Consider the following 288,358-nt stretch of genomic DNA (forward strand, 5'->3'; position numbering starts at 1 on the left):
TTTTATTTTGTTGGTCACCTCTACTTATTTGTTTTCCTACTTTTGTTGAGTGTTTTCTTTCTGATTTTCTTGGGTTTACTTTATTGTTCTTTTCCTAGCTTCTTGATTTGAACTTTCAAATAACTTATTTTTAATCATTTTAAAATAAAAATTTTAACAAAAATTTCTCCCTTTAAGTATAAGTTTGCTCTATCCAGTGCATATTTTGATATTGTAGTGCTTTCATTGTCATCCAGTTCTAAAAATACCCTTTCCAATAGTATTTCTCTCTAGTTCTCAGTGATTTAAATGTGACCAAGCTTTCTGTACTTTGTCACAAAAAATGGGTTTTCCAGGTGACTATTTTGGTGAGTGTCAAAATAAGAATTTATGGTGTATCAATTCATTTTTAATTAAGATATATATATTGCAGCAAAAAATATACCCTTTTCACATTAATTTTATTAGAATCAACTCTTTTCATATAGATGAGAAATTCTTTTCATTTTTCTAAGATTTTAATCTAATTTAATGATGGGTTATTATTACAGAACTTGAATGGAAGTTAGCAGAAGTTGGAGCAATACAGACTGATTTGGAAGAAAACCCCAAAAAAGGCATTATAGATGTGATGGTATCTTCAATACGAAACACTTCTATTTATGATGACAATGATAGTTCAAACAGTGATGATGACAATACCAAATAGAGGGAAATAGTTAATAAATAGATTTAAAGTGTTTATGTACTGAATGTTTTATTTGTCACTGCCTTTATAATCAGAGATCAGAAAATTTATAGATTTATTGTCAGTTTCATGTTAGAATTATAGCTTAGACATCATTTAAAAAACTTTCAGGTATTTCAGAAATTGCCTTTAACAAAACCAGAATGTATACTGAATCCTTAAGTTATTTTTCTCTGGTTTATCCTTTTTCTGAACCATTTTGGACAAAAATGATGATATTACAAGTCCTATGAATGAAAATGATGAAAGAGAACCATGAAATTTCATTTAATTTATATTAATAAATTTTAAAGTCTATTATTTAGGGGCCTTGAGTGTAAATACTTAAAATGTGACCATATGCTTTTTCTTTGAAATTTCTCACTTATTAAAAAAATTAACCACTCAATATAAAAATGCAATTTAGCCCTAGCCGGTTTGGCTCAGTGAATAGAGCGTCAGCCTGCGGACTGAAGGGTCCCAGGTTTGATTCCGGTCAAGGGCACATGCCTGGGTTGCGGGTTCGATCCCCAGTAGGGGGCGTGCAGGAGGCAGCTGATCAATGATTCTCTCTTATCATTGATGTTTCTATCTCTCCCTCTCCCTCTCTGAAATCAATAAAAATATATTTAAAAATGCAATGTAAACAATTCTAAAAAGTACATAAGAAACATCCACTTATTATTACTGTTTTAATAGTTCTATTATTAAATTAGAAAATGAATAAATACTGTCATTAATAGACTATAGAATCATTAGAACTATAAGTTTCTAAATCAGGAGAAGTGATAAAAACATATTGTGAAGTTTACCTGTGTTTTAATAGTAATACCAGAATAAATCATCAACAGAAAACATACAATATTAGGATACTGCAGAAGGTCTGCAGGATGTTTTATTTTGTTTTAATAATAAACACCATTTTTATTTATTTTTACTTTTTATTTTTGTTAATCCTCACCTGAGGATATTTTTCCCATTGATTTTTTAGAGATAGTGGAAAGGAGGAAGGGAGAAGAGAGAGAGAGAGAAAGAGAAAGAGAGAGAGAGAGAGAGAGAGAGAGAGAGAGAGAGAGAGAGAGAGAGAGAGAGAGAGAGGAGAGAGAGAGAGAAACATTGATGTGAGAGAGACACATCAATTGGTTGCCTTCTGCGCAGGACCCAAACAGAGCCAGGGATTGAACCTGCAACCCAGGTACATGCCCTTAACTGGGAATTGAACATGTGACCCTTCAGTGTGTGGACCAATGCTCTAATCACTAAGGAACACTGGCCAGGGCATGAACACCATTTTTAGAGAAAAGTGTGGTAAATCCAGCATGTAGTAGTTCAATAACAGATTTTATTTTTTTACTTTGTTTATTTTGATGACCCATCATTCTGATTACAGTTGTGAGAGAATCTAGACTAAGTTGAAATGATTAGATTACAAAAATAGATTTGTGAGAAGTGAGACAGTTTAACAAGGAGTCGAGAAAAGGCTCACTGCTGCTCTTGGGGGTGTGTAGGGATCACAGAGGCTGCACAGAATGATGAACTGGAAGAAAAGTTAAATACAGATTTGAGTAAGGAAATTATAATTCATTTCAGCAGGTAGGGTAACACCAAATAGTCTAACTTTGGAAAGAATTAGGAAGACCCCTTCTAAGATAGCAAAGAAGGGCTCTTGAAAATATACAGCTTGGGATGAAGGGAAGGAAAGTTGTGAAGGAAAGTTGTGAGTTGCATGTGATGGTCTTTATTTCAGCATTCTGCACACTTATATAAGAGAAATAATTACCTATACTGATCCAACTCTTGAAGTTCTCTTTAACAAATAAATGGATACATTTCTATTCAATATAAAACCATTGTGGAAATGAAAGGAAAAGCCATATAATCATACACTTAAAATGAAACTTTAATGCCATCTAATGCATATAAATATGAATATTATTTTCCCCTTCAATTGAAATCAAATGGAGAAAGTCCCCCTAAATTTAATCCTTTTCTAGTAAGTATATATCTATTTTCTTTTTAAAATAAAAATGAACAGAGCAAATATTAATAAATTGTATTTAAGATATCTGAATTAAAAAGATGCATAGTATTTCCCTCTTAACTCTTAACTCAAATCCAGCAGGTGGCAGTAAGTTTTTATCCACAATCACAGTTCATGAAAACTTTAACATTTGTAAAAATCCTAAAAATATAGCCTGTTAAAGGTGGCTGGCTGTAATTCCAGCCCTAGCCATTTTTAAAAGTGCACACACACACACACAAACACACACACACACACACACACACACACACACACACACACACACACACTTCTGGCAAGTACTCCTGCCTGCGTACACAGGTCAGTACTACTTCCTTATGCTTCCTCATTTATACTTATTTAAGTAGGGCATACATATTTGTTAGAATGCAGAGGCATTACTTAATTCCAATATTGTGTTTCCCATTTTATGAATTTTTTATTTGATGGGATACAAACAAAAGATTTTAAAAAATGCTTGTATTGATTTCAGAGAGGAAAGGAGAGGGAGAGGTAGAAACATCAATGATGAGAGAGAATCATTGATCTCTGCCTCTTGCACACCCCCTATTGGGGATTGAGCCTGAAACCCAGGGCATGTGCCCTGACCAGGAATCAAACTGTGACCTCCTGGTTCATATGTCGACGCTCCACCACTGAACCACCCCACCTGGACAAGATTTTTTTTTTAGTTGCCAATATTCAACTGTTTTCGACCTACAAAAATGGATATTTCATATGTTCCAACCTAATATTTTTTTCTCTATTCCTTGCTGCCAACTGTGCTCTTTTGAAACTCCCTTCCTTACTTTATAGTGCCTTGTCTGTCAGAGTGTGGTCCTGGAACCAGAAGCATCCCCAGGGAGCTTGCTAGAGATGCAGATTCTCTGGCCCCATCCCACACTCACTGAACCGGAAATTTTGTTTTAATGAGATCCTTAGGTGATTAAGCAGCATTGAGTAGCAAATTCCTTAAAGACATCTTGAACATATTCTTTAATCTTTTCCTCCACACTCTTGGTTATTAAAAGTGTGTCTGGTTTGCTTTAGTTGGTGTGCCTCAGTGGTTAGAGCGTTGGCCTGCAGGCTGAAGGGCCCCTGGTTCGATTCCAGTCAAGGGCACATACCTGGGTTGCAGGCTTGATCCCTGTTCCTGGTCAGGATGCATGTGGGAGGCAATCAATAAATGTGTCTCTCTCACATCGATGTTTCTCTCTCTCTGTCTCCCTCTCTCCCTTCCACTGTCTCTAAAAATCAATGGAAAAATATCCTCGGGTGAGGATTAACAAAAAATAAAAGCATGTTTGGTTTAAAATCCAATCTCAGTTCCAAGGCAAGTGTTCTCTGACTGAACTGTGACTCGGGAACTCTGAAGACAGAAGGTACGGTTTGTTTTTAATCAATTATTTCCCTCTCTTTTCACGGCCCTTTCTCTCTGGTGTGGGGTGGGGACTGGAAGGTAAATTGGGAAGAAAGGGATTTTTCTCTGCGGGTTAAGTACTATCCGTGTTGCATCTTAATGGTCACTCATTAATGGGCACAAGAGTTCTAGAAACTCTGAGGCAGGCTCTCCACTGCACAGTTCTTTGACATGGGAGATCAGCCGGCAGCTTTCTCTCTTTCAGTCTCTCTCAGTTCCCACTTTCAGAAGTATATCCAGCCTCTCGCTGCTAGAATTTCTTCCCCCCTTAGGTGTCAAACCTGAACGGCACTTTCTACACAGCATCAGTGGACTCAGGAGAAACATACACATTCTTGCCATGCCAAATTATAGGAGTGTCCATTGCTTTACTCAACCTATACCTTAACCAGATGTTTCTCTCCAGTCTCTATCCTCCTGTTTATGTAGGTGCAGGTTATATCAGCAAATCTGTCAGTGGATGAGATACCAGTTTCTCCTTACAGTTCCCTCCAGTTTCTCTAGCTGATTCTATTGGAGCCTTATTTATTTAACTTGGAGTGGGGAAGGGGATAAATGAAAAGGAAAAGCCACTGTACTGCCCAGGAACCTGACTAGCACCAATAATTCTCTCATGCTCCTCTTTCTACGTCTTCTGCTTATATGACTGGAGAGGCAGGGTTTAAGTCTAGACTTTTTACTGCCAAGCTCATAATACTAACTCATATTATTGTACTTCCCTCTGTTTTAAAGGATCTAGAAAGAATATGAGTAATTGAGCAAACCATGAAGGTTTTTCTAAAAAGAAACCTTATATTCCCTAATATGCATATCTTAAACTTCCTATGTTCCATTTTCCTTAATATGTAGTGGTAAAATTGTGAATGTCAGTGAAAGGATGGATGAGAGAAGTACTATGAATGTACAGAAAGAACTTTGTGACAGATAGGACATAGGGAACTAGGAAAGTTTGAGCAAAAGAGATGTAAGAATTATACAAAAAGGAACATCATTAATAATAGCCAACACTAACTTGGGATTTCTTATGTACTGGGTATAATTACACACACACACATATATACACACCCCTGTATGTGTCATCTATCTACTATATCTCCTCTCAATTATCCTATCAGATGGGACCATTATTATCTTCATTTTACAGATGAGAGAGAGCTGAAGAACAGAAATAACTTGTTCAAAGTCATGTAGATATTACTAGTAAGTGGTGGGGCTGGGATTTATTTTATTTATTATTTCCATCACCATTTATCCTCCCTATACCCTCTTCCACCTCCACCCACCCCTTTCCCTCATCCCCCATAATCTCCACACTGTTGTCCATGTCTATGAATTCTTTTCTTTCTTTTTTGCTCAGTCCCCTTCACCCCCACCCCTTATTGTCTGCTGCTCTCTATCTTTTCATATGTCTATTGGCAATCTGTATGTCCTCTTTGGAGAAGTATCTATTCAGGTCCTTTGCCCATTTTTTAATTAGATTGTTTATTTGGTATTGAGTTTTATAAGTTCTTCATAAATTTTGGATATTAACCACTCGTCAGATGTATCAGTGACTATGTTCTCCCATTCAGTACGTTGTCTTTTCATTTTGTTGATGGGTTTTTTTGCTATGCCAAAAATTTTTAGTTTGATATAGTCCCATTTATTTATTTTTTCTTTTGTTTCTCTTGTCTGAGGAGATATATCAGAAAAAATATTACTTCAAGAAGTGTCCGAGATTTTACTGCCTATGTTTTCTTCTAGGATTTTTATGGTTTCGAGTCTAACCTTTAATTCATTTTGAGTTTATTCTGTGCAGTGTAAGAAGGTGGTCTAGCTTCATTTATTTGCATGTGTCTGTCTAATTTTCCCAACACCTTTGTATTTATTGAATAGACTATCTTTATCCCATTTTATGTTTTGCCTCCTTTCTCAAATATTAATTGACTATTAAGGTGTGGGTTTATTTCTGGGCCCTCTATTCTGTTCCATTGATCTATATGTCTGTTTTTAAGCCAGTGCCATGCTGTTTTGATTACTATGGCCTTGCAATATAGTTTGATATCAGGTAGTGTGATTCCTCCAACTTTGTTCTTTTTTCAAGATCGCTGTTGCTATTTGAGATCTTTTGAATTTTGGAATATTTGTTCTAGTTCTGTGACATATGCCATTGGTTTCTTGATAGAACTTGCATTGAATCTGTAAATTGCTTTGGGTAGTATGGACATTTTAATGATGTTAATTCTTCCTATCCATGAGTACAGTATATGCTTCCACTTATTTGTATCTTCTTCAATTTCCTTATTCAGTGTCATATAATTTTCCAAGTACAGGTCTTTTATGTGTTTGGTTAAATTTTTTCCTAGTTATTTTATTCTTTTTTTAAGCAATTGTTAATGGAATTGGTTGTTGTTTTAGTTAACTTTTCTGATAGTTTATTATTGTTGTATAAAAATGCAACTAATTTCTGAATATTTGTTTTGTATCCAGCTACTTTACTGAATTCATTGATCAGTTCTAGTAGTTTTTTTGGTAGAATCTTTAGGGTTCTCATACACAGTATCATGTCATTTGCAATTAATGACAATTTTACTTCTTCCTTTTTAACTTTTTGTTTCTTCTTCTTGTCTGATTGCGGTGGCTAGGACTTCCAGTGCTATGTTGAATAAGAGTGATGAAAGCAGACATCTCTGTCTTGTTCCCCATCTTAAGTGGAATGCTTGTAGTTTTGCCCATTGAGTATGATGTTGGCTGTGGGTTTGTCACAAATGGCCTTTATTTTGTTGAGATATGTTCCCTCTATTCCCACTTTGCTTAGAGCAAGCATGTCAAACTTTGGCCCGTGGCCTGCATGCGGCCCACAATGGTATTTTTGGGGCCCAGCCAATATAACGGTATGTAAGAAACGTTTTAATAAAAATTTCTTAACTTAATTTTTACAATATCCTGTTATACATAATTATTAATAAAAACTACAATGTTAGCTAATGACTGATTACTATAATCATGTTGCATTCATTTCCCTTACATGCGTTACGTGCAGGCGCACCATTTCTCTCCACTAATACTAGCAGCGAGTATTTTAGCAGCCGATTGCCACGTCATTAGTCTTGGACTGACTTGTTTGGTGTGTGCAACGGGAAATATTTCACTTTTGGAGAACAAGAAAAATAGGTTTATTGGTGTTACACTTATTAATTTGTGCAGTTATTCAGTGTCTGGTAAGTTAATGTTCAAGAAAACATTAATTTTTATTAAAATGTTCTATTATTTTATGTTAATGATTACTCATTTATTTCAGCCCTTTGTATTGAGCATGTCTCTATAGAAATAAACCTATGTTTCTATGAAAATTGAAGCTTTTGTTTTTTTGCGGCCCACATAAACTTAAACCTTGTTTATTTGGCCCGTGTTAGCCTTTGAGTTTGACATGCTTGGCTTAGAGTTTTTATCATAAATGTATGTTGGATTTTATCAAATGCTTTTTCTGCATTTATTGATATGATCATATGGTTTTTATTCTTCATTTTGTTTATGTAATGTATCAAGTTTATTGTTTTGTGGATATTGTACCCACCTTCCATCCCTGGAATAAATCCCACTTGATCATGGTGTATTATCTTTTTAATATATTGCTGGTTTGCTAATATTTTGTTGAGGATTTTAGCATCTATATTTATTAGGGATACTGGCTTATAATTTTCTTTCTTTGTTGTGTCTTTATCTGGTTTTGGAATTAGGATAATGTTGGCCTAGTAAAATGAGCTTGGGAGTCTTCCCTCCTCTTGAAATTTTTGGAACAGTTTGAAAATGTTTGGTAAAAATAACCTGTAAAGCCATCTGGTCCAGGGCTTTTGTTTGTTGGGAGTTTTTTGATTACTACTTCAATTTCACTAGTTGTAATCTGTCTGTTCAGATTCTCTGATTCTGCCTGATGTAGTTTTGGAAGATTGTATGTTTCTAGGAATTTATCCATTTTGTCCACATTGTCCAATTTGTTAGCATAGTTATTTTTTTTTTAAAATATATTTTATTGATTTTTTACAGAGAGGAAGAGAGAGGGATAGAGAGTTAGAAGCATCGATGAGAGAGAAACATCGATCAGCTGCCTCTTGCACACCCCCTACTGGGGATGTGCCCGCAACCCAGGTACATGCCCTTGACCGGAATCGAACCTGGGACCCTTGAGTCCGCAGGCCGACGCTCTATCCACTGAGCCAAACCGGTTTCGGCTAGCATAGTTATTTGTAACATTTTTTTTTACAATACTTTGTATTTCTTTCTTCTCTCATTTCTGATTTTACTTATTTGGGTTCTTTTTCATTTTTCTTGATGAGTCTGTTTAAAGGTTTGTCAGTCTTACCTTTTCAAAGAACCAGCTCTTGGTGTCATGATCTTTTGTATTGCTTTTTAGGCTCTATTTTGTTTATTTCTGCTCTGATCTTTATTATTTCCTTCCTTCGACTCACTCTGGTCTTTGTTAGCTATTCTTTTTCTAGTTCCTTTAAGTCTAAAATTAAATTTTTTATTTGAGCTTTTTCTTGTTTCTTGAGATAGGCCTGTAATGCTATGAATTTCACTCTTAGGACTGCTTTCCCCTGTCCCACAGATTTTGGGTTGTTGTGTTCTCATTATCATTGGGTTCAGGGTATTTTTGATGTCTTCCTTGATGTCATTTTTTTTTTTTCCAAGACAAATAAATCTATTATCAGATTGTAGATACAAAATAATTAGCCATTTACATACAATAAGCATTAATATTTCAAGAAAAAAGATTTAAATGTAATATTACATGCAACAAACATTAATATTTCAAGAAAAAAGATTTTAAATATAATATTATCAAAACTGTACTAAAATAGTATCACAAATGTTGTAGGAAATATTAAAAATCTGCAAATAACAGGATTACTTCTATTATATTCTAAAATATTTTTTTCTCTGACTCTATTTTTGTTCATCAGTTTATGTTGCTCATTATAGTCCACAAATGAGTGAGATCATGTGATATTTATCTTTCTCCGACTGGCTTATTTCACTTAGCATAATGCTCTCCAGGTCCATCCATGCTTTTCCAAATGGTAAGAGTTCCTTCTTTTTTACAGCAGCATAGTATTCCATTGTGTAGATGTACCACAGTTTTCTAATCCACTCATCTGCTGATGGGTGTTAGGCTGTTTCCAAATTTTAGCTATTGTAAATTGTGCTGCTATGAACATAGGGGTGCGTATATCCTTTCTGGTTGATGTTCCTGATTTCTTGGGATATATTCCTAGAAGTGGGATTATTAGGGAGTTGCATTTTTAATTTTTAATTTAATGTTTTCCACAGTGGCTGCACCAGTCTGCATTCCCACCAGCAGTGCACGAGGGATCCTTTTTCTCTGCATCCTCTCCAGCACTGTTTGTTGATTTGTTGATGATAGCCATTCTGACAGTTGTGAGATGGTACCTCATTGTCATTTTGATTTGCATCTCTTGGATGATTATTGACTTTGAGCATATGTCTCTTGGCCTTCTTCTGTATGTCCTCTTTCGAAAAGTGTCCATTTACGTCCTTTTCCCATTTTTTATTGGATTATCTTCCTTTTGTTAAGTTGTATGAGTTCCCTGTAAATTTTGGAGATTAAACCCTTATCGAAGATAACATTGGCAAATATGTTCTTCCATGCAGTGGGCTTTCTTGTTGTTTGGTTGATGGTTTCCCAATGTGTTCTTTATTTGTGTTATGTCATTTTTTTTATTTCAGACTGTTCTTTTTTTCAGTTACTATATCTTTTTTCATGCTGTTGAACATCTTTACCATCATTACTCTGAACTCTGTTTCAGATAAATTTCTTATCTCTGCTTCATTTATCTCTTCTTCTGGAGAATTCTCTAGTTCTTTCATTTGGGGGTTGTTTCTTTGTCTCCTCATTTTGGCTATCTCGTTGATGTCATTGTTAATCCATCATTGCTTAGTATCTTGTTATTTGACCCTTTTTCCGTTTTCTTCTTGTGATTAGTATAAAGTTTCATAGCATTGTGGTTAGAGAAGATGCTTGTTATGTTATCAGTCTTCTTAAATGCATTGAGAACTTGTTTTGTGTCCTAACATGTAATCTATCCTAGAAAACATTCCATGGCACTTGAAAAGAAAGTATATTCTGCTGCTTTGGGTGAAATGCTCTGAACATATCAATTAAATCCATTTGATCTAGTGTGTCATTTAAAGCCACTATCTCCTTGTTGATTTTCTGTCTAAAATATCTATCCATTGATGTCAATGGAGTGTTAAAATCCCCTACTATAACTGTATTACTGTCAATCTCTCCTTTTATGTCAAGATTTGCTTTACATATTTAGGTGCTCCTATGTTGAATGCATAAATGTTTGCAGGGGTATACCCTCCTGTTGAATTGCTCCCTTTATCATTATGTAGTTTCCTTCCACCTAATCTGTCACCATTTTGCATCCAATAAATCCTGATCAGCTGTCCCACTTGCCTCTCATCACACAATATGCTATATTGCTTCTATCAAGACATCATCTGGGGTAATCAGTTGGGAAGGGAGTTTTAAGTGCTCAGTTTAAATAATAACAAGGCATACAAGAAGGAATGAACCGAATATTTTAATTACATGAATTGTGTTTAAGGAAAGCATTTATGGGGGGCGGGGGGACAAATTTAGGATCTATGGGACTATGAGGCAGGGTTTTGGTTTTAGGGAAAAGTGGAATCTGGAAGTTGGAAAAGTTATTACAAACATGACAGTTTTATTCTTGGAGAGAATATGGGGAGAAAGGATATGGTTGAGAACTGAATCATGGGAAATGCTCAATTAGTAGCAGAGGACTGGCAGAAAAAAAAAGAGGATTATCAACAGGTCTTGGTAAATGATTAAATACAGAAAGTGAGAGAGGAAGGAGTAAAAGATGAACATGATTTGATCCTGGTGACTAAGAGGACAATGAAGCCATTAAAAAGGGCAAAGGTATTTTTGAAGATATGTGCTCAAGATGATGCAGAATATGAGGAGGGATCACTTTCTCTAGGATAAAATCCAGACTCCACATCCTAGGAAATGCATTTAAACACTCGTAGGGTGCTTCCTTTTTTGCTACCAGTATCAGTTAGGATTCATGATCACCAGTGACAGATCTCCATACTTGAGTTATGGCTAAGACAGAATTCAGAGCCAAGACTCAAATACAAGCAAAAGTTTATTTAGAAAGGCACAGAGGTAGAAGTGAGCCAGCTGGGCCACCTGGGATTAGGAAACAAGTTACAGAAGCAAAAGAAGGGTGAGGGTTAGGGTTAAAGGCCAGGTGAAAAACTCCAAATGCACGCGGGTTGACCTTCTTTTGCCTCCCTCCAGCCAAGGGCTTCGGTCCCCTCTCCCCAGGCCTACCCGCTAAGAAGAAGCGGCCCAAGACTTGCTGCCCCAGGAGAGGGGTAAAGGCTGTGTCTTTAGAAGTCCATTCAAGCTTCTCCACCCCCCTCTCCCAGCTCCAGGAGGGAGGCCGCTGGAGGGGGAAATAAACCTTCCCTGGCACTTGCCAAGTAATTTCCTTTTCAAGGGAGAGAGGGTCCCCTTTTTGGCCTCCGGATCCTCCATCAGGCAGGAAGCCCTTTCTCCTCCTTCGCGCTCCCGGCATCCAGGGTGGAAGCCCGAGTCGCCGCGACCTAACGTGACGCTCCCCAACCGGCCGCACCCTCCACCGACCAGGCCCCGCCTCCCCCCGGCTTTCCAGTAACTGGTGCGCAGGGAAGAGGGCGCCAGGAAGGTCCCGGCTTTCCTCCGTCCCCGGCGGCGGTCGCGGACCGCGCACCCAAGCGTCCCTAAGGGACCGGGAGTCTCCTCCGCAGCCCGGGATCCCCCCCTCCGCGTCTCCGCGATGCCGAACGGCGCAAGTCGCCAGCGCACCGAGTCGCGCCGGGGAAAGCGAGAGTGAGGAGGGGAGGAGCGGACGCCCAGCGCTGGCCCTCGGAGCCCGCGGGGGTCACCGACCACGCATGCGCCGGGAGGGAGCGCAATCACAGACACAGCCGGCGGCTACCGGCTCGGGGAAGGAAACCCCCGCGAGCGAGAGCGCGGAGGAAATCTGGCCGCCGAGGCGTGCGCGCTCCCGGTGAGTGGCGCCCCAGCGGGTGGGCCCGGGGCCTGACGTCCGCGGGCTGGCTGGCCTGGGCGGCGCATGCGCGCTCCCGGTGCCGGTGGAGGAGGGGAAGGCAGGGAGGGGGAGGAGGAGCGGGCGGCCGTAGCGGTGACTATATTGGGGGTGGGTTGGGGACGCCACTCACAGCCCCAGGTGCGGCCCGCGCCGGGAGCCGCGGAGGGTGCCGAAGGCTGCTGGGTCGGCGGCTCCGTGTCCGCGCGGCCGGACTCCCAGGTGGGGGAGGGCAGAAGCCGGAGCCGCGGCCAGCCACACGGTGAGGGCGCGGGGCAGGGGCGGGAGCGGGGCGCGGTGTGTGTGTGGGGTTGGGGGGCGGCGGCCCCGGGAGAGGAAGGCGGGAGCTGCAGCCCAAGTTTTGACTGTCGCGGCAGAGTGTGTGTGTGTTTTTTTTCCCCCGGGAGTTGGGGCGGAGGCCCGCCCTGTCTGCGGGGCCCTCCGGGGCAGCTGGGGTTACCTGCGGGGCAGGGGCGGGATTGGGGTGCCCGGCGGGGCCGGGTGGCGGGTGCGCACAGCGGGGCCGGGACCGGTTCCAGCGGCCGAGCGGCCGGGGAAGCCGGAGACGCGGTGCCGCCGGGGCTGTTGCCGGGGACCCGCTAGGCCTTGTGACCCACTTTATTCCTGTCACAACTTGGGCACGTTTGGAGCGGCGCCCAATGGGGCGCCGGGGCGGCCAGCTCCTCCGCAGGAACCCCCGCCCTCCCGGCGCCCGACCCGCGCGCCGCGGTCCGAGCGGCCGGTGTCGCCGCCCTTGGGCCGGTCCCGTTAGTGGTCGTGGTTCCGGACTCGGACCCTGGGGAGCGGCTGGTCGCCGGGCGGCCGGCCGGAGCGACTGCACGGGTTCGAGGGCTCCCGAGGCGGCGCGGGGTCTTCCTTCCCCGACCCCGCGCCTCCCCGCTCGTCCGGCCCGCGAAGCCGGCGGGCGTCCCTGCGGCGGGTCGGGCGCCCCGGCCCCGGCCCCGGTGAAACCTCCGACCCGCGGCGCCGCGGAGCTGTTACTCCGGGTGTTTTCGCTGTCGGGAGTCAGTCCCCGAAGGGAAGAGGCTAGGCCTCTGACCGGGCAGGTGAAGGATCGAATCAGGTGGTGGTGGTTTCTTGTTAGGAGTATGCCACGTTTTGCGACTATCAAGCTTTTTAAACCATCAAATTCTTCTTTTACAGTAAAAGAAAAGCACAAGAAATAAAGGAACTTTTACTGTCACTGTTGACTATTACGCCGAGACCCCAAGTCCCCCTCCCCCCCCCCCCGAAAAAAAAAGGTAATTTCACTTGAAGATTGCATTTCTAATTTGTAGTTTTAAGCGTTCAGAGGAGAAAATCGTGGAATGTTTTCCCTCTGTCTGGTTGAAAAACAAACATTCTAAAAAGGATATCGTTTAGATAATGAGTTGCTTTCTTTGAAAGTTATCCTTTGGGACACCTCAAATCTGGTTCGTTTTAAAATCTTGTTGGGGGGCGAGGGGGGAAAAAACTAACTCAGGTGTTCCGTTGTTGACTGAATGGAACCCCATTGAAGGTGAGCCTGAAGAAAGGTGGTGAAAGTTGTGGTGGAACTGGTCATGATTAGCTGTGAAAGGAAGGATAAGGAAGCTTTCTGTGTACCGACGTGGAAAGATTTCCAAAGTACGTTGTCAAGTGTGTGTGTGTGTGTGTGTGTGTGTGTGTGTGTGAAACACAACAAGGTGTGGGACAGTGTGAATGATACGCTGCTTGGTGTGTTAAGGGAGGGCTGGAATATGAATATGCACTGTGCTCGCTTTTCTAAGCATAAAGGAACTCTGGGGAAGGGACTTAAAACTAATAACGATGGGGGAGAGGCAGAAGCAGTAGCCTGATGAGGGGAGGATGAGAAATGAGATGTACACGGTTTTAAAAATATCTGTGACTGTATTATGGGTTCATAAACTAGATGAAACGAATGGTATAAAAGTAAATTGTTTCTTCCTATCATATTTCCTTTTGTCAAAGCACATATTTAATGTACCTTCTCCCTTACATTTTAACTTCCAGTGCTGTGTCAAATAAAATATTTATTTTATTTTAAATATTTTAAACTATGAGGGCAAACAACATGGTAAAAAGTCAATCATCGTTCCACATTATAGCAAACCTATCCGTTATTGTTTGTGTCTATTTCCTTCCAGTCCTCAGATGCCTAAAGTAAAATCTTTTAAGTGTAGTTTTTTGTAGCCACTGCACCAGTGAACATTGCTTTTTCTCCTTTTCTGAGTATAAAATTCTAGATGGAGCTGTATGAATTATTTATAGAATACTTTTAAGTGTCAGAGCAATTAAATCTTACTAACTAACTATAATTATTATAATGGCATTAGTATTTATAGTTGCTTTACAACCATTTGTTAGTCATTTTTATAGCTCTGTTAGGTGAAACTTCTGTAAATCAGATGGATAAGATATTCCTGTTTTGCTCTATGTTTTCGATTATTCAAATGTTAAATTAATGTAAATGCATCCTCATAAGTATAGTTTCAATTCTGAGTTATTATTTGTTTCAGGTGTGTATTTCACTAAGATGTGGTTCTGCTTATTTTAAGTGTTAGAAATCTACAGAAACTACTTGTAAAAAATAAAAATTTTTTTTAATCCTCACCCGAGATATGTTTTTTATTTTAGAGGGAGAGAAAGGACAGAGAGTGCAAAATCTGTTAGAGAGAAACATGAATCAGTTGCCTCCCATATGTGCCCTGACTGGAAATCAAACCTGCAACCTAGGTATGTGCCCTGACCGGGAATCGAACCCGCAATCTTTTGGTGTACAGGAAGATACTCCAACCAACTGAGCTACCAGCCAGGGCTGTTAAAAATAAATTTTTATGAATTTCTTTTGACTTACAGGATATTGTTTAGAATGTCATTTACCTTTTATTTTTAAGAAATATTTTTATTTTTATTTTTACATCAATAAACTCAAATAGTATGACAAAAATTCCCATCTTTTTCAAAGAGGCACTTAATCAGGTACTTAAATTTAATCAGGTACTTACAATTTTAATTCTTACCCCAAATAGAAGATAAAAATATAGGTTGACTAATGATTAAAAAAGATACAAACAACCAGAAATGGGTGTTGTATTAATGAGGGTTAAACCATATGCCTAGACTAAGAATTTATCATTTTTATTAAAATATGGCTTTGCCCTGGTCCCATGTGGCTCGGTTGGGCATCATTCTGTTCACGGAAAGGTTGCCAGTTCCATTCCCCATCAGAGCACATGCCTGGCTTGCAGGCTTGATCCCCAAAAGGGGGTGTGCAGGAGGCAATGAATGGGTGTTTTGCCCTCACATCGATGTTTCTCTTTGCCCCTCTCCTCTTCTCTCCCACTCCCTCTCCCTTCTCTCTCTCAAAATCAATAGAAATACCTTTTAAAAAATATGCCTTTAATGTGAATACTTGCCTTTCTTTCTTAACTCCCTCCCCCTTATAAAAATAGTGCAACCCTAATGTAGAAACCTGGGAAACACACACAAAAAGCATGAATTAAAATTTTAAAATAACAGTGGAAATCCCACCACAAAGAGATGCTATTGTTAACCTTCTAGAATATTTTCTTCCTGCATTTTATTTAACCATTATATAAGTATATGTACACTTATCTATATATATATAAAAGCTTAAGCGACAGAACGACTGGTCCACTGGTCGCTATGATGCGCAGTGACCATCAGGGGACAGACGCTCAACGCACAGGATCGGGCTCCCTCCTGTCTAGTCGGGCTTGTGGGGATCGGGCTCCCTCCTGTCTAGATTGGGCCTGCAGGGATTGTGAGAGGGCGCAGGCCAGGCTGAGGGAACCCACTGGTGCACGAATCTGTGCACCAGGCCACTAGTAGACACATAATGTTACAAAATGGGCTCATAATACATCTTGTTGTAGTGCAAAGTACTCTATTCACTTAACAGTGAATCTTGAACATTTTTATGTTAATATTTTTCTACAACATGATTAATTTTAATAGCTATGTAGTCTCTGTGTAATTTACTGGTCTTTTTCTGTTGAACACTTAATTTTTTTTTAACTTTTAACCCTTTGCACTCGCTTGCTTTTTTCTCGATTCCTTTATTCTGCTCGGGATTTAATTTTTTAAATACCCCAGATTTTACAAAGCGCGGCAATAGAATAAAAAACTGGAGTTTCTTTTCATACAAACTTATTTATTTGGGTTTTTTTATATTTCAAATTATTGATACATTCAAAGAGTATAAAAAGAGCTGCTACCAGTGCTAACCGTGTCCAGTCACACTCGACATCCGAGTGCAAAAGGTTAAAATAATGATGTCACTTTTAGAAGTGACAGCATTAGTCATCATGTAGAGTTGATACTTGATAAAAATTTCAACATGATAATATTCAGAAGAATTAGAATTCAAGTAGAATGATACTATATTTATATTAGTCTCAGATTAAACAAATTTTGTGCTTTTTTTAAAAAAATGCCACAATTATATAATAAATTATTAAATAATGATTCATAATAATGAATCTCAGATTTTTTTATAAGGGTGTATTTTCTTTCTGAAGTATGTTTTACTTTGAATTATATTAAATTAACCTTGCATTTCAGAAGCATAAATCATTTAGATAGCAGTGCTCTTGGACAAGCCTTCTAATCTAAGTAATGTAGGAGTCTATAAAGCAGTCTGCATTAAAAATTTGAGCTATCCCATTTTTTACAGTAGTTTAAGTTCAGTAGAGAGGTTTTTGATTGCTTCAAAACACTTCCTTAAAAGGAAAATCTAAATACCAAGAAAGAATCCTGGGTCATCCAAAGAATTGACATCAGCTTTATAACAGGATTTCGGTGATATTTTATTCAGTTTCTAGGTATCTGTATCCTTCAGTTTAAATGGGGGAGAAAAACTATGTTAACTCTTTCCAAGATACCATACAGTCTTAAAGTTTAGTGCAATAGTTTTAATGTCTTGTCTATTTTTGGAAGTTACACATTTTCTCAGGTTTTTATGATTACTTTTGATAGTGACTGCCTTTTGCTTTATCTTTCGTCATGAAACTAGGGAATTTTTAGATATTTATTATTCCTTGTATTCTCAAAGACCTGACCAGATTGTTAAAATATCTGGTTTGAGGGGTTGCCACAATTTAAATGTATTTAAGTAAGTTGACTTAGAGTTTTGTATTTATAGAGAGAGTTTGGGAGTACTTGACCTTTTTATGTGACTTACTATAATAAAGTTCCTAGAACATGTTTCCATGATGCATGGTATTGTATGTTTTTTTGAAAACCCTTTGCCAAGTAAAGTTTTGGTTCACAAAACTGATGACTGTTGAAACTGAAATTTTAATTGAAATGATATTCGAAGTTATTTAGGACCCCCCTCCCCCAAATTAAAATGAAAACTGTTAGGATTTAACTTTTATTTTTACAATTTTAACTTTTATTGTTTAACAGAAATTCCACAAATATTTATTAGAAGCAAGAGGCGATATGAAAGGAACATTAGTTAATGGAAAAAGCTATTTCCAACTCTTATATTTTTTGTCTCCATCAGAAATGGTGACAATATAATGTAGTTGTAATTATAAAGGTCTTAGTTTCACCAGTAGTGTTTATTGTGTGAAATATGTTTGTATTGTTTGTCTTCTTTTTAAACTTGATCATATTCTATTTTTCTGTAAGTCTGTTACTTTGTGCAAGCTGATCATTATTAAAATTTTTAATCTGATTTTTTTCTTTTGAAAAATAGTTTCGTGGTTTTTATGAAAATGAGTCTTGCTCCTTGGAAAAGAGTTACAGTACCAAAACTCACAAAAATAATCTATGAAAAACATAACTTAAAATCTTAGGAATAAATTCTATTAATATATTCTTTAGCATATTCTAAGGCATTTGTATGTGTATGCACATGTTATAGCTTTACAGCAAGTGGAATATATGCAGTTTTGTAAACTAGTTTTCTCTCATGTTTTCTGGATGTTTTTGCTTACGACTAAATAGAGTTATTCATTGTTTTTATCTAGTTTTAGTCTTTTACTTTTGAGTATTTAGTTCATTTACATTTTTGCTTATAATAGTTGAGTTTGTAACTACCATTCATTTTGATTTCTCTTTGAGTCATCTGTTTTGCATTCCCTTTTATGCTTCCTGGTTTTTTTTATTTGTGTTAATAAAATTATTTTTATTCCGTTTTTTCCACTGTTAGCTTGTTAGTTATATATCCCTATATCTTTAGTGGTGATTCCAGATTACAAAGCATTAATAGTATAATGTAAATTACTACTTGTACCATTCCCCAATAATGCCAATTTCTTACACTTTAACTCCTACTCCAGTCTTTTTGCATTATCATTATGCATTTTATTTATACACTAGAGGCCTGGTGCACAAAATTCGAGCATGGGTAGGATCCCTAGGCTTGGCTGGTGATCAGGGCCGATTAGGGCCTTCCTTCCCCGGCGCAGGCTGGGACCTTCCTTCGTTCTGTGCTGCCCCCTGTGGTCAGTGCACATCATAGCAAGTGATGGAATTCCCAGTCTCCTGGTCGAACTCCTGAGGGGACACTTGGCATATTAGCCTTTAATATATATAGATATTTTAAACTCTAGAAAAAATTATTAGTTTGGTTTTGAATAGGTAGTTTTTGTTCATATTTACCCTTTCTAGGGCTCTTCCTTCTTGAATTTCTGTGTTTCTATCTGGGATAATTTTCCTTTTTTCTGGATAGCTTCCTTTAGTATGTATTTTAATACTGGCCTACCTACTGACAATAAATATTTTCATTTTTTGTTTGTCTGAAAATAGCTTAATTTCACCTTTTTTGAATAATATTTTCACTGGGTATAGAATTCTAAGTTGGTAGTTACTATCTTTCTTCATTTTAAAAACGTTTCATTGTCTTCTGGCTTTCTGTTGAAGTTAGTTACCAGTTTTACTGAAAGTAATATATCAACTTGTAGTCTTGCTGAGAATAATGTCTTTTGTATTTCTTTGGCAACTTTTAAGACTTTCTCTTTTGTCTTTTTTTTTTTTTTTTTGGTAGTTTGAGTATGATGTGTTGAGGTGTGGTTTGTAAATATTTTGCTTTATATTCATAGAGGTTTTTGAATCTATAGCTTGATGCTTTTTAGTTTTGTAAAGTTCTCAATCATTACTTCTTCAATTATTGCTTCTACTTTTTCTCCTTTATGTGTTCTAATTTAAAAAAATTGTTACATCCAATGATCATGTTCCACATGTCTCTTAAGAATTTTTTTTTCCGCCTATACTTTAGTTTGGGTATCTTCTAATGACCTATTTTCCAGTACACCAAAATTGTCTTTTTTGTCCAAGCCTATCTATTGTGTTCTTAATATTACATTGTAACTTTGAGTTCTAGAATATCCATTTAATCCTATTTTAGAGGTTTTTAAATAGACTCAATTTCTCTTGAACATATTGATTATAGTTATTTAAATGCTTCTCTATTAATTTCAATATCTGTATTATCCATTGGTTTACTTACATAGTTTTTCTATTGGTTATTGGTCATGTGGTTGTATGGTTTGTTTTTTGTTTTTTGTTTTTTTAAATTTTATTTTATTGTTTAAAGTATTACATATAATAGTATATATATCTCCTTTTTTTCCCCATTGACCTTCCCCCAGCCTCCCCTACCCCCTGTCGCATGCCCTCATCCCCCCTCCACCCCCAGTGTCTTGTGTCCATTGCTTGTGCTTATATGCATGCATACAAGTCCTTCGGTTGATCTCTTTCCCCTCCTTCCCAACACTCCCCAGCCTTCCCGCTGTAATTTGACAATCTGTTCGATGCTTTACTGCCTCTTTATCTATCTTTTTGTTCATCAGGTTATAATGTTCTTTATTTTCCATAAATGAGTGAGATCATGTGGTATTTTTTTTCATTGCCTGGCTTATTTCACTTAGCATAAAGTTCTCCAGTTCCATCCATGCTGCTGCAAATGGTAGGAATTTCTTTTTTATAGCAGCGTAGTATTTCATTGTGTAGATGTACCATAGTTTTCTAATCCACTCATCTGCTGATGGGCACCTAGGCTGTTTCCAAATCTTAGCTATGGTGAATTGTGCTGCTATGGGCATAGGGGTGCATATATCCTTTCTGATTGGTGTTTCTGGTTTCTTGGGATATATTCCTAGAAGTGGGATCACTGGGTCAAATGGGAGTTCCATTTTTAGTTTTTTGAGGAAACTCCATACTGTTCTCCACAGTGGCTGCACCAGTCTGCATTCCCACCAGCAGTGCACGAGGGTTCCTTTTTCTCTGCATCCTCGCCAACACTTGTCATTTGTTGATGATAGCCATTCTGACAGGTGTGAGATGGTACTGCACTGTCGTTTTGATTTGCATCTCTCGGATAATTAGTGACTTTGAGCATGTTTTCATATGTCTCTTGGCCTTCTGTCTTCTTTCGAAAAGTTTCTATTTAGGTCCGTTGCCCATTTTTTTATTGGATCATTTATCTTCCTTTTATTAAGGTGTATGAGTTCCCTGTAAATGTTGGAGATTAAACCTTTATCAGTGGTAACATTTGCAAATATGTTCTCCCATACAGTGGGCTTTCTTATTTTGTTGATGGTTTCTTTTCTGGTTGTATAGTTTTATCTCTTCACATGTTTGCTAAGTTTTTCAAGAAATGTGCCCATTTTATCTAAGTAATTGACTTTATTGATAACATTGTTTATAATATTCTTTTATTATCCTTTAAATAGCTTTAGGATCTGTAATGAGCCTATTATTTGTATAATCTAAAGAGAGTCAATATCACTCCTAATATTGCTAATTTATGTCTTCTTTTCCCCTGATCAGTCTAACTAAAGATTTATCAACTTTATTAAGGTTCTCAAAGAATTGGTTTAACAGATAATAAATCTGTTTTTTATTTATTTTTTTATTTTATTTACTTATTTTTGCCCTGATCATTTTTTCCTTCTTGCCTTTTCCAGCTCCTAGTGGCCACATGCTTTCCTTGGCTTGAGGCCCCTTCTTCCATCTTTTAAAATTATTTATTATTTATTTATTTATTTTTGACACTATTACAGATGTGTCCCTCATTTCCCCCTCCTTTGCCTACATCTACCCAGCCCTCTATCCCCGTCTTCACCATACTGTTTTATGTGTCCATGGGCTATGCATATATGTTCTATGGTTGATCTCTTCACCTTCTTTTATTGGGTCCCCCCAAACTTCCTCCCCTCTGTCATTTGTTGGTCTGTTCCATATGTTCATGCCTCTGGTTCTATTTATTTTGTCAGTTTATTTTGTTCATTAGATTCCACATATAAGTGAGATCATATGGTATTTATCTTCTCTGACTGGTTTATTTGGTTTAGCATTATAATCTCGAGGTCTATCCATACTGTCACCAAGTGTAAGATTTCCTTCTTTTTTACAACCACTTAATATTCCATTGTGTAAATGTACAACAGCTTTGATTATCCATTCATCTACTGATGGGCACTTGGGCTGTTTCCAGATCTTGGTTATTGTAAACTAGAGGCCCGGTGCATGAAATTCATGCACGGGGGTCCCTCAGCCCGACCTGTACCCTCTCCAATCCGAGAGCCCTCAGGGCATGTCCTGCTGACGGCTTAGGCCCGCTCCCTGTGGTTCTCTGCTTTCTGCGGGGCTTTCCTGCTCCACACCATAGCGATGGGCAAGCAAGCCCTGCTGGGTGCTGCCTGCAGCTGCGCTTGTCTGCTCCCGGGTCACCGCGGCAACAGCCAAGCAGGCCCTGCTGTCTGCTGTCAAGCTGCGCTGCTGGACCCACCCCCAGGCCCACCCTTAGGTTGCCTGTCCAGCCCTGCCTGGCTCCCTGGGCCCCACAGCAGCTGCGGCTGCTGGGGTCTGGCCCTGCCTCCCTCTTTGGCCCTTGAAGCAGCCTCAGCGGCTGCTGACCAGGCCCTCCCCCAATGCAGTTGCAGGGAGGCGCCAGCGCCGCCGCCGCCACCGCCCCAACCCGCGAATGCTGAGGGGTCTCCCCTCAGCGGCGGCCGATCTGGCCGTTGAGAGGCCACCCCGAGTCCCGCCCCCAGCCTCCCACTGGCCCAATCGTGGGCGTAGCGGAGTGATGGTTATTTGCATATTACTCTATTATTAGATAGGATAATGCTGCTATGAACATAGGGGTGCATATATTATTTCTGATTGGTGTTTCAGGATTCTTAGGATATATTCCCAGAAGAGGGATAGCTGCGTCAAAAGACAGTTCTATTATTAATTTTTTTAGGAATCTCCATACTGTTTCTTCTGATTTTTATTTCCATTTTTTTTCCACCTTACTTTGGGGTTTTGTTTGTTTTCTTTTTCTATTAAATTAGAAACTGAGGTAATTGATTCTCCTGTCCCTTGCCCCATATATGTGTGCTATGAGCTTTCTTCTAAGTACTACTTGCAAGTTTTAATCTATAATTTTATCCAGTTCAAAATGCTTCCTTATATCCTTTTTGATGTCCTCTTTGGTCTATAAATTATTTAGAAGTGTGTTATTTAGTTTCAAAATTTTTGAGGACTTCCCAGAGATCTTTTTGTTATTTTAAGTTCATTCAGTTGTGATGAAAGAAGAACATACTTGATATAACTTGGAACCTTTTAGATTTTTTGAGATTTGTTTTATGGCCCAGACTATGGCCTATCTTAGTAAATGTTCTATATGTACTTGAAAAGAATGTGTATTCTGTTGTTTTGGGGTGGAGTGTTCTATAAATGTCAGGTATGTCAAGTTGTTTTGTTTATGCTTTGTAGTTTTTGATTGACTGTAAGACATTGTGGATTAAAAAAACAAAGTAATGCAAGCATTGCCAAATATGTTCTGCCAGGGGGGTTTCACCTTTTCTTCTAAGGCAGTGGTTCTCAACCTTTCTAATGCCGCAACCCTTTAATACAGTTCCTCATGTTGTGGTGACCCCCAACCATAAAATTATTTTTGTTGCTACTTCATAACTATAATTTTGCTGCTGTTATGAATCGTAATGTAAATATCTGTGTTTTCCGATGGTCTTAGGCGACCCTGCTAGCGGTTCTTGACACACAGGTTGAGAACCGCTGCTGTAGAGCCTGAGACCATCGGAAAACACAGATATTTAGATTACGATTCATTAACAGCAGCAAAATTATAGTTATGAAGTAGCAACGAAAATAATTTTATGGTTGGCGGTCACCACAACATGAGGAACTGTATTAAAGGGTCGCGGCATTAGAAAGGTTGAGAACCACTGTTCTAAGGAAATAGAATAGGGAGCCAGTCACCTTCATTTATGTGGAGCCTGGGTTGCTATTTTAGTGGTTTGGTGGTACTCTTCCTCTACTTTGCCTTATTTGTAGGTTGTGGTTTTCCAGGACTTTCAGTTCAAAGCTTTATGGTCTTTATCTCACTAGCAGTGCCAAAGGCGGGAACATTTACTTGGTTTTACAAAATTTTTCAATTAATTACTTAGCTTCTTATCCTACACAGGTTTAAAATTAAGCCAATGTTCTTTGAGTGATGCTAGCCTTGAGCTTGAAGCCCCTTCAATCTCCTAACTTTGTTTCTCCTGTCCTGTGTGAACAAAAGATCTCCTGGCTTCTTCCTTCCTAGCAGCAATGTTCTGTACAAGCCAAGTCTCAATTCTCAGCCTCCAGCCTGTGCTCAAGATGTGGAAATAATCCCTGGGGAAAGACAATCGCAGATCATCTAAACACCTTTAAAAGATTTCCCCTTCCCTGGAGTTTAGACCTTCTTGTTCCCCATGCTTCCACATCTCTCTGCTATCTTTAAAAATATGATATTTATAATTTATTTAGGTTTTTTTTTAGTTCTCAGTGAGATTATTAGCCTTCTGCTAACTATTCTATCCTACTTGGATGTGGACAGTTCCCTGTTATTTTTTGAAAGCTGCTCAGAATACTCAATTTTCATGAGCTATTTTGTATTGGTATTTTTCTCTTAGGTTTTAAATAGTTGGATTTTAGTTTTTGACCTAGTATACTTTTTAAAAATCGTATTTATTGAGGATAATTTACATATGCTAAAAGTCACCCCCTATAAATATACAGACTGAGTTTTGACAAACATACATTCTTATAAACACTACCACAGTCAAGATACAGAAACTTTCTATTACCCTGGAAGTTCTTTCACTAATCTGTGTTCTGTTAAATTGGTCATTTAAATACTTTCTTTTGTGAAGTGTCTGCTCAAATCCTTTGCCCAATAAAGAAATTGTGTGGTTTTTAAAAAAATATTATTGAGATACGAGGTTTTTGTTCTTTAATACATTCTGGTATGAGGCCTTTATCAGCTATTTGAATTGTGAAAATTACCTTCCAAACTATGGCATCCCTGTTTTATTTTTTAATGGTGTCTTTGAAAAGTTTTTAATTTTCATGTAACCTAGTTTATTAGTTCTTTTATGCTTATTTTTTGTGTCCTAGGAAATATTTGCCTACCGCAAATATTTTTTCTTAGGCTTTATTATAGAAGTTTTATAGTTTTAACTTCTTTAAGTCTATATGACTCATTTCAAATTAATTTTTATATGTGGTATTAAGAAAGGATTGCGATTCTTTAAAAAATACTTTTCTCCCACATAGATATATAGTTGTCTCAGCGCCATTTGTTGAAAAAAGACTATACTTTCTCCACTAAATTACCTTATCACTTTTATAAAAAATCAACCATACATGTGTAGGTCTTCTTTTGAACTCTCTATTTTCTATTTTATGTAATGAACTGGATGTCCGTCCTTACATCAATACCTTAATGTCATGGTCACTTTAGCTTTAAATCTGGTAGTGGAAGTTACCCAACTTTGTGCTTCTTTTAAAAATTGTTTTGGCTTTTTAGGTTTCCTTTATTTAATATGAATTTTAAGATTAATTTGTCACTTTATATAAAAGCTAGAGGCCCGATGTAAGAGTAGGCCTTCCTTCCTTCAGCTGCCGTCACCAGCTTCTCTCTGGCACCCAGGACCCGGGCTTTCTTGCGGCCCTAGCTTCATATTACGCTTTTTTTTAAAATATTATAGATAGATGGTTCCTGGGATTGTGATTGATTGTATTGAACCTATCGATCATTTGAGGGAGAATTGACATCTTAATGCTCAGTGTTTTGATCCACAAACATAGTGTCTGCATTCATTTAAGCCTTTAATTTCTCTTAGCAATGCTTTTCTAACCTTGGAATATACTTTTAGTAGTGGACTTTATTCTGTTCATGAAGCAAGTACTTATGACAGGTCAGACACGCCCTGGAGCCCTCCTGTGGTCCCTCCCTGGCTGACCAACCTCCCATGTCCCTGCCCGGCCCCAATTGTGCACCGGTGGGGTCCCTCAGCCTGGCCTGCATCCTCTTGCAATCTGGGACCCTTCAGGGGATGTCTTAGAGCCAGTTTTGCCCTGACGGTGGAACAACCGGTAGCTATAACATGCACTGACCATCAGGGGGCAGATGCTCAATGCAGGAGCTGCCCCCGGTGGTCAGTGCGCTCCCACAGGGGGAGCGTTGCTCAGCCAGAAGCTGGACTCACAGCTGGCGAGTGCAGCAGTGGTGGCGGGAGCCTCTCCCGCCTCTGCAACAGCACTACAAGGAGCGGGCTTAAGTCGTCAGTTGGACATCCCCCAAGGGCTCCTGGACTGCAAGAGGGCGCAGGCCGGGCTGAGGGACCCCTCCCCCAAGTGCACGAATTTCATGCACTGGGCCTCTATTATAAAATGATAGAGCATTAATATTCAAAAGGCATAAAAGATACTGGAGACTTACTCAGAAAAACCTTACTGATAGAAGAATTTAATGGCCCTCTCTTAGATCATAGTTTAGCAAATGAACAAAATAATTAAGGCTATGGAACAGATAAATATCCCAATTAATAAGCAGAGTTTGATGCATAAATTGAATCCTACCTTAAAAATACTAGTAGAGACAACACCTTCTTTCCAAGAACATACACAGTTGATTGTAATACTAGATCATAAAGAAATCTTCAGTATGTTTTTAAAGGTAGGAGTAATTTAGAGTTGCCTATATAATAACCACTAGCCACATCTAACAATTTATTTTAAAGTTGAATAAAATTCAAAATTCAGTTTCTTAGTCTTGCTAGCCACATATCAAGTGCTAAATTAGACTGATTGCCACTGGAATGAAAAGAGAAGAGAGCAGATTGAAGACAGTGTAAGTAAACTAAAATATTCTCTTTCCTACCTAGGAGTCAGTAGACATAATTAGAAATTAATCAAGAGGGAGAGAGACAGAGACAGAGACATGTTGTCTCTAATTATGGAGATAAATATAAAAAAATACACTAACAAATAGGTGTAAGTAATTGCTTCTTGGTAGCAGGACTACAGGTAGGGACAGTTGGACAGGCTGGCTTTCCATTATAAGCCTTTAGCACTATTTCTTTTAAAACCTTGTGTATTTATTATGTAAACTAAAGGCCCCGGTGCACGAAATTTGTGCACTCGGGAAAGGGGTCCTTCAGCCAAGCCTGCACCCTCTCGCAGTCTGAGAGCCCTTGCGGGATGTCCGACTGACGGCTTAGGCATGTGGGGAGTGGGCCTAAGCTGTCAGTGGGATATCCTTAGCGCTGCCAGAGGTGGGAGAGGCTCCTGTCATCACCGCTGAACTAACCAGTTGTGAGCCCGGCTTCTGGCTGAGCGGCACTCCCCCTGTGGGAGCACACTAACCACCAGGGGGCAGCTCCTGCATTGAACATCTGCCCCCTGATGGTCAGTGTGTGTCATAGCGATTGGTCATAACACCTTTCGGTCGATTTGCATATTAGCCTTTTATTATATAGGATAATATGTAACTTTTAAGAAGTTGATGAGATATAAAGAAAGGAAAAGCATCCTAGAAATTGTTTTTGCACAACAGTTTCTAATCTAATAAGTGTAATTTTTATTCCATTGCATAAAGTAAAAAAATTTACTAGTTTACTTTAGATTTGATTACAGTTTATTTATACTGAAAGTATTAAAACAAATTTTTTCAGGCAGTAGTAGCCAAGTCTTCACTTCTACTTATAAATGAGGGCAGCAAGCAGTTAATTCTCTGTGATGTTGGGCATATACTAATCTTTGATAAAAATATTTAATTTAAGTATTGAATAAAAGGTTCATATAAAATGTTGGGAGCAACTTAAGATTTTAATCTAAATAAACATATTTCAAACAACAAAAGGGCCCTTAAGCAGGTCAGGAAATAAACATCAAAACATATACTTACACCCTCTGGTAATTTCTAGGGAATATTTTAAATAAAGTAAAGAGTAATTTTTAACAAGGACATATAACAGTTATGAAATTTTGCTGCTTATATAATGAAGGTACTAGTTATTTAAGATGCCACTTTATATTGCATTACTTACTCATAACCTGTTGCTATAGTTATTATCTACTTTAAGAAATATTATTGCATCGTATTGCAGAGTCACTATGAGAGAGGAAGTCTAGATAAGGGTTAGGGCAAAAGAGAAAGAGGTTTTGCCCTGTTGTCTGAGAATATTACTTGAAAGCATATGGGCAGACTAGTACACAATGTCATTTATTGAATGAGTACAATACTTGTTTTCCAGTTTCCCAAATAGACTGGCCACACCACTTTTTACAGCTTAACACTCTGAAATTCTCAGTATATTGTTGGCTGATGATTCAAGTAAACTTTATACATGACTAAGAAAATTAAGCATATAGGGATTAAATCAAAACACTTTGTTTAGAGGAATAGCATTATATAGCAATTATCAAAAAGGCCAAAAATAAACCCCCAATTAAGATTCAGGGAATATGGTGTTCCTAATTTGTACTTACAATGATCTGAAAGTCTTGGTTTCAATACTTTTTTTAAAATTTAAAAATTTTAGAAATATATTAGTATATTTTTCTGCCTTGGAATGTAATTTAAATCATTTTAATGACTAAAGGTCTTTATGATTATTCTTAAGTCAATTACAAAATGCTTGCCGAAGGTTAGCAGATTGGATACTTGTTTTTGACTTCAAGATAATTATAAAACTGCTTTTCCATAAATCCTTGATATTTTTTGTTTGTTTGTGTCCTCAAACATTAATGCATGTTTTAAAAAATTCAATAGTGATGAAATGACCTTTAAATTTGTTTGCCACTTAACCTATGATTACCAGCACTAAAAGAATTACTTGGATAATTATGGTTTACAATGTGCAGCAATAGTCTGATGAAGCACAATTGGAACCATACCCAACCTGAAACAAGTGCTTATTCTATTCTCTCGACTGTAATCAAGCCATATGCCTGTATGTGATTAGAAGAGGGCATCTCTTTGTCCTTAGGACTCCCTCTACCCTTTGCTACCTTTTGTTGAAAGCCCTGAGGTTTTGGGATTCCCTAAATATGTTACTTGTGAATACTTTCTGTAGATACTATAAGGATAAAAATGAAAATGTTATGTTTCTACCCTAACCAGTTTGGCTCAGTGGATAGAGCATCGGTCTGCGGACTCAAGGGTCCCATGTTCGATTCCGGTCAAGGGCATGTACCTTGGTTGCGGGCACATACCCAGTAGGGAGTGTGCAGGAGGCAGCTGATCGATGTTTCTCTCTCATCAATTTTTCTAACTCTCTATCCCTCTCCCTTCCTCTGTGTAAAAAATCAATAAAATATATATTTAAAAAAGAAAAAGAAAATACTATGTTTCTACTATAGTGATAAGTTTCAAATGGTAGGAATTTTTTGTTCAGTGATACAATCCTAGTACTCGAAATAGTACCTGGACGTAGTATATAGTCAGTAATTAGTTTTTGAACATAACTAAATGCAGAAACAATTGATGCATCCATGTATGCATATATTTTATACTCTATTCATATATCATATATTTAGCAAGTATTTTAACATTACTGCATATAATAATAGGCTGAAAATTTATCTTCCTGTCTGTCTAAAAGAACATTTAGTTGTATATAATCCAGTTAGGCCCTTAACTTCTTAAGGTGTTTTGAGATTAACTTGCATACCACTGGAATACTAAATCATAAATTATAACCTAGTTGCCCAAATATAAATACTCTAATTTGTGCCAATTGAGAATTCTCACTTATACTAGCTTACTAACCAACCACTTAAGAAAATTAAAGCTATAAACAATTTTATTTGATTAAACCATTTTATTTAAGCAATAAATTTTAAACCATGTGTTCAAAACTTAGTTTTTAAATCTCTAAAATTCTTAATTATTAAAGATTAGAGGTTGACACAATATTATCATTGGAATATATAAGATTTCATCATTGGAGCAAAATGGGAGCATAGGAATTTCTAACTCTTATCTCTACCAAAATGTCAGGTTAGGTCCTGTGAGCCCAGGCTCCATCTCACCCCAGTATCTGCCAGCTACAGTGGCCCCAGGCAACTTCTGGGGTTCTGAGCAGCTTCCTAGAGGGTCCCTGTGAACTCAGACCCTGATCCTTCTTAGTGCTAGCTGGCTCCTGTGCCCCAGGCTCTTGACAGGCTCTGTGAACCCAGGCTCCCAGAAGGTGCCTGAAAACCTAAGCTCCTGGCTCACCTCACCGCCTACTGGCTCTCATGGCATCAGACTAATGGTGGGTTTCTGTGAACCCAGGTTCCTGGCATATACCAGCGCCAACTGGTTCTCATGATCCTAGATGGCTCCTGTTGTCCCTAGTTCCCAATCTGTCTGTGAACCCAGGCTCCTGGCTGGGCCCAGTGCCAGGATGACTACTATTGCCCTAGGTTCTTGACCAACCCCCATCTTCAAGCTGGCCTCCAGACTTGCTCCTATGGACCTAGGCTCCTGGCCTAACCTCAGCCCCAAGCCAGCCCCTAATGTGCCAGCCTTGAGACCAGCTCTGATGGACCCAGGCTTATGGCCTTACTGGGTGCCAAACCCAGCCCTTAGGGCCCCAGGTTAGCCTACTCCCACAGCCAGAGGTACTAGGCTTATGCTAGCACTAGGCCAACTCCCATGAAACCAGTCTCCTGGTTCATCCCAGTACTGGATCAGCCTCCATGGACCCAGATGCTGGGATACCATTAAAAGAAACAGTCTACTCATTATTGGAATTCTAGAAGGGGAAGATAAGGAGAAAGGAGCAGAATGCAAATTTAAAGATAAGATGGTTGAAAACTTCCCAAATATAGGGAGAAAGTTGAACATCCAAATTCATGAAGCTCAAAATTTGGTCACCTCAAAATGTCAGCTGAAAATTATCTTCTTCAAGACATATTGTAATAAAACTGTCTAAAATTAAAAAATAAAAAACATTTAAAAAGCAGCAAGAGAAAAAAATTCCTTACATGTAAAGGAACCCCCATAAGATTATCAGCAGATTTCTCAGACACTGTATAGGCCAGGACAGTGGTCGCCAATCTTTCGGACCTCATGGGCCACCAGTGGTCTGCGGACCACTGGTTGACGACTGCTGGGCCAGGAGAAAGGATGCTGAAAAAAAAAAACTTCCAGCCAAGTGCTTTACACAGCAAAATTGTTTTGAATGGAGAGAGAAAGACTTTCCCAAACAAAAGCTAAGTGAGTTTATCACACTAGACCTGCCTTATAAAAAGTGCTGAAAGGAGTTCCTCAAGTTGAAATGAAAGGATGCTAATTAGTAACACAAAGACATGAAAATATAAACATACTTTTAAAGGTAAGTGTATAATCAAATTCAAAATCTAATATAATATGGTAGTATGTTAATCACATAATTCTAGTATGAAGGCTTAAAGGACAAAAGTATTAAGTAGCTATAGCTACAATAATTTGTTAATGGATACACAATATTAAAAGAGGTATGACATCACAAACAAAATATAGGAAGTAAAAGTAGAATTTTTGTATGTGATCTAAGTTGTTAGCTCAAAATAGACTTATATCTATAAGATTTTTAAAATATTTTTTCAGAGAGGAAGGGAGAGGGAGAGAGAGATAGAAACATCAATGATAGAGAATCATTGATCAGCTGCCTCATGCATGCCCCCTTGACTGGAATCAAACCCGGGACCCTTCAGTCTGCAGGCCTATAATCTATCCACTATGCCAAACCGGCTATGGCTGTAAGATTTTAAATGTAAGCCTCATGGTAACCACAAAGCAAAACCTGCAGTACATACATAGAAGATAAAAGAAGATTAGACATCAAAGTATACCACTGCAGAAAATCATCATTCACAAAGACAGTAAAAGAGAAAGAAAGGAACATGGGGACTACAAAACAGTAAAATGTTAGTAGGTTTTTACCTACCAATAATTATTTAAATGTAAATGAATTAAGAATTCCAATAAAAAGTAATAGAGCAGCTGAAATGACTAAAAATAAAAAGACCCAACTATACGGAGACCACAAGACTCACTTCACTTTTAGGACACATGTAGTCTGAAAGTGAAGGGATGGGAAAAGATATTCTACACAAATGCAAACCAGAGAGATCGGGTAGCTATTAAATAGACGCTAAGTAAAAAACTATAACAACAAATAAAGATCATCTATAATAATAAAAGGGTAATATGCTAATTAGACCAGATGTCTTCCGGATGTCATTCCGGATGTCTTTCCTGACAAAGCTGGGGCCGGAGGGAAGCCGGCCAGGGTCCCGGGTGCCTGCAGGTGGCCGGAAGAGGGAAGCAGCCCGGGTCCCAGGTGCCTGTGGGCAGCCAGAGGAGGGAAGCAGCCCAGGTTCTGGGTGCCTGCCGGCAGCTGGAGGAGGGAAACCCGGGTCTCAGGTGCCAGAGGGAAGCCGGTGCCCGCAGGCCTACTCTTTCATGAATTTTCGTGCATCGGGCCTCTAGTTATATAACAAAAAGGGGTCAATTCATCAAGAGGATATACAATTGTAAATACATATGCACCTAACTTTGGAGCATCTAAATATATTAAGCAAAAAGTAATAGAACAAATATAGAATAGTTGGGAACTAAAATACCCCCACTTTTCAGCAATGGATAGATCATCTAGATCAGTGGTTCCCACTTTGGGGCACATGCCCCACACGCGGGGCAATTTGACTTTTAAGGGGGGCAATTCGAGAATGAGTTATTAACAATGAATTTTTTGCATTTCTTATGGTTCTAGGGGCCTCATATACAGTATATAAATATATATTGTGACATATTTGTGCATTTCAGTTCTCTATTACATGTTTTAAAATTTATTTGCTATTTTTTCATATCACTTCATATTTTTAACAATTTCTTAGTGATTTCTTCCTTTCGTTCTTTTATTTTTCTCTTTCATGGATATGTTTTTTGGAAGCTTGTTTAGACTAAGTTAATGGCCTTTTAGGCTTCCTCCATGTGAATAGGAGTTCACTTTTTGAATAATAATTATATGTCACGGGGGGCATCAGGATTTTAGAGATGCTTAGGTGGGGCCGAAAAAAGGTTGGGAACCACTGATCTAGACAGAAACTCAGGAAATACTGGACATGAAATATACTTTGGATGAAATTGACCTAGCAGATAAATACAAAACATTCCACCCAACATCAGCAGAGTGTACACATTCTTCTCAAGCGTACCCACAACTCTCTCCAGGATAGGTTATGTGTTAGGTCATAAAACAAGCCTTAGCAAATTTAAGAATGATAGCATACCAAATATCTTTTTGAGCTACAATATGATACGACCAATCAATAACAGGAGGAAAACTGGAAAATTCACAAATATGTGGAAGTTAAATTATGCACTCCTCAACTAAACTATCATTTGGTTAAAGAAATCAAAAGAGAAAAAAATACCTTGAAACAAAAATGGAAACAGCAGAAATATCAATGTATCGATTGGTTGCCTCCTGTGCCCTTGACCAAGAATCGAACCTGCAACCCTTCCGTGCTCAGGCTGGTGCTCTAACCATTGAGCACCGGCCAGGGTGCAAAAGCAGTTTTAAGAAGGAAGTTTAAAGCAGTAAATGCCTAGAATAAAAAAAGAAAGATGACAAATAACCTACGTAACTGCACTTCAAGGAACTAGAAAAAACATCCTAAGCCCAAAGTTAGCAGAAGGAAGGAAATAAAGATCAGAGCAGAAATAAATGAAATAGCAGGAAAACAATGTAAAATATCAGTGGAACTACCAGCTGGTTTTTTGAAAAGATAAAATTGACTGACCATTAAAAGCTAGACTAAGAAAAAAAAGTCTCATAAATAAATCAGAAATGAAAGAAGAGACATTACCATGGACACAACAGAAATACAAGGCATCGTAAGAGACTACCGTGAACAATTTATATGCCAAGAAATTGCTTAAACTAGAACTATAAATTTCTAGAAATGTACAATCTACTAAGACAATTCTGAAGAAATAGAAAATTTAAATAGACCAATAATCAGGAGATGGGAACTAATCAAAAGCCTCTCAAAAAAAGAAAAGCCCAGGACCAGATAGATGGTTTCACTGATGAAGTCTACCAAATGTTTTTGTTTTTTTAAATATTTTATTGATTTTTTACAGAGAGGAGGGGAGAGGGATAGAGTGTTAGAAACATCGATGAGAGAGAAACATAGATCAGCTGCCTCCCGCTCACTCCCTACTGGGTATGTGCCTGCAACCAAGGTACATGCCCTTGACAGGCCGATGCTCTATCCACTGAGCCAAACCGGTTAGGGCTTTACCAAACATTTAGAGTAGTTAACACCAGTCCTCCTCAAACCCATCCAGAAAATTGAAGGAGCACTTGGAAACATATGAGACCAGCATTACCCTGCTACCAAAGCCAGATTAATATAAGAAAACTATAGGCTAATTGATGTATATAGGTGCAAGAATTAACAACAAAAATTACTAGCAAACTGAATTCAACAGCTCACTAAAAGGATCATACAGTGCGTGTGATCAAGTAGGATTTATCCCTGAGATGCATGAGTCAAATTAATACACTACATTAATAGAATGAAAGATAAAAATTACATGGTCAATTATTGAATAAATGCAAACAAAGCATTTGACAGTTAAACATCCTTTCATGATAACAGCTCTCTATAAATTGGTTATAGCAGCTCATACCTCAACTGTGGGAAAGTATTTGTGTTTTAAGCCACGCAGTTTGTGTTTCTTTGTTTTGACAGCACTAGGAAACTAATATAAGTTTCCACTTAAAAAATGATGTACAATTGACATAATTAAAAACCAAAACTTTGCACAGCCCTAAGTAACTTCTGCCAAAGGAAATGGACAGAAATGTAACATGCAAAAGACAAATGTTTCAGAATAAAGCATATTTTAGGAAATGAAAGGAAACCAGAAAAAATATACTTTGCATTTAATAAACACAAACGGTGTATTAGCAAAGAAATACCAAGTGGAATGAAAAATAGAAAACAGAAGTAGAGAACAAACACAATAATTTACAAGGTAGGCAAGCTTTTTGTTTTCCTCTTTTTGTAATTTTCCTAGTTCTGTTGCACTAGGATTTCTCTATACCATTATTGTCTAATAGAACTTACTGTGATGATGGAAGTGCTCCATAACTATCTGAGCAATAGTAGTCATTAGCAGGAAGCAAACTTATAATCATTTTGCATTTTTTATATTGAACCACTTAATTATAAATATATTTCTGCTTTTATTTTTAAAAATTGTTAGAAAAACAACATTAAATACCATCTCAATCATTTTTAAGTATACTGTTCAGTAGTGTTTAAGTAGTGTTAAGTGTATTCACATCGTTATACAACAGATCTTTAGAACTTTTTCCATCTTGCAAAAGTAGAACTTTATACTCATTAAACACAAATTCTCTCTCCCTCCTGTCCCTAGCCTTTTGCATTTACCTTTCTGCTTTCTATGATTTTGTTTTAATGATAATGACCACTTTAGATACCTTATGTAAATAGAATCATGTATCATTTTTCCTTAAGCTTATTTTGCTTAGCATAATGTTCTTGAGGTTCATCCATTTTATAGTATGTGACAGGATTTCCTTTTTTTAAGGTGGTATAATATTCGATTATTTATGTAGCCTATATTTTCTTTATCCATTCATCTGTCAGTGGACATTTTGGTAGTTTTCATCTTGGCTCTTCTGAATAATGCTGCAACACACATGAGTGTGCAAATATCTCTTCGAGATTTTGCTTTAAATTAATTTGAATACACTTGACTGGCCAGATTATTATGATCTCTGAATGCATAATAATCTGGCCACTCAGTGTATAAACATTATATAGTCTGACTTTACATTTGTAAAACATTTGCAACAGTTCTTAGTGCTGTGAAGTCTATATTATTGTTCGTTAAATAAATATACATCCCCTTTTTTTCTTTTTTTTAATCGAATGCAGTTTCGTCAGGAGTTCCTAAGGATATTTTGTTTTGGTTTTGTCTTTTTTCTGTACCCTGAATAACATATATGATTCTTCTAGGGTTAGTTGATCTCCTTAATGCTCTTTTTCTGGCTACTTTTTTTTCCTTAAATATTTGAGGATCATTATTTTCGGTTCATATTTATTTTATTACTATTCTTTTGTTAATCCTCACCTAAGATATTTTTTTCCATTGATTTTTAAAGAGAGTGGAAGGGACGGGGAGAGACAGAGAGAGAAAAACATCGATGTGAGAGAGAATCAAGCCCACAACTGAGGCATGTGCCCCTAAAGGGAATTGAACCCTCAACCCTTGAGATCATGGGCTGATGCCCCAACCACTAGGCCAAATGGGCTAGGGCTGATTCATGTTTATTGCTAAAGGATTATCTTGATTATTTTAGATAGCTGCTTTGTGTTCCCTTTCTTGTTGTATAGATGGATTTGTTTTCTAATTGCCATCTCTTATTGGGAAGACTGGTAATTCTTTGGGCATAGATGAAGCATCTTGTCTGCTGGCAAGTTTAGGTTTAGAGCATAAGAGCACAGAACCTGTTGTTAATCTCAGGAGCTTTCTGATTGTCGTGCTATATGGATACTAACAGCCATGCCAGAAGACCCAGTTTCTTTTTTAGCAGTGTGTTAGATTTCTATAGAAAAGTGTTGCAGTTTGGGGCCTACGGATAAAGGTGGGCCCTTAGCTAGGGAAGGGGTGCAGAGAAGGGAAGGGTGAAGCTTTTTTCTAGATCACCTGTTTTCAGCCTCTTTATCTCCTAACTCTGAGGCGAGAGTCTCAGGACCATTGAGTCAGATCTTCACTGTATCCTTTTATGTGTGAATTTTGGGTTGTGCTTTCCTTAGTTCTTTTGAGCCTGTTAATACACTTGGATCTGTTTTCTGTTCTTCATAATGTACTGACATTTCACCTCTTCATAATCATTTTTTTTAGTAGATTTATTCCTTTTATGTACTTCTATTCTTCTCTCAGATAAATTCTCTCCCGTCCTCTTCTCCCTTGCAATCATCCCCCAGATAGGCCATGTTTTTTCATGGCTTTGTGGACATTGATAGCATACTACCTTGTGTTTGCTTTATCACTTTTTATGCCTACTTCGCTTTCACTTCTTCACGTCTTGGAATTGAACCCTCCCTTCCCAAAGTGTTAGCTGTCCCTTTGTCCCAGGCTTGCTTTATGAGCTGAAACAATGGCTTCCAAACTTCACTGACCACAACCTCTAGTCAAAAATATATTTTATGGGGAGAAACCAAGATGGTGGCATAGGTGAACACCTAAACTGTTGCCTCGCACAACAATTTCAAAACTACAGCTAAAAGAACGGACATCATTCAGAACCACAGGAAAGCTGGCTGAGTGGAAATTCTACAACCAGAAGGAAAGAGAGGGGCACATGGAGACTCAGAGGAGCTGCAAAAGGCTGAGGTACGGAGACACGCGCATGTGGAGAGAACGGGAGGCTGAGTACCTGGCTGGCTTTCTCTAGCGGGAGGGAGACAGAAGCTCCCGACTGCACTGAACCCCAGTTCTGACTGCACTGAACCCCAGTTCGGGCGAGACCCTGGGGACCCAGACTCATACGGGGGGAGTCTGGACTGTCGGGAAAAGAGAGGAGTGCACGGAAACTCGGGAGCCACGAAAGGCAGAGGTCTGGAGGCATGTGCGTGAGTGCGTGCAGAGAGGACTGACTGCTGAGTGTGCCGCTGGCTTTCTCTAGCGGGAGGGAGAAGGAAGCTCCTGACTGCGCTGAACTCCAGTCCCGTGCGAGAATCTGGGAATCCAGATTCATTGGGGGAGAAACTGGACTGTCTGGCAGCGGGCGAAACTTGAGGGCGGCTTTCTCTCAGAGGTGCTTGCAGCGATTACTGAGGGACACTGAGACCCAGGGGCCTCATAGGGCAGGGCTGACGGGAAGCCACGACTGTCTGTTCAGCCCTGAGACTCCGCCCCACCCAGGCTGAGCACAGAGGCTTTTGCAATTTTGCAAGTCTTGTCTCATAAGGCTGTCTCCAGCACAGAAGTTCTCCCGGCATAGACACAGCTGATCCTCACAGCCAATTGGCCTGGAGGTCAATTCCTCCCAGTGATACCAACAACAATCAAGACTTAACTACAACAAGGCTGTACACACAGTCCACAAAGGGGTGCACCAAGAGTGTCCACCTCAGGTAACTGGGGAGGCTGAGCCACTGGGCCATATAGGACACCTAGCACACAAAGCTACTCTACCAACTTAGGGAAGCAGTGAAAATTCGGAGACAAAGAAACAGATCACAAACGAAAGAAATGGAGGAAAGCAAACGACTGGATATAGAGTTCAAAACCATGGTTATAAGATTTTTCAAGAATTTCTTAGAAAAGGCCGATAAATTTAGCGAGACCCTCGAGGATATGAAAAAGGACCAACTAGAAATTAAACATACACTGACTGAAATAAAATATATTATACAGAGACCTAACAGCAGACTAGAGGAACGCAAGAATCAAGTCAACCAGAAACAAGGAGGCATGGATCAGACTGTCGGGCCTCAGAGGGAGGGTAGGGAAGTGTGGGGATAAAGGGGAGAGATCAATCAAAGGACTTGTATGCATGCATATGAGCCTAACCAGTGGTTAAGGACAACAGGGGGGTGGGGGCATGCGTGGGGTGGGGTGTGGGATGGGAATGGGGGGGGGTGAGGACAAATATGTGATAGCTTAATCAATAAAGAAATTTAAACAAACAAAAAAAGAATCAAGTCAAAGATTTGAAATACAAAGAAGCAAAAAACACTCAACCAGAAAAGCAAAAAGAAAAATAATCCAAAAATTTGAAGATAGTGTAAGAAGTCTCTGGGACAACCTCAAGCATACCAACGTCCGAATTATGGGGGTGCCAGAAGAAGAGGAGAGCAAGATACTGAAAAGCTATTTGAAGAAATAATGACCGAAAACTTCCCCCACATGGTGAAAGAAATAGACCTACAAGTACAGGAAGCACACAATTCCAAACAAAAGGAATCCAAAGAGGACCATACCAAGATACATCATAATTAAAATGCCAAGAGCAAAAGACAAAGAGAGAATCTTAAAAGCAGCAAGAGAAAAACAGCTAATTATCTACAAGGGAGCACCCATATGATTGTCAGCTGATTTCTCAACAGAAACTATGCAGGCCAGGTGGGAGTGGCAAGAAATATTCAAAGTGATGAATAGCAAGACCCTACAACCAAGATTACTCTACCCAGCAAAGCTATCATTCAGAATTGAAGGTCAGATAAAGAGCTTCACAGATAAGAAAAAGCTAAAGGAGTTCATCACTGCCAAACCAGTATTATATGAAATGCTGAAAGGTACTCTTTAAGAAGAGGAAGAAGAAGAAAAAGGTAAAGATAAAAATTATGAACAACAAATACATATCTGTCAACAAGTGAATCTAAAAATCAAGTGAATTAAAATCTGATCAACAGAATAAACTGGTGAATATAATAGAATCAGGGGCATAGAAAGGGAGTGGACTGACAATTCTCAGGGGGAAAGGGGTGTGGGGGGTGCGGGAAGAGACTGGACAAAAATCATACACCTATGGATGAGGACAGTGCGGGGGAGGTAAGGGCAGAGGGTGGGGTAGGAACCAGGTGAAGGGGAGCTATGGGGGGAAAAAAGAGCAATTGTAATAATCTGAACAATAAAGATTTATTAAATTTAAAAAATATATATATATATGTATATATATTTTATGTTGTGACCCAGTACATATATATACACATTCATCAACACAAACCTGAAACAGTAGTTTTAGGAAATACCCTTACCATTACTAGGTGCCCTGTACTCTGAGATTTTTTTCTATCCTGTTCATTTTTAGAATGTTGATTATAACTCATATTGCTGGACCAAAGGGTAAGAACATTTATAATTTTGTTGGGATGTTGATGTATTGCTCTTCATAAAATTATACCAATTTCTACTCCCACCAGCAATGTATGAGAGTAATGTCAAAGCTAATAGTGTAAGTACTTTGAAAATTCTACCCCTAGAGTATGTGACTCATCAGTGTGTTCAAACTTGAGCAACACCTGTCCTTCCTGGGAGTATAGTGGCTTGTACTTTAAATCCTTTTTCAGTAGTAGTAGGAGAGGTAAAGAGAAGCCTGTGGGTTAGTTGACCATTTTTTAGAAATCTCTCTCAATTTATTTACAACTAGAGGCCCGGTGCATGAAATTTGTGCACTGGAGGGGGTTGTGTCCTTCAGCCCAGCCTGTGCCCTCTCGCAGTCTGGGATCCCTCTCGCAGTCTGGGACCCCTCACTCATTACTGCCCACTTGCTTTGCTGCTCCTTAGCATTGCCATGGAAGCGGGAGAGGATCCCACCACCGCTGCTGTGCTCGCCAGCCATGAGCCCAGCTTCTGGATGAGCAGTGCTCCCTCTGTTGGAGCGCACTGACCACCAGGGGGCAGCTCCTGCGTTGAGTGTCTGCCTCCTGGTGGTCAGTGCGCATCATAGTGACTGGTCGTTCTGCTGTTTGGTTGATTTGCATATTAGGGTTTTATTATATAGGATGTTTTGACTCCTCTATTTCTTTGAATAGCTGTTTTATGTTTACTCTAGGGATTATGTATATACTAGAAGCCTGGCGCAGGAAAATCATGTGCGGGTATGGTCCCTAGGCCTGGCCTGTCATCAGTGCCATCTTCCCTGGCTGCCCACAGCCGGCCCCACCCCCCACCGCCACCCATCTCTGGTTCCCCGTTCGCCATTAGGCAATTGGAGCCTGCCTGCTGGGGGGAAGGACCAAGTAGTTGGCCGTTACCGCCCACTCGCAGGCCCTGCCCCCGCTGCGGTCACCCTCTGTGTGTGGGACGACTGGTGGGGTGGGGGCCTTGGCCTGGCATTGCCTGCATTCCCTACCACCCACTCCCAGTTCCCTGTTTGCCATTGGGCAATGGGAGCCTGCTGGCCAGGGAAAGGGATGGAGAGATGGCCAATGTGCCTCATAGTGACTGGTCAAGTGGTCATTCTGGTTGTTCCTCTGTTAGGGTCAATTTGCATATTACCCTTTTATTATATAGGATAGCTTATCACAGTCTACTGGTCAAGTCCACTTTGCCCCTCCTCCCATTTCTAGTATGATTGCTTTTTATATTTTCTTTTCATACAATGAGAACCATATTACAGTGTTATATTTTTTTGCTTTAACCATCAAAGATAACATAGAAGACTTAAGAAGAGAAGGAAGGCCTATTGTATTTATCCATGTTCTTATTCTTCCCATTCTTCCTTTCTGATTTTCCAATATTCCTTCTTTTATCATTTCCTTTATGTTTGAAGAACTTTTATTAGTCATTCTTTGAGGGTAGGTCTACTGGTGGCATGTTCTTAGTTTTCCTTCATCTGTGAATGTTTTCATTTCCCTCTGTCCTGAAGGATATTTTATCTGGATATAGGATTCTGGGTTGGTACTTCTTTTCTTTCAGCACTTGAAAAAATGCTTCTGGATATAAAAAATATGAATATAAATAGAAATTTAAAGTGTTTATTAACTGTGAACATAATGGTCTAAATGTTAAAACATTTTCTTCTAAATTATAATTACTATGAGTACATCACAAATATGTTATTGATTTGTTTTATTATAAACAGTTACTAAACATATGGTAAATATATCTCTTCAGAGGAGACCGCTTTTTCATAGAATTTATGTGTTCATGGATGAGTATTACACATATTAGAATGAGACTGGTTCCAATGGAAATTAAAAATAAAAAGAGATGTTTGGCCATTAGTAAGTGTGAGGTTTATAAAAGATTTATTGATAATTTTGTTAAGTATATCATTTACAGTAGAAGTTACAGTATATTCCTTCCAAATTATATCTAACTAGAGGCCCGGTGCACAAAATTTGTGCATGGGTAGGGTCCCTAGGCTTGGCCGGCAATCAGGGCTGATTGGGACCTTCCGGCTGCCGGCCGGGGCCTTCCTTCTGGCTTCCTGCTGGGGCCTCCCTTCCCCAGCTGCCGGCTGCCAGCTGGGGCCTTCCTTCATGCCACGCTGCCACCTGGTGGTCAGTGCACATCATAGCGAGCGATCGGTCTCTCGGTCGAACTCCTACAGGGACAATTTGCATATTAGGCTTTTAGATAGATAGATAGGTAGGTAGGTAGATAGATAGATAGATAGATAGATAGATAGATAAAGTCCATGTAGGAATGAAAAGCTGAGCAGAGTAATAATTGTCCAGGCAAAAAAAAAACAACCATGGATTTACTGTGTCCAGTATTCTTTTGGCGAAAGTTAATAAAAATGTTTCTCAATAAATGTTTAAGAAAATGTAAAATAATTAACTTTGGTGTATATTACTTTTGCTTGAAGATAGGCCTCTTTTCAACTCCTTGAAATCATGCAAAGGTGATTGGTATAATATACTAACTTCTTTCTCATTTCTCTGATAATGGGTAAAGTGCAGATCTTGAGTTCTAATTCAGTATGCTTCCCAGATCTTGAATTCTAAATAACTCTAGATAACTTATGTAAGGTGTCTGGCCAGAAACTTTTTAATTGGGTGAACTAAGTTGTAGCTGTCTTCAATATTTATCATCACTGTTTTTATTGGTATTCTCTCAGGTCAGTTTCTTAATGAAAAACTTATATTGGGGCCAAAATATCTCATTTTTAATATCAGGGATTGCCCTTAACAAAAATGTATGGGACAAGGAAAGACAGGACCACCTTGGCGATTCCATTAAAGGTTATCCTTCTTCCACAAATCAATATTTCAAATTATTTCTTTGGTGTTCTGGATGTTTCTGCATCTCAGGGAAGTGCATTATAGTGAGATTTTTAGATGTGTGAGCATTATATATCTTGTGAAAGGGAAGAAAGATGATTATAAAATGAAGTGTAGGAAAGGAGAGACCAGCGTGATGCTCTGACCTTGATATTAATTATAGTAACTGGTTGGTAACTATGGAAATTAAAGATCTGAAAATTGATCCCCTTAAAATCATCTGGTCCCATGTGAAGACTGCTGGATTAAGGTTTAATCATTCATCATTACATTATAGTCTTGAATCTTCTGTGTAAAATTCATCTGCTTTTTATTTTCATAACTGTTTTAATTACTTTAAGGACCTTCATTATAGTGCATTGATTACTACAATTTCTCTGTGTTTTTTGAGCAAAGATTCTTTTCCATTCTTCCTTAGTATGTTCCTCACTGGAGCAGTTTTTTATCCTTCTTCTTTGTCCACCTTTAACAGGTGATTTTTTTTTATTTATTCCCAGTCCACTCCCTTCAGGTTTGATTTTTTTTGTTTTGTTGCATCACATTTTATCTGCTTTTTTGGTTCTTCATTAAAAAAACAGGATATGTTGCAAATATATAATTGCCACACGGTATCTATCTTCATTATATTTCAGTGACTAAAACTCCACTAGGGCAGGAATTTGGTGTTTCCCTCACCATTGGGTGTGTAGAAACTATCATAGTGAGTTATTGAAGGAGCAAGGAACAGACTTTCTCCACCTCTCTTCTTTAATAGAAGCTCTAGTTAAAAAAAAGAAATAACCAAACTAATAAGTTGTAAAGTCTTTTAATTTTTGTTAATTGATAGTTATAATAGTATTTTTCTGATAGAAAGGTAATTAAAATGCTTTTATATTGTGGTAAAATGTGTTAATATTTCTGATAATTTTTATTTTGATTAATAAAAATTAATGGTAATGTTTAGACTATTTCATAAAATCATACTGGAAATACCAGGCAATAGTACTTACCTCATAGGAATGTTATGAAGATTGAATTAGTTAATAAATATAAAGCACGTAGAACAGGGCTTCACACATAGTGAAGTGCTTGGTAACTATTAATTAGTCATTGGAAATGATGCTGAGACTGATTTTTCCCCATCATGCTGCAGGAGGGCCCCTGATGGTCAGTTGATCAATTCATCCATGCATAGGGAGGTTGGCTTTATTGTCTCAGGGCAGTCTTTCCTCAGGCCCTGAAAGGATCCTCCACAAGGTCTTGACCTCAGCTTCCTTCTCAAAGCCTTGAGGCTATGGGGCTGGGATGAGCTTCAGAATGGCAAATATGTTGTCAAGTGTAAGGGTTTAAAATAGGCTCTGCTTTTCAGCCCTGTATGACTGTTTCACCTCTTACTTTCCTCCCTTGCCCATCTCATCTCAGAGATGCCTTCTCTCATCCCTTTTCTTACTCTGAGCAGCCATACTGGACTTCTTTTTCTTCCACACTAACGCCATATTTCTCTGGCCCTTTGAACATGCTGTTCTTTGGCTGAAATATGTTCTTTCTCTCCCCTCCCCCTTACTCTATTTGGTTGGATCCTACTCCTGCTTGTATTAAATGCCCCTCCATAAGGAGGCCTTCTTTAACCAATTTCCACCAGACTGGTTTGCATATCTGCCATGCTTTCTCTTCACACCATCAAGATTCTTAAAGCCTTTTATCCCATTTAGCATTGCCCTACAGACAGCTCCCTGAGTGTGATGGGATCTGACATGTTCATTGCTACACCCCAATTCCTGGCACATATGAGACCCCAATTAATATTGTATACATGGATGGGGAAAAAAATACTGGAGTATACTTAGAATTTGGTTAGCATTATTTCCACAGCTGCCTTTATTTTACACAAGTTTTATTTTTATTTATTTTTTCTTGTAAAGCTGCCGAAACTTAGAAGCTGATTCTGTCACAGTGTAAGATGCCTTTGGAAAATTCTGCATTCCTCTTAGATGACTCTTTAGAACTTGGTGAGTTACACTAGATACCTTCAACCTTCATTTTGAGCTGAGGTATGCCATCTTTTTTTTTTTCTTTTCCATAATTATTGGGTATAGTGAGGTTTGAAATCTCCTGGCAAGGAGCATAGGACAAAGTATTATAAAAATATTTAGGCATGATCTGTTACCTTCTTTGATAGCTTTTAATTACCTTAGAATTTTCATTCTTATGAGGAGTGAAAAGTTATTCATTCTATATGTAAAGTATTTTCAGCATTTCCTGGAATTTTTCAAACTTACTGCTCAAAAGTAAGATTTATAACTTTTTGTCTATTTTTCTGAGATAAAGAAAGGTAATTCACAAATAACTAAAAAGTAGAATAAGAATTATTTTCTGTCAGATTTTAGGTTTAGATATAAAGAATCAGTTGATAAGGTAAAAAGGGACCAGTCACCTACTGCAGCTCCAGCTTACAAGCAAGTCTTTCCATCAGGGGTGTGTACACATGACCAATCCAGCCTGCTGCCTGTTTTTGTGTGGCCCGTGAACTAAGAATAATGTTTCCTTTTTTAAATATTGAGGAAAAAAATCTTAAAAGAAGAATACTACTTTGTGACATGGAAACTATATGAAAGTCAGATGTCAGCATCTGTGAATAAAGCTTTTATTGGAAGACAGCTATTTTTTTTACATATTGTGTATGGCTGTTTCCAAGCTATAGTGGCAGAGTTAAGTAGTTGCATCAGAAACCTTAGGCCCAGGAAGCCAAAAATATTTACTATGTGACCCTTTGCAGAGTAAGTAGCTGACTTCTGCTCTACGTGGTTAGAGAAGTATTTTTTTAGATTGGATGCTAAGTTTTAAGAGATGAGTGGGAGGATATTAGAGGGAGGTGAGAATCAATACCGACTTTCAATGACTTATTTATATTATTTATACCTTTATCCTGGAAAGTGTAATATCTTCTAATTACATTGGCATGTGTTGGTGTCTTAAAATAGAAAATAAAGAGAAATCTATTCTGTTACTTTTCTTCTAAAATGAAGGGAGAGAAAGAGAGAGAGAGAGAGAAAATTAGTATAGTACTCTGTTTTTACCAGGGTTTAATGATACCATAATATCGTAAGTTTTTAAAAGATTATTTATACCTTTTATACAGTTTCTTTTTTCCTAATATATGGAGATTTCCTATTATTTTTAAGTGAAAGTACTAATGTATTTGGAAACTTGGTGACTCACTCAGTGTTGGAGATGGAGGTACATCGTCCCTTTTGGAGTCTATGAATAGCCTTCGAGGATAATCTTAAGGAGCTCTTCTGCAGTGATAGAGACTGGTTAAGTTTTATATTAGGAGACAAAAGACTGTGATTTTAGTATTATCTTTCTTGTCCCTCTAGAGCACTTCATAGTTTTGTGACTTTGGAAATATTTACCGCTCTGAATCCTAGTTGCTTCATTTTCAAAATAGGGGAAAATAATAACTGTTAAGACCTACTAAATTGTAAGTTTCCTAAGGATAGGTATTTTGCCTAATTTTTTAACCACTAGATCCCCCTGTAGCTGTTACAGGCATGGTACATAGTTGGCACACAGTCAATGTTTGTTGAATGAAAGAACAAAATCTGTTGTACTCCAATAACTGTCTATACATGATCACAATGATTCTAGTTTTTTTTTGTTTTTTGTGTGTTTTTTTTTAAGGTTTGCCTATTGGGATTGGGTGATTTTATTAACTATAGGAGAGAATTTTGTCGAAAACAGTGATTTTTCTTTGGATTCATTCTTTACAGATAGTCAACAAATCATTGGCCAGATTTATTTGTCTAAGTTGATTATATGTTGTTATTTTTTTTGAAATCTTGAGAGACCAGGTGAACCACTAATCCAAGAAATACCAATTTCAAAGAAAACTACAAGTCTCCTCATTGTAAAGCTTTAAAATATATACCTACTAAAAGCACTATTGGATAGAAAGACATATACTCTCATCTAAATCTTCTGAACCTTTTTTCCTACTCTTCCACTGAACCTCTTTTTTTTATTAATCCTCACCCGAGGATATGTTTATTGATTTTAGAAAGAGAGGAATGGGGAAAGAGAGAGAGAGAGAGAAACATTGATGCGAGAGAGAAACATTAATTGTTTGCCTCCTATACCTGTCCCAACCAGGGATTGAACCCCTGTGCCCTAACCACAAGCTTTGGTATATGGGGTGATGCTCCAACCAACCGAGCCACCAAGCCAGGGCTGAACCTCTTTTTTTTTTTTTTAATGAAGCTTTCCTATATATTTTGCTCAAGATTACCCAACTTTTAAAATCTTACCTTGCAGAATATCTTGTAAAGATAAGATAATTTAAAAGGTATTTAGCTGAAGACAACTGTTCTAAATTAAAGGAGTTCAGGGAGATATGACAGCTAAATGTGTAGTATATGACTCTAGACTGGATCCTCTATTGGAGGAGGAAGAAAACCATAAAGGACTTTATTTGATCAATTAAAAATTGGACAATAGGCATTAATTAAAATATTTTACAATTTAAAAATATTTTACAATTTTTAGGTTTCCTGAAGTAACTATGCTATGGTTATTTAAGAGAGTGTCTTTGTTCGTAGGAGGTACACATTGAAGTACTTAGACGTAAAAGGGCATGCTGAATACAACTTACTCTCAAATGGATCAAAAGATATGCTTATATATGATAAAGAAAATGATGCAAATGTTAAAAATTGGTCAATCTGGATAAAGTATATATAGGAGTTCTTTGAACTATTTTTATTACTTTTCTGGAATTTGAAATTATTTCCCAAGTAAAAAGTTTAAAGAAATGTCTTTAGCAGTTACCAAAGAAACCCCTGGAAATTATGTCCAAGTACTATTGCTTTTGAATTATTTACTTCCATTAAAAATATACTTAATAGCCCAGCCGGCGTGGCTCAGTGGTTGAGCGTCGACCTATGAACCAGGAGGTCATGGTTCGATTCCCGGTCAAGGGCACATGCCCGGATTGCAGGCTTGATCCCCAGTGTGGGGCGTGCAGGAGGCCGCCGATCCACAATTCTCTCTCATAATTGATGTTTCTCTCTCTCTCTCTCCCTCTCCCTTCCTCTCTGAAATCAATAAAACTATATTTAAAAAAATACACACACACACACACACACACACACACACACACACACACACACACACACACTAGAGGCCCGGTGCACGAAATTCGTGCATGGGGCGGCGGGGGGTGTCCCTCAGCCCAGCCTCCAATCTGGGACCCCTCGAGGGATGTCCAACTGCCCTCTCACAATCTAGGATTGCTGGCTCCCAACTGCTCGCCTGCCTGCCTTCCTGATTGCCCCTAACCGCTTCTGCCTGCCAGCCTGATCACCCCCTAACCACTCCCATTCCAGCCTGATTGATGTCTAACTGCTCCCCTGCCAGCCTGTTTGCCTCCAACTTCCCTCCTCTGCTGACCTGGTCACCCCTAACTGCCCTCCCCTGCAGGGTTGATCGTCCCCAACTGCCCTCCCCTGTAGGCTTGATCGCCCCCAACTGCCCTCCCTTGCAGGCCTGGTGCCTCCCAACTGCCCTCCCCTGCTTGCCTGATTGCCCACAACTGCCCTCCCTTGCAGGCCTGGTCCCTCCCAGCTGCCCTCCCCTGCTGGCCATCTTGTGGTGGCCATCTTGTGTCCACATGGGGGCAGCCATCTTGTGTGTTGGAGTGATGGTCAATCTGCATATTACTCTTTTATTAGATAGGATAGCCAAAACCGGTTTGGCTCAGTGGATAGAGCATCGGTCTGCGGACTGAAAGGTCCCAGGTTTGATTCCAGTCAAGGGCATGTACATTGGTTGTGGGCACATCCCCGTTGGGGGGGGGTGCAGGAGGCAGCTGGTCGATGTTTCTCTCTCATCGATGTTTCTAGCTCTCTATCCCTCTTCCTTCCTCTCTGTAAAAATCAATAAAAATATATTAAAATATTAGATAGGATAGAGGCCTGGTGCATGGGTGGGGGCCAGGTGGTTTGCCCTGAAGGGTGTCCCGGATCAGGGTGGAGGTTCCCTTGGGGCGTGGGGCAGCCTTGGCGAGAGGCCTGTGGTGGTTTGCAGGCCAGCCACACCCCCTGGCGACCCAAGCGGAGGCCCTGGTATCTGGAATTTATCTTCTACAATTGAAACTTTGTAGCCTGGAGTGGAGCCAAGCCTCCTGCTCGTTCCGTAGTGGCAGCCATTTCTGTTGGGACTTTGTACCCTTGAGTGGAGGCCTGGGCCCGCCAGGGTGTGTGGAAAGCTTGACTTCCTCCATTCCCAGGGAAACCCAAGCCTCCTTCCTGCTCTCTGTGGCCGCAGCCATCTTGGTTGGGGTTAATTTGCATACTCGCTCTGATTGGCTGGTGGGTGTAGCGGAGTGATGGTTAATTTGCATATTACTCTTTTATTAGATAGTATATACTTATATAGTAACAGTATTCTTGCAGATTATCTCATCAGTTATTTTAATCATAAGATCATAGTTAAATGGCAATTAGTATAATATAGAACTTCAAAAAATTTTAGGTATAGTCTATTTAATTTTCATCTATCCTGTACTTTTCTTCACTTCAGCTTCTTTCATTAAAAATCTATTAAATGTTCCCTTAATCCCATAAATATACTTTGTTCTTAAAAGTGTATCTGGTTTTATTCATTAAATTTAATTTATTATATCTTAAAGGAAATTCAAGAATAAGGATATATTATAGTGCTTCTCAAAATGGTATTAATAATTGCAGTTATTTTTTAGCATGTATTTTGTGCTTTGCATCATGTTCTAAGCACTTCACATTTAATAGTTTGTTTTATTTCCATAACAACCTTATGATGACACCTTGCCTTGATTTGCTCTTTTCAATTCCAGTTAAAACTTAGATTAGATGCTAAACCTCAGAAGCTCTGGTTTTCTTACCTCTTTTTGCCAGATACAAACTGTAGGAACTAGTGAACTGGACCTTAATATAGAAAAATTCATCAATTGTGTTTACTTTAAGAAAAAATACTATCTTAGAATTTTCTGGTTTGTGAATATGGGATAGTTTTAACTTCAGGCTAGACTTTTTATTGCTCTTATAATATCAAAAGGATCCACATCAAGACATTTCTTCAGTAATTATATCGAAAAAGGAAGTAAATGTGACTTTTTGTAACCCAACTAAAAGGCATACTGAAGTAGAAACCTATTTCTATTAGACACTTCATTTTACCAACAAGCAAAATAACCAAAAAATTAAAAATTAAAAATCAAGGGACTGATAATAATGCCAACTTTGAATAAAAACATGCAATTCTGAAGTGCATAAATGCTGAGTGTCATTTTGATGAAATTTTATGCAGTCATTATTCTTTAACCAATACCAAGATCAAGATATAGAACATTTTTATCAATCCAGGAGCCTTCTTCATGCCTCCTGACAGCACGCTCTCTGACAGGTAACTTATTCTGAGTTCATTAGTATTATCTATTCAATAGTATTGTCTGTTTTTGCACTTCATATCTGTCTCTATTTGATAATCTTGTTTATACAGTCATCCATGTTGATTCATATAGCAATAATTTTACCTTTTTCATTGCTTTGTAATAACATCATTTGTATGTATACACCACAGTTTATTTCTTCATTCTACTGTTGATGAACATTTAGATAATTGTCAGTTTTGGGCTCTTATAAACAACTAGAGGCCTGGTGCATGAAAATTCATGCACTGGAGGGGGAGGGGGTGTCCCTCAGCCCAGCCTGCCCCCTCTTACAGTCTGGGAGCCCTCAGGGGGGGGAGGCAACCCGGCGATCAGGGGAAGGTGACGCCCCCATCACACCTCTGCTGCTGCCACTGCCGGCAGCATAAGCCTCGGCCGGCCCTGGTTACCTGAGCCTCGAGTGGCCCTGGGCAGCTGGGCAGCCACCATCCGAGGCTTGCCTGCACCTCGGCCGCCTCTGGGTGGCTGGGGGGCTGAGGGGACTGGGGGACTCCGGAGGCAGGCATGTGGCAAGGTGGTGCTGAGGGGACTGGGTGCCACCATCTTTTGGTTGTGGGCACCGCCCTCTTTGAGGGCATGGCAGTCAATTACCATATTCCCTCCTTATTGGCTGTGGGCACCAGCATCTTTGCGAAGGCATGAGGGTCAATTAGCATCTCTCTCTTTATTAGATAGGATGGTGCTGTAAATATTCTTGTGTGTCTTTTGGTGTACACATATGTGCATTTCTGTTGGCTAAATATCCAAGAGTGAAATTGCTGGGTTAGAGTATTTCCCTATTTACCTTTAGTAGATCCTTCTAATTTTCCAAAGGGGTTGAATCAATTTACATTGCCACCAGCAGTATACAAGAGTTCTTATTGATCTATATCCTCACCAATACTTGAAATTACTAGTGTTTTTAATATTATCTCTTCTGCTATATACTAGTATGTAGTAAAACTTTTGTAGTTTTAATCCATAGCTCCCTGATACCTACAAAGGCTTAGTAGATGTTTATATACTTACTGACCATTTGGATATCTTCTTGAGAAATGCCTGTTCATGTCATTTGCCCATTTTTCTATTGGATTGTCTGTCTTTTTAGGAGTTCTTTATCTGTTTATAGAATAAGTTTTTTTGTTGGATTAAGTATTAAAACTCTTCTATTTCTTCACTCTTAATAGAATAGCATGTCTTGATTAATATAATTTCTTTATTTAAAAAAAGGCCATTTTAACAAAGTATTCTTTTATGGTTAGTGTTTTATGAAATCTTTACCTATTCCCAAACCAAGAAAATATTCCTGTGTTTTCTTCTACAAACTTAATTGTTTTAATTTTTTATATTTATATTTATGCATGGTATATGGTAGGATTCCTGGTTCATTTTATTTTCCATATGGAAATCCATTTGGTCAAGCATTATTTATTGGAAAGACTGTTCTTTCCCTAATGTAATACAATAGTCCCTTTATTGTAAATCAGGTGACTCCAATAATTTGTGGGTCACTTTTCGGACTCTACTCTGTTCCATTGGTCTGTTTGTTCTTGTGCCAGTACAATACTCTTTTAATTTGTGTAGCTTTAAATCTTTCTGCTTTGTTCTTCAAAATTGCGTTAGTTCTTTTTGGTACTTTAAATTTCAGTAAAAATTTTATACTCAGACTATTAGTTTCCCAATAAACAACCAAACCCTGCTTAATATTAAACTTGTTTAATATTTTTATTTATTATGTTATTATTATTAACTAGCTTAATATTGAATCTATAGATCAATTTGGGTATATTGTCATCTTTCAGTATTGAGACTTTTAATACATTAATCATCATGGTATATAACTGGATATATTTAGGCCTTTAACGTTTTCTCTCAGAAATGTTTTGTTATATTATGTGTAGACTTCTTGTATATCTTTTGTTAAATTTTAAAGGTATGATAGTGATAACTGTGGTTATGTTTTTTAAAAGTCCTTATAATTTGTAGATCATACTGGAGTATATACAGATGAAAGGATATAGTTTTTGAGATTTGCTTTTAATAATGCAAAGGGAGATAGTAAGGAATGGGAAAGGGACAGAATAGATGAAATAATATTGACCATGGTTTGATAATTGTTGAAAATGGGTGATGGGTATATAGATTAATAATTTTATTACTCTTCTATTTTTTTGTATGTTTGAAATTTTCAATAAAAACAGGTATGGTTGGTTTTCTTTCTGTTTGTTTTTCTTTTTGTTAATCCTCACCTGAGGATATTTTTCCATTGATTTTTAGAGAAAATGGATTTTTAGAGAGACAGAGAGAGAAAAACATCGATGTGAGAGAGACACATTGGTTGGTTGCCTCCCACATGTGCCCCGACCAGGGTTGGGAATTGAGCCTGCAACTGAGGTATGTGCCCTTGACTAGAATCGAACCCAGGACCCTTCAGTCCAATGATAGGCCAATGCTCTATCCTCTGAGCCAAACCAGCTAGGGCTGTGGTCGGCAAACTGCGGCTCGCGAGCCACATGCAGCTCTTTGGCCCCTTGAGTGTGGCTCTTCCACAAGATACCACGGCCTGGGCGAGTCTATTTTGAAGAAGTGGCGTTAGAAGAAGTTTAAGTTTAAAAAATTTGGCTCTCAAAAGAAATTTCAATCGTTGTACTGTTGATATTTGGCTCTCTTGACTAATGAGTTTGCCTACCACTGGGCTAGGGCAAAAATAGGTTTTTAAAAATGTAATGACTGCAGTAGGTTGAAATATACATTTATATAATAATCCAAAAGTTCATAATAATACTTTTAAAAAAATACCTTCGTAGGTAACCAGTTCATTACTCTGCAAACTATTGGTAAATGAAAGAATCAACCATTTATTCTTTTTCTGCACAAATTATATTTCAAGGTAACTAAATAGTTAGGGGGAAAGGTTTTACCATTATAGAAGAATCACAGCTAGTAAGAAATGATAGGAGTAGAAACTCACCACAACGCACCCTGTAGTAAAATTATGAATCTAGATAATGATTAGTCAAGGACTACTAAAGCCATTAGGTAAGTGTGTTGGGAAATGGACATAATTCAGTGCATAGCCAAAATGGAGTAAGCCTCTCTCTGTGACTGATTGGAACTAAAAACTGTCAGGAGTTACTAGAGGAGAAGTGGGGTGGGGGGTAGGTAGCAAAGGGGGTCAAATACATGGTAACAGAAGGAAATTTGACTTGGGGTGGTAAATACACAATGTGATATACAGATGATGTATTATAGAATTGTACATTTGAAATCTATATAATTTTACTAACCAGTGTCAACCCAATAAATTTAATAAACTGTCAATAGAATACAAAAACCATCTAAAGACTCTGAAAGTTAATAGTAGTAGGCAAATTGAGAAAGGAAGTCATAACTTGAAGAATAGTCTGTGTAATGGTGAGTATACCTTTTTTATCTATGTCCCAGCTTTGACCGAATGGGCTAAATTGTAGAACTACACAAATTAGTATAGCAATTATCAAAAACTCCAAGAAAAACCCCTATTTCTAGACAGAGGACAAGGAAAAGGGATCTTTTCTTTTGCTCTCTCAAGTCTACCCTGAGACCATCTCCACCTGTAAGCAATGTTGCATTGCCATGGTGGCACAACTATTTAAAACTCTGAGAGAAAATAATTTCTCTGGCCAGAGGAATTGGGAAAGAGGCCCCTGTAAACAGAGCATGCTGGGGGAATCTCAGAGAAAAGAGAGCTGATATGAGAAGATATTCCCTCATGGTGAGTATGAATCCACAGAAGTCCACCTCACACATGAGCTACACATGCACAGAACCGACCTAAAGCAAAGACTAAGAGAATTGAACTATACTAGTTATATAAACTACTGTTCAAATCTCAGATTTGCCTCTGAGTGATGATGCACACAGAGGATAAGCCCAAATAACATGCTAAAGACTTTGAAAATTGAACTGACCTTGGAACTACCACCCACAGAAGGCAATATAGTACTTCCAGTCTAAACTTAAAAAAAAAAAATCAAATTCTTCAGAAGATGTTAATAGAATCTAGATTTTTATAACCTAATTTTCACAATGTCTAGGACCCTGGTCAGCAAACTGAGGCTTGCGAGCCACATGCGGCTCTTTGGCCCCTTGAGTGTGTCTCTTTCACAAAATACCACGGCCTGGGTGAGTCTATTTTGAAGAAGTGGCGTTAGAAGAAGTTTAAGTTAAAAAAATCTGGCTCTCAAAAGAAATTTCAGTCGTTGTACTGTTGATATTTGGCTCTCTTGGCTAATGAGTTTGCCAACCATTGGTCTAGGATATAATCTAAAATTACTTGACATAAAAGAAAAAGGGAAATCTGACCATTTTTTATGGGAAAAGATGATGAACAGATGCCAACCCTGACACGGTCCTGATGATGGAATCATCAGAAAAATACTTGTATTTAAAAAAATGTTTTTATTGATTTTTAGAGAGGAAGGGAGAGGGAGAGAGAGATAGAAACTTCAGTAATGAGGGAGAATCATTGATCAACTGCCTCCTGCATGTCTCACACTGGGGATCAAGCTCCCACCCCAGGTATGTGCTCTGACCAGGAATGGAACCATGACCTCCTGGTTCTTGGGTTGACATTCAGCCACTGAGCCATGGTGGCCAGGCATCAGAAAAATACTTTAAAGCAACTGTTATATCCATGTTCAGTGAGATAAAAGTGAACACTCTTGATATGAATGTAAAGATCTCTAAAAACTAGAAAAAAGAATCAAATGGAAATTTCAGAACTGAAAAATACAGTTGTATATGAAATACATATTTACTGCATGGGCTTAATAGCAGACTTGAAGACAAATCAGTAGAAACCTCAAATCCTGTGTCTTCTGTATCAAGGGTATATCTCTGTTGTATAATACTTGTTAAAAGTCTAGGCTGTGCCCTGTGAAGCCATAGGCCTTTCTGGCTGTGAATTTTTGTGCCATTTACACATCCTCTTTTATCCATAATTACTACTGCATACTTGCATGCTGCAAGAAGAGGTGTCTGTGTCATTTGAGCCCATCTCCCTTGTTACTCCACCAATCCAGTTAGCGTCTTGGCCTGCCATTTTTCTAGACGTTGTCATTTCAGGTAAGGATCAAGCACATCAGTCAGTGGGTTAAAAATAATAGTCAATTAAGGGATAAACATACCCACAAATATTTGAAAGCTTTGAAAATAAATAGGGATAGAGAGATAAGTAGAAGTGGATAGCATAGATATATATCATATATTGCAGAATTTAAAGGCAATAAAATTTATCTTAAATATAAACATAGATAAAATGATAACTTTGGTGAAGAGGAAATGCTATACTGTTGTTTTCTGAATCTGTGGTTCAAGATGCATCTGAACTTAATTGAACTAGTTTTCAGTTGGTCGGGAACTTGTTTGGCCTATTTGGCTGCACAAAAGCAACCTGGCAGTTTACCCAAATTAAATAGGTCAGACCAACTGTCATTTTATGAAGGGATTATACTGCAAAAGTTAGAGGAATACTCAAAAATTAATATGTTTTAATGGTACTTTATATGGATCTGGTGGTCTGATTGACAAAGCTATATAAAATATCAAAAATTATCATTTTATTAATACATATTAGTTATAAATTACTAGATATCTAATGAGCTATCCTAAGCCTAGTATTTTCATAATACTACTTAATTATCAAATTTCTTAACAGGTCCCTGGAGATTTACAGTACTAATGAAATTCTGTGAATATGAATATTTCATATTCATTCCACCTTCCCCTTATTTTTTCTGGATATCCATCTCAGAAATTTACAAACACTTGTCTTTTTAAAATAGACTGCTCACCCTAGCTGGTTTGGCTCAGTGGATAGAGTGTCGACCTGCGGACTGAAAGGTCCTGGGTTCGATTCTGGCCAAGGGCACATGCCTGGGTTGTGGGCTCGATCCCCAGTAGGGTGTGTGCAGGAGGCAGCTGATCAATGATTCTCTCTCATCATTGATGTTTCTATCTCTCTCTCCCTCTCCCTTCCTCTCTAAAATCAATAAAATATATTTTAAAAAATAAAATAAAATAGACTGCTCCACAATGGCTATGACTTAATTAATCTTGTTTGGATATCTGTTTGACATTTATAAGTTACAACATTTTTGTATATTCTCTAGCACATTAAATAGTGGTCCAAAGGGAAGTATGCTGTAATAGTCATTTGGACATTAAATTAAACAAATGTTTTGCCATTCAGTAAAACATCCATAGAGCTTATTGCTGCCATATAGCAATAAATTTAGACTTCAGTTGCAATTGAACTCAAGTTTCTGGAATTATCATTCACATTATTTTTTTCAATTCCCTTGAAGAAATATGAAAGGAAAAAAAATAGTTCAGAAGTTACAAGCTTGGGTGGCATATTCTTTTATCTATTGATAGATCAAATTATTCTTTGATCTTCCCCACAAGATACTTTATTTTGTCTTCACCAAAGGGAGAGTTCTTGGGTCATGGTAAATGGTAGGCAGATAATGGCCATTCAAAGATGTTTATGTCCTAATTTCCAGAATCTGTCACTGTTGTGTTACATGGAAAAGAGGAATTAAGGTTGCTAATCAGCTGACCTTAAAATGGGAAGATTATTTTGGATTCTCTGGGTGGGCCCAGTGTAATCACAGGGTCTTTATGAGGTATGTGGGAGACAGAAGAGATGGCAGCCAGAGAAGGGCGTGGCCTGCTGCTAGCTTTGAAGATTGAGGAGGGGCACCTCTAGAAGCTTGAAAAGGCAAGGAAACAGATTTTTTGCTGAAGTTTCCAGAAAGGAATGCAACTCTACAAGCACCTTGAGTTTAGCCCAGTGAGACCAGTGTTGGACTCTGACCTCCGGAACTGGGAAATAATAAATTTGTGTTGTTTCTTTCCATTAAGTTGGTAGTAATTTGTTATACCAGCCATTGGGAACTAATACAAAGTATCTCTGTTCAGTTTTCCACTAACAATATGAATTTTACATATTGATTAATTGAATCCTGATGTGAATGACATTGTGATTTCCTGAGAAGATCAATTCTAATCCTATATAAGAAAAAGCTAATATGCAAATTTACCCAATGGCGGATCGATCAGTTGCTATGATATGCATTGACCACCAGGGGGCAGATGCTCAATGCAGGAGCTGCCCCATGGTGGTCAGTGTGCTCCCACAGGGGGAGTGCCACTCAGCCAGAAGCTGGACTCACGGCTGGCAAGTATAGCAATGGTGGTGGGAGCCTCTCCTGCCTCCACACCAGCACTAAGGATTCCAACTGCCGACTGGGGGGAGCAAGCCTAAGCTATCAGTCAGACATCCCCCTAGGGCTCCCAGACTGTGAGAGGGTGCAGGCCGGGATGAGGGACGCCCCCCCCCAAGTGCACGAATTTTGTGCACTGGTCCTCTAGTATATTAAGAAGTCATTTGTGTTGATAATATGTTGAGCACTGATGGGCAGACCTTTGTTTACCAGGGACCTTTATTTTCTACTTCATGGGAAGGGTGATAAGTACAAGTTTAGTGTGGCTACAAAATAGGTAGTATGTGTACAATGAGGGTACAATGAGAGATGAAGCTTGAAAGAAAAATTGGTGCCTTGTAATATGACAAAACAAGTGATCTCCAAAAGCCTTGATTCCCCTCCACATGTTCTTCAATATTTGTATTATTTGTGTCTATGTTAGTAAATGCTATATTCGAAATTATAAAAAGTTTATGTGAGCACGACTTCAGCTATATTAGAATTGTAAGCAGCCATTGCATTTTGCCATGGAATGGCTTATCGTATATAATAAAGAGGTAATATGCAAATTGACTGTCACTCCAACACAAAGATGGCCGCACCCATGTGGTCAAAGATGGCCGTTCCCATGTGGACACAAGATGGCCACCACAAGATGGCCAGCAGGGGAGGGCAGTTGGGAGGGACCAGGCCTGCAAGGGAGGGCAGTTGGGGGTGATCAGGCCTGCAGGGGAGGGCAGTTAGGGGCGACCAGGCCAGTAGGGAGAGCAGTTGGGGGGGACCAGGCCTGCAGGGGAGGGCAGTTAGGGGCGACCAGGCTGGCAGGGGAGGGTCGTTGGGGGGGACCAGTCCTGCAGGGGAGGGTAGTTGTGGGGGACCAGGCCGGCAGGGAAGGGCAGTTAGGAGCAATTGGGCCAGCAGGGGAGGGGAGTTAGGGGTGACCAGGCCTGCAGGGGAGGGCAGTTAGCGGCAATCAGGCCGGCAGGGGAGCAGTTAGGCGTTGATCAGGCTGGCAGGGGAGTGGTTAGGGAGTGATCAGGCTGACAGGCAGAAGTGGTTAGGGGCAATCAGGCAGGCAGGCAGGCGAGCAGTTGGGAGCCAGCAGTCCTGGATTGTGAGAGGGATGTCCGACTGCCCGTTAAACGGGCAGTCGGACATCCCTCAAGGATATAATGCAAGGGGTCCCAGATTGCAGAGGGTGCAGGCTGGGCTGAGGGATACCCACACTCCCCCATGCACGAATTTTGTGCACCCAGCCTCTGGTCTGCATTATAAACACTCTATGGCAAAAAGGAAGAGTAGCATTTAGAAAAACATGAAAAAGAATTAAGAATCTCTGATTAAGTGATGAGCAACCTGACCAACAGAGACTGTTACTATCTGATATTATTCCCTGATCATATCAGATCAACTTACCTTGCTCCTTTGTGTCTTTTATGGGATGAGAAACTGTGAGGGCCCTGCAAAGATTAGAAGGCTAGGACAGGTTTAAAAAAAAAAAAGTCCAGCCCGGCTCGTGTTGCTCAGTGGTTGAGCGTCACCCTATAAACCAGTAGGTCACAGTTCTATTTCCAATCAGGGCACATGCCAGGGTTGCTGGTTCCATCTCCAGTAGGGGGCTTGCAGGAGGCAGCCAATCAGTGATTCTCATTGTTGATGTTTCTCTCTCTCCCTCTCCCTCCCTCTCTGAAATCAATAAAAATATATTTTTAAAACACTTGCTTAAAAAAAGACATGAACATAAAGAAATTAGAGCTATATTGCCAGTTTAAAAAAAGTCTTGTTTTATTTTTGTGGTTTTGAATCAAGCTGATTACATGTTATATTAGCTTGTGTGAGAAAAGATGCTTGAAACTGATGGAGAGGTGTTTGTGATTATTGGTAATAGTGAGTTCTAGAGTAACTCCAGGGGAATGAATAGGAGATAGGATGGAGCACAGGATTGCTGGTGGAGAAGAGGACAAGGAACTGACTGGTCAAGATGTTGGGAGGATCATTTATGTAGATATTAAAATCCAAAAACAGTGACAAAAGAGGTGTTGGAGAGAATAACAGCCTTTGGGGAATAAAAGGGCTTGTTCTGGGATTTATGAACAGTTACAACAAGGAGAGGATGTTAGCTGATAAGTCTGGAGATATGAGAGTCAAAGCTGGAAATTTTAGGGAGGGGAGAAAGAATAACTTAGAAGTGATAATGAGGAATAAGGAAGTCTATCTTACCACCAGGGCCTAGTCATATGGGACATAGCAGAGAGAAAAAAAGCCATCATTTGAAAGGATGGAACTAGAGCAGAAGTAGAGGAGAGTTGAGATTTCCATTTGTGCAAGAAAGGTGAAGAGAGTGTGTAGCAATACTATTGAAGAAATAGTATATTTTGCTAATGACATACTGTGAGTTCCAGAGGGCACAGTTAAAGGATTTTGGAAATCTAGAAAGGAAGGGGAAATGGGCCAATTTAGGGATATACAGAGTATATAGGGATATACAGAGTATATAAGGACAAGAGTCCAGGTGATGAGGAATGACCTGGGAGTCTTGGGGCCCTCCTGGTGACTGATATAAAAGGAAAGTAGGGCATAATGGGATTAGTCTTGATGGTTTTCTAGGCAGTTTATTGTAAACTAGAGGCCCAGTGCATGATTGAATCATGCACGTGCAGGGTCCCCTACACGCCTTCGCTTTTCTCAGTGGAGCTGGGTGCCTGTCCGCTGGTGCCGGAGCAGACAGGCACCCAGCTCCCCCACTTTTGATGGTCTGTGGCCACTGAGGGGGGCTACCCTGCTGTTGAGAGGCGCAGGGGGCGGGACTCAACGGCCGCTGAGGGGGGCTGCCACGGACACCTGGCTACCCTGCCGTTGAGAGGCGCAGCTGGGTGTCCGTGGCAGGCCCCCTCAGCGGCCGCGGATCTGGCCATTGAGAGGCACAGGGGGCAGGAGTCCCGCCCCCTGCGCCTCTCAACAGCAGGGTAGCCCCCCTCAGTGGCAGCAGATCCGTGCCTCTCAATGGCCGGATAGGCCACCCCGAGTCCCGCCCCCAGCCTACCGCCGCCCAATCGTGGGCGTAGTGGAGTGATGGTAATTTACATGTTACTCTATTATTAGATAGGATATTGAGAGAGAGGATTTGGGAAAGGCAGATTTAATCAAGATTTGCCAGAGATTTTGGACCTGTATTAAATTTCTGTTGCTGTCATACCAGTTATCACAAACAGTACAGATTTATTAGCTTACTGTCCTACAGCTCAAGATGTACATGGGTCTCACTGGGGTAAAATCAAGGTGTTACCAGGGCTGCATTTCTTATTGGAGATTTCAGGGGAGAATCTGTTTCCTTGTGTTTTCAATCTTTGAGGGGCTGCCCAAGATCCTTGGCTTGTGGCCACCGTCTTTCACTTTCAAAACCAGCAACATTGCATCTTTCCGACCCTCCTTCTGTCTCATATATCTCCCAGGAAAGGCCCTCTACTTTTAAAGACTCGTGTGATTACATTGGACCACCCAGACCAGCAGTCACCAACCTTTCGGACCTCACGGACCACCAGTGGTCTGTGGACCACCGGTTGGCGACTGCTGACCCAGACAATCCAGGATAATCTCCTCAAGATCTTTAAGCTTAATCACATCTGCAGATCCTGTTTTGCCATATAAAGTAACATATTCCCAGGTTTCAGGGATTAGGGCATGGTCCTTTTAGTGGGGCCATTATTCTATCAGAGGTTCTTTCCTTTCTTCCTGCTGATATTAGCATATAGGCCTGGTTCAGGATGTAGTTTTGTGGTGGTGTAGATTCAGGGTAATGGTACCAGGTTCATTGTGAAGTTCACTCTTAATCTCAGGCTTGGGCTCTCCCTGAACCTTCTGTAGGGCTCATTTGAGGCTGGGGACAGGCTCAAGCCTCAGTCTCATCTCTGAAAAAGGAATGAGATGTTCATGTGTTTTGGTGGACCAGATCAGTCCGTTACATGAATTGGGAGCTCAGGCATTATTTGAAGAAATACTTTAGTTGAGTCATTGTAATAGTCTTATATGCCACTAAGAGAACTGTATTAATTTTTCAGTTTTCGTTTATTAAATGAGGCTTCAAAATTTTACCTTGGCATCTAGACGTTTGACAGGCTACAGTTCTGGTATCATTTGATGTGTTTGTAGAGCCTTCTTCTTGAGACTTTGTTCCATGAGACTTTGGTATGGGTTGTGTTTCTTGTTCTGTCAATTTTTAATTTAAGTTGGTCTTAAAAATTGCTATGGAGTCAAGAATGATTTTCATCATGCTAATATTTTACATCCACTGTAGAGGTAGGCTAATGTTCTCATTTAGTATTGAATTGAGAATTACTGTTTAACTTCATCTTTACTCATATATTAAACAATTAATTTTAAGTGTATTTAGGTCTTCACAAGTTAAAATTGTTCTCAGAAATAATTATATTTTTAGCTATACTACAAACACTTAATAGTCTGCAGAAGCAAATTAGAATTTTTTATAAATGGTGATAAATATAGTTAAGGATTGTTGAGTAGGTTTTGTATTATATTAGTCAATTAAATTTAGCACTGCTTTTAATTAATGCTAATAGATCTATCAGTCTCAGAAATATCTGTGATACCAGATTTAACCTAAATTAGAAAGTAGGTCAGTGGGTCAACAGGTTATTAGGTTAGAAAAAGATTAGTTGTGGTTTCCATTTTATAAAAACCCAGATTCCAGAGTTAACCATTTTAATAATAATTTAAAAATTATTAATAAGTGAAATTTAAAGTTTCTTTAAGTTATGTGAATGCTATATTAGTATAAGAAAAAAATCTCTTATTCATGTTTTATATTGGGAGTGTGTTACTTTGTTAGTCAGTTTTCATTCTGTGGAATGGAGAAGCATGTACTTCATGTTCCTTATGTATAGCCAGTGCTTTTTAAAAAATATATATTTTTATTGATTTCAGAGAGGAAGGGAGCAGAGATAGAAACAACAATGATGAGAGAGAATCACTGATTGGCTGCCTCCTGGGGATCGAGGCCGAAACCCAGGCATCTGCCCTTGACTGGAATCGAACCTGAGATCTTTTGGTCAGCAGGCCAAAGCTCTGTCCACTGAGCCAAACCAGCTAGGGTGCCAGTGCTCTTTTATTAAACAATTAAAAGAAAAGGAAGAAAAAAGGCAGCAATTAAGTTTTTCTGATTATAAAAATAATGCATGTTTATGGAAGGAACTTTAGAAAGTACGAAAGAAAAAGTTTTTTAAAAATTCATAAGCTAAAATAATTACTTAGGAATAACCACAGTTGTTACTTTTGGCATATTTGGATTTATGTTTGATATATTTTGATGCTACTGTTACTGCTATTGGACGGTTAAATTTTTTTCTAGGTTTACTATTTTAAATAAGAATGCAATGACTATAAAACTTTGGATACATTTCTGATTATTTACTTTATTTCTCAAAGTGAAATTACTGGGTCAGAAGACATAACTACTTTCAAGTTTTTACATATCTCACCAAACTTTTGTTAGTGAAAGAACATTGCGAATTGAAATTGACAGGCTTCTGAAGTTCTTTTCACACCAAAAATTTTAATTTAGTAAAATTCGCCCTAATTTTCCTTCTCAAAGTTGAAAATAAAAACTAAATTAGACACACACACACACACACACACACACACACACACACACACAAAGTAGGGAGGTGGGGGAAGAAACAAAATGTGAAGCAGCTATAATCTGAATAGTCAGTTCCTTAAATATTCTGTAAATAGGGTCATCATTCTCTATTGGGTCATGACCTTTTCTGTATTATCTGATACAGAGACATCAATGAAAGTAATTCATATACTTTTGTTAGAATTCTTAAAGTCATCATTTGATTAAAGTTTTATTTTTATCAGACTTCCTGAGTGCTTTCTTCATTATAAGAAATGGTATGTTTGAAACTATCGAGGACTAATTCATAGGAAATCTAGCAAATGTAAATAATAAGTACTATGGCAGTTCCTTTGCAGTTATATCATGTCATTCATTAGTCTTTATCATGGTCTGTTATAAGAAAGGCCCTAGAAATCCTTTGTTGTTAACTAATTCCTTCAAATTATTAAGTGCCTATAAATCAACAACTCTTCTTAAATCCATAGGAAAGGGAAAGACACAGTGCAAACCACTGCCACCAAGAGTGGAGAGTCAGACAGACAAATATAAGGAGGAACAGCTTCCCAGAACAGACTCACTGGTTGAAATCACCTTAAGGAACTGTGCTGGGTAGGAAACCTGAACTATAATTAACAAATTGCTGGAAGCTTATGGACAACTTTAACAGTTAAAGACTCCAGGGGGACCTGGTCATAAAGGGGCCTGCAAATATTGTGAGATTTACTTCCTGGAACTTGACCAGATTCCCACATTAAATATTAGAGAAAAATCCACGCTTGCTTCCAGCAGAGGGAGGAAAGAAGGAACACTTTTGAAATAGACTACGAGACTCTATTCTTTTTAATAAGGCCTTCACTCAGAGGGAACTAAAACCAGAGTCTAAACTGCTTGGGGTATTATTAGAGCCTAAATGACCTGGAGGAAGGGAAATTCCCAGCCCCTTTAGTCTGCATGTGGGAAAAGGGAAATACCCAACTCTAGCCCAGTCTCACCATTCTATCCCTTCTAAGGAGGGAGGAAAAAAAACTGAGATAAGAAGCTGAGATATGAAGCTCTTATGAAGTTCATAGTCCAGAGGCACAGGTTCACTAAAAGATTGGACCTAATGATAGGACTGTACAATGCTTCCCCTCTCCCTGCAACTCACCACTATCATACTAAAGGCCTATTTATAGCAATTCCTTTTATCAAGTACATCATGTCCAAGCCATATCAAAAGGCAAAGAACACAATTTGAAGAGATAGAGCAAGCATTGGAACCGGACATGGCAAGGATGTTGGAATTATCAGACCAGGAATTTAAAACACTAGGATTAGTATGCTGAGGACTCTAATGGGTAAAATAGACAGCATGCAAGACAGATGGCTAATGTAAGCAGAGAGATGGAAATCCTATGAAAGAACCAAAAGGAATATTAGAGATAAAAACTAACAGAAATGAAGAATTACTTTGATGGGCTTACTAGTAAACTGGACACAGCTGAGGAAAGAATCTCTGAGCTAGAGGATATCTCAGTGGAATCCTCAAAAACTGAAAAGCAAAGAGAAAAAGACTGAAAAATACAGAATATCCAAGGATGGGACAGCTACAAAAGGTGTAACATACATGTAATGGGAATACCAGAAGGAGAAGTACGAGAAAGAAGCAGAAGAAATATTTGAAACAATAATGATTGAGGATTTCTCCAAATTTATACAGACACTAAACCACAGATCCAGAAAGCTCAGAGTTCACCAAGCAGATAAATGCCCCTCCTCCCTGCCCCAAATGACACTTAGGCATGTCATTTTCAAACTATAGAAAATCAAAGATGAAAAAAAAATCCTGAAAGAAGTCAGAGGAAAATACACACCTATAGCGGAAGCTTTATATCTATTGAATAGCCACTCCCTATCTCCCTCTCACCCCCAAGGCCCTGGCAGCCATCATTCTACTTTCTGATTCTATGAATTCAACTACTTTAGATACCTCATGTAAATGGAATTATGTATTATTTGTCCTTCTATAACTAATTTATTTCACTTAGCAAGTGTTCTCAAGGTTCATCCATGTTATCACATAGGACAGGATCTCATTTTTAAAGGCTGCATATAGTACATTGTATGTATATACCATTTAATCCATGAGTGGACTTTTAGGTTGTTTCCACCTCTTGGCTATTGTGAATATGCTACACTGAACATGGAAGTACAACGATCTATTTAGGTTCTATTCTCATTTCTTTTGAATAAATACCCAGAAGTGGGATTTCTGGATCATATGGTATTTCTATTTTTAATTTTTTGAGAAACCTTTATCTTATTTTTTATAGTGGCCACTATCATTTTACAGTTCCACCAACAGTGGACAGGGTTCTAATTTCTTCATATCATTGCCAGTACTTGTTAATTGATTTTTTTGTTTTTATAATGGCCATCCTAACAGATGTGTGATGATATCTCCTTGTAGTTTTGATTTACATTTTTCTAGTGATTAGTGATGTTGAGCACCTTTTTGCATACCTGTGGGCCATTTGTATGTCTTCTTAGGAGAAATGGCTATTTAAGTCCTTTGCCCATTTTTTAAATTGGGTTAAATGATTTTTCTGCTGAGCTGTAGGAGTTCCTAATATATTTTGGACATTAATTCCTTATCAGATAAATGATTTGCAGATGTTTTCTGCCATTCATTAAATTGCCTTTTCATTTTGTTGATTTCTTTTGCTGTGCAAAAGTTTTCCGGTTTGCTATAGTCCCATTTGTCAGTTTTTGCTTGTATTTCCTTTTTATGTCATATTCAAGAAATTGTTGCCAAATCCAGTGACCTGAAACTTTTCTCCTGTGTTTTCTAAGAGTTTTATAGGTTTAGGTCTTACACATAAGTCTTTAATCCATTTTGATTTGATTTTGTGTATATGAGTGTAGTGTAAGATAAGGGTCCAGTTTTATTTATTTGCATGAATATTCTGTTTTCCCAGCACCATTTATTGAAGAGACTATCCTTTCTCTTATGTAGTCTAGGCACCCTTGTTGAAGATTACTAGTATTTGACTACTAGAGGCCAGGTGCATGAATTCGTGTATGGGTGGGGTCTGGCCGGCCTGCCCTGATGGGAGCTGATTGGGTCTGGGCCAGCAGTGGGGAGGGGATGCGGGTGGTTGGCTGGCCAGTCCCACCCCCGATTGGGGTGGGGGGTCCGATCTGGAGTGGGGCCAGCTGTGGGGAGGGGCCACAGGCAGTTGGGGGGGGCGCGATCAGGGCTCCGATCAGGCCGGTTGGCTGCTGTAGTGCGTGTCATAGCAACCGGTCATTCTGCATTTCAGTTGCTTGGCTTTTTATATATAGAGATATATACATGGGTTTATTTCTGGGCTCTCTATTCTGTTCCATTGATCTATATGTCTGCCTTTATGCCAGTACCATACTGTTTTGATTACTGTGGCTTTGTAATTTTTTCAAGTCAGGAAGTGTGAGGCCTCTAGTTCTCTTTCTCATGACTATTTTGACTATTTGAGACTGAGACTTTCTGATTTGGATGCCTTTTATTTTTTGCCTAATTGCTCTAGTTAGGACTTGCAGTACTGTGTTGAATAGAAGTGGTGAGAATGGGCATCCTTGCCTGGTTCCTCATTTTAAAGAAAAAGCTTTCAATTTTTCATTTTTGAGCATGATCTTAGCTGTAGACTTTTCATATATGGACTTTGTTATCTTGAGAACTTCTATCTATTCCTAATTTGTATAGTGTTTTTATCATGAAAGGGTATTCAGTTCTGTCACATGCTTTTTCTGCATTGAGATAATCGTGTGATTTTTATCCTTTTTTTGTTAATTGATTGACTTTTAAAATTTATCTTTATTTTTTACAGTTTTACAGATATTTGTATATTGAGCCATCCTTGCATCCCAAGGATAAATCTCACTTGATTGTAATGTGTTGTTGAATTTGGTTTAATATTTTGTTGAGGACTTTTGCATCTGTATTCATCAGAGATATTGGCCTATAGTTTTCTTTACTTGGTGGAGTCTGTCTAGCTTTGGTATCAGGTAATGTTGGCTTCATAAAATGAGTTTGGTTGTATTCCCTCCTCAATTTTTGGAAGAGTTTGAGAAGGATTGATGATAATTAAATTCTTTTTAAAATGTTTGTAGAATTCACCAGTGAACCTGTTTGGTTCTGGCTTTACTTTGTTGGGGAGGCTTTTATTACTGATTCAGTATTCGTATTAGTTAAAGGTGTGTTCGGATTTCCTATTTCTTCATGATTTAGTCTTGGTAGTTGTATGTTTTAGGATTTATTTCCTCTTGGTTATTGAATTTGTTGGCATCTAATTGTTAATAATAGTCTCTTATGATATTGTATTTCTGTGGTATCAGTTATAATGTTTCCTCTTTTTGTTGTTTTTTTCTAAAAACTTTTTTCTGTTGCTTTTCTAGTCTTTATTTTGTTTGTTTCTTCTTTAATATTTTTTATTTTCTTCTAACTTTGGGTTTAGTTCTTTTTTAGTTTTTCGAGGTGTAAAGTTAGGGCTTTATTTGAGGTCTTTTTTATTTTTTTAATGTATTTACCACCACTATAAACTTCCCTCTTAGTACTGCCCTTGCTTCATTCTGTAAGTTTTGATATATTATGTTTCTGTCTCAAGATACTTTCTAATTTCCCTTTTGATTTGTTCTTTGACCCATTGGTTGTTCAAGGGGTGTTTTTCAATTTATACACATGTGAATTTTCCAGTTTTCCTTATGTTACTGATTCCTAGTTTTATTCTGTTGTTGTCAGAAAAGATATTCGATATGATTTCAAGCTTTTTAAATTTGTCATGACTTGTTTAGTGACCTAATATGTGATCTGTCCTGGAGAATGTTTTATGTGTATTGGAGAATATATCCTGCTATGGCGTGGGATATTCTGTATATGTCTGTTAAGTTCATGTGGTCTACAGTGTTCAAGCCATCTGTTTCCTTATTGATCTTCTGTCTGGATGTTCTATCCATTATTGAAACTTGGGTATTAAAATCTATTATCGTGTTACTCTCTGTTTCTTTATTCAGTTTGTCAATGTTTGTATCAAATATTTAGGTGCTCTGATGTGGGGCTTATATATATTTACTAGAAGCTTGATGCACGAAATTCGTGCAAGAATAGGCCTTCCTTCCCCCAGCTGCCGGCACCAGCTTCCCTCTGGCACTCAGGACCTGGGCTTCCCTCCAGCCTCCAGCAGGCACCCGGGATCCAGGCTTCCCTCGCAGCTCTGGAAGGTCTTCCGGAGAGGTGTCTGGAAGGACGTCCAGTCTAATTAGCATATTGTGCTTTTATTATTATAATTATACATTCCAGACAAATTGACCCTTTATTAACCTTTTGCACTCGGATGTCGAGTGTGACTCGACACGGTTAGCATTAGAATAAAGGAATCGAGAAAAAAAGCAAGCGAGTGCAAAGGGTTAATATATAATGCTTTATTTTTGTTTCTTGTGATAGTTTTTTTAAAAAATAATTTACTTAAAAATTTTTTTAAAAATAATTCTTTATTGTTGAAAGTATTACATATGTCCCCTTTTCCCCCATTGACCCCCTCCAGCCCGCCCCAGGCCTCAGTACCCCACTGTCTGTGTCCATGGGTTATGCATATATACAGACAAGATCTTTGGTTGATTACCTCCCCCCCATCTTCCCTCCCAGTTTCTGTCTTAAAGTCTATTTTGTCTTATATAAGTATGGCCACTCCTGCTTTCTTAGTTACCATTTACTTGGACTATCTTTTTTCCAATCTTTAACTTTCAAGCCTCTGTGGGTCCTGAAATCTAAAGTGGAGTCTCTTGTAGATAGTATAGAAATGGATCTTGTTTTTTTGTGTTATTTTTTCCTCTCTTTCTCTCTCTCTCTTTTTTTTTTTGTAATCCTCACCTGAGGTTATATTTTTCATTGATTCTAGAGAGAGAGGAAGGGAGAGGGAGAGAGAGAGAGAAACATCGGTCGGTTGCCTCATCCCCCTACTAAGGATGGAACCTGAAACCAGGGTATGTGCCCTGATCTGGAATGAAACCCATGACCATTTGGTGCACAGGATGATGATTTGTGCACTGTACAACACTGGCCAGGGCAGCTGCACCCATATCTTTTGATTGGTAACTTCAGTTCCTTTGCGTATAAAGTAATTACAGATAGAGAAGGACTCACTATTGCCATTTTGTTCATTATTTTTGTGTCTTGTAGCTTTTTGTCATTTTTTTCTCTCTTACTGTTTTCCTTTATGTGTCATTGACTGTGTGTGTGTGTGTGTGTGTGTGTGTGTGTGTGTGCGCGCGCGCTTACCATGGGTCTTACATAAAACATCTTATAGTTTTAACAATCTCTTTTAAGCTGATAACTTCAATAATTCTACTCTTTCTTTTCTCCACCCCCCATACATTGGCATCAATGTCACAAATTATATAGTGTATCCATAACATTTTTATAGTTAGTTATTTTTATACTTTTGTCATTTGACTTCTGCACTAAAATTTAAAATGATTGTTTTAATTTATTTTTATTTTTAAATTATTTCTTTTTAGAATAAGTTTATAGAGTTTAGCATTTGTTATGTACATTTTGTGACAAAGTTCTAAATTTTATTATATTTCAAAATTTTAAAAGTTGAATAAATCTAACAATTACTTTTTTTCTTGTTTAAACAGAATTTTGAGACTGATGGTCAGCCATATTGAAGAATACATTGAACCTATAGTTTTCTGAAGAATCAGTTCAAAAGATCCCCCAAAATACAAAAGGTAATGATAGGATTGTATCTTAGAATGCACTTTGGAATGACACTTTTCCAGAAAAGTATATTTCAAAATCCATAAGCTATCTTGAAACAATAGTTTGAAGAAAGTTTTACTTAAAAATTTTTCCTGTTGTATTAATTTATCCTACAAAATTTATTGTGCCAGCTATGTTCAGATACTATTTGTATACTGTGATGATCAAGGCAGAAATTATTCCTGCTCTCAGGAGGATTGCATTCTAAAAGAAGGGAGAACAAATAGTAAATTAAAAAAAATTGTAGTTCTGTGCAGAGAATTAAAATGGATAATAGAGACTGGTGACTGCTTTCATTAGGTAGTTGGAGAAGCCTTCAATGAAGAAAAATGTTTCAATTGTGATCAGAATGGCAAGAATGTGCCAACCATGTGAAGATCTGAGAGAGATCCCCTTCTTTGGGCAGTTATTATAGGAGGAGGCAGTGAAACAAAAATGATATTGGGAATAAAAAAAGACTCTGAATAGCAATCCTGAGAAAGAATAACAAAGTAGGAGGGATCTCAATACCAGGTATTAAGCTGTATTACAAAGCCACTCAAAACTGCCTGGTACTGGCACAAGAACAGACATATAGACCAATGGAATAGAATAAAGAACCCAGAAATCAACCCAAACCACTGTGCTCAATTAATATTTGACAAAGGAAGCAAGAGCATACAATGGAGTCAAGACAGTCTCTTCAATAAATGGTGTTGGGAAAATTGGACAGATCCATGCAAAAAAATGAAACTAGACCACCAACTTACACCATACACAAAAATAAACTCAAAATGGATAAAGGACAAATGTAAGATGGGAAATCATAAAAATCTTAGAGGAATCCATAGGCAGCAAAATCTCAGACATATGCTGAAGCAATATCTTCAACGAAACTCCCATTTGACCCAGTGATCCCACTTCTAGAAATATATCCCAAGAAACTAGAAACACAAATCAGAAAGGATATATGCACCCCTATGTTCATAGCAGCACAATTTACAATAGCTAAGATTTGGAAACAGCTTAAGTGCCCATCAGCTAATGAGTGGATTAGAAAACTGTGGTACATCTACACAATGGAATACTATGCTGCTCCTAGGACAATGGAAACTAAAGAGAAAATAAACAAATGGAACTACATCAAAATAAAAAGCTTGTGCACAGCAAAAGAAACCATAAACAAAACAAGAGGAAAGCCCACTGTATGGGAGAACATATTTGTCAATGTTATCTCCGATAAGGTTTTAATCTCCAACATTTACAGGGAACTCATACAACTTAACAAAAGGAAGTAAACAACCCAATCAAAAAATGGGCAACAGACCTAAATAGACACTTTTCAAAAGAAGACATAAGGAAGGCCAAGAGACACATGAAAACATGCTCAAAGTTACTAATCATCCAAGAGATGCAAATCAAAACGACATTGAGGTACCATCTCACACCTGTCAGAATGGCTATCATCAATAAATCAACAAATGACAAGTGCTGGCGAGGATGCGACAAAAAAGGAATCCTCGTGCACTGCTGGTGGGAATGCAGACTGGTGCAGCCACTGTGGAGACCAGTATGGAGTTTCCTCAAAAACCTAAAAATGAAACTCCCATTTGACCCAGTGATCCCACTTCTAGAAATATATCCCAAGAAACTAGAAACACAAATCAGAAAGGATATATGCACCCCTATGTTCATAGCAGCACAATTTACAATAGCTAATATTTGGAAACAGCTTAAGTGCCCATCAGCTAATGAGTGGATTACAAAACTGTGGTACATCTACACAATGGAATACTATGCTGCTGTAAAAAGGAAGGAACTCCTACCCTTTGCAACAGCATGGATGGACCTGGAGAGCATTATGCAAAGTGAAATCAGTCCGTCAGAGAAAGATAAATATCACATGATCTCACTCATTTGTGGAATATAATGAACAACATAAACTGATGAACAAAAACAGATCCAGAGAAGCATCGATCAGATGCTTAAACCTCAGAGGTAAGGTAGGGAAGGGTGGGGTAAGGGAGAGAGATCAACCAAAGGACTTGTATGCATGCATATAAGCCTAACCAATGGACACAGACACAAGGAGGTTGAGGGCATGAGCGGGGTGGGGGAGGGGGTTAGTGGTGGATAAGGACACATATGTAATACCTTAATCAATAAAGAAAGAAAAAAAAAAGACCATGGAATTCCTGAGGAACAGAAGGAGCAAATGGGGCTGGAGTAAAGCAAGGGGGAAAAGAACATATGGAGTTTAGTTTGGAGAAGAAAATGGGATAGGGGTAGATTTGCGGAAGAAAGTTGTGTTCTGTTTTGCTGTATGATATTTTAGACATCTGTCCAATCTGTAGTAATATAAAAAAGGTAGTTGAATATATGACTCCTATGTTGAGAATCTGGTCTAGGAATGTGGATTTGGGAATTATTGGGATAGAGAGATACTTAGAATCATATGTCTGGATGAAATTATCTAGGAAGTGTACATAGATTGAGAAGGATTTAGCCCTGGGATATGTCAGTGTTAATCAGAGGAGAAGGAGCAGCTATCAAGATAGGTGGACAAGAGGGAAAGTGTTCTGTCATAGAAGCCAAGAAAAGTATTTAATAAATGCAGAAGTGGTTAGCTGCATCCCATGCTACTAAGATGTCAAATAGAGTAAAGTAAAGCAACCATTAGATAATATGCATATCACTGATTAATATGAGCGAACAGTTTCAGAGTGTGTGAAGATAAAAGCCTGATTAAAGTTGATGATGAGAGAACAAGAAACTTCCAGTTAAGATGGCAAACAATACAATTAAATTCCATTTTCTCCCAAAATTCATTAAAGCTGAAATAAAGGATTTTTACAGAAGATAAAACTTTACAAGAACAAAGAGGATGGGAGAGGAAGCAATTGCAACACAATTTTAGAACCTTAAAAGCAAAAGAAAGTGTGTTAACTTCCTGGTAGATCCTAGAATCCCAAGCCAGCTGTGAGAATGCTGAGAAACAAACATTATGGTCCTACTATAGAACCTCTGAAATGTTCAGGAGTTGAAAGCACTCTACTTCTGCAAATAGGAATGACGGTGGGATCAAAAACAGGATGATTTGCCTTTTTCTGACTGAAAATCCAGGTAACTGCCCCTTCCTGAGCAGAGCAGAAGACTGGAGATTTATTCTTTAGCAAGAATAAAAAAGAGAGGTATAAAACATAGTTGAGAATAGAGGTACCATATTAAACATAGGGGGATTAAGAACCTAGGCTACCAGATTTTTATAATTTTCAGTCAATAATTTAGAAGATTTTTCTCTAGGAATTATAAGCAGCCTAAGACAAAAGATCTGAAGGCACTGACATTAAGAATTCCCCCAAAGAGCCCTAGCCGGTTTGGCTCAGTGGATAGTGTCGGCCTGTGGACCAAAGGGTCCCAGATTTGATTCCAGTCAAGGGCAGGTACTCTCTGCAGCCCAGACTCTGGTCAGGGCTTGTGCAGGAGGCAACCAATCAATGTGTTTCTCTCACATCGATGTTTCTCTCTGTCTTTCCCTCTCTCTTCCACTCTCCATAAAAATCAATGGAAAAATATCCTTGGGTTAGGATTAATAAAAAAAATAAATAGATAATAAAAGTAAATAAATAAATAAAAACTAAAAAAATAAAAAATAAAAGGATTCCCCCAAAGAAATATTCCAGCCCTGGTTGGGTGCCTCAATTGGTTGGAGCATCATCTCGTACACCAAAAGGTTGTAGGTTTGTTTTCTGGTCAGAGTACATACCTAGGTTGCAGGTTATGTATATGGGTTGTTTTCCAGAGATGGAATGCCAGGCACTGAGATTTCCTGTTAAATATGTTCCATTCTGAATTAAAAACAAACCTGCTTTATATTTGGCAAAAATTTGAATTGTTTATAAAGTTTCTTTTGTTTTTTTAAATATATTTTTATTGATTTCAGAGAGGGAGGGAGACAGAGAGAGATAGAAACATCAATGATGAGAGAGAATCATTGATTGGCTGCCCCTTGCACATCTCCTACAGGGGAATCAAGCCACATCCAGGCATGTGGCCTGGCGGGACTTGAACCCTGACCTCCTGGTTCATATGTTGATGCTCAACCACTGACCCATACCAGCTGGGCCTATAAAGTTCATTAATTACTAGTATCTCCCTATTTGATAAATATTTTTTAAAAGCTTGTTTTAAAAATGTTTACAAAAGACTTATACTGCCCTTGGGTTTCATTGTTATAAAATAGTAATGTGGTGCTTACTCAGCTGGGAATCATATCACTGAATGACTTTGAGCTCAAGTTGCTTATGTTAAGGAGCCTTTGATTCCTAGCTGTAACTTAATCTTTTATAATTGAACTAGAGGCCTGGTGCATGGATTCATGCACCCGTGGGGTCCTTCGGCCTGGCCTGTGGGGATTGGGCCGAAACTGACTCTCCGATATCCCCCAAGGGGTCCTGGATTGCGAGAGGGTGCAGGCCAGGCTGAAGGGGGCCCCACTGGTGCATGATTGGGGCCAGGAAGGGACCGCGGGAGGGCTCCAGGGTGTGTCCAGCCTGTCTCACCCAGTCCCAATCGGCCACACCCCAGCAGCAAGCTAACCTACTGGTCAGAGCATCTGCCCCCTGGTGGTCAGTGTGTGTCATAGCAACTGGTCGAATCGTTGGACACTTAGCATATTAGGCTTTTATTATATAGGATTTGTGAACTTTGGATTCCAATGACATTAACTGATCCTTTCAAAGACATATTATTGCATATCATACTGGCCTATTAATGTTAATATTTAAGAAAAAAGACTTAGTAATAAAACAATCTATATTAGACTATATACTTGAAATTTCTTATGTATGTAGAAACATTGCATGTCTTCTAAAACTGAATTCTCATGGGCATGTGTGACTAGCTAGTTTTTTGGTTTGTTTGTTTTGTTTTTTTGTATTGAAAGTGTGAGTCCTAGGGTAGTTGTCACACAAGAACTTGGACTATTCCCCATTTCTGCTCTGTTCCCCTATTACTACTTTGTTTTCGTAAAATTCGTTTGACACCATTTAAAGAAGTCAAGAGGAATCTTCTAACATTGCTCCAAAGTGCTTAGGCCTATTTCACTCCCCCTTCCCCCCAACTTTTCCCTTAAATACAGCATGCCTGTCAATTGGATGGGAAAGATCTTCGACTACAGTGTTAGACGTACAGTCTTTATGCTGTTCAATTAGCTAGACAGCAAGTAATATTTGAAAGAATATTGTTAACAATAGTAAACTAATGTAGCATTGGTTTGTATCTTCTAAACCATTTTGTATTCATTCTTCTTATAGTCAGCATGGCCCTCCCTAATGTAAGCCCTAATTTTTGGAGTCCTTTTTTTATTTTCTAGTTTTCCTGTCTTACCTTTTGAGTGCCACATAAGGCTCAGATCTGGCTTTTTAACTTAAAACTGAAACTATTCCTTTTTAATTCACCCAAATTGGCTCTTACTTTGGTACTGTTCTTTTTGTTCTAGTGATAGAACCATTCTCTGTTATTACCATGACTAGAGGCCCAGTGCATGATTGAATCATGCATGTGTAGGGTCCCCTACTCCGCTTTTCGCGGTGGAGCTGGGTGCCTGTCCGCAGGTGCACCAGGCCTTTCAGAAGCCTCCGGCTCGGCGGAGGCTTCTGAAACGCCCGGTGCCGGAGCAGACAGGCACCCAGCTCCCCCACTTTTGATGGTCCGCGGCCGCTGAGGGGGGCTACCCAGCTGTTGAGAGGCACAGGGGATGGGACTCCCGCCCCCTGCGCCTCTCAACAGCAGGGTAGCCCCCCTCAGTGGCAGCGGATTCGTGCCTCTCAATGGCCGGATAGGCCACCCCGAGTCCCGCCCCCCAGCCTCCTGCCGCCCAATCGTGGGCGTAGCGGAGTGATGGTAATTTACATGTTACTCTATTATTAAATAGGATGATAAATATGTCTTTTGGACCAGAGGGTTGTACTTAAGTGATCTTTAAAGTATCTCCTAACTTGCTAACATTCTGTAATTCCTATGTTCCATATGTTGATGTCCATCTAGACATTTAAAATCAGTATTTTTTTTTTCTGGTGCTAGTACTTTTTAGTTTTATGGGGGGGGGATCACTCCTTTTTTTTTTTTTAAAGAAGTCTTAGCCCTTCAGTCTCATTTCTGCAGCCATAACCACACAGGCAGTGTAGCATCACTTATCAAGGGTTATTCTCTTCCTCTCATGAGTGTACATTTGAAAATGACAAAATATTTTAGAATCCATGTTCTTAGAATACCTTTAATCTTCTTTGGTTTAGTTAGAGTTACAGATTAATTTACACTACTTTCTAAATTTTAAATAAAAATATAGTAAAAGTAGACTTTTTTTATGCCTCAAAACTGTTAGTATATTTATTAGTATTAAGGTGGTTTTTTATCTTTAACTCATGACTATAGGTCAAAGTATCTTGTATGGATTAAGCCTTCCTTACACTTTAGAAAAACTGTATAGAATGTAGAGAGACAAATTTAGTCTTGTAATTCTGTTTTAAAGCAGTGAATTTTAATTTCTTCAATGTGGGTGTAAGACTTTATAATAAGACTGTTCTCTACTTGCTCTCACCACTACCAGTCCTGTTCTCCCTTTATCTGTAGTGATTAAAACTGTAAGTTGTAACAAGGCTAGATTTTTTCTCTAAATAAAATACTAACCCTTTTAAGTGCCTCAAATATGATGCTTCCTATCCCTTTGCAAATTGCTATTCCTGTGGCTTTAAGTCATTTCAGCTATTACCTCTTACTGCCCTCTAGTCTGTTATTTCTCAAACTTAAATGGTGATAGAAATATCATGGGGACTTTGTTAAAATATCATTCTGATTCAGAAGGACTTGGGTGGGCCCGAGATTCTCTCGTGACAAGCTCACAGGTGTGGTTGATGCTGATGGTCTCTGGACCATATTTTCAGTAACAACAATGAAGACTACTTGGCAAACTTATTGTGAAGAGTATTTCCTCTCACTCCTTCCTCTATACCATCATTATTCCTTTTATTATAATTATTTAGGTATATAACTCCCTATTCAATTCCAAATTTTTGCCTATAGGGACTCTGTCTTTCATCCTTGTATTCCCAAAGCTTACCATAATGTGTAACCAAAAATAAGCTGGCAACAAATGTTTATTGTTGATTAGGTGGTGTTATTACAGCCTATTTGTAGTAACTAGTCTAAAATACATACTGAGTATTAAGTATAGCTCTTAAATTTTGATTATTTTATAGTAGAAAGAAAATGAATTGTGAACCTCACTTTTTTCCTGTAGACCTTTTTTTTAGAAGGAAAAAAAGCCTGAAATGTGCCCCAGCTAAAGCTATTTGCTTTAAAATGTTCTAGCCTTTAGTACAAACAAAAATATTTTGAAGTCTCTATAATAACATGTAATGTTTTTTAATATTACTATGTTTGTAGAATAAGATTTTTAGAAAACTGATGATTGTGTGTGTTTTTTTTTCCACCCAAGGAGAAGTACAAATGTCTACCACAAGACGAAAACGTAATATGTTATGTTGTTTACCGTAAGCTGTAGTAAAATGAGCTCGATTATTGACAGGTATGTTGTTAGAGACTTTTATTTTGAATTATATAAAGCTATTTTAAAACTCACTATTAGAGTAATGGTCTATATCAAACCTGATACAAGTTTTTTGCTTAAACATAATTATCGTTACATTTAACTTCTGTATTTAGGCAGCATAGTGCAATAGTAAGAGCCAAAGTCAGGTGTGTATGGTTTGTGTCTTTGAGCTATAATTTTCAGTATTTGAGTATTTGGTCGAGCGGCTCTGAAAGAAATTGTGACAATTGCAAATGCTTCCTTGGTATCTTCTGGAATCATCTCTCTCTTTATCTCTTGTTCTTTTTTGCCTTATTTATTAGTGCTAACTCCATTCCATTAAGCATTTTAGCATTTGTGACTGATAAAAGATAACTATAATTAGGATTTCATTAGTTGAAATTATAATCTTTATATCTTGGGAAAAGGATAAACTTCCTTGTTTCTTTGATTTTAATATTTTTTTAACATCTTAACATCTTTTTAATATTGGAATTCATCTTACAATTGGCTTATCATAGTTTAATTGGTAGCATTTTTTTCTTAGTGGCACATAAAATATTGATAAATAGTGAATGGTGCTTAAATTAGATGAAGTACATTAACCTTTTTAAAGCAACTTCTCTTTGACAAGCTAGCTAATGTGCAGAATACTTTTTATATATTATTTAAATTCACAATTTTTTCATGAGATTTTACAGGTGAGGAAACTGTAGGTTAGAGAGATTAAATAATGTGTTTAAAGTTACATAGTAAGTGATGAGCAGGAATAATGACCTGTGTTGGTCTGTCTGACACTAAAGTTCCTGTGCTTTTATTATAGTGTACTGTGTGATGCTTCATATGTGACTTTTGACATTTGGGGACAGCCCTTTTCCCTTCCCTTTTCTATGAGATAAACAGTGAAGATGCATACTCTCCCAAAACTTAAGACCTAAGAGGCAAGGAGTTTCCTTAGAGAGGGCTGCTTACACCACTGCCATAGATTTGTGCTATGCCGTACTTTGAGGTGGGATCTGTTTGTTGTTTCCCCAGAAAGGATGTTTCTTCACTGCTTGTGAGAGATTAAATATGATTTGGGCATTATACTTCTGAATGATTGCCAATTTCTGTTCTAGACAATATCACATCTAGGGATGAAATCTGTGTGTTCAGACTTAAAGCAGGGTTCTTAATATTAGTTCATTATCTTTCTGAACATGATGAAAGTTACAGACTCTCCTTTCAATAAAATGCATATGCATATAGAATTTTTCATAAATTTCACTGCTTGCATGGAACCCCAAAAGTCCATACATGGACTTCCATCTGACAGACACTTTACCCCTTAGGTTAAGGGGTTATGCACCAATATTCTTGATTTCATGTTAGAATACTCTTCACCTAGATCTTCCAATAACCAACTTTTTCTTCTTACTTAGATTTCAGCTCAAATGTTCCCCATCTCAACAAATCCTTCCTGAACCCTTCAAGCTAAAGTAACCACCAAGTTACTAAAACATCATTCGTTTAAAAAAAACAACATCAGAAAACGTGTCATACATTTTTTGTGTTGATTTTTTTCTTTCTGCTAGAAAATAGGCTGTAAGAGAGCAGTGACCTATACATCTGGTTAACTGCTCTATAACCATATTCAGAAGAGAGCCTGGCTTATGAATGTTAATAAATATTTGTCAAATGAATCAGTAATAAGTGAAAATTTATGCTAGATCTTGTGCTATGATGCTGGATATTGTGCTAGATATCTTAAAGCAGTGGTTTAAGTTATTATGCTAAATATTGTGATGAGTTATTTATGATTTTATAAAGTGAATATCTCAGAAAATATGTTTTGTAACAATGCTATTATAATTAAAAATAGTTCCAAGTGAATCCTTTTTTATAATGGCAAATACATTGACTTTTCTTTCTATAAGTTTTCACTGGTTACAAGATATTTTAATTCCGGTTAAATTAAATTCTGGTATAGTATGTTGTGTACAGTATAGCTAAGTGTGTAGTTTTAAAATTCACATTTGTAATAAAGTTTTTAAAATGTTATAAAAATGGCTATATTTTAATTTTTTAATATTTATTAGAAAACAGGTTAGTAGTTATGGAGTTTAAATTTTTGCAGTCCTTTAACTTATAACTGATTTGATTCACATTCATTTTAGTGTTGCTGATGCTTAATGACTGTGCTCTTATTTTTTCTATTCACTTTCTTTTTTCTTTTAGAGATGATGGTAGTATTTTTGATGGGTTGGTGGAAGAAGATGACAAGGACAAAGCAAAAAGGTAGTTCAACTTAAGATGTAAAATAGTAAATAAATAAATACTAAATAAATGTAAAAGTAAAAATAGTAAATCAGTGATTTTCAAAACCTATCTGCCTTAAGAATTTAGTATTCATTAGGTGGAAGAGCTTAGAATATCAGAATCCAGTTTATAAGTTAAATAAATTTATCTTCTAAATGTGCTCTTCTCATCAAATCATATTATGGGTGCATAGTATCTCTACATCATCACTGGGGATGTCAACCTTCATCACTTGGTTAAAATAGGGTTTGCCTGGATTCACCATTGTAGTTACTATTTTTCTCTTAACCTACGTTATTCTTGGAAGCAAGTATAGCCCACCTTCAGAGTAGGGGTTGGGGAAATTAAGTTCCACCATCACATATTTGGAATTCTTCTGTAAAAAATTGTTTCTTTCCTATTTATGTATATCTGTATGGACTCATATATTTATTTTATACTTTAGGTTCTACTTTAGTGCTATTTTGTTTTGTTACTCAAATTATTCCAGCTTCGGCCATTGAAAAGTGTCCTTTGACATGCCTCCAGTCTCTAGTAGAAGGGAAAGTAGATGATAGAGAGAGGTAGGGAAGAATTGTTGGAGAAATATCAATTAGTGAGGGAATGGGATCTAGAGCCATGGTGGTTACAGTCAGGGCTTTGACCTTAAATAGGGGTCTTGACAGTTAATTATCTATACTAATAAAAGGGTAATATGGTAATTAGACCAGATTGACCTGCCATCTTCTGGACATCCGACTTCCTTCCAGACAAAGCCATGGTGGTGGGGGCCGAAGCAGAGGCAGTTAGGGGAGATCAGGCCAGCAGAGGAGGGCAGTTGGGGGCAACCAGGCTGGCAGGGGAGGGCAGTTGGGAGTGAACCAGCCTGCAGGGGAGTGCAGTTGGGGGCGACCAGGCTGGCAGGGGAGGGCAGTTGGGGGCGACCAGGCAGGGGAGGGGAAGGCAGTTGGGGGTGACCAGACTGGCAGGGGAGGGCAGTTGGGGGCGAACTGGCCTGCAGGGGAGGGCAGTTGGGGGCGACCAGGCCGGCACGGGAGGGTAGTTGGGGGCAACCAGGCCAGCAGGGGAGGGCAGTTGGGGGCATTAGGCAAGCAGGCAGGTGAATGGTTAGGAGCCATGGTCCTGGATTGTGAGAGGGATGTCTGACTGCCGGTAGTTGGATATCCCCCAAGGGTTCCCGGATTGGAGAGGGTGCAGGCCGTGCTGAGGGACATCCCCCCCCCCCCCGCACAAATTTCATGCACCGGGCCTCTATTAGTATTAGAAGGGAGAGTCCAGGTAGCAGTACAGCCAAGTTGGTAGTCATTGAGAGTGAGCAGTGAGTGCGTAACAAGAGTAGAGGTGTTGTATCATTATACACAGATACAAAATATAAACATGTAATAGTTCCCCAAATGTCTTTATTTAGCAAAACAAAAGGTACTGGGATGAGAAAAATATTCATAACCAAATAAATTGATAAATACTTTAATGAATGATTAAAATAGATCTAAGAAAATTTTGAGGAAAGCTGTAACTTCATTCAAGGAAATAAAAAGACCTGTATTTGATGCTGAAAGAATCTAGGACAGTCCCTACCCCTTAACTTCAATCTAGTGGAGAAAAGTTATTATAGAATCACCAGGATAGAGATAAAAGTCTCTAAGCTGGGAATAATCAGTCTTACCTGAAGTAAGAGGCAAAACTTTAAGGAATTGACCTGGACCAAGGGCCAAGTTTATAGATGGATAAGGTGAGCTAAGGGTATTCTATTTGCAAAGACTCTGAAGATTTAATCATGTTTTTTTGTAAACCAACAATATTGTTGTTATGGAAACCTCAGAGAAACAGAAGGAATCTTGTAATGATGCTATCAGAATTAAATAGGACCACATTGAACTCTTGAGTGAAAACTGATGAGCTAAAGAACACACGGAGTTTTATACTTACCCCCCAAATGGAACACCTGTGATCTGTTATCAGTGAGGTCATTTCAAGAACTAATTATTTCCAACTTGAATGTAATATGGAAGTAAAGTTTGCTTTAATGGGTGTGATCCACTGGTAGAGTTGGCAAAGATATTTGCTTTCTATATATTTTCTTTCCCTGGAATTAAAATGCCTGATTCAAATTTGTACTTCATGGTAGCTGTATGATTCTGGTTATGTTTTTCTATGTACCTGAGTTGTCACACCTGTAAAAAAGAAAATAATAGTCTACCTCGTAGGAATTAAATGAGATTTCATAGATGTTTACTAGCACCTGGCACATAAGTATATAACAAATATTGGTTGCTATTTTACCCCCTACCCATGTGTTTAGATATTTCATATATACTAATTCTCAAATGCTTATTTCTTTTTTCTAGAGAAATAAAACTAGATTCATATATCTAACTACCTCTTGTCTATTTCTTTTAAAATATCAAATAGGCCATTTTACCATATCTAAATTCTCCCCAAGCCATCTGTTCACCAAAACCAGTATCACATGTTATATTTCACATTGATAAACAGCATTATCAGTAAGTTGGGAATCCTCTTAGATTTCCCATTTTGCTTCTCCACTCCAAACCAAATCTGATTTACCAAGAATTGGTAGTTCTGCCTCTTGACCCTCAAAACCACACTGCTCTGTTAACAGTGCCCCTGCTATGGTTCATAGGTTAGGATATTGCAGTTGCCTCCTAAATGGTAATCTGGCTTTCAGTCTTGTTTGGTGTATGGTAAGTTTTCAGTTGTATTTGTTTAGTGTGAATTTATTTCACCAAGCATTGATCCTTTCTCCAGTCTGATGCCAGAGTAGTCTTACTAACAAGCAATTCCATTCATGCCATTTATTTGCTTAATATCTTTCAATGCCTTCCCATGGCTCTCAGGATTAAATGAAAATCTTTTTATGTAGCATAAAACTACTTTTTTTTTTTCCAGTACTTAATACTCTCACCTTACCCCCTAACTCTAGCATACTTGGACCTATACACTGGTCCCATTAGCCACACTGAACTAGTTGTGATAGGTTTTCATTTCTTTACAAGTTTCCTATGCCTGGAATGCTCCGCACATACCCCGCTACCATCTCTTTCTCACATAGTCTTCAGGACTCAGTTCAGCACAATTGGATGCTATCCTTGGTTCCTCTGAGTTTTCATAGGAATTAGGCGAATTTTTTAAATGTTATTAAATTTATTGGGGTTACATTGGTTAATAAAATTATATAGGTTTCAAGTGTACAATTGTATAATACATAGTTTCCAAAGGAATTAGGTGTATTTCTGGGAAGGGATATCTTTCCCCAGTATACCTAGCCCTTATTAGCAAAGTCTCTGTCATTATAGCAACATTCAGTGTCAGGTAATATCTATAATGTTTCATAAGAGAGTTGAACAATTGGATTTTCCCCAGTACTAATATAGAATAAATGCTTGTTCTTTATGGGAAAAAATAAAATAAGGTATCCTCTGACATTTTGGGAAAGTAGTATACTTTACTTAAACAAAAACTGAATTATAAATTGTGACTTCACAAAGCATATAATTAGAGGTATTGTAGAATGATTAATTGCTCTACAAATAATTGTACTCTATTTACTTGTCTCAAGAGGTCTCTGTGCAACTAAGTATTTGTTTACTGGTTACTGCTTCACAGAGAATAGTAGTAATTATTCATTAGTTTAGAACATATATTTTGAGTGCTTTCTGTATGTTAGGTGTTATTCTTAAGTGCTTAGATGGAAAAATTTGGGCCGTCTTATCAAGGAGCCACAGCCTAATGGAGAGACAGATATGTAAACAAATAATTACAGCTCTGTGTTGGAAGCTGGGATATAGGAATAAAGAAGAATGTGTGTGGGGGTAAGCCTCAGGGTAGGGAGATTTTCATTTTTAGATTTGTTTGTAATTTAAAGCTTACAAGTGATGGATAAGACGGAAGATGGTTTGGGGTGGGCACAGAGAGCAATATACAGATCTTGTATCATAGAAGTACACTTGAAACCTATATGATCCTATTAACCAATGTCACCCCAGTAAATTATTTAATAAATTTAAAAAATAATTTTTAATAATTTGTATTTATACATTATATGTACTTTCATAATGTTATAAGGAAACTATAGATTCTTGGTACATATTAGAATAAATAAAACCTGAGATTTGAATGCCATTGGTCTTATTAGCATTTTCATAAAAACATGTATGCCAAAAGCTTATGTAAAAGTTTGGTTTTTTTAAATATATCTTTATTGATTTCAGAGAGGAAGGGAGAGGGAAAGAGAGATAGAAACATCAATGATGAGAGAGAATCATTGATTAGCTGCCTCCTGCACGCCCCCTCCTGGGGATCGAGTCTGAAACCCAGGCATATGCCCTGACCCGGAATCCAACCCGGGACCTCCTGGTTCATAGGTAGACGCTCAACCACTGGGCCATGCCGATCGGGTGTAAAAGTTTCTTTATTGATAAACAGGAAGAAAAATTATTGCTCATATTAACTGTATATTGTTGGTAAACTAGGAGGTAAATATTTATTACCATCTACATTAACAGAAGAACATGGGTGTGGTTGTGTCCAAATTGAGCATTATATTAAACTATTTGTGTAATTAAATGGATTGTTTGAAAACTACTTTAATTTTTTTGTTTCATCAGAGTATCTAGAAACAAATCTGAAAAGAAACGTAGAGATCAGTTTAATGTTCTCATTAAAGAATTGGGATCTATGCTTCCTGGTAATGCTAGAAAGATGGACAAATCTACCGTTCTGCAGAAGAGCATTGATTTTTTACGAAAACATAAAGGTAAATTTTTAACTTCGTTAAATGGTCTTTTGTGTTGTTTTTTTAATAACAATCTCCCTTAAAGCATAATGTGATAGAATCTTGGCAGTGATGCTTAAGAGTGGATGCTTCCTAACCTTTTTTAAGAGGAAGAAATCAATTGCTTTTTAAAAGATTTCCTGGTATGTTTTTTCTTTCATTCAACAAACATTTATTTAGTGCCCAGTATATCCTACATTTTCATAGTGCAGGGTAACAGTCCTGGCCCTCAAATAACTCAAGCCAAGAGAGGCAAACATCTAAACAGCTAATTTCAGTGCATATAATTATAACAGGTCGAGTGCTTGTAAACCTTAAACTTGTTAGGAAAACACAGGAAAGAATGTGTCAGGGAAGACTTAAAAATAGTTGATCTTTTCAACTGAGTGTTCCTTTTAGATTAAGTAAGGAAAACATCTTTTCACAGAGAGGAAATAGCATGTGCAAAAGCAGAGAAGCAAGGCAAGTTCAGTGTAACTGGAGCATAGTTTGAGTTTGAAAATTATGGGCATATTTGAAAGAGCCAGGTTGTAAGGGCCTTTTATATCATTTTAAAAGATTGTTTCAGTGTATATCTAGGAAATAAACATTATGTTTAAATTAAAGTGATTATTTCTTAATTAAAATCATTTTGACTACATAAATCATGAAAAGAAAATTTAAAGAATATTAAGTATATTAGTAACAGAGATAATACGTGAAAAAGTTGTAAAAGGACATTTTCTTTTTCAGATGTAAATTAAACTGCAAAACTCAGAAGGAGAATTTGTAATTAGTGCCTCTTTTTTACTTCTCCCTGGCTCACTCAGTAATGCATTAGTAGCCTGCTTCATGCTCCACCGATCTGAAATTATTTTTGTTAATTTCACTAATGCTATTAACCCCCATCTCCCCTGCCACCAATAAAGCAATAGCTTTTTCTTAAACATCATTCTCTTCTGCATGTCTGAAGCACTGGAAATTTTAATCCATTCTCCACTGGCTTTTCCCTTGGCCTGTGTTATACTGCACTTCTTCATTCACCTCCCTCTTCCTGACTAACCCTAACTTCTTCATTCTCTTTCTTTTTCTGCTCTTTAAATGTGACATTTCTGAGGGTCTTATCTTTTGTGTTCTTGCTTTCTCTACACTCTTTCCCTTGGTTATCTCATTCGATAGCTTCAGCTGTTGTCTCTCTATTAAACTACTAAGTCTGTATTTTAGATGCTAACTTTTCAGTCTTTTATTTCCAGATAACTTCTGGATCTTTCTTTTGCATGTCCTCAAACTCAGCGCATCTAAAACAATTCATTTTTATTTTGTCCAATCACCTCTTTTTCTCAACTTTTCTTTTTTTATTTTTACACCACCATCCTTTCACTCCCCCAGGACTCAAACCTGAAAAGACTTGCATTGTTTTCAGTTTCCATAGTACTGTATTACAGTTGCCAAATTCTCTTGATTCTTCTGTAAATGTGTCAAAATTGTCTTCATTTTTATTACCACTTTTGTCATTATATTTTGCCTTTACAAATAGTATTCTCACTACCTCAGTGTCCCTTATTAAATAGCACACTGAGCCCCTCAGGCATTGTAGTTCAATAAATGATTGTTGAATGAAATGAAGTAATACGCATGCACGCATTTCCCTCTGACAGTAGAGGATTAATTTTGGCATTAAGTAGATCAGGTTTTTGTTTTGTTTTTTCAAAATTGGGTATAAGATTCTCACAAAAATAAAATTTACCTGAAATTGGAAGAGAGTTCTCATTTAATTATTAGCCTAAAATAAGTTGTGCTTAACTAAACTTGTGGGATTTGCTTGTGCATTTAACTCTTTTTTTTTTCAGAATGTTTATAATCGATGTGAATTTGAAAAAGTATGATTATATTCCATAGAATTAGTAGCTAGACTTTTTAGTTACTCTTCATATTCTAGTGCAGGCATTTTTAATATAGCAGATTTTTGGTGACAATTTAATATATTTACACAAAGTGTCCCAAAAAAATGTATACACACTTGTAACAGCTGGTAGCTCTATTTTGAAAACGAAATGTATTTTAATAAGCACTGCCTTTGTAACTATTCAAACTGTATGTATTAATATTTTGGAACAGTGTATATATCTGCTCATAGAAAAATCTAAACAACTTAGTCCATACTTTTTGATTCAAAGTAGAATATATTTTGAAGAGTAAAATTTGTGACAGATTTTTATTTTGCCTGGTTTTTAAAACTACGTCTGCATTTAAAGATGGAAAAACATTTGTTAGCTAAATAGTTCATGTTTCATCATTTATAAATAACTTTCTCATAACTAAATCCATTAGCAAGTAGTATATTGCAAAATAAACTAATAATTTTGTTAAAATATTGTCCCAATCCAAGAATCTCAAAATTTTTTGACCAGCTCCCTACCTCTAAGAAAACATGCCAGGGGACACTAAGCATGTGGGGTTATTACTATAAAGTTTTTTTGCCCCAAATCTTAATTTAATCTCATTGATTAATTAAGAATAGAGCACCTCAGATTGGGAGCAATCTTTATACTTGGCAATAGAAAGGCTGAAAGTCCTCTTTGTTAAAAGCAGGCTTACTGACCTCCTGGGCTGTTTTCCTACAGGCTCATGTCCTTATATCTGCTCTAGGTCTATCACTTGAATGGCAAGGAAAGGAAGAGGAAAAAGAATATCTTCCTAATGCTTGACCCATCTGTGTATTCTGAATTTTGTTCGGTCATTGTGTCAAGCAGGAAGCAACACAGGCTATCACAGGTCCCCAGAGAAAATCCAAAAAGACTGGTATTTCCAAGAGACCAAAGACCACATCCTAAGGAGATAATTTGCTATAGTAGCTCAAATATTTCATCATAGCAAAACTTTGACCTCCTGATACCTACCTAGACCAATAACGTTATTATCTAAGGTTCTCATCTTTAATTAGAGTGGGGAAAGAGAAGGCAGTCGTAGGACTTTTGTACTGCCCCAGTCGCCCACCCTGCAGTAAGAGTATGCCACTAATGTGTCAAATAATCTGTTTACAGAAATCACTGCACAGTCAGATGCTAGTGAAATTCGACAGGACTGGAAACCTACATTCCTTAGTAATGAAGAGTTTACACAATTAATGTTAGAGGTATGTCCAGATTTAATTTTTGAAAAGTTTTATTTTTCTCAAAAAAACAACAACAAATCATAAGTGACTAATTTTAGTATAATTTAAACAATATTAGTTTAATGTTGAAAATACTTAATTCAGTGTAAATCAATAAACTTATCTTCAATTAAAATTAATCAATGCAAGTATTGTAAGCAAAGAGTACTATCTGGTAAAGGAATGACAAAATTTTCATATTTTCAGTATTAAATGAATTTTTGAGTGGATTAATAAAAGTTAGAAAACTATAGCTACCAAATTCTCTACCTGAGATGACACTAGCAACATTCAAATGAAGACAAATATATTTTATTCATCACACATTAAATATTATGAAATGTATCCTACTTGTCAGTAGTTTTTTTTTAACAAATTAAAATCTACCCCAAAATAACATAAAATGATAATACATGAGTATTTTGAAATGTAAAACAAATGAAATGTACATTGAAAGGCAACTCTTCTTAATTCAAGTAGAAACTTTTTTATGTGTGTAGAATAATGTAGGTATCATCTATGGACACAAAGTACACAGAGTTCAGTATCAAATTTCCATGAAAACTTACCATAAGTAGGAAACAGAGGCAGTATAGGTTGGCAGTAAAGGACAAGAAAAGTAGGTACATAACAGGAAATAACATAGAAAGATTAGAGGAAAGTGATTGAGATGGGGATGTAGACGTTGTTAAATAATTACATCTCTTATCCTGCTGGTTTGGATTTATTCTTTTACACTTTAAGTGTTTAGCTGTGTCAGGTATGTACAGGGAGGTGCAAAAGTAGGTTTACAGTTGTGAGTATGGGAAACAATTTATTCTTGAATTGTCATTTATTAATTATTGTATTCCTTATATGAATAACTATAAACCTACTTTTGCCCCACCCTGTTTATGTAATGGCTATATATTGTGTCTTTGTATGTTGACTAAAATCTAAGCAACATAAAATATTTGCAAGTTAATGAGAAACAGTTAATTGCTAGATTAAATCTTTGTATATTCAACAGAAATGTTAACATGGAAAGTTGTTGGAATATAAATATATTGTACATATTTAAACCTTCACTTAAAAATCTGGAATAAAACTCATCACTTTTCACATATTAACTCAGTGAATCCTCACAATACTCTTATGAAGTAGACACTATTAGTATCCCTTTCTAACTGTCATAGGAGGCAATTGAGGAACAAAGAGATTATGAAACTTGTCCAAAAGTAAGTAGCTCAGCTGGGAATTTTTGCAGGTAGACTGGCCTCTGCTCCCATTGCCTCAGCTCCTGTGAAACTTCTTTCACTGGAAGCTAACCATGGCGCCGAACTAGCAGCTTAGTAACCAGCAGCTAGCTCTTTAAATTAGTGGACACTTGAGTTATAAACCAGAAAATAATTTCTGATTTTGTTAAATATTTTTTCTAAAAAGTAGTTTGATGTTATCTAAGATTATCTCTTTAGGTAATAAATATTATGTTTATGAAAGGGTGCACACAGCTAACATCTACAACAGAGAAAGGAAATAACTCATTTAATTTAATTTTAAATAAAAATTTTATTTCTTTATTGATTAAGGTATTACATATGTGTCCTTATCCCCCTATTGCCTCCCCACACCCCTGCTCATGCCCTCACCCCCCTGGTGTCTGTGTCCATTGCTTATGCTTATATGCATACATACAAGTCCTTTGATTGATCTATCCCCCTTACCCCACCCTCCCCTGCCTTCCCTCTGAGGTTTGACAATCTGATCGATGCTTCTCTGGATCTGTTTTTGTTCATCAGTTTATGTTGTTCATTATATTCCACAAATGAGAGAGAGATCATGTGATATTTATCTTTCTCCAACTGACTTTATTTCACTTAGCATAATGCTCTCCAGTTCCATCCACCCTGTTGCAAATTGTAGGAGTCCCTTCCTTTTTACAGCAGCATAGTACTCCATTGTGTAGATGTACCACAGTTTTCTAATCCACTCATCTGCTGATGGACACTTAGGCTGTTTCCAAATCTTAGCTATTGTAAATTGTGCTGCTATGAACATAGGGGTGCATATATTCTTTCTGATTGGTGTTTCTAGTTTCTTGGGATATATTCCTAGAAGTGGGATCACTGGGTCAAATGGGAGTTTCATTTTTAGGTTTTTGAGGAAACTCCATACTGGTCTCCACAGTGGCTGCACCAGTCTGCATTCCCACCAGCAGTGCACGAGGATTCCTTTTTTGTCGCATCCTCACCAGCACTTGTAATTTGTTGATTTGTTGATGATAGCCATTCTGACAGGTGTGAGATGGTCCTCATTGTCGTTTTGATTTGCACCTCTTGGATGATTAGTAACTTTGAGCATGTTTTCATGTGTCTCTTGGCCTTCCTTATGTCTTCTTTTGAAAAGTGTCTATTTAGGTCCATTGCCCATTTTTTGATTGGGTTGTTTATCTTCCTTTTGTTAAGTTGCATGAGTTCCCTGTAAATGTTGGAGATTAAACCCTTGTCGGAGATAACATTGACAAATATGTTCTCCCATGCAGTGAGCTTTCTTGTTGTTTTGTTGATGGTTTCTTTTGCTGTGCACAAGCTTTTTATTTTGATGTAGTTCCATTTGTTTATTTTCTCTTTAGTTTCCATTGCCTTAGGAGCTGTATCATAAGATCTTAGAGGAATCCACAGGCAGCAAAATCTAATTTTAATTTTATGATTTTGTTCTCAGTGCAATCCTATATAATAAAAGCCCAGCGACCAAATGGTGGAACGACCAGAACAACCAGTCGACCAGTCGCTATGACGCACACTGACCACCAGGGGGCAGACGCTCAATGCAGGAGCTGCCCCCTGGTGGTCAGTGCACTCCCGCTCAGCTGACCGGGATGAGCGGCACTCCCACAGCGGGCTGATCCCCACAGGCCACGCCCCCACCAGTGCCCGAATCTGTGCACCAGTCCTCTAGTTTTTAATAAAATATGTGGTAATCATTTACTATTTACCTTGCTTCATTGGTATGAAAAATTTCTTAAAATTAATAAAGTTAATTTTAAGCCCTAGCCTGTTTGGCTCAGTCGATAGAGCATCTAACCTGTGGACCAAAGGGTCCCGGGTTCGATTCTAGTCAAGGGCACATACCTTGGTTGCAGGCTACTCACCTGGCCTGGGCCCTGGTCAGGTCACATGCAGGAGGCAACTAATCGATGTGTTTCTCTCACATCAATGTTTCTCTCTGTCTTTCCCTCTCTCTTCCACTCTTCCTAAAAATCAATGGAAAAATAACCTTGGATGAGGATTAACAACACCACCAAAAAAAGTTGTGTAATATCTACACTCATGTATCAATAATCTTAATGAAGATAAACTACCTGTTCACTAATAAACTATACACAAAAGCTTTGTCTTCAAATTTTTCTTCACAATGGACAGATCTTTATTAAGGATACATTTAGTATATACAGGACACATTTAGTATATACTTAGTATTAAAAAAAATCAAAGATTTCAGAGATTATAATGTTATATACAACAGAAAACAATCATATATAAATTAGTTTTCTCATGATTATCCTCACAGTTTTTAGGATTACATTCCTGAAAAATTTTATATTTACTATTTTTAATATGTCAAACATCTTTTTTATTTTAGTGATTATTTACAACTGTCAAGTAAATATGTATTCTAACATTAATATACTATAAATATGTGTGTGTATTGCAACCTGGGTCTAACTAACCTAGATGTGTTACTATTGGCTAGTCACTTTGATCAGATTACAGATAGGCAGTCCAGATACCCTTTTCAGCAGAATTTCAGATGTAGGTTATGAGCTGCTAGTGGGAGCAATTCGATCATTCATCTCAACTTCTTCATTTTGTGTATGAGGTCCAGAGAAGCTACAGCTTGTCCAAGGTCAGATAGCTAATTAATGGAAGAATTAAGACTGAGATATTAAAATTAACATATAACCTATGTGTTGGCTGTTTCTCTCTCCATTTCTCCATTGCCATTCATCTCTTTAATCTGTTGTGAGAAATATTCCTTGCAACCTTAAGGTAGAGAATAGTCAAGGAAATTGGGGCAATTTAGGCTGTCCTCTATGCAAAGTCATCTTTAGGTGAAGTTATCTCTTAGTATGTTGTTCTTTCCCTTGGAAGCCGACAGCTCTCTCTGGTAGTCTACAAGGGAAGAGCTAGTGAGTGCCCTGTCAACTTCACTTTAGATACAAATCCACAAGGAGGTTCTAGTCCCTTCCCTAGAACTTCCATTCCAGTCTTCCCCAGATTAAACACTCACTGACAAAGGTTTTCATAGTCCTTTTATTGTGGTTCAATTAGGTATGAAATAGGAAGACAAGGAGTTTTAACTAATGAGCCTTCCCCTTATATCATACAGTGTGGAAGAGGGATAAGTTTCACAGGCTTCACTCTTGGGAGGAGGATGTCCAATCTCTCTGATCTTCATCTTCAAGGCCCCTTTAGCTTTTGGTATACCCACCTACCTGCTTGGGAAATTACATCCATCACTCAAAAGAAGTCTGGGCCCTGGTCTTTACTTGTATTAAGAATTTGGCAAGAGGCTAGTAGAGGCTTTTCTCTGCTTAACCTTTGCCTGCTTTGAAAAATGTAAGGACAGCCTATGGTCCTCGGAGTGCGATGAAGTCATGAAGGGTTCTGATTTCAGTTCATTTCCCTTTACACAATAGAATTGCACCCCGATTCGTAACAAATATTCTGATAGCAAATACAGATCATCATATTAAATATTAATTTGCTTTCAAAGATGATATGTTCTAGCTTCATATGAGAAAAGCTGGTTCTTAATAACATCATTTTGACCTTTTCTTTATGAAATAATAATACTGGCACTATACTAAGGAGTTTTTGTAAAAATAATTTCATGAAATGGCAAAAATTAGAAGGTTTTTAGCCCTTCTACATTAGCTAAGAATGGGTTTCTTTTAGCCATTTTAGAAGGTAGTCATCTACTCAAAATAAGTTCTTTTTAATATCCAAATCTCTCCCCCAATTAAAGGGGTGGTGGGATGCCTTTTTTCATGCATTCAGTGTATACTTCAACAGTTACTTAGAAATGGAGGGAGGTTGCTCTAACTCCCCACTCCGGAAATTAAATACAAGTATTTCTTATCTGCTGTGTGCTATACATATGCTAGGTCCTGCAGATACAGTGCTGTAGGATATATGTATGGCTCTTAACAGAGATTGCTATCCTTTGAGAGATCCCTATAATTAAATAAGAAATCCAAATTTCGTGTGATAACTCTTAATAGAAGAGGAACCTCTCTTTGTATCTTTTCTGCTATATATCTTCAGCATCTTTTCCACTGGATTTTCCTTTCCCTCAGCCTGCAAATATACTTGTTACTTTTTTAAAAATTGCCTTCCCTTGATACTTGCTTCCCTTAAAACTTTCGTCTGTCTTTTCTTCCATTCTAAAATTCTTGGTAGAGTGGTTTATAAGTGCCTCTGATCATCCACTCATCTCTAAATTCATTGTAGTTTGACCGATCTTCCTATTGGCATTTCTTTTGAAAGTCACCAAATTTATTTCTCATTTCGTATCCTGTTTGATCTCATTTCACACTGAACCATCCATCTTCCTTCTCACCTTGTAACATTCTCTTCTATTGATTTCCTTGTCGACAGTTGTGTTCTGTCATTTTCTCTGGTACTTGTCCTTCGAATCCCCACATGTAGATAATTCCCCAACGATTTGTCTGGAATGCAGATCTGCAGATCTCATATCTTTAGCAGTCACTTCTGTACCTAAGATTCTCAAATGAAAATACTTTATAATGTGTAAAATATAGGATCGCTTTATTATTAAATATTGTATCCCTTCATGGCTTCTCTCCTGAACTCTTAACTTTACATTTCTTGATATCTAAGTTCTTTCTTCTCTATTCTTACCACACTTAATTTCATTCAGATTCTCATCAACTTCCCTGACTATTCTAAAGTCATTGAGATTTTCCTATCTTAATTATTTTCCCCCTCTAAATCTATTTACACACTGCTTCCAGACTACTATTGAACATAAGACCTAAGTCCTTATGTTTTAACTTGGCAATTTATGGCCTTTCATGATCTGTTCTTAGCCTCCTTTTTCAGATTTATTTCCCTTTCACTAAATTCCTCATGTATCTCCCTACAGTTCATACACCTCTCAGTTGATATATACAAAAGGAGATAATGTGTTCTTTTGTGTGCCAAAGACATTATTAATGGTGTGTGTGCTTTAGAGATATTAGCATCTTCAAATAAGGCCATCTGTATACAATATATGAATGATAAAGGTAGAACATTAAGTCTATAGTTTAGAAATCAACTATCCAATAGCTAAAGAGTGATTTTTTTCCCCAAAAGCATTTTAAAAATGCACAAAGATATATACTATACTACAGTATTGTGAAGGGGGAAAGCTAGCATTTTGATAGTGCTCTGGAAATTTCCACCTTATGTCTTTTGTCATTTAGTAAGTTAGATTTTTATTTTTGTGCTAGAAAACTCTTTATTCTTTTCATTTAACTAACTATTATGTTTAATTTCAGGCTCTTGATGGGTTTTTTTTAGCAATCATGACAGATGGAAGCATAATATATGTGTCTGAGAGTGTAACGTCATTACTTGAACATTTACCAGTAAGTATAAAAATCCTGTGATCTCTTTCTTATTTAATGCCTATTTTAAACATTATAAAGTACTAGGAAATGTACCTCCAGGGCAACGTTAAGCAATAAGTAGAGTGTGGAGGAGAACTGAAAATACAACTTTGTTTTAACATGGCTGTTTTTTCTCAGGTCAGTCATGCCTCTGTAATCTGTAGTAACTATTCAGTGGCCACTTTAACCTCTGTTCTTGCTGTTCTCTTTTTTTCTAATGCTAAGTTTTTAGTGTTTCCTCTTTATTCAGCCTGGTGAAGATGTTGCTGAATCACTGAGAATATCTTGAGAACAACTAAATTTCTACTGAGATATTCGTGTTACAGCTAGAGGAATGCAAATAATTTTCTCAAAAGAATAACTTAAAAGAACACACTAAAAATAATAGATACAGAACTTTTGTGCTCTGTGGCTTGAATTGATAAAGCCTAAGTGACCATATTCAATGTGTTATCAATATGACCTTAAGGGTACAGAATTAGAAAATAATTACATTGTATGATTTTGATAAAGATGGTGAACACCAGAATTAATGTGTGTTGTTTTACTCCAAGTATATTTATTGAATATCAACTCTCTATGAGACACGATGTTAGATGCTCTGCTGCAGCTGATGGTTTTAATGAATTTGAAATTTTTATTTAATATGTAATGTTTTTATCTAAGATAGGGCTTGTGGTATAAATATTCTGAAGTTACTTATAAATTACTCTTAATTTATTATAAATACAAAGTATCTGTATTATAAAGGTCTCTTTTAAGAGATACTGATAAGCAGTATCTTCCTCCCTCTGATTACTCTGCCACCTCATACTCTATATAAAGAATGGACACTACACTTAAAAGACCAGATTTAGAAGGGTAATTTCTTACTGAAGGCCAGGCATTAAGTAATTTGCTGATTTCTGTGCCTCACACCAGAAAATGACTTGGCTTGCCTGCTTTTCTAGGGGCTTTCATTAACAGTATGCTCAAATAGTAGGTAATTAAACCAACATCTAAAAATTGTTTGAGAGGAAACAGATTATAGAACACATAAGTAAACTAGTATAGGCAGAGAAAAGGACAGATTGATTAGCTGAATTTTCTGGGCTATTCTTTTTTTTTTTTTTTTAATTACATGTGAAAAAAGCTAGAGAAAGAAACCCATTGTAGGATTAAGATAATGATTAAAATAAGATTAATTTTAAAAAGGTATTATATGCTTTTAAACCATATACAATTGTATACGTTTTATTTTCATTATGTATTTATAGAAACTATGTAATTTTTTAAATTAAAATTTTAAATTTATTCATAATCAGCATCTTATGTAATATATGTGGTAACACTTTTTAAAAGCCTACTTCTTGGGCACTTTCCTTGAACTCCATTCAGAATTGGATGCCCTTCCTCTCTCTGCTCATGTTACCTTATATGCACTGCCATCATGACACTTAGAGTGAATTGTAATTTTCTGTTTATTTGGGTAATCATGGTAGGTGTAGCTTCTTAAATGCAGGGACTTTATATCCACATGGGCTAGCTAGTTTCTTAGAGAGGCATTTGGTAATATTTTATTGAATGTATAAAAATGAGTAGGCTATTTGATGTAGCTGTTTTAAAAAATCTTTCCTAATGGCACACTGGTGTTGAATCTTTAGTGAGGTGAAGTTTAATTGGTTTTTGAAATAGATAACATGTGATAGATCTAGTTGGGATCCAAGCATTTTGTCATTAACATTTCCTCCTCGTGAAAACCGTCTTTACCTTTCCATTCCATCCTGGATTTTTAAAAACCTTTTTATTTTATAACTGTTTTTAGATTACAGAAAAATCAAGAAAATAGTACATAGCGTTCCCATGTGCCCCATACCCAGTTTCCTATGTTATTAACATTATCTTGATATTTTTCATTGTTTGTATTAGCCAAAGCATATAGATTGGTAGGTGAATTTTGGGGCAGAGGAAATTGCTGCTGCTGCTCTAGTAGACCCATTTCATTCCATACTAAGTTAATAGTATCCTTTGTTAATATGTTTTTGCTGCTCACCAGTTACTATGGACACTTTTTTTCACATCACTGATAATGCTGAATTGTATATTACTCTATGGCTTGCGGGGGCGGGGGGAGCGCAAAAAGAGAAACATGTTTTTTGAGAAAATAAAATAATAGGATCAAACATAAGGAAAAAATATGTGACTTTCTGTTTTGGTTGTCCTTAATATTTAAACTGTAACAGATGCTAAACAAAAGGTTTAAAAGAATGATGCCTCTTTCATTGTGTTTTAATGTATACACCTATTATCTAAAATAGAATTTTGGCTGTTGCCAGAAGGGAAGACACATTAGCAAATTCCTAAATTAGGCTTTAATGTTTATAATTTAGTTCCATTGAGAAATTAAAACTTGCCATCTTAAATTAGTGGTCAATATGACTTAAAATTACAAGACTGATTCTATAGATCCTGCAAAAAAAAAAAATGTTTTCTTTGTCACTTCATGCTTATTAAATTAGGCACATTTTAACCTATTTGTGGCTAATAATTGGGCATAAATGCTTTATTCTTTTGAGATTGGAAAGAAAACTTACCGATTTTTTTTGTCTCCCAAACTGGCTTTCTGTGACAAAATTAGGCTCATGCCACCTCAGTGCCAGAAGAGATTTTAGACATCCTTAGCCCATCCCCTTTATATTATCAGTAAGAAACATGAAAGTAGAGAAATTGGACTTAACTGTACAACATTTTGGGGGAACTTCCAAGACACAAAGTTAATGTCTTACTATATTTTAAACTTAAAATTTTAAAAATTTTAAAATTTTACAACTAAAGATTGATTCCTCACACTTGTTTAAATGTGTTCCTCAGAGAGAATATATTAAAGTTGTAACCTAGTAATGCAGAGAAGATGATAACCACATTACAGCTTAGCAGAGTCCAGGACTAAAAGTGCCTCTGTGAAGATACTGGGCAAGCCTTTCCTTTTCTCCTCTTAATTTGAGAGTTTGGGAATATAAACACAAATGTGTTTTAAGAAAGGCAGTAAACCCTGTGGTGTGCTCACCCAGGGTGGCTCAGTGGTTGAGCATCGACCTATGCACCAGGAGGCTACAGTTTGATTCTTGGTCAGGGCATATCCCAGGTTCCTGGCTCAATTCCCTGGAGGCAGCCAATCGATGATTTTCTCTCATCATTGATGTTTCTATCTCTCCCTCTCTCTTCCTCTCTGAAATCAGTATATATAAAGAAAGCCAGTACAGTCTTTATCGGCAGTATACAGAAATAGGATTTAGAATTTTTTTAAGTAGTTATATAATGATTATTTAATAGTGCCAGAACTTACATTTCTTATGCCTATGCATAAGGAACACAGTTGTTTAAAAACATGTTATATTCAACATATATTTTAACATATTTTCTGAGGAGCTTTCAGTCCTTTTTAAGCAACTACTCTCTACTGCAGTTATTTAACTGTCGGTCAGTTGTCTACCTGAGGGAAAAGATAATTGGTAACATTTTATAGTTTCCACAAAATGTAGAAAAAACAGAAAGGCTATTGATATATGTCACATAACTAACTTAGCAGGATTTACATTTCTTCTTTATGAAAATGCTTGAAGGAGATAAAAGGATCAGGATAGCTGCCTTTTTAATTTTCTTTGAATTGTGTTTGGGAACTGAGTAAATGGTATGGTGATATTAAGTATGATTAGCTTCATTTAGAGATTTTAAATGTGGTGATTAATGGAAAGTTTGATACATTAGTTAGTCACCTGCTAACTGATCCTTCATAGTATCAAGTTTCAGGGGAAACAGTGCTTGTGGTCATACCACTCTGTGCTACTCATTCATATTCTTTTCTCTGTGAATATGAAACACCTATCTGTTTATAGCTGGAAAAGCAAGGATAACATAGGTCAGTTTATAATTTCCTGAAATAGTAAAAGAAATTGTCAATGAGAGTAAATAATAGAAAACTATAATCATTCTCAAAATGAAAGTTTTAGTATTTCAAATAGTTTTATTTCTGTTTAAACTATTCTTTACATTAATATCATTGCGTCTGTTTTGTCAATAAAAAGCAATTTTCTAGCATTTTTGTTATTCATGCCTGAATTTTTAGTGCATACTAGGTGTAGCGGTTAATAATGCGGATTTTTTTCAGTAGATTGAGTTACACATATGTTGATATATATGCGATTTGTTATGTATGCTATTTAGTTATATTGACAACAAGCTTCAAAACTTCATATGTCAAATTTTCTGAAGGTGTTAACATCGTAGATATTTTTACACTTAAAAATGTTGAATTTCGTGCCAAAAAAAGAGCATTTGCGGGAAGTTTTAATTCATTACTTTATTTTGAAGAAAAGTGCTGCTGAATACTTCAGGAAGCTTATGGTGAACATGCTCTATCTCAAGATACTTGTGAACGCTGGTTTAAACACTTTAAAAGTGATGATTTCGATGTGAAAGACAACGTCTAGGTCAACTGAAAAAGTTTGAAGACCAACAATTACAAGCATTATTGGATGAAGATGCGCGTCAAACTCAAAAATAACTTGCAGAAAGATTAAATGTTGCTCAGCAAACAATTTCCGATCGTTTACAAGCAATGGGAAAGATTTTAAAGGAAGGAAAATGAGTGCCACGTCAACTGAACGAAAGACAAATGGAAAACCGAAAAATCATCAGTAAAATGTTGCTTCAACGGCACGAAAGCAAGTCTTTTTTGCATCGAGTTGTGACTTGCGATGAAAAGTGGATTTATTTTGAGAAGCCCAGATGCACAAAATCATGGGTTGATCCAGGTCAACCATCAACATGTACTGCAAGGCCAAATCACTTCGGAAAGAAGACAGTGCTCTGCGTTTGGGATCAGGAAGGTATGGTGTATTATGAGATTCTAAAACCAGGTGAAACTGTTAATACTGATCGCTATCAAGAACAAATAATCAATTTGCACCATACTTTGATCATGAAATGACCAGAATGTGCCAGAAGACATGGCAAAGTAATTTTGCTTCATGATGACCCACCATCACACACTTCAAAACCAGTTAAAGACATGTTAAAAGATCTTGCCTGGGAAGTATTAACCCACCTGTTGTATTCACCAGACCTTGCTCCTTCAGATTAGCACTTGTTCTGATTGATGGCACACGCACTTTTTGAGCAGCACTTTAAAACGTACGAAGAAGTGGAAAATTGGGTCTCTGAATGGTTTGCCTCAAAACAAGGAAAGTTCTATTGGGATGGTATCCACAGATTACCTAAAAGATGGGGGAAATGTGTAGCTAGTGATGGACATTACTTTGAAAAAGCACTTTTGATGTTTCTCTTGAAATTATTGTGTTTTCTTTGATTACAAAATCCGCATTATTAGCCAATACACCTAGTAACTTCTGTTCTAGAGGCTTTTCAGACTTTCAGAAAAAAAACCTTGTTAAAATGCAGATATATTTTTAGTGTGGTTATCTGTAAGCCTTTATCAAATAACTCCTTAATCTAGAATCATGTATTATACTAGTAACTGGTATATGCAATGCACAACTTTAATGTGTCTTAATTTGAAGGGAGGAGGAAAATATATAAGAGATAGGGGGCTTTTATTTACTTAATTGAGGCTCAGTGCATGAATTTGTGCACCAGTGGGGGTTCCTCGGTCCAGTCTGTAGGATCAGGCTGAAACCAGCTCTCCGACATCCCCTGAGGGTCCCAGATTGCAAGAGGGCACAGGCCAGGCCGAGGGACTCCACGGGTGCACCATCGGGGCTGGGGAGAGATATGGGAGGGCTCTAGGGCATATCCGGCCCATTTTACTCAGTCCCAATTGGCCCAACCCCAGCAGCAAGCTAACCTATTGGTCGGAACGTTTGCCCCTAGTGGTCAGTGCACGTCATAGCGACTGGTCGACTGCCCCCTGGTGGTCAGTACACATCATAGGAAGTGGTTGAGTGGCCTTAGCATATCATTAGTATATTACGCTTTGATTGGTTGAACGGCCAACAGGTCAACTGGACATTTAGCATATTAGGCTTTTATTATATAGGATGGGCAGCAGGCAGTAAGACATAGACATTAAAATACAATTAACAGAAATTTTTTATGGGAAATGAATGATAAGAGTAATAAGTAGTGAAGAAATTTTGTTTACTGTGAATTATGGTGTTAAGAGAATACTTTTTTGAAGGAAATAATTTGAACTCGTCTTTTGAAAGGTGGAAGATACAAATATGTGGAGGAAGAGAGGAAGGCTATTCCAATTTATAGAGCAGACTTTGAGGGCTAGAGAAAAGAATGTGAATGTATGGCTTTTACGAAGGGTACAGTAAAAGCACTTCCCACCTTCCCAGTGGCTCTCCTTTGTTGTAAGGGTTTTTGTTTTTAAACCATGAAGTTCTTTCTTCAAAAAAAATCTTTACAATGTTTAAAATATAAACCCAAATAAAAGTGGAACTGCTTTTGTGAATACAGAGGCAAAGGAGCCTTAGCCCTGCCTTCACAGCTCCTTTTCACCCTTAACATATCTCCACAGTCCTTGAGACACCCCTTCAGTATCTCCAGGATTCCACAGAGCTGTTTGAAAATATGGAGAAACCAAGTAAAATAGTTTGGATTTGGTAGAAAATGTGAAGTCACTGATTCGTTTTGTTGTCAGTGGTTCTTAGGATAGGAACTGTCTTATTCGTATTTGATTCCCATAGCCATGGCACATTGTAGGCAACCTGTTTGTCAAATTACATTTGATTAATGAATCATTATTAAAGCCATATTTGACCAAGGATTATAATGTTTGACATATTACTTGCTTTCGGGGAGGAGGGTTAGCTAACAGCAGGGCTTTTTGACAATGGGAACAGGATGGATGGCTGGAAAAGATGAAGTAAAAAGGAAAAAACACATTAGACAATAGAAATGACACCAAAGTCAAATCTCCTCTTTGCTTAGCCTGTGGCTAGTCCTTTGGTCCTTTGTTGTAGTAAATACCACCATAAATTACCAGAGGTTTGAGTATACCGTAGGGCTGTGTCTTGTAGCCAAAGATTTTCCTAGTCAACTTTCTTAGTTCTGTTATATTTTAAATGTTCAAATTTGTTGAAACTCACCTTCGCAAATCATTTATCAGACTTTTCAAGATCATATCGATCATGGATCTGATGAAGACACGGAGACATGGAGGTCATGTTAATCATCTTCCACTTTTATTTATTTTGTTTTTAAATTATTTTTTTTTTTATTTCAGAGAGCAAGGGAGAGGGAGAGAGTGAGAGAAACATCAATGATGAGAGAGAATCATTGATCAGCTGCTGCTTGCACACCCGACACGGGGGATTGAACCTGCAACCTGGGCATGTGCCCTGACTGGGAATAGAACCCTGACCTCCTGGTTCATAGGTCGACGCTCAACCACTGAGCCATACCAGCCAGGCTTCTCTTGTTCTTTCTGTTGTGCTCTGTAACTTGATGTTTGTTAGTTTCTACAAATAATCAGAAGTTAATCATATGTTCACCTGATGTTTTAAAAGTTATTATATCCTTTTAAAATACATGTCTCTTGAATCACTAAAGTTATTTTATTTTATTGAATTTTTTTTTTCAGTCTGATCTTGTGGATCAAAGTATATTTAATTTCATCCCAGAGGGGGAACATTCAGAGATTTATAAAATACTATCTACCCATCTGCTGGAAAGTGACTCATTAACCCCGGAATATTTAAAATGTAAGTAGTAGCTGTTAAGGAAAAAGCTAAATATATTTGGTCATGTTATACTTTGCTTTTGTAACAAACACAGACATGTTTGACTAAACACATAGCATCATTTCACAAACCTTATTAGATCACTTTTAAATTTTAAAAAATGTATATAATACGGAATTAAGACTGTATTTTAAAGTCTGAACTCTATTCTAGAATATATTGGGAAATCCCATCTTTTTTGTTATAATAGTTATGTCATAAAACTGTATTTTACACAAAAGTGGAACTTTGGAATATGTTTTTATTTTTATATAAAATCTTATGTAATGAGAAAATTAAATATTCTCATTTTCACTATAATCAACCAGTTGGACAACAATAACTTCTGTATTTTTAAGAAATAGTAACTAAAGAAAATTGTTTGCTTTACTAATTAAAAAATCATTTATTGGATATATGTTACATGCCAGGCACTTGTGCAATATCAGAGAAGTGCCAAGAACAGTGAAAAATAGTTCCTGTTTTTGAAAACTAAAAATATTATGGTATAATCAGACATTTCTTCTAGGTTCATTGGCAAATTAATTTGACCAGAATACCTCATTTTCTTCACTAAATTTTTCTCTATGTAAATCTGAGATGATCACAAGACTATATTTGGTTATTAGTTATTAAATATTTTTTTAAATCACTTTTTTCATTTTTCAGTTTTGACTTTTCTGGTCATACTGATATTAACCTTTTGCACTCGGATGTCGAGTGTGACTAGACACGGTTAGCATTAGAATAAAGGAATCGAGAAAAAAGCAAGCGAGTGCAAAGGGTTAATTTGGACATTTCTAGTAATTCTGATATTATTAATCATTTGAAAAGTTCTTAGTATTTTGAACTCTCAAATTCTATAGAAAACTAATAGTCCAAGAATTGAGATATACATACACACACACACATATATATGTGTAAGTATGTATGAATGTATATCTTTGATGTGAATGAGTGGCCTGTCAGAAGGAGATGAGATGAACTAGAGACCAGGAGAGTCCATTTGAAGCCTATTTATAATTGTTTAAAAATTAAGTTCTTATGACATTACCAATAGACCACTCTAGTTTTTCACCTAGGAGAAAGATTTGTGCTAGATATAATGATGTAGATTAGTTAGTTATATGCCTATAAATAGTATTTGAAGTCATGGATTGAATTGTATTGCTTGAGATGAGTATATAGAGCAAGGAGAGAAGAATTAGAAAGGTAGAATCCTGTGACCTAGAAGCTGACAAAGAAAGGGTCACTATAGAGGCCTTCATAAGGGCAGAGTTGGTGGGAGAACTGAATGAAAGCCTCTGGCAGAAGACAGACGTTAGGCTTCTGCATCTAAGATTGGAGGGTGGATGGCAACAATATGTTTGGATAGAGAAAAGCCTTAATTAAAAGACTTACTGACCCCCTAGTTAAACAACCGATATACAAAAAGTTATTTTCCCAGAAAAAAGTGTTTTATGCCAGAAGATTAAACGTGATTTAAAACAGGAAAATTTAGCATTCTGCAAGTAGGTCATTTGAGCCTTAATGAACGTGAGGGGGTACCAGTGGTGTTATTTGTATCTAGAAAAGGAAATGGGGCCTAATCTTTCATTCAGACTCGCTTGATTTTTATTTTTTTATGTAGTGAGGACCCGGAAAAAAGGTTTTTGGTTTGGACAAAATCTCAGGTGGAAAATTTTTAAAAGGATTAGACTGGAGGTAAAAATAAAAACTACAGAATACTAGCAATAGAAGTAAGGATGGAGAAGAAAGTTGTATGTGAGTGTTGAGTAGATACACTCAATGGGACTTGGTGTTAGGCAGGAGACCAAGAGGCTAAGGTTCATCCGTGGAGGTTTTAGGAAGAAGGTGGTTAGATTTTGAACCTGTTATGGTAGATAATGAAGTCATTCATGATAATAACAGAAGAATGTGAGTTTGATGCTGTGAACGAAGAAGGCATTACTAGTCCTTGAGTGCTGAAATAATAACTGTGAAAGTAACATTAGTTAGCAGTAGTAGGGAAAGTTAAATCCTAGTGGCAAGAGTATGGAGGCATATAGGATACATTTTTTGTAGTTACCTAGATGATTTGCATCTATACTAAGTTGGTGGTATTGGATGCTCATTTGGAAAAATAACTTATGAGAGCTTTTTTGATGAAATAAATAGCAGGTCCTAGTGACAGACTAGTTTGAGGGATTGTGGAAGAGAAGAGACCAAATTGATACCGTTTCTATCTTGGGAAATAGGGACACATAGGACAGAGGGGAAGGATAGCTGGCTTAGGAAGAGAGAGGGATAAATTCACTTTGAAATATTTTTAGTTTGAGTTATTGATGGGACAATCGAGTAGAAATGTCCTGAAAGCACATAGTGACCTAAGACTTCGTCTTATACAAAATGTTAGAGTTGGGGAGAGAGAGAGATTTAGGAGTAATTAAGTTGACTAAATGCATATAAATTTATAAAGAATAATAGTAGATCAAGATCAAAAAATGTTTGTAGAAGACTGATTAGTAGAAATATAGAAATATTCAATAAGGGAGGAAGGTAAAGTTTCAGTCTGTGGGAATGAAATGTGAGTTTTAAGAAGAGGTGGTAATAATGAGGAAAGCCATTGAAGTTAACAGTACAGTAGTATTCCCTTATTTTCCAATAAGGCCCACAAAATCATTTGGTCTGGCCCAGCCAGGGCATTAGGGGTGAGTTATTTAAATGTTTGAACAAATATAGCAGGCGAATTTTATGTTGGGAATTTTGTTATAAATATTCAAATGGTTATTGGCAGAAAAAAAGGTTTCTCACCCCTGCTATCAAGGTTATAAGGATGAAAGCCACAATGCATAAAGTTAAGGTAAATGAATATGTGTATGGAACTTAAAGCACATAATGAAAAGGAAGGCAATTTCTATGATGCTATAAAGAGTAGCATGGCCCTAGCTGGTTTGGCTTAGTGGATAGAGTGTCGGCCTGTGGACTGAAGAGTCCCAGGTTCAATTCTGGTCAAGGGCACATGCCCAGGTTGCGGGCTTGATCCCCGGTGGGGAGCGTGCAGGAGGCAGCCAATCAGTGATTCTCTCTCATCACTGATGTTTCTATCTCTCTATCCCTCTCCCTTCCTCTCTGAAATAAATAAATAAATATATATATTTTAAAAAGGGTAGTATGAAAAACCTTATGTTTGTCTGAGATGGGGAAACCTAAGCAGATTTACAAGTAGACACAAATGACTCGAAGAGAAGGTGTGGATGCTAAAGGAATGAATAAAGGTGTGGCCCTGGTCCTAAAGAACATAGGAAAGACTGTTCACAGTAGACATAGAAGCATTAACTTTAAAATGGGAAGCAAAACTGTTATTTGAAATTAGCATGAAGAATGAGTAGGAAGGACAGATAAAAATGGGGAAATATGGAGTTGCTTATATCAGAAGATCAGTTTTCTCTATTAAGGATGGATCATCTATTTTCTGTGTTAAGATCATCTCCTATAGGTATTCTACTTTTTATGGACTAAATAAAAATGTAATTGAGGACTGTTGTTAGAGATAATATTGTAAACTTATACAACTTTTATATTCTTTTCATGTAATGTATCACTCATGCTAAATCACAAATATATTTTTTCTCCCACTTCAGCAAAAAATCAGTTAGAATTCTGTTGTCATATGCTTCGAGGAACAATAGACCCAAAAGAGCCATCTACCTATGAATATGTGAAATTTATAGGAAATTTCAAATCTTTAAACAGTGGTGAGTTAAAATGCTTTTCTTACAATGTATTTTAATCTGGTATTGTTTCAAGCTCTCACAAACATAGATATTTGAACATCAATAATAACTTGATTTTACTAGGGTAAGTGATGATATATATATGTCTTTATTGTTTTAGTATCCACTTCAGCACACAATGGTTTTGAAGGAACTATACAACGCACACACAGACCTTCTTATGAAGATAGAGTTTGTTTTGTAGCTACTGTCAGATTAGCTACACCTCAGTTCATCAAGGTATGTTTTGAATTTTATTTCCTAAAGAGGATTTGTATTCATATTTTGACGAATAGTCTTTATGTAAATTTTTTTTCTGTTTCTAGAATAACTGAAACTTTCTACAAACATTAAAGGTAGTGATGGCCATGAGTTTTGAAATATACATCATCATAATACTGTACTTTTTAAGCACATAATGAGTTATCAAGGTACTCATTAAATTTGGAATTCATTTTGAAACATATATCCTTTGCAGATATACAGTTATACTGTATATCACTGGTGTCCTGCTTTTATGCAAAATTTTTTTAAGATTTTTTTTTTGTGTAGTTCACAACTACATTAAAGAAGAAAGGCCAAGATTGTTTTTGAAATTTTCTTTAGAAATATACAAGTGGCCTTTTACTGCATGCAATTTATCTTTTCAATTTTAAAATTTAATTAAAGAATATATTTTTAGCCCTAACTGGTTTGTCTCAGTGGATAGAGCATCAGCCTGTGGACTCAAGGGTCCTAGGTTCGATTCTGGTCAAGGGCATGTACCTTGGTTGCGGGCACATACCCAGTAGGGAGTGTGCAGGAGGCAGCTGATCGATGCTTCTCTCTCATCGATGTTTCTAATTCTCTATCCCTCTCCCTTCCTCTCTGTAAAAAGTCAATAAATATATTTTAAAATAATATAAAAATAAAGTTAAAAAAATGTATTTTTATTGTTCGGACCTCACAAGCAGATGATTAGTAGAGAAGTGGAAGGTGAAGTAATTCAGCCACTAAAAGAAAGAGGCTGAAAGTAAACCAGGCTAAAATTTTAAATTTAGGAAGATGCCATATTGTAGGACAGGTACTGAATTAGCAATTAGAAGATCTTAAATAGTTTTGCTCTTCTTGTTTTGATCTTAGGAAATTATAGCAGTGGAAAATATTTAGTTCTTCTTACATACTGTATACTTTATGTGCATTATCTAATTTAATTCTTATAACAACCCTTTAAGGTAGATGCTAGTGTGATCCCTATTTTATATATAAGGAAACAGGCTTAGGGAAGTTATTTGCCCAAAGTTGAAGTTATTAAGTGGTAGAAATGAGATTGATTCTAATTCTTTTTCTCTCAAAGCCCAAACTCTTTAATCACTGCATTGTGCTATAGAAGGTCATTCAAGGACACAGAGGCAGGTTAGAATACATTGTTGAATATGGATAGAGTCTAGGGTTATTGTGTGTGGAGGGAGTAGGGATGTTGGGAGATGATAGAAAATAATCAAAGGCCAGAACTGAAATATGTTTCTTTTTTTTTTTATCTCTCCATGCTGAAGAGTTTAAACTTTATCCTAACAGAATGAGGAATCATTAAGGTTTTAAGCAGGAAAGTTATATGATCATATTTGAGTATTAGTAAGGTAATTATAAATTATAGCCAGAATAGAAGATGGGTTGAAGAACCCAGAGAGTTGTTTGGGGAGACGCTATGGCAATAATGTGAACCAATGATGATGAGGGCCTAGAGTCTAAACTAAGACACTGAAGATGGATGGGATCAAATCGATTTCTTTAAAGGTAGAAGGTGAATTTGAAAGGATTTAGTAGTAGGCATTTAGATTAAAAGGTGACGATATAGAAAATTGTTTTAACTGGATATGAGAAATAAGGCAGTTAGTTCATTTTAGGAAATACTGAGATTGTGATGTGTGGGGGCATCCACACAGAAATATGGCACTGTAGTCAGGAGAAAGGTCTGAATTCAGAATTAGGGTTTACAGGCATGTGAGTGAATGGAGAAACGTGTAGAGTAAGAAGTACTCCTCTAGAAGCCTGCATTTGTTTATTGCCATATTCTTTAGTACTAGAAAATTAAAATGTGTTAAAAAATTGCTAGAAAAGTTGTCTAATAATGACTTTTATGGCTAACAATATTTAGGATTCTTCAAAAGGCAGAAAAGTATTTCTGAATTGTAATTATTAATTTATTTATAGGAAATGTGCACTGTTGAAGAACCCAATGAAGAGTTTACATCTAGACATAGTTTAGAATGGAAATTTCTATTTCTAGATCACAGGTAACTCCATTTTTAAATTTTATAAAAAGGGAACAGTCATATAATTGTTTAAATTAATGGATTTCCAAAATAAACTTTTTCTAATTTGGATGATCAAGTTCATTATCCATTTTTTCAAATATATAAAGGTTCCCTTAAAATTGATTTTTAGTTGGAATAGTCCTCGTTATGGAAAAAGTTATAATATTGCTTTATATGTAATTTAGGGCACCACCCATAATAGGATATTTGCCATTTGAAGTTCTGGGAACATCAGGCTATGATTACTATCATGTGGATGACCTAGAAAATTTGGCAAAATGTCATGAACACTGTAAGTAGACTTTAATCTTTCTGGTGATAATAATAAGTGTTTTTAATCATATAAGTAACTATTGTATTAATAGAAGGTGGTAAAATACAGACATATAAACATTTTTGTATTTTTGAAATATAACTAATCCAATAGGGATAATAGATCAAGTTTAAATTAAATTTGTTCCTATTTACATATTTCAGTTTGTAATAGTAAGCACAGTTTTATAAAATGATGTCTAATAAACCTTGTTCTGAAGTATATACATGCTATATCTGGAGTAAGAGAAGTAGATTCCTTTGAAAATTGAAATAGTATGTCAAAATATTAGAACACTATATCATAAATTTTGACTTATAGGCATATAAATATACCCAGGAGGTAGGTACACATCTAAAGATTCAGAAAGTTCATAGTGAATGCTTAATGTTACTTGTCATTATTGTTATTAACAGCAAAAGCATTATCACTGTGCCCTGCACCATGCTAAACAATTTATTCATCACCACATTTCTAGAAAGTAGTTTCTACTATTATCTAGGAATAAACAGGCACAGTAAGGCCAAATAATTTGCCCACAATCTGGTACCTCATTGGTGGTAGCAACAGGATTACAATCTAGACCTATCCCTGGATCACATGCTATTTATACTTTGTTTCAGAGGTTTGTTTCAATGATAAGTTTTTTTTGCTTTCCTTATCCTCTTCTCCAAACCCTACCATCTTGGATATCCTCTAAAACTTAAATTAGATATTTAAGATACTTTCATGATGTCTTAGGCAGGTCTAATAAACGTCTCTATGTGAAAATTAAGCATGTTTTATGATAACAACTACATGGAAGATTTTTAGGGTAAAGTAATTTCATCACAAAACATTATTCACTTCAAGCGATATGGGCACTCAACTCATGATAACGTAAACCAAAAAAATAGATATTGATGCTTGACCAGCACTTCCTAAGGTTTGGTCCATTAAATGCCAGTCCTTCATAATCAATCCTCCCCCTTCCCCGAATCTTAACATACATTAACATACTTAAGGTTTTAAGAAGATTAAACCTATTTAACAAAGTTTCTCAAATTAATTTAACCATAAAACCCCCTCTTTTTTTGTTTACTCTCCTACCTAATAAAATGGTAATATGTAAATTACCATCACTCCGCTACGCCCACAATTGGGCCAGCAGGAGGCGCAGGGGGCGGGACTCAGGGTGGCCGGGGTAGCCAATTGGGCCAGCGGGACGCTGAGCTCGCGTCGCCAGCGGCGGCAAGAGCTCAGCGTCTGCGCCATGGCTGTGCTGCGGTCAGAAGGGGCTCTGGGGCAGCGAGCTCACGTCCCGCCGCGGACCATCAAAAGCGGGGGAGCTGGGTGCCTGTCTGCTCCGGCACCAGGCCTTTCCACCGAGCCGGAGGCTTCTGAAAGGCCTGGTGCACCAGCGGACAGGCACCCAGCTCCCCTGCGATCGAAAGCGAAAGCGTGGGAGCTGGGTGCCTGTCTGCTCTGGCACCAGGCCTTTCGGAAGCCTCCGCCATGCCGGAGGCTTCCGAAAGGCTTGGTGCACTAGCAGACAGGCACCCAGCTCCCCCGCGATCGAAAGCAAAAGCGTGTAGGGGACCCTACACGTGCATGATTCAATCATGCACTGGGCCTCTAGTCTGTTATAAGGCTGTAGAATTTAAAATTTAGGGAAATACTCTCCAAACAAAAGATACAAACAGACTACAAATAAAGGGATGAAAAGATATTTCATGCAAATGGAAATGAAAAAAAGCAGTACTTACATTGGACAAAATAGAATTTAAAGCAAAGTCTATAGTAAGAGACTAAGAAGGACACCACATATGATAAAGGGAGCAATCCAACAAGAGGATGGAATCCTTGTGAACATTTATGCACAAAACATAGGAACACCTAAATATGTAAAGTTAATCTTGGTGGACATAAAGGGAGAGATCAACAACAATACAATCATAGTAGGGGACTTTAACACCCCATTAACATCAATGGATAGATCTTCCAGACAGAAATCCAACAAGGAAACAGCAGGTGGATTTCTTTTTTTTCCTGTCACCATAGATCAGATGGATTTTAATTGATATCTTCAGAGCATTTCACCCCAAAGCCACAGAGTATACATTCTTTTCGAGTGCCCATGGAAAAGGTGCCAGGATAGACCACATGTTAGGACACAAAACAGGTTTCCATAAATTTAAGAAGATTGAAATCATATCAAGCATCTTCTTTGACTGTAATGGTATGAAATTAGAAATCAGTCACAAGAAAAGAACTGAGAAACACACGAAGACATGGAAGCTAAACAATATGTTAGTAAACAATGAATGGGTTAACAGTAGGATCAAGAAAAAAAATTTAAAAATATCTTGAAAAAAAACAAAAATGAGAGCACAACAACCTAAAATCTATGGGACACAGCAAAAGCAGCCCTACGAGGGAATTCCATAGCATTACAGGTCTATCTCAAGAAACAAGAAAAATCTCAAACAAAAGAAACTAGAAAAAGAACAACTAGCAAAGCCCAAACTGAGTAGAAGGAAGGAAATAATAAATCAGGGCACAAATACATAAAATAGAGTCTAAAAAAAAACCAGTATAAAAGATCAATGAAATCAAGAGCTGGTTCTTTGAAAAGATAAACAAGATTGACAAACTTCAGCCAGGCTCATCAAGTAAAAAAGAGAGAGGACCAAAATAAGATCAGAAATGAAAGAGAAGTATACTGATACCAAAAAATGCAGAGGAATGTAAGAAAATATTATGAGTAATTGTATGCCAACAAATTCAACAACCTGGATGAAATGGATAAATTCCTAGAAACATAGTCTTCCAAAATGGAATCAGGAAGAACCAGAAAATCTGAATAGACAGATTACAACTAGTGAAGTTGAAGCAATAATAATAATAATAATAATAATAATAATAATAATAATAAATCCTAATACATAAAAAGCCAGGGGCCGTCACGACCTAAACTATCAGACAGACGACCAAACAGCAGGCTGTGGGATGACCAGGTCGGCAGGGCGGTTAGTGAGGGATGGCCAAATGACTGAATAGTAGGCTGTGTGGGGCAACCAGGCTGGCAAAGGGGTTAGTGAGGGACGACTGAACAGCAGGCTGCATGGGGCGACCAGACCGGCAGGGGGGTTAGTGATGGATGACCAAATGACTGAACAGGCTGCATGGGGTGACCAGGCCGGCAGGGGGGACAATTGGGGGCGACCAGGCCGGTGGGGGGCAGTTGGGGGCTACCAGGCCAGCAGGGGGGGGGACAGTTAGGGGCAACCAGGCTGGCAGAAGGGGGCAGTTGGGGGCAACCAGGCTGGCAGAGGGGGGCAGTTGGGGGCAACCAGGCTGGCAGGGGGGGCAGTTAGGGGCGATCAGGCAGGCAGGCAGGTGAGCAGTTAGGAGCCAGTGGTCCTGGATTGTGAGAGGGGTGTCCGACTGCCCCCATGGGGTCCCGGATTGGAGAGGGTACAGGCTGGGCTGAGGGAACCACCCCCCCCTTCCCGTGCATGAATTTAGTGCACTGGGCCTCTAGTTATCAAAAGTCCTGGACTAGGTTGTTTTATAGGTTATTTTTACCAAACATTCTAAGAACTAACTCCTATCCTTCTCAAACCATTCCAGAGAATTCTAGATGAGGAAAGACTCCCAAACTCATTGTAAGAGGCCAACATTATCCTAATTTCAAAACCAGATAAAGACACTACAAAGAAGAAAAATTATAGGTCAATTCCCTGAGGAACATAGATGCTAAAATCCTCGACAAAATATTAGCAAACTGGATTTAGCAATACATTGAAAAGATCATGCACCATTAAGTGGGATTTATTTTGGGGATGTAGGTTGGTACAAATATCTGCAAATCAATAAATGTGATACACCACATAAAAAAATGAAGGATAAAAACTACATGATCATATCAATAGATGGAAAAAAAGTCATTTTATGAAATCCAGCACCCATTTTTTATTTTTTTTAAAATATCTTTATTGGTTTCAGAGAGGAAAGGAGAGGGAGAGAGAGAGAGAAACATCAATGATGAGAGAGAATCATTGATTGGCTGCCTACTGCATGCCCCTTACTGGGCATGTGCCCTTGACTGGAATCAAACCTGGGACCCTTCAGTCCACAGGCTGACGCTCTTACCTACTGAGCAAAAACAGCTAGAGTCCATTTTTTATTTAAAAACTCAGCAAAGTGGGAGTAGAGGGAACATCTCAACGTAATAAAGGCCACATATGACAAACCCACATCCAACATCATGCCCAGTGAGAAAAACTACAAGTATTTCCTTTAAGATCACGAATAAGGGATGTCCACTTTCATTACTCTTATTTAACACTAGAGGCCCGGTGCACGAAATTCATGCACTGGGGGGTGTCCCTCAGCCCAGTCTGCACCCTCTCCAATCTGGGACTCCTCAGAGGATGTCCGACTGCCATTGGGCCTAAACTGACAGTTGGACATCCCTCTCACAATCCGGGATTGCTGGGTCCTAACTGCTCGCCTGCCTGCCTGCCTGCCTGCCTGATTGCCCCTAACCACTTCTACCTGACAGCCTGATCACCCTTAACCACTCCTCTACCGGCCTGATTAATGCCTAACTGCTCCCCTGCCAGCCTGATCACCCCCAACTGCCCTAACCTGCCAGCTCGATGGCCCACAACTGCCCTCCCCTGCTGGCCCGATCGCCCACAACTTTCCTCCCCGGCTGGCCCGATCGCCCACAACTGCCCTCCCCGGCCAGCCCTTTTGCCCCCAACTGCCCTCCCCTGCTGGCCATTGCCCCCAACTGCCCTCCTCTGCTGGCCATTGCCCCCAACTGCCCTCCCTTGCTGGCCATCTTGTGGCAGCCATCTTGTGATGATGTGAGGGCAAGACAACACTTAGGCTTTTATTAATATAGATAGTACTGGAAGTCTTAGCCACAGCAATCAGACAAGAAGAAGAAAAAAGGCATCCAAATTGGAAAGGAATAAATAAAACTGTCACCAGATGATATGATACTGTCATATACAGAACCCTAAAGTAGATTCCACACACAAAAATTAACTAGAACTAATAAGTGAATTTAATAAAGAAGCATGATATAAAATAAATATCCAGAAATCAGTTGCATTGCTATACACCAATACTGAACTATCAGAAAGAGAAACTAAGAAAACAATCCCATTCACAGTTGCTTTAAAAAAAATGCCTAGGAATAAATTTAATGGAGGTAAGAGACCTGTACTTGGAAAATTATGACACTGAAGAAAGAAACTGAAGAAGACACAAATAAGTGGAAGCATATGTCATCCTTTTCAAAGATAGAAAGAATTATCATCATTAAAATGTCCATACAACCGAAAGCAATCTATAGATTCAATGTAATTCTTATCAATATACTAATGGTATATTTCACAGAACTAGAAAAATATTCCAAAAATGTATGTGGAGCAACAAAAGACCCAGGATAGCCACAGCAATCTTGAGAAAGAAGAATGAAGTTGGAGGAATCATGGTGCCTGGTACCAAACTATACTACAAGGCCATAGCAATCAAAACAGCATGATGCTAACATAAAAACAGACATATAGATTAATGGAACAGAATAGAGGACCCAGAAATAAACCCACACTTGTATACTCAATATTTGACAAAGGAGGCAAAAACATATAAGGAACTAAAGATAGTCTATTCCATAGTTGTTGTTGGGAAAATTGGACAGATACATGCAAAAGGATGAAACTAGACCATTTTCTTACACTGTGCACAAGAATAAACTCAAAATGGGTTAAAGACTTGTAAATGTTAGACTCAAAACCATAAAAATCCTAAAAAAACACACATAAGCAGTAAAATTTTGGACATTTCTCATAGCAGTATTTTTTTGATATATCTCCTCGGGCAAAGGAAACAAGAAAAAATAAACAAATGGGAATACATCAAACTAAAATGTTTTTGCACAAAGGAAACCATCAACTAAATGAAAAGACAACTCACTGAGAACATATTTGCCAGTGACTCATGTGATAAGGGGTAAATATCCAAAATTTATAAAGAACTTATAAAACTCAACACCAAAAAAGACAATCCAGTTTAAACTATGGGCAAAGGACATGAATGGACACTTCTCAAAAGAGGACATACAGATGGCCAATAGACATATGAAAAGATCATCAGAGAAATGTAAATTAAAACCACACACTGTCAGAATGGCTATCATCAACAAATCAGCAAACAAGTTTTGGTGAGAATGTGGAGAAAAGGGAACCCTTGTGCACTGTTGGTGGGAATGCAGATTGGTGCAGCCACTGTGGAAAACAGTATGGAGTTTCCTCAAAAAATTAAAAATGAAACTGCCTTATGACCCAGTGATTTCACTTCTGGGAATATATCCGCAGAAACACAAAACACTGATTGGAAAGAATACATGCACCCTTACCGTATGATCACTACAGTGTTATTTACAACTAGTGGCCCGGGGCATGAAATTCGTGCACATTAAAAGGGAATTAATTAGAGAAAATATTTTAATATTGCTATTTGCCCTTTCTCTATAATAGAAGTGTCAGAGATGAAAGAAAATTAGTAAAATGTATATGAAAATCTCCTGTCAGAGTCTGGGGCGTGCCGCGGGACCCAGAGTCCAGTCCCTGCCCACCCACGCCTCGAAATCATGCCAGACCCACCCCCATCAAGCCCCGCAGGGCTGGGGGCGCAGCCTCAGGTCCCCCAGCCGGGCGGGGTGCTCAGCCTCAGGTCCCCTGGCCCTGGTGCCAGGGCGGGGGGCAGGGGAGTGCGCGGCCTCAGGTTCCCTGGCCCTGGCGCAAGGGTGTGATGCCATTTGCATGTTAGCTCTTTATTATATAGGATATCTAAGATTTGGAAGCAGCCCAAGTTCCCATCAGTAGAATGGATAAAAACACCATGGAACATTTCATTTACACAGTGGAATACTACTTGGCTGTAAAAAAAAAGAAGGAAAGCTTGCTCTTTGCGACAGCATGGATGGACTTGGAGAGCATTATGCTAAATGAAATAAGCCAATCAGAGAAAGACAAGTACCATATGATTTCACTCAAATGTAGAATCTAACGAACAAAATAAATTAACAAAATAGAAACAGACTCATAGAGACCAAACTGACAGCTGTCAGAGGGAGCTGGGTTGGAGGGGCGGGTTGAAGGGATTAATTTAAAAAAGAGAGAGATTAATAGACACAGATAGCGGAGTGGTAATTGCCAGAGGGAAAAGAGGGTGGGGGGATGTAGAAGAAGGTATAGGGAGGATAAATGGTGATGTACACCTGAGAACTATAGAACTTTATTAACCATGTTACCCTAATACATTCCATAAAAAAGAAAAATATTTTAAAAAACAACACCAGAAAGTTGCATTGAACACAGGAAGCTAGAATGCTAGTATTTTCCTAAAAATATGGTAACAGTTCGTGAATACAATTTACTCTGTGAATGTTGTGTAAGTTCCATTGATTGACAAACTGAGTGGAACACCTTGCAAATCCCATTTAACGTAATAGGTTTTCATTATATCTGAAATCATAAACATTACATAATAGTAGGAGTTTTTTTTAAAAAGCTGTGGTACATTTACACAATGGAATACTACTTGGCTGCAGGAAGAAAACAACACAAGAAAATCTTACCTTTTGCTAGAGCACGGATGGTCCTGAAGAATATTATGCTAGTGAAATAAATCAGAGAGAGATAAGTACCATATGATTTCATTTATATGTCGACTCTATTGAACAAAATAAACAAAATAGAGAAAGGCTGATGTTACAGAGAACAGACTGACAGCTGTCAAAGGGGGAGGGTGTTGGGGGACTGGGTAAAAAAGGTGAAGTGATTAAGCAACAAAACAAAACAAAACAAAAACCACGTAAATAAAACCCCCTCATAGACACAGACATTAGTATGGTGATTACCGGAGGTAAAGGAGGGTAGGAGAAGGTAGAGGAGGTAAAGGGAGAATAAATGGTGATGAAAGGAGATTTGACTTGGGGTGGCAAACACACAGTACAATATACAGATGGTATATTATAGAATTGGACACCTGAAACGTATGTAATTTTATTAACCAATGATACCCCAGTAAATTCAATAAAAATAAAAAGTAAAATATTAAAAAAATTAAACCTATTTAACACAGTTTTCCAAGTTAATTTAACCACAACCTCTCCCCCTTTTTGGCTTAATATCTGTTAAAAAGCTGCAGAACTTAAAATCTATGGAAACTATTTTGGGGAATACTGTACTTATCAGTTCAAATAATTAAGTTAGTCTGATTTTGGTTAGTTAGGGTTTAGAATTAAATGCTTCAAAGATGTCACACCTACCAGAGTACAGGTGTGATTACTTATTGTTATCCTCGGTATATCAGGCCAGGAGGAAATCAATATGTGAATACTTTATTCTTGAGTATTTGGAAGTTTATTGTATATGAAAAGTATCTAAGATCAGCAGTAATTGGCTCTAAGTTGGACACTGTGGAAGATTAATTGCTTGAGACTTTAAGCTATCTCTATAGAATAGCATTTTCTTATAATTGATAGATATGTTATTAAAAAGCCAGAAGAATTGTAATACTGTATAGATATAAATATAAATGATAGCTTTTGCTAAAAAACAGATTCATAACTTATAATCTGAATCAAAAAATTTTTTCTCTTCTTAGTGATGCAGTATGGGAAAGGCAAATCATGTTATTACAGGTTCCTGACCAAAGGACAACAGTGGATTTGGCTTCAAACTCATTACTATATCACTTATCACCAGTGGAATTCAAGGCCAGAGTTTATTGTTTGTACTCACACAGTAGTAAGGTAAATTATTTTATAAAATTTCTCAACTATAGTAACATCCATGGTGATACTGACAATGCAATTTATATGCATGACTTGTTAATGAATTACTAAGTGATTTTCCTTATTTTTGATACACACTTTCAATATATTATTAAATTTACTTACATTATATCAAAAGAGAATGCAGGCATATATAGACATATGCACATATATATGTGTGTGTATATGTACATATATATATAATTCTTTACATAAATTTTATGGTTTAGAGCAGAAGTTGTAACTATTTTTTTTTTTTTTTTTGTACCAAAGTTAGTTGTATAAAAGGAAAACTGAGCCCTGGCTCGTTGGGCTCAGTGGATAGAGCGTCAGTCAGCCTGCGGACTGAAGGGTCCCAGGTTCAAGTCTGGTCAAGGGCACATGCCAAGGTTGCGGGCTCGATTCCCGGTAGGGGGCATACAGGAGGCAGCCAGTCAGTGATTATCTCTCATCATTGATGTTTCTATCTCTCTCTCCCCTCTCCCTTCCTCTCTAAAATCAATAAAAATATATTAAACAAGAAAAAGAAAACTGAGTAGACAAGCATACTCTTTTTTTAAAATTTAATATCTTTGAATTTAACAACTGCATTTACAGATCATTTGCATTAGATACCTAGAAAAATTCAATTGAGATACCTAGAAAAATGCGATTTTAATTAAGATATTGTACGTTGTCTTTTAATTGTATATATGTTGTAGGTTTGTATAGTGCATGGAAAATAGTCTGGAATTCGTAATGAGCAATACAGACACATAGCAAACACTGAATGAGTACACCTGTGCATTATTTTAAACTAACGACCAAACACTAAAATTATATATTTTTTCATTTGTAGTTATGCAGAAGTTAGGGCTGAAAGACGACGAGAACTTGGCATTGAAGAGTCTCTTCCTGAGATAGCTGCTGACAAAGTATGTATCTTGCAGATTTAAAAAAAAAAATTATTTCTTTGCAATGAAAGATAAGATTCACTAATTTATAGGAAAATTATTTTTCATATATTTTATTTTCTCACTTGTGACAGGGTTATACATTTTTACTTTAATATTTTAAAACATCATCTGCTTCTAAAAAAGATTTGAAGGGCCTGCTGTTTAGTGATAATTGGATGAGTGACATGTAAGATCTCACATTTAAACTACCATTTATTGTCTATAATACGTTAGGCTCTGGGTAGGTTTTTTTTATGAATTACAAAATACCTTTTACTCCTCAGACATCCTTATGTGGTAGGCAATATCCCCACTTTCAAAATATTGAAACTGGGGCTTTAAGAGTGGGGGGAAACCTCCGCTAAAGACACATGGCTGGTTCCCAGCTGGTGTGGCTTAGTGATTGAGCATCGACCTATGAACTAGAAGGTCACAGTTAGATTCCTGGTCAGGGCACATGCTTGGGTTGTGGGCTTGATCTCCAGTAGGGGGTATGCAGGAGGCAGCTGATCAGTGATTCTCATCATTGAGAAAATAGCAACCCAGGCTCCACATAAATTAAGGTGACTGGCTCCCTATTCTATCTCCTTAGAACAGTGGTTCTCAACCTTTCTAATGCCGCGACCCTTTAATAAAGTTCCTCATGTTGTGGTGACCCCCAACCATAAAATTATTTTTGTTGCTATTTCATTACTGTAATTTTGCTACTGTTATGAATCGTAATGTAAATATCTGTGTTTTCCGATGTTCTTAGGCTCTACAGCAGCGGTTCTCAACCTGTGGCCTAAGAACAGCATTAGAAAGGTTGAGAACCACTGCAATAGATGATTCTCTCTCATCATTGATGTTTCTGTCTCTCTCTCCTTCTCCCTTCCTCTCTGAAATCAATAAAATATATATATATATATTTTAATAAAAATATAAATAAAAAGACAGATAGCTGGGAAGTTATGGTCAGAATTTGAACTCCGGTTTCTCTTCATTGTATCATGTAGAATTGTATTGTATTAGTTACCTATGCCTCTGTAACAAACTTAATGGTGTAAAATAATAGTTATTCACTCCTAGTTTCTGTGGTTAAGAGTCCAGGCACAGTTTAGTTGGGGCCTCTGATTCAGAATTGGTCAGGAGGCTGCAGTCAAAGTATCAGCCTGGGTCTCTTACAAGGTGTAATCAGATGTGTGGAGGCCACAGTTATCCAACGTTCACCTGGGGCAGAACCTACCTGCCTTGCTTTGATTGTTGGAAGGATCTGATTCCTCATGGGCATTTGGACTGAGTTCTTGATTCCTTACTGACTGATGGCCAGAGGTCACCCTCAGTTCCTTTCCAGGTGGCCCTTTCCATCAGAGCAAGTGTGCAAGAAGATCCAGGAAGAGAAAACCAGCAATATGAAAGTCAAAATCTTTGGTAACCTAATCACAGAAGTGATAACACATCACTCTTGCTGTTCTGTACATGAGAAGCAAATCACCAGGTCTAGCCTACACTCAAGGGGAGGGATTATATAAGGGGTGAATACCAGGAGGGTAGGAATCATTATGAGGTATGTCAGAAATTGCCTACCACAGGTATTTTCGACTTGCAGAAATAAGTGGAATGAGGAGAGTCAAGAATCTATATAAAAAGTGTGTTAAACAGGCAGTGTGCCAGAGACAGTATGGGGGATATTGTTCAGTCATTCAGTGAACCTTATTAAGTACCTTCTGTGTGCCAGGAAGTACCAGATATGGCTCTATATGCTAAGAATGCAGCAGTGAATAACAGACAAGTTCTCTGCTCTCCTGGATCCCACATGAAAGAATGTTTTAAAGAAGCTTTGTATATGTAGAGGAAGAATATCCAGGATGTTCTAATAAAATAAATTTTCTGAGAAAAGTGCTTTAAATCTAGGGTTCCTGGAAATGAGGACCATTATAGAAACTAAAGTAATACAGAGAGAGGAGGGGAGAGGGGGAGAGAGAGAGAAACATCAATGATGGGAGAGAATCATATATTGGCTTCATCCTGCACCCCCCTACTGGGGATTGAGCCCACAATCCCTCAGGTGCCCTGACTGGGAATCCAACTGTGACCTCCTGGTTCATGGGTTGACGCTCAGCCACTGAGCTAAACTGGCTGGGCAAATTATCTTATTTATTTATTTATTTATTTATTTATCCTCACCCAAGGATATGCTTAGAGAGAGGAAGGGGGGAGGGGGGAGAGAGAGACAGACAGAGACATCAATGTGAGAGAAACATTGATCAGTTGCCTTCTGTATGCACCCGGATGGGGATCGAACCCAAAACCCTGGTATGTGCTCTGACTGGGAATTAAACTGGCAACCTTTCAATGCACGGATGATGCTCCAACCAATTGAGCCACTCCAGCTGGGCTCTATGTTTAATTTTTAAGCAACCATCTTATTGTTTTCCATAGTAGCTGCATTCGTTTACATTCCCATCAGCAGTGCACAAGAATTTCAATTTCTTCATATTCTCACCAACACTGGTTATTTTCTGTTTCCCCCCCCCTCCCCCCGCCTTATAATAGCCATTCTGATGGATGTGAAGTAATATATTATTGTGGTTTTGATTTGTATTTCCCTAATAATTGTTGATATTGAGCATCTTTTCATTTCTTTATTGATCATCTCTATATCTTCTTTGGAGAAATGTCTACGAGATCCTTAACTAGTTTCTTAACTGGATTATTTGGTGGTGATTTTTGTTTTTGTTTTTTTTGTTTTGTTTTGCTGTTGAATTATAGTTTTTTTTATATGTTCTGGGTATTAATTTCTTGTCAGGTATATGATTTGCAAATGTTTTGTCTCATTCCATGGGTTGCCTTTCCACTCTGGTATACTTTCCTCAGGTGCACTTTTGTTGCTTGTGCATTTAATGTCAGATATAAGAACTTATTGGCCAATCCAAGGTCATAAAGCTTTGCTCCTTTTGAACATGGTTTTTAGCTCTTATGATTAGGTAGGTCTTTGATCCATTTTGAGTCTGTTTTTGCATATAGTATATGGCAAGAGTCCACCTTCATTATTTTGCATCTGTTGTTTCTTTAAATCGAGAATGAAGCCAAAACCATCTGGCTATAAAAAATAAATTTTCATTTCTTTACTTATTACACAAATATCATTGATTTGTTATGAGTGAAAACTGATTTTGTGGGAGAGAACTTGGTAAGCAGTATTGATAATTTGGGGTCTCTGAACTGAACCACAAGAAAACATTTCTTTTACTCTTTCTCCTTAGAGCCAAGATTCTGGGTCTGATAACCGTATAAACACAGTCAGTCTCAAGGAAGCATTGGAAAGGTTTGATCACAGCCCAACCCCTTCTGCTTCCTCCCGTAGTTCAAGAAAATCATCTCACACTGCAGTCTCAGACCCATCCTGTAAGTACTCTAGCTTGAAAGCAGACTTCCTTTAAAGAGAGTGTTCTAAATTGTGTTACTAGTATCAGTATTGTTAATCAAATGGTACTTTAAAATAGTTTTTACATTTCAAAATATATTAAACTTCCCAGTGAGTAAGAGGCACATTGCTCACATTTAACAAAGAATTAAGTTTATGAAGTAACCTGTAAAATAATATATAATAATGTTGGTATTGTTGTTTTTAATTCCCTCAAAAAGAAATCAAAACAATTACTCCTTTTTTTGTTTTACTGGTAAAGCCAGTAAGTATTCTTCAAATTTGCTTTTTGGAAGTTTTTTAAAAGAGTCTTTATGAAGACTTGCATAATTATTATTGGTAACCTTTTTTTTAAAGAGTAATTTTTAATATCTCATGGTATTAAAACTATATATACCAGTAAGGAGAAAAGAGGGTAGTGGTGAACTACTCAACATTGTCGGTAGAACATCAGAGGTTAAACATAGGATTTCTGAAATCTTAGGGGGAAAAATTTCCCCTACTATAGCTGTTTCTTTTTAAAAATATATTATTTTATTGTGGTAAGAACACTTAAAATGAGATCTACCCTGTTAAATTTTTTAGTGTACAATGTTACTGTTGACTATAGGTACAATGCTGTACTGCAGATCTCTAGAGCTTATTCATCATGCTTAACTGTAATTTTATGCTCCGTGATTAGTAACTCCCCACTTTCCCTGTGCCCAGCTCTTGGCAATCACCATTCTCTTTGATTCAACAAATTTGACTGTTTTAAATATCTCAGATAATGGAGTCATGCACTCCTCATCTTTCTGTCATTGCTTATTTCGCTTAGCCTAATGTCCTCAAGGTTCATCCAGTTGTTGCATATTATATAATTTCCTTCTTTTTTAAGATTAAATAGTATTCCATTGTTTATAATACAGTGGTGGGGAAAAGTAGGTTTACAGTTGTGAGTACGTGAAACAGGTTTATTTTTGTACTAGAGGCCCGGTGCATGAAATTCGTGCATGGGGGAGTGTCTCTCAGCCCAGCCTGCACCCTCTCCAATCTGGGACCCCTTGAGGGATGTCCTAAATGGGCAGTCGGACATCCCTCTCACCAGGCTACTGGGATCGGGCCTAAATGGGCAGTCAGACATCCCTCTCATAATCCAGGACTGCTGGCTGCTAACCGCTCGCCTGCCTGCCTGCCTGATTGCCCCTAACCACTCCTGTGCCAGCCTGATCAACACCTAAATGCTCCCCTGCCGGCCCGATTGCCCCTAACTGCCCTCCCCTGCTGGCCTGGTCACCCCTAACTGCTCTCCCCTGCTGGCCCGGTCACCCCTAACTGCCCTCCCCTGCCAGCCTGGTCGCCCCTAACTGCCCTCCCCTGCAGGCCTGATTGCCCCCAACTGCCCTCCTTTGCAGGCCTGGTCCCTCCTAACTACCCTCCCCTGCTGGCCTGATCGCCCACAACTGCCCACCCCTGCTGGCCATTTTGTGGTGGCCATCTTGTGTCCACATGGGGGCAACCATCTTTGACCACATGGGGGTGGCCATCTTCTATGTTGGAGTGATGGTCAGTTTGCATATTACCTCTTTATTATATAGGATTATTATTTATTAATTATTGTATTATTTTCCATATGAACAACTGTAAACCTACTTTTGCCCAATGCTGTATATACGACATTTTGTTTATCCATTCATCTGTAAATGGACATTTAGCTTGTTTCAACTTCTTGACTACTATGAATAATGTGCAGTGAACATAGGAGTGCTAATATTTTTTAAGATCCTAGTTTTTTTTCCTTATTTTAGATAAATACTCGCAAATGGGATTGGTGGATCATATATGGTAGTTCTGTTTTGAATTTTTTTGCGAAACCTCCACCCTGTTTTCCAGTTGCTGTACTGTTTTGTATCCCTACTAACAGTGTGCAAGAATTCTAGTTACTTCACATTCTTGCAAACACTTGTCTTTTTGTGTTTTGTTTTTTTAGTTAATAGCCATCCTGACTGGTGTGAGGTAATATCTTATATGGTTTTGATTTGCATTTCTCTCATGATTGTGATGTTGAGCATTTTTTCATATACTGGTTGGTCTTTTGTATGTCTTATTTAGAGAAATGTCTATTCAATTTCTTAGGCCATTTTTCAGTTGAATTCATTTTTTTACTATTGAGTTGTAGGAGTCATAATCATTATTATATTTGAAGTTATTCTATTTCAAACCTTTCTTTGTCCTTAAAAAAGGAATAATTAAAAAGAATCATCTTATTGTTATAGATTTCACTTTTATTGAATAATTTAGAAAAGGAACTCAAAAACCTTATTTTTATTGACTGAAGTATACTTTAAGATTCATTTTTTAATTGTATTTTATAAAGTACTAACACTCTTCTGTTTTTGTTTACTAATCTCAGCAACACCAACAAAGATCCCAACGGATACTAGCACTCCTCCCAGACAGCATTTACCAGCTCATGAAAAGATGGCACAAAGGAGGTCATCATTTAGTAGTCAGGTAACTCTTTTGTTAGTATTCTTCTGAATATAGGTTTATTAAAAGGGGAAGTCTTTAGAAACTCATTGGTTCATTTTCCCATTCTATAAAGATTTTAAAATAGTTCATCTGAGGTTAAATACTATAATGACTTTCAATTAAATCTAGTCAGCTTTTATTGAGAGCCTATGTAGAGTAATGTGGCAGATGCCTTGGAAGATAAAAACATGAGTAGGGAATAGGCATTTTCAATGTAGAGGGGAAGACATGCCTGTACTCAGCTAAAAAAGTGTGAGGCAAATTGTAATTCAGTTATAAAGATACCATGGTGATGTTTTTGGTGGAAATATTCATGTATGGGAATGATCATCACTCCAGTGTTGTTTTCTATTTTGCTTCTAGTCGATAAATTCCCAGTCTATTGGTCAGTCATTAACACAGCCAGTGATGTCTCAAGCCACAAATTTACCAGTTCCACAAGGCATGTCCCAGGTATTTTTGTTTGTTTGTTTCAGTTGAGTGTTTTGAAATAATAAATTGTTTTTAAGTTAGTATAGATTTTTAAAATATTCTTACAGATGCAGTAATCTCAACTGTGGGCATGTAGAATATCTGGGGATATTATTGATTGTCATTTGGCGGGGGGGGTACCACTGGCCCTTAGTTTAGTAAGCAAGGACCAGGGATGCTAATTATCTTTCAAGATTCATGACAGTTTTGTACAACAAAGAATTACCTGCTTAATATGCTATAACACCTCCATTGATAAACACTGCAGACAGAAATGTGTTACAGATTAAATATAGCTGTACATTTTGTTCTTTCTAAGGATATTCGAAGAATCAAGTAATTTTCATGTATTCATTTGTTCACAAATAGAACATTTATTGAATTTCTTATATGTATCATATTGCAGGTGGTGGCAGTAAAAAACATGTAATATCTATACTAAAATAATTTTTTACAATGATGAGAACTACAGTTCAATAAATAGTCTATATTCAGGATATATAGCCTGATAGGTGTGCACATTAGATGGATACAATGCAGCCTGAGGAAGTGAAGGAAAACATTCTGGAAGAATTTTTGCTTAAGCTGAGTCCTGAAGGAGGCCTAAATATACTAGTAGAAGTTAGCAAGACAAAGGAGAAGTATTACAAAAGTGACAAGAAATTACTTTTTATTATAAATTCCCAGAGTGTAATTTATGATTCCGTACTCATTCAGTGCCTCAGACATATTAAAAAAATTACTGACTAGTAGTAAAAATAATCCAGAGTTTTCTTAACTGGTTTGTTTGGCATTAAATATACCTTGACTTAACAATGTCTTAACTTCAAATAATCTACCATATTTTCCGGCGTATAAGACGACTGGGCGTATAGAAGATTTTCCTGGGTTAAAAAGTCGTCTTATACGCCGGAAAATATGATATATATATGTATGTATGTAAAATAGAGAAATATGCTAATTAACCAGGACGCCGTAATGTGTTGACCAGACAGGAGGAGGTTGTGTGCGCAGCATCGGGGCGGGGCAGCAGGGGTCTCCGCGTGCCTGCATTGGGGGAGGGCCTGATCAGCAGTGGCCGCGGCTGCTTCAAGGGCTGGAGAGGGAGGCAGGGCTGGACCGGCAGCAGCTGCTGTGGGGACCGGGGAGCAAGGCAGGGTGGGACTGGCAGTGGCTGTGGCTGCTGTGACTCGAGGGTGGGCGGCACTGCGAGCTGGGCTCCTAGTGATAGATTTCTAGTAAATAAATAAATACCATATAAGGCAAAGATATTTTTAAAAAAACAGTATTTTTTAAAAAAATACCTTTGCCTTATATGGTATTTATTTATTTACTAGAGGCCCAGTGCACAAATTCATGCATCAGTGGGGTCCCTCAGCCTGGCCTGCAGGATAGGGCTGAAACCGGCTCTCTGACATCCCCTGAGGGGTCCCAGATTGAGAGAGGGTACAGGTCAGGCCAAGGGACCCCACCAGTGCACTATCAGGGCCAGGAAGGGGACGCGGAAGGTTGGCCAGCCAGGGAGGGACTGCGGGAGGGCTCCAGGGTGTGTCCGGCCCATCTCACTCAGTCCCTATCGGCCAGACCCTATCCTACCGGTCAGAGTGTCTTTCCCCCTGGTGGTCAGTGCACATCATAGCAAGCTGTTGAGCAGCCTTAGCATATCATTAGCATATTACGCTTTGATTGGTTGAACAGATGACCAGACACTTAGCATATTAGGCTTTTTTTATGTAGGATTAATACTTATACACATATATTGACAATGCATTAAATTTCCTAAACATCATAATTTTGACTTTTAGCAACGTATGATCGTGTAAGGTGTTTATAATAGCACTGTGTTATTAAATATTATATACAGTTCTCACAGTTTTTAACATCGAGTCCTCAAATGCTTTTTATTCTGAAGGTTAACAGAATTTTTATGTAAAACTTTAGACATACTTCCAATATAATTAGTTCATTAATCTCAAGATACTAAATAAGCATTTAACATTTTAAAGGGATATTTTCATGAAGTAAAGAATATTTGCTATGTCAAATATGTTAAGTGTTCAAATCTCATATTTTTTGTTCATAAAGATACTTTGCCTCTTAGTTCTATGATTTTATTTGTTTCTATTTTCTTATTTGTACTTAATATAAGTTCTATAAGTGGTGCAATGTAATTATCCAAAGGTATAGATAAATTTACTTAGGATAAGATATATTTGTATATAACATTTTGAATAATATTTAAAAAAATAAAGGAATGAGGGAGTTGAGGTACTACATTTGTAGTATTTTCTAACACCATATGTAATCTAATATATGATATGGTCTGGTTATTATTGACTTCAGAAGTTAAGGGTTGTATACTTTGAAAAGTAATATTCTGTATCCTCAATGCAAACTTTGGAAGTTGACTACAAGCTTTTGGGGGCATTTCTCACCTTTAGTTGCAGTTCACTCTGGAAGACTATTTTAAGACTCAGACAGATTTCCAATAAAATAAAATTCTTCCTGCTCTTATACTGTATCCTGTGCTGAATCTTCATGGAAAAAATTAAATGAGTGTAATTAAAATAATTAAGCGTAGACTTAAGTAGTGAATCGCCAAATATGGCTAAATTTCAAGCAGTGGTAAATAAAAACTGCTTATGACTCAGGTAAAACATAGAGAAATAAGACTGAAAGCCCTGTTAATAGAATAACTTTTTTTTCATTCATGTATGTATTCATTAATTTATAATTGTTCCGTCTTTAAAAGCTATGTTTTGTACTTAACTCGAGAACAGTTTCAGTTGAAAATATGAGAAAAATATTATGGTTGGTTATCTGTCAGATTTTTGTAAGCTCCTAATGATGTGCACAAAGAGGACATTCTGGGGATGTCAGAATTTGATATGAATAACTCTAGGTGCAGGCTACTTTTTCCATTGTTAAAGGGTAGAAATCAAGTTAAGGAATTTGTTCTAACAAGTGATGGATCTACAATATGATCTCAGGTTTTTTAACGTTACTGTGTACTTTTTAATCAGTCAAGATGCATTCAGGAGTCAAAAATATGAACAGGTATTATATAAAACACTAGAGGCCCAGTGCACGGATTCCTGCACCGGTGGGGTCCCTCGGCATAGCCTGCAGGGATTGGGCAGAAACTGGCAGTCCAACACCTCTTGCCACTCCTGCTTATCCCAACCTCGCTGCGTCAGCGGTAGGCTCGCTGCCACTCTGCTATGGTCTCCGGGCTGCAGCGGCCAGCCATGAGCCCTGTGTCTGGCGCCCGTCTGTCAGCTGAGCAGCACTCCCACTGTGGGAGCACACTTACCACCAAGGGGCAGCTCCTGTGTTGAGCGTCTGCCCCCTGGTGGTCAATGCGCATCATAGCGACCAGTTGTTCGGTCGCTTAGGCTTTGATATATATAAATATAGCAAGAAAGAGAGAGAGAGAGAGATTGTTAACTAGTAACAGGGATTAACTACTAAATTCTTAAGACTACAGAGATAACATATTGAGAGCAACTCTAACCATAGTGAAATGGAGAGTACCCAAGGAAGGAACAACTTGGAAGACTTCCTCAACACCCCCTAAACTTCTCTTCCAGGCCAGGCTGAGACTCGGATCCCACTGGGGGAGGTGTGGCTGTTGCCACTGGATGGTAGAGAAGTTCACTGAGGTGCCACAGGCTAGGGCTGGAGAAAAGGAAGCCACCTGCTGGGGTACCAGTAAAATTTACTGAGGAGCTGACCACTTGGATCCTAGTGAGACTTGCTGGAGAACCACCTGCTAGCATGGATGAGACCTAGTAGAAGCTATCCACTAGCAGAAGAGCAAGAAGGAAGAGCACCAGAACCAGAAAGATAAGCACCTTCCTTTGTAGTATCCTCCAGCACCATAAACTGGTGTCGCTCAGTTTGTGTCTGCTGGCAAAGGAGAACTATTTGTAGAGTCCAGCTCCAGTATGACAAAGGCAAGCAAAGATGGGTAAATTAGCATCCATTGATAACTGGCAAGACATTCTTAGCTCATGATATACTGCTTGCTTTTCTCATTGCACAGTTATGAGGAATAAATAATTCTAAAATATCTTACACTTTCTTCATTTATGATACTTCAGTTTCAGTTTTCAGCACAATTAGGAGCCATGCAGCATCTGAAAGACCAATTGGAACAACGGACACGAATGATAGAGGCAAATATTCATCGGCAACAAGAAGAACTAAGAAAAATTCAAGAACAACTTCAAATGGTCCATGGTCAAGGACTGCAGGTAAGATATTACTATATTTGATTTAAACAAAACATGCCAATCACATTTTAATATTTTAGGGAAATAGACTATTCTTAATTAAAAATGATCTGCAAGAGAGGCTTCTGGTCAAGATGGCAAAATAGGTAAATGCTGTATTTGCCTCCTCCCATGACCACATCAAAATTACAACTAAATTCCAGAACAGCCATCATGGAAAACTACCTGAAGGCTAGCTGAACCGAAGTCCTATAAGTAAGAATATACAGAAGAAGCCATGTTGAAATTGGTAGGAGGGGCAGAGATGCGAAAGGAGCTGGTCCTACATCCAGCTTGGATCAACCTGGTGGTTGAGAATGTGCAGGGATATCTCAGTTGCAGAGATGTCCCTGAGGAGCAAAGGGTCCCAGCCTTATGCCAGGCCCCCCCAACCCAGGGTTTCACTGTTAGGAAGAGAAGTCCCCCTAGCTTCTGACTGTGAAAACCAGCACAGATTATGGATGAGTAAGAGAGAGAGCTGTTGGAGTCCCAGTCCTTCCTCTTACAGTGTCCGCGCACAGGGTCTTATGCCCTCTGAGCTTCAGCACTGGGGCAGCAGCTCAAAAAATGCCAGGGATGTACAGAGAGGAACTGAAATGTCTGGCTTTAGGTTAGGATGAAGACTGGAGGGGCAGCTTTCTCCCAAGACAGAAGGGCTGGCAGAAGCCATTGTTTGCTGAACTCTCTCCCTGCAGGTGCAAGCACGCACCATATCTTGAGCCTCCGTCAACCTATCACTGTTCTCCCTGCCCTGGTGATTCCCTGAGACCCCTACTCACCCAAGCTGTTTCCAGTGGCTTTTCAATATAGACGGCTCATGCTGCGGAGAGATTTTCCTAAAATCTCTCTAAGGTTGACAAACCCCAAACAAGCAGCATCTTGCCTCAGCATGCCCCATACTTCTTGCTAAGTAGCCACAAGCCCAGCACTAGTGGCAGCTGGCCTCAGTTAGCAGCTTAGCCTCTCCCAAGCACTTCCAAACCCAGGACAAGTGGTAGCCATCTGCAGATCACTTTGTAGCTGATACCAAGTGGCCCTGGGCAGGGGATAGACAGCAGCTAACCTTGGCCTGCACCTGCAAAGAGGCCCCAGAACCAGCATACCTGGTGGCCATGTTAGTCTACACCAGAGCACCACCCAAGCACCTCCACAAATAACTCAAAGGGCAGACTCACCAGGTACCGGAGCCCTCCTAAAGTGGGTCCTACACCATAGGGTCAGCCCCTGCACAACAGCTTCTCCACTGTAGTCCTGGCCAGTCCTCACAGTCTTATTAGCTTGAGGTTTAGTCTTGTCCATTGAGGTACCACCAGCAATCAAGACTCAACTATAACAGAAGGGCACACACAACCCACACACCTGGAGCACTCAGCTCGGGTGACTAGGGAGAGTGCACCATTGGGCCCCACAGGACACCTACTACATAAGGCCCCTCTACCAAGACCAGGATATGTAGCAGCTCTACCTGATACCTAGAAACAAACACAAAGAGGCAGCTGGAATGAGGAGACAAATGACCCAAATGAAAGAACAGAACAAAACTCCAGGAAAAGAACTAAACAAAATGGAGATTAGCAGTCTACTAGGTGCAGAATCTGAAACACTAGTTATAAAAGTGCTCAAAGATTGTAGAGAGAACTTCGACATAGAGGCAGGAAATATAAAAATGGAGGTAGAGCCCTGGATTGGTGGCTCAGTTGGTTGGAGTGTCGTTCCGTATACCAAAAGGTTGCCAGTTTGATTCTTGGTCAGGGCACTTACCTAGGTTGGAGTTCAATCCCTAGTAGGGGCATGTATGGGAGGCAACCGATCAATGTTTCTCCCTTACATCAATATTTCTCAAATTAATAAACATATCCTCCAGTGAGGATTTTTTAAAATAAATGGAGATAGAAAACAAGACTGAATGAAGAATACATTAGAGAGAATCAACAGATAAGATGAAGCAGAGGATTGAGTCAGTGATTTGAAAGATAAGGTAACAGAGGACATGCAACAGAACAACAAAAAGAAAAAATCCAAAAATATGAGGATAGTTTAAGGGGCTTCTGGGACAACATCAAGTGTCCTAACATTCGCATCATAGGTGTAACTAAAGGAGAAGAAAGAGAGGAATTAAAAACTAATATGAAAAAAACTTCCCTAATCTGATGAAGGAAATAGACATACAAGTCCAGGAAGTGCAGAGAGTTCAAAAAAATGAACTCAAAGTTACCTACACTAAGACATATCATAATTAAAATGCCAAAGGTTAAAGCTGAAGAGAGAATCTTAAAAGTAGCAAGAGATAAGCATTTATCTAGAAAGGAGCTCCCATGAGACTATCAAATGATTTCTTAACAGAATCTTTGAAAGTGAGAAGGGCTTGGCACAAAATATGCAAAGTGATGAATAAACAAGGACCTACAACCATAATTACTCTACCCAGCAATGTTATCATTTAGAATTGAAGCATAAAGAGCTTCTCAGACAAGAGAAAGCTAAAGGAGTCTATGTTAAAAATAAAACCAGTATTACACATACACCATGACCAAATGGGATTTTTACTTGGGATGCAAGGCTGGTAAAATATCCACAAGTCAATAAAAGTAATACATCATATAAACAAATTGAGAGACAGAAATCACTTAATCATATCAGTGGATGCAGAAAAAGCATTCGACAAAATCCAACACCCTTTCTTGATAAAAAAAATCTCAGCAAAGTGGGTATGGAGGGATCATACCTCAACATAATAAAAGCCTTATATGACAAACCTACAGCTAATATCATACTCAATGGACAAAAACGAAAACCATTTCACCTAAGAACAGGAACAAGACAGGGATTCCCACTTTCACCACTCCTGTTCAACATAATACTGTAAGTGCTTAGCCATAGCAATCAGACAAGAAGAAGAAATAAAAGGCATCCAAATTGGAAAAGAAGTAAAACTGTCATTATTTGCAGATGACATCATATTGTACATAGAAAACCCTAAAGACTCCATCAAAAAAATAATTGATTTAATAAATGAATTTGGCAATGTAGCAGGATACAAAATTATCACCCAGAAATCTATGGCATTTTTATACACCAATAATGAACTCACAGAAGGAGAAACTAAAAAAACAATCCCATTTACCATTGCACCAAAAAAATTAAGATACCTCAGAATAAACTTAACTAAGGAGGTAAAAGACCTGTACCCGGAAAACTACAGGACGTTGAAAAAAGAGATAGAGGAAGACATAAACAAGTGGAAGAATATACCGTGTTCATGGATTGGTAGAATCAACATCATTAAAATGTCCATACTACCTAAAGCAATCTATAGCTTCAATGCAATCCCCATTAAAATGCCAACGGCATTCCAGCAGATGTTATTTCACACTTTTGCTGAAATGTTTGAAGACTGACAAAAATGACAAGCAAAACTGTTGGTTGATACCTAGTTTATTTTATTTATCTTATTTCCTCCACTTGTTTTCATGAGTAAATGTTCATCTGAACATCATCTCTGGTTCTGTATTTTGGTTGTGATTCGTTTAAATATCACAATGCCCATCCATTAGCATCCTCTCTTTATATATTGATAATGGAGGTATACTTTCTTCAGCCATTCTAGGAGTCATGAGAACTTGTCCTCTCCTCAGAATCTTTAGAGATGAACAGACGCTGCTTAATAAGCATATGAATTATGAGGAAGAAACCTGTTTTTGTGTTGTGGCTGTTGTAAAAAATGATGGCAATCCTATATAATAAAAGCTTAATTTCCTAAAAATACCAACGGCATATTTCACAAACCTAGGACAAACTCTTCAAAAATTTATATGGAATTAAAAAAAAGACCCTGAATAGCCACAGCAATCCTGAGAAAAAAAAGGAACAAAGTTGGAGGGTTCACATACCAGATATCAAGTTATATTACAAAGCCACTATTCTCAAAACTGCGTGGTACTGGCACAAGAACAGACATGTAGACCAATGGAGCAGAACAGAGAACCCAGAAATCAACCCCCAAACCATTATGCTCAATTAATATTTGACAAGCCCTAGCTGGTTTGGCTCAGTGGATAAGAGTGTCGGCCTGTGGACTGAAGGGTCCTGGGTTTGATTCCCGGTCAGGGCACATGCCCGGTTTGTGGGCTCAATCCCCAGTAGAGGATGTGCAGGAGGCAGCCGATCAATGATTCTCTCTCATCATTGATGTTTCTATCTCTCCCTCTCCCTTCCTCTCTGAAATCCATAAAAATATTTTTTAATTAAAAAAATACATATATTTGACAAAGAGGGAAGAGTATACAATGGAGTCAAGACAGTCTTTTCAATAAATGGTGTTGGGAAAATTGGACAGATACATGTAAAAAAAATGAAACTAGACCACCACTTGCACCATATACAAAAACAAACTCAAAATGGTAAAGGACTTAAACATAAGATGGGAAACCATAAAAATCTACCATAAAAATCTTAGAAGAATACATAGACAGCAAAATATCAGATTTAGATTATAGCAATATGTTTACTGACACGTCTCCTAGGACAATGGAAACAAAGGAGAAAATAAATGGGACTACATCAAAATAAATGCTTTTGCACAGCAAAAGAACCCATCAACAAAACAACAAGAAAGCTCACTGCATTGGAGGACATATTTGCCAATGTGACCTCTGATAAGGGTTTAATCTCCAAAATTTATAGGGCACTCATACAACTTAACAAAAGACAAACAATCCAATCAAAAAATGAGTAAAAGACCTATGTAGGTACTTTTCGAAAGTGAACATACAGAAGGCCAAGAGACATATAAAAATACGTTCAAAGTCACTAATTATCCAAGAGATGCAAATCAAAACAACAATGAGGTACCATTTCACACCTGTCTGAATGGCTATCATCAACAAATGACAAGTGCTGGTGAGGATGGGGAGCAAAGGGAACCCTTGTGCACTGCTGGTGGGAATGCAGACTGGTGCAGCCACTGTGGAGAACAGTATGGAGTTTCCTCAAAAAACTAAAAATGGAACTCCCATTTGACCCAGTAATCCCACTCCTAGGAATATATCCCAAAAATCAGAAACACCAATCAGAAAGGATATATGCACTCCTATTTTCATAGCAGCACAATTAACAGTAGCTAAGATTTGGAAACAGCCTAAGTGCCCATCAGCAGGTGAGTGGGTTAAAAAGCTGTGGTACATCTACACAATGGAATACTACGCTGCTATAAAAAACATAAGAACTCTTACCATTTGCAACAGCATGGATGGACCTGGAGAGCATTATGCTAAGTGAAATAAGCCAGTCAGAGAAAGATAAGTATCAAATCTCAGTCTTTTGTAGAATATAATGAACAATATAAACTGATGAACAAGAATAGTTCCAGAGACACAGAACCATCCAATAGACCATCAAACCTCAGAGGGATGGTGGGGGAGGGGGTGAAGAGGGGATAAGAGATCAACCAAAGAACTTGTATGCATATAAGCATAACCAATAGATGCAGACAATGGTAGGGGGGTGGTGAAGGCCAGGGCTGGGTGTCAGGGGCAGGCTGAGAGAGGACAATGGGGGGGAAAGGTGACATATGTAATACTTTCAACAATAAATAGTTAAAAAACAAAACAGTATTACAAGAAATGTTAAAGAGACTTCTTTAAAAAGAAGCAAAAAGATAAAAAATATGAATAACAAAATGGCAATAACTACATTTATCAACTAGAGGCCCAGTGTATGAAAATTCATTCACTGGAGGGCGGTGTCCCTCAGCCCGGCCTGCCCTTTCTCACATTCTGGGAGCCCTCAAGAGTGGGAGGCAACCCGGCGATCAGGGGAAGGTGACGTCCCATCACACCTCTGCTGCTGCCACTGCTGGCAGCACAAGCCTCGGCCGGCCCTGCTTACCTGAGCCTCGGGCCAGCCCTGGGCAGCTGGGCAGCCTCCATCCAAGGCTTGCCTGTGCTTCGGGCCAGCCCTGGGCGGCTGGGGGGCTGAGGGGACTGGTGGACTCTGGAGGCAGGCGCCCCAGTGGGACTGAGGGGACTGGGCGCCGCCATTTTGTGGCTGTGGACGCCTCCATCTTTGAAGGAAGGGCAGTCAATTAGCATATTCCCTCCTTATTGGCCATGGGTGCCTCCATCTTTGCGATGGCGTGAGGGTCAATTAGCATATTCCCTCTTTATTAGATAGGACTATAGGCCCAGTGCACGAATTCGTGCACCTTGAAAGGAACTGTGGGCCGCGAGGCTGTGGTCGGCACAGGTGCAAGTCTCAGCCAATCCTCTGCGCCCCCACCTAGCCCCTCCCGCCACAGCCCCCGATCCCCCGTCTGCCAGTAGCCTGGCTCCCGCTGCTGTTGCTCCCACGCGCTGATGGCGCTGGTCCCGCTCGCACCCACTGACAGTGCAGAACGATTGGGGCTGTCGACATCAGCAGGTGCAAGCAGTGGCTGCTGCCCTGATCGCCCCTCACGAGCAGGGGGAGGTAGAAAAGCCCTGAGGGGCAATTGGGGCCGGCAGCTGCCGCTCGCACCTGCTGATGGTGCTGAGCGATTGGGGCAGGGGCCAGCAGCGGGTGTGAGTGCGGGGCGGGACTGTGGCATGAGGGAGCAAAGAATTTTCAGTAACCACCAGAGACTTGCCCCAATGACAGCAACCGGCGCCCGCCTTGGTCTGGCGCCCCCATTCACCTCCACCATCCTACCACGGCTGACACCCACCATTTTCTGCACTCTGCCACCTGCTGCCAATCCCCACCATGTTCTGTGTGCACCCCCTGGTGGTCAGCGCACATTCTAGAGACCGGTTGTTCCACCATTTGGTCTATTTGCATATTACAGTTTTATATAGATAGATAATTACTCGTAAATGGATTAAATGCTCCAATTAAAAGACATAGTGTGGCTGAATGGATAAGAAAACAGGACCCTTACATATGCTGTCTAGAAGAGACTCACTTCAGATCAAAAGACACACAGACTGAAAGTAAAGGGATGGAAAAAGGTATTTCATGAAAATGGGAATGGAAAAATAAAAAGTTGGAGTAGAAATACTTACACCAGACAAAACAGCCTTGGATACAAAAGCTATAACAAGGGACAAAAGGATAAATACCTGCTTCTGGGTATTTATTGGGGAAACCCAAAACACTAAATAGAAAAGATCTGCATCCATATGTTCACTGCAGTGTTGTTTAAAATAGCCACGATATGAATGCATCCTAAGTGGCCATCCATAGGTGAATGGATAAAGAAGAAGTGGCACATATATACAATGGAACACGACTCAGCCATAAGAAAAGAATGAAACTTATCATCTGCAAAAAACATGGATGGACCTAGAGAGTATTGTGCCCAGTAAAATAAGCCAGACAGAGATAGATCAGTATGATTTCACTTATGTGTAGAAACTATAAACCTAAATAAATACCCAAACACAACAGAAACAAACTTATAGATACAGAGAACATTTTGATGGTTGCCAGATGGGAGGGAGTTAGAGAGTATGGGAGAAAAAAGTGAAGGAGTTGAGAAGTACAGATTTGTTGTTATAGAATAGTCATAGGTATGTAAAGTTTTGCATAGGGAATTTAGTCAGTAATATTGTAGGCCAGGACAGTGTGGTTGGTTGGAGCATTGTCCTATGTACCAAAGGGTCGCAGGTTTGATTTCTGTTCAGAGCACATACCCAGGTGGCGGATTTGATACCTGGTCGGGGTGAGTACAGAAGGTAACCAATCAATGTTTCTCTCTCTCTCTCTCTCCTCTCTCTCTCTCTCTCTCTCTCTCTCTCTCTCTCTCTCTCTCTCTCTCTCTCTCTCTCATCAATTCATTAAAACGAACAAGCATATCCCTGGGTGAGGATTAAAAATAATAAGAATATTGTGATAACTATGCATGGTGTCAGATGGGAACTAGACTTATTGGGGTGATCACTTTTAAGTTATATAAATGTTGTACAGCTGAAACTAATATAATATTGTATGATAGCTGTAACTGAAAATTATCTTTTTAAAAGACATGCAAGAGATACATTTCATCAGTATAGTTCAGTAAATACTCATTGGTTACCTATTCAGTATGATTGCACTTATTATAGTCATTAAAAATTCATTCCTAAGAGTATTTCCATCAGCATCCTTGTTTCTCCAGATTGGAGTCCTCTTTAGCAGTTCAATTTTTAATAAGCTTTAATTTATAATATAAAAATTGTTTTATAGACATTTAGGTACTTGTTGGTACAGAACTTATAGTCATCCATCATTATTTTAATAAAATTCCAGTAGGAATAATTTCATAGTCTGATTTGTTTAGCCATTCTAAAGTTATTTCTGTCAGAGACTAGGACTTTGATAAAGGGAAACTTTAAGTGAAAACTACTTTCATCTAATGCCATAAATTATAAATAAGTGATGTAGAGCTGCATTCTAACCATTTGCAACATGATATGGTTAGGATGACTGGAGGAATGATTATGAGGTATGTTTTATTTGGTAATTATTTATTGCTAATTGTTCATTCAGAATGTCTTAGTCTTGTTACTTGCTTTTGAAACTTTAATTCATAGTTTGTTTTTCCTTTTTCTTTTTAATGTGTTCATTCATCTTTGTTTTTAATCTGCAAAGCTCATTTTAATGTAATCGTTATTTTTTAAGATGTTTTTACAACAGTCAACCCCTGGTTTGAATTTTGGTTCTGTTCAACTTTCTTCTGGAAATTCATCTAACATCCAGCAACTCACACCTATAAATATGCAAAGCCAGGTTGTTCAAACTAACCAAATTCAAAGTGGAATGAATACTGGACACATTGGCACAACTCAGCACATGATACAACAGCAGACTTTACAAAGTTCATCAAGTCAGGTAATGTTATCTACTGCTACAGGCTATGGAGTGTTCAACAATTAAAATGTTTATTATGCTGCAACTAAAATAAAGCTCTATCTTGAACAATACTATATTTAGAATTTAATCATAATTAGAAAATATAATATTGAGAAGTCATTATTAAAATATTTTGTTCAAAAGTGTTGGTTGTTAAATACTTGCACTATTTTGACATTTAAAAATTTGTAGGTTAAAAAGGTTTGACTTGCAAAGGAAACTGACCAGGAAACATGTTACCATACATGAAAAATAAATTGTTGGGGCAGTAATGCTTTAATCAGTATTCCAGGAAATTTTGGTAATTGATGTATATCTGTAACTGTAAATCCCAGAGCTACAAATAAAGTATAGAAAAATGTCTAATGTTGATCATTCATTTGGAGTATTTAATATAAAGTCTTTATGTTTACTTTATATTATCCCTGTTAAGATCATGCTCCTTTTCTAAGATCATAGCTTACATTCCAGCAAGATATTGAAGACTAATCCATTCTCAGTTACTATAAGTGATTACTTTGTGGTCAGATTTCTCTCAGAGTAATATATCCTGCCACTTCTTTTTCTGTAATGTCAACTATTACTAGGATGATCTAGAACAGTGGTTCTCAACCTTTCTAATGCCGTGACCCACAGGTTGAGAACCGCTAGCAGGGTCGCCTAAGACCATCGGAAAACACAGATATTTACATTACGATTCATTAACAGTAGCAAAATTACAGTTATGAAGTAGCAACGAAAATAATTTTATGGTTGGGGGTCACCACAACATGAGGAACTGTATTAAAGGGTTGCAGCATTAGAAAGGTTGAGAACCACTGATCTAGAAGCATACTTCCTGATGTAAACTTTTTCAGTTAATCTGTCATTATAATCTCTTCTTTTCCAGCAGAGTCAACAAAATGTCTTAAGCGGGCATAGCCAACAAACATCTCTTCCGAGTCAGACCCAGAGCACTCTTACAGCCCCCCTGTATAACACTATGGTGATTTCTCAGCCGGCAGCCGGAAGCATGGTCCAGATCCCGTCTAGTATGCCACAAAACAGTACCCAGAGTGCTGCAGTTACTACATTCACTCAGGACAGACAGATAAGGTAGTTATCAGAGTTCATTAGTCATCCCAAAGTTGTAACTTAATTGATTAAAAATAACTTTCTTTTTTTTTTTTTTAAATATATTTTATTGATTTTTTACAGAGAGGAAGAGAGAGGGATAGAAAGTTAGAAACATCGATGAGAGAGAAACATCGATCAGTTGCCTCTTGCACACCCCCTACCCTTGACCGGAATCGAACCTGGGAACCCTTCAGTCTGCAGGCCGACGCTCTATCCACTGAGCCAAACCGGTTCAGGCTCCTTTTTTTTTTTTTTATTGATTCCAGAGAGAGGAAGGGGGAAGGAGGAGAGAGAAGGGAAAAAAAAAGAGAGAGAGAAACATCGATCGGCTGCCTTCTGCACATGCCCCCAATGGGCATTGAACCACAACATAAGTATGTTCCCTGACTGGAAATTGAACCCACCACCTTTTGGTGTACAGGATGGCGCTCCAACCAAACAAACCACACTGGCCAGGGCCAGCCAATATTCTTGAATTTGAAATAAGACATAATGTATTCATTGTTTAAGGACTTTGTAATAAAAAGGTAGCAACAGATTTTGTTTCCTGTCCAGAAATGTGCTACCAAATATTGTAGAAGCCAAATTCTGCAGCACACTTTTATATGACTTTTATGACAGGCTTTGTGTCACTGAAACTTCTATTATTTTAATACAGATACTGGTGAGTTTTCATATAGTAATAAGGGTTAGGGTGTATACTACCATAATTTGTTTTGAAATAAAAGTAGCTTGCCTTTCTTGAGTTTGTTTAGTACTATACTAAGCGCTCAAAACATTATTTCATTTAATTCTTACTTTTTAAAAATGTGTTTAGGATATTTTAATTTGTAGGTAAGAAAAAAAGTGAGTTTATAATACTTTGGTCAAGAGCCTGTAGCTAGTTAAAGGGGAGGTGAAGAAGGTGTTCTGAATTCAAGCCTCAATGTTTGATTTCAAACCTCAAGTGTTTAAACATATACTACATAAAACTTTTGTGGGCAATTCAAGAAAGTAATCTACGATATCTTTTAGTGACAATAGCTGACTTAGAAACAAAGTTTTTGAAGAAATGCCATTTTCTTATATTTGTAAGCTTTTAATATTAGAATCTCTGTAGTCTTAAAACTTTTTTAAAAATATGTTTTTATTGATTTCAGAGAGAGGAAGGGAGAGGGAGAGAGAGATAGAAACATCAATGATGAGAGAGAATCATTGATCGGCTGTCTCCTGGATGCCCCCAATGGGGGTCGAGCCTGAAACCCTGGCATGTGCCCTGCCAGGGAATCAACTGTGACCTCCTGGTTCATAGGTCAAAGCTCAACCACTAAGCAACACCGGCCAGGCTATATACACATTTTGTTTTACTGGTATCTCAAAACGGATCTGTAAAAACATGAAACAAAATTGAAACATACAGCTTTAAAAAACTAAGTTGGCAATATCATTGGGTATTATCTTAGATAAGTATTCAGCCACTGCCTTTTGTAATGCATGTTTTTTGTATTTCTAATTCCCCTTTTCTTCCTCTTACAGATTTTCTCAAGGTCAGCAACTTGTGACCAAATTAGTAACCGCTCCCGTAGCTTGTGGGGCAGTCATGGTACCTAGCACTATGCTTATGGGTCAGGTGGTGACTGCCTACCCTACTTTTGCTGCACAACAGCAGCAGTCACAGACATTGTCAGTCACGCAGCAGCAGCAGCAGCAGCAGCAGAGTTCCCAGGAGCAGCAGCTCACATCAACTCAGCAACCGTCTCAGGCTCAGCTGACCCAACCACCACAGCAGTTTTTACAGGTAATTCTCCCAAACCTACTTACTTTTATATAATGAAACTAGAGGCCCAGTGCATGATTGAATCATGCACGTGTAGGGTCCCCTACACGCTTTCACTTTTCGCGGTGGAGCTGGGTGCCTGTCCACTGGTGCACCAGGCCTTTCAGAAGCCTCCGGCTCGGCAGAGGCTTCTGAAAGGCCTGGTGCCGGAGCAGACAGGCACCCAGCTCCCCCACTTTTGATGGTCCGCGGCCGCTGAGGGGGGCTGCCGCGGACACCTGGCTACCCTGCCGTTGAGAGGCGCAGCTGGGTGTCCACGGCAGGCCCCCTCAGCGGCCGCAGATCTGGCCGTTGAGAGGCACAGGGGGCGGGAGTCCCGCCCCCTGTGTCTCTCAACAGCAGGGTAGCCCCCCTCAGTGGCAGCGGATCCGTGCCTCTCAGTGGCCGGATAGGCCACCCCGAGTCCCGCCCCCCAGCCTCCCGCCGCCCAATCGTGGGCGTAGCGGAGTGATGGTAATTTACATGTTACTCTATTATTAGATAGGATGAGGTGTTAAGTGAACACTTTTGTAAGTGATCTGAAAAAATGCATAGGAGCTAACTGTACAAGTTAAATTTCTGTAAGACAGAGTTTGTCTGGTTGGCTATATGTTTTTCCCTGTTCAGTCCTTCAAAGATTTAGCCCTGTCCATGGGGCTAAATATTTAAATATTTATTTAAACTGCTGGATAGAATAAGGGGCTACTACCTGCCCATATCAAGACACTTTATATAGCGCCCTCTCTGGCTAGAGTTTCTGGAATTCAAGGAAAGGCACCTTTCTTTCATCTCTTATCTTTAGCAGCCCATCAAACTACTCTTTACCAGGCTGGGGTATCAAGTCGGATTTTTAAAAAAATTAGGCATTATCTTAAATTATTTTTTAAGATTAAGTTTTATAATGATTTTTAGGTTATACATTAGTATTAGAAGGGAAATATTATGGAAGCAGTATATGTCATAGTTAAGAACTTGGGCTCTTAAGTCCTGCTGCCTTGGGATTCAGTCACTTCTGCACTAACTGCGTGACCTTTGGCAGGTTACTTAACTTGCTAAACTTCATTTTCCTCATCTGTAATATGGAGGTGCTATGGATGATGCATGTAAATCACTGAACATAGCATAAGGCATATAAATTAGCTATTGTGTATGACTACCAGTGATAAACACACTGACCAAAATGCAGACACACATCTCATAGGGGTGTATTAGATAGGATCTACTTCTCTAAAGGATGCAGTATCCTCAGCAAGGAAATCAGGAAAAGTTTCTAGCACTCTCACTGGGGGGTGCACAGCAGATGATAACATCTGGAAGTCCAGCCTTTTCTCTTCTGGCTGAGGGGATCCATTTTGAATATAGGCTAGTCTAGGATTGTGCTAGAGACCAATCCATGTAGGCCAGGCACAAATCAATTTTAGAGTTATACAATATATGGTATAATTAGAAGATTTAATATTATATTGTATACTCAGGCATAAATACACTTTTAATTTATCACCCTAGGAGTTCAAATAAAATTCCTAACCTTGTGATGTGGAAAACTAAACAGATAATTACCTAAGTCTCTCTCAAGTCATACATAGTTCCTTAAACCTATACTGCAGCTATTAATGACTGCTCACTTACTGTTGTAAATGCATTATTAATTAGAATCTATAGCAAGTTATAAAGTATTATTATGGGGATAGATAACCAAGGAGAATTAAGTAAAAGCTTAAAAAAGGAGAGGTCTTGCCTTAAGACCTCAGTCTTCTAAGTCTATCAGAATGGGGGCCCTTAAAAGAATGAACATTCTCTTATTCCCCACTTCTGAAAAAAGCATTTCAAAGTAAGATCAGCAATACCCTTCAGAGATACACTCATATGTAGATAGTAAATACTATACAATTTGGCTTTTCTCACATATAATACCTAGTTCTAAAATGTACCTCTGTTGTAACCCTGTAGGGCTCATGAATGTACTGGGTTCTTTATCTTACAAAAGCTTTTGTTAATGTGCTCTGGCCAGGTAGCTCAATTGGTTAGAGCGTTGTCCCAATACCCCAAAGTTGTACGTTCAATTCCCAGTCAGAGCACATATAAGAATCAACCAATGAATGCATAAATAAGTAAAACAACAAATTGATATTTCTTTTCTCTCTTTAAAAAAAAAAAAGTGTTTCTTAATGACAAAGACAGAAAGCAAATTGTCCAGATCCTTGGCAAAGCTGAATGGTTCTTAAGGTTCAGGATCTATCCGTATGCTTGCAAGTGTCCTTCATTTGTAGTGGTGGTGACTGCCTTTTCATTGTCCCAATGAAAAGTGGAAAACTTAAGGAAATCTTAATGTACACAAAATAGTGGGGGTAAAGCAATGTTGCATAATCCATTTGTTGTTAGACTTCTAGGTTGCTTCACGGGAACCCTTCAACTCAGCTTATCCTCTCTGCTGCATTTCCACTACAACAGAGCACTTTCCCTCAATCACATCACCAGCAACACCAGTCTCAGCAGCAACAGCAACTGAGTCGGCACAGGACTGACACTTTGACGGATCCTTCCAAGGTTCAACCGCAGTAGCACACGTCTCCTCTCTGACTCAGGGGAGGAAGGGTTGGCCCAAAAGAGTTGCTCAGATGATCTGAGGATTAGGAGGAAAAGTTCTAGTAGATTCATGAGATATGCAGTATTGAGTATTCTAATTCCTCGAATTAGTTAGCAGGGAAAATGCTGCCTAGTGCTGCAGATGTACATTAAATACCCGCCAGCAGGAAATGACCATAGGGCCATAGCCAATTCTGACAGTGTTTTAATTGCCCAGATATTTTTTGATGAAAAAAAGAGTATATTGCCAAATGTAGAAGCTCAGCTAAAGAAATATGACCTCCAGTGAATCAGAAAGGCACTAACAATGTTAGTAACTTTTAGTGGTTCTGTGCCTGTTTTCAAGTGTTACAGAGGACACACCACTGCCACATCAGGGGTTTGCTTACAATGATGCCATGAAGACAGTGCAGTCGACCCAGTAGTCCCTCTTCCCAAGCCCCTCTCCCTTCTCAGATAATGATGGAATCGCAATTTCAGAATGTTGTGTGGATTCAAATTCTATGTACAGATGCTGTAAAAATATTATGTATATGTCTGGATAAAAGGAAAGAGAGCAAAACATTTTGTATGCTGCATGAAAGCATTATCTCCTCCTTAAAGGTATGAATACATTTCCTTAGATTCTGATGCCATGTGCAAACTAATACATCCTTTGTTTTCCCTTTTGTTTACAACACGATAGTGTTCTATTCACTTTTCCGGGGCACAAGTCTTTTGTTCATACTTGGCTGTGATGTCACAGTTTGTTCAGTGAGGTATGATGTGCTGCTGGGAATGGATTTTTTTCAGGTTAAATGATTGAAATAACAGGATTTTCAAGTTACTCAGAAGTATCCTTCATTTCATTATTTTTCAATAATGTTTGAAAATAGGATTTGCACTGCTTTATTTTAGAAGGGAGTTTTGATCACATATTTTGATATGGTTCATAGTTGGAAATAGTTGAGTAAATGGTTTGTAACAAGCCTGAAAGAAATTTCATGAATGTTTCAGTAATAGGAGTAAAATTTGCACGCAAAACATTTTAGGCACTTTTTAACATTCTCACTGGTGGGAATTTTAACTTTTAGGATTTGTTGGAATCTTTTTATTATCCTTCACAATTTCAATGTTTCTTTTAGTCAGAAATGATTCAGGGTTATTTGAGGGGGAAGAAACCCATAGTGCCTTGATTTTGATTCAGGTGATAACTCACCATCTTGAACTCATTGTCTGGTTTCAGTAGCAGTTTTGAAACCTTAGTACATTTTTAATAGCATGTGAGTGTCCGTGCCATTATTCTCCTAAGTTCCTATGAAGACTGCTTTGAATCTCTTGGCTGGAAATACAAATAATTTAGAAATAAAAGATGACATACTAACACTATCAGTCATCAGTATAATTGCAATTGTTTTTCCTAAATCAGCATCTTCCTTTAAAGCTGAAATAAGTAGTCATTGAAGAATTACCAGTAAATATTTGCTCAGTATGATTCTTACAAAGAAAAAGGTGTAGGAATTTGCTTTGCCTTCACTACATTAGAATATTGGAACTCACATGCTTTCTAAACATGAACTAAGATTTCATTTGGCAATATCATATTCCAAAGGTAATAAATTCCAACAAAAATTATATTCATAAAAACATTTTATATATTCTATGGTACTAATAATTAAATTTACAACTGTAGAGCAAAGGAAAATATCTTACTAGAATATCAAAAATTATTACTGTGGAAAGGAAAGACAGCAAGCTGTAATAAATAAAAATTGACCTGAAAAGAAAATGTATAACAGAATTGAGGTTGTTCAACAGAAAAGGTTTTGAGCAATGAAAATAACCTAATACAGAATTGCTAGATAAAGGAGTCAGAGGAACTCTAAGACAGTTCTTCAGACTTTTCTGTCCTCAGCTTTGCTATTATCCTTAAGGGATATATTGTTTTTCTGTAGAAAACTATACCTGGCCACACTTAAATTAGAAAATGTTGAAAACAAAAACAACCAAAGAAAGTTGGTACCTACCCTTCTATAAAAGAAGTGTCATTAGATACCAATCAATAATTAACATATCAAGGAGCTCCTCTCCTAGCTAAATGATCATCCAGAAGAGATTTCTGACTCATGAATGTCAAGGATAGTTGTCAGAATATGTGTGTACTTGAGCCTATATACAACACCAAAATTGATGTTGTAAATATGGCAACAGTATTAATTATCTCCCCTTTCAAATTGCCTATGTTAACCTTATCATGCCATTCCATATAGTGAGTTGTGCCTCTTTCATTCATTGGTGATATCTAGTGATAATGGATTTAGCTAATAAAATATATGAAAAACTATTATATTAAGTTATATCCTCCAAATATCACACTTAAAAGAAAGATGGTGGACCATGAGTACTGTGTACTTAGATGAACAAAAGCAAAGCCTAGGCACTATTTTGCATTTATAATTACTGTTGTTTCTGACAGTTCACTTTTTTCTGCTTAGAATTGATTACTAAATTTAAAGAAGCAACTAGCTGCTTTCCTCTGCTGTCAGCAGACATTGTTGTTAGAAGAGCTAGTAAGCACCAGCTGCCTCTTAGCTCCTTTAACTGTTCCTCCTGCTTCTCTTGGACTTGGATTTCAGACCTGTCCCTGCCCCCTCCCCCATGAATGGAGACTTGACATTCTGATGAAGATTCAGCAGTTGCCTGTTCTTCCTTCATTTCTGTAGCCAGAGTTGTTGATTAAAATACTAAATCTAAGTCATAAAAAAAACCCAGAAAATAGGAACACCTTCTAACTACTTAAAAATCATCTTTCCCCTGCTTTACTCTCAGTCATTTTTTCTTTTAAAAAACACATTTTGTTCTGGGTGGCACTTTTTAGATAAGAAACTATTGAAGATCAGGCAAATTGTTAGCTGTTGTGCAGTTATCTTGTTTTGGCTTGCTGAGGCACTGCGTGAGTCAGTATAGTTTTAACAAGTGAAGACTACAAGGACTAATAAAATTGCTGCTGGAGTATGGCAACCCCGAGTGTCTACACTCAAAAGTACTCTATTTTTTTAGTGGAAAATATGTGCAGAAAAGCAGATATAGCGGATGGGGGGTAGCATTCAGTAAGTCCTACAGTTCAGTCTCCAAACTTCGACTTACGGGGGTAATTTGAGTCCTGTGCTCTGCTTTGTCACTTAAATCTGGCTTAGGAATGTACTAGTAATAGGACAATGCCAGTGTTTTTGAACGGTTATAGAATACTGTGTGGAAGAGTGAAGTGGTAATTTGGATTCTTCCGAAGTGCTGTAGTTGCTGGTCATTGCCTTACAGCAGTCTGCTTGCCGTTAGTTAAGCGCACTGAAGCAGTGCAGCTCTGTAAAGAAGGGGAGGTGAATCCTTGTACAAGAAGCCTTAGATAGGGGTCCTACAGATAGGTGAAAGTACTTTTTAACTGGATATTACTCAACGTATTTTAAAATGTTTCCACTACATTGCGGTAAACTTTTTAAAAAGTGGAATGCAAATAGCATTTTACTCTGGTAGTATTCATTTTTTCTTTATTTTTTTTGGTGATTGAAAGTTTGTTGATGAACATTTGTGTTAAACTCATTCAAATCTATAACCTTTCCAATATCTGTGTCCCTGTTCATAGCCCCTTGGGAGTCAATGTTGGAAGGTGTAAACACTGGATATTACTATTGCTGAGTGAGTCTAGCCAGAAGTAAACCGATTGGAAAAGAAACAGCACAACGGCTCCTGCCATTTTAATAGTGATTCGAGAAAGAGAACCTGTTAAGTTTGTTTGGGTTGGGTGAGCATTCTTCTGAAAGGAGCTTCTGAAGTAATTGCAAAGGAAAAGAGTCGACTATTTTTATAGCATATTTAATATATTTGTATATATAACTATGAATATAGTAGGAACCACCCTCCACATGCCTCCCACCTTTTCTAATTTCCTCCCCCTTTGCCATAGCACTAGTATAGCCTCGTCCGCATGGGTAATGTGCCTACTGTCAGCCTACCAAAAGATAGTGCTGCTGCTTTCTGAGACAGGTGAGAAGACCCAACTCTCATGCCTGGGGATCCTTTATGTAGGAATAGCACACACTTAAATCAACATACCACAGTCTAAAAGCATCATTTTTAAATATAACAAGCACTTTATTGCAATTATTCATTTTGATAAAGTTTATCTTAGGCATTACCATTTCTAAAGGATCCCCAAATCATCACTTAGGTGAAATTTTAAAATGACCCATTTCTGAGAAATGTTTAGATCCAGTGAACCGTAGTAGGTTTATGGGAGTGATTTCAAGGTAGCCAAATGTACTTGACTTTTGTTTTGAATGTGGTGGAGTTGAGATTGTTGATGCTAGTTCCATTTAGACACTATTGTAAACCTATCTTGCCTATTGTGTGGACACCAAAAGAGCCTGTTTATTTTCAGAAGTCTAGGAAAATTGCATCAGTGTGAATAAATGTATAGAACTAACCTAAAAGTGATTGTTAGTAATATTTTAGACTACAGTCATTTCAAGAATTATTCTGGGTGTTTTCAATGTGCTCTGAAATGTTGGCATGTCATTTCAGCGTTCCCATTTGAATTGCTCTTGTAATATTTTTGCACAAAAAGGACTACTTTGGTTGAAGAAAAGAAAAATGTGTAATTTGGTCTTATTTTAATGACTTCTGTGGAAACACTGGGGATGAATTTTGTTGGTTTAGTTATAATTCAGGATATTTAACAGTATTGAACAGCTCACAAGAAATTAAACAAAAGTGGATATTTAAAGATTAAAACACTTTCTTCCCATGTGATTGTTTTGCATATTTCCCCCACATGTCATAATTTAACACTACATTCCTTGTTTTTCTTAAATAAAATACTTTGCAGGTTGTTTTGAGTATTTAACATATTTTGTAAGCTGCCTCGGTTTTCCTAAGGAAACGACCTTTAAGAAATAGAATATAGTTTATGAAGAGATTAAGTGAAATTCCATCACCACCACCAGCAAACACTGAGGTGCTGTGTTAAGTGACAATCAAAATAGTGAGTATTTACGGAAGAATTTAGAGTGATTTTAAAGAAGAAATTGCTTTGTAAGCAGTTCTCTGGATTTCTTGAATAAAAATGGCTAAACGTATTTATTTATATTTTTAAATATCTGTGTGTTCTGTTTTCTATCAGTGATTTCAGTGTCATGTATTTAATTTGTGGTTTGTTTTGTTTTGCCTTGTACTCTTTATACTAGAGAACTGGCTCTTCTAATGTGGGCACAGTCTCTAGCCCTCAGAGGACTCTACATGGGCATCCAAATCTGTTCTACTGCAGGACAGCAGTGGGAGGGCCCCCATCCAGGTGCCTCCGCACTGCCCTCCTGTGCTCAACTTAAGAGAAAAGGAAAGGTAACTCCTTTCAAATTTGCTTCATAGAGCTCCAACCTTTTTCTAGTTTTACGTCCTGCCTTTTCCATTTGGGGGACACTTTTTATATGATTACAGCCAAAGGCCAGTATGACAGAACCAATGGCACACATTGCCTGTTTTGCCCACTTGGGAAATGTTAGTAAAATCGTTAGCATCATCGAATGGCCCCTACTATCATATCTATATGAAAGTCCATTTAAAGTCTAATACGGGTGGGAAAATGTATCCACACTGCAAACTCTTCTACGAAAAAATGTTTGCTGTCTATAGTGTAATGTTGCTTGGTCCTTTGAAAACAATAACAAAACCTCCATGCACAGCACTGCTCAGTAAAGCAGTGTTTGAACATTTGAGGCCTAGACATTTGAGGATACTTCTGGCTGGAATGTATTGGAACAGAATTCCCTAGGTTCCCACAGGTCAGGTACAGGAGATATTATTGTCTAACTTTTGGGATCCCTTAGATGAATGGTCATTAAAGCAAGCTGGACTTAATGATGTAAAATATGTTCCTTAACTCCGAGAGTTCAATTGAAGATGTGATGTTTTCAAATGTATGCGTTTAAATTTCTGAGGAAACAAACTGTGACATCGCTTTAAAAACAGACATTCAGATGTTTCATAATAGATGTTTTTGAGTTGGCCTGTACTGGTACAAATTCACTGCTGGCAATGGTTGTGCCAGAACTGGTGTTAAAATATGTAGGAAAAGCTATATTATCTTCAAGTTGATGTATTATATAGCTAGACAATCATCATCAAGCAAAAAAAAGAAATTGGCCAGGAAATGTCCTTTCACTTTTTCAATAGCTATGAACAGCTGCAACTTAGACCTTTCTAAAATAATTTTGAAAACTATCTTACTGTGGTGTAAGTTGGGAAAGGATCTCTGTATGGCACTTGCATATTTACTGTGTAAAGATTGAAGCCCAAAGATGAGTTAAATTCAGTGCTGTATTGAAACCAGTTAGTGCAAAAAAGTTTTATCTTTGTAAATTTTTAATTGTTAACACCAGTTGGTAGCTGTAAAAACATACACCGAATTCTTTCTAATGTTCTGTGTGCTACATTGCTGTCCTTACTGCTTGGTTCTTGGTTTTAAATACAATTTAGATTGTAGCCTAACATTCTTACTTCTGAAAGGGTGGAGCTATAAATGGCTGATATTGACATAGAATACCTCTTTTTCCTACAGCAAACATTGAACTGAAATCCAAATTGATTTATAAAAAACAAGACTGACATTTTCCAGGTATTGTCTTTAGCTCAAATCCTAAATTTCACAGAAGCAAGAAGGGATAATGAATGGTTTCAACGGTGCTGAACCTATCTGTGGAAATATTATATAAAATGTGGATCATTCCGTCACCCATTTAATATTGCCATTTTAATTTGGTGTTACAATTGTTTACACTCGTTTTTCAAAGCTACCCTTTCAGAGGTAAAAATGTGTTACTAGTCTACCTTCACTCAGGCCTCTCGCTACATGATCATTTTTCCAGGTTATGATGTGCAGTTTTTAAAACTACATGTACTATTATAATGCTCTTTCTCATATTCTTGTAATGTATTCAGAACCGAAAATTACAGCAAAAGAGCCAAGCAGTAGCATTGTTGTTGTTGTGGTTTTTTTTTTTTTGTAAATGTAAAAAAATTAGGTCCAGACTTTGTTTCCTTATTCAATCTTAAAAATAAAAAAATACCTCAGTACTGTTTTCAGTATCACCTGCATTTCTCAAAAAATAACACCTGCTTTATGTGGCACTTAACTTGTAAAAATTACATTATTTTGGATTTTAAAGAGAAGAGTATTAAATATTTTAAAATCACTACCAATGAAATTTTTCTTTTATTCAGCAACGGAGTCTACCTACATTGATTTCTACTTTGCAGCTTAGATCTGAGCTACCAAATTCAGTAATGTCCTGTTACAAGATTGTGGTGCCTCAGAAAGCTATGCTGTTATTCACATGTTAAGCTAATCCTAAAACCAGGCTGCCTGCATTGCCAAATTTGGGCTATGATGATACAAGCTGCTAACAAGGGATTATCTTTCTGTTCTTAGAAAAGACCATAATTCCTCACTTGTTCTGTTTATAATGATCTAAGGCAGTATTAGGGGTATCTACTGCAGAGGATGATGGGACTGTCGAGGGACAACCTGAAATTCCTTTATAGTACTTTAGTCTAATTAGCGGACATTATTTTCTACCTTTGTAAGGAGTTCTCTACCTACCATAAAGTTTCAAAACATGACTTTTTCATCAGTATGTGCTACTGCTACTTTTTAGCTGGCAGCTACTTTTAGCTCTCTTCCCAGTAGCAGTTAGCTGTCTTCCCCACAAAGTTACAAGTGCAGAATGGTTGCTGCATTGACACTGCTACTGCTGGGTGATTCTATTATATGCAAGATTAGATTCTTTCTAAATCTCTTCAAGTTACAAATGTACTATCTACTGTGAACTTTTGTAGTAGCTCAAGTCACACAAGGAATATGTGGGAGTTTCTCTAGAACTGTCCTTTGGGTTTAAAGAGGCGATTAATGGCAATGTTATTGCATATCCTATCTAATAAAGAGGGAATATGCTAATTGACCCTCATGCCATCACAAAGATGGCAGTGCCCACAGCCAATAAGGAGGGAATATGCTAATTGACTGCCCCACCCTCAAAGATGGTAGCACACAGTCCCCTCAGCCCCATGGGAGGGGGGGGGGCAGGCAGGCCTGGCCACTCCATGCGCCTGCCTCCAGAATCCCCCAGTCCCCCAGCCTCCCAGGGCCACCCAAGGCTTGCGCTGCCGGCAGTGGCAGCAGCAGAGGTGTGATGGGGGCGTCACCTTCCCCTGATTGCTGGGTCGCTTCCCACCCCTGAGGGCTCCCAGACTGTGACGGGGCAGGCCGGGCTGAGGGACCGCCCCCCTCCAGTGCATGAATTTTCATGCACCGGGCCTCTAGTAATATTAACACATCAGGCTGGGAGAAAGCAGTTCTGCTGCTTGGATGGAACAGAGTTAGTAGTCAAGTTAGAAAATACGTGACAATTAGAGAGCCATGATTAAGGGTTCTAGAATTAAACTGATTTGACTCCCTAGTCTATCATGTAACCTTGGGTGAATTCCTTTCATCTCATAGAACTATGTGAGGGTTAAGTAAGAGTGCTTTAGAACCATGTGTGGCCTGTTACTTTACATCAACTTTTGAAACTGGTCTATAATTCCCAATACTTAGATCAACTAGAAAGTTATAAACTTGTATAACAAAAGGGAAAACAAGCACTGGTCATACCACTTTATTTACATTTTATCTGTTACATTGTTTATTCAATATAGAAAAAATATGAATACACTCATAGTATTCTCCTTTAATTTGGTAATTCCACATTGTCAAATATTGACTCTTTTATATTGGGTTTTCTACCCAATTTTAAAAAAAGGAAGAATGGCCTGGCAAACAATTCTTGTCATATTATTGAAATAACAGTACAGTTGTCCTTTGGTGTCTGAGGGATTTGGTTCCGGGACCCCTCCCCTCAACCCCAGGGATGCTCAAGTCTCTTATACAAAATGGTGGAGTATTTTCATGTAACCTACTCATATCTCCTTTAGATCATTTCTAGATTATAATACCTCATACAATATAAATGCTATGTAAATAGTTGATATACTATATTTAGGGAATAATGACAGGAAAAGTCTGTACATATTCAGTACAGACACAACCTATCATTGTAGGCCTAACTACAGAATATACATCAGCAACAATGTAACATTTTTTCAAGTATTTTTGATCAGTGGTTGGTTGAATCACTGGATATGGAACCTGTGGAAGAGCTAATTAATACACTTTTCTTGCTCTCTTTTTTTCTTCTTTAAACAACTTAATTTTGAAAAGACTTAGGATTAAATGGCTGCTTACTGGCTTGGAGGAAAAATTCTAAGATAAATATCTTAAAGCACCTCAGTGATTTAGGAAAAAAATGTATATATTCCTTACAAACTAGTCAGTGCTGAAAAAGGAAATCAAATGGTAGACCCCACTGCACAATGGTTCTGTATATACTGCCCCCCACCAAAAGCAAAAAGAGTCCTTAAAACAAAGACCATATTAACATGATTATCCTAGAGAAAAGAAAAATCCACACTTAGACGTCAGGTTTCTTTTTAAAAATCCATGTTGCAAATAGAATCAATGATTATTTCTTTTGGACATCATAATAACTCATTGCTATAAAATACAGTATTTTCCATCACTGTTAGTTTCAATGTACACTATGTACATAAACACAAGAGTTACATGAATAAAGAGCTTGTTAAAAACCAGAATCAGGACTTATAAATAGTGCAGAAAATGCGAATGCCAAAAATACGATGCCTCCTATGATTGTCACTGTAAGAGAAAAGAAACAAGTTAAATAATGCAAAATTCCTCTGAGGAAGCCAAGATGTTGCCCATTATTTTTCCAGTCAAGTAAATTAACCTTAAAAACAAATTAGAAAGCTTAGACCAGTGGTTCCCAACCTTCTTTTGGCCATGCCCCACCTAAGCATCTCTAAAATCCTGATTGCCCCCCTGTGACATATAATTCTTATTATTCAAAAAGTGAACTCCTATTCACATGGAGGAAGCCTAAAAGGCCATTAACTTGGTCTAAACATGCTTCCAAAGAACATGGCATTCATGAAAGAGAAAAAAAAAAGGACAGCTGAAGTACTGAGGAAGAAATCACTAAGAAATTGTTAAAAAAAATAATATGAAGTGATATGAAAAAATAGCAAATAAAATTCCAAAACAGAACTGAAATGCATGAATATGTCACTATATATGTATATACTGTATATGAGGCCCCTAGAACCATAAGAAATGCAAAAAAATTCACTGTTAATAACTCATTCTCGAATTGCCCCCCTTAAAAATCAAATTGCCCCCCTGTGGGGTGTGTGCCCCACATTGGGAACCACTGGCTTAGACCCCATTTCCACAGCAAAGAAACACTTAACATGCCTGACTTTGAATAGTAAGAATTAGTGTCTTCTCCAGCACTGCTTTGAGAAATGACAGAATTGTATTGACAAGCAACAGAATTCATCTTAAAATCCAGTTATAAAAGAGCACATCCAACAACTTCTGGCTAGCAAAGAACCATCTTTTGGGCCTACCAAGTATGTATGAAATTTTGAACAGAATCAGTAAATACAGTCTTTACCTATGGTTCCCAATCTTGTAAGACATTATTTTTAGGCCCAAAAGTTCTCCTATTTCCACATGATGACTGTTTTACTGCAAATTAATCTTAACAAAAAGCTACCAAGAATCCAGTAATGCTTATGGATGAATTCGTATTTTACATCTTCACATGTGACAAACAGTCCATGTTTGCAAAAGTAGGGGCAACACAATGGACCTCTTAAGAGATTTGTATTACAAAGACCAAGTCTACTTCAGAAGTAAAAACATTTAAATAATTAAAATGAACTGCCCCTTTCCTTTCTGAGCTCTCTCAGTGATTCCAAGAATTAAGACATGGCATTTTCTTTGTAATTAAAAGAAAAACAAAACGTACCAGTTCTGACAGAGATTTTTTGTGCTATCATTCTTCCTCCAATTACAGCCAATCCAGTGCATAAGCAGTGTCCCACTGTCCCTCCAACAGCTACACCATAGGGGTCCTGGAAGCAAAGTAACATTAATTTAAAACCAGGGTTGAAACTGTTACCTGAGAAAGGTAACTAAGCACTGAAATGGAGGTCAAAAACAACTCAAAAAAGCACAAAACCATTCTAAGAATTATGATGTAGATTCATGAAACTGTAATAGCTGCTTGAAGAAATATGTTTCAATTATACTAGGACTAGAGATAAAAGAAAAAAAATGTGCAAAATCAAAACCCTAATCCAACCTTTCAGCTGTTGTTAAACTTAATTCACAGGCAATAGTTAGCTCAGTGTTAGGGAGACTTCTCTTCCAGAAGGCAACATCTGTTTGTGAGGAAACTTGGTAACCTTTACAGTATAGTCTGACCATGCTTCCTAAGAACAGAGACCCTGTGCCCTATTCTCCACTGTGTCCTCAGGCATGGCACCCAAGTGTCTCAGTTACAGTTCTGTGGATAAATACCAAAGTGATTAAAAAGGTAGGGGAAGCAATGGAGAAGTGGTTTATGGATGACAAGAGGAGAATGTCAAGAGTCAGTTAAGTTCAATGGTGAATAAGCTATGGGATTGAATGTAAAAACGCTGGGAGAATGCAGAGGATGTTAGCAAGACTGAAGGGATGACAGAGGAAGAGGCACTCAAAAGACACTGAAAAAGATGGCCAAGCAAATAGCCTCCGAAGATGAGCAAAGTGGGACCTGTCGAGTGCTACAATGAACTCCAAGCACTATATCAACATTACCTGTGAGGCCCCAACTAGAGTTCATTGGGTTTTGTAAGTAAGGAAGTAGAACCAAACCCTGTTCCCATCAGTCAAGCACGTTGAGACGGGGGGAGAGAGGAAGAAGGTGGTATCTGGAAGAGAAGTAGAACTGAGGAAGGGGGTAAACTTTTTTAGATGAGAAAACATCTGCAGGCTAAAATGTTCAAAAATTTGGTTGGGAGAAAGGCAAAGATTTAAACTCTAAGTGGAGACATGGGGGCTAGAATCCCAGGAGGTAAAGGACTGCCTGGGGATGGGTGGGAATGTAGTAGAATGATTTCTGCTTCTCTCTGAAGTGGTAAGTGAGGCTGCTGAGGAGTATGCAGTGTATGTGCAGAAACTAAGGAAATGGAGACATTTTGAAACACCTACTGAGAACAGGAGAGTGGGACTGCATTTCCCAAAGTGTGTAGTATAACTTCTAAAACTGGTAAGCCAGAAGACGCTTTCATTCTATTTGAAAGCGATATTTGGCCCAACTGGCGTGACTCAGTGGTTGAGCGTCGACCTATGAACCAGGAGGTCCCAGTTCAATTCCCAGTTAGGGTACATGCTCAGGTTGTGGGCTCAATCAATCCCCAGTGTGGGGCGTGCAGGAGGCAGCCAATCTGTGATTCTCATCATTGATGTTTCTCTCTCTCCCTCTCCCGTACTCTCTGAAATCAGTAAAAATATATTTTTAAAAATTATATTTGAAAAATCACTGGATTAAATAGTTCCTTTAATAAAGGATTTTTCAGTATTTGTTATTTTGTATACTCAATCTTCAAAACAAAAAACCAGGATGTATTACTGCCAAATTTAGTTGACCCTGGAACCTTCTCATTTTTATTTTTTGCTTAGTACCCATTAACATGTCAAAGGACACTAGGATTCTGTGGAATCCAATGTGGGAACACTAAATTATGTTGGAAACAGAAATGAAGTTCAGACTTAAATGGACTGAACTAGACTACATGGTTTATACAAAAAATACCAAAAAAAAAAAAAAAAAGTTAAGGGGACAAAAACATGTATCCCCATGGTGCTGGTAGTGTAGAAGGTGGCTAATATTGAGTGCTCACTGTGTTGGGGACCCTACATGCATTATACTGTTTCACAGAACAACCCACAAAATAGGTCACAAGGAGGTGCTGTGGAAATGGGATCTTATAGCAAGAGACTCAAACCCAGTCAGCATGTGCCACACTACTAGACCAAGGTAACTCATACAGACGGAACCCTGAGCCTTTCACAAGCCACTGTGCCATTCAGATGGTAGTGTTCAGAAAAATGCAATGATTCTGTCCTCTGATAGCCCACCCACAGGACTGCCACCTCCACAACAAAGTGGTCACTTACTTTCAAGTCCCAGTTCTGTGATCTGAAAGCCAATAAAAGAGGCTGGAAATCAAGAAAATGATAGGGCAAAGCCAATAAAGTGACATTTTAAAAGAAAGTTTGTTTTAAAATATAGGAATCAAACGAAAAGCCAAATTCTATTATTTTCCCCCAAATACAGCATTTTTGAAGCTCCTCTGACAAAATGGCCCTGCCCCAACTATCTCAGTCCGCGCCTTCAACTCCTGTTCTCTATCTTAACTGCAGTCTTTGTTAAGGAAGCTGTTCTTGTATGGTATTTCCTAGGAATGAAAAACATTGTAATCAAGCTAGTTATCTAAATCCTACCATCAGATAAAAATGTAATTTAGCTCTGCCGGCGCTCTGCTGGCGTGACCCAGTGTCTGAGTGCCACCCATTTGATTCCATCAGAGCACCTGCCCCGGTTGTAGGCTTGATTGCCCAGTGAGGGCCATGCAGGAGGCACTGATGGATGTTTTTCTCTCACTGAAGTTTCTATCTCTCTCCCTCTCCCTTCCTCTTTCCCTAAAATCAATAAAAACATTTTTGAAAACCACACAAAAATCTGACAAAGCAATGCAATTTAACAGATAAACAATATTAGTTAATAAGAAAAGCCTGAAAAGTAGCAGGAGCACATTCTGAAAATTCCACAACCATCTCCTCAGCTGATAATAAATCTGAATATTAGTATTAACTTCATGTAAAACTTTACTATTACCCTCAAAAGAGAGATTAAAATTTTTTTAAAACCAGGTATCTTTTAAGTAAGTAGCTTTTGATAACAACGAACAAGATATGGTAGGAAAGGCTCGAAGACAGACCTGCCTTGGCTCTAGTCCCTGTCCCTGCTTCCCTGCGACCCACTAGTGCATGTCCTCTGACAACTCGCCCCATCTCTGGGCTTCAGGTGGTTCATCAACAGAGCAAAGGCTAGAAACAGATGATCTGAGGTCTTTTGGGGCTTATCATCCTAGGACTAAGACTTAAATTTTCTAAGTCATCTCTGCACAAGGAACGGAAGAACCCAAAGATACCCACTTTTATAGTTTTAGGTATTTAATGCCAAACTGACCTTCAAAAATTATATCAACTTATATTCTCAGCTACTATACAAAGGAAAGTTCTGAGAGAAGAAAGCCAAGCCAACTGTCACAGCATCATTCTGGCAAAACTGAAGATGAATCAAAAGAGAGCAATTAAGTTTGCACATAAGAATACCATCTCACTGACTGGAGAAACTGGGAGGTCACTTTTAAAGAGCAGCAGGATTACTGGCTAAAATAAATACTCTAGCATATGAAATAACCCCTGACTCTGTCCAGTGTCCTCTGGAGTGAAGTAACATTAGTTATGCTCACTTACCTCTCTAGCTGCCAAAACAATGGTAGTTAGTTGAGAGCGATCGCCCCACTCTGCTAAGAATGTTAATGTAAGTGCTTGTACAAAGATGGGTGAAATAAAATGCAGCCACTTTTTCTGAGGTATCGTGCTTGTACCGGTTTCAACATCTCCTGGTCCATTTAAGAGTTTAGTTCGTTGAAACTAAATTAAAAAACACACACAAAAAAACGTTGATCCCATGAAGCCAACAAAACTGAACAAAATTACTTAATCTTTCTTTAAAAAGTGTTTAAATTCTATGGAATATTCTCCAAGAAACTAAAGTTATGTGACCCCAAACTTATCTTTTGAATTACTGTCTCACACAGCAACAAATACCATATTTTCAATGCTTGCATTCCTCCCCCAACAAATCAAACAGTATTTACTGATCCTTTGCTAGCTTAGATACTGTAGGGAAAAGCAGTTCCTGCTTTTTCGGAAGTTTATAATTAAGGAACCTGATTCCATACGTTTAGTATTCAGCCCCACCTCTTCTCTTTACCACATTCACACTAACCCAGAGAGAGTCTCATCACACCCAGGTGTAAGAATGAAAACTAAGCAAAATAAGCTATTTTTGTGAAACCCACACATCACACAGCTATGGATGACCACTGAAAAACCTGGACAGTGTTTCTTCTTAGTTGAGTGCCTTTTTGGTCCAGATATTTAACAGTGCTACGACTTACTTCTTCATCTTTTTTCTTTAATTCTGCTTGAACTTCTTCCAGTTCCTCTTGACCTTCATCTGGACTCATCTTTAAGCCTTCCCGAAGCATTCGAATGCCAAAAATGGCAAATAATGCGGTTGAAACATAGTAGGTATACACCCTGGGGATGACTGTGGTGGCATAGCCAAACAAAACTGGAAGAAAATGCCATGGTATATCTGGTTAATTAGCAAATATCACAACCTTCAGAAACCATAATTTACTCCCGTTTTAAAAGAATAGTGGTTTGTATTAGAAGCTAATCTAATGCATAATAACCTTAAATCCACTTCTTTCCCTTCACCAATATTGAACCCTGAGGTCTAGCCAGTGACCTAAGATAGTTTATCTAGAAATCAGTGTTCCTTGCCCAGCCAGCATGGATCCGTGGTTAAGCATCGACCTATGAACCAGGAGGTCAGGGGTCAATTCCCCGTTAGGGAACATGCCTGGGGTTGTGGGCTTGATCCTCAGTAGGGGGCATGCAGGAGGCGGACAATCAACAATTCTCTCATCATTGATGTTTCTATCTCTCCCTCCCCTTTCCTCTCTGAAATCAATATATTAAAAAAAAAAAATCAGCATTCCAACTGAAGATGGCACGTGTTCCACAGAACCCTCTAGACATGTTAGTACTTTAGGTAGAAGGTTAACTTTGCTGTCCTCTAAGGATCCCGAAATCTTATAACCTGGAAGCTACACCAAGTTCCCATGGAAGTGATATTTCTTCATCGCAAATCTTTAACCCTTTGCACTCGCTTGCTTTTTTCTTGATTCCTTTATTCTAATGCTAACCGTGTCGAGTCACACTCGACATCCGAGTGCAAAAGGTTAAATTATAAACTTATATATTGAAAAACTATAACAAGATTCTCATATGGTATGATTTAAACTCTGCTCCTTTGTAGCTATTTAAAATAAGTCTTATGAAAGAAAATGAATTCCTTATACATTACATTAAAATAACATTTACAATAAACTCAAACTTATTCAGTTCCATTCTTTTCCATTGTTAAGAGGACAATTATATAAGTTATACAAAAACTATACTTGGACCTACAAGAACCCAAATCCTGCCCTGGACGGTGGCTCAGTTGGTTGAAGAGTTGTCACAATGCACCAGGATTGCAGGTTTGATTGCCAATCTGAGCACATGCAGGCGTCAACCAACGAATGCATACATGGGTGGAACAGCAAGTTGATGCTTCTCCCCCACCCTCCCACCCCCCTACCCCCCACTTCCTCTTCCTCTCTCTTTCAAATCATTTAAAAAAACAAATGAACAAACAAAAACTAACCCAAATCCTAACTGGGAAATACATTAGTATCAGTTCAGTAATTAAAATTTTAAAAATATGGAAGGGGGGAAAGAAAATATGCAAGGGCCAAAGGACATTTCCATATATATAATAAATATAATTACTCTTCCTTTATAAAATGGGTACAACACTTACAAATTTGCCTCAACAGGTATACAACTACATAGGTCAGTGGTCAGCAGACCGCGGCTCACGAGTCACATGCGACCAACACCCCCACTTCTTCTAACGCCACTTCTTCAAAATAGACTCGCCCAGGCCGAAAACAGACTTCTGCACATGGGCCACAAAGTTTCAATCGCACTGTACGTGCGCGCCTGCACATGGTATTTTGTGGAAGAGCCACACTCAAGGAGCCAAAGAGCCGCATGTGGCTCACGAGCCGCGGTTTGCCGACCACTGTCATAGGTGAACTAGACCCTATTTCATTATATTACAAAATTGAAAAAAAAAATTAAATCATGTTTAGAAATGTACCAAACCTATGCTGATGTGTACATCTATATTTGAATTATGTATGTGTTAGTACACACACACACACACACACACACACACACACACACACACACAGACGGAGATGTATTTTCTAGCTCTGTCCAATAAAAGGCCAGGAAGCAAAGACATCTCAGTAACAGAGCCATTTTTCACCCAGATCTTGTGGGGGTTTTTTAAATCTCTCCTCTTACATGGCATCTCATCCCTGGGTTTGCATTCTGTGTAGCTCTGCCTCATCTCCACCTTGATAAATGGTGACTTTGGGGTAAGTAACTAAAGCCATAAACATATTGGAGTTGTCTGAGAAAGGGAATGAGTTAGGCCCACTCTAGTCACAGACCTTACAAAACACCTGTAGCAACCAGCGTCTGAAGGTGGCCAGAACACGTCTGCCCGCTGTGGCTTCCCATGGCTGGTGGGGAGCAGTAGGAGCGGTTTGCTTGATGCAGGCCATGGGGAAGCGTTGTCTTTTGAGAATCAAAACCAATGATAAAATAGACAAATAAAGGTCAACCTTTTTATTATCACCATACACGGGCAAATTTGGACAATGTCAGTGACAAGCTCCTCTCTCTTGGGGCAGGACCCTGTCCTCACTGCTGGAGATACCTCAAGATCTCACTAGAGCTGGAGCCAGCAGACATGGGTTAGGTCCTAGCCCTGCTGTCAGGCCCTGCTACCCCCAGATCTTGGTTTCTAATACCATTCCCCACTGAAAGGCTCCTCAGAGAAATGGCTAATTCCAACACTGGGCAGAGAAGACACAAGATGAGCCTGCACTATCGTGTTATACTAGAAAGTAAGAACAAAATAAACAATGGGAGCATGTCATAAGGACACAGGAGCCAGCCTGGAGGGGCCTCAGCCACCAAATCTGGGATGATTTAAGCGACAATATAGTTAAGTAAGCCTATCTAATAAAAGAGTAATATGCAAATTGACTGTACCTCTGCTACACCAAGCCATGCCAACCAGCCAATCAGGAGTGAGTATGCAAATTAACCCAACCAAGATGGCTGCAGCCACGGAGCGAACAGGAGGCTTGGGTTTCCTCGGCAATGGAGGAAGCCAAGCTTCCTGCACACCCTGGCTGGCCCAGGCCTCCGCTCAAGACTACAAAGTTTCAAATATCCTATCTAATAAGAGCAGTATGCAAATTAACCATCACTCCACAAAAATGGCGGCACCCATAGCCACAAGATGGCAGCGCCCAGTACTCTCAGCCCCGCCAGAGTCCCCCAGTCTCAGGGAAGGCTGCCGCTGAGAGCCTGAAAAGCGGCCTGGTGGAATGCTGCCCAGAGGCCCTCCTGACCCTTCATAAAAAACAAAAACAAATTCACTACCCACGGCGCGATCCCCTGCCAGGGACGACAGCCTGGGCTGGGGTCTCAGCCTGGCAGGGGCGTGCACCCCCACAGCGCGATCCCCTCCCAGCGGCGGCAGCCTGGGGTCTCAACCACTGAGTCACACCAGCCAGGCAGATATGGAGGAATCTTAAATGTTTCTTTTTTAAAAAATATATCTTATTGATTTTTTACAGAGAGGAAGGGAAAGGGATAGAGCTAGAAACATCTATGAGAGAGAAACATTGATCAGCTGCCTCCTGCACACTCCCCAATGGGTATGTGCCCCCAACCAAGGTACAGGCCCTTGACCAGAATCAAATCTAGGACCCTTGAGTCTGCAGGCCAATGCTCCATCCACCTAGCCAAACCAGTTAGGGCTGTCCAATATATTAAAGAAAAAACCCTATCTAATAAAGAGGGAATATGCAGGGGAGGGCATTTGGGGATGACCGGGTTGTCAGGGGAGGGCAGCTGAGGATGATCGGGCTGACAAGAGAACAGTTAGGCATCCATCAGTCTTGCAGGGGAGTGGTTAGGGGGTGATCAGGCTGGCAGGCAGAAGTGGTTAGGGACAATCAGGCAGGCAGGCGAGCAGTTGGGAGCCAGCAGTCCTGGATTGTGAAAGGGCCTAAACAGGCAGTTGGACATCCCCCGAGGGGTCCCAGATTGGAGAGGGTGCAGGTTGGGCTGAGGGACACCCCCCCCCCGCACAAATTTTGTGCACCAGGCCTCTAGTAGAAGATAAATAAATCCCCCAAATAATGGCTGCAGCCACAGAGCAAATAGGAGGCTTGGGTTTCCCCGGCAATGGAGGAAGCCAAGCTTCCTGCACACCTTGGCCGGCCCAGGCCTCTGCTCAAGGCTACAAAGTTTCAATTATATAAGATAAATAAGTCCCAGATGCCAGGGCCTCCGCTTGGGTCTCCGGGGGGCGTGACCGGCCTGCAAACCACCACAGGCCCCTCGCCCAGGCTGCCCCACGCCCCAAAGGAACCCCCACCCTGATCCAGGACACCCTTCAGGGCAAACCAGCTGGCCCCCACCCGTGCACCAGACCTCTATCCTATCTAATAAAGGAGTAATATGCAAATTGACCATCACTCCAACACACAAGATGGCTGCCACAAGATGGCCGGCAGGGGAGGGCAGTTGGGAGGGATCAGGCCTGCAGGGGAGGGCAATTGGGGGCGATCAAGCCTGCAGGGGAGGGCAGTTAGGGGTGACCAGGCCAGCAGAGGAGGAAAGTTGGGGGCGACCGGCCCTGCAGGGAAGGGCAGTTGGGGGGGACCCAGGCCTGCAGGGGAGGGCAGTTAGGGGTGACCAGGCCTGCAGGGGAGGGCAGTTAGGGGCAATCAGGCTGGCAGGGGAGCAGTTAGGCATCAATCAGGATGGCAGGGGAGTGGTTAGGGGGTGATCAGGCTGGCAGGCAGAAGCGGTTAGGGGCAATCAGGAAGGCAGGCAGGCGAGTGGTTGGGAGCCAGCAGTCCTGGATTGTGATAGGGATCCCAGATTGGAGAGGGTGCAGGCTGGGCTGAGGGACACACACAGCCGTGCACGAAATTTGTGCACCAGGCCTCTAGTTAATTATAAACCACTGGAAAAAGAAATTCATGAGTTCATACTGAAGACAAACCAATGGGAGATGAGGAAGAGCTCTTTGTAAAGTAGTATGCAGGGCTCACTGGTAAGTGTGGTGGGGTACTGGAGTTAGAAAGCCCATTTTGCAAGCATCAGGGGAAGATTTAAATCATGTAAGGAGTCATCAACTGATGCTAAACTGAGGGGAATAAGGTAGTTGCAGTCTTAAAATGTTTCCCTAAAGATTGCATATTAGTTGCAAAGGAAGAAATAAAGAAATCTTAACTGAATGAATAAAACTAACATAGCGAGGGCCAGATAAGATGCTCTTATAGGGTCAAACCTCAGCTATGTAGAGTTCTAGTCAAGAATGCATAATCTCTTATTGGTGTTTTGAGTTTCTTAGGATATATTTATAGAAATTGGATCACTGTGTCAAATGGCAGTTCTATTTTTAATTTTTTGAGGAAACTCCATACTGTTTTCCATAGTAGCTGCACCAGTCTGCATTCCCACCAGCAGTTCCCTTTTCTCCACATCCTCCACAGCACTTGTCATTTGTTGATTTGTTGATAGTAGCCATTCTGACAGGTGTGAGGTGATACCTCATTGTCGATTTAATATGCATCTCTCTGATGATTAATGACTTTGAGCGTTTTTTTCATATGACTCTTGGCCATCAAAAAGAATATATGCACCCCTATGTTCATAGCAGCACAATTTACAACAGCCAAGATTTAGAAACAGCCCAAGTGCCCATGAGTAGATGAGTGGATAAAAAAGCTGGGGTGCCCGGTCGTCATGGCTCAATGGTTGAGCATCGAGCTATGAACCAGGAGGTCCTGGTTAGATTCCTGGTCAGGGTACATACCCAGGTTATGGGCTCAGTCCCCAGAGTGGCGTGTGCAGGAGGCAGCCAATCAATGATTCTCTCTCATCACTGATGTTTCTATCTCTCTCTCTCTCTCCCTTCCTTTCTGAAATCAATAAAAATATATATATGGTATATATTAGTATACAAAAGCTGTGGTACATTTACACCATGGTATACTATGCAGCTGTAAACAGGGATCTCTTATCCTTTGAGATAGCATGGAAGGACCTGGAAAGTATTATGCTAAGTGAAATAAGCCAGTCAGAGAAAGACAAGTATCACATGATCTCCCTCGTATGTGGAATCTAATGAACAAAATAAACTGATGAACAAAATGACATAGAAGAGACACAGAAGTATGGAATAGGCCCATGAATCTCAGAGAGAAGGTGGGGGTGGGTGGGTAGGTGGGAAGAGATTAACTGGGGAAGTTATATGCATATATGCTTAGCCCAAGGACTCAGACAATAGTGTGGTGAAGGCCTGGGGTGGGGCAGGGACAAGGTGAAGGGGGTTAATGGGGAAAAAAAAGGAGGCGGGGGAGACATGATACTTTCAACAATGAAGATCAACTAAAAGAAAAAAATGCATAATTTCAATGTAATCATAAGGAAATTTCAAACACAAAATGAGAAATAGTCCACTAGAGGGGCTGTATTCTTTGAAAAATGTAAATAGGCTAAAACACAAGCAAAGGCTATGTAAACATTTCAGATTAAAATACTAAAAGATCCTGCCATAGAGAATATTAGGTCAATTAACAAAATTACAATATGGGTGATAGATTGAAGTAATGTATCAATCTGTGTATAACGATACATATTAAATTATGTGTATAAAGTCCTGGCTGAGTAGCTCAGTTGGTTAGAGCGTCGTCCTGGTACCCCAAGGTTGAAGGTTGGACTCTGTCAGGACACATACAAGAATCAACTAATGGATGTTAAATAAGTGGAACAATAAATTGATGCTTCTTTCTGTCCCCTTCCTTTTTCTCTCCTTCCCCCTCTCTAAAAGTCAATAAATAAAAATTTTTTAAAATGTACATGTACATTATACATCTGTAAGATATATAAGTTGTACATGTACACATATATCTATATATACACTAGAGGCCTGATGCACGAAATTCATGCACAGGGTGGGGTGGGGGGGAGACATGACGTCCCTCAGCCCGTTTTAAAAGAATGCCATACAGTTTTTGTATACTATACCAGAAATTAGATCTCCGCAACTCCTTAAGCTTAATATGACAAGTCTTAGATCACTTCAATGTGACAGGAGGTATATACTTATTCAAAATTATTTTAGATAAACGAGGAAAAGGTTTGAAGACCACAAATAAAACCTATCCTTTCAATAGTACAGGTAAGAAGAGCTGTCAGACAGCACCAGCAGCTAGAGGGAGGTGGGCCGAGGGTCAGGACAGGAGAGACTAACCCCACTTACAGCTGAGGAAATGGGTATGAACACAAAGATGTTGGGGGAATTGACGGAGCCAGCTTCCGGTGAGGGAATGGGCAGAAAGGATAGCCTTCTAGTTATCTCGAAGCTCAAAGCTTCAAAAATAAAATTCTCTAATTTATTGAAACTCATTCCAAACAAGTAACTTTACCATTTACAACTCTCCCCACTTTTTCTATTTCCTATAATCAAAATTTACTTTGGAAGAGAAAACTGTTTTTATTGTGAAATACGAATAACGCTAATGCTAATTTCTAAAATATGAAAAGTAGTCAAATTAATTTAATCATTAAAATACTCATGTTTTAAAAGACGTAAACTACTACCAGCATCTAGGCAGCCAGAAATGGAAATTGCTGAGGAAAGAACAGGGTGAATGACTGAGCACTTGTGACCCTATAAGGTAGGTAGATATTTCCATTTTACAGATGGGGAACCTGAAACTCAAAGAGGTGCAGTAACTTACCATTACACTAATAAATGGCACAGTCAGACCCTGGCCCAAGTCTGACTCTAAGGAGGAAGCTTACTATTTCTACCCAACTACGTGGCTCAAGGTTGCTTCTGAATCAGAGACTAAATTATGTCTAATTATTGAATGGTAAGTTTACTTTCTCATGGGCTAATTCTTTGAAAAGCAAGCCTATGTAATAGCAGCACAAACTAGGAATCTAAGAACGTTTCACTCCTTTACTATAATGGGTAACAATAGCTTAATAGAACACAATAAACCAAGAGTGATTCCTCAGTTATTGATATCAAATGTCCTTCAACAGGAGAATATGCAATTCTCTGTGGCTGCTTGAGTTCTACTTGTAAGATATTAGACATAAATAAGCTTATCTGGACTGAAAAGGGAAAAAAAGCAAGAATACACAACAAAAGTAAGGATTCCAATCCAATAAATAAATGAGGAATATGTATCTTAATTGAATAGCTGAACATTTAATTTTAAAAATGCAGTATAGTTTTCAGGAATTTAGGAACTAAAACCATTTTCTTTTTATAAAACTCTGGAATATGAACCAAATTCCATGATTAATTGAATGATTTAGTGACTCAATACCAAACACCATGCTATTGCTTAAAACCAATAAACTTACTAGAAGGAAAAGCACACTTACTTACCTGATAAGCACGTCATTAAGCCCAAGGCAAGCATAGCACCAGCCAACACTGTCAAACGGTTATAGCGCATTGCCATAATGGCTGCTATAAAAAATGTCTTATCACCCAGTTCAGATACAATGATAACTGATATGGCAGCAACAAATGCATGGATAAACCCCAAATTAGTTTGGGTGTCTGTATCTTCTTTATTGGTATGAACTGGGACAGCTGGTGTGAGTCCTTTCTGAAATAAAAAATATATATACATCAGCTATTTTTTTAAAGAAGTCATTATTTACAATTCTTTTATTTTGTATGTGAATTAAGATATTTTTTCTGTCATGGTCATTAGACTTATTTACTGTGTAATCATTTTGAAAGCCATTAGTAATGACAGAAACCTCTAATTGATGATTGCTACAATGCAGATCCAAGTACAATTCTACAAAACAATCTATACTAATAAAAGGGTAATATGCTAATTAGACCAGACGTCTTTCAGACGTCCTTCCTGACAAAGCCAGGGGCTTGGCCGGCCTGCAAACCACCGGCGGCCCGTCGCCCAGGCTGGCCCCGCCCCAGCGGAGACCCCCACCCTGATCGGGGACCCCCTTCAAGGCAGGCCAGCCAGCCCCCACCTGTGCACCAGGCCTCTATCCTATATAATAGTGATGGCGAACCTATGACACGTGTGTCAGCACTGACACGCGTAGCCATTTCTGATGACAGCGGCCGCATGCCGAGGATGAAACATTTGCTGCTCCTGAGGATGAAACATTTGCGACTAGAGTCTTGGAGTTAGTTTTTTCCTCAAAGTGACACATTACCCGAGTTATGCTCAGTTTTTTGGCGAAGTTTGACACACCAAGCTCAAAAGGTTGCCCATCACTGCTATATAATAAAAGGGTAATATGCAAATTGACCCTAACGGCAGAACGACCAGAACAACCGCTGGACCAGTCACTATGAGGTGCACTGACCACCTCTTGGTTCTTTTCCCTGGCCTGCAGGCTCCAATCGCCTGATGGCCACCCACTTCGGGGGCGGGGCAGGGCCAGCAAGCGGGAGGGAACAGCCGACCTCTCAGTCCCTTCCCCCAGCCACCAAGCACAGAACAGCAGATGATGAACAGGGAACCGGGGTGGGTGGTGGCGGGGGTCGGGGCCAGCTGGGGCCAGCTGGGGAAGATGGCCCTGATTGCAGGCCAGGCCTAGGGACTGTACCCACACACGAATTTCATGCACCGGGCCTCTAGTTTTTAAATAAGTGTAGACCAACTATATCCACACATTGAAATTACCTTCTTTTCTAAGAATTTGTGAGCTGAGATTAAGTTCTTAGCTTTTTATTTGTAACAGGTGTGAAAGACCAAGGTATGCTTATCAAACATCCAAATAACAGGAAGCTGAGATAAATTTCATTAATACTTTAGAGGAAAGAGTAAGATTCAGAAAGCTCTCAATAGGCTGGAGCAAGAGTTGACTGTAGCTAAGATGAAGTCTAATATAGCTGGATATGTCGATGGTCCTACACTAATGGCTAAAAATATCCTAAGAGATAATATGTCCAGATAAAAAGACAAAACAATGCTTTGGTTGACATTTAAGTTGAAAATGTGACAAAGCTCCAAAAGGGCAACAAGCACTTTAAACACTTTAATGCAGCGGTCGCCAACTGGTGGTCTGTGATGTCCAAAAGGTTGGCGACTGCTGCTTTAAAGAGTTAGTGACATGTCCATCATTCTACGATGCTCATTCTTTACCCAAAGTTGCGTACTGGTTTTGAGGCACCACATTTTAAATATTTTATTTTTTTCTTAATTTTACTTGTTAATTCATACTAGTACCGGTTCTGAGGCACCACATTTTAAGAAAAACTAATCCAAAAATTTATATGGAACCACAAAAATCCCTGAACAGCCAAAGGAATCTAGAGAAAGGACAAAGTAGGGATCACAGTTCTTGATATCAAACTATGTTATAAAGCTACAATAATCAAAAAAATATAGTACTGGTATAATCACACACACACACACACATACACCAATGGCATCAACCAGAAATAAATCCTCACTTATTCTATAACAAGGGAGGCAATAATATACAATGGGGTAAAGACAGTCTCTTTAGTAAGTGGTACTGGGAAAACTGGACAGATACAAGCAAAAAAATTAATCAAAGATATGATTCATGCATGCACATGCACAGGCACAGGCATATTATGAAATCTTGTCATTTGTGACCACATGGATGGGCCTTGACAATATTATGCTAAATGAAATAAGTCAGACAAATACTGTATGATTTCACTTACTTATGGAATCTAAAACAAAACAGAAAACAGACCTATAGATTGAGAACAAGCTGATGGTTACAAAGGGAGAAGAGAATAAGATTATATCTATATCTATATGTTATCTATCTATCTATCTATCTATCTATCTATCTATCTATCTATCTATTATCTATCTATAGAGAGAAACCAACTCCTTGCAGGCTCTAAGTCTTCAGATAGGTCCAACCAGAAAGTGCTCTGCACTTACACATTCACTACCCACAAGTACAGAGTTAACAACTGTGGGGCAATCTCTGACCGATGAGGGAAGTTGGTTCTGAGGTTCATGTTATAAGGCTCCTTCAAAGTCTCAGCAGAATTCAGTACTATCACTCATGCAAAGGCAAACTTGAAAATGCAGCGGAGTACATGCATTTACCTCCCTCACTGGACTGACAATGTGAAAGAACACTGGCATGTTCTGAGAACAGGAAGCAAACCATCAAATGAATGGTTGGGATAACAAGATATATAGGGCCCAGACTAAAAATCCTGTATGGTTATGGCCCAGCTTAGAGGCAAGCAAGAAGCTTTTAAAAGTTGTTGAGTAGAAGACACAAACATAATTAAAGCACTGTGACTTATACATCAGGGCTAAAAATACCAGCCACCAGACCAATTAATTAGGAAGTCAGCTGCTTAAAACTAATGTTAATAATAGGGAAAGAAAAAAAATTCTCTACATTATGGAAAGAAAATCAACAGAACTTTAAAAAGAGGGGAGAATCAAAGATGATGGTTAAGGTTTTCTATCTGGTTGACTAAGAGAAATACTAGTATTCCTACAAGGTATGTGGGAAAGAGGAATAAAAATAAGGGGTTTGGTTTCAGACACATTCAATTTGAGGTGATAAAAAAGCATTTCAAATGAAGGTTTCCAAGAAGTCATACAATTGGGACCTCTGAGTTTAGCCTCAGGGCATGTATCTGGGAGCCTAAATTTATCAGTTAGAGCTTTTCAAGTAGATGAAATTCCCATGGGAAAAGGCCTAGAAATTAAGTTGAAAAGCCTTAGGAATGTCTATTTTTAGGGAAAAGGGGGTAAGGGGAGGGGGGAGAAGAGAGAGAAAACAAAAACTGTCTTAGATATTTAGAAAGCCAGGCCAGAGATCGCCACAGATGGTCAAGACAGGGACAAAGACCGTTCACTGAGCTACTAACTAATTAGATGCCAGGTATTTTCATATACATTATTCAAATACTCAAAAACCTTAAGAACTGTTATCCCAACTTAACACAAGAGGAGTAACTGAGGACCAATAGTGTTAAATAATTTTTCCAAGTTCATACAGCAAAGATGGGGTCCAACTCTTCAAAAAGTAGAGAGAGAACAGTGTCAAAATTAGAACTGAAAAAGAGCCCTGCGTTTAGCAATTAGGTAAGATAAAGTTATACTTCAAAAATGAAATTTCATTAAAAAGACAGGGGCTCAGCCCTAGCTGGGTGGCTCAGTTGTGGAGCACTGTCTCATACACCAAAAGGTTGCAGGTTTGATTCCTGGTCAGAGCACATACCCAGGTTGTGGACTTGATCCCCGGTTGGGGCACGTATGGGAGGCAACCAATCAATGTTTCTCTCTCACATAGATGATTTTTTTTCTCTCTATCCCTTCCCCTCCCCCCTCTAAAATCAGTAAAAACATATCCTCAGGTGAGGACTGAAAAAAAAAAAGAATAAAAAGACAGGAGCTCAAGCCAGATAATGGAAGACTAAAGCAAAGTAAAAAAGCAGCTAATATCCTAGATAGAAATTTGGTTGATAAAACTGAAGAACAGAAACTACAGGCATACCTCAGAGATACTGTGGGTTCAGTTCCAGACTACCACAATAAAGCGAGCCTCGCAATAAAGCAAGTCGTAATCTTTCTGCTGGTGGAGGGTCTTGCCTCGAATTTGTAAAGAACGCAACATCTGTGAAGCGCAACAAAGCGAAGCGCAATGAACCGAGGTATGCTTATAATGCAGTCAGGATGACTTAAATCAGTGATGGCGAACCTCTGACACGCGTGTCAGTGCCATTTCTGATGACACGCGGCCGCTGAGGCGGCCGCATGCCGAGGATGAAACATTTATGTTATTTAAACTATAAATATCGCGAAATAATGTTTTTTCCTCAAAGTGGCACACTACCCGAGTTATGTTCGGTTATTTGGCGAAGTTTGACACACCAAGCTCAAAAGGTTGCCCATCACTGACTTAAATTAATGGCCTCCTTCTTTCTTTCCCCAAGTAGGAAAGAACCTATGGGCATGTGTATGCAGACGGAAAGGAACCAATAAAAAGATAAAGATATTGAGGAAGACAAATACTGGAGGTCAGAGAATAGGCACATGGACACAGAGAAAAGGTGTGGAAAGGATGATAGTTCTGTCCAGTCTAAAGGCAGAAGGTATGGGCAGGGAATCAAATAACAGATGTGTACAAGAGAGTCAGATGCAGTGACTATCATTTCAATTCTGATACTCCACTCTTCAATTATAGTGTAATGAAATAGTAAGTAATGAAATACAGAGTTTTCCTTAGTACAAATATCATTATTTCATTATTTTAATTTGGGTCTGAAACCCGAAACATTTACATCTTGAAAGCAGGGTCAACAAATTATAATTAGAAATTGACTTGTCTTTACTCAAAGTTAAAATTAGTTCCAAATTGAAAAACTGTAAAAAGAAAAATATATGCTCACTTAGAAAGTATTCTTCTCTACTTTCATGATCTTCAAGGAAGAAAATGACAGTCAACAATGAAAAAATAATTCCTTCTAGTTCTAGAGTTCAAATGAACACATATGTTTGACTACTGAAACAAAACAAGATACCTGCGTCAGAATCTTCATCTACACAAAATACTAGGGAAGATGAAGATACTTTCTTAGAAAAAAGACTGATATCCCTGCAAAAAACAAAACAAAAAGTGCTCAACAAAAGTTACCACACAAGAGGTTAGATTATTTAAAGATAAAAGAGTCAGAAGGAAATGCTTAGAATTGGTTTAAAACTATCTCCTAGCCATTACTAGTACTTTATTCTAAGAAGCCAGAAAACCTTTTTCAGAAGTTCGAAAGTGTGCACAAAAATATACATTCAACTTCAACAATGACACCATGGATAAACCTGGTTTTAAAAAATTGCATTACAATAAAGATTATATTTTACTATAAATTTTCACTATTGGTCTGGCTGGTGTGGCCCATTGGTTGAGTGTCGTATGAACCAGGAGGTCAGGGTTCCATTCTCAGTCAGGGCACATGCGGGGTTGCAGGCTCAATCCCCAGTAGGGGGCGTGCAGGAGGTAGCAGATCAATGATTCTCTCATATTGATGTTTCTATCTCTCTCCCCCTCTCCCTTCTTCCTCTCTGAAATAAATAAAAATATATTTTAAAAAATAAAAATAATTTTTCACTATCATTTCTTTTTATGGATGGTTTAGTCTGTTTTTTAAATATTTTATTTTTTATTAATGTTACTTGTTCATTCATACTAGAATAATATAGATTTAACAAATACATTTTTATTTTAATGAATGTTTTAACAACTTTATTTTTATGAATATTGTTTTTAATGGATTTATAAATTTGGACATTTGAATGGTATTAAGTGTTTCACTGATTTTAATGAATTGCTTTGATGGTAGAACACCAGGCAATGAAATTGGCAACATAATGTTCACTTCACTCTGACACAGCAATCCTGAGCAAGAAAAGCGTTCTCACATCTCATGGCCTCAATCTTAGCTATAAAGAGGCTAGAAATGGGAGACTGGACTGCAGGAAGCAGAACTGTTAACTTAATGAAAATGAAAAAAAGTTCAAATATTGTGTGGAAGGCTTTCTCACAGTTAAAAGATAATAAAAGAAATGCCAAAAAACAGTAAATATCAAGAATTTGTACTGGGTCAGATAATAGGCTTTATCAACAGTGCTACTTAACCAGAACAGTTCTTGGGACTTCCAGAATATGCAGCAAATTAAAAATTACCTTTATTAAATCTATCTAACCTCGCTCAACTAAAAGGACTTAATGCTTCTTATATTATGTACTCAGCCTAGGGAAGGAATAAGAAAAAACTGAGTAAGTCACTAGAAGCATTAACTGCATAAGTGAATACAAATGATCAACGTACTTCTTTTCATTTGTATATTGGGGTTTAATTCTAAGTTCAGAGTGAACTCCCCCAACTTTTATCTGATCACAGAGGAAAAAGAATACCCAAAGTAGAAAGCTGTTAGAAATTCAGTTATCTTGCTTCAAAGCACCCTGTAAGATATAACTTCATTTTAATAATACATCTTACACTTGAATGATGACCAGTAAAGGAGAGATCCCACCCCCCTCCATTTTCAGAAATCCACTCTCACAGTGGCATGAAAAGGATAAGTTTAAATAGCCAACCTTTAAAAAATGTCTTCTAACATGCTGTAGTACTGTAAGTAGAGAAAATAGTTGAGCCTATCAAAAAATTACATGAAAATATAATTAAAACAACTGGATTCTACTATGATATAGAAATTAGAATATATTCCTATCAAAAAATAACCACTAAGAATATATCAAAATATTGAAGACAAAAATCATATATTGTGCCTGCCCCTTGCCTCCACATCCACAATTTTAAAGACAAGGATCCTTAAGGCCACTTAAATATGCTCACTAGATACTGATGACTTTATTTTATAAGACTAGATTTTTCACCCACATTGTCTAAAGGGTATTATTTTGTATCTCATTATAATTAGAAATTGTATGACTTCTTATAATTAGATACAAATTTAATTTGTATTTAGTCATTTAGAGTTCAAATGAACACATGTTTGACTAGCCATTGTATGACTAAAACTAATGAAAGGCCTAGAAAATTACATTCAAAATATCTCACTCGCAAAGTTACTACTTAATAATTAATGTTTGAGGAAAAAAAAAAAAAAGAAACTCCCAATGAGTTAAATGACAGAATGACAGGAGACTAAATGATCAACTCTATAGGAATAAATGTCATGAATCAGCATTTCAGTTCAATTTCAGAACTGGAAATGGCAAACAGGGTCAGCTAAGCCCAGGAGGGACGAGCAAGAGAGAAATCCCTTTGAACGAGGCAGGGCGGTCCTCACAGAGAGGAGGTAGGTAGCTGCTGGCTCCTGGAAGGTGGAAAGGCGCTGACCGGCGGGCTGCCGGCTCACCGCAGCCTGTCCAGGGAGACCCTTTGTTGGAGAGACTTGCCACCGAGCGCACATGGCACGGTCTCCGGCTGGAGTCAAGCACGTGAGCCAGGGAGCGGTGACTAAAAAGCCCGGAGGTGGGCTGGAGCCAGATCCTGAAGAAACCTGAACATCCTGCTGAAGAGGCTGGACTGCAATCAGCAGGCAGGCAGGGGCAACTCGGGGAAGATTTCCGAGAAGTAAAACAGAACTCAAAGTTTAGGAAGAGTCGCTGGGTGGCGACGACCGGCTCAACAGAGCCTCGGGTGAGAGGGGTGGGGGGTGGGGGGTTTGAGTGCCAGTCCCAGGACAGAAGGCCTGCATTCAGGAATTCAAATTGGAAAGGAGGAAGGAGAAAGCCCAGGACAGATGTGTGGAGCAAATTTTAAATTTGAATACAAGTGACCAAGCGGGTCTATGAGCATAAATTAAGACATTAATTAACACCTATTCAGGGAGGGCCCAAGGACAATTCTGGAACACGTCTACGGCTAGCGGCGGCACCCACCCCGCTGCAGCGCTCGGTGCTCCGGCCAAACGCCGCTCATCCCTCTGCGAGCCTCAGGGCTCCTTCCCACAAGCAAGAGCACGTTTGTGAAAAAGTGAGAGTCACGCCGCAACAATCCAGGTCCATTTGTCCGAAGACAAACAAAAGCACCAGCCCTGCAGCGCTGAATCGGGGTCCACCGTTCGGGATCAGCGGTTCCGAGAAGGAAAAGCCCGACGCTCTTCTCTACCCTCGGCATACGAAAAGCCTCCCAGCTGCCCTCGGGGGGCAACTTCCGACTTGGGATGAGGGTTCCCAGCTCGACAGCACCCAGCGGACCGGCCAGACTCGCACTCCTCAGCAGCATCCCGGTCCCCCGAACCCCGGGATCCCCGCGGGCTCCGTCCCTTCCCCCGCCGCACGCGGAGCCGGGCGGGGCCGGGCCTGACCCCGGAAAGGCGCCCCGCCGTCTCCCACCCCCCGGGAGCCAGGCCGGGCTCCCCTCCCCCGCCGGCAGCCCCGGGCCGAGGGCGGCGCTCCCGGCGGCCGCGAGCCTGGTACCCGCAGCCTCGCCCGCCCCGGCCCGTCCGGCTCACCTCGGCCCGCGGCGGCTCGGGGCCCTGCGCGGCCACGGGCTGGGGCTGCAGCTGCTGAGCGGGCGCCGGCGGCTCCTGGTTCCGGAGGCTGTCTTCGTCCGGGACAGCCCGGACCCCGGCCGGGGCCCACAGCAGCGGAAGTAGCAGGAGCAGAAGCCGCCGGCGCGCAGAGGCGCGGCCGCTCCCCGGGGCCGCCGCCATCCCGCCCACCGAGACGGCCGCCGCAGGAGGAAGTGTGGGCGACGGGAAGCCGCGACCCCGACCCCCTCCGCGGCGCCGCCCCGCAGGCCTCGCCGCCGCCTAGGGATGGCTCGGCACCATGCGGGAGGTGGCGGTGGCGTCCCCGGCCGCCCGCTCGCGCTTCCCTCTCCCGGCGGTGGCCACCCGACTCCGCCAACTGTCTCCGGGCGCCCCGGCCCCGATTCCTCCGGGCCCCGCCCCCGCCCGTGACGGCCTCCCATTGGCCTGGCGTCCGCCTCGGCGTCGTGACGTCGTCAGGCAGGTTGAGGTGCGGCTCGCGCGCTCTTCCCATTGGACCCGGCGCCCCTGGCAGGTACCTTCGCCACGTTCCTGTCCTCTCCTTTCCTCGCATCCTCCTGGCGCCCCACCCTACACCCTCTTCCTCCCTCGGGGCCCACCGACCCGGGGCTGCGCGGCTCGTTACCTCTGCCCGCTCCTGAGTCTGCTGCCCCGACACCCAGGCCGCCTTTCCTTTCTCTTTACCTTTCCTAGATGTCACAGCAGCCCCAGCGCCCTGGGTACGTGGCACCGGCTGGGAGAACCACCACACCTGGCCCGGTTCCGCACTCCCTCACTGATTCTCCAGGCGATCTACCGAGGACAAGGTTCTTAGAGGGCCAGGAAGCGATTATTTAAACAAACCTCTGAAACAGGACTTCGTCTGGAACAGACGAAAAATGTCAAGCCCTGTTTTAGATACCATTTGTTTGCCAATTAATCACATCCAGACCCAAAACATCGAACATGGCCCTTGTCCCGCAACGCCTTGCCGTTTTTGGATGGTTTGTGTTGCACCTATTTTAGACTGGCCTCTTAAAATGTTTGGCTTTTGACAGGAATTGTTTGGGATGTTTGAAGGATGGAGATGAAGCAGGGCAAGAGTAGAAAACAGGAAAGAATGGTAGGTTAGGCTAGAGAATTTTTTTAATGTATTTTATACTTTTAAAAAGTTGAGCTATGTAGTTATAAGAAGTTTCACTGAGAAAGTGCTAACCATGTGCCAGGCACTCTTCTAAATACTTGACATGTATTAAACTTGTACTTCGTGAAGAACCAAGGAAGCTTATCACTAAATACTGGAACAAGAAATGAATCCACCTGGGGGAAAGTCAATGGGGGGGAAAAAAGGAGATATATGTACTACTATGTGTAATACTTTAGACAATAAAATAAAATTTAAAAAAAAAAAGAAAGAAAGAAATGAATCCACCAAAACTGTGGCAAAATGGACAAAGGTACTTTGAGTTCACTGAAGAACCATGTTATGTCGCGGGTTAGTAAAACTTGGTCCCTGCTGTTCTTCCATCTGTAATGCACTTCCTCCATTCTATCACTGTAAACTACTGAGTCTTCCAAAACCTGTTCAGGCCCATGCCTCTTCTTGCAGAATTCATCACTCCTTGCTTCCTGCTACTGTGGCGTATGCCTGCGTCTGTTACTGTGAAAGTAACCAGGATGCCTCTTACACAGTTTGGGGGACAACTGTCGTGCCTCCCAGTTCATCTCCAGAGTGCAAATGTTTGAGCCCTCACAGACCAGTAATAGGAAACCCAGAAGTCCAGACTGCCCCCCCCCACCCCCTCCTTCTCTGCGCATACAGGATTCGCTGTGCTTAAGAGGTACCTGAAAGAGAATCTAGTAGGTCAGTCTCATGGCTGAGGCAGAAGGGTAGATGCGGCAAAATTGGCCATGTGTCCCTGATTCCTGGAAGATGCTTGGCATATTTTTCTGCGGATGGTCCACCCCCACCCCAGAGCTCTCCAACAGGAAGTGCTCCTGGCCACATTCCCAGTCACCTCAGCAGATGAGGCAGCAAGGACATAGGGTTACAGAGAAGGAGTTGGAGGGAGGACAGTCTGGACCTTAGGGTTTTCTATTACTGGTCTGCGAGGATCCAAACATGTGCACTCGAGAGATGAACTGGGAGGCACGACAGTTGTACCCCAAACTGCATAAGAGGCCTCCTGGTTACTTCCACAAGAATAGGTTGCCTGTACACTGGCCAGCTGTGTGAGGTGGCTCAGGGAAACGGCAGCAAGGCTGCTTAGCAGAAGTTGTAAACAGATAAAGCATTGTACCCATGGGGAACCTGCCCAGTGCGGTCAGTGCAAGGTCAAGAGTGGAGTCTTTCCAGTCTGTCCCTGTGTCACCCTGATCCAAGGGCCCTCAGGTGCTGCCAGTCTAGGCTCCAGGTGTCAGATTCCAAAGTGATCAGCTCTTTCTGTGCTCAGAAGTGCTAAACCAGGGCTGGTTCTAGCTTTCACTCTTTTGAGGATTTAAAGCCATCATTATTCTATTCCTCCCTGGTGACTAACTCCTTTTAAAAAAACAAAACAACAGCCCTAGCTGGTTTAGCTCAGTGGATGAAGCATCGGCCCGAGGACTGAGGTTCAGCCCGGGTTCGATTCCTGTCAGGGCCCTTGGTTGCAGGCTGCATTCGGAAGGCAACACAATTGATGTGTCTCTCTCTGTGTGTCTTCCCCTCCCTTCTACTCTCTCTAAAAATCAATGGGAAAATGTCCTTGGGCGAGGGTTAACAAAAACAAACAAAATACACAACAACAAAAAAACACCAAAAACAAACAAAATCATAGGCATGTCCTGATACCTTTCTCTTTTTGTTAATTTCTTTATTGATTAAGGTATCACATATTTGTCCTCATCCCCCCATTCCCATCCCAAACCCCTCCCCACGCATGCCCCCACCCCCCTCTGTTGTCCGTGACCACTGGTTAGCTGATACCTTTCTTGGTGAACAATTTGAGCTACTCACTTGACCCCCACCCAATAAGGTTATGGAAGGCTCTACAATTGCAAGATGATTTTTTTTTTTGTCCTGGCCTACATAAATATATAGTCTCACTAAAATGTAACCACTTACAGGCACCCTTCTGGTAAGAAACCCTACTTACTACATGTGCATTACATTGTATTTTAATGTTTATTATTCCTACCTCTTGACTGAGTCTTAAGCTTTTAGGTTGTAAGATTGTATCTTTTATGTTTATATCCCTAGCACCTAGATTTCCTAACATGGAAATAGTGATAGCCACCATGACAGTAGGAATAGCAGCCGGCACTCTTTACTGAGTGCCCGTCCTGATCCAGGCAGTGCACCGAATGCGTTACCTGAATGATCTCACAAGGTAGGTACTATTATCCTCATCTTTACAAATGAGAAATTTGAGACTTAGGTCAGGTGAGTTTCCCAAAATCACAGAACTAGTAAGTGGCAGAATTGTGCTTGATATCTGTTTGTTGAACTTAACTGCGCCCTACTTACTGAAAATCCAATTATTTAAATCCAGCCAATTAATGGTGAACGTTTTCGTTTTCTGAAGTAGAGGAGAAGGCCCGGTCTCCGCTTCCTGGGTCCTTTCTGTCCTCTCTCGGAGCCTTAACCATTTCACCTGTGGTGATGTCAAGTGAAGCTGGGTAGAGGAGCTGAGCATACTAGGCTCGGCTGTGCCGCCTCTTTCCTCTCAGGAGGTGCAGCCCACAGGGAAAAACAGTCTCCGCTGCTCTCCCTGGGGGCTGCCTGCTCTCAGCCCAGGGCAGCTTGCTTTTGATTTTTTTTTAAATACAACTGAAGTTATTCCTTCCAACCTGGCTTCCTGTCTCTCTCACTATTTTCTTCCCCAACTTCTCCGAAGGAGAAAAGAGGCAAGCTATTTCCTGAGCTTTCTTAGCGACCTCTCCCTGCACCCCTCTTCCCTCCAATCATCAAAAGGTGGACTGAAGCTTTTCACTTTACACAGTCCACAGAGTAAAGGCTGGTTAAAGAAGCCAGGACAGGGATGATGAGAATGGAGAGGGTGGAGCAGAAACCAGAAACTTTATATACTAAGAGTCAACTGGAGGTCATTCATAATTAAAAAGAAGGCACTTGGCACATTGAAATGTATGTTAATGACAAATAGCAACTTACAACCTGCTTGACCTTCTCAACTCTTAAAGCACTTCTGCTATGTGCACCGAAGCATACCGCTACCCACAGGCACACTAAAACCCTTAGATGGTGGGCACCTGGCCTCATGGAGGGGACCTCTGCTGGTCCAGGGGGAAGGGGGAATCTGCCCTCTCAGGCCCATTCTTGGACTTTTCTGGGCATCTACAGTGGGAAGAAAATTCAAAAAAGGAATGCTAAATCATTGCTCCAAGAATTCTCATTTGTCCAACTATTTGCTTGCCGTTTCCACCTGGATGTCTCACAGGCATTTCAAACAAAATAGGTCTCTGATTCCCCTCCAAAAACTGGTTCCTTCCTCAGGCTTCCATCTCAGTGAACGGAACTAGCAACCCTATTCGGTTCCTCTTATTTTCTCCTACCCCACATCCAATCCACCAGCAAGTTCTGTTGGCTCAACCTCTAAGATAGACCCTGAATCTGCTCACCTCTCTCTATCTCTACTGTTACCACCTTACCCAAGCTAGGTGTCATCTCTCACCTGGACTGTTAAAATAGACTCCTAAATGTCCTCCCTGCTTCCACTCTTCCCAATCTCTAATCTAACCAACAGCCAGTGTGAGCTTTCAAAATTAAAGTAAATCATTTTATTCTCCTGCTTAACATTATCTAATGGCTTCTAAAAGCCCTTAGACTAAAGTCCAATGTCCCTATCTCTGGATTAAAGTTCTGTATGATCCAACCTCCATCTTATGTGTGACTTCATCTCTTGGTTTTCTCTACCTCACGTGTCAGGCCCAAGCAAGCTTGTTTCCTCAGGACCTTTGTACTTTCTGTTTCTCTTCTTAGAACACTCCTTTTCCAGGTCTCCTGATCATTGAGGGTAAATTTCACCTCCTTAAGAGAGACGTTCCTGCCCGTCCATCTAAAGTAGACTCCCTCAGGGGAGAGTGGGGGTAAGGGAGAGAGATCAACCAAAGAACTTGTATGCATGCATATAAGCATAACACAGACAACAGGGGGTGAGGGTGAGGGCATGATTGGGCGGGTGGGGGGGGTGCAATGGGGGGATAAGGACACATATGTAATACATTAATCAATAAAGAAAAAAATAAAGTAGACCTCCTCGCCCTGTCACTCTCTATCTCACCTTTTTAAACAAAACATTTTAAAGCTTTTTTTTATAGCACTTATCACTATCTGAAATTATCTGGATTATGTAATTGTTTACTTGTTATATTTATTATCTGTATCCAGCAATTGAAATGTAAGCTCCTTCAGGGCAGAAATATTACCCGTTTTGCTCACTGTGTTCCCAAGGCTTAAAACAATGTCTAGCCATGGAAAATACTAATCATTAGTTTAATGAAATTTTGAGAATAAAAAGAAAAGACAATTAGGTTTTTTTTCCTTTGCTTAATCCCTTCACCTTTTTCACCCAGCCCCCAACCCTCTTACCCTCTGACATTTGTCAGACTATTCTCTGCATCTATGAGTCTGCTTCTGGTTTGTTTGTTAGTTTGTTTTGTTTATTAGATACCACATATAAGTGAAATCATACTTGTCTTTCTCTGGCTGGCTTATTTCACTTAGCATAATACTCTACAAGTCCATCCATGCTGTCACAAAAGGTAAGAGTTCCTTGCTTCTTACAACCAAGTAGTATTCTATTGTGTAAATGTACCATAGCTTTTTTATCCACTCATCTACTGATGGACACTTGGACTATTGTAAATAATGCTTCAATGAACATAGGGGTACATATATTCTTTTGAATTAGAGTTTCGGGTTTCTTTGGATATATTCCCAGAGGTAGAATTGCTGGGTCATAAGGCAGTTCCATTTTTAATATTTTCAGGTAATATCATACTGCTTTCCACAGTGCTGCACCAATCTATATTCCCACTAATAGTGCACGAAGGTTCCCTTTTCTCCACATCCTTGCCAACACTTGTTGTTTGTTGATTTATTGATTGTAGCCATTCTAACAGGTGTAAGGTGATGTCTCATTGTGGTTTTAATTTGCATTTCTCTAATCATTAATGACAGGCGTCCTCAAACTACGGCCCACGGGCCACATGCGGGTGTTTTTGCCGTTTTGTTTTTTTACTTCAAAATAAGATATGTGCAGTGTGCATAGGAATTTGTTCATAGTTATTTTTTAAACTATAGTCTGGCCCTCCAACGGTCTGAGAGACAGTGAACTGGCCTCCTGTTTAAAAAGTTTGAGGACCCCTGATTAATGATGTTGAGCATCTTTTCATATATCTACTTAGAGGCCTGGTGCATGAGATTTGTGCACTTGGGGGCATCCCTCAGTCAGGCCTGTGCCCTCTCGCAGTCCGAGAGCCCTCTGGAGATGTCTGACTGATGGCTTAGGGAGTGGGCCTAAGCCTCAGTTGGACATCCTTAGTGCTGCTGCAGAGGTGGGAGAGGCTCCCGCCACCGCCACCGCTGCTGTGCTCACCAGCCATGAGCCCGGCTTCTGGGCTTCTGGCTGAGTGGCACTCCCCCTGTGGGAGCACACTGACCACTAGGGGGCAGCTCCTGCATTGAGCGTCTGCCCCCTGGTGGTTAGTGCACGTCATAGCGACCGGTCGTTCTGCCTTTCAGTCGATTTGCATATTACCCTTTTATTATATAGGATTGGCTATCTGTATGTCCTCTTTAGAGACTTTTCATAGACACAGACAACAGTATGGTGATTACAAGAGTGAAAGGGGACTGGGGGGGGGGGTTTAGAAGAGAGTAAAGGGGCGATAAATGGTGATGGCAGAAAACTAGACTTGAGGTGGTGAGCATACAATACAGTATACAGATGATGTATTATAGAATTTTATACCTGAAGCCTATATAAGTTTATTAACCAATGTCACCCAAAAAAATTCAATTAAAAAAAAAAGACAAAGATGAATCTAGATATAGAGATAGTCTGGTTCAAACACACAGGTTTCAGATCTTGTCATACCTTCCCCTTTAGGGTCAGCCTCTTTCCACACACGTACCTTCCTCCCAAAAGGCCTGAGCAGCTTGGAAGGGTTTTCTTTTATTTTTTTTAAAATATGTTTTTATTGATTTTAGAGAGGAAGGAAGAGGGAGAAAGAGAAAAGAAAATCCATGAGAGAGAGAGAGAAATATTGATCGGATCGAACCCACAACCTGGGCATATATCTTGACTGGGAATCGAATGGATGACCTTTCATACAGGGATGATGCTCAACCACTGAGCCACACCAGCCAGGGCTGGAAGGGTTTTCTACACCTTCTTTGTCATTTAACTAATTCTGAGAGAGAGAGTTCATTTTCATTTTTGCTCACATCCTAGTGAGTTCATTCGTAGCCAAAGACAAGAATTGGTCTTTAACTCACCAAGAACCCTTCAACTCAGAAAATCTCCTCTAAGCCCCTCCCACAGATGAAAGGAAACCCTCTTAGGCTATTCTCTCCATTATCAAATCAGTGCAAGAAGTCTGGTGATGTGATTCAGGGCAGAGAGCTGGTTGGAAATTGGGAGGGAGTGATGCTCTTTCACTAAAGCAAGGCTTGAGTATTAGTGAGAAATTGGGTCAAAATCATGTGGACTAGAGGAATACAAATTCATTAAAATAGATGAAGGTCTTTAAAATTGAAATGAGGTTAGAGATAGGAAAGGCAATATCAGGGAAAGGGGGCCTATGGGGGATGAAGACATACATTCACAAAGGATAGAGGAATGTTACAATGTAAGGGAAAGGGGGGGGGGTGGGAGCATGGGTGGGCTTTGAACTTTGAAACGGATATTCTGCAGGAGAGTGACCAATTAGGAGAGGACAGGGGACATAAATTAAGGGAGGGTCCCATTAGAAAGCGTCATGAAGAGACAAAGAACAGCCAGCCTTTATAAACCCATAGACAAAGAAACTCAGGAACTGAACTGATTTTTTTCCCATTAGAGAGAGAGCAGGTTTTTCCCATTTGCTCCCCCTTCCACCCTAGGGGGAGTTTGTATACGCTTGTAATAAACTTCCACATTTTTATTTAAAATCTTTTAGTCCTTAAATTTTATTCTTCAAACTTCGTAGGACAAGAACCCACAACAAGGAGAGTCTGCTCGCCCCAAACTCCACGTAACAAAATGAGAAAAGTTGCAGCTCTGTGTGGGAGACCCTCCGTTTTCCTCCTCCCAGGCCTTGGGGGTAGAGCTTCCCCGCCATGAAGTCTGTGGACACAGATCTGCCCTCCCTCTTCCCACAGGCAGGCTGCAGGCCTGTGACTGATGTGGTGTCTCAAAGGGTAGAGGAACAGCGCTGCTTCCACCAGCATCAGAAACATCTTTCTCAGTGGACTGTACCAATCTGGGGGTACCCTTGCCGAGAATGATGCAAAGATATTTTCCCCGTTCTGTCCACTCCCCCCCCCGCCCCCCTCCCCCCCCCCCCGCCTAAGAGAAACAGCCTAAGGGGGACAAAATAAATTTGTACAAAGGCCTATCGCACTGTTTGTAGACATAACAACTCAGCATCCAAGTCAGGGATGGAAGCTCAAATGCCTCTAGGAATTTCAATAAAGAAAATAACCTGATTAGGGTCTCAGGCCCAGTCTAAAGCAAGCAAAAGTTGAGGGTCCTTGCGGGCAAAGGAGCAGAGAAGTAGAATTGCTGGGTCATAAGGCAGTTCCATTTTTAATATTTTCAGGTAATATCATACTGCTTTCCACAGTGCTGCACCAATCTATATTCCCACTAATAGTGCACGAAGGTTCCCTTTTCTCCACATCCTTGCCAACACTTTTGTTTGTTGATTTATTGATTGTAGCCTTTCTAACAGGTGTGAGGTGATGTCTCATTGTGGTTTTAATTTGCATTTCTCTAATCATTAATGATGTTGAGCATCTGTTCATATATCTACTAGAGGCCTGGTGCATGAGATTCATGCACTCGGTGGGAGGGTGGGGGGTGTTCTTCAGCCTGGCCTGCGCCCTCTCGCAGTCCGAGAGCCCTCCGGAGATGTCTGAGAGGTGGGGTTGCACACCACTGGGGCCATGCTGACGGTCTCTGCCCAGGATGAGGTTAGATGGGAAGCGGGGTGCAGCTCTGCGGGGCTCCGAACGGCAGGTGAGGTGGGGAGTTTCCCATGTTCTGCAGAAAAGTGGCCCATCCTGAGCAGGGCAGGGCCTCTGCCATCCCGGAGAAGCCAGGAGCCTCTGAGGAGCTGGAGAATGGAACCAGGAAGCTGATGTCCCATTCTTCCAAAAAGGGGCACAGAGGGCTGGGCGCTGGGCCGATTCTTGGCAGGGCTACTCCAGGGGGCTTCCTGCAGCTGGCAGAGCACTGGGGAAGTACACATATCCCTCCCAGCTGACCGGGCTGATGGTGCTCACCCCCAGAGGAATCTCTCCCATTTTGGCAAGGGGTGGGATGAAGACTGGTATGGAAGGCCCTAGGCCTGCTCCCAAACACAGGGGCCTTTATGAAGGATTGGCCATCATGATGATGTGGATGAGGTGGCTTAGGAAGGGTGAAGGGGTCATAGCTAGTCTGGGCAGGCAGGGGAGAATGAGGCTGATATATGAGGCCGGTTCCCAGAGCCCAGAGTGAGTTCTGGTGGGGCTGGGGGAGACCAGTGTGCTCCCCACTGCTCCCCCACAGGCCTGGCCAACACCAGGCAGGTGCCTTCAAATATCTTCTCCTGGGGAACTTTGGGGGAGGGGCTGGAGAGAGGAAGGAAGGGGGTGGCAGGAGAGGGGCTCCAGGAAGTGGGAGGGGATTTTTCTGAGTGGGAACTCAGTTCCGGCACGTGGGGGAGGGTCAGGAGAGGGAAGCCACCATGCAGCCCCAATAGGGGGCAGTCTCTACAGACCTACACTGAGACTAGAGCTGTGGAGGCCTTTCCTCAGGGAGGCCCACCAGGGGTTTCGGGAAAAAGAAGGAAAGCTGCCCATTACCCTTCCCCCGCCATGAACTAGGCGGGGCACTGGGTCTCCCACCCCATCCCCAGCACCTGCGCTCCTTCCGCTCCTCCCTGGTACCCCAGCCCCAGCTGCAGGGTGCTCCCCAAGTTTACCAGACATTCTAAATTGTCAAGGAAGAAACAAGAGATCTAAAGTTTTATGTGAATTTTCCTAATTTTAACATTAGGACTACATTTCACTAAATGTAACAGAAAATCCCAAACAGCATCTAGCATAAATTTGATAAGATGTTTTTCTTTCAAGAGAGGCATTTCAGAACAAATCCTGCAGCTCCACAGTGATCAAACATCCAGGTTCATTCCAGCTCTCTGTTCTATCATTCTTAGGGTGTGGCCTTTATCTTCACGACGCAGTAAGGCTGTGAGAGCTCTAACAGCCTGTTCCAGGCAGGACTGGCTGAAACAAGAACAGGGAAACGTCCACAAAACACATCTGTTTATTTCATACTAGAGGAACGGTGCATGAATTCGTACACGGGTGGGGGCCAGCTGGCCCACCCCGATGGGGGCCCATTGGGCCAGGCTGGCGGGGGGTGGGGGGGAAGGGTCCCAGGCAATTGGCCAGCCAGCCCCCCACCCCGATTGGGGGGGTATTCGGGGGCGGGGCCAGCCATGGGGAGGGACCGCGGGTGGTTGGCCAGCCAGCCCCACCCCCGATCAGGGTGTTGGGGGCCGATCAGGGCCAGATCAGGCTGGTTGGCTGCCGTAGTGCTACCGGTTGTTCTGGTTGTTCTGGTCGTTCCGCCGTTCCGGTTGCTGGGCTTTTATATATATTCATTGGCTACAACCTAGCTGCATGGCCACAGCTAACTGCTGTGACATTTCCCAACTTCCCTTGCAGGATGGATATATATATATATATATATATATATATATATATATATATATATATATATTTGTGTGTGTGTGTGCATATATACATATGTGCATATGTAAGTATATATGTGTGTATACATATATAGAGTTATTTTAAGGAATTGGCTCAGGTGATTGTTAGGGCTGATAAGTCTATTTCAAAGCAGGCTAGCAGGCTAGAAACTCAGGCAATATTTTTATATTACAGTCCTGGGGTAGAATTCCTTCTTCCTCAGGAAACCTCAGATTTTGTTCTCAAGGCCTTCAACTTATTGGATGAAGCCCACCAAAATTATTGAAGGTAATCTCCTTTAAAGTAAACTGATCATAGATGTTAATCACATCTATAAATAACTTCACAGCAACATCTAGATTAGTATTTGAACAAATAAGCATCATAGCTTAGAAAAATTGAGATATCAAGTTAACCATCATAGTCACTATTTCGAAATTTTATAAAACTGTGCTGGTAAAACAACACCTACCCAAGTTGGGTCTGGCCTGCCATCTGCCAGTTTGCTATTCTTTCTCTAGGTGCTGGAGTAGGGAGCTTGGTCCTTTCCAGACCTCTGTGTGTGTGTGAGTATGAATGTGAGTGTGTGTGTGTGTGTGTGTGTGTGTGTGTGTGTGTGTGTGTGTGACATGCCATTGAGTCAGCTCTGACTCCTAGCAACCATGTGAATGAGTGATGTCCACAATGTCCTGTCCTTAACAATCTTACCCAGCTCCTGTAAAATCATGCCTATGGCCTCTTTTATGGAGCCAATCCTTCTCATATTCTGTGTTCCTCTTTCCCTGCTGCCTTCCATTTCCCCAGCATTATTGTCTTTTTCAAAGAACCCTGCCTTCTCTTCATGTGCCCAGAGTAGGATAGCTTCACTTTTGTCATTTTTGCCTCCAGTGATGTTTTAGGCTTAACTTCATCTTTTTTTTTAAATATATTTTTATTGATTTCAGAGAGGGAGGGAGAGGGAGAGAGAGAGAGAAACATCAATGATGAGAGGGAATCACTGATCGGCTGCATCCTGCACGCCTCCTACTGGGAATGGAGCCTGCAACCTGGGCATGTGCCCTTGACCGGAATCAAACCCTAGACCCTTCAGTCTGTAGGCCGACGCTCTATCCACTGAGCTAAACTGGCCATGGCTTGACTTCATCTTTCTTGTGGTCTGGGTATCCATAGAGCTCTCCTCCAACAACATACTACAAATGAACCAATTTGTTTCCTGTCAGCCTTCTTTGCTGTCCAATTTTCACATGCATACATAGTTATTTATAGATCTACAATATAAGAATACCCTAACCGTACACCCTCCATACAACTGGAATCACATGTGCATGGGAACAATAGGCTTCAGCAAACATGCCACGTCCCACCCTTCCTGGGATACTGCACCTGGATAAAAATAGCTAGTCTCATTTTTTATTTTTAAAATTTAACTACTGTGTTGATGAGATACTGATAAACAAGACACTTTTCTCTTTGACCCTGTTCTAACTCATTAAGTTATTTTCACTTTAAAACCCAAACTTCCGGTGCTAGGTAGTGATGCTGAAAGGCACAGGTGGGAGGACTGGTTGGGAAGGGAGGGAGCTGGGGCTAATAAATGCTCATGGCTCTGCCAGCCTATAATCCCCAGTCATTCCATTCCCTTCACCCAGTACCACCCAGACAGAGCAATGCCTTTCTACTCTCTCCTCATTCAGTTCCTCTTCACTTGTTTTTCTCTTTCAATGTTAAATTACATACAGGCAGCCTAGAAAACGGAGACATGTTGCCAAAAATGTCATTGATTTGTAAGAGGGCTTTATATATTATGGATATTTATTTTTTCATTCTATTCTTACATGTATTGCAATTGTTTTTCCTAATTTTAAAAACATTGTTTAGGATGTCTTTCACTGTACATGTCTTTCACTGTAATTGTGTACATGCTTGTAACTTTTCTCCATCTATTGTAATAATATTAGTACTAGAAATGTGGCTAAAGTGGGCTCATTAAAAGCACTGACACAAAATTATATCACTTAGAAATCCATACTTACATTAAGTCAAGAAGATAGAACTAAAATTATTTTTGCATAAATATGCATCTTCTTTATGTGTCTCAATTCCTGCAATACATTTGTTTTACATAATAATCATCATACAAAAATAAAAACAATTATAATTAAGTGAATTTCTTTTAGCCTTATGGGAAGCAAATTGGGTTTAAGTGCTTTCCCTTGATGTTTCATTTTCAAATGTCAGTCATCTCTGTTGTGATTTTGTTTCTGCGCAAAGTTTATTGGGAGTTGGCAGTTCTGAAGGAACTAAGAATAGAGCAGGGTCCATATTGTGGTGCTGTTTCTTTGGAAAAATAGCTTTCCGTACTTGAAAGTCACAGAATGCTGATAGAAGGACAGTCTGACAGGCTTACTGCTTATAATGTACCTGAGTTTGACCCTCATTTGAATTGCTGTTGATTCCTGTTAAACTTGTTCTTTGGATGGCAAAAACCATAATTTTAATGAGATGCCAGCCCAGTGGAGGCATTGTCCCAAAGTGCTTTTTTTGTAACACTCGTTTTGGATCACATACAGATTTTTCCTTATGCCAAATTCTGCACTCGAGCCCATATTATTACACTGTTTTCACAAAGATTAAATGCCTACTAGTTGATAGATTTTGATGGGACCCACCAAGAACATGCATTTTCTTGCTCTTTTTTACTTTTTAAAAAAAATATATTTGTATTGATTTCAGAGATGAAGGGAGAGGGAGATAGAAACATCAATGATGGAGTGAATCATTGATCGGCTGCCTCCTGCATGCCCTCTACTGGGGATCAAGCCCACAGCCCAGGTATATACCCTTGATTGGAATCGAACACAGGACCCTTTAGTCCACAGGCCCGTGCTCTATCCACTGAGCCAAATCAGCTAGGGCCCTTTTCTACACTCGTTAAGCATTCATAACCATGAACTGCTGTCTTCCATAATACCTTAGGACAGAAATTTGTCAATACTTTTACCTGTGGGTCAGGCTGGCTACATAATTTGCTGGGCCCAGTACAAAATGAAAATGTTTATAAAGCAGGAAAAAAAAGTGCAGTGAGAGGTACCAATGTAATAGGGATAATAATAATACATGAGTAACTCAATGAACTTAATATTTGCAAAAATGATATCTTTGCTGTTATTTCTACATGATACAATAGACAATAATAGTTTATTAATGTGATATCTTGATTGATTATGAAAATTTTCTAGCTTACTGGTCTGAAAGTTCATCAAGATTTATTTTTTTATTTCAATTTTCAATACATCAGAAATTCATTTCATGCAGTTTCTTTTTCAGGAGATATGACTGAAAGCTACATCAGTCACTCGTGGCAAATGTACAATCACAAACAAATTTAGATAATTTTCATTTTGAAAAGAATCTGCTGATGCAATTGTTAGAAATCTTTATAGGCTGTGACAACACTAAGATAAATTTCAAATACATTATTTTGAAATACAAACTTTAGTACTTTAATTTTTCTAAACAGATTTAATTCTTCATATGAATTAGTTTTATGTAACTGAATTTATTTTTAAGTATAAATTTATACAATTGTGTTTTAGTGTTTCCTCAGTCAACAGAAAGTGGCGTCATGATTTGGGTGTAATTCAAAAGGCCTGTTTATGCCTCTGTCATTGTATCTTCAATTACAAAGGAAAACAATTTTTTTAAATTTTTAATGTTTTTAGTTGATTTTTAGAGAGAGAGAAAGGAGATGCGGGGAGAGAGAGAGGGGAAGAGGGAGAGAGAAAAATCAGAGTGAGGGAGAAACATCCATCCATTGTCTCCATACACATCCCAACCAGGGATCGAACACTCAACCTGTGTAGGTGCCATGACCGGGAATCAAACTGGCAACCTTTTGGTGCACGGGATGACGCTCAACCAACTGAGCCACACCAGCCAGAGTGGGAAAACAATTTTAATTATCTTCCTCATTAACAACAACAACAAAAAATTGGTTATTTCAAACCTTCATATGAAAATAGTGTTATTTTCTATAGAATGTGATAATCTTTACATTTGATTTCTATTTTTACAACTGTGGTTATTTGTGTTGCAAGGTTACAGCAGTTTTCAAAGCTAGAGATCCTAAACCTTTTAAGAAAATTCTAATAATTCCTTCAAATGTTTTATTGCAACGCTCATATTTACATTCTTACTCTGTTCTAATGTACCTATAAAGTTTGCTGCCTGAGTGTCAGCAGTTACTGTCCCCATCAGATTGGAGAGCTGATATTTGTGTAGATGACACAGGGGTTGGCAAGCTGGCCCACCGCTGAGGGGCGGGGCAGTCCCCAGGCAGAGCCCCTTCCTGTCTCTGGAGCTAGAACTGCCATGGCTGCTGCCTCTGCTTCTACTGCTGCCATCGCCATCACCACTGCACTGTGGCCCAGGCGCCCGCCCAGCAGCACCCTGAACTGCTCTGAGGCATGTGCGGGCATGCTGGGGTACCTGTGCTGCCCAAGCCCTCTGCACACATGCAGGCGGTACCTCCCGTTGTGTCCCCACAGCTCACATGCATGCTCCATGGTCCCACAGGACTTCACTTACCAAACACAAATTCAAAACTAAAGTTATTGAGATTTTCCAAGGCAGCAACAGCATAGGATTAAATCAAGCATGGAGCCCTTCTGAGTGGGGCCCTGTGCAAGGGCAGAGGTTGCGTGCCCATGAAGCTGGCCCTGCGGGTGGTCCGACAATCTATCAAGCATCAGGATTTGAGCTGTATATACAGGACATGAGGTGGTGGGGAAATGATGGCACTGATATATTCCTTCCATGATCTTAAATTAAGGCAATGGATTCTTGAGAAATCTCCCTTATCTTCATACTTAAATGTGTGCTCCTTGAAAGCAAAAATCTTGTCTTCCATAATCCTGCATTTACCACAGAGCTTGCAAATAGTAGATGTTAAATACATTTGCTTGAATAGATAAATTGTTATTCTTCTGTTTGCAGAGGAGTAACATGTACACAGCTGGAAATAGGTAGGTGCTCTTCTAATATAAGGCACTGAACTGATTCAGTCAGTGCAAAAAAAAAAAAAATCTGATCTGAGCATCTGAACCAGGGGGAGGAATATCATGAGTAAGCATTGTATTTCCTGTACACTCCACAAGAGTGCATGTGTGTAAACTTCCTGAGTTCGGTAGGAACCTTTCCTGTATGTACAGAGAATCTCATGATTGATTTCCATCCCCCCCTCTTTGTTTCCCAAGAGGACTTAATTCTTTCCCAGATCTAAGATTGAGATGGCATTATTCTTCACCAAGAGTTTGCAAAGGTAATTTTATAAATATTGTCTAAGACCAAACTATGAAAGACTGCTGACTAGGAAATCTAATCAGAATATACAGTATGAAAGTGGGAGATGATGAGGGAAGGATCAAGGTTTATAACAGTGCCTATAACACTTGCTTAAAAGCTGTCTCCTTTAGTAGGCAAATCAGGGTGCTATGTTGCCAGTAAGTACTTTCCTTTGGGGTCTTTCTTGATTCTTACTATATACAAGTTTGAATTTTATGGTAAAGGACACAGTCCTTGTCAAGTCATGAAAATGAAAGGTAGGCCTGGATATTGCAAGGCAAGTTGCAGTGAGTGCTCAGTGTGTAGGTAGCCATGCCCTTTGTGAACTCTACTAGCCAGTTTTAGGGTCTACCCATATCCAAAATGCCTTTTGATCTTGATGAGAAGTCTACACCCTATGAATAAATAAAAATTATTAGTAGGCATGCCAAAAAATGGCATACTCAGATCTTACTTATTCATTCCAACACACCCTCATAGTATCACGCTCTTCTGCAACTAAATTGCCACACCCTGATAGACATTCCAGAGAGTGCAATCCAGGAAATGCAAATAACATTCATCTGAGTTAAGAGCCTATGTCCTTCTTATATAAAACAACAATAAGAACAACACAATTTAACAAATTGACAACCTGGAAAATTGCTCTGAGAAGGGAAAATAGTAAAGCATATAAAATCATTATGAATAGGACTTATTCTATACATTTTTGAAGTCTGGAATGGAAAAACAAAACCATTGAACAATGAAATAGGGAGATTTATAAAAAAGATAAAAAATGTCTCTCCCATCTCTTAAGTTTTTGAGTTTGATTTCATGGAACGCACTCATCTTCTAACAAATTTTACTGTCAGCATTGTAGATTCTGGAATTTGGGAGAGAAGAAAGAATATCCATTCCTATTTTGTGTCCCACACCAATTGCTGTAATCCTGAACTGCATGAAAATCCTGAACTCTAAAGTTTGCTTTAATGGGTTGAACATACTGACTCCCTTATAACAAACAGAATGTGGCCAAAGGATGAGATGTCACTTCCAGAATTAGGTTACGGAGAGAATGTGTCATGTGTCTTGCACACCCTTACTTGCTTGCTCGGATGGAACTTGAGGACCATGATATGAGCTGTTCCACGCAGAGATCCATTGTGATTCCAGGCACAAATAGTACAACCAAGAAAAAAACAAAAACTTGCACTATAACACCATCTACTGGAAAACAAAAGAAAGTGCCCTACCTATCAAGTTGCTGCATTGTTGAGAGCAAAACAGTATCTAAACAAGAAAAAAAAAAATCATTAACTCAAATGTGCAGGCAGAGAAACAATCCATCAGATACCATGAACAACCAAGGTCATTTGGGAGCACAGGAAGAAAAGGAAAAGTCTCCAGCAACCAAAGTCCTGGAATATTGTGATTTAGATGACAGAGAATTCAAAATTGCAGTTATGGAGAGGCTCAATGAGATATAAGAGAACTCAGACGGGCAGCTCAAATAGCTCAGAAATTCAGTTAATGAACAAAAGGATTACTTTACCAAGAGACTGAAAATGTAAAAAATAATTAAATTCTGGAGTTTAAGAACTCATTAAATGAAATGAGAAATGCATTAGAGAGCACTGGAAATAGAGCAGACTAGATGTGAGAAGGAATTAGTGAGCTCTAAGAACAAAACCTAGAGGAAGAAGAGAGTTAAGCAAAAAATAAGAAGTGAGGCCGAAACCGGTTTGGCTCAGTGGATAGAGCGTCGGCCTGCGGACTCAAGGGTCCCAGGTTCGAATCCGGTCAAGGGCATGTACCTTGGTTGCAGGCACATCCCCAGTAGGGGGTGTGCAAGAGGCAGCTGATCGATGTTTCTAACTCTCTATCCCTCTCTCTTCCTCTCTGTAAAAAAAAAAAAAAAAAAAAAAAGTGAGTTAAGAAAAATAAAGGAAAGACTTCCACCAGAGCTCTCTGACTCCATTAAAATCAGCAACATAAGGATAAGGGTATATCAGAAGAAGAGAGAGAGGAAGAGAACAGGGAACCTATGAGAACTTCCCACACCCATGGAAAGACAGAGGAAGCTAATTTGACATCTAATTTCAACACAAAAAGACTTTCCCCAAGACACATTTTATTCGAACTGTCAAAAATTAATGACAAAGAATTCTCAAGGTGGCCGAGGGTTGGGGGTGGGGATTGTAACCTACAAAGGAAGCCCTATTAGATTCTCATCAGATTTTTCAATATAAACATCACAAGCCAAGAGAGAGTGGAAGAAAATATTCAAACTCTTAAAGGAGAGGAGCCATCATCCATGGGTAATATATCCAGCAAAGTTACCCTTTAGATATGGAGAAATAAAGGCTTTCCCAGACAAACAAAAGCTGAGAAAACTTACCACCATAAGACCTGCACTATAAGAAATATTGGAAGGAGCTGATCTACCAGAAACAAAAAGTATATAAAACTTTGAGTACCATGACTGACAGAAGCAGGAAATTGCAACTCTACTTCAGAAGGTTTTAAACAGTTATAAAGGTTAAAGATGGGGAAATGTATTAAAAATAACTATAATTATAGTCCTGGCCAGTTTTGCTCAGTTGGTTGGGTATCGTCTGTTCAATTCTTTATCAGGGCACATGACACAGTTGCGGGCTGGATCCCTGGTAGGAGGTATGCAGGTAGGAGATATGCAGGTAGGAGGTATGTAGGAGGCAGCCAATGGATGTTTTGCTCTCATATCAACGTTTCTCTCTCTCACTCTCCCTTCCTCTCTAAAACAGAATCAATAGAAATATTTAAAAAAATAACTACTGCCATTTGGTTGCGAATGCACAATATAAAAGAGAATTTATGTTAACAAAATTATAAAAGAGAAGGCAGTAAAAGACTGGACAGATACAGTTGAATGAAGATAAAAGACAATCAGAAGAGAAAGGACTATTTGTGTCTGAGACATTTACACATATGTAATGGCAACCACAAAACAATCTAGAGCTGAGACATGAAATGTACAAAAAGTAACATGAAAGACTGGGCAGAAATTGTTTACAGAGGTATAAAAAATGTCTAATAGCTCCTTTACTATTTGAAGGTATTCTTAAATATATTAGTTCATTTAGAGCTATATTACTCATCAATGGTTCTTGAGTTTTCAGGTACTTTAATTATGCAAATGTTTATAGTATTTTTAGACTACCTATTAAGCTTCATATAAAATATCTGCAAAGGCTCTTTTTTTTCTTCTTTTTAATCCTTACCTGAGGATATTCCTCCAATGATTTCTAGAGAGAGTGGAAGGGCAGGCGAAGGCGAAGAGAGAGAAACATGGATGTGACAGAGACACATTGATTGGTTGCCTCCTGCATGCACCCGGGGAATATACCCTTGACCAGGAATTGAACTCGGTCCACAGGCTGCCGCTTTACCATTGAGAAAATTGGCCAAGGCTCTGCAAAAGCTCTTTTAACGTTGGTATGAATTCTAGCAATAACCACTCATTGAATTATAAACATAATACAGGTGTGGGGATGGGGAGAGATTAATCAAATAATTTATAAGCATACATGCATAACTCATGAACACTGACTCATGCATAACTCATGAACACTGTGTGGTGAAGGCCTGGTGGGAGATGGTCAATGGAGAAAAAAGGGGAGATCTATAATACTTTCAATAATTAAAGATAAATTAAAAAACACACACACACATCCTATATAATAAAAGCCTAGATGGCGTTGTGCGACATCATCACAAGATGGCCACCACAAGATGGCTGGCAGGGGAGGGCAGTTGGGGGTGAATAGGCCAGTAGGGGAGGGCAGTTGGGGGCGACCGGGCTGGCAGGGGAGTGACCAGGCATAAATCAGGCTGGCAGAGGAGCGGTTAGGAGCCAGCAGTCCCAGATTGTGAGAGGGATCCCAGATTGGAGAGGGTGCAGGCTGGGCTGAGGGACAACCCCCCCTCCCCCAACACCATGCATGAATTTCGTGTACCGGGCCTCTAGTTATACGGAACAGTCTTGTGGATATAAAATCATCCCTACTTGCTGAAAGCAAGTGTTAGCATAGGGGATGAGCTACAACTTGGAGACTTAACAAAGGCTATTTTCTGCACACTTTTTATAGGCAGTAGTTAACCCAGGGAATGCTGTTATGAGGTAGTTCAGTATCATTTCCCCCTAATTTAATAGTAGTAGAGAATGAAATGAGGTTGTTCAACTAAGCTTGCAGGAAAATCAAGAGTCCCCACCCCTAAAAGATTTCTGGATTCTCTGAGTGATGAATTTGCTGCTCTCTGGTGCTCTCCCTTTAGGCACAGGGACAATTTTCACTGACACAAAAAGCAGTGCTGATTGTGATCTTGCAAGTGCCGCACCATTCTCAATCATTCTCCGTGGCTAAGCTTTTGTCAAAGACCACGCTACTTTGTTTTGAACCCCTCTGAGGACATTATGACTTCCTCTTTTGTCTTCACACAGAAATGCAATGTTTGAGCAAGAAAGGGAAAAGTAAAGTAAGGGGCATGAAAGGGTGTACAAGGGACAGCAAGGATAGCAGGGACTGGGGACACTTAGTCAAGGCCCCGAGAATGGTTCTTCACAGGGATGCTCATTACTTTAGTTAAAAGTACAGAGAAATTCCAGATCCTTGGCCAAATTCTATTCTGACCTAGTGTAATATGGCATGCTAAATCAAAATACATTTCCTCCCAAGTAATTTGCTGTTAAAAAATTATTCATGCCATTGGTGTGGACGTTAAGGCCAAACTACAACATGCTTTACATTTCCAATGTAGAAAGTTTGGTTCCTGAGTCCTGGTCCTGAAGATGGCAAATCTAAGTAATAAATAAATATGCCATTTATTCGAATAGACTGAGCAACTAATTGAAGTGGTATTTGAATGATGGGAGGAAAAATATACAGCAGAATTATTGTAAGAACTTTAGAATATGCTTTGACATGCATATATTAAAATTTAGTAAAAAGAATCTCAGTTTAACAGCTTTGGTCTTCTACTTGAGGGGTAAGTAAGGGGAGGAAATATGTAGACTATGTTAGGAATGTGCCTGATTCCTAATTAGGTTCTTTCTTCCATAGCAAGGTATACTAGTATATTAGTGCAAAATTTTAGTACCGAGTAGACCAAAATATTACATCTACACAATAGGCATAAAGTTAATACCTCAGTCAATAAGCCAGTAAATCTTATGTTGCATGAATGTGAAATTTTGCTGCATCACTCAGCATTATTTTTCATGTTTGTTTTTCTTTCACATAATGCATTTATTTCCCTTTGATTTAACCGTGGGTATTTTAACATAAGCTATTTTAAGTGTCAACTTTAATCCTCAATAGCTTCAGATTCATTCTATTAGTTTAAATAAACGCAGGCAGACATTAATCCAATTTGAATAACTACATATGAATGAGGCTACAGCACTATCTAATCCGAAGTGTAACTCAATTTCATTCAAGGCTTCTGATGCATGAATACAAAAATACTTTATTTTCAGATGCTTTCATTTTTAAGGTATTCTCCTGAAAGGGATGTCAAAAAGTATTCAATAAGAGAGGTTTCAGACTTTCTGTTGGGCTATGATTTGAGGAGGAGAGGAGTGGAAATGACTAGTGATGATTCCATACTGGCAATCTCTGTGGTAATATGTGAAAGTATAAATTAACTACAATGGACTCATTGTTCCCGGAATCTTTTGGTGTGGAATTGTACATTGTTGTTATTTTAAAAAGCTATTCCGCTTTTATTAAGATGCCACAAGGAGTCACTGAGCACTTACTGTATTACTTATTATGATGTCCAGTTAATTTGTCCCTGACAAAGCCACAGATGACCTCATCTCTTTCTCTGTGGATGTAGGTGCATATTTGGAGCTGTGTGCACATTCTGGGTTAGTTTGCTTTGAAGCAGCCTCATCCAGTTTTTAGCAGTTGGTTGGTTTTATAAAGCATCTCAGCACTCCCGGGTCTGCCAGAAGCAGTTCTTTGAAGTTTCATTTTCTTGACGGATATTGCTTTGCTCATTCGGTGAAGACTCTGGGTATAAAAACAGAGTTTCTAACAGTTCTGCCGAAACTGCACTTTGGTCTCTAGACGTCCTTGTCCTTAGGAATTGAACCAGTCACCTGGCCTGCATTCTTCATGACTGAGGTTAACTCAAAACAGAAATGGCAGGAAAGCTTTCCTATGCTTCGGGTAGGAGGCAAATTTGCTTTTGTAAAACTTGTGGCTGAGGAAAGCAGCCAGAGCCTGGCTGAAGAAGACATATGTTACCACTAGCCACCAAGTTATGTTATGGAATCCCAAGGTGACGGCCATGGAGACGTAGATCATCAGCTCTGCTAAGTAGTTCGGGGAAGAAACATATTCAAACCAGTCTCCAAAGGGGATCCGGTGGTTACAGTGAATGATCACTCCTGAAATGAAAAAAGAAAACTTCCTGAATGTCTGAAGCCGTGAAAAGTTTTACCATATCACCCCCCACCACCCCCACAAATCATTTACAAAAACTCCTATTAGAAAAGAGTATGACAGACCTGCGTGCAAACCACCCTCCTGTCACACTTCCATTGTCAATCTACTATGTATTAAAGCCACATGCTCAGGTCACACTCTCAACTGTAAATAAGCACAGGAGAACCTGTTAGGCCAACAATCCTCCAAGCTGGAAATTAAGAGCTCAGACTCCAAAAAGCCTAGAGGAAGATCCTCTTCTCTTCTGCCTGCCAGTCGTCATGTCAGTAGCCTGTGCAGAGCCCTCTGAAGCTGTGGTCGCTGACTTCCTCTCACGGGGAGGAGTTGGTGGTGGGGGCGCGTGCCTGCACCTGGGCAGCCTTTACCCAAGTTCAGTGTCCAGGGGGCCGGACTGTAGGTGTCTCCTTGGGGCCCTGCACAGAGTATGAACTGCTGCAGCAGGAGTCATGGCGGGCCAGGCATTCAGAGAGTTTCTTCCCCGCTCTGACCCAGTATTAGTTGCAAGGAGTGCTGCAGAAACTGTAACCAAAGGAGGCATTATGCTTCCAGAAAAATCTCAAGGAAAAGCAATGCAAGCAACAGTAGTGGCAGGTTCGAAAAGAAAGGGTGGAGAGATTCGACCAGTTTGTGTCAAAGTTGGAGATAAAGTTCTTCCAGAATGGGGAGGCACCAAGGTAGTTCTAAACAACAAGGATTATTTCTTATTTAGAGATGGTGACATTCTTGGAAAGTACATAGCCTGAAATAAATCACCTGAAATGGTATCATGTGAAGCTGCCCATTTCACCGACGTTCTGAAATATTTCATCACGTAAATAACTTCTGTATCTCTTTTATAATTAACTAATGATATCCAAAGTAATGGCATGCAGTGTCTCTTAAAATTTAGAGTCACTGTAATGACATAAACATTAAAAAAAAAAAAAAGGGCTCAGACTCCAGAGTGAGACTGCACAAGTCCAAACCCTGGCTCTACACCTACTGGCTATGTTACCACTAGCCACCAAGTTATGTTATGGAATCCCAAGGAGATGGCCATGGGGACTTTAGATAAGTGGCTTAACCTCTCTGTGCCTCAGTTTCCTCATCTGTAAAATGAAGATAAGACTGTACCCACCTCAAGTGAGCATTTGTGAAGCTATATGTAAAACACTCCAAGTAGGGCCCAGCACAAAATAAGCACTCAATAAATGCTGAATAATACTATTCCATTTTTAATACTTCAAAAAGCCTAATAAAAACTGTACCTATGATAAGTCAACACAAGCTAATAAAAAAGTCAAGTTTTTTGGCTGGAATGATACTAACTCAGCATGGTCATACTAGTGCTCACATACTGGTCAGACACATATATGCAGTGCAGGCCCCAAATTGTGGGCACAGAATCTATAATAATAAAAGCATAATATGTTAATTAGACCAGACAGCCAAACGACCATCTGGACATCCTTCCGGATGAAGCCGCCACAGTGGGCTCCAAGGCAGAGGAGGTTAGGGGTGATCAGGCAGGCAGGCAGGCAGAGTGGTTAGGGGTGATCAGGCAGGCAGGCAGAGTGATTAGGGGCAATCAGGCAGGCAGGCAGAGTAGTTAGGAGCGATCAGGCAGACAGGTGAGTGGTTAAGGGCGATGAGGCAGACAGGCAGAGGTGGTTAGGGGTGATCACGCAGGCAGGCGAGTGGTTAGGAGCGATCAGGCAGAGGGGTTAGGGGCAATGAGGCAGGCAGGCAGAGTGGTTAGGGGCGATGAGGCAGGCAGACAGGCGAGCAGTTAGGAGGCAGTGGTCCAGGATTGCGAGAGGGTGCAGGCCAGGCTGAGGGACACCCCTCCCTCCTCCGCCATGCACGAATTTCATGCACCGGCCCTCTAGTAGAATCATAAATACCAGGACTAGTGGGGCCAGAGAGAGAGCTCTCAGTCTAATGCTCTCATTTCACAGATGGGAAGATCAAGACCCAGAGAGGTGTCTTACCAAAAAATGAATATTTGATCCATTAGTCACCTAATTAGGGCAGGAAGGAAAAGGATGAAAGTACATGGACAATTAACTTCTGAGTGTTAAAATCCACATGCAGTGGATGGAAAAGATGTCTTACCGGCTTTATTTTTCCTGAGATTGCCGAGAATGACGTGGCACTTATACTGATGGACCGATGACCAGATGAACATCATCATACCGAGGATATGGAACCACCGAGTTTGCATCAAGAGATTTTTCCCGACCACATAGACTGCAGAAATAAGAACTGTGTTATTAGCCAGCGCTGCAAAATTTCACAGGCTCGGGGAATTGAAAAATCACACCGTCAGCAGAACACACTCATCCACTTATTCTGTTCCTCATGGCTATAAAATTATGCTGATAGAATTTCCCAAGTACAGGAGGAAGAACACCAAAGCAGACTTGTTCCTCAGCCAGGGGCAGCTTCAGTGGCACCTGGCAGGAAATTCCGTAACAATACATTCTCTTGTTCCTTCTTCAAATGCTTTAAGCACAGAGTTCAGCTCTATCTCCTACTCTTGTGATGTATTCTCGTGTGGTGAGACAACCCTGCTAATTTCTAAGCCTGGATTTATGCCTTCTTTCTTATATTCTACTGTCAGAAAGACACTTTCTGAAACCTCTCCCGGAGCTACTATCCTAAGCCCTTAGGGAGACCCTGAAGGCAGAATGCTGACTTGATGGGCTCCAGTCAATCAAGAAAACGACTGCAAGTGAAGGCTAAGGGTGGGGGCTTCTCACAAAGAGGAGAAAAGTCAACTCCAAGATGGAAAACAAAACAGCATCCCTTTCTGATTAGACAGAACCTAGTCAGAGAGATTTCATTTTAGGAAAAGAAATACTCGAAGCATTATCTTCTTCTTTCTTCTCCAGCTATGTGGAAGAGAAGAATGTAGATCTCTTAAGTACTGACAGCAGAAAAACAAATTAAGGACTTCCCTATGATCAGCAGGAAGCAGTCGGGCTAGTCAGGGACTTGGCTCAAGAAGCAAAGTTGTCCAACGGTAACAGGGACCAACCCGCCCGAGGCTCTGGAGCCAAGAGGGAGCTCCTACAAAGCTGACTCAGGTAAGAGAAGCAAGGATCACGCTATTCCATGTGGGTACCTGGAAGGAGGACTCAGAGATGACAGCTAATGACTAATGAAAGCCCACCAAAGTCTACCTGTGTTGATTTCTTTTTTTAAAATATGTTTTATTGATTTTTTTACAGGGAGGAAGGGAGAGGGATAAAGAGTTAGAAACATCGACGAAAGAGAAACATGGATCAGCTGCCTCCTGCACACTCCCTACTGAGTATGTGCCTGCAACCAAGGTGCATGCCCTTGACCGGAATCAAACCTGGGACCCTTGAGTCCGCAGGCTGACGCTCTATCCACTGAGCCAAACCGGTTAGAGCTGATTTCTTTTTAAACCTTGCTCTATATACAATCTACTTAGAGTCTCTTAATATTCACTAGGTTTAGCCATATAACTAAAACGTTATTTTTTTTATAAGTAAAAAGTAAGCAAAATATGAAAAATTCAGTTTTTAATCAAAAGGGCTTTAAGAACAAGTCACTACAGAATTAAACATTGAAGCAAGTGTCTGGGAGTTCACATCTCTACCCAGTCACCTACTCTAAATGCAGAGAAACTGCCTGTGAGGGAAAAGAGATTTGTAAGAGTAAGCTGGAATGATCATGCAGGAAAGGGGAAGCAGGTAGAAGGCTCATATTTACTGAGCATCTTATCTGTGTAGTATTTAATCATTCGTTTATTTATTAGTTACTTATTGAGTGTTGATTGAGCCTGGATCTGTTGTAGATGTGAGGCATAAAACAGTGAATACATCAGGCAAGATCCCAGTCCTCATAAATTCACATTCCAGTGGCAGCTGCCTCTAGAATCGAGTAAACAAATCAATAGCCCAGGTAATTTCAGGTAGAGATGGTACTCTGAAGAAAAGAAAATAGAGCTGTGCGATGGAGAGTGACTGGGGGAAGATTCTCTAGACTTGAAGACAAGGAGGTGTGAAGATCTGGGTAGTTTAGAGATATTCTTTCTTTTCACTTTCACACCAACCCTCTGAAATCTGTAAATATCCCTGATTACAGATGAAGCTTCGAGGCTAAGAGAAGTTAAATAAGCCAGGTTCAGATTCAGGTCCATTTAACCCCAAGCCCATTTCTATTGGACCCCGCAGCTGACAAATGCCCCAGTGTATTCTCTCTCAATGAATTCCTGAAATCAGTTCTCCCCATATTGTCCCATATGAAGGACAATAGATGAAACAAAACACTGCTGCAGAAGGGAGTATCAGGAAAGCTTTTTGTGGGTGCCAGGCTGCCTTTTCTTCACCAGTTACACAGGAGGGCAGAAGGTGGGGCCCAGCCAGCAGAGAAAACTCCAGAAGAGATAGGTGCTGCCAATGGGAACTAAGAGACTGAGAGCTGGTGAGTTACCAAAGTCCTTAGGCAAGTTCCTTGGTGTGAAAAACCCATACTGTACACCAAGAATGACAGCTCAAGCCTTGATACTGGGCTGCACAAGAATACCCACAACAGAAAGCTCAGGGAGGAAGAACATACTTCAGTTCAGAGGACTTAGATGGAGAGACGCTAGCTGAGGAGCTGAAGCCAATAAATAACTCATGAATTGAGAAATAGCATCAATAAGATGTACTTGAAAACCATTCCTCAAGCCATAGAGGCCTTGACTTGTACTCCAGCAAGAGAGAGGGGCACGCTGATACTGAAATCAAACCTGAGGAGAAAGCTCCCTCCCTGAGGATTGGAAACGTCTAGATCTTGGTCTCAGTTTATGAGGATGAATGTATGAAGCCTTGGACTGAGAGACAAGAGTCATGAGCGATCTACCCTACAGTGTCTGGGCTGCAAGGTTAGCACAAATAACTTGATTCTTTATAGTAAGCACGTATGGCTTTCACAAAAATGACAGTCGTATATGTTAGATATTCACCTCCTCCCCACAAAATAAAACCCGCTTCATTTCCTCCTCATAAACAAAAGTCATGGTTTTGGTTCCCTCTTCCTGGTTAGTAAGAGGTCAGACTTGTTAAGACGCAGTTCTGATTTACCACAGCACTCTTCTGTCCTCGCCCCACGGCGGCCTCGCTTACAGAAAAGCTGTGCGTGATGGCACAGTCCCAAGACCTCAACGGCAAAAAAATGGCTCCCTGCTCCCTCTTCACATCACAGCTATCCACCCTGAGTCAGGCCACCCGCTCCTCCTCTGGTTTTCTATGGTTAAATCCTGCGCCACAACTTCCCCTTCCCCAGCCTCACCCCTTACCTTCCCACACAAACAGGGAGGCGGAGGCTCTGGGGAAGCAACGGTCTTTGCTGACCCTTTCTCCTGTTTGTGGGTGGTCCTGCTCCCTCTTCATCTCTGGACCACGCTCCTCCGCTCTCCCCGGACTTACTCCACCTGAGTTCACTGCCTTCACGCCCACTGAGGGAAACCTCACGCCCCATTTCTTCTGACCCTCCTGAAGACTTTGCCCTTTACCGTCCTTACTGAAGACCTTATGGATGGGGCAGGTCTCCTGCTCTCAAACCTCCACGGTGCCTGAAGAGTACCTCAGGCCCCCGGTGACTCAGGTGACAGTGCCCAGGGACCACTCACCATTCCTGCCGTCCATCGGCACTTGGCTCAGCACAGTTAGGCCGACGAGGACGTAGTAGACGAGTCCAAAGCAGTACTGCACGATGTGAATCACAGCATTGGAAAAGACGCTGACATAGAGGCACTCGAAGAGTCTCCGCAAGCTGTGTAGCCACAGAAACACTAGTACTAAGAATGCAGACAGCGCCAGCTCACCCCCTACAATTCAGAAAGCGACACATTCAGCATTTCTCTTTGCAGAGTTAATCCAGTATTATATTTTCCTACGGTTACACATAGTGTTACACAAAAGCAGAGCTAGGAAAGGGCCTAGAAATCATCCAGGCTAACACTTCCCTTCTTTTTTTTAGCAGTGGGGAAGTGGGCCATGTGAAGTCAAAATATTTGGCTCACGGTTACACAGTAAGCTAGTGACAGAGCTGGGCAAACTCAGGTCTCTTGACTCAGCTTCATCCTGTGAAAGCCTTTGAGCTGGCACGGACCTCACCGTGAAGGAGCCTATGCTCAGAAACAGGGTCTGCGGGTCTCGGGTGCCGGGCACTAATAGTAATGAAGATAGGAAGAGTTCCTGGGTGACCTCTGAGCAACCCCACCTGGTGGGATCCCTGGGGTTCGGGGAGACGAGAGACCCAGGCACCCGCAGAGGCAGAAAGGAGGACAGGAACTGAGACAGGAAGCATTACGCATTCCTTTCCATATTAAAAAAAAAGAAATTATACTTTTAGGAGACCATCGTCCCTGAGATCTATCTTCCTACCTGCCTTTCACTCCTCTACCCCAAAAGAAGTCAGAAGAAATGCTGGTTTTAAAAATGACATAAACCCAGCCGGTGTGGCTCAGTGGTTGAGTGTCAACCTATGAACCAGGAGGTCACGGTTTGATTCCTGGTCAGAGCACGTGTCCAAGTTGAGGGCTCGATCCCCAGTTGGGGGTGTGTAGGAAGCAGCGGATCAATGATTCTTTATCATCATTGATGTTTCTATCTCTCCCTCTCCCTTCCTCTCTGAAATCAATAAAAGTATGTTTTAAAAATATCACCAGAAAAACAAAACAAAATAAGGAGATGAGTTTGAATGTGTGAAGCGGGATTCAGTGAGGTATGCTCCCCTCCCAAATAGGATCTGCATGTGCTTTTCCTTCTGACAAGTTCCTCTGGTTACACAGAAAGGGATTGTTCCTGGGGAGCCAGTGGCATGGCTGCTGAGCAGAGACGGCACCAGAACAATGTTTCCAATGCTGCCCCTCCCCCTCGGCCTGACGTTCACGGACGCCACTTTGTTCTCACCTTCAACTCTTTATTTGAAAATTGTTCTCTATCTGAGGCAAATTTAGTGTCTGTTTTTGTAATCATTTGGTCAATAACTATGTACAGTCAATTTTATCAGGAAACCAAAGCCGTATGCTATAACATTTGTAACCGGTGATCAAAAAGTAATTTTCTAGCACGTTTCTGGAGTTCCGAGACATGGTTTTGTTTGGACGGTATAAATGATAAACGTTTCCAGGCAAGCACAAGGGAATCCTAAAAGCTTTTCTCCTAAGTCTAAAGACGTCTATGTAAATTTACCAACAGGACAAACAGCATCAGAGGGAGAGCAGCCAGCAATGGCTGTGGAGTCAGGGATGAAGAGCTAACTCTCAGCTCTGCCAAGATCTCAATGAAAGACTCGGGGGGCATCCCCACGGGGATGGGTATGTATGAAGGAGGCAGAACTCTTTTTGCTCTCAGTGGCTGTGAAATACCAAGAACAGCTTCCCGCAGGCAGGAAAGGTAGGAACAGGATGCAATGGTTGTGATTACCTCGGAACTGCACAGCTCCAAGGATTCTGAGTAAAGTGTACAGCCAGTCTGGAAAAGGCGCTCCCAGGAACAGGCATTGAGTAAGGCACCAAAGCAGGAAGCCGTTCCACAGCACTGAGATGACATAGAAGTGAGAAAAGTACCTGCAGAGGGAACACAAGTTAGGCAATTGTCAGGACAGAGCCCCTTTATTACGCAGAAAGACTATTTATTTTTATTGTCTAAAGTTTTACATGTCTCCTTTTCCCCCATTGATGCCCCCCCCCAGCCATTCCCACCCCGGACAAGCCCCCACCACCCGTGTCTGTGTCCATCGGTAAGACTATTTTTTAGTGTCCTTCTCTTCTTTCCCCCCATCCTCAGAGTCTAGTTACTCTTTTTAATAGAACCTGAATCCTACAGGTGTTCAGATCTCAAAACTTCTTTCAAAGGATGGGACTGGTTAACTCATAGGAAAAAAGAGGCCTCCTGAGGTTAACAAGAATATGATTGACGCTGTTAAGCTTAGGCTGAGGTTCAGTTAGTAAGCACTCTTGCCTCTGGGTAACGGGATTGGGCTCAAGTTCCAAACTAGTGGGTCCCAGGCCCTGGCAGAGAGAACCGGGACTGTGCTAAATGCAGGCCAAATCTGTGAGATTTCTAAATCTGGAGCAGTGTTACTGCCCTAGCCATACAACTGTTACACAAGATTTACACAACTACAGGCGCTCAGGGCTGTGAGAAACCTTAGGGGTCTTCCGATTCAGTCTTCTAAATTGTGCTGACCTAAAGTACTTCGATGACAAATATTAACTCATAAAACTAGGTATCAACTCCTGAGGGTTACAGCTCTCCTATAACTACAGCGCTTATTTTGCACTCAACACAGTTACACAGGAAATACAAATAAAACCACAAAACCAATAAAAATTGCAATTAGCAATGTTAATTGGATGTGAAAGATGATGCTGGTTTGCCGAAATGAAATCACCTAATATGGCACAAGGCGCTAACGGTTTCTTTGGCGATACACTTACTATTTTCCTCTATCCAAACCAATTCAGAATCATTCTGACTTTGCAAGGTGCCTGGAGGTCATTTGGCCTTCCCTGGTTTTCAGTGCCTCATGTATATAGTAAGCCCCCTTCCCTCTTGTCTCATTAGACTGTGCCAAAGTAAGATGACCAGGAGTCAGGAGGGTTAAATATAAACCCAGGGACTCCTCTTCCAGATGATCCAGAATATTCTGTGCACCAGAACTCACAGTGCACCCAGACCATGCCCACGACCCCGTCTGACGAACAATGACCTAATACGATCATTCCACAGTAACCCTCTTAATTCTCCCAACTACTGTTTACAGATTCTATATCACTGGATCTGCCCTCTCTGAGCCGTCCTATTCCTAATTCGGGTCTTCTCCAGGCTCATGAGCTTAGTTTCTTCAAATGTTCATGCATCAGTGTTAATTTCACAACCCCCTCCACCCTGCAGGCCACTGGCCTTTGGTTGCTTTCCCGTGTTTTCCTTAAGACACACTTCCTAGTCATCGTCCTAATACCTCAAGGTTGCAGGTTCAATCTCTAATCAGGGCACATAAAAGAAGCAACCAATGAATGCATAAATGAGTGGAACAGTACATCGATGTTTTCCTCTCTTTATCTCTCTCTCTCTAAAAATTAAAAAAAAAAAAAAAAAAAGACACACTTCCTAGAAGTGAGCCCAGGTCTGGTCTGAGGCAGGAGCAGAGCAGATGGCAGCAGCACCTGAAGGTGAGGGATCAGCTCCTGAAGAGCCGCTTTACCTATTTCATTTTTTCACAAATATTTACCGAGCACTTAAAACATGCCAGGTACCGTTGCTGGAGCTGGGGACGCAGCAGGGAGCGATCAGACCAGGTCCCTGCCTTGATGAAGTTTACCTTTCAGTGGTCAGTCCACACATGAGCCTGTGGACATCCGGGTAATGCCGGGCGATGGCACCGAGGGGAGGTCATCCTGGACAGGTGGTCAGGGATGGCCTCTCTCAAAGTGGCATTTGGCTAGAATGAGTAACCCTTGTGAATTTGAGGGGGAAGAAATTTCTAGGCAGCGGAAATGACAACCATCTAGGCCCCGAGGAGCAGTGAAGGACACCTGTGTGGAGAGGGCTAGGCGGTGAGGGGGAGGGCACGCATGCTACAGGGTCTTGTAAGGACCCTGACTTTCATTAAGAGTGTGTGTGTGTGAGGAGGGGGAGGGCGAATTTGAGTAGAGTGACCTGAAGTAGTAATTTATGTTTTTAAAAATCCCTCTGGCTGACAGAAAAGTTGTGGAAACGGATAGCGGTGATGGTTGCACAAACATGTGAATGTATTTAAAGCCACTAAGGCATACTCTCAACAAGGATTAAAACGGAAAATATTGATGTCATGTACATTTTACCATATAAGAAAGAGCACGACTCATTCATTTCACGATTCTTTAAGTTTAGAAAACAAAACAAAAGCACGTCCCGCTGGAAACCAGGCAGAGAATAGTCTAGCCTGGGGGACACGCGTTACGATGATTTCACTTCATCCTCACAACAATCCCATACAGTTTATGTGGCTGATGAGAAAACGACGGCTCAGGAAGGTTAAGGTCCTTAGCCACAGTCACACAGCGAGCGGCAGTGTTTGCTCAGACTCAGCCCTGATGACTGGAGTTGAAGTCACACGGCTGTACTCCTATTCATGCCGTTCCGACCAGCCTGAGCCCGCTCTCCTGGCCCTGCGTTACACGTACCCATCCAAACCTCGTCGAAAGCCAACCAATCCCTCGAGCATGTTTGGTGTAAGCTGCTAAGCCACATCTTGCTGTGCCCTACTTATGCCATGGTGTTCCCGATGCACAGGCAGCCTCTTGTTCTTACTCCTGCATCTTGTACACGCCAGTGCTTGTTTTGCTTGCCTGATTTCCCTCTAGAGAAAACATGTTCTACTTCTGATAAGGTTATATGTCTTGCTTTTTCACTAGTAAAAGACCCAGCTCTAGCCTCTTTTTCCTCCCTTGGCACTTTGCTTAACGGAAGCACTGTTTTCCTAGCCCTTGGGAACATGGATCCGTATGGTAAACCCAGGGCTTAACACTGAGCAAGCACTCCTTTGATTTAGCACCTATTTTCGTGCTCATTATAAGCCAGGGGCTGCTCTAGGCTCTGGGGATACAACAATGAACACAAGAGACAACAATTCCTGCCTCTATGGAGCTTATACTCTCACACAAAGTAAATTTTACAGCATGTCAGTAGGCGGTAATTATTACTGAACAGACTAAAGCCGGGAAGAGAAGAAGGGATGCCAGGATGATAGAATATACGTTTAAACAGGACTGGCAGGGCACACCTCATTGAAAAGGTATTTGAGCAGAATTATAGGAAGTGAGAGCATAAACTATGTCGCTATTTGGGGGCAAAGCTTCCCAGTTAGAGCAAAGGCCCTGAGGTGGAGAGAGGACTAGCAGAGAGGCCCATAAAACTGGACTGGAGCCACGCGGGGGAGAGGGGGGGCGCGAGGAGAGGGGAGAGACTACAAGAAACAAAGTCAGTGAGGTGGTGGGGACAAGGGTCTTGGGCTCGTCCTGTGAGTTGGAAGCCATTGAATGGTTTTGGGCTAGGAGGCATGATCTGACTTAATACACATTTGCTGACTGCCAGCACTGAGGCCAGGCCCAGAGAGGGGTTAAGGGATTGACTAAGAAAGGAAACTAATGTTCCTCTGGCTAAGGCCCTGGCCCTGGGCTAAGTGCTTTAATGTCATCTCCACGTACATGACAAGCAAGTGCTATTATGCTAACACTCCAATCCATATACCACCTCTTGACTGGACTCCGTAATACCCTCTTATGCAGTCTTTTCCACACAACAGCTAGTCATCCTTTCAAAACATAAATCACTTCTGGGAATATGTCTGAAGAAACTGGAAACACTAATTCTAAAGAATATCTGTACCCCGATGTTCGTAGCAGCGTTATTTACAAGAAACAAGACATGGAAGCAGCCCAAGTTTCCATCAGTAGATGAGTGGATAAAAAAACTGTGGTACATTTACACAATGGAATATTTACTACCGAGCGGTAGAAAAGAAGGAAATCTTAACCTTTTGCGATAGCATGGATGGACTTGGAGAATATTATGCTAGTGAAATAAGCCAGTCAGAGAAAGACAAGCACAGTACCATATGATTTCACTCATGTGTGGAATCTAATGAACAAAATATACTAACAAAATAGAAACAGACTCATAGAGACATAGAACAGACTGACAGCTGTCAGAGGGGAGGGGGTTTAGGGGACTGGGTGAGAAAGGTGAAGGGATTAAGAAAAAACAAACATGAAGCACACAATGCCATGCTCCCTTCCTCACCCTAAAGCCATAAGCGGCTTTCCAGCTTTCCGTACACTCCGCATAAAAGCTAATCTCCGTGGAGGCCTGTAAGGCTCTGTTGAGCAGTGAACTCATCTCCTGCCCCACCCCTCCTTGTCGCCGCCGCCCCCACCAGTCCAGCTCTGGATCAAGTAACCCTGCTGGATTCCTGTGAAGCACTTACTAGCATTAACACCTGAAATTATTTTGCTTGTTTTACAAGATTTGTTTACATATTTACTGTATGTCTTACAAGAACAAAAGCTCCAAGGAGCCTACAATAGCTCCTGGCCTACAGTAGTTCTCTATAAACACTAGTCAAAAATGAAGGAAAGAGAAGAAATCTCTCTCATCTAAAGTAACTCTCAGAGCAAGCACCCAAGTTAACTAATAATCCGATTCAACCTAAAACCTTTTTTAAAAAAATCTTTCAAAAGATATTGATCAAGGACTTTATTATTTCTCAGGCATTGAATCAGGGATATGGTTACAGACAAGACAAATTTAACACACGGAAAGTGTAGTCTAGAGCAGGGGTTCTTAACATTTTTCTTCCATGAACTGGCTCCTTTGGCAGTATGATGAAGGCTCTAGGCCCCCTTTCAAAATGTTATGACAAGCATAAAATACGTGGGGGTTACAAAGGAAACCAAATGTACGGAAACATAGGTAACACAACTACTAATAGACAAGTCTTTGATATAGCAATAATTGTGTTTCTTAACTAACGTAACAAATAACAAGATCTAGTGGGAAATAACTACAGTATCCTTGCAGTGATGAAAATAATGTTTTGAGGTCTCCAATATTTTTAATGTAATATAAAAACTTCTACATCTCTACCATCTAGAAATGTTTGGCTGACTCTTACCAGCTATGTCCTGAATTCAAAGTAAAAAGAAAAACAAACCCCAAGCCAAAAAAATCAAAGTATAATAACTCTTGAAATTTCTGAAAGAATTCTATTTAAGTCCTAACCCTGTAATCTTTCATTGATTTTTGGTTAGGAAACCTATTAAAAGCCAAACGGAGCTTCGGGATCGGGCTTGCCTAACATGTACCCTCACAGACAATGGTCTCCAGGGGCGCCTGCCCAGGTGCGGGTTAGGAGGGTCGGTGCAGCCGAAGCAGGTGGCGCCAAGCGTGGGGACCAGCATCTCGCCCTTCCTCCAGGCTACCAGGGTCGAGGACAGGGGAGAAAATGGAAACAGAGGCGCAAAGAAAGGGCCTGCCTTCATTTTGGGTGAGTTCTGGGGACCCCAAGCAGACTGTAAGCCCCTAGAGTGAGTGCAGGGGAGCGGGAAGGGGGGAATCTGGAGACAAAGGAGACTTTCCTTTGCCGCTCGGTGGCCAGGCCTAAATGCAGAAGCGTTGCCGTTTCTCCCAAGGGAAGGTCTCCGTGCGGTCACCGGTTCACGTTGCTGCGCCCCTGAGAGTGTACGTGGCTCAGCTCTCCGGCGTCGGCGGACGTTCGGGACGTTTCGCCCCCGGGGCCCCGAAGCGGACGCGCGCCAGCGGGGAGACCCGGCGAAGGCGCCGCGTGGGAGAACCAGCCGGGGCCGGCCGCGCCGCCCCGCGCCCGCCTCTGCTGCCCCCTGCCGGCTGCGCGAGCCGGGCGCCCCGGGATCGCGCCTCGGCCCCCCCACCCGGACTCAGGCCCGGGGCGCCGTTACCTCTTGGGGACATCAAAGCGCCGGCAGAGGGCCGGGCGTGGCGGCGCCCCCGCTTTGGTTTTCCCGTAGCGGATCAGGTCCTGGAAGAGCGCGCAGCTGGGGAGCAGGCGAGGCGGCACGAGCTGCAGCAGCAGGGTCAGCAGGAAAGCGGCGGCCAGCGTGAGCCACACCACGCGAAGGGGGTTCAGCATCCAGAGCGCCGCCCCAGCCCAGGGAGCCATGGCCGGGCCGCTTCCGCGCTCCCAGGGCCCCCGGCTCCAGCGGGCGCGGGACCGGCCCCTCGCGCGCCGCGCGCGGGTCTCGGGCGGGCGGGCGGGCGGGCGGGACTTCGGTGACGCGGCGCGAGGCGGGGACGCGCTTTGACCCTCCGGGGACTTGCCTGCGCCGCCGCGAGGGAGCCCGGGATTTGTCTCTCCTCTGACTCGGGGATGCCCAAATGCCACGCCAGAATACGATCCGAGTAAGCGAAACTAACTAGGCCACGTGCCTGCAAGTCTTCGCCGCCGCTTTATTTTCAGTGGAAAACACAGAAACAATCCAGTACAATTGAAATAGGACCTACGCCAGTCTGTGTGGAAGGAATAAAGAAAGAGATACAAATGGTCCATAGACACATCAAAAAGTCTCAAACATTACCCATCCGAAAAATAAAAATCTATACTTCAACGAGATACAACTTCACAGCCAGCAGGATGGCTATAGTCAATAACAAGTGTTGTGGAGTAATCAGAACCTTCATATATCTCTGGTTGGAATATAAAATGGAGCATCCATCTTGAAAAATAGGAATTTCCTCAGAAAGTTAAACCTACCGGTACCATTTAATAATTTCACTCCCAGGTATATAACCACAAGAGTTGAAAACATATGTCCATAGAAAAGCTTGACCATGGATGTTTATAGCAGCATTATTCATAATAGCCAGAGGTGGATACAATCCAAATGTCTATAATCAAAATGTGGTATATCCTCACAATGGAAAATATTTGGCCATAAGAGGGAATGGAGGACTGATGCATGCTGCAATATGGATGAACCTTGAAAACAGTACAAGTATAAGAAAGCAGTCATAAGAGACAATATAACAACACACTGAGGTCTGAAGGGGGATAATTTATACTCCCCTCTTCCTCTCCTAGTGCCCAAATGGCAGTCTTACTTAGAACTTCAGACCTATCCTCTGGGAAAAGCTAGAGCCCAGAATCTGCTGAGCCGCCCAGTCTCAGTTTTGTTTCCCAAATTCATCGAGCAGGTGAGTCATTCTCTCTCCCAGAGGGAGGAGTGAGTGATGGGGACTGGAAAAGGTGTCAGATATGGCCATTCCATGCTTTTTCTTTACCTTGGTAATCCCTCCAAACATGGCTTGGCACTAAAGTAATGTCTCTATTCACTAATTTACCAAATATTTATTGAACACCCACCATTGGCAAAGTGTATAGTGAGGACTATATAGACTGGGTTGGATGGCCTCAGAGAACTAACGTTTTGGTTGGGGGATGACAACGCTAAGCATCTGAACAGTTAAACCACAGTCAGCTGCTTTCAGTGTTGTGTCCTGAACTCCTTTTGGCTCCATTTCCACTCACTTCTCTGGTGATCTCATGTATCAAGGACTGAAATAAGGATGCCAACCTCAACCTTTCCCTTGAACTTGTCCTAGTCTATCTAATTTTTCAAGAATGAATACTTTAAAGCCATCTTAAATTCATCTCTAAAAGAAATCTCAGATCTTTCCTCTCTTGCTCCTCCCTTCAACCAAATCTACTCATGTCTCAGTTTCCCCAGGAACTGATATCTCCATTGCTCAAAAAACTCAAAGTCTTCCCAGACACTGCTTCTCACCCACCTGCAAATCCTGCTAGTTTTACCTTCAAAATATGTCTAAATTTGATACCATTTCATTATCTCCAACCTATCATCCTGGACTAAGTCACCATGACCTGCCTTGGTTATTATAATAACCTTCTAACTCCTGCTTCTGCCTTGGTCCCTACACATCTCTGCTAAACCCTCTAGTGGCTTTTCCTTGTACTGAAAGGCCCATTCGAAGTTGCACATGGTCCTATCTGGTCTGGCCCCTCTACCTCTCAGACTTCATCTCCTGCTCTTGCCTGTGTTCACTCCTCTCTCCACATGCACACTGGCCTCCGTGGTGTTCTTCAACCTGCTAAGCATGCCCCTGCCTGAGGGCCTGAGTACTTTCGTTCCATTTGACCAGGCAGCCTCTCCCAGATATATGCACGGCCTCCTCCCTTGCCTTTTTTCAGGTTCCCACTCAGAATTAAGAGAGACCACCCTATATCAAATAGTCTTGCCTTCCTTTGCATTTCCTTCCTTAATATTCTCCGCATCACTCATCAGAACCGGATGTACCATATATTTCATCATTTATGTGTTTATTGTTTGTTTCTTCCATGAGAATGAATGTGGCAGGAGGGCAGGGATTGGTTTATTGGTTATCGTTTTTCTAGTACCTTTGTCAGTGCCTGGCATATAGGTGCTCAACAAATATTGTTGAATGAGTGAATCATTCCATATCTATTTAAGATATCAGTAGAAGAAATGTTGTAAGGCAGTACAGAATGTCATTGCCAAATTAATGATATATAAGTTAATATTCTGGCCTGTTATTTTTATTATTACCATTCTAATAATTATGTGCAACAGTCATTGTTCATTATTACATATGACAAGCAGGATTGATGTCCTATTATTTTATTTAGGTTAATAACAAAACCTGAAATGAGTAATGGATAAAACATGAGGAAATAGGACAATTGAAAGGAAGAGAGTGGGAGTTAAACTTTCCTTCCTATATGACTTACATCATTTAAAATAATTCCAATAATGTGCTTCCTATTCTACTTAGTATATTCAATTCGTATAACACAGAAATTCATTTCCTACGTTAAATCTACATTTTTCAGTTGGCACACAAAAAAAGTGATTTTTTTATGAGAGAAAACATAAAACATTTGGGCCATATGTACAGTGTACTGGAAATTGATTAGGCTTGATTTAACCTGTCTTAGTAAAAATCTTTACAAAAATGAGTGAAACTATTTTAACAACCTCTGCTCCTTGGAATTACTTGTCAATATTAATTTACTTGGAACCTCCTCTTTCTATGTGATGGATTTTATTTTCATGAGCAAAATTAGTATCTATTTGAATTTTTTCTTAATAATGTGCTTAATTCCAAAGAAATTTTAACATTAAAGCAGTACTAATTTTAGCTATAGTTAAATACTTAAGTGTTTTCCTGAATTTCTTTTTTTTTCTTCTGAATTTCTTAACATTGTTACCACACAATGTAAAGGGGGGAACATTTCCTGAGGTTTAGAACCTAATCTATGGAAACTAATCTGTGCATTCAACACACTTATTCAAAGCCTTCTATGTGCTAAAAACATTGTGAGGAGCTGGACATGCAAAGAATGAATCAGACCCACCCACAAGGAGCTGAGTTACAAAACTGAAATTCCTTTTCACCTTCTTACTTATCCCGAAGGAATCAATCTCTAACTTGTTTTTACTGACTCAGCAATTGACACATTATTGATTCCAGGAATCAAACCCTGCCTTTTTTGTGTGTTTTTTTTTTTTAAAACCACCAAAGGAGGTTATTTGTAGGAATAGTTTAGAAAGCACAGGTTGTCTCCATTCTTGTGGAGTAACTTGGTTGCACAAGTGCTAAGGAATACCCTAGAATTCTGTTATAGGTATCCCTGAGGCCACTATTTTCTTATCTATTTACAATAATATGTTTTATTTCCGTGCTAGTGAAGCAGCAGTCTGTTTTATTTTTACTCCACGAGATGGAAGGGTCTGCAGTAGAGGGTGGGGTATGTGGAAGTTTCAAGACCACTGGGGAATCAGTCTTTAGGGCAACCAACTAGATAACCATGAACAAGCCAAGTTACCACTCTGGGCCTCAGTTTATTGATTTGTTAAATGAGGCGGTTGGATGACACAGCAAATCTCAAACTTAATATATATATATCAGTCACCTGGGGATTTTGTTAAAATGCAGATTCCCATTCAGTAGGTTGGGGATGGGGCCTGAGATTCTGCATTTCTAACAAGCTCTCAGGTGGTGAATGCAACCCAGGCTGCTGGTCCATGCCCACGCTGTGAGTGACAAGGGCGAGATCAGCATTGCCCAATAGGAAGGAAATATGAGCTGCGTATGTAACTTTAAATTTCCAAAAGCCACATTGAAAAGATCAAGATAAAAAGTTAAAAATAATTGGGATAATATATTTTATGTAACCTCATAATAAAAATATTATTTTAATATGTCGTCAATGTAAAAATTATGAATAAGATATTTTACATTATTTTTTCATATTAGGCCTTTGAAATCTGGTCTGTTTTACACTTGCCACACATCTCCATTTGGACTAGCCACATTTCAAATACTCAGCAGCCACATGTGTGCTACCTACCACTTATACACCATCTCTGCAGCTCATTTCAGTGCTAATAACATTCTCCAATTCATAGCTTACATTTCAGATAGACTCTTGCCTCCAGGTGGCGCTAGTGTTCTTTGTTTCATCCTTGAAAATTTATTTTTTGCTTGGGTGAGAGCAGTACAAAAGGCCATTTAACATTTTTTATTCATTTAGTTCCTTTTCTTAATTCATTCCTCCCTTAGTTTATGTTTTCAGGATGTAATAATGTTAAGTATATTATATTCTCTGTAACTTTGTTCAATAACTAAAGCCCAACAAAATTATTATTATTAAATCATAGAAGGAACAAAGTCATTGTTATCCACTCTTGGAAGGAGAAGCTATATAATATTGATCTCTGATTATATAATAATTTTAGACACAGGATAGTGACTAGTTATTCAGCAGAGCAAAAGTGGAAACAGGAAAATTGCTGACCAGTATATATCAGACTCAAATAATAACTTTGTGAGACATTGTTTTATGACTGGTACTTTGTATTGGTGGTTTATGTGTTGAATTTTCTGAAAGAAATGAATATAAAAATAAACCTCAGTTTCATCTCTGTAATTTTGTCTCTACCCCAGGCATACTATTCCTTAGAGGTTATGGTTTCTGGAGGAATAATTTTAATACTCCGCTTAGCTTTAAGGTGTGAGCACTGACCAAACTTTAAAAAGCTTGATATGATTTCTTTTGTCAGAGTGTGCCTTCTAATGATAACTAAAATATGTCAGGAATCATGAACAAGGTGTTTGCATGTGTTCACTTATCGTCACAGTAAACGGATGAGGTAGATACTTTTATTATCCCTACATTTCAAGTGAGGAAATGGATGCTTGAGATATTAAAGAACTTGTCCTGGGCACATGACCATTAAGAGGCAGAGTGGGAATTCACATCCAGTCTGTTGGGCCCTTACGTTCATTCCCTTAACTATTACAATACATTGATTAATCACCCTTCCTTTGCTTTAAGCAAAATTTGCTGGCCAGTCAACAAAATAGTCAACAAAAACTATGATCTATGATATCTAAGTGCAGAATATCCATGATGGAGGAGGGGGTTGTCTTTTATTTTTTATATTTTTTATTTTTATTTTTTTGTTAACCCTCATCCGAGGATATTTTTCCACTGATTTTTAGGGAGAGTAGAAGACAGAGGGAAAGACAGAGAGAAGCATCGATGTGAGAGAAACACATCGATTGGTTTGCCCCCTGCAGGAGCTCTACCAGGGCCTGGGCTGGGGAGGAGCCTGCAACCAAGGTACATGCCCTTGACTGGAATTGATCCGGGACCCTTTGGTCCAAAGGCCCAGGCTCTATCCACTGAGCCAAACCGGCAAGGGCAGGGCTGTCTTTTATAATGATAAGCCACAATGTATTTAAAACAAGGTCAGAGAGCCCAAAGCTCAGGTACTTTTGGTCTGAGTTCTCATTTGACTAGTGACATCCTAAGCCAAGTCACCCACATTCCATTTTATACGTCTATGAAACAGAGTGAAATGGGAATATTTCTCATGGAAGTATAGGTTGAATACATGACATGATTTCATGACAACTTGCATAACAGATTCCTTGCACATAACCATTGTAAAAGTATATTCATGGTATTGTATCACACATGGATTTCCCAGCAGTTTTTATGTGCTCCCTTTTTGATGCATACAATACAAAATAGTGCATGTGTATGAGAGAGAGATAGAATTGAGTTCAAATTCTTTTTTTTTTTTTTCTCCTGCTAACCACTGGCTCTATTATCTGGAGTAATTTAGTAAATCTCTCCTGGATTGTTTCCTCAAATAAAAATAAGGGTTGTTTTTTTTTTTTTTTTCCCTCTGAGGATGTGTCACAAGAATTAAATGAGATGATATATATTAAGTCTCTAGCACATAGTTAATACTCAATGTTAATTTTGTTGAACAATAAAATATAAATACCAATAAGCTATCCCTACCTGCTTATTTTAGTTTTTAAAGGAACTTGATATCCAGTGATAAATGGAGCAGAAGACTGAGGCTACTCCCCAGGCAAAGAAAGTCTACTTCCCCAAATTCTCAATTTTTAAAAATGAAATTGGGCCAACTTCATCTAATTTATGCAGCAAACTGCTTTAGTTCTCCACTTTGCTTTGGCAGTGAAAACCAGTCTCTTAAGTAATCTTGTTGAAGGGCTTATGAAGACATTATGGTATTTGGCTCCCTATCTTATCCAAGTCGCCTGGATGAAAAATTTGTCTTTCCTTCCCCTGTTTCAGACAAAGGATTTATAACTCCTTTAGCATATTATTGAAGCAGAGACAGTGCGGAAACGTGACTCCAGGCTGACTTTTATAGGTCCTGTTTTGGATGGGCAGCACAGGCGGAAAAAATACATTGTTTTTATTTTTTATTTATTTATTTTTAAATTTATTTTTATTGATTTCAGAGATTAAAGGAGAGGGAGAGAGATATAGAAACATCAATGATGAGAGAGAATAATTGATTGGCTGCTTCCTGCACGCCCCCTACTGGGGATCGAGCCTGCAACCTGGGCAAGTGCCCTTGACCAGAATCGTGCCTGGGACCTGGGACCCTTCAGTCCACAGGTTGACGCTCTATCCACTGAGCCAAACCGGCTATGGCACAATACATTGTTTTTAAAATGTCAGAATTTTCTGATATAAAAGGAGTTCTTTCCCCCTTCCCTTCCCTTCCCTTCCCTTCTCTCCCCTCCCCTCCCCTCCCCTCCCCTCCCCTCCCCTCCCCTCCCCTCCCCTCCCCTCCCCTCCCCTCCCCTCCCCTCCCCTTCCCTCCCCTTCCCTTCCCTTCCCTTCCCTTCTTCTCTTTATCTTTTCTGACCTTTCTTGTCCTTTTTTTTTTTTTTTTTTATCTTTGATGGTATGTGACTGCAGCTGAGAACGTACAAATCTTAAAACTTTTCACTGGGTTCTTGAAAACCAGCCCAAATATTTTTTCCTCATCAAATTCCTCTTTTCTTGTTGGCTGGGAACAGAGCCATCTAAGCCAAGTGGTCACAGTTCACACACAAGGAGAAGGAAAATCTATTTTAATCCTCCAAGGATTAAGGGACAGTCTGCTTCTGACACTAAAAGGGGATCTGGCGGGGAGGGGTGGGGTGTGGATAAACGATTCATGATGGAACATGATCTCAGAATATCCTCCAAGGACACAGAGGTGCCCAAACAAATATGGAGTATAACTTCTTCCCTGTGTCGTAGGTTTGGAAAAAGAGTGGAGACTTGCAGAAAGAGGGAAAAACGTTATCAAGGAGAAAGACAGACAATGGCCTGGCATGAATGGTATCTCAAAGCAGATAAGGGAGATCTAAGCATGATGGTTTTGGATTATACACAAGGTTCAACTGACAGGGAGTTTTCCCACAAAGAAAGCTGGTGTCTGCTGTCCTTTCTATGAAGTAGTTCAAAGTAGATAGTGATGTGTGGTAAACTGGTGGTGGGAGACAATGAAGAAATGATAGCCCTTTAGCCCCCTCCCCCATTCCCCGACACTCGCCCACTATTTCTGCACTCCTTGCTCATATTACTGAGCGGCCAATAGTGATGTACAGAGGTGAAGTGAACATAGTACCGGCTTTATAACCACACGAAACTGAGTTTACATCCCTGCCCTCCTGCTAAGGGACCATGGCAAGTCACTTAGCTTCCCTGAATCTTCATTTCCTCCTCTGGAAATGCAAATACTATCTGCCCTGATAACCTAACCGAGTTGTTGTGAGAATCGCATGAGGGAATGGAAAGGAAAGTGCTGTGTAAATTATCGAGTGCTGCAAATGCAAAGTCCAGGGATAACGATAACCTAAGGAACGGAGGAGTGTTATGTCTGGATTTCTGCAGATCTCAGGTTCAGGTTCGCTGATGAAATCTCCTTCCCTCCTTCTCGTTGTCATAACAGATGGGAGGACTTGGCCGGCCTCCATCAGACGGGTTAATATATTCCAGCGTAGAAGGGCCGGCACCTGCCCTCACGGCCTCAGCTCCCGGTAGCCCTTCAGAAGCACTATTTCCTTACTCCCTGCTATGCACCAGACGCCAAGCTAGACCGCTTACCTAGGCTTTCTTACTGATGCTCGCATCTGCAGAAGAGAGCACCCAGAGTCCGAAGAAGAAAACATGTGCTCAAGTTCACTCAGCTGGTCCGTGGCAGGGCTGGATTCCAAGTCAGGAGCCCTTTATTCTCGCAGGGTTGGGGGGAGGGGGGTGAGTCTTCGCTCTAGTTTTCCCCATCTTACTTTCCTCATGCTCCTCCTCCTCACCCTCCTCTCCTGCTCCCTCTCTTCCCCTTCCCCCCGCTTCTGTTCTGTCTTGAGATATGAAGGCTTCTTTACTAAACAACCAGGAGAAACTTAGAAGGAAATGAAAACACAGGTGAGCAAGGGTTGGAACTCTTTGCTAAATGTGGCTTCCTCCAGAGTCCTCAGGGAACGCACCCAAGAAGTAAACCCATGAGCACATCACGGAGTTTCCTGGGTGAGCACAGCCCGCGTGGGTTTGTACCTGCCTCCTTAAGAGCTTCTTTCTCTTAAACATATTGTGTATGTTAATAGCATAAGAAATACAGTAAGTCCTCCCTTAACATCCTCAATAGGTCCTTGGACACCGCAGCTTTAAGTGAAACGACATTTAACAAAACCAATTTTACCATAGACTGATTGGCATAAATAAGAGTCAAGTTCTTAGTGTGTATTTCTGGTCACAAAAAATATCACCAAACTTCTAAATAAAGATCCCCAACACTTCTAATATTAAACATTGAAATAAATGCGATCTATACATGTATTTCAAAAAGATTAATAGAAACAAGTAAAATGATTATTTCCCAACCCATTTATTTCAGTTCAGGGTGGCGGGTGGCTGGATCCTACCCCTACAGCTCAGGGCACAGGGTGGGACCCAACCCTGGACAGGGCGCCCTTCCGTCGCTGGGCCACCCACACCCACACTCAGACTGGGACAGCGTAGACACGCCAGCTCACCTCACGTGAGCAGCTTTGGGAAAGGGCTTAGACACCCGGGTCCCCAGGGAGAGAGCCCACGCAGACATGGGAGAATATGCATATTCCACACACACAGTGGCTTTGGCTGGGAATTGAATCTTTTCTCTCTCTCAAGAAACGTTATAATGAAACCACACTGAATGAAATGACATCATGCGGGGACCTGCTATACACAAACACATTTTCATTGTAAATTCTAAAAATTGAACATTACAGGTTACGTTAAAGGCTCATCTGATCCCCTTGATCCCATGCCCTGCCTCAGATGTAACTGCAATTACTGTAGTGCACACAGACACGCACGGTATAATGAGGTGTTGGTCAATGATAGACTGCATAGATGAGGGTGGTCCAGTAACATTGCAATGGAGCTGGAAAATGACATTGTAGTCATGTTGTGAAGTCGTAATGTCATAAAGCAACGCATTACTCACGTGTTTGAGGTGATGCTGGGGTAAACATTCTGCACTGCCAGGCATATGAAGAGATACCCACACACAACTATATACACTACAGGATACTTTTTAATGATAATAAATGGCTGGTTTATGTATTGGCTATGCATTTTATAGTTATTTTAGACTGTACTCTTCCTACTTATAAGTATGCTACATCTTGTGTTCACCGTGTTTCTTGATTGCATCATTTCTCTTGTACTTGATTTACTCTCGTGGTGTTTTGTATAGTGATGTGCTGTACAGGCTTGTAGTCTGAGAGCAGCCGGCTATATGCTATGTAGCCTCGGTGTACAGTGGACTTGATACCACCTAGGTTTGTATAAGTACACTCCATGATTGCACAATAAAAAATTTGCTTAGTGATGCATTTTTCAGACTGTATCCCCATTGTTAAGTGGCACCTGACACTTTTAAAAATAACTTTAAAAATTAATTTATGTACATTTATTGAGATATATTTTTCATTGACTTTTAGAGAGTGCAAGGGAGGGAGGAAGGGAGGGAGAAAGAGAAATAGTCATTGATTGGTTGCCTCCCGAAAAAGCCCCAACAGGGGCTGGGGATCAAACCTGTAACCAACGTACATGCCCTTGACCGGGAATCGAACCTGAGAACCATTTGGTCCGAGGGCCAATACTCTAACCACTGAGCAACTGGCTAGGGCCATATATTTAATTTTTGTATGAGTGGTATCAGTTATGTTTATCATTCTATAGCTTGTTTTTAAAATTTGTGTTTAATAACATACCTTGGAGGTATTCCCATGTCTGGACGCGTACAGCAGCCTCATTCTTTTACTGCGTCATGGTATGAAGCCATTATAATTTACACACTCTTCTACTGATGGACTTCCATGTGGTTTCCATCCTACTGCAAATGGTGCTCCAATGGGCAATCTTGTACTTAGATGTGAGTGTTTCTCTAGGGTAGATACTATAATATTATGACTCTGGATATAACAAAATTGGTTGGTTGGCTTCCCTCCTCCACCAAACGCCTGTTCTCAAAAGGCAGCTAGCTAAAGTTCTCTTATGTAGTTACTTGGGCTTCCTTCATTTCGGCAGATTATCAGTTGTGTACAATGTAATTTTCATGATCTTTATCTTTGTGATTTTGTGATATCACAGGTTGAGTAAAAAATATTGTTTATATGACTCTTGCAATAATCAACCCTGTACTTGACATGGCTGAGTTGTGTGTGTATGTATGTATAGTTAATGGATTAAAAGTACAGTAATCCAAATTACCCTCTCAAATGGGTACACCAACTTACACTCCTGCCAGCACTATACAAGAAAACCTATTCCTTTAAATCCTCACCAACACCCATTATTTTCTTCATTATTTTCAAACATTAAACCTTTTGCCAATCTGATGGGGTGGGGAAAATGGCATTTCATTGTTGTTCTAATTTGTATTTCTACCCTACCTTTCTTCTTATGGCAGAAGTGGCCTCCTTAGTGAGTTCTTATGTTCTCATTAAACAACGGGGAGTCCCTTCCCCTGATCTGTTCCATCCCAGCACCCCTCGATACAGGCTGGAGGAAAGGCCTGGAACAGTGGTGAGGTCCCGAGTTCCACACGCAGACTCACTCTCCCAGTGCTCTGGATCCTACATTGGACATTCTTGTAGTGTCTCAATCTATGACCTACCTCTGCAATATTATGCTCTGTTTAGAAGCTCTTCAGAGATGCTGGAAAATGGTCACATGCTCACTTTCCCCTTGTTTATTTTCCTGTTGTAGATGTATTTTATTCCTAATATGTCAATTATTTTTAAATATAAGGATCTTCACTGTGGAATTTTAATAGTCCATATGTGTTTTTGATTAGGAAAACCCTATAGGTGCATTATTTAAAACTTGAAAGAGTTTTAAAGATGTAGAAAACTATCTTCTAGTCAGAGGCAGCCATTATTAATAAGGTGAAAATGTATGTTTCAAAGAAAATAAGTTTTCAGACATAAGCATATTTATATTTTATGCAGATTTTACAAATGTCTGCAATCTAATTTTCTAGCTACTCTGAGAGATAATTTTCTCTTTATTTCCTCTATTATTTTATGACTGTGTTCTTGTGTTGCTCATCTCGAATATAAGGTATCTTTATACTTGTCCTATTGTTTAAACCTAGTCCAGATGGTCACTTCTTCACATGTCTATAAAAGCTCATTAACCTATGAGGCTGTCTTGGCTGAGTGGGACGTCAGACTATGAGTGCTGTGTGTCCTCAGGGTAGACAGGTTCTTAAACTAAGCTTGAGTGGAGCACGCATCTCATAATTAGGAGAGGCATAACCTAATGCTTTCATATTTGTATTAAAGTACTTTTTATATTTGTATTAAAATACTTAATATAATTACTACGTATAAAATTATTTGAATTTAATATTTATTTATTTTATTATTGTTTAAAGTATTACAAATAGTAGTACATATGTCACTTTCCCCCCCCCCATTGACCTCCCTCCAACCTCCCCCACTCCCTGGCACATGCCCTCACCCCCCTAGTATCTGTGTCCATTGGCATGCATACAAGTCCTTTGGTTGATCACTTACCCCCACCCATCAACCCTCCCCTGCCTTCGCGCTGAAGTTTGACAGTCTGTTCCATGCTTCTTTGTCTCTGTATCTATTTTTGTTCATCAGTTTATGATGTTCATTATATTCCACAAATGAGTGAAATCATGTGATATTTATCTTTCTCCAACTGGCTTATTTCGCTTAGCATAATGATCTCCAGTTCCATCCATGCTGTGGCAGATGGCAAGAATTCCTTCCTTTTTACTGCAGCGTAGTATTCCATTGTGTAGATGTGCCACAGTTTTCTAATCCACTCATCTGCTGGTGGGCACTTAGGCTGTTTCCAAATCTTAGCTATGGTGAATTGTGCGGCTATGAACATAGGGGTGCATATATCCTTTCTGATTGGTGTTTCTGTTTTCTTGGGATATATTCCTAGAAGTGGGATTACTGGGTCAAATGGAAGTTCCATTTTAAAATTTTTAAAAACACATACCCAAAAACAAAAACATAAAAAAGGTTACCCTAGAGATTGTGATAGGGTATCACAATTGAGTGTTACACATACTTGCATAATTGTCTCCCAGCATGCTCAGGAACACCCCCTAATTTATACAAGGCCCAAGAATCTCAACTGGTAGAAGCACAAACCCTCTCCACAACTGGTGTCAGAAAGCACAGGCCTAAGGAGAGGCCCAAGATGCCTGGGAAGAAGTCTAGCCTCGTGGGGAGATTGAATGCTGGAGAACAGTGTCTCCAAGTTTACTATGAGCCTGTGCCTGCCCAGTGCCCTAGCTCTTTTATGGACCTCCTAATTTGTGCCAGCTGGGGAGACAAAGATACCGTCTTGCTTCTGACTACCCAATGCAGCCAAAGGGAGCGTTTGTTGGCTGTTTGGCACACCAAATTCTTCTAGCAGCACAAGAGAATATTCTTAATTATGGCTAAGATAAATGTATGAGGCTGCATCATTTTTCACAGTTGATTAGGATAAATGTTGAATTAAATGCTCTGATTCATCTCAGTTCTATTGTGAAAATTATTTGTTGGCTGCCACTTTTTTCCTATCTTAATCCACAGTTTATTTAATTGACTCTGAACATTAAGTGGTGATGGAAATGGTTTGCTTCAGAACAGATGGCTTCGCGCTGTTATATAGGAAGTGCTTTCTTAAACCCTCTGCTTGATGAGCTGGGCCTGTGATTTCTGGCAGAAGTTATTTTAACCATAAAGACTCATTTCCCAATATTGGTTTTGTTTACAAATGTCATTATATCTCTGGATTGATTGGCTGAAAGCAGTGGTTCCTTGGCTGAGCTGGACCCAAGCATTGCATCAAGAATAGAGGTTGGTTGCACAGGCCAGGGGCTTGCTTTTGGGAGAGCTGGTAAAAATTCTTATTTTGCTTATAATTTTGCAGTGTTTTCATGGGAGGACTCAGTGTTTGAGGCTAAGATGCTTGTGCTGGATTATAGCCTCAGAAGGGAGCTCTAAATTCTGGGGGTGAGCATGGCAGGATAATGGTCAGCCAGCCAACTAGGTGTCATGCCTGATTGTGGTCTTGGAAGGGCCACTGTAAAGCTGATGGGGGTGTAGGAGGAGAAACAATGAGAGAAGAGAAAGGGGGAAATGATCTGAAAGGGAGGAGGAAGAGAAAGAAATGGGGTGAGGGTGGTGAGTTTAATGTCAGTGTCTGCCTAGCACTAGCAAAGGCCTCTGGTTTGTGGCAAGTGGGCCCTGAGGTCACCCTGTTTTCACTCACCAACTCACTAAGACACAGGAGCACCTCAAGTCCCCAAGAGCTTTTCTAATTCTCAGTAAGGTGTCATTTCGACTAGTGCAACCCTGGAGGAATGAGCAATGAAGGCCCTTGAAAACAGACTATACTTGGCTTCATTGCTGAGCTCCTTTGTGGAACTGGAGAGTGTCACACAAGCATGTGTGAAACTCATATTAATGGTTGTTCTACTTGAGGTAATAGCGAGAGAACCCTTTAAAAGGGAAGCATCATGTTCTGTTTCCTTGGATCAGCACTTCCCTTCAACCTGTCCAAGGATCTTCTGGCTGTAGAATATTTTGGTTCAGACGCCAGAGCTAATATTTTCTAGTAGTGGGGGCTGGGTGAGTTCCTTAAACTTTCTCAGCCTCATTCTCATTGCCAGAAAATGAAAATTGTAGAGATGTTGCTAGCAGCAGATTGCCCTGTACTAAAAACTGTATGGATGTATACAAGCACATGCAAATGTATATAGGTATATGTATAGGTATATATATATACACATGTATATATATACACACACACACACACACACATATATGGTACATGGAAGTGAATATAAATATATATACAGAAATTTAAGGATATGAATGAAATAGCAGCTATATTTTAAAATTATATTTTGCATATGTACTTTATTATATACTGTACATTAAGGCAATGCAAGGTATTTCTTCGGGTAATTTTTACCTTATTTGATTTATCCTTTATACCCTGACATATAATAGAAGATGTATATATGTAAATAGGATATATATATATATATATATATATATATATATATATATATAAAATAGATGTGTATATAAATAGGATATATATATATAATAGATGTGTATATAAATAGGATCTATATGTATATATAAAACTCTGATATGCAAATAGACTGAATGGCAGAACAACTGAACAACCGGTTGCTATGACATGTGCTGACCAGCAGGGGCGGGCAGACCATAGCGGGTGTTGGCCACCGTGGGATGGTGGACCAGATGAGCTGGGCCCCAGACCAAGGCGGGGAGCTGGTTGCTGTCATCGGGGCGAGCCTCTGGTGGTTAATGAAAATCCTTTGCTCCTGTGCTGTGGTCCTGCCCGGTGCTCGCACCTGCTGCCAGGTGCCGGCGCTGGCCCCGATCGTTCGGCTCTGTCAACGGGTGTGAGTGGTGGCTGCCCGCCCGATAGCCCTCAGGGCTTCTCCACCTCCCTCTACTCCTGATGGGCAATCGGGCCCGCAGCTGCCTCTTGCACCCCCTGCTGGCGATGGCCCCATTTGCACTTGCTGCTGGTGCTGGAGCTGCTGTTTGCTCCTACTGCCAGTGCTGGCCCCGTTCGCACCTGCAGCCAGTGCCGGAACTGCCGCTCACACCCGCTGCCGGTGCCCAGCACCAGTCCCAATCGCTCTGTGCCATCAGAGGATATGAGCAGCGGCTGCCAGCCCTGATCGCCCCTGAGGGCTTCTCCACCTCCCCCTCCTCCTGAGGGGCGATCAGGGCAGCAGCTGCTGCTTGCTCCCTGCTGATGGCACCAGCCCCGCTTGCACCCGCTGCTGTCACTGGCCCCAATTGCTCCATGCCCTCAGGCCCCAATCGCTCCCACTGTGAGCAGGTGTGAGCGGGGCTGGTGCTGTCAGCAGGTGGGAGCAGTGGCAGCGAAGCAGGCTGCCAGCAGACAGGGGACCAGGGGCCATGGCGGGAGAGGCAGGGCGGAGGTGTGGAGGATGGGCCGAGACCCACCCCTGTGCCTACTGCAGCCTCGCTGCCCACAGTTCCTTTCAAGGTGCACGAATTCGTGCACTGGGCCCCTAGTATATATATAAAATAATATATATATATTACATATACATACCTACACAGGTGGGACTAAAGTAGGTTTATAGTTGTGAGTATACAAAACAGAGTTTATTTTTGTATTATTATTTATTAATTATTGTATTATTTTCCATATGAACAACCGTAAAGCTACTTTTGCCCCACCCTGTATGTGTGTGTGTGTATTTATATGTATATATATATATATATATATATATATGTGTGTGTGTGTGTATATATATATATATATATATATATGATTTGTTTTAAGGAATTGGCTCATGTGATTATGGAGGCTGAGCACTCTAGACCCAGGAGGACTGAGGGCAGGAGAAAACTGATGTCCCAGTTCTGAAGCCAGTGAGGCAGACAGAGAATTCTTTCTCACGCAGCCTTTCCTTCTATTCAGGCCTTGAATGGGTTGAATGAGGCCCACCCACACTGGGGAGAGCAATCTGCTTTACTCAGTTTACCAATTCAAATGCTAATTTCATCCAGAAACACCCTCCCAGACTCACCCAGAAATAGCATTTAACCAAATATCTGGGCACCCCACAGCCCAGTCTAGTTGACACATAATATTAACTATCACATAATCCATCTAGGATTCCACTCTAAACATATTTCAGGAAAAGAATATAAATATGCATACTTGCTATAAGGATTAACATAGGTGTTGCGGCGGGCGGGGGGCGGGGGGTAGAGGGGGGAGGCGGGAGGGATAAGGGAAGGGGACTTGAAGTTTGTGAGCCTTCTGGAAGCCAAAGCAAAAAAGAAAATACCATCAGGGACATACACTTCATCATCAGAATGGTGGGAGCATACCAATTCTTCAAGGAAGGAATAAAAGGTTTTTCTAGTACTTAATATAATAAATTCGTCAAATGAGATTTACATAGGGAATACTCAAATGGGTAGAACATAATGACCCTATCAATATTTTTTTTGTGGTAAAAGCAGTAATAGATATTTATTCATAAAAGTCAAGGACATGACCTTAAAACACAATACAGTGAAGGTCATTGGGAAAAGGTGTAAGGTAATGTGTTTCAAATAAGAAATGTTCTATGGGTTTGGCTTTATTCCAAGCCTGGAGTTTAGAGGCCATAACAGAATGGATGGACTAGAACTCTTCAAATGATCTGTATTTCACTTTTTGGCTGGTATTTTGGTAAGAGTTGGCGCACTAACAGTTTAAGGTAAAAACACTGGTGATAATGCTGTTGTCTGTATCATATGGACCTACATGTGTAGTCATCACTATTTATTTGGCATACTCAGCCCCAGGGTGCCTTATGTGCCATGCCAGCTCAGCCAGGTTCAGTGAGCCTGAGAGGGGGCGGTGAAGGATTGAGAAAAGACAGACAAGAGAATGAAAACTGGGTCTGGGTGGGAGAGACAGCGCCACGGAATACAAGCCATGTCTTTATTTTATAGCCAGATGCCAGGAGGCAAAGTAAGGGCATGGTCAAGAAGTTTACAACATTCTCGTGGGTTTCAATCCTACTCAATTACATGCACCTGATCAAGCTTTGTTTACTTGCAGCCTATATCACTTAGGCACATGGGGCCACGTGTTCAGACCATAGGTTCAAGCTTACAACTATAGCTGTTGGCTATAATTGTGCTGGGAGGGCTCTGCCATCCAAGCTGGGACTTGCACGTGGCCACGAGAGGACTGTGCCCTCTCATTAGTCCAAGGCTTGAACCTGTCCAAACTCTGTAGCCGCTCTCCACAGCTCACTATGTATGAAGAAAATACACCCTGCAGAACATGACACATGGAGTCAGAAGAACTAGGTTCCAGGCAAGTTACAAAATCTTGGATTTTATACTCGTGCATGTTGTGTTGGATGTACTTGTGATATTACCTTGAGAAAACAATTTTATCTCTTTGAAAAGTTTTCTCATTTGTCTGTAATGAGATGGGGAAAAATTTATTGTCGTAATGGCTGTATGAGAATTCACTTTTAAGACTAACACAGCTGTGTCATTTAAAAGTCTTTCTTTTGTGAGTGACAAAAAGATCAACTTAAAATAGCCTAAGAAAACAGGGGAGTTTATTGGCTCAGTAAATGAAAAGTCAGGGACAGGGTTAGTGTACTAGCTTTCTAATTGCTACAACCTTAGTGAATTTTTTGTCTCCCTTCTGGAGGCCTGAAGTCTGAAGTCAAGGTGCTGGCGGGGCCACACCCCCTCCAGAGGCTTTGGGGGCGCTTGCTTCTTCTAGCTCTGGTGGCTGCCTGGCATTCCTTAGTGTTCCTTGGAACTATAGTTGGAACCACAGTTGGAGTGCTTATGGCCATGTCACGCCAATCTCTGCCTGCATCTTCATATCAGCTTCTCCTCTGTATATCTGTGTTTTCTCTTCTGTCTACATCTAATCTTCCTCTCTCTGGTAGGGATGCATGTGGTTGCATTTAGAGCTGGATAATCCAGGATAAGCTTTGCCTTGCAAGATTCTTAACTTAATCACATTCCCCTCCCCCCCCCCCCCCCCCCCCCCACGTAGGATAATATTCTCCTTTTGCCATATACGGTAACATTTACATGTTCCGAGGAATAGGATGGTAAGCTGTATCTTTGTGGCCACCATTCATACCATTGGCTTCAGAATTGCTGACATCTGGCACAGATTATACCATCAGGACTTGTTTCATACCATCTTTCAGCTATCTTTAATGTGTAGCTTTGTCTCAGGCTTCATTTATTGCAAGATGGTGACAGCAGCTCTAGATTTTTTAAAAAATATTTTATTGATTTCTTTTACAGAGAAGAAGAGAGAGGGATAGAGAGTTAGAAACATCGATGAGAGAGAAACATCAATCAGCTGCCTCCTGCACACCTCCTACTGGGGATGTGCCTGCAACCAAGGTACATGCCCTTGACTGGAATCGAACCTGGGACCTTTCAGTCTGCAGACCGACGCTCTATCCACTGAGCCAACCGGTTTCGGCAGCAGCTCTAGATTTTAAAAAAATATATATTTTACTGATTTTTTACAGAGAGGAAGGGAGAGGAATAGAAAGTTAGAAATATCAATGAGAGAGAAACATCAATCAGCTGCCTCTGGGGATGGGCCACATGCCCTTGACCGGAATCAAACCCGGGACCCTTCAGTCCACAGGCTGATGCTCTATCCACTGAGCCAAACCGGTTAGGGCAGCTCTAGATTTTGCATTCTCTCAGCTTCATCTCTCTTAGTGGTCTCAGCTGGAAGTCTAATGGGCTTCCTTGCTTCTGAGGAGTCACTCATCTGTCCCCAAACCAATCATCGTGACCAAGGCAATGTGAGGCTCTGATTGGCTTGGCATGAGTCATATGATCATGGTATCAACTCTTCTGGGACCACAAGAACTGGGAATTGGGGAGGAATAGCTCCCTAAAGAAAAATGAGGGCTATTAGAAGAAAGAAAAGTGGATCTTGGGTGGCAAAATAAACAAAACAAAACAAATTTTAAAAGTCCCCACAAATGTCTGAAGCATCAGCTTTGTTGATAAGACACTTTAAAAAGCCCTTGATTTACATAAAAGAAGGAAGCTACTCTGTGTTATAAAGAGAAGAAGGAGAATTATAGGGGTGTGGAGTAGGAGGAGAGACTCAGGAGAGGTCTAATTGGGATTTTGTAAAGCTGTGTATTATATGAGATGACTCTTCCAAGGGCTCCATGAATCTTCAATAATTAAAAAAAAAAATGACCTGCTTAACTAAATCAATTGGATTTCTCACTGAAATGATGAAGGGGTTGACCTTGCATTGAGCTTGAGGTTTGACCAAAATATAATCAGCTCTTGTAGATGCAGTTGAGAGTAGAGACCCGAGTTATATGTAAAGTAGGGCTATGACCCTCTCTGCATAGAGCTTTGGGGGTGGGAGTGGGGGTCAACTGAGATCAAGGGTATGAAATATTTTCTAACTGTAAAGTAATACACTCCTGGGAGTTCCCCTTGTGTTGTTTTCATGACTTTCCTCCTAAGTTCATATCCATTTAAGCCTGTGAGTTTTCCTCTGAGTCATCCTCAGACACTTGTCAGGGAATCAGTCCAGAATGTTTGATAAAATCTGCTGAAATTTGTCTTCCCACCAACAAAGACCTCAGAGCACATTCCTACTGATTGTGAGGCGTCTTGGCAAAAACTTTAATCTATAGTTCATCGTGTAGACGATAATGCCAGAGGTAGAGCTGAGCTTCAACAAATCAGACAAAAGTTGACTTCTTATGCTCTTACCTTATATCAAGGGCCATTTACCTGGGACACAGCCATAGGTGTGGTTGCATCTATCAATCTTCTGAAAATGTGTGCAGAATGTGTGTGTGTGTGTACATGCACGTGCTTCTTGCATTGGCTTGGGAAGAGGGTCCATAGTGGCTGTCAACAGATTCTCTGAAGGAGTCATAACCCCTCAAAGGTTAAGTACTCCAGACTCACAAGTTTCTGGCGATGGGACTTTGTTGAAAGGTGAATGAGGAAACTTGAGAATTCTAACCCCACTCAGTTGTCAGCTCTCTTCCACTGGCTCTTCTTTGAGGCTCTGCTGTTACTCTAACGCTCTATTATAAGAGAAAACAAAACATTTTGTTTGTGTCTGGATAGTTGTTCCTTCTTTAAAAAAATTAAAACATTTTGTGTGTATGTTTTTAATTAGAAAAATATTACTTTTAGAAAAGTTAGAAACTTAAGAAAAGCAGAAAGATATATTTTTAATGCTTTATTGTGCTGATTAGCATTTCTAATAAAATGTTCTACAGAAATGGCAATGAGAAGCAACACTTACTTGAAATGATAAAGGGAACAAACTCAATTATTGTGTTTTTGGAGGGAGGCATGAAGTGCCATTAATCAGGTTAAACAATTTCCCTTCTGTTGCAGAAAGATATTTTAAAAATCATTCAAAAACTTGGTGAATAAGTTTGTTGGTGGCATAGCATAATTAGCATGGCCTTTGGTGTCAGATACCTGAGTTTGTGTTCTGTGAAATTTTTGAAAGGTTGATTAATTCCCTCAAGTCTGTCTTCCCATTTATAAAATCCTATATAATAAAGAGGTAATATGCAAATTGACCCTCATGCCCTCACAAGATGGCTGCCTACGACCAGGCCGGCAGGGGGGTTAGTGAGGGACGTCCAAATGACTGAACAGCAGGCTTCGTGGGGTGACCAGGCCGGCGGGGGGGGGGGGGGGAGTTGGGGGCAACCAGGCTGGCAGGGGGGGCAGTAAGAGGCAACCAGGCTGGTGGGGGGGGCAGTTAGGGGCGACCAGGCCAGCGGGGGGGGGGTGCAGTGAGGGGCAACCAGGCCAGCAGGGGGGGTAGTTTGGGGAGATTAGGCTGGCGGGGGGGCAGTGAGGGGTGACTAGGCCAGCTGGGGGGGGGGGGGAGCAGTTAGAGGCAACCAGGCCAGGAGGGGGGGCAGTTAGAAGTGACCAGGCAGGCAGGCAGGTGAGTGAGTAATTAGGAGCCAGTGGTCCAGGATTGTGAGAGGGATGTCTGATTGCAGGTTTAGGCCTGATCTGGCAATCGGACATTCCCCAAGGGGTCCTGGATTGGAGAGGGTGCAGGCTGAGCTGAGGGGACCCTCCCCCCATGCACAAATTTTGTGCACCAGGCCTCCAGTTGAAATATAATTATACTTACATCATAGGGTCCTTGGGGATTAAATGAGAAAACACATACCAGTGCCTAGCATGCAAGAGTGCTTAATACATGATATCATGAATCAATCCATTCACGAGAGTGTTTTGCCATGACCAGTGGTCGGCAAACTCATTAGTCAACAGAGCCAAATATCAACAGTACAACGATTGAAATTTCTTTTGAGAGCCAAATTTTTTAAACTTACACTTCTTCTAATGTCACTTCTTCAAAATAGACTCGCCCAGGCCATGGTATTTTGTGGAAGAGCCACACCCAAGGGGCCAAAGAGCCGCATGTGGCTCGCGAGCCACAGTTTGCTGACCATGGGCCATGACAATTGTTTTCTTTCCGATCTTTTTTACATACTTGAGCTCATACTGCCTTTACAATTTTGTTTCCTGTTTTAGTTTTCTTTTCATTGTAGTGATTCCCTATATTATTACATATCCTTATAAACATTAGTTTTAATGGTTTGATGTGTCTGATGGCATTATATTAAATACAGGGATGTATGCAAATTTACTTGACAATTCCCCTATTGTTGGATATTGGAGGTGTTTTTTATTTTTAACTATTATAAATGTATGTTGTCATGAATACTTGGGATTTGTTGGTTTCCTAGTATCCAAATCAGATGGTCCCATCAACATATTTAGGCAAACATCCTTTTGAAATTAATCCATTCATGCAGAATGTATGGCATACTCTGCTGGAACTCAGTACAGGGAATTGTGACTCTCCGTGGAGAAAGGAGCCTTTTCTAACTAGAGTGGAGATGAGAATTGGTCTAGAAAGGTTTATAGAGATGGTAATAGAACTGAATCTTGAAGAGTGAGAAAAGGTGTATATCAGCTTGAGACGGTGTGGTGAGGGGGAGAAACAGAATGAAGCACAGAAAAACATTGAATTATGGTTGTAAGAAAATACCAATTCAAATGGGCTTAAGCATAAAGAGCAAATTCGTTGGCTTGCGCAATTGTAAAGTCTATGGGGTTGAGAAATGCAGGCCAGCTTCAGGATCAGCTGGATCTAAGTGTTCAAAGAATGCCATTAGGCCTTGCCTTGCATCCCTAATGATTAATGATTCCACTAAAAGTTTCTAGATTATTTCTGATTGAACTGACTTGAATCATATGCCCATCCCAGAATACAAATACAAATACCAAATCACATAAACTGAGGATGGATTAGGTGTTGTTTGCTGAAGAAAAATGGGTGGTGTTAGCAGAAAAAGGAAAAGTAGATGTTGGGAAGGCAAAAACAGCAGATGAACCTGACAGTCTATTCACGAAATTCCTAGTAATCCAGGATGGGTAGAGCAAGAGATCAGATGATGGAGGACTTTGGATGCTGTAATGCAAAGCATAGGCTTTATTTGGTGTGCAGTGAGGTGCCACTGAAGCGTTTTTAACATGGTCTTTTGATACATTATTAGTAACTGTATTCCATAGTGTATTTAAAATTCATTCTTTGTGTTGTACATTCTGTGGGTCTGATAAATGTATATTCTATGGGTTTTGACATGTATGCACTATTACACTATTATATAGAGTAACTTACTGTCCTAAAAACCACCTATGCTCCACCTATTCATCCTTCCTTACCTCCAAACCTCTGGAAACCACTGGTCTTTTTTTACTGTCTCCCTAGTTTGGCCATTTTCAGAATGTTAGATAGTTGGAACCATATAATACGCACCATTTTTTTTTTTTAGATTGGCTTCTTGTACTTGATGATATGCTTTTAAGGTTCCTCCCTGTCTTCACATGGCTTGATAGCTCATTCCTTTATATTGCTGAATAATATTTCACTGTATGGATATACCACATTTTGTTTATTCATTCATCTATTGAAGGATGTCTTTGTTGCTTTCATATATTGGCAATTTCACAATTGCCAACTGATGCACAGGCTTTTGTGTGGCTATAACTTTTGTTTGGACATAAGTTTTCAACCCATTTGGGTGAATAGCAAGGAGGGTGATTTCTGGATCAAACATGGTCCTTTGAATAAACCTCTGAAGTATTCTCACCTTCATTAATTTACTGAATTTTCACAGGAGCTCTCTGAGGTGAGGGCTGTATTCTTATTTCCACATTTTAAATGAGAAACTGAGGCTCTCAGAGTTTAAGTAAAGCATATAAATTCACATAGTTGGTGAATGTATAACCCAGGCATTTAGTCTGCTCTCTTCACATGGCCTGAAGTTTACAATAAAACAATTATCTGTAGCCAGAATAATTCTCATGAGCTCAGCCCAAACCACTCAAACAGTGGGAACTGACCAGTCCCAGGAAAACGGGGAAGCAGTAAGGTTCCTTTAATGTCTTCCTAGCCCACACCCAGAGTCCGCCTTTGAGGCAGACATCCTCTGGCCTTCTCTACAGGATCAAAAGGCATCATTACTATTGGGAAGCTGCCCAGCAACTGGCTGGATAACTGGATGAAGTCATTCAAGTAATTGTTATTATTAATGACTTAATGTGCTACCCCTCCCAGATACAATGTGCATTTTCATAGTAGCTTTTGATGTCTTCACTCAAAAAGGTAAAAACAAAAGTGGAGATTCTCAGTACCAGGCAGGTCTGAGGGGTGGAAAGAAATGAAGTGAGATCTCCCAGTGCTCCTCAACTTATACCTCACATTTATTTAGTTCAGACGGTCATACCCACAGGTAATGGCATTTTTTCTTTCATTCATTCCTAGATGCAAAAATTATCCCCACAGAATGCGAAGAGGATGTCAATGGACAAAACAAATTAGGTATAGTCACATATTCCTTCCCATAGTGTGGCCTTAATTTCCCATCAGTAATATTTATCAATCTCATAGGTTAATTACCCTTAGTGAAATATACCACATTTGTTGTTGGGCAGTGGTGGCATGACAAAAGGGTAGGTCAGGCGTCCTCAAACTACGGCCCAAGGGCCACATGCAGGTGTTTTTGCCGTTTTGTTTTTTTTACTTCAAAATAAGATATGTGCAGTGTGCATAGGAATTTGTTCATAGTTTTTTTTTAAACTATAGTCCGGCCCTCCAACGGTCTGAGGGACAGTGAACTGGCCCCCTGTTTAAAAAGTTTGAGGACCCCTGGGGTAGGTAGTTTAGGAGTAGGTTAGCCCCCTTTCTTTAATCTCCAAGACAGCTCATATAACCATATAATCTGAATAAAAACAAATGCAGCTTCAGGGCAAATCTCTTCCAAGCAGGTGGTTTGGCCCTAAGCCCTTCCTCTGTAGAAACTCTGGAGCTGCCACTGAGAAAGGTTTCTCATAGGGTTTTATTTTTAAAAAAATGTATTTTATTGATTTTTTTTTTACAGAGAGGAAGGGAGAGATATAGAGAGTTAGAAACATCGATGAGAGAGAAATATCGATCAGCCGCCTCCTGCACACCTCCTGCTGGGGATGTGCCCGCAACCAAGGTACATGCCCTTGACCGGAATCGGACCTGGGACCTTTCAGTCCACAGGCCAACGCTCTATTCACTGAGCCAAACCAGTTAGGGCTCTCATAGGGTTTTAGAAAATGAACATTTCTAGCATGAATTTTGACATTATCCCTTAGACATAGAAAGGGTAGTGTCTTGATTACTACAATGGGTGGCTGGTTTCCATCCAGCATTCTCTATTTTTACCACTAAAATGACTCAAATTCCTTCCTTTTCCTTTAAAATGTTAGTAATCAACTGGCAAAGCCTTGGCCTTGGGCACCTCTAATCTTATCATGTGGATAATCTTGGGACTCTTACAGTAAATGAAAGTGTTGCTTGCCTGAATTATGACTCTTTATTTTTAAAAAGAGGATTTCTGGGTTTCAGTCTATTTGAATGAAGTTTTATCTCTTTGTGGGATCTCAGGGAAGCCATTGCCTAGCTCTGAACTGCTGTTGGGTAAGGATAATGTAACTTTGAGCTACCCCCCTCCCCCCAAAAAAAGAAATACTTGGGTAGTAATTTTGGAAGGGGAGGTTTTAATTTGTTTCATTCTGGGTGCCAGAATCTGGATGAGATAGCTGGGCTTCACCAATAGTGTGAACATTTGTTACAACACTGGTAGAGCATTTAACTTGGTATATCTTTCCATGCCTCCCATTGTCCTCAGAAAAAAAGTGTAAACTCTGTAACAAGGCTTCAAGGCCCTTCGTGTTCAGACCCTTCTAAACATCCCAGTGCTTTTCTAGCCCTGGGCTCTCAGGACTCATGTAGAACCCACGTCTGCAGTGTTACAGTGGTTGATCATTCTATCTCCCCTGCTAAGCTGTAGGCTCTGGACTCTCATTCCTGAGCACAGGGTGTGGAATTCTGTAGAAATCCATAAATATCTGCCGAGTGGCCAAATGACAATTCACTGATGAACCAAATCTACGGGATGAACTATGAACACTTTCCTAAACAGTTAGCTTAAGCAAATGTCTTAGTAAAGCAAAGGCACAATATTAAGTATGTGAAGAGAAAGGGTCTGCTATTAACTTGTCTCTCTTCCCTTTGAACTCAGTAACCCCTTCTGTGGAGAGAAGCCAGGGGGATCATTCTGCCCTGGCGCTGTGTGTCTTGGCTTATTCTCTTGGCATATCGGGATGATACTCTAACCAAGTGACCTACCTAGCCAGGTGTCTTGGCTCATTTTCTTTCCTGGCCCTGCCTGTGCATTGTTCCAGAGGCTCTGCTCTGTGCCACACTCGTCTGCACCACATGCTCATGTGCACTGGAAGGGACTCGTCCTTTTATCAGGGTTTTCATAGAAATTGCTAGGACTTCTCAGTCTGTCTGAACAAAGCTGTGAAAAGTCCACAGTCTGAGGATGATGCTATTTCTATAACCTGGGTTCTTGTTGTTTATAATTTGCTCTTGTAGGACGTCTGCATGGCCTGACCTTAAAGAAGCCTGGTGCTATACTAAATGTTTGTGTCTCCCCAAATTCATATGTTGAACCTCCAGTGTGATGGTATCAGGAGATGGGGTCTTTGGGAGATTTGGTCCTCATGAATGGGATTAGTGCCCTTATTAATTAAAGGGATCATAGAGAGCTCCCTTACCCCTTGTACCATGTGAAGACACATGGAAAAGATGTTTGTCTATGAAGTGGGCTTCCCTAAAGTGGGCTCTCAACAGACACCAAATCTGCTCATGCCTTAATCTTGGACTTTAGCCTCCTCCAGAACTGTGAGAAATAAATGTTTAATGCTTGAGCCCCTAGTCTGTGGTATTTTTGTTATAGCAGCCCAAATGGACTAAGACACCTGGATTCCTTCTGTGTGCCCTCTGCAGAAAGCAGAGACCTGCTGACTCCTCCTGAAGCACTTCTTTCTCTGCTCTGTTCTACCACCACCGCCATCACCATTATTATTATCACTACCATCCCCATCGTCATTCTCACCACCAGAACCACCACCACCACCACCATTAACACCATTATCAACATTGTCACCATCACTACAACTACCACCACCACCACCACCATCACCGTTATCATCACCATCACCGTTATCATCACCATTACCACCATCATTACCACTATCACCGTTGTCACCACCAACATAAACATGTCACTTACTCGTTCCAGCTACAATGTTAAGTACCCCATCCATGTTCATTCACTGAATCCTCACAACAGCCTAATGGAGTGGGTGCCATGATTATATTCTTCCTTGAGCAGAGGAGAAAACTGAGGCGCAGAAGGAGTCTGATTCGCCCAAGGTCACATAGCTACCAAAATGACCCTTGTAGTCGGGCTCCATGGCCAGTGCATTATACCCACTTGGGTTTTTCTGGGACAACTTCCCCTTCGTGTTCTGTGTTACGTTAGCAAATACCCTCCTGCACCCTCACAACCTTAGCTCTAGCTGCCAGAGTGTTTTATATTATACTCACTTCACGTGGACCTTACAGGCAGAGCCACGAAAGCAACATGTTTTCCTCTAATGTGTCTTCATTTCTTCTATCTGCCTTTCTTTCTTGATGACATCAGCGCTTGACCTTGTGCTGAGTGATTCTTCAGTACTGGGCTCTTTTTCCAGAAATAACAGAATCCTGCTGGAGGGAGGATGAAGTGATCGTAGGAAGCAGTGGGGGGTCAAGTTTAGGGTGGAGCATGTTGGGGGAAGTCCAGGGGGAAAATGTCCGAGACCCTGTACTGCAAAGACCCTGTACTGCCAAGTCCCTTCCACTGATGCAGGCTTCACACCTTCCATTTCTGTCACTTCTTAGAATTTTCAAAAAATAGAAACTCATCTATCTTTATAACAGCTTCGTGAGCTAGGCAGGGTAGGAATTATTGTTTCTGTCTTTCTTTTCTTTCTCCTTTTTTTTTTTTGCCAAAGAGAAAACAGCGGCTTAGAAAGTTAAATGATTTGCTGTAGTCACCCAGCTACTACTAAGCAGTGAAGCAGGTTTAGTGCTTCTGTCTCCTTGTTCTATTTTTGCTATAGCACCCTTTCCCCTCTATCCTTGTATGAGCAGACAATAAATAAAAACAGACATGCTCCATCTTTATAATTTAAATTTTTCTCCTGTTGCTTCCCCAGAAAACAAGAATGAGAAATGAACGTGGAGTCCCTGTGGACTGGCTTGGCTATTGCTACTACCTTCCTCTCATTGCCACATTCCAGCAGGTTCTGGCTGGAATTTGTGATGAGTGACTTCAGAAGGGCCAAGGCTTTCGATGTGAAACCAATGATGTTCGAATCATTTTGTCTGAAAATCAGACTGACTCTGACACTAGTCTGGATTTTTGAAGCCAATTGGCTGGTGTGGTTGTGAAAAAGTCACCCTATCACTTTGTTCCTATTTCCAGCTCTGTCCCAGGTGCTGGGGGAATGATTATACTTGCAGTGTATAAGTCGGAGGAAAAAGGTTATTCTGGAATTTCCAAATGAATAACCACCATTGAACTTACCACCCCGTGTTTATGTGGTATTCACTTTTATTTCCCCCTTTCTATCCTTCACCAGACTTTTAATTTTTTTTCATTATGAGGCTGTATTATTCTTATAACAGCACAGAACTAGTGTAAAATGACCAGTAACCAATTAACTATTTTAATTCTGCCTTAAGCCTCCAAAGTGAAATGAATAATGAGTGCAAAATTTGCTTTTTTTCATATAAGGGAGAAAAGCCTACCTAACTAGAAGAACAGTATCCTTTACATTTTGTCCTCTATGCATTTCTATACTCTTAAATGAAGGTTTCTCATATTATTCACTTTAATTCAATAAAACTTTGTTGCATGCCTCCTTTTGGCTAGCTACTGATTTGATTCCCCAAACAATAAGACAAAGTGCCTGTCCTTATAGAAATGATAAATTGGTGGATGAGAAATGGAAAAAAAAATGCTGGTTTCCTTAAGACAGCGGTTGGCAAACTGCGGCTCATGAGCCACATGCGGCTCTTTGGCCCCTTGAGTTTTTAGCAAAGGCCAGCTTAGGAGTACCCTAATTAAATTAATAACAATGTACCTACCTATATAGTTTAAGTTTAAAAAATTTTGCTCTCAAAAGAAATTTCAATCGTTGTACTGTTGATATTTGGCTCTGTTGACTAATGGGTCTGCCGACCACTGCCCTAAGACATTGTCTTGAGGCAGAAAAAGGGTCCTAACACACACAGAATTCCAGGACTTCCAGGCACATTCCTTCCTAGTGCTGCTCCATCAGCCCCGATGGCATCAGCCATTCCCCTGTTCCACTGCAGAGGTGGGTTGCTGGTCATCCCAGATGCTGTGATATTGCAAATAATGGCATCCTCTCCTGTCTCTTCTCTGGTTGGTCCAGCTCGAAGCTCAGCCTGTTGAGCCAGTTCTTGCCTCAGCACCCCCTAACTTTCACAGCAAGAGGGAAAAGCATCATTTCTCCCTTACCCTATTCCACTCTCACACACAGACCACAAAGCAGAGTCGCCTTCTGTTCTCTCAGTTGTGTGGGGATTCAAATTATAAATGTAAAAATTAAAATTATTTAAAAAAATGTAAAAATAAACAAAGAAAGCAAACAGAAACCACTCACTTTTTAGATTGAGGTTTCCCTCTCTTTAGGATTCCCCTTAAGCTTTAAGCTAAGCTCCTTAAGGCCAGGGAATGGGTCAGTCCTGCTCATTTGTGTATCCCCAATGCTCAGCACAGAGCCTGACCTAGACTAGGCACTCAATAAGTGTTTTTTTGAGTGCAAATGGATGACTTCATGACTCAAGCATGCATCGCTGTGAACTTAGCCAAGGACAAGCGGAGTGGCAGACACTATGCTGTATCAAAGTTATCCCTTCCTTGGACACTGGCTGACTATTGGAACGTATTTGTGTGACTTGGCCCTCTCTTCCCTCAGGATTAGTTCATTTCCCAGGAGGTTTCTCAGACCTGCATGCAAGTGGAACCTTGGTACGCTCTCCCCAGGAGCCCTCCAGACTTGCTCAGGGCTTGTCTGGATCCTGGAGTAAAGATGGCCTGGGCTCAAACCAGCCTTATACATAAACAGCAATGGGGATGTCAAAGGCAAAGACAAGGACTGTGAGAGGGAAGAACACTTACCGCTGATTGGGCAGGTAAAGGAAGACATTTGGCAGGTGATCAGAGTGAGGGACCAGCTGCAGGAGCAAGGTCACAGAGCACCTGGGAGCACAGTGTTTGGAGCAGTGGTCAGAAAGCCCACTGATGGGCGATGATGAAGTAAAGATTGTTTGGGGACAGTCATGGACTTTATTCTCTCAGCCAAGAGAAGCAACTTGACCCAAGTCCTGTGAAGTATGATGATGAAAGGGACTGCATGGAGAAAGATCGGAAAAGGCTTAAGAAGTTCCAATAATAATTCAAGGAAGAGGATTGAGGATGACCAGAGGCAGGGGCAATGGGATTGCAAAGTCCCTTCCGCTGTACAGCATTTGGCTTTTGTTTACCTAATTTTGTATTCACAATACTTCCAAACCCAGGGTCAGGCCTAGAAAAAGTGGTCAGTGTACCAGTATATTTGCAGAATGAATGAGCAAATAAAGCACAGATAGAAAAGACAATGGGAATGTAGAATCAATAGGTTCCGAGGGTGGGGGTAGGTTAGTGAGAGAAAGGGACAAGATAAGAAAGGGACAGGTCCATAGAGGTCTTTAGGTATTGTGTCTATATGGTTGGAGTACTCTGACCCGAGGTAGAAGTCCAAGGGAAAGTAAAGGAAGACCATTTTAGACATACAGAGCGCATTTCCGTTTCACTAGGAGCATTTGAGTTTTCTGCCTGGCCCTGACTTTTGGGCAACAGTATTATCACAGGCAGTCACGAGGACCTGAAGTCAAAGTCCCATCCCAGCTCAATCTTAGCATCAAGTTACATTCTTCCCTTTTAATCAACACAGATTCCTGCATGTTTTCTATGTGAGCATTTTTTAAATGAATATTTATTGGCCTGGCTTATATTACTTCTCCCCCCCAAAATATATTTATTCTGAGGCTAGCACTTTTAAATTCTCCAGAACTACCACAAGTATTGACATTTATTTTCTAGGCTCCAAGAAAACATTATCTATATCATTTGGAAAGATATTATTTGGTGTCTGGTTAGTTAAGAAATAAAGACATGGAAATATAATCCTGGTTTGGGAACCTTGAATGCCTTTTTTGAAAGTATAATTTTTACATATAAGAATATTTAAAAAATAAAAGTATATTTAGGCTTTACATAGTACTTTATAAACATGAGTTCATTCTTTCTGTGTTCTTATGGTGCTATGCAAAATACAGTCATATTTTGAGTGGAGTCACTAAAACCCTTAAAAGAATAAATTGGCTTAAATTACTTGGTGGTCCTGGAATTAAACCCTTGTCTCCAGATTCCCCAACCAGGGCACCCTGTGAAGTGGCAGAGGTCTGGTTGACATGCTGGGAGGTCTGATGGAAAGAGTATAGACTCTGGAGTCATGGGTTCAAATCTCTGCTGTACCCCTTCACCAGGTGCATGAACTTGGACAAGTTACTTGATGTTTCTAAGCCTCATTTACCTCCTTGGCCAAACATACGTCCATCAAAGGTTTGTTGTGAGCATTACATGAGGAAATGTCTGGCACAGAGCACATGTGAAAAGCCTGTGTCCTTTTCCTCCTGCCTTTGGCTAGTAATCACATCTGAGCCTCTCTGACAGAAAATGATCTTTCTCATTCGGAGCACTCAGAAAACATTCTGCTCACAAGCTAAGGAACAACGTTGAATCACTGTATTAGTGCACCTGAAACTAATATAATGAATATCATATTGTATGCCAACGATACTTAAAGTAAAAAAAGAAGTACAATAAAAAAGTCCACTAATTGATATTGCATGCTATCATGGACTCTTAATACAGTCATGTGCGGCTTACCGATGGGGATACGTTCTGAGAAATGACCTTTGGGCTATCTCATTATTGTGTGAACATCACAGAGTGCAGTTACACAAATCTAGATGGTACACCCTGCTACACATCTACCTTCTGAGAATTTTCTCTATCTTCTGAGAATTTTATTCAGCTACGAGAGGCTCGGTGCACGACATTCGTGCATTTTGGGGGGGTGGGGGGCTCCCTCAGCCAAGCCTGAGTCCTCTCGCAGTCCAGGACCCCCAAGGGGTCCTTAGCACTGCTGCAGAGGTGGGGGAGGCTCCTGCCACTGCGCTCACCAGCCGTGAACCCAGCTTCTGGCTGAGCGGCGCTCCCCTGTGGGAGCACACTGACATGGGGGGGGGGGGGGGCAGCTCCTGCATTGAGTGTCTGCCCCCTGGTGGTCAGTGTGCATCATAGCGACCGGTCATTACTCTGGTTGATTTGCATATTAGCCTTTTATTATATAGGACTAGAGACTTAGTGCCATGGTCGGCAAACTGCGGCTCACGAGCCACATGCGGCTCTTTGGCCCCTTGAGTGTGGCTCTTCCACAAAATACCATGGCCTGGGCAAGTCTATTTTGAAGAAGTGGCGTTAGAAGAAGTTTAAGTTTAAAAAATTTGGCTCTCAAAAGAAATTTCAATCGTTGTACTGTTGATATTTGGCTCTGTTGACTAATGAGTGTGCCGACCACTGGCCTAGTGCATGAAGTTTGTGAATGGGTAGGGTCTGTAGGCCTGGCTGGTGATCAGGGCCAATCTGTGGGGCGATCAGGGGGCCCCTGCTGGCACCCGCCTTGGCTGGCCTGGGACCTGCGGGCTGGGGGCAGCTCCTGCATTGAGCGTCTGCTCCCTGGTGGTCAGTGCACGTCATAGTGACCAGTCGTTCTGCCGTTTGGTCTATTTGCATATTAGGCTTTTATTATATAGGATGGCTACCAACTCTTGTATTTAACATTCTATATTGGCAATTATACTTTTTGTCCTGGTTTCTACTAATTCTCTAACTATATGGGGTTCCCCCCCACCAAAGCATCCTGTTCTTGTTACGTTTAAAAGATACAGTATCTTCTAAAATCTGAAAATATGTCAACATTAAAAACACACACATAAAAATGGTCTCAAAAAACACACATACACACAAAAGATCTCCTTTTTGTTCTGAGTTTTCTCTCCTCCCCCTCCTTCTCCCCCCTCCTTTTTCTCCTCTCTCTCTCTCTCTCTCTCTCTCTCTCTCTCTCTCTCTCTCCCTCTCTCTCTCTGCCTTAAGATTTCTTTTATATCTTACAGGCTTTTCTCAAGTATTTGGACAGAGAGGCTGCCTGAGAATGGCTTATTGACTGTCATGCTTTGCTTTAGTGTGAGCCCCTAGAGAGCTCGCAGATACGGGGGGTGAGGGGACAGATTTGGCAGGCTTTTATTCTGGAGCACTGATGCTTGTACTAGTCAACTTAATTTTCCCCTGGCAGTTTGTTCAATTTTCTTGAAGAAGAATGCTATGGTTCTTGCCTGGGTTTAGCTATAGGCAGCTCTTTGGTAGGAGTAGGAGAAGAGTAGGGGGATGTGCCCACTGTTCTATTGATCCTTAGTTAGACCTCATTTTTAGTGACACTTCTCGCTTTCATAGCCCTTGTACCTGCCATCTTTGAATCCAGAGTTTCTTGGAATTCTGCCAGGTTGATTGCTGCCACCCCAGATGTAGCATAAATTCCAAACTGTAGTTCCTTTTCTCTTCTTCATCCATCACCAGATTATCATGTATTTTTCATCTTCTAGAAATTTGCTGAACACCCTTCGGCGCTCTGCAGTATTCTTTGGTTATTGAGAGTTCATATTATTTTAATACTTTCTTACCCTGTCATTTTAATAGAGTCCAAGCAGGAGAAGAAATAAATATTCTAAGCTAATTATCTTGAACCAGAAGTCCCCTCTTTTGGAATTATTTCACCAATACGTATTGAACACGTTGCTACATACCAGATGCTAGGATAGGCACTAGAGATCCAAAATTGAATCAGACATAGTTTTTCATGATCTAGAAGGAGACAGATGTTTCACAAGTAGTTGTGTTGCAATGTAAAACGTGAGTAATAAAAGGATGTATGAGATGCTGAAGATCACAACAGAAAGAACAGTAAATTCTATTGGCAGCCCCTCTACTGAGTTGGAAAATAACCAAGTGTCCAGGTAATATTCAAGAAGTTTCGATATCTCTTAGGCCACATCAGTCTGAAATAAAGTAGCATCATAGTAACGGGAACAACAACAAAAAAGTCACCATTTCTCTGGCTGAAATAAAGCCTTGGTTGGATATCTCCAGTGGCAAAGTCTGAGAACAAGCCAGGGTGCAGGTAGTTTTGAGAAAATAATTTCAGAGAGCACAACGAGGAACTCAGAAGATGAAATAGGGAAGAAAGAAAATCCAATAAAGTTATCTTTTTTGTCCCCCCCCCCCAATAAAGATACTTTGTTGAGCTGATTGCTGTAGTGGGCAACTGGGGCTCTGAAGGACTTTATAGAAGGCGCCTCAGAATTCTTCCAATGAGCAGGGAGCTGGGGCATTTACTCACTGACTCTCATATCCTACTGGGTGAAGGCATTTCTGAGGAGGGTGTTCTCTTTTTCTTCTGGGCTATTGCTACATGCAGGCTCAGTGGTGTTCTTTGGTTTTGGAGAAAATACATGAACAGAAAAGCTGGAGATACCTTGGTAAGAGCTTGAGTTAGAGTCTGGAGTTTCACACACAGCTGCCCATCATAGCTGTGTTGAAATCAGGGTTGAAGGGAATGGCAAGGACTACAAAAACTGAAGACCTCTCTTCTCCTCAACAGTTTCTGATAATGCGCAGGGGGACCTCATATATGACTGTAATCATGTGGCTGGAGCAGAAATGTCTGGCCCCTCTGAGCCCTGCAAAGTTCTTCACCACTGTGGCAGCTACTGGACTAGCGTGGCTCCTCAGTCTGATGCCCCCATCTCTGCCGTGTCCCACTGAGGCATATCACAGCCACACTGTGCCAACATCAAACCACTAAGTTGGGGAGAATCCCCTTTGCCTGACTTTGTACCCTACACTCTGACTTTGACCCCAAAAGCATTAAGATATTGCGAGTCTGGGACACTTCTGTGAAGCTGCAAATGTCACCTGGAAGAGGAACGCCTTGACCCACTGTGACTTCTTCCTGCATGATCTTGGATCCATTAATGTGTTTTTATACCAGAGAGCAGAGAGTTGCGGAAATATGAAAGCAGATAGGTAGATTTGTTGTGGGAATCAGCAGTCTAGACATTTCTAGGAGGAATCAGGTGCTTCATTTTCCAGTGTGAGGTTCAGGAAGGAAAGGAAAAAGTCAGGAGAAAGGAATTAGCATGCTGAGTGACTTCTAAGTAGAAGGCATTTTATTATATTAGACTACAGGCCCAGTGCACAAAAATTCAGGCACTGGAGTGGGGAGTCCCTCAGCCCAGCCTGCCCCCTCTCACAGTCCGGGAGCCCTCAGGGGTGGGAGGTGATGCAGCAATCAGGGGAAAGTGGCGCCCCCATCACACCTCTGCTGCTGCCACTGCTGGCAGAGCAAGCCTTGGCCGGCCCTGGTTACCTGAGCCTCGGGCGGACCTGGGCGGCTGGGCAGCCGCCATCTGAGGCTTGCCTGTGCCTCGGGCATCAGCTGGGCAGCTGCCATCCGAGTCTTGCCTGTGCCTCGGGCCAGCCCTGGGAGGCTGGGGAGCTGAGGGAACTGGGGGACTCCGGAGGCAGGTGCCCCCAGCCAAACCCGCCTGGGGGCAGGCCAGGCCTTGCCGCATGCCTGCCGCCCCAGCAGGTTCTGAGGGGACTGGGTGCCACCATCTTGTGGCCATGGGTGCCACCATCTTTGAAGGTGTGACAGTCAATTAGCATATTCCCTCCTTATTGGCTGTGGACGCCGCCATTTTTGAGATGGTGTGCGAGTCAATTAGCATATTCCCTCTTTATTAGATATCATTAAGGTGCGGCAAGAAATGGAAGTGGAGATATGAAGGGTAAAAAGAGGCACACTAGGATAAAATAAGGTAAAAGAGGGATTGTGCCCAGAGAGCCAACTTCTATACCTCCAGTATAGTCCTGTGAACTGAAAAGGATTACAAAAATTTATAAAATAGCAGGAAAAAGATAATTTGTGCCTTTTATAACTCTAGAGGGAATTATAGCTTATGTGTTGGTCTTCTTGCCAATATATCTTTTCAAATTGCAAAGTCATTCATGTAAACATTAAACACATTTTTATTGAGCATCCACTATATACTTGGTACTGTTCTAGGGCTCTAGGCACTGGGAATACAGCTATGAATGACACATCTACAAGATGAATACCTAAAAAAAACTGCTGGATCAGAGGGTAAGCACATTTGAAGTTTTAATAGATATTGCTAAATTGTCCTCTAAAAGTCTACACCAACTAATATTTTTTATTAGGTGGGGTATTTAAAAAAAATATTTATTGTTGATATTATTACTATGTCCCTCTCCCCCCTTCCGTTTCCCCCCTTCACCCAGTTCCTGCCTTGCCCCAGGCCTTCACCACCTTATTGTCTGTGTTCATAGGTAACGCACATATGCATATAAAATCTTTGTTTAATCTCTTCCTGCCCTCTCACCCCGCTTTCCTCTGAGAATCATCCGTCTGTTCCATTTCCATGCCACTGATTCTAATTTATTCACCAGTTTATTCTGTTCATTAGATTTTTTGTTTATTTTGATTTTTAGATTCAATTGTTGATAGGTATATATATGTTGCCATTCTGTTGTTCATATTTTTTATCTTTATCTTTTTCTTCTTCCTCTTCTTAAAGAATACCCTTCAACATTTCATATAATACTGGCTTGATGGTGATGAACTTCTTTAGCTTTTTCTTCTCTGTGAAGGTCTTTATCTGACCTTTAATTCTAAATGATAGCTTTGCTGGGTAGAGCAATCTTGATTGTAGGTCCTTGCTATTCATTGCTTTGAATATTTCTTGCCACTCCCTTCTGGCCTGCATAATTTCTGTTGAGAAATCAGCTGACAGTTGTATGGGCATTCCCTTGTAGGTAACTAACTACTTTTCTCTTGCTGTTTTTAAGATTCTCTCTTTGTCTTTTGCTCTTGGCATTTTAATTATGATGTGTCTTGGTGTGGTCCTCTTTGGGTTCCTCTTGTTTGGGACTCTCTGTGCTTCCTGAACTTGTAAGTCTATTTCTTTCACCAGGTAGGGGAAGTTTTCTGTCATTATTTCTTCAAATAGGCTTTCAATATCTTGTTCTCTCTCTTCTTCTGGCACCCTCATAATGAGAATGTTGGTACACTTGAAGTTGTCCCAGAAGCTCCTTACACTATATTCATATTTTTGGATTCTTTTTCCTTTTTGCTCTTCTGGATGGGTGTTTTTGCTTCCTAATATTTCAAATTGTTGACTTGATTCTCAGAACCCTCTACTCTACTGTTAAATCCCTGTATATTATTCTTTATTTAAATCATTGTATGCTTAATTTCTGATACTTTTCCATTTTTTTCTATATCCAAAAGAAATCTTTAATGTCTTTTTAAACAAAATTATTCTAACTTTGATATTTTGGATAGTAATTTCTTTCTTTTTAAATTCTTTATTGATTAAAATATTACATATGTCTCCTTTTTCCACCTTTGACCTCTCCCTGGCCACTCCCACCCTCAGCACATGTCCTAACCCCCCTAGTGTCTGTGTCCATTGGTTATGCTCATATGTATGTATACAAGTCCTTTGGTTGATATCTTACCCCCTCCCCCCACCCTTCCCTGCTTTCCCTCTGAGGTTTGATGGTCTGTTCAATGCTTCTCTGTTTCTGTATCTATTTTTGTTCATCAGTTTATGTTTTTCATTATATTCCACAAATTAGTGATATTTATCTTTCTCCAACTGGCTTATTTTGCTTAGCATAATGCTCTCCAGGTCCATCCATGCTGTTGTGAATGGTAAAAGTTCCTTCTTTTTTATAACAGCATAGTATTCCATTGTGTAGATGTACCACAGTTTTTTTTTTTACATATATATATATTTTATTTTATTTATTTTATTTATTTTTTTCAATTTTTTTATTAAGGTATTATATGTGTACATATCTTACCATTGCCCTCCCCACACCCCACTCCCATATATGCCCCCACCCCCCAGAGTTTTGCATCCATTGGTTATGCTTATATGCATGCATACAAGTCCTTTGATTGATCTCTTATCTCCCCCACCTCTCCCTAACCTTCCCCTTGTAATTTAACAGTCTGTTTGATGCTTTACTGTCTCTGTATCTATCTTTTTGTTCAAGTTTATAATGTTCTTTATTATCCATAAATGAGTGAGATCATGTGGTATTTTTCTTTCATTGACTGACTTATTTCACTTAACATAATGTTCTCCAATTCCTCCCAGGTTGCTGCAAATGATGAGAATTCCTTCTTTTTTATGGCAGCATAGTATTCCATTGTGTAGATGTACCACAGTTTTCTGATCCAGTCATCTGCTGACGGGCACCTAGGCTGTTTCCAAATCTTAGCTATGGTGAATTGCGCTGCTATGAACATAGGGGTGCATATATCCTTTCTAATTGGTGTTTCTAGTTTCTTCGGATATATTCCCAGGAGTGGGATTACTGGGTCAAATGGGAGTTCCATTTTCAGTTTTTTGAGGAAACTCCATACTGTTCTCCACAGTGGCTGCACCAGTCTGCAATCCCACCAGCAGTGCATGAGGGTTCCTTTTTCTCCACATCCTCTCCAGCACTTGTTGTTTGTTGATCTGTTAATGATAGCCATTATGATTTTTTATGGCAGCATAGTATTCCATTGTGTAGATGTACCACAGTTTTCTGATCCAGTCATCTGCTGACGGGCACCTAGGCTGTTTCCAAATCTTAGCTATTGTAAATTGTGCTGCTATGAACATAGGGTACATATACCCTTTCTGATTGGTGTTTCTGATTTCTTGGGATATAGTCCTAGACATTGGATTACTGGCTCAAATGGGAGTTCTATTTTTAATTTTTTGAGGACACTCCATACTGTTTTCCACAGTGGCTGCACCAGTCTGCATTCCCACCAGCACTGCACAAGGGTTCCTTTTTCTCCACATCCTCTCCAGCACTTGTTGTTTGTTGATCTGTTAATGATAGCCATTCTGACAGGTATGAGATGGTACCTCATCATCATTTTGATTTGCATCTCTCGGCTGATTAGTGACTTTAAACATGTTTTCATATGTCTTTTGGCCTTCCTTATGTCCTCTTTCAAAAAGTATCTATTTAGGTCCATTGCCCATTTTTTTTTATTGGATTGTTTATCTTCCTTTTGTTAAGTTATATGATTTTCCTATAAAATTTGGAGATTAAACCCTTATCAGAGATAATATTGGCAAATATGTTCTCCCATGCAGTGGCCTCCCTTGTTGTTTTGTTGATGATTTCTTTTGCTGTGAACAAGCTTTTTATTTTGATATTGTCCCATTTGTTTATTTTCTCCTTAGTTTTCATTGCCCTAGGAGCTATATCAGTAAAGATATTGCTACGACATATATCTGATATTTTTCTACCTATGGATTCCTCTAATATTTTTATGGTTTCCCATCTTATGTTTAAGTCCTTTATCCATTTTGAGTTTATTTTTGTGTATGGTGTAAGTTGGTAGTCTAGTTTCTTTCTTTCTTTCTTTCTTTCTTTCTTTCTTTCTTTCTTTCTTTCTTTCTTCTTTTTTTTTGCATGTTTGTCCAATTTTCCCAACACCATTTATTGAAGAGACTCTCTTGACTCCATTGTATGCTCTTGCCTCCTTTGTCAAGTATTAATTGAGTATAATGGCTTGGGTCAATTTCTGGGTTCTCTGTTCTGCTCCATTGGTCTATATGTCTCTTCTTGTGCCAGTACCATGCAATTTTGAAAACAGTGGCTTTGTAATATAACTTGATATCTGGTATCGAGATCCCTCCTACTTTGTTCTTTCTCAGGATTGCTGCGGCTACGCAGGGTCTTTTTTATTCCATATGAATTTTTGGAGAGTTTGCTCTAGGTCTGTGAAATATTCTGTTAATATCTTCTTGGGGAGTGCATTGAATCTATAGATTGCTTTGGGTAGTATGGACATTTTAATGATGTTGATTCAACCAATCCATGAACACTGTATATTCTTCCATTTGTTTATGTCTTCCTCTATCTCTTTTTTCAACGTCCTGTAGTTTTCCAAGTACAGGTCTTTTACCTCCTTAGTTAAGTTTATTCCTAGGTATCTTAATTTTTTTGTTGCAATGGTAAATGTGACTGTTTTTTAATTTCTCTTTCTATAAGTCCATTATTAGTATATTAAAAAATCCATAGATTTCTGGGTGTTTATTTGGTATCCTGCTACATTGCCAAATTCATTTATTAAATCGAATAATTTGTTGATAGAGTCTTTAGGGTTTTCTATGTACAATATCATGTCATCTGTGAATAATGACAGTTTTACTTCTTCTTTTCCAATTTGGATGCCTTTGATTTCTTCTTCTTGTCTAATTGCTATGTCTAGCACTTCCAGTAATATGTCAAACAGGAGTGATGAAAGTGGCCATCCCTGTCTTGTTCCTGTTCTTAGGTGAAATGGTTTTAGTTTTTTCCCATTGAGTATGATGTTGGCTATAGGTTTGTCATATAAGGCTTTTATTATGTTGAGGTATGATCCCTCTATTTCCACTTTCCTGAGGGTTTTTATCAAGACAGGGTGTTGGATTTTGTCCTTTTCCATTTTTGGGAGGTTTCTAGAAAATTCTTGAGTAACCTTATAACTACTCTATAATCCAGTAGTTTTCTTTCTTCCATTTATTTCATTTGTGACATGTTTCTTTGTCTGCTTCCCTGTGTTAGTTTTTATGTATTGGGAAGAGCTGCTATGTCTCCTTGAGTTGGTAGAGTGCCTTGTGTAGTAGGTGTTCTGTAGGTCCCAGTGGCTCAGCCTCCCCAGTCACCTGAGCTGGGAGCTCTAGGTGCACCCATTTGTGGGCTGTTGTAATTGAGACTTGATTGGTATTGGTCACTGGGAGGAATTGACCTCCAGGTCAATTGGCTGTGAGGACCAGCTGTGACTACAGTGGGAGAGCTGCTGTGCAGAGGCATCCCTATGGAGCAGCACTTGTTTCAGTAGGGCTTTGGTGCTCATTGAGTCTGCCCCTTGAGTGTGTCGCTTATGGATGTGTAGAACTGTAATCTAGTATGGTCTGACATTGACTCTTGGGTCTCCAGGGAGATGCAAAGTCAGTCACTCCCTGGGGCCACCCAGCAGGAGCTACAGAGAGATCTGCAGATTTATCCTCTTTGTATAGGATTTGGAAGTGCCCAGATGAGGCCCAGCTGTGAAGCAAGGCAGGCTGGTGTTGGTGCCGGGTGTTGGGCCTTTTATTGATAGGTTTGGAGCTCGCTGACCCAACTGCAGCTTATTTGAGAGATTTTACCCTGAGCAAGAAAAGGCCATTCACATGCAAAAGCTGCTGCATACAGCTTGGATGGGGTTGCAAATTGGATGAGGCTGGGTCTTAGGGAATCACCAGAGTAGAGCAAATAGAAATGGCTTCCAGTCAGCCCTGCGACCACCCAGGAGGTCCCAGCATAGGAACAAGGATCCCTGCGAGCACCTCCATCTGGAAGAAAGCCACCCGAGTTCCTGCCCTGTGTTTGTGTTCCCCAGAGCCTCGCCCTGGTGCTGGAGCTCAGAGGAAGCAGGACCTTGTAAGTTCAGGTTGTGGTGCTGGCCTTTTAAGAGGAACAGCTGTGTCTCCAGCAGCCTCTGTGTCACTGAGTCCCAATCCGCACTGGTTTTTACAGCCACCATCTTCAAACCTCTTAGGTGGGGCATTTTGGATGTGGAATCAACAAGGGCACTTTCCAATTATTTGTTTATCTAAATGTGGGTAAGGAGACTGAAAGGAAGGGAGGTAGGAAGAATCCTAAGGAAAAATGGGATTGTTGGAGTTGTACATTTTGTGTGAGCCAAGACAGCCCAAACTGGGTGGAGAGGTGGGAGCTCAGAGCAAATTCTGATGTGTATCGGAGGCAGGTGCTCCCAGCTCTCCTCATCCCAGGCCAGGTTGCCGTGACCTGGGCACTTTCCCTGGTGGGTCATTTGGCAGTGGGCTCTGATATCAAGCGAGGAAAAGCCACCTCATGATTATTACTTACCCATTGTAACTCTTTATCTGGAGTGTCGCATCTGTGCCCCTGGGCCAGCACCCCCGCGAGGCTTCCGATGAGCTTTCTATGCAACTGCCACAGCCCTCCATGCCAGCCTCTGGCTCCACCCGGGGCCCTTGGCGGAAGCAGGATGTAATGTTTCCAAGTGGGCGAGCAGCAGCTGCTTATCTGCAGTGGTCAGTAAGGCAGACAGAAACAATCTCTGTGACCTTCCTTCCTTGGCTTGTTTGAAAACCATGACCCAACTCCCCTTATGGGGGAGGTAAGTGTGGAGCTTTAACTAAGTGGGGGTGTAAACATGAAATGTTTGTATTTTTTTCCAATTGTTGATTTCTATAGTGTTCAGCTGAATTTCCATTTCCTACTCTTTAACATCTCTGGTAATTTTCTGCTCTCTTCCAGTTATAAAAATTTTACTTCATTTTGGTTTAAAATATTAATCTCAGATTCAATTTAAATCTAATCTTCCATCTCTTTAAAACCACAGTTTTCACCTTGGAATAAAGAGGGGGGGTGATAAGCAAGAGGTGGGGGAATAGAGGAGAAATAATCTACCCTGAGAACACACCTCCATGCTCTCCTGGATCTACACATTCATTTCTCCATTGGGGTGGGGGGGAGCGGCGGGTACCATGGTCATTTTGGATGAAATAATTCTTAGGGTGTAACTGCTCTGCACATTTGAGAATATTTAACTATTTTTTCTCCTTCATCCCCAACACAAATTCTTGTAGCACCTTTCAGTCTTTACGATAACCAACCCCACTCCCACTTTTCCAAACACCCTCTGGGGCTCATTCTGCCTTAGTTGAGAACCATTGGAACCTTCCTCAGTTGGGGCCAGGGAGAAGGGATGAAAGAGCAAGATCTTAGATTGCTGGGCCAGAGTCAGTGGTGGAAAGGAAATCTCTGGTTGTCTTTTGGTTGGGTCTGGGTTCATTTGAATCTTTCTGCTGCTGTGTGGTAGTCTCTGTATAGACAGTGTGGTTGGATTTATAGGGATATCATCTTCCTCTGGACCTCTCTATTGCTGAAGACCACTTTAGAGAGGGTAGCTGTGTCTACCTTTTGCCACCACCAATGATCCATGACTCCAACACTTTCTCTAGGGAAGAGGTAGCCTACGAGTAAATGGGGGAGTTCATTTACCTTCACCTGAAAGCCCCTTGGGCAGCCTCCAAATTCTGCTGCTCCTTCTAACTCCAGGTCCCTCTGACTCCATGTCCCATGCAGTAGGCATGAGAACTACTAGAGTTTACTTGTGCATCCTCTAATGGGTTGTGGTCTCCATCTTTTTCCAAGAGCTACTCAGAAGGTATTCTGCCTTCATAAGTTTCCAGAGGAGCAGCAGAGACCAGGCTGTACATTCATGGATATCTCCGAACTCTAGAGAAGCTTGTCAAACTCTCCTAAGAGACATCTTACCACACTCCACTTGGATAGTAACCCCAGTGTGAGATGTCAGATTGTACAATTCAGTGAGTATCTGTCCAAAGGTGAGGTGCCAGTTTCCTCTTTTTTTCCCCAGATGCCCTGAGTCTCTAAATGTGATTATCTTGCAACCCTGTCCACCTCTTAGCTTCGTGAGGGGTAGGGAAGCACACCTCTTCAGTCTTGTATAAAATGTCTCATCAAGGACCCAGGAGGTTGGGAGCTCTCAGTTCCAACTATTTCCTCTTTTTCCTTATTAGCTTATGCTGACAAATGTTTTATGCATGTTGGGGTAGGGTGATTGTAATGGTGGTGATGATAGTAGGGCTGTTTCTGCCAATTTTCAGAAAGTCCTTGTGTTGTGACTCATTTAGAGTGTGGTGTATTTAAGGCCCACGTTCTTCTCAGCCCTTGACTGTATTCCAGGGCAACAGGACAAGCCCTACTCAACCTCCTCTGACACAGGAGCAGCTAGCATACTGGGGAAGAACTTCTGACGTATGGACACTAGTCTTGCCGCTTGATGTGGAAACTGAAGGGTAGGACCACATTGTCAGAATTAAATGAAGAAGAAAGGGAGGCTTTCCCTTCATAGACTAAGAGCTCACAATTTTCTTCTTGGCTGTTGATCACTCCCTTTAGATATTCTATGACAGTTGGGGAGGAAAGAGGAAAATACAGGTTGAGAGGACAAACGGAGATAGAAAGAACATTGATAGGAAAGGGAGAGATGGTCTTCTGCTCTACCTCTGTTTAAGGAGTATAGAATGGCTGGGAACTTCCTGAGATAGAATGAGAGTCCATCTCTTGATATTGACATGAGGAAAAAGATGTGCAACTAAAACCGATCCATCTGTCTATCTGCCCATTCATTCATTCATTCAACAAGTGTTATTGTATATCTACTCTGAGACACATACTATGCAATGAAAATAATCTGTGTGCATTGCCTTTTTCTCTGCTCCTATTCCTGTCTCACATGGTCTTCCTGCGTAGGTATAGAACTATTAGGACCATATATTCCTAGATACAGGGCCTTGCTGGACAAAGGCCCCATTACAGATCAGGAATGACCCCCTAGGGGCTATAGCTTTGAGGTTGCTGATCTGCTGAAGTTCTTAGCAATAATTTAATTCCTTTCTGGTTTTCTTCTTTGTAAAGTGAGATATGAAGGTGACTTAGTTTTTTTTCTACGGGGTATTATGAGCTATATTGAAAATTGAATACATATATTCCATTTGAATATAGAATTCTATCTAATAAAAGGGTAATATGCAAATTAACCATCACTCCGCTACAAAGACGGCGGCACCCATAGTGGCCGGGGCAGGACGCTGGCATGGTAGCCCCGGCAACGAGGCCAGCTTCCCAAGTGGGCTGCAGCGGGAGGGAGGGCCTCTGGGCAGTGGGCACAGCCAGGGGTGGGAGCGGCTCAGAGCACGCCCTCACCCCAGCGGACAGGGCTTGGCAGCGAGCGAGCAGCGGAGAGCTACCAGTGGTGGTGGGTGTGATGGCCCGGCTGCCAAGAGGCTGGCTTTAGGCTGCTGGGGCCTGCGCTGAGGCGACTGGTGGTGTGGGAAACTGTGGGGGTGCGCCTGAGGATGGGGCGCTGGGAGACGTGGGACTGCAGCCCAGGAGGCATGTGCCAGAGGATTTGGCCACCGCTGCCCCGGCACTGAAACCGCCTCCTATGAGATGTATCCTAGCCTAGGTGTGCGGGAAGCGGGTTCAGGGGACCTCTCCCTTTGCGGCTCCCAGAGCCCAGGCTGGCCAGCACCCCAGAGGAGACACCCCCCACCCCCCCCGCCAGGATCGGGGGTTGTGGTCGGCCTCCAAACCGCCCGCAGCCCTAGCCCAGGCCGGCCAGCGCCCCAGAGGAGACCCCTGCCAGGATTGGGAGGCATGGCTGGCCTCCAAACTGCCAGTGACCCTAGCCCAGGCTGGCCAGCGCCCCAGAGGAGACCCCTGCCAGGATTGGGGTCATGGCCCGCCTTCAAACTGTGGCGGCTGCTAGCCCAAGGAGGCCTCCTGGCCGAGGACGCCCGAGTCTGTTCTTGAGCGAGGGCCGGGCTCTCCCTGTGAGCGACTCAGAAGCCGCCAGAGCCTAACTGCCAGTCTCGGGGAGGTGGGAGTGCATCCACTGTCCACCAAAAAGTAGGACCATCAAAACGTTCAGTCTCAGTGCAGACACAGGTCCGAGGCTGTTGGAGGCCAGACCAAAACAAAACAGCAGAAACACCCTGCCCCGCTGGCAGGTACAGCTGCAGTCCACGTGGCCTGGGCAGTGTAGAAAGCGCTACCTTCTCCCAGGTCCTGTGCTGGCACCGCTGCCTCGCTCACCCTCAAGCCCCCCTGAGTCCTGACAGCAAAGTGTGTAGAGCATCCTGCAGGAGTTGTGCCGTTCTGGGTTCTTTTGCCCAAAGACACGCTTTGGGATGAATCCAGAGCCACATCTCACTTCCCATGAGACTGGAAGAACCATGTAAAAGGATTTCGACAAAAGCTTTCCACATCTCTGTTTATTCTTTTGAATCCATAAAACGACCTTAAAAAAAGCATTCGGGCCACCTAAGAGAGAATGCACTTTCTGGCCAGAGCATGCAGGAAGGATTCTTTTGCCCAACAGGTTAAAGGGAGCAGAGCTGGCACAGTGGAAATGGCCCTGGTGCCCTATGAGGAGACCGGGGGAATGGGGTTGCAGAAATTCCATAAGCCTCTTGCCACTTTCTCCTTTGCAAACCACACCATCCAGATCCACCAGGACTGAAGGCAACTGGGAGTCACAGCCGTGATTTGGGACGCGGTAAGCAAATCCTGGGGGGCCTCTGAAAACATCTGCAATTGATTATAAGATTGGTCTTTATTTAAAAGAAATAAAAGAACAGCTTTGTTGAGATCTAGTTCATATACTGTACATGTCACCTAAAGTGTACAATGAACTGGTTTTTTAAAGTAAATTCAGAGTGGTACAACCATCACCATGCTCAATTTTTAAATATCTTCATGACCCTACCCCCTCCAAAAAAAACTTCTACCCACTAGAATCACTTTCCTGATCATCTTCCCCAAAATAGATTGCATTTTAAGGGTGGGTAAAGGAAAGCTGAGGGAAGTTAAAATACTGCACAAAGGATATTGTAAGATGACAAAGCCCAAAGTGAAGATCATGTGTTTTCTTTAAAAAAAATTTTTTTTTTATTTCAGAGAGAAAGGGAGAGGGAGAGAGAGATAGAAACATCAATGATAAGAATCACTGATCAGCTGCCTCCCGCAGGCCCCCTACTGGGGATTGAGCCCGCAACCCAGGCATGTGCCCCTGACCAGAATCAAACCTGGGACCCTTCAGTCCACAGGCCGATGCTCTCTCCATTAAGCCAAACTGAACAGGGCCATGTGTTTTCTTTAAGTTCTGCGTGGTTGTAATGGTCCCCAAATCTATACTAATAAAAGGATAATATGCTAATTAGAGTGGTTGTCTTCTGTACATCCTTCCAGACAAAGCTGCAGCGGCTGCAAGGGCTGAGGCTCAGGCAGCCATGGGCAGCTGTGAAAGGCTGAGGCTCAGGCCAGCAGTGGCAGCAGCAGCGGGATAATGGGGGCGGTGCCCCAGAGGGAGGCCAGACTAGGGGCCAAGGCACAGGCAGTTTGGGGTGATCAGGCCAATAGGGGAGGGCAGTTGGGGGCTATCGGGTCAGCAGGGAAGGGCAGTTGGGGGTGATCAGGCCGATAGGGGAGGGCAGTTGGGGGCTATTGGGCCAGCAGGGGAGGGCAGTTGGGGGTGATCAGGCCTGCAGGGGAGGGCAAGGTAGGGGCGATCAGGCTGGCAGGGGAGCAAGGTAGGGGTGATCAGGTCGGCAGGCAGAGGGGTTAGGAGTGATCAGGTAGGCAGGCAGTGGGGTTAGGGGCAATCAGGCAGGCAGGCAGGTGAGTGGTTAGGAGCCAGCGGTTCTGGATTGTGAGAGGGATGTCCGACTGCCGGAAGTTGGACATCCCCTGAGGGGTCCCAGATTGGAGAGGGTGCAGACTGGGCTGAGGGGCACCCCCCGCCCAGTGCACAAATTTCATGCACCGCGCCTCTAGTTAAAATATAATTACTATGTATATCGATAATAAAGACAGACATACACTCAGCTGTAGATGCAGATATTATTATTCTTGTTATTTAGGTAAGGAAACAGAATGCCAGAAAGGTTAAGTCTTACCTAAGGACCAGAGTACTGGTAGAGTCTGAATATAAATTCCAAAGACTCCCACCCCCTTTCTACTTATACTATAATGCCTCTAAGTCAGTAGGCTATATAATGGGAAGATGAGTAAAAAAGAAGTCACATGTACTACACAAAACATATAAGGCCTCAGAGGACTGTCTTTAGGGCAGGGCTTTGGAGAAGATGCTGAGGAATTCATTATTTGTGTGCAGTCAGTGGTTATTTCTGCACAAATAATAAGGGAGGACTAGATTTAAATTTCTGTTTATGACTGGCATTTGCTTTTCTTGCCATATTTTTTTTCAGATTTGCCTCCTAGCAATAAAGTTGCTTAACATTTTTGCAAGAATTTCCCCATTCCCAAGAGCCTCATGGGGGACAGACTCCCTTCTCTGGCTTCTTCCCAAGAGGGGCGCATCAAGATTTGTGCTTTATAGATATGATTATGGTAGTTATTCTCTAAAGATCAACCCAAAACCTTGTGGAATTTATGCCCTTTATAGTCTCCTCCACTTTAATCTGGTTGTGCCTGTGACTCACAGTTGACCAAAAGAATTTGGTGGAAATAATGCTGAGCCTAGGTCATAAGAACCCTTTGCAATCCCTGCTTGGGTCTTTTGAAATGTTTGCTTTTAGGATGTATCCTTCCTCAGAATATTCCCTCTTGGAACCCAGCTGTTCCAAGTCACATGGATGGCCATGTGTTGATGTTCTGGTCGTCAGCTTCACCCGGGCTCCTGGCTGTCAGCTAACATCACCTGGCAGCCATGTGAGTGCACCACCTTGGACATTCAGAGCATCCCAGTCATGCCCTCAGATAACTTTTGGTCCAGTTGTCATATATGCGATTTAATTACATGAGAGACCCTGAGCAAGAGCTGCCTCACTGAGCTGACTCAAGCCAAAGAACCACGAGAGAGAAAAGTAAATTAGAGTTTTAGGTCATTAGGTTTTGGGGTGCTTTGCTACATAGCAATAGATAACTGGAGCAATTCCTCTGGGAAGAGGCTGGACTCCCAGGCCAGAGTTGACTAGTGGGGCTTTGGAGTTAGAACCTGGAACTTGTTAGCCTTTTGACCTCATGTAAGTTCCTTCACATCTGTGTATCTCAGTGTTCTCATCTATGAAATGGGGATAATAATACTATATTCCTCATTGGATGTTTGTGAGAATTAAATATGTGATCTGAATAAAGGGCTTCATGTGGCATGAAGGGCCTGGCATTTACTAAGCACTGACTAAACGTTAACTAGGATAATGATTATTGACATTAGTGGTTGTGTGGAATTAAATAACGTGTCTCCTAGAACACAATCATTTATTAACATTTTTCTTTATTTTTGTTTTTATCTCTTTTCTACCAATCTTAACCTCCCAGCTCTCTTGAAAGTCAAGGAAAACATTGTGGTGAAGCTGCTTCATTCTCTTCTGCCATGTTTTCAACGGAAAGGCAGATTTTCTGAGTTGACCTGTTTATTTTTTGGGTTGTGGGAATATGAACCTTATATTCACCCACTTCTGTTTCTTCTTCAAGTGTCCTATCAGTTTTGCTTTTTCTTCAGTTTCCTCCAGGGAATTGCTTTTTCTTACTTGAAGGCCAGAGGGAACTGAGCCGGGCAATTGATGTCTTAATAAATATGACAAGAATGAGAGTCTTCGGGATGAAAATGAAAACTGACACTTAAATTGTCCTCTGTGGCCTCTTAATGACTTGTTGTGGCTAAGAGCATTATGGCTGTTTCCATCAAAGGGAACCAAACATATACTGGGGTTTGTTGAAATGGCAGGATAAACTAAGCTTTTCAGAATAGCAAACATCTTTTTTATGGCTTTACAACTCCTGTGATTATGTTAATGCTGGGGAGAATGAGCAGGAGCCTGGGTTACACCATGACCACCATGAATCCTATCTTCTCCCATACTCATATTTTTTTTCTTAAAAATATATTTTTATTGATTTCAGAGAGGAAGAGAGAGACAGAATCATTGGTCGGCTGCCTCCTGCATGTCCCCTCCTGGGGATCAAGCCCACAACCGAGGCATGTGTCCTTGACTGGAATCGAACCCGGAAACCTTGAGTCCACAGGCCGATGCTCTGCACTCATATTTTAGATTCCGAGCTTCAAATACAAAATTACATTAAAAATTTAGCTCTCTGAGCAATGAAAGTAGGTTATAGCTAACCTATGTGTCACTGTATTTGCTCTTTTCAGTCAGGATATGTTTTAGAGAGAGGGCCAAGTGAGTTATGTTGGAATTATATGTCTATTAGGAATCAGCACATAGGAGTGAGGTAGATAGGGAGAAACATTACCATATTTCATTTAACTTACGTTTTTCTTTGGGCTTAATACAAAAATATCTGCTTTAGGTCTTGAATTTGTACCTGAAAGAAACCTAAATCACAGAAATCTTAAAGTGCATTTAATCATATGAGTTATAAAGGAGAAAATGACCTATTTTATGAGTCATTTTATAATAGAAATAATCCATTTTCATAGAAAGGGACCAGTTATTAGGAATCAAACTTGTAATTGGTACCACATGGGTTTTTTTCTAGTTGCCTGAAAGTATGGTTAAGCTTGGTATACAGTAGGCACACAATAAATGCCCGATAATGGAATGAAAGAATGATACACACCTGCCAATTGCTCAAACCATTTGTGGATTCTTCTGCTCAGCAAATTGACTTCTATCGGGAGTTTATGTTTTTAAAATGGCAACAACCTCTGTTCTAGCCTCTCTTTCCCTCCTATTTCTGGGAGGCAAAGCCCAGTCATCTTATCCAGCAAATTGTTTTCAATTCTGTGGGAGAGGGCTAGGTAAAATGAATTTTATGGGTTGTGACCTGGAATAAAAGCTGAGTCCTGACTCTGATTTCATAAAAAATTATCTATGGTTGATATTCATATAATTCTGTTGCATTTTGTCAAAGGTGATCAGTATTTTTAAATTCTTGGTGGCCTGTGATGGTGGAAAATTGTATATTTTGAATAGAAAATTTAAAACTCTAGTTTTTTTAATAATGGATTTTGGAATCAATAACTAATTTAATAAAAGGCGTATGTTTGAGTTAGTTGCTGTAATTAAGCTTTGTTGATTAGTGTGGAAAAATCATTACTCACTGAAGAGTGACTCCTCACTAGCTTTAGGAGAACAGAGCTGTGGTCTTAGTGCACTTCTAATCAAACTGATTTCCTTATCAGGAATAAGCATGTTTGAGCAACAATTTTACCCAAGAGCTTAAAGACTGAACATAATGAGATTTCCTTTGTTTTTCTTTGAAATTTGGAAGGAAGTCTTCCCACCCAGTGTCTAGAGACTGGCTCAGTCTGGTCTAGCGCTGTGAAATCTGAAACTGTCAATCTGTGAAATGTATAGAAAAAAGCTTGGCTTATCTATGACCATCTTTCATTTTCTAATACTCAGTGGTCAAGATGAGAGTTAGCAGTTCTGCCTGCGAAGCTTCCGCTGCCACCTTCTGCTTTATTCCCATCCTACTTCTAGGCGATTACAGAATATGCTGGTTTCCTATTTTCTTTACATTTCTACTGTTTTCCCTTGTTTTAAGCCATTTTCTTCTCCCTCTCCTCATGCCCCCCATCTCTAATTCTCTGAAGTTTCCAGTATAACCTGGCAGTGGTAAAATTGGTGGATGAATAGAAGGAAAAATGAATATAACTTACATTTTAAATGTCTAGCTAAAGCTCCAAAACGAAGGAAAAATACCTAAAAGAAATTGAAGCCCTAATCAGTTTGGCTCAGTGGATAGAGCATCGGCCTGCAGATTGAAGGGTTCCAGGTTCGATTCCAGTCAAGGGCATGTACCTTGGTTGCGGGCACATCCCCAGTAGGGGGTGTGCAGGAGGCAGCTGATCGATGTTTCTAACTCTCTATCCCTCTCCCTTCCTCTCTATAAAAAAATCAATAAAATATATTAAAAAAAAGAAATTGAAGCTTTCAGGTAAAAATGTCATGTTTTTTAATGGCGATAATAATAACCCATGACTAACAGATGTCAAAAATTATGTTGGAAAATCAAAGCATGTTTTTATTTTATTTTTCCCCATCACCATTTATCCCCTCTATGCCCTCTTCCACCTCTACCTCCTCCTCCCCACGCCCCCATCCCATGCATGTCTTTCTGTCAGAGGAACAAATTTGAAAACGGATGATCAGTAAAGTAAAGCTGCTCATTATCTGAGTCTAGTTATTATCGTAAGGGACCAGGTCATCTTTGGCAAGTAGTGGTATTCATGTGCACTTACTACAAAGGAAATTTCAAGTCTGAGAACAATAACATTTGAGATATTATTAGTTCCTATGAGACAAAGGTTGTCATCTATATATATAAAAGCCTAAGTGATCGGCCTACTGGCTGACTGGCCAGTAGCTATGATGCACACTGACCACCAGGGGACAGATGCTCAACGCAGGAGCTGCCGAGGTGCAGTCACTTGGCAGCGGCAGTTCTTGGGTGACGCACCCGGAACCAGGGAGGAGAGAGCCCGATTCCCGGGTGCATCACCTGAGAACCACCCTCTCGCAATCCAGGACCCCTTGGGGGATGTCGGAGAGCCAGTTTTGACCAATCCCCGCAGGCCAGGCTGAGGGACCCCACCGGTGCACCGATTCATAGGATATATAATATAAAATAATAAATCTAATTTCTCTGAACTTCAAAATTAAAATGAACTAATAACATTTGCTGAGGACTTACTGTCTGTCAGGTATTATAATAAATGCTTTTTGTGTTATTTCATCTAATTGTTTCAACAACTCATTGCCATAGGGAGTAATATTACTCCCTAACATTACCCTATTTTATAGATGAGGAAACAGGGGACTCTCTGCATAGCTTCTTATAAAGTAGTTTGTTATGACTATCATAATTGCTATTACTATTACAGCTATTATTATCAAACAGGTGTCAGTTGACCACCATCAGAACTCATATACTCTGATGTGAACTGTGTTGATAACACACTGGTAAATCATTCTTCAACTTTCCATTTACTACTTAAATTTTTATTATTTTTTTCTCCATCACAGAAGCAATACATACTATTATATAAAACTGAGAAAATACAGACAAGAAAATAGCAAAGCAAAATAAGACAACAACAAAAAATCGGTTTGTAATCTCACTACTCACTGTCTGTCAGGTGATTATTCTTGCTAACATTTTGGTATATGTTTTTCTCTTATGATTTACTAAACATACATAAAATATTTTAAATACAGCATACCACACATATTTTACCTTTTTACCCAGCAATATAACAAATATTTTTCCATTGAATTAAATATTCTTCTGCTACACAGTTTCCTAAATTTTGAGGGATTGTAACTCATTGTATCAAAGTTAGTATCTCTCGCCTTAAAAAAGTGGACATGCACACAAAGTATTGCATACAAATTTTAGGAGTTTTACTACCTAAAAGTTGTTTGTACATTTTTGTCCCAGCTTATCTACACTAATAAAAGAGAAAGATTCAAATTGACCATCACTTCACAACGCCCACCAGCCAATTAGGAGTGAGTATGCAAATTAACCCAACAAAGATGGCGGGTTAGTTTGCATACACAGGCACCGAGCAGTCAGGGGCGTTCCACACTGCCCCAGCTGCTCTGGGCCTCTGGGCAGCGTGGGAAGGCAGAAAGGCAGCTCCGGGCCAGAACAAAGGTGGAAAGGCGGCTCTGGGCCAGAGTGAAAGCAGTGCCAGCAGCCAGGGGAAGGAAGGCCCATTCTTGCATGAATCTTCGTGCATCGGGCCTCTAGTACCATTATAGACAGCTACACAGTATTCTGTCTAATGTTTAAGGTAATACTATAATTTATTTTATGTTTAAAATTTTGTTTTTCAATTACAGTTTACATTCAATATTATTTTGTATTAGTTTCAGGTGTACAGCACAGTGGTTAGACAATCATATACTTTTTTTTTGGTTGTTAATCTTCACCCAAGGATATTTTTATCATTGATTTTTTTTGTAGAGAGAGTGAAAGTATGGTGGGGGGAGATTTTTTAGAGAGAGAGAGACATCGATTAGTTGTCTCCCATATGCATCCTGGGTACATGCCTTAGACGGGGAATCAAATCTGTGACCCTTCGTGCCTGTGCTGACACTCTAACCACTGAGCAACACCAGCCAGGGTGACAATAATATATTTTACAAAGTGGTCTCCCAATATTTCCAGTACTCACCTGACACCATACATAGTTATTACAATATTATTGACTATAGCCCCTATGCTGTACTTTACATCCCTGTGACTATTTTGTGACTTCCAGCTTATAGTTCTTAATCCTTTCACCTTTTTCACCCATCCCCTAACTCTCCTCCCCTCTGCCAACCATCTGTCTGTTCTCTGTATTCCTGTATATACATTTTTCCCTCTCGTGAACAATGTGATTGAAATCTTTTACACTTGTCATTATAAAATTTTTTCACAGCACAGTTCCCCATACTACAACTTTATAGTTACCACTGAGCTCAGAGGTTTCACTACAAATGACCAGAGCCTATACATCTGGAAAAGTGAGGACAATTTTTGGAAGACTTTACCTTTGAGAGTGTTACACTAAATCGAGTGATGCTTATATTTGGATCAGTTTTTGAAATACCACTGGAGCAATGGTTTCTAGTGACATATATTTTTAAAGGTTCTCAAAGGTGGTATATTTTCAACTTTGATAGTAAATTTGATTTTTAAAATAACATCCCCAAAGTCTTTGAAGCAAGGTTATTTTAATAATTTAATTACATAAAATAATTAATAGCATTTTGGCTATTTTAAAAAGTTACTATAAGCAAAGAGACTTATTTTCTTTTTTGCTTTGGGTACTGGCTCTGTGGCTGGTACAAAAAGAGACTTTCCAAAAGAAAACAAAGAAAGCATCAGTGGAATCAGTGTATAATTTCCCAAGGGGACTACTTAGAATTAAAAATTCACTTATACAAATACAGATGTGCTTGTTTTAAAAAAATAAAAATCCAACTATATTATTACTAGGGGCCTGGTGCACAAAATTCGTGCACTGGGGGTCTGGGGTCCCTCAGCCCAACCTGCCCCCTCTCACATACTGGGAGCCCTCAGGGGATGTCCTACTGATGGCTTAGGCCCGCGTCCCACAGGGAGTGGGCCTAAGCCGCAGTCTGACCTCCCTTTGTGGGAGGCAACCGGGCTGATCAGGGGAAGGCACCAGCCCCATCACCCCGCTGCTGCAGCCACTGCCAGTCACCACAGCCACCAAGGTGTTTTCATCAACACGGACTCCAGTCCCTTCACCAAGAAAAAATGACAACTTTCTTTAGGCATTTTCAAGATGTGTCTTTCATAGGATATGGATTTCTTTATTTTTTATCCTCACCTGAGGATATGTTTCCATTGACTTTTAGAGAATGTGGAAGAGAAAGGGAAAGACAGAGAGAAACATCGAAGTGAGAGGAACACTTTGATTGGTTGCCTCCTGTATGAGCCCTGATCTGGGCCCCGGCCAGGGAGGAGCCTGCAACCTAGGTACATGCCCTTGATCAGAATCGACCCAGACCCTGCTGTCGGCAGGCTGAGGCATTATCCACTGAGTCAAACCTGCTAGGGCAGGATATGACATTTCTTAGCCCTCCAGCAGCAGACCTTCGTTTTTTTCTCCAGAAGTGTGGTGGAAAAACCCTAGATCACCTTTGTGGATTCTTATACCCAATTACTAAGAATATTACCAGTGGCATACAGGAAGCTTAGCCAATATGCAGTCAGAAAAGGTGTTTCCTCTATAGTTCACACCAATGGAGGGCTGGGCCCTGCCCAGGCCTAAAGCCTCTGGCTGAAGCTTTAGGCCTGGGTAGGCCCCTCCAGCTCCCTCTGATCACTGGCTCAGCCCCTGCCCAGGCCTGCCCAGACCGAAAGCCTCTTGGGCAGGAGCGGACCCCCAGCTCCCTGCAATCAATAACAGGGGGTCTGCTCTTGCACCAGACCGAAGCAACCCCCAGCTCCCTGCGATCGATTGCAGGGGGTCTGCTCCTGCATCAGGCCAAAAGCCTCCGCAGGGAGCTGGGTGTTGCTTTTGGCCTGGGGCTGGAGCAGACTCCCAGCTCCCTGCAATCAATCACAGGGGGTCCGCTCGAGCACCAAGCCGAAAACCTCCGGCAGAAGCTTTCGGCCTGGTGCCGGAACAGACACCCAGCTCCCTGCGATTGATCACAGGGGCTCCACTCCTGCACCAGGCCGAAGCAACCCCCAGCTCCCTGCGATCCATTGCAGGGGGTCTGCTCCAGTACCAGGCCAAAAGCCTCCGGTGGAAGCTTTCGGCCTGGTGCCGGAGCGGACACCCAGCTTCCTGCGATTGATTGCAGGGGGTCTGCTCATGCACCAGGCAGAAGCAACCCTGAGTTCCCTGCGATCGATTGCAGGGGGTCTGCTTCGGCACCAGGCCAAAAGCCTCCGCCGGAGGCTTAGGCCTGGGGCTGGAGCGGACACCCAGCTCCCTGCAATTAATTGCAGGGGGTCCACTCATGCACCAGGCCGAAAGCCTCTGGTGGAAGCTTTTGGCCTGGTGCCGGAACAGACACCCAGCTCCCTGCGATCGATCGCAGGGGGTCCACTCGTGCACCAGGCCGAAGCAACCCCCAGCTCCCTGTGATCCATTGCAGGGGGTCTGCTCCAGTACCAGGCCGAAAGCCTCCGGTGGAAGCTTTCCGCCTGGTGCGGGAGCAGACACCCAGCTCCCTGCGGTGGATTGCAGGGGGTCTGCTCCGGCAACAGGCCGAAAGCCTCTGCTGGAGGTTTTCGGTCTGGGGCCGGAGCGGATACCCAGCTCCCTGCAATCAATCGGAGGGGGTCCGCTCATGCACCAGGCCGGAGGCTTTTGGCCTGGTGCTGGAGCAGACACCCAGCTCCTTGTGATCAATTGCAGGGTGTCCACTTGTGCACCAGGCCGAAGCAAACCCCAGCTCCCTGCAATTGATTGCAGGGGGTCTGCTTCGGCACCAGGCCAAAAACCTTCGCCGGAGGCTTTCGGCCGGAGTGGACACCCAGCTCCCTGTGATCGATTGCAGGGGGTCCGCTCATGCACCAGGCCGAAGCAACCCCAGATCCCTGCAATCGATTGCAGGGGTCTGCTTTGGCACCAGGCCAAAAGCCTCCGCCAGAGGCTTTTGGCCTGGGGCCGGAGTGGACACCAAGCTCCTGCAATCAATTGCAGGGGGTCCGCTCGTGCACCAGGCCGAAAGCCTCCAGCTGAAGCTTTTGGCCTGGTGCCTGAGAAGACCCCACTTCCCTGCGATCTGTTGCAGGGGGTCCGCTCAGCACGCCTATGTATGCAAATTAACTGCCATCTTGGTTGGGTTAATTTGCATACTCGCCCTGATTGGCTGGTGGGCGTGGCTTGGGCATAGCGAAGGTGCGGTCAATTTGCATATTACTCTTTTATTAGGTAGGACTAGACTAGTGGGCTGGTGCATAAAATTCGTACATGAAGGGGGGGTTTCCTCAGTCCAGCCTGCACCCTCTCCAATCGGACATCCCTCTCACAATCTGGGACCACTGGCTCCTAACCACTCACCTGCCTGCCTGCCTGATCGCCCCTAACCTTTCTGCCTGCCTGCCTGCCTGATCACCCCTAACTGCCTCCTGCCTGCCTGATTGCCCCTAACTGTCCTCCCCTGCCAGGCTGATCTCACCCCCAACTGCCTTCCCCTGCCGGCCTGATCTTGACCCCAACTTCCCTCTCTTGCTGGCCTGGTTGCCCCCAACTGCCCTCCCCTGCAGGCCTGATCGCCTCTAATGGCCTCTGCCTCAGCCCGAACCACCATGGCTTTGTCCGGAAGGAAGTCAGACGTCCGTAAGATGGCCGGTTGACCCAGTCTAATTAGCATATTACCCTTTTAGTAGTATGGATTATATAGGATAGGATTGCTTGAATGGGGAGGGGGGAAGTCTTTTTCATCAGGAGATGCTCTTGGCAGACAAAAATACATAATCCCTATATCCAGATGGATAGCCAGCCACATGCACTATACTGCCAAACTGGTCATTAAAAAATTGAACTGCTTTCTTACACCTTACACCAAACAGCTGTTGCCTTTAAAACCCCTCCTCAGCCCCCACCTTAGGTTCTGCCTTCACAGTTCACCCAGATTAGGTTCTGATTGGTCAGTTTCTATGCCAGTCAGTGTCAAGAGCTCTGCCTCCTAGGCAGCCATTGGCTCCTCGCACTTCACCCAGATTTGGTTCTGATTGGTTGGTTTCTATGCCAGTCAGAATCTCCAGGCCTATCAATGGGCCTGATCAGAGAGGCAGGGCTGATCAGCAGCCCCAGCGGAGGCCAGAGAGAAAAAGAGGCATGGCTGCTGGCCAGGCCCGGAGCGAAAGAGAGAGGCAAGTGCTGATCAACAGCTGCCACAGAGGCTACGGATCAGACCCTGCTTCTCTGTCTAGGCCTCTCTTCAGGTCTGATCCACAGCCCCCTTGGCAGTCAGTGCTGGGTCGGGACACCCGAAGCGGTGGCAGTCAGTACTGGGTCGCCACAGCAACCCAGCACTGACTTCCGGTCTGTCGAGCCTTTGGTCGTTTTGGATGTTACGGACCCTGGGTTTTTATAAGAATGGTTGATTTTATGTGTCAACTTAGCCATGCCATGGTACCAGTTGTTTGGTCAAACACCTAGTAAATGTTGCAGTGAAGGTATTTAGATGAGATTACCATTAGCATTCAAATGAGACTACTATTCTTATTTAGATGATATTAACATTTTATATCAGCAGACTTTGTGTAAAGCAGATTGCCCTTCATACTGTGGATGGGCCTCATCCAATTAATTGAAGGATATTAAAGCAAAGACTGAGGTCCCCTGAAAAGGGAGAAATTATGCACCCGGACGGTAACATAGAGACCCTGCCTCAGCTTATATAACCTTTGGATTCAAGACTGCAACAGTAACTTTTGCTGGAATTTTCAGCCTGCAGCCTGCTGTATAGATCTGACATGCCAGCCCTGCAATCATGTAACCAATTCTTTGAAATAAATCTCTCTACATATATTCTATTGGTTCTGTTTCTCTGGTGAGCTCTGACTAGTTCAATTACTAGTTGTTGTTCCCAAAGCCTTCACGTACTCTCTGCTGTGTATTATTATTCCTACTGTCATTGTGAGGAGAGATGCTTGCTGACCTTGTCTTACATTTTGGACTCCATTTTCCTTTTGGGTTGATGGCCCTCTGTTTGTTGACTCCAGTTGAAATAGTTCAGACTTTTAAAATCCTTGAGAGCAGTATTTTTAAAAAATCAACTTTCTACAATTGCATTGGGACCATTTACTTATGTTTATTTTTATTATTTATAATTGTGGTAAAATGCATGTAACATAAATGGACCATCTTAGCCATTTTTAAAAAATTTAATAAATCTTTATTGTTCAGATTATTACAATTGTTCCTCTTTTTTCCCCCATAGCTCCCCTCCCCCAGGTTCCTACCCCACCCTCTGCCCTTACCGCGCCCCCCCCCCCCCCCCGCATTGTCCTCATCCATAGGTGTTCGCTTTTTGTTCAGTCTCTTCCTGCACCCCCTACTCCCCTTTTCCCCTGAGAATTGTCAGTCCACTCCCTTTCTATGCCCCTGATTCTATTATATTCACCAGTTTATTCTGTTCATCAGATTTTTTATTCCCTTGGTTTTTAGATTCACTTGTTGATAGATACATATTTGTTGTTCATAATTTTTATCTTTCTCTTTTTCTTCTTCTTCCTCTTCTTAAAGAATACCTTTCAGCATTTCATAAAATTCTGGTTTGGTGGTGATGAACTCCTTTAGCTTTTTCTTATTTGTGAAGCTCTTTATCTGACCTTCAATTCTGAATGATAGCTTTGCTGTGTAGAGTAATCTTGGTTGTAGTTTCTTGCTGTACATCACTTTGAATATTTCTTGCCATTCCCATCTGGCCTGCATAGTTTCTGTTGAGAAATCAGCTGACAATCGTATGGGTGCTCCCTTGTAGGTAACTAACTGTTTTTCTCTTGCTGCTTTTAATATTCTCTCTTTGTCTTTTGCTCTTGGCATTTTAATTATGATGTATCTTGGTATGGTCCTCTTTGGATTCCTTTTATTTGGGGTTCTGTGTGCTTCCTGGACGTGTAAGTCTATTTCTTTCACCAGGTGGGGGAAGTTTTCTGTCACTATTTCTTCAAATAGGTTTTCAGTATCTTGCTCTCTCTCTTCTTCTGAGACCCCCATAATTCTGATGTTGGTACGCTTGAAGTTGTCCCAGAGGCTCCTTACATTATCTTCAACTTTTTGGATTCTTTTTTCTTTTTACTTTTCCAGAGGAGTGTTTTTTGCTTCTTGGTATTCCAAATCTTTGACTTGATTCTTGCACTCCTCTAGTCTGCTTTTAGGTTTCTGTATAATATTTTTTATTTCAGTCAGTGTATGCTTAATTTCTAGTTGATCCTTTTTCATATCCTCGAGGGTCTCGTTAAATTTATCGGCCTTTTCTAGGAAATTCTTGAAAAACCTTATAACCGCGGTTTTGAACTCTATATCCAGTCTTTTGCTTTCCTCCATTTCCTTCATTTGTGGCCTGCCTCTTTGTCTCTGCATTTTAGATGCTTCCCTGAGTTGATGGAGTTGCTTTGTGTGCTAGGTGTCCTAGCAGGGCCCAGTAGCTCAACCTCCCCAGTTTCCTGAGGTGGACACTCTTGGTGCAGCCCTTTGTGGGCTGTGTGTGCAGTCTTGTTGTAGTTAAGCCTTGATTGTTGTTGGTATCACTGGGGGGAGTTGACCTCCAGGCCAATTGGCTGTGAGGATCAGCATTGTCTCTGCTTGGAGGGCTTCTGTGCTCAGCTTGGATGGGGTGGAGTCTCAGGGTGGAGCAGACAGCCTTGGTTTCCCGTCAGCCCCACCCTACAAGGGCCCTGTGTCTTAGTGTCCTGAGGCAATGGCTGTGCGCACCTCTGAGAGAAGGCTGCTCTCGAGTTTTGCCCCCTGCCAGACAGTCCAGTTTCTCCCCGAATGAGTCTGGGTACCCAAAGTCTCACCCGGAGCTGGATTTCAGTGCAGTCGGGAGGTTTTGTTTTCCTCCTGAACGAGAAAGCTAGCCGCGCATTTGCTGCCCACCCTCTCCGCGCGCTGCGAGTAAGCCAGCTGTGTATTCAGCCGCCCGCCCTTTCTGCGCGCACGGGTCTCCGCACCTCCACAGCTCCTCTGAGTCTGTGTCCTTTTCTCTTTCCTTCTAGTTGTAGAATTTCCACTCAACCAGCTTTCCGGTGGTTCTGGACGATGTCCGCTCTGTCTTCCAGTTGCAGTTTTAAAATTGTTGTGCGAGGCAGCCGTATAGGTGTTTACCTTATGCCGCCATCTTGGTTTCTCCATCTTAGCCATTTTTAAGTGTGCAGTTTAGTAGAGTTAAATATATTTACATTGTCGTCTAATAGATATCCAGAACTCTTTTCATCTTTTAAAACAGAAACTCTACTCATTAAGAGACAACTTTTCATTTCCCTCACCCTGCCTACCCTCTAGAAATCACCATTCTACTTTCTGTCTCTATGAGTTTAATTATTCTAGATACCTCATATAAGTGGAATCATCCACTATTTGGCTTATTTCACTTAACATAATGTGCTCAAGGTTCATCCATCCTATATAATAAAAGCCTAATATGCTAAGTGTCCGGTCACCTGAATCGACCTGAATTGTCCATTCAACCAATCAAAGCGTAATGTGCTAATGATAGCTAAGGCGAGTGGTCGGCAAACTCATTAGTCAACAGAGCCAAATATCAACAGTACAACGATTGAAATTTCTCTTGAGAGCCAAATTTTTTAAACTTAAACTTCTTCTAACGCCACTTCTTCAAAATAGACTTGCCCAGGCCGTGGTGTTTTGTGGAAGAGCCACACTCAAGGGGCCAAAGAGTCGCATGTGGCTCGCGAGCCGCAGTTTGCCGACCACTGGCTAAGGCTGTTCAACCGCTCGCTATGACATGCATTGACCACCAGGGGGCAGACAGTCGATTGGTTGACCAGTTGCTATGACATGCACTGACCACCAGGGAGAAGACGCTCAATGCAGGAGCTGCCCCCTGGTGGTCCGTATGCTCCCCTAGGGGGAGCGCCACTCAGCCAGAAGCCAGGCTCATGGCTGGCAAGTGCAGCAACGGTGGCAGGAGCCTCTCCCACCTTCACAGCAGTCGGACATCCCCCCGAGGGCTCCCTGACTGCGAGAGGGCACAAGCCGGGCTGAGGGATGCCCCCCCGCCACGAGTTCACGAATTTTGTGCACCGGGCCTCTAATGTTATATAATGTGTCAGAATTTCCTTCCATTTTAAGGCTAAATAATATTCCATTGTATGTATATACCACATTTTTTTTAATCCTTTCATCTGTTCATGGACATTTGGTTGCTTCTCCCTTTTGGGCATTGTGAATAATGTTGCTATAATCTTGGGTGTACAAAAGTCTCTTTATGGCCTGGCTCTCACTACTATTGGATAGATACCCAGACATGGAATTGCTGGATCATATTATAATTCTATTTTTAATCTTTTGAGATGCCACCATACTATTTTTCATAGTGGATGCAACACTACATTCTTACCAACAGTGCACAAAGATTCTACTTTCTCCACATCTTTGCCAACACTTGTTATTTTCTGTTTAGTTGATAATAACCATCTTAATGTGTGTGCAGTGATTTTGTGGTTTTGATTTCATTTCTGGTTTTGATTTATATTTTCCTAATGATTAATGATGTTGAACAACTTTTCATGTGTTTATTGGCCATTCGTTTATCCTTTTTGGAGAAATATCTATTCAAGTTTTTGCCCATTTTAAATTGGGTTGTTTGTTTTTTTGTTGTTACTGTGTTATAGGACTTTTTTATTCTGGCTATTAACCTCTTATCAGATATGTGATTTGCAAATATTTTATTCCATTCCATGACTTGCCTTTTCACTTTGTTGATTGTGTCTTTGGCACATATGTTTTTCATTTTGGTGTGGTTTATCCATTTCTTTGTCTGTTGTCTATGCTTTTGGTATCACAGGGTCAATTCAATTTTTTTCCTGAAATCACACCATATTTATGTATTATCACACCATATGGATTGTCCATATATCATTCCAATAACACACATATTTTTGCCTTCAGTAACACTCAAAATTTTCCCCATCAACACTTTCTTACAGGAATCCTACCAAAAATGTCTTAGGAGAGAGATTTGGGCTGCTTTTCTCTGACCATGGCCAAGACATGGTCATCATGATTCACCATGGTTCTGAAGTGAGTGAGGAAGACATTTGGAAACAATTTTCTGTCACAACAGCTAGCACCAAGTAGACATCTAGGTCATATTTATTGAATGATTGAATGATTGTCTTGTTCTTTGGCATCTGTAAATATTTTCAGAATTTTTTCATGTTTCTTTTAGTTCTTTCACAGTCATTCCCTCAGACTGAGTAAATGCAGTTTGCATGCCTGAAAAATCAGTCAAATAGGTTGCTGTTGCAACAGAATGTTTGGAAGTTATTGTTTTGAAAAACATGTCATCTCTCTAAGGCAAGTTGATGTGATAGTGAAGAGTTGAAGCTCAGAGAGTTTAAGGCCTACTTTCAGGTTATATGCTGAATGGAAAAGAAAAGAGCCAGTTGTGGAAGATGAAAATTCCAAATTTTATATGATATCATTGCATAATGAATAAATAGCCTTTCACTACATCAACAAAGATTTCCAGAGAAAATCATGTCAAGTAAATCAGCTCTAAAGTATAACTACTATATTAAGAACTCCTTGAAGGCACATGAAAGGTCATGTCTGTCAATTCTTGTATTCCCCAAAAGTATACACATGCAGACATACACATACATGCATACATGCACACACACAAAGCAATGAATAAAAGTTACATGGTATCTTGTGACGTTCCTGTAAGCTACTGTTTTTCATGGTTGTTTTTAAAAGGAATAAAGAAAAAGAAAAAAATATATCTGAAAGCGAAATAAAATTTTGTATCAGTTGTCAATTCTTTGGAGTTCCAAAGAATTCATTTATGACTGTATTATTGAATTATCTACATATAGTAAATATTTCTAAATACAACTTAATGTGAATATTCAAGTTTACAAATATTTTATCAGGTTAAGAGAATGCTGACAAATCAATAAATGTGATTTGAAGATGTATGAGAATACATTTTGATTTTGGTTGCAAGCTAACTTTTGGGGGAAAGAAATATGATACTTTCTAATTTTTTACTGGATCAAAATAAGAAACTAACTGGGTTTCTTTAAAATAATTATTGTTTCTATCTTTCTCTTTGGAAACTGTCACTTGTTTCCCTTTGTTGTTGTTTTTTTTTTATATCACCACACTGGTTTCCCCAGGGGACGCTGACGCTGACAGAGAAAGACCAAGGGAGCCTTTGTGACTTCATCCAAATGTCATAACAAAAGTAAGACTTAGCATGCTTCTGAGGGATTGACTTTCAAGCAGGAACTGGGTTGTTTTGGAAACTTAGCTAATGACATTGTTATGATTTCTCATGAGTGATTAGGTTGATAGATCAATCCCACTTGCATTTAATGTAATCCCTACAGACCTGAGTGGTGAGCCCATCAATACAGAAGCTGTGTGGCCCTGGAGTTGGCCAAAGCTCTCTTCTCTACAAGAAAGTTGGGGCATTTGCCTCTGACATTTTTACCTTTGGCTGAGAACCCCCCCAAATAATGTTTTTTCCCCCTTCAACTTGTATGCCTAATGATTTTGAACTATCTCTCATCCTGAGAATATTAATAGATTTTGAAATATTTAAAGGATAGATTTGCAAAGCACAACTGGCATTTGTAAAAATTCTGGCAAGACACAATGTTACAGATATTAGGATTCACTTTACTTGCACTTTTTAGTTGTGCCCTGGACATAGAAGGAGTGCAATAAATATTTACTGAATGTTGAATGGATGAAGTGAATTTGGAAATAAGCAGAGAGTCTTTGTGGTATTTTAAATCATTGCAGAAATATGTTTTTACAGATATCATTGGGACACAATCCTAAGTTCTTGACCTTCTTATGCCTTTATTGATGTGTTTTGACTAATACTAAGAAGATGCTAGTTTGCAAGGAGAAGCCTATAATTTAAAAACATGATTTTTACCGTCTCCTAACACTTCACCAAAGGTCAAGAGGGTAGATAAACAACTTCCTACAGCTGCTGCTACATCTGGCACACGCCTGCAGCTGAAAGTGTGCACTGAAAAGATAAACACATCAGGTTGTATCTACTTGCAGGCCTGTGCTTTCTGGGTCTGAACTTGACCCTTAACAATTAATATTAAAACCAGACTTGACATTAATGAATAAAAATTTGAAAGAAGTTATGCTGAACTGAAATTACCAGCATTCCCAAGAGGATATATTTCTCTGATGGTTTTGAGGTTAACTCTGATTTTGTAATCCTGGCTCAGCATCTTATCTTTGTTGTTTCCTTCTGGGAACAATCTCATTGTTGATTTCTGCACAGTTTCATGCCCCTTATGATTCCCCACTTGATTAATGCTGAACATTAATTGTTCTGTTTAGGTCAATTTACATATATATATGGATATTTGCCAAATACTACTTCATTCTGTGACTTGAGGATGCTTCCAGCACTGAGATTCTGTGACGCTCTATATAGATCTAACACTAGCAGGGCGATTTTCTTTTAATAAATCATCATACAGAATTCTCTACTAGCTTTTGAGTAAAATAACCTGTTGGTTGATTATCTTATATACGTGTATAAATATGAGTGATCAGGGAAGGTAGGGGACAGTGTGGGTAAGGGGGAGAGATCAACTAAAGGACTTGTATGCATGTATATAAGCCTAATCAATGGACACAGAAAACAGGGGGGGTGGGGGCATGAATGGGAGGTGGGGGGTAATGGGGGAATAAGGACACATATGTAATACCTTAATCAATAAAGAAATTAAAAAAAATAAATATGAGTGATGACTCAGAACTTTAAAAAAACCACACTCAACCTGGATTCTTTCACGGACAACTCTAAAAAGTAAGCTGTAGGAAGAAGGTATGACTTTATAAAGTTCACTCACTGAATTTGTGGTGAAGCCGGCAGGACTCTCTATAAATGCTGATTGAATCGAACAAAGAGCTCTCAATTCTAAGTTGATTTTCTATCCACAAAACCACAGCAACTTTCTAAAAAGGACTGTCAGACATAGCATCGTTGATTCTCTTGTTCGCTAACTAAGCACCCAGATGCCATTATTCACATTGTTTGGAAATGTTTATATATTCCTATCTCAAATATTTTTCACAGGACCAGGTTATGTCTCTCTATATCAGCCTTAGATCTGTGAGCTTTATAACTTCAATCCCCTGTCCTTTCTTGCCACAAATAACCATTGATACAAATGTGTTGATTTTTATTATTATCAATATTGTTATCTGAAAATGTTTGAATATTCTTTTTCTCGTTGTGGTGGCAGACACAGCCTCTGTGGTGGTCATTTCTGCATTGATCCTTGACCAACAAATGCAGGTATCCAGGCATGATGTTTACACTCTGTTTTTTTGCCACATTGCTGGGTGATCACTTTACAAGATCACAGAGTGTTCTCTATCTCCTGATTAGCATTTAGAGAACCTTAGCAACTGGGATGGAGCCATAGGAGGGGACCAGGCTGCTATTTAAATGGAGGAAAGTCACTCCATGGCTGATAAGCTGTCCGAGTGATAAATCGCAAAGGGCCTTTCAGCCTTAAGAATTCACAGCATCTGATGAACTTTTACTTTTCACAGCATCATCTGAGGGCACGATAGGGGAGAAGAAATGTCCTCGTTTGGTCTGTATTGGATACCTGTCAGTGGGTTTACAGACAGTCTACAGACCACAGAGTATTTTGCTGACGTCTGTAGGACCAGAAACACAGCAGGAGGAAGTGTCAAGTTCAGAAGGCTTCTAGGAAAAGGAGTTACCAGTCTGCAGTATATTTCCGCTTTAAGAAGGGCCAAAATATTGCTGATTAACACTAGGTTTTAGACCTGTACAGATCCCTGAAGTGCATGTGTGTTTTTCTTTAAACTTAGTAACATCACACCTGTTGACATGATAAGTACTAATAGAACTCCAAGGGTGAAGTGGGCGGCTCCTTCATCTGCAAGGGGAGGCATGGTTTGGGAGAAAAGGGGTTGTTGAGAGAAAAGCTCAGTTTTTAGTTATTCTCCATCGGTACACATTGGTGACTTATACATTGCCTGTGTGAGAACCTTAAGGGTTGTCATGGTGGTGGAGGGCATCCCTAATCTAACACTGGCCTGGTACATCATAGTTATTAAATATACTAGAGACCCAGTGCACGAAATTCATGCATGGGTAGGGTCCCTAGGCCTGGCCGGCGATCAGGGCCGATCTGTGGGGTGATGCCGGGGGTGGGGGGGTGGGGGGGGTGGGACCTGCTTTGGCTGACCTGGGGCCTGCGCAGGCTGGGGGCAGCTCCTGCGTTGAGCGTCTGCCCCCTGGTGGTCAGTGCACCTGCTTTGGCTGACCTGGGGCCTGCGCAGGCTGGGGGCAGCTCCTGCGTTGAGCGTCTGCCCCCTGGTGGTCAGTGCATGTCATAGCGACTGGTCGTTCCACCGGTGGTTGTTCCGCTGTTTGGTCGATTTGCATATTAGGCTTTTACTATATAGGATATTTGTGAATGAATGAAAGGCTAGCAATACGTGTTGTTGGGTCATGTGCCTTGCTGTTCTCACCTGTTTTGAGTTAGATTGCTGTGACTGATAACAAGTACCTAGCATGACTATGAAGTCATAATGTGAATGGATGCATATGGCTTTTGGAATTAGGCTCACATTGCGATGGCTACTATGTGTTAGATGCTGGGCAGGGGCCAAGGAGGAATAAGAAGAGTGATGCATGAGCTCTGTCTTCAAAGAGTTTTTAATCCAGTTGGGGAGTCTAGACTAAAAATGTTCAACAATAGCATATTTACAGGAGTCTAAATGATATAGTGCTAGCTGTCTACCCGAGATGGTGACAGTTTGGACACTATTCTCTCCTTCTCTGGATTTATTCTCCTTCAGACAGTTCATGACATTGAGTAGAATTGTAGAATGTTAGAGTGAAGTGGGACTCTCAGAAATCTTTGATACCCTTTCCTCCAGCTCATTTTGTTTAGGTGAGAACGCTGGGAGGCTAAGTGCCGTGTCCAAGATCACATGATCACTGTCAGTGGCAACGGCCACTTATTGCCTAGGACTTTGGTTCCAAAGTATGTTCCAGGCTCATGCTGGGAGTTTGCTTTGTTTGTAAATGAGGCGTTGGTTTTGTGATGATAAAGCACCTATTGCATTGGTTCTAAGAAAGACACAACTTATACTGAATTCTACTCCTTAGCAAATATGTTAGAGTTTCCATTATGTATTTTCTTTCTTCTTTTTCTAATTCGTTTTTTTTTTCTTTTTAAAACCCGGCACCTTTAGATTATGCCCATAATCTGCACAGTGTAAGAAATGTTGGAATTCATGAATGGCATCTGATATTTCACAGTAAACATTTCTTAAGCCCAATGGCACAGGCCTCTGCTCTTTCCTCACTTTATCATCACAACCATAGTGTTTAAGGAATTTCTCTAAGTTCTCAGTGAGGGCACCTGCTGGGATTATGCTGTGACCCCAACAAGTCAGGCTCCAGAGCTGTGCCTATAACTCCATGCTATTTGTGTATGGTAGATGCCAGGCTCCTAAAAGCTGGCATGGTGGGCACCTACCCCACATCCGAGTGATTAAAACATCCCAATATCCATCCACAATCTTGGCTGTGTTCTCCAGCTAAATGCTGTGTCCATGCTTTTTCTCTTCAAATGTTCACATCTTTTCTAAAAGGGAGATACCAATGCCAGGCCTAGCTCAGGGCATCACCAAGCCAGTTGAGAACTTAAACATGGGAGTCATAGCCCTCCAGCTCTTATGTTTGCCATGACTCACTCCCTCTTTCTTTTTTCTTCCCCTTTCCTCCCTCCCTCCCTCCCTCTCTCCCTCTCTCTTCCTCCCTCTTCCTCCCTTTCTCCCTCCCTCTCTCCCTTCCTTCCTTCCTTCCTTCCTTCCTTCCTTCCTTCCTTCCTTCCTTCCTTCCTTCCTTCCTTCCTTCCTTCCTTCTCTTTTTCTTTCTTTCTTTCTTTCTTTCTTTCTTTCTTTCTTTCTTTCTTTCTTTCTTTCTTTCTTTCTTTCCTTCCTTCCTTCCTTCCTTCCTTCCTTCCTTCCTTCCTTCCTTCCTTCCTTCCTTCCTTCCTTCCTTCCTTCCTTCCTTCCTTCCTTCCTGAAGTTGAATTAAGTAAGAAATCTGGAAGGATTGAATTGATTTGAAAATTTTACAGCAGTTATAGAATTTGTGGTACCCAGTAGAATTGGTGATTTGGTGATAAGTTAATTATTTTCAGTGTTTCTCCTTTTCCTCAGTGTATTTTTTCTTTAAGTTAAAGAAGAATGGAGGAATAGGGCAGTGAAGACCTGGGGGTGGGTGGGTAGGGACTGAGAGGAAGAGGGGTAAGGGGGAGAATGGAAGATATCTGTAATACTATCAACAATAAAAAAAATATATATATATATTTTTTTTAACAAAGAAGAAGAATGGAGGACAAGGAAGCAACCTCCATGGTCTTCTGCCCTGCCGAGCGCTGGAGTCCAGGATGTCTAACCCACCCAGAGGGGGCCTCAGATTTGATTAGCCTTGGAATTCAGCTCACAAACTAAGCTGTTAAAAAGTCAAGGCAAACCAGAGAGTGGACCCCTGACTCTTAGGGTGGGATGGTGGCCTCTTGGAGCAGGAAGTGTCCTGATGTGCTGACAATGAGGAAACAGGCCATGTTTTTGTTTATTTTCCCATAAAGTGCTGATGAACAAATGAGGGAGTTGCATTAAGGGGCTCTGAAGGCAAGCTGTGAAAAGAGATTGGGGTTTATCAGCCTTTTAGCCTGGTTTCCTTTGGAAAGAATGCTTAGGACAAGTCTGCATGTCCACCCCCATCCCCGCGCCCCTCCTCCCCTCACACCCCTGGATAACTTTGAATGCCTCAAACTGATGTCAGTCAGCCCTTTTTGGCAGATAGGCAGAAGGTGGGCCTCATGGATTCTTTAATAATAAGAAGCAAATGCATAAGAGATAAAGTAAATTTCTACACTAAATAACCCCCCTTTTGTTGTTGTTGTTTTTTTGTGTGTGCTCATGCCTGATAGTTCTAAATTTAATTTCTGGACTCCTTTAAAGAGATCCCTAGGAAATTGTTGGGGGTGGGGAGCACAATGTTCCTGTTGGGAGGAACATTCGTAGATTTTTGGATCTAAGATCTTACCTAACACAAGATTGGAGGAAAGTTAGAAATATGAGGAAAGGACTGACTGTAGCTATGAATAAATCTGTCACTTGGAAGATAAAATTCTTAAGCAGCATATCTTAAAAAAATAAAGTATCGACTTTGAATCTATCACAAATATCTGAATCCTTCTTTACCTGGAGCAAGGCATAGAATAAAGAAATAAATGATCAAACAAATTTAAAAAAAATAAATAATCCAGAAGCTTGCTTTGCTACTAAACTCTGTGTTCTTGCAAGTTTCATAAAGAGTAATTATAGAGCGGTCATTATTGCTGCTCCTTAGTGGCAGTTACATCAGCTTTGAAGGTCGTTCCATCTTCCTCTGGGGGAGAAATGAAGTCTGTTTCCCCTGAGCTAGAGGTGACATCGTAGGAGTGAGGTAAAGTCTGGTAAAATAACTCACTCACACTCAAGTTTGACCAGTGAGCTTCTGAGTCAAGAGAGTTAAAATGTTTTACTGATGATAGCAATTTTAACCAATGTGACCCTAGTAACTCCAAGGAATAAAAAATAGCAATACATGGTTCAGAATGGATTTGTTCCAATACTGAAGGTTTTTTTAGGTGTTTCTTTTTTTCTTTTTTTTAAAAGCATGAATATACAATGAAAATAATAATGGGGATTTGGAAGTGATTGGATTATATATTGGGGAAGGAGATGAAATATTTGATAGGAAACTTAATCTGAAAAAAATAAAAGACCCTTTACTCTTTCTTGCAAAGATGTGAGGATCAGATATCTGACCAAATTATTTAATATTAGAAACAAAAAATTGATGCAAGTTGGTGAGCCAGTCAATGATATTGATAGAATGCTATTTTTTTCCTTCTGAAGTGGGCAAGCTGATGGTGTTGTGAGTGAAGGGGAATGATTTGCAAGTGTTTGAATTGCTACTTTGATAAGCCTCAGTTTCCCCCCATGATGGTGAAGGTGACCATTGCATGCTCTGGAGCTGAGTCCCAGCTTTGTGAGTGACTAGCAAGCAACTCTTGAACCAGCTTACTCCCTTCTCTGTGCCTTCGTCTCCTCATCTGTAAAATAAAGAAGTCACAACCTACCTCAGAGGGTTGTAAGGTTTACAGGAGTTAACACTAGGAAGGCACTTAGAATGCTGCCCACAGCAGATACCTATACCAGGTGCATGCTTGCTACTATTACTAATGAATATCACAAATATCTGGATTCTTCTTTATCTGCCTTGATTCAGTTTTTCTACCTGTAAAACACACAGGGTGATGAAACATCATTTAAAACCAAAGGTGCAGTACTTGCAGGATATAAGGTACAATTGAAACAAAAAGCTGAGTTTGTTATTAAATGTCATTGTGTTACTTTGAAGCACTCCCATAATATGGCCTAGACATCCTAGTACTTTAATGTGACCTACCCCCACCCCCCTGGCCCACAAATAATAACACATATGGCTTACAAAAATATCATACAGGAAGGCCTCAGATCAAAGATACCACTTAAATGTGAAGCATTATTATTTTTGTTATTACTCAGACTTTTCTATATAAAAAGGCAAAAATATTATTTTAGTGAAAAATGCCCTAGCTTTTGTTTTGATATAAGCTAACTACAGTAAGATCAGTGTTATGAAAACTAAAATTACAATACTATATTGTATTATATTGCTAGAAGTGGGAACACTTGAAAAATCTCAACCTATGCATCTTTAATCTTTTTGCCCCCACATCACATTGCTTAAAAAGCCTAAAGTAAGTGATACCACATATCATAATTAATTGATTTTGATTAACAGTTGACAGCACTGTTACAGTTCATCTAGTCCTTGCTTCACAGGTAGGGAGACTGAAGCCCAGAGAGAAACCGCATTTCTCTCAGTTGGGTGATGGTGGAGCCCGGACTAGAACCCGGGCAGGCCTCCTGATGCCTAGTTCCGCCTCTCCAGTCCGAGTTTCATTCTACCTTTTCGAAAGCTGAGTACAACTGACCCTTGAACAACTTGGGGACTAGGGGCTTAGACCCTTAACAATTGAAGATCCACATATAACATGACTCCTCCCCCCAAACTTAAGTTGTCCCTCAGTATCTTCGGGCGATTGGTTCCAGGATGTCCCCTAACCCCATGAATACCAAAATCCATGGATGCTCAAGTCATCTACATAAAATGATGTAGATCAATGCATACAACTGGCCCCCCGCATCTGTGGATTCCCAACCATGATGGAAAACAGTACAGGTACTAGTACTTATTGAAAAAAAAATCCATGTATAAGTGGACCCATGTATAAATTCAAACTTGTGTGGTTCAAAGGTCACCCGTATGTATTTAGAACAACATCCCTGTTTCCCCCACTCCCTTCTTTAACACTGCTTTTATAGCCTCTGTTAATTGTGACTCAGTCTGCAACCCTCAGTTAGAAGCTTCTCTGGGTCTCAGCAGCCTCATCTGTAAAGCAGGGTTAGTATAGCCTGGTTTGCAGAGTTGTAAGGTCCAAGAAAAATAACATTTGAGAAGTGCCTGGCACATGATGAGCTCCCAATAGTGTCATTGAACATACTATATGGTCCTTAGAACCCTTTTTTTGGGGGGGGGGGGATATTTTTAATCTTGGGACAGTCAAGAATTTATTTTAAAATAGTTTTTTTTGTTGTTGTTTGTTTTTTACTGTGAAGATGGCAAGGCTGTCTCTCATGCAGAATTGGTGGACAGGCAGTGTTTTTAGTTTCTAGACTGGTCCTGCTGAGTAGGAGCTGAACACAGGACAGAAGAGGAATAGATGCTAAAACCCACTTGACTATAACCACTCCTTCCTTCCTCCTGGGATAGGAGGCATTTCTGAAGGTGGAGGCGTGATGATGGTACAGTAATGATCATGGCGGCTACCCTTTCCCGGGGGCTTACTGTGGGACAGGCACATACTAAGCTCTTACAGAGGTTTCCTCTCTTAAATCTCACAGCCACTTTATGAGGTAAGTCCCCATTTTATCTATAAAAAAAAACCCAGAGGCTTGGCGTTTAGTAATTTACACAAGGCAAATGACAGAGTTAAGACTTACTGATTCCAAAGCTCCAACTTTTACTTCAAGTCCCTATGCCCAAATTGTCCGTGGTCAAATTCATCCAGTAACTGCTCAATGTTCTACTTTGCTACTGTAGATACAGGCGATTCCTACCACCTGGTAGATTCCTACCACCTCTCTCTTCTGGCGCAGGGAGAAGGCACCGTGGCTGTTGTATGAGTTCCCGGGTACTGCGATAACCAAGTACCACAGACTGGGTGGCTTAAAACCATGGAAAGGTGTTCTCTCTCAGTTCTGGAGGCTAGAAGTCTGAACTCTCAGTGCTGGCAGGGCCACACTCCCTCTGAAGACTGGGGATGAATTCTTCCTTGCCTCTGCTGCTTTCTGGTGGTTCCCAGCAATCCTTGCTGTTCCTTGGCTTATAGTTGCATCTCTCTAATCTGCCTCTCACTTTACATGACCTTCTTCCCTGTGTCTGTGTGTCTGAATCTCAAGTCATTGAATTTAGGGCCCACCCTGATTCATCTGAATTAATTACATCTGCAGAGACTTGATTTCCAAATAAGGTCACATTCTGAAGTTCTGGGTGGACATGAAATTTGGGGGGACACTATTTAACCCTCTATAACTGTTATCCCTGGAAAGACTACTACTGGCATGAGAATCCACCCCCAGATAGGACACATCGTTGCCTTTTCCAGGGCACCGTCGCTAGACACAGGCAAAACATAAGGCATCTTTCACTTTATGTCCCTATTATTTCTATGATCAGGTACTTTCTGTTGCAAATTGCAATGGCACATAGTTAGTCTGGAATCTATTTCATAAGCCTTTTGAAATTTTAATGAGCTGCAAGCAAAATCTAATTTTTCAGAAGAAATAATGCAGCGGTACCTTCTGAAGCTGACTCAGAGAGCTCATGGCCATGAACCTTCCCAGGAGCTCACCCCCAGAATGTTCCAAGGCTCACGTCTCCTTCCTTCAGAGCCCCGGGCCCTGGAAAATAGGGCCATTTGTCAGGAAGCCATTTATCTGTCTTCATGGCTGGTGGGAGTGAAAAGTGACAAAACAATGTTATCAGAGGCCGTGTTCACAGTTGTGATAGGCGTCAAGGAGACCCCAACTGGTTCTACATTTATTTATCAGAACTGCCAATAAGATTTGTGCCCACACAAACAAATACAAGTCTGCATCATATTTGTGTCACGATTCTGGTTGAGTTGAAAAGAAAAATTGGCACATTCTTAAACCGAATTTTTCAGCCCCCTTTCATGTTGAAAGCAAATTATTTCTTTGTTGATTCTCTGGGCTCCAGCCCTGCTGGTCTTTTTCCCACCCTTGGAAGATGCCAAGCTCATTCCTGCCTTTATATACCTGTTTCTCCCTTTCCTTCTCCAAATTTTCTGAGGCCAGTTCCTGAGGCCAGTTCCTTTTTCTCACTCATATTTCCCCTCAAGATGTCTTTCCTGACCACCTCAGCTTTATTTGCAATATAGCACAATCTTAACCTGACCTGGAATTATTAATATTTTGTCTAATTATATATGTGTCCTTCCCACCCTCTATCCTATCTAATAAAGAGGGAATATGCTAATTGACCACCACACCCTCACAAAGATGGTGGTGCCCACAGCCAATAAGGAGGGAATATGCTAATTGCTGCCACGCCCTCAAAAGATGGCGGCACCCACAGCCACAAAATGGCAGTGCCCAGTCCCCTCAGCCCTGCTGGGGTAGCAGGCGGGCGGCACGGCTGGGCCCACCCCCAGGCGGGTCCGGCCGCTCCATGTGCCTGCCTCGGATGGCAGCTGCCCAGCCAATGCCCAAGGCACAGGTAAGCCTCAGATGGTGGCTTCCCAGCCACCCAGGGCCGCCTGAGGCTCAGGTAATCAGGGCCGGCTGAGGCTTGTGCTGCCAGCAGTGGCAGCCGCAGAGGTGTGATGGGGTGTCGCCTTCCCCTGGCCGCCTCCTGCCCCTGAGGGCTCCTGGACTGTGAGAGGGGGCAGGCTGGGCTGAGGGACCCACTCCCCCTCCAGTGTATGAATTTTCATGCACTGGGCCTCTAGTCTAGAATGTAAGATCCATGAGATCAGAGACCTCATTTAATTTCCTGCTATATCCCCAGCACCTGGAGCAGTACCTGGCATAGAGTAGGTGCTCAATTAGTACTTGTGACTGAGTCCCCCGACCCAGCCTCATCTTGGACTACAGGGACTCCAGAGACTCCATTCAGAAGAACTCAGTGTCCAGTCTCTCCTCTGAGACAAGCAAGGAGCCAGGCCACTGGACCCAGGCTGCACCCAGCCCAGGTGGAATCATGTGGCTAGGTATAGGGAAGGGTAAGAAGGACTCTCTAGGGCCACAGAGCTTATTGTTAAAGGTCCACGATGAAATGAAATAAGCCAAGAAACCAGTTATCAACCCAAAGGGAATAGGCAAAGAGGGAAAATCCAGATTCAAGGAAACAGGAAGGAATTAGGGAAACCAGACCAAAACAATAAGGTTCAAAGTAAAGAATGGGAGGTGGAACTTGAAGGAAGTCCCTGAGCCGTGGAATCGTAACACAGCTGCCTATAGAATCTTTGACCAAGAGCACAGGTGGAAAGGAAGCTATTAAGGGTAGTGACTTAGGCTCATTCACTCAGAATCAAGACTTTCTATTGTACCAGTTCTGACCTTGCACCCTAATCCTAGTCATTAGATCTTGATCTTATTCCCCAAACCCAGTGCTCTCAATGTAATCAAATCCTAGAATTGAACATCAGTCTTGTTCCCAGTTGTGGTGAGATGAGGTGAGCAGAGGATGGGATTAGGTGTACAATGACAGATGTTCTACTGTAAATAGATTTGGCAAGCCTGGTTTCTTACTTAAGTGTGAGCTTTTAAATGTTAAAATACTTATGAAAAGTGATTTTTAAAGGAAGAACTTAAAGGGAGCCTTGAGGATAAATGGGGGTCATATGTTGCTAACTAGCTTGTTATTCCTACGGATATGCACGGCTTAATCTTTAGCCAGAGCAATACTGAGATGTTTATGAGCTGATCTATAAAGTTTTAAGTGTGCTTCGTTCACAGTAAAATCTTAAAAGTCTGAAGAGTTAATGTCGGCTGGAATTATATGGGGTAAGAGTCTTCAAGGTGTAGCAGAAACACTTGGAGGAAAGAGAAGTCAGGGTCCTAGCCTTGGTCTTGCTGCTAAGTAGTGGCACGACTGGTGCCCTCCTCACATCGTCTGCCAAGAGAGCAGATTTCTAACATGGTTGATTCTCTGTTCACCTGCAATTTGTATAAGATCAGAATTCATATGACAAAATACACATATAAGTACGTATGTTTTCAAGATACATGTGAAATTAGATTGATATGAGTCTAAAAGTAAATTTGTCTGGTGATAGTCACATCATCTGCTTATATTAAATATAGTGTCAAATTGCAGCTTGGTTTTTGGATTCAGGGTCATGCTTTGAAGCCAGCACTCCAATTTGTTCATCCTGCCTCTGTGCTTCTGCCATAAGGCTAATGTGGACATCTCCGTTGTTTTGCAATCTCAGCATCTATTCTTTGGTGTGTTGTGTTTTTTTTTTTTTTTTTTTTTGTGTGTGTGTGTGTGTGTGTTGTTATTTTTTTGGTAACAGCCTTATGATTTTTCCTTGGGGAAAATCTCTTCTCCACTTTTAGTTTATGTTCAAGGAGCCCATATGACCTAGGATAGGCCTGTCAGAACATTATGTTCCTCTGGCCATGGTGAGTGGTTCAGGGATGGGTACATGATCCTGGCAGAACCAACTGGACTTAATCCTTTTTAAAAAAAACTATTGGAGAGACAGTATCTGTATTTCTACTAGGATTGTTAAGGACGTTGGATGTAAGTCTGAAGTTGTTGACAACCATCTTGATATTATCAGGAGAGCCTGACTGATAATGGAGCAATCACAAAGAAAAGTATGCTGCAATTTCATGAGTTATCAAGTTCTGAAGATTCCAAATAATCTAGCTAAGTGTGAAGTTGGTTAATCACGGACTTTGGTTTCATGAACTTTTTTTTTTTTTTTTCTGAAACAAATTTGAACTGGATGTTGTTATTTGCAACTGAAGGAGTCTTGAT

The 288,358-nt window shown here is 40.4% G+C and overlaps 5 protein-coding genes across 8 annotated transcripts in view; 3 read left to right on the forward strand and 2 right to left on the reverse strand.

The window, feature by feature from the left end:
• Window positions 1–688, forward strand: part of PDCL2 (phosducin like 2) — a gene marked incomplete at its 3' end in the record, with an annotated part of 18,941 nt that extends 18,253 nt beyond the window's left edge. Inside the window, exon 5 of the mRNA XM_079779429.1 lies at window positions 531–688. Within this exon, the coding sequence (XP_079635555.1) occupies window positions 531–688 (158 nt within the window). The remainder of the gene's footprint in view (window positions 1–530) is intronic.
• Window positions 689–11,718: 11,030 nt separating this feature from the next.
• CLOCK (clock circadian regulator) lies at window positions 11,719–149,994 on the forward strand. Of its 4 annotated transcripts, none has more exons than XM_079778356.1 (24): window positions 11,719–12,236; window positions 13,440–13,537; window positions 44,228–44,356; window positions 69,310–69,402; window positions 76,911–77,000; window positions 79,221–79,280; window positions 83,930–84,078; window positions 87,120–87,211; window positions 93,774–93,863; window positions 101,470–101,590; window positions 105,232–105,345; window positions 105,485–105,603; window positions 107,557–107,639; window positions 107,846–107,952; window positions 116,644–116,791; window positions 117,651–117,726; window positions 120,993–121,134; window positions 123,546–123,646; window positions 124,028–124,117; window positions 128,239–128,391; window positions 137,044–137,253; window positions 138,164–138,369; window positions 139,906–140,167; window positions 142,568–149,994. In XM_079778356.1, exons 5-24 carry the CDS (start codon window positions 76,954–76,956, stop codon window positions 142,745–142,747), a joined length of 2,550 nt encoding a protein of 849 aa, XP_079634482.1. In that variant the 5' UTR covers window positions 11,719–12,236; window positions 13,440–13,537; window positions 44,228–44,356; window positions 69,310–69,402; window positions 76,911–76,953; the 3' UTR covers window positions 142,748–149,994. The 4 variants fall into 4 exon arrangements, with proteins under 4 accessions (XP_079634482.1, XP_079634480.1, XP_079634483.1 ...); XM_079778354.1 differs by lacking the exon at window positions 11,719–12,236 and adding an exon at window positions 12,359–12,537; XM_079778357.1 differs by lacking the exon at window positions 11,719–12,236 and adding an exon at window positions 12,359–12,537 and having other exon boundaries at window positions 138,167–138,369.
• A 1,446-nt stretch (window positions 149,995–151,440) lies between these two features.
• Window positions 151,441–175,217, reverse strand: TMEM165 (transmembrane protein 165). The gene is made up of 6 exons (XM_079778380.1): window positions 174,812–175,217; window positions 166,219–166,444; window positions 157,997–158,172; window positions 157,287–157,466; window positions 153,727–153,832; window positions 151,441–152,552 (listed from the first exon to the last, which is right to left on the reverse strand). Exons 1-6 carry the CDS (start codon window positions 175,010–175,012, stop codon window positions 152,476–152,478), a joined length of 966 nt encoding a protein of 321 aa, XP_079634506.1. The 5' UTR covers window positions 175,013–175,217; the 3' UTR covers window positions 151,441–152,475.
• Window positions 175,218–196,584: 21,367 nt separating this feature from the next.
• On the reverse strand, window positions 196,585–211,452 carry SRD5A3 (steroid 5 alpha-reductase 3). Its single transcript, XM_079769520.1, has 5 exons — window positions 211,053–211,452; window positions 205,018–205,160; window positions 203,217–203,414; window positions 199,685–199,819; window positions 196,585–197,532 (listed from the first exon to the last, which is right to left on the reverse strand). Exons 1-5 carry the CDS (start codon window positions 211,271–211,273, stop codon window positions 197,273–197,275), a joined length of 957 nt encoding a protein of 318 aa, XP_079625646.1. The 5' UTR covers window positions 211,274–211,452; the 3' UTR covers window positions 196,585–197,272.
• LOC307098599 (10 kDa heat shock protein, mitochondrial-like) lies at window positions 197,806–198,747 on the forward strand. Its single transcript, XM_079769530.1, has one exon. The coding sequence runs from the start codon at window positions 198,037–198,039 to the stop codon at window positions 198,331–198,333; it is 297 nt and encodes a 98-aa protein (XP_079625656.1). The 5' UTR covers window positions 197,806–198,036; the 3' UTR covers window positions 198,334–198,747.
• Window positions 211,453–288,358: the final 76,906 nt, after the last annotated feature.

Source organism: Cnephaeus nilssonii, assembly GCF_951640355.1.
Source record: "Cnephaeus nilssonii genome assembly, chromosome: 1".
In the NCBI taxonomy this organism is placed as follows: domain Eukaryota; kingdom Metazoa; phylum Chordata; class Mammalia; order Chiroptera; family Vespertilionidae; genus Cnephaeus; species Cnephaeus nilssonii.

Bases quoted from the DNA above. Each gene is read 5' to 3' on its own strand.
- CLOCK (XM_079778356.1), top strand. From the start codon at position 76,954: ATGTTGTTTACCGTAAGCTGTAGTAAAATGAGCTCGATTATTGACAG. The intron at 93,864-101,469 runs GTAAGTATAAAA...TTTTTTTTTCAG, and splicing joins CATTACTTGAACATTTACCA to TCTGATCTTGTGGATCAAAG. The intron at 128,392-137,043 runs GTAAGATATTAC...TTATTTTTTAAG, and splicing joins TCCATGGTCAAGGACTGCAG to ATGTTTTTACAACAGTCAAC.
- LOC307098599 (XM_079769530.1), top strand. From the start codon at position 198,037: ATGGCGGGCCAGGCATTCAGAGAGTTTCTTCCCCGCTCTGACCCAGTA.
- TMEM165 (XM_079778380.1), bottom strand. From the start codon at position 175,012: ATGGCGGCGGCCCCGGGGAGCGGCCGCGCCTCTGCGCGCCGGCGGCTT. The intron at 166,445-174,811 runs GTGAGCCGGACG...TTTTTATTTCAG, and splicing joins CCGAGCCGCCGCGGGCCGAG to AAAGGACTCACACCAGCTGT. The intron at 158,173-166,218 runs GTAAGTAAGTGT...ATTTTCTTCCAG, and splicing joins CTTAATGACGTGCTTATCAG to TTTTGTTTGGCTATGCCACC.
- SRD5A3 (XM_079769520.1), bottom strand. From the start codon at position 211,273: ATGGCTCCCTGGGCTGGGGCGGCGCTCTGGATGCTGAACCCCCTTCGC. The intron at 205,161-211,052 runs GTAACGGCGCCC...TTCCCTCTGCAG, and splicing joins CGCTTTGATGTCCCCAAGAG to GTACTTTTCTCACTTCTATG. The intron at 197,533-199,684 runs GTAAGACATCTT...TTTTCATTTCAG, and splicing joins TCTCAGGAAAAATAAAGCCG to GAGTGATCATTCACTGTAAC.